The sequence below is a fragment of the Sorex fumeus genome, unplaced genomic scaffold, assembly GCF_029834395.1.
Source record: "Sorex fumeus unplaced genomic scaffold, SorFum_2.1 ptg000122l, whole genome shotgun sequence".
Lineage (NCBI taxonomy): Eukaryota > Metazoa > Chordata > Mammalia > Eulipotyphla > Soricidae > Sorex > Sorex fumeus.
The window spans coordinates 38,752,331-39,035,274 of NW_026606179.1; the positions used below are offsets into that span (position 1 = coordinate 38,752,331).

Here is a 282,944-nt window from a genome sequence, read left to right on the forward strand (position 1 = left end):
GAGAAGGGTGGGTTCTGCCCCACCCTTTGCCCACAGCCCAGCTGAGGGGATCTCGGAGCTGGATCATCTGGGTGGGTGCCAGGTGGGGCAGCCTGCCCGCCCCCTTCCCTATAAAGTCAGCCCCAGGCACCCCACGCAGCATCAGACCTTTCCTGCCACCAGCCTGCCAGCCTCTCTTCCCACCGCACTGCCAAATGGACCCCAAGTGTTCCTGCAGCAATGGTGAGTGACATTCTCTCTGGGACAAACAGTCCATCCACAGAGTGAGCCTGATTTGGCACAAGCGTTAGGAACGAGTGGGAGGGATTGTCTGTCCTGCAGTCCTGCAGCCCTTCTGGGGAGCATGCTGTTCCACTCTTTTTTTTTCTTTCTTATTTATTTATTTATTTATTTTTGCTCTTTGGGTCACACCGATGATGCACAGGGGTTACTCTTGGCTCTGCACTCAGGAATTACTCCTGGCAGTGCTCGGGGGACCATATGGGATGCTGGGAATTGGAACCCAGGGTAGCCGCATGCAAGGCAAATGCCCTACACGCTTTGCTATCTGCTCTGTCCCCTCCACTCACTTTTTTTCTTCTTTTTTGGCCACACCTTGCTGTGCCCTAGGGCTTAGTCCTGGGTCTGTACTCAGGGATCCTAGTAGAGATTGGGGACCATCTGCGAAGCTGGGGGTCAGATGGGGTTGGTTCATGCAAATGCCTCTGCCCCTGCACTATCACCCTGACCCACTCTTTCTTCACAATCACGACCATCCTGTTGTTTGTTGATTGCCTCGAGCAGGCCCCAGTAACGTCTCCTTTGTCCTAGCCCTGAGATAGGCTCTTTCAGGGCTAGGAGAATGAGACCCATCATTGTTACTGGTATTTGGCATATTGGGTACATCACGGGGAGTTTGCCAGACTCTGCCGTGTGGGCAGGTTACATTCGGTAGCCTGCCAGGTTGTCCAAAACTCTTTTTTATAAAATTTTAAAAAATTGTTTTGGGTTTTGAGAGCCGGAACTTTCTACTACTAGAGCTGTAGAATTCAGCAGCGGGCAGGAGAGTGTTTTCTAGTTGGTCTAACCCTCTGACTCACTCTCCCCCTCTCCCTCTCTGCCTCTCTCCCTGAAGGCGGCGCCTGCACCTGCTCTGGCCACTGCAAGTGCAAAGACTGCAAATGTATATCTGCCAAGAAAAGTGAGTATGGCTCAGGCTCCCCAAAGAGGGGGGCTAGGGGAGGTTTCTGGGGCACTCCTAGCTCTCGCTGGAGCCCAGGGCAAAGCCTCCGGCATCACTGCCTGGGCGTCTCGCCCAGCCACTTAGATGGTTGTGTACCAACCTCGGGGCATGGGAAAACTGAGACCCACCCACAGTGACAAGGACAGTGGGAGCTGGATGGTGCTCTCCTGCCTCCTGGCGGACTATTCTGGATGCTTTGTTTTGTTTGTTTATTTTGAGGGACCACACCCTTCAGTGCTCAGGACTTCCTTCTGGCTCTGAGCTCAGGGATTACCCCCGGAGGTACTCAGGGGTCCATGGGGGATGCTTGGGATCAAATTCGGGTCAGCCATGTGTTGTACTATCTTGTTACCCCCACTACTCCGCCCCCTGTGCTTTTGAGGTACTTTCATAGAGCCTGGCAAGCTACCAAGAGTATCTTGCCTGTGCGACACAGTAACAAGTCTTAAAATGGAGACGTTACTGGGCCTGCTCGAGAAAATCGATGAACAACGGGAGAACAGTGTGACAGTGTTCTGCCCAGCTGCCTGGCCTAAGGGGCACAGCTCTTCCTGTGGATGCCGGCTGGTGCTAACCCCTGTGGCTGATGCTCCTGTCCCCTCCCCCTCTTGGCCTTCTTCCCCTGCTGTGATCCTGTCACAGTCTCAGACCTCGTGTCTGTCCAGGGCTCAGAGCATCTGCCCACCTTTCTTCCGGGGGGGGGCGGGGGGGGGAATCTGATTCAGTTCAGAGCTGGGGCGGGGGCGGGGGCACGGCGTGTGAACTGGGGAGAAGATTTGCAGGGTCTGCGCTGACCTCTCTGCCCTCTCCTTCCAGGGTGCTGCTTCTGCTGCCCTCCAGACTGCACCAAGTGCACCCAGGGATGTATCTTCAAAGGGGCATCGAACAAGTGCAACTGCTGTGCCTGAATTTGGGAGGCGGAGTTGGACCTTCCTCCCAGGTGTAAATAGAGCAACGCGCAGACCACGGCCCATCCCTGGCAGCCTCAGCCCGTTCTGTGTAGTCTCCCCGTCTCTGTTCTGTGAAATGGAAATGAAAGTAAAAAGTTGTTGGCTCTATTCTGGCTCTGCTTTTTTTCTGTGCCTTGGGGAAAGTGGACTTTGTTGCCTGTAGGATGGTGGCCAAATCGCAGGTGAGGAGAATCCTTTGGTTCTGGACACTGTGGCCTCTGGCCTGCAAAACCATTTTTGATTCCATATATAAATCCCAGTAAACGCTGGAGGTGCAAAGCTATTGAGGAAAATGAAAAAGGAATGACCCATGACAAGTTTGCTGAAGATTGTTCACGGCACCCTGGAAGCCACTCAAGTCTGTCCCGGGTGTGGACCCTCCTGGAGGAGTGACTCTGCCCACGCTTCCCCAGGGACCCAACCCTCGGCTCAGCCGGTGCCTCCCACAGGACCCCCGCCCCAACTTCCACCCCAACACGATGTGTGATCTAGCTCCAAATGTGGGTGCTCCTCCTAGGTCAGGCTGAAGCCTGCCCTCCTCCAAGTGCCAGCCCTGCTGTGTCCCTGAAACCAGCAAAGTGACAGGGATTTGGGGTGAGGGCGTGTCACTGGGAACTGGCTCAGGGCGGAGCCGGGTGAGTCTGCTGAACAGGCGGTGTCGGCTTTAGTTTGAGGGTGTGGGAGTGTTTTATGAAGGAGGAGGCCCAGCACAATTTATAATTAATCCTGACGGTTAGTCCCATGGGCTATTTGCTGAGGAATTATTTGATGTTCGATCCTAGAGAGAATAGTGGCCCAGTGCTCAGGACCACGCTTGCCTGCAGTTGTCTGGTGGTGGGCGGGATCTCAGCCTTGTGCTGAGACACAGACACGGGCTTGGGTGTAGGACCAGCTGGGGGCTCAGCCCACCCTAGAGCTGAAGCTATCTGGGTCATTGGAAGGAGACTCTGACTCTCTGGGAACTAAGACAAGAAGACCTGGGGCTGGAGCGATAGCACGGCGGATAGGGCATTTATCTTGCACGCGGCCAACCTGGGTTTGATTCCCAGCATCCCATGCACCACCAGGAGTAATTCCTGAGTGCATGAGCCAGGAGTAACCCCTGTGCATCATGGATTGTGACCCAAAAAGAAAAAAAAAGACAAGGAGACCCTGCCTCTGGGAATTAAGACAGCTTTGTCCACAGGCTCATGACTACTTGGCCCACACTCACATTCGTGGAGAGAATTCTGTTTTTGTTTGGGAACACATCCAGGAGTGCCCAGGGCTTACTATGGCTCTGCATCAAGATCACGCCTTCCTTTTGCAGGAAGGGGCAAAGGGATTCCACACCTGGTGATGCACAGGGCTCACAGACCATGTGGGACTCCAGGGATCAAACCTGGGTCGCTGTGTGCAAGGCAAACACCCTTTCTGCTGTGCAGTGCTGTGGCCCCTGGCTTCCATTATCTCCCTGGCTGTCCTTTTCTGGGATCCCAGGTGGTGGGACTGTCTTGATCGCCTCAGTGTGAGTGATAGTGACTGGGTGTGAATTGGTGACTCGAACTGGCCTTAGCTGGGGGCTGGAGCATTCCCAGAGGCTGGAGCAGATAAGGCACTTACCAGTTCAATCCCAGGCTTCCCATATGGTCCCCTGTGTACCATAAGGTACCTGAGCATCACCAGGTGTGGCCTCCCCAAACAGAAACAAACCAAAAAGTTGTCCTAAGCTTAAGCTACCGAATCACCTATCGAGCCCCAAAAAAATCCTTTGAGAAAAGACTCCTTGGTAGCACTGCTCTGTTTGGGGTGCAGACTGATGATCATCTTGCTAACTGAAGGCCCGGGTGCGGGGGAGGGCATGTCCCATCTCCTAGGTCTCCAGGACTGCCGCAGCACTGGCATGGGCACGAAGCCTTCCCCATATGGTGCACTTTGTTCTGCTTAGAAGCCAGGATCTGCAGAGAGGTGAAGCAATTTGCCGAAGGCCACACAACTCACAGCCAGGCTTCCAGAACTGCTCCGCACTGGCCTCTCCCCGTGGGGATAGCTGTCCTGACTCCTCTGGACTCTAGACCCAGCCTCATTGCTTCCCCCGGAAGGGGCAGTGGGAGGGTCCAGCTGTGTCCTGCTTGATGGCTGGATACTGGGTCTTCAGAGGGAACTGGCAGCCCACTCACACCTCTCACTGCTGCACTGGATCAGACTCAGGGTTCTCGTCCCTCCTGGAAGCTGTGGGGACAGGGGTCAGCTTCACCCAGCCTTCAGGAGTCACCTCCACACACACACACACACACCCTGCCAAATACACACACAAATACACACACATATGCCACATATGCACACACATACCCTGCCCCCCGCACACACACACCACCATACACACACATACATACACACACATACATATACCCTGTCACACATACACACACCGCCACACACACATACATAAACACACATATACCCTGCCACCTGCCACATATGCACACACTGCCATACACACACATGCACACACACCCTGCCACACACACACTGCCATACACACATATATACCCTGCCACACACACACATACACACACATACCCTGTCACACACACACACTGCCATATACACATACATATACACACATATACCCTGCCTCCCCCACACATACTGCCATGTCACTCTGAGCTCTATCTCTTCCACAGTGAAAGAGGCAACATATGGCATTAACATTATCTTAATTATTTAATTTTTGATAACTGGTTACTAAAATATGACCAGCTCACTCATTATCGAGCATCGATATAGAGCTTGCCTCAACAACACAAATGGGGGCGTTGGTTTGTTTATTTGATTTTTGGCCACACCTTACAGTGCTCAGGGGTTACTCCTTGGCTCTGTGCTCAGGAATCACTCCTGGTAGTGCTCGGGAACCCTATGGGATGCCAGATATAGAGCCCAGGTCGATGTGCAAGCAAGTAGCCTAATACTGTACTATCGCACTGGTCCCGACAACACAGATGCTGACACTGGAACAACACAGAGAAGATCACTGTGTTCCCCTGCAAGGGTGACATGCAAATTCACGACATTACCCAAAAAGTTTAACGGTCATAGAGTCGAAGGAGTTAAAGGGTATGACTCACAGGTAGGGGCTTCAGGTTCCATCCCTGCCACCACATGCCCCCTGAGCACTGCCAGTTGTGCCCCCCAAACACAGAATCAGTAGTGGGCAGCCCAGTACCACTGGGTACGCAAAACAGAGAAACCCCAAGGAATGAAGACATGAGCACAACAAGTCACATGAGCACAACAAGTCACACAGTGAGTAAGTGGAAAATATCTACTCTAGCATGTTCCCATTCATGGCCCAGAGACACACCAGCCAGGGGACACACCCCACTGAGTCATTGGCACTGTCCCCATCAGCCAGGCGAACACGGGGCAGCCTGGAGAAACTTAAGAATTATTCCTTTTTCCACAAAATAGAGCTCATAGCCTAGTAATAAAGCCAGGCAATGGGCCGCCAAGCTACAGCAGGCGGTTAAGACACTTGCGTTGCTTGCAGCTGAACTTGGCTTGATCACAGGCTCACCATATAGTCCCTGAGCACTGTCAGGAGTGATCTCTGAGCACCCTTAGGTGTAGGCTCAAACTCCCGCCAAAGAAAACCATGCAATGCTGAAAGTAGACTATAGCCCAAACATGATTGCCACTCAATGCCTCTTTTGCAAACCACAATACCCAAAAGGAGAGAGAGAACAAAAGGGAATGCCCTGCCACAGAGGAAGGGTGGGATGGGGGTATGGGGGTGGGAGGGATACTGGGATCCTTGGTGGTGGGAAATGGGCACTGGTGGAGGGATGGGTGTTTGATCATTGTACAATTGAAACCCAAGCACAAAAATTTGTAAATCTACAACTGTACCTTATGGTGTTTCACTAACAAAAATTAAAAAATAAATTAAAAATAAAGAAAAAATGAAAAAAAATCAGTAAAAAAAAGAAAAAAAAAAGAAAGCCATGCAAGACAGACTGTGCCCTCATACAGAAATAAAAGTAGCCTGCCACTTCTGCTGACACTCGCCACAATCTTCAGTGTGTATTTTCTCTCTCTCTCTCTCTTATTTTTTAATTTTTAAAATTTTTTGACCTTTTGGGTTACACCTGGTGATGCTCAAGGACTACTCCTGGCTCTGCACTCAGGAATTATTTCTGACAGTGCTCAGGGGACTAAATGGGATGCCAAGGATCGAACCAGATTCATGCAAGGAACACACCCTCCCCGCTATACTATTGCTCTGGCCTCAGTGTGCATTTTCTCTAAACAATTCATATTTTTAAATATTTTATGGTACATACCATAAAGTCTTCATCCACCATGAAAATGAGAGTCGGTTTAGCCCCAGACACAGAAGGTTTCAAGCAATCATATTTTCATTCCTCCTGCAATGCTGTTGTTTGTTCCAGGTGTTGGAAGCAATGCTGGGCGCAGTTCCGGGCCCAGGGAACCTTTTATGGACGTCCTTTGTGCCTTACAAAGTGACTAGAAACACACCTGGGGCATCTCTTTCCAGGCCTGCGCCCCAGCTTTGTCTCTGACGCTTGCTCAAGAAAGGCTGCCCTTGTTCCCACAGGGCCTTGGGGAGTTGACTCAAAGGCTGACCAAGAGGGAGCCCTGGGCTTTGATCTACATTTTCCCCTGAATATCACCAAGAGCGACCCCCCAGCACAGAGCCAGGAATAGTCCCTGAGCATCATCAGGTGTATCACCTCCCAAAAGAAAACTCAAAAATAGTATCAAAGAAAAGTGCTCATAAACAGTATTCTCCTAGAGGGCGGTCCTTGTGGTTAGAAGAATTATAGGACTGACACAGCATGTGCTACGTCACTGTGAGGGGGCCCTGAAGAAATGAGCTGGACTCTTGCTCCATATCTACTGTGGTTTGGCTAATGCCGAAGAGAGGCCTTCTGGGGGCAGCCCGGCTCCTCTTTAATGGGATTTTTAAAAGAAGGTAGCATGGTTTTCAAGAACCCTACTATTGTTTTCAGTCAGGGCTGGAGTGATAGCACAGCGGTAGGGTGTTTGCCTTGCACGCAGCCAACATGGCCAACCCAAGTTCGATTCCTCTGCCCCTCTTGGAGAGCCTGGCAAGCTACCGAGAGTATCTCGCCCACACGGCAGAGCCTGGCAAGCTCCCCGTGATGTATTCGATATGCCAGACACAGTAACAACAAAGTCTCCAATGGAGACGTTACTGGGCCTGCTCGAGCAAATCGACGAACAATGGGAGGGCCTTTACCTTCTTTTACCTTTACTGTTGTTTTAAGCTTATGATGGGACTGCCCCATACCCACCCCTGACGTGTCTATATCCCTCCATTGCCGTCCCAAAATCCCTTTTTGACCCCCTGCCCTAGGCTGGGACTGGAGCGATAGCACAGTGGGTAGGGCATTTGCCTTGCATGCAGCCAACATGGCCAACCCAAGTTCAATTTCTCTGCCCCTCTCAGAGAGCCTGGCAAGCTATCGAGAGTATCTTGCCCGCACGGCAGAGCCTGGCAAGCTACCAGTGACGTATTCGATATGCCAAACACAGTAACAAGTGTCACAATGGAGACGTTATTGGACCCGCTCAAGCAAATCAATGAAAAAACGGGAGGACAGTGACAGTGCCTTAGGCTGCCTTAGTTCTGTTTTATTGGCAGCTCTGCTCTTAAGGGGATGAACTGGGAAAGTTCTGGACAGATCCCAAGAGGGATTTTCTGGGAAAATTCTGGAAAGTTTAGGCAAAGTAATACCACAATATATGTGTCCGTATACCTTTTAATGCAAGAAATACGAGAGGAAGGAAAGAAGGAAAGGAGAGGAAGAATGGAGAGAGGAAAGAAGGGAGGAAGAGGGGAAGACAGGAAGGAGGGAGGGGCGGAGGGCCAGAGTGGGAGCACACACGGGCAATGGGAGGGATGAAGAGAAGGTTAATCCAAGTCCTGTGATTTGTGGGGCTGGAGCGATAACACAGTGGGTAGGGTGTTTGCCTTGCATGTGGCCCACCCGGGTTCGATTCTCAGCATCCCATATGGTCCCCCGAGCATCGCCAGGAGGAATTCCTGAGTGCAGAGCCAGGAGTAACCCCTGAGTATCGCCAAAAAGCAAACAAAAACAAAAAAAAAAACAAAAACAAACAAACAAAAAAAACCCAAGTCCTGTCATTTGCACGCAACCCCCGGATGCTGGGAGTGCCAGGTGGGGGTGCAGGTTAAAATGAGGAGCCCAAGTCAGGGACAGTGCTGGGAAAGGTGGTGTGGTTCCTGGTGTACTGTGGCAAGGGGCAGAGGCAGGTAGGGACGTGCGCTCGGCTGGGTGCCCAGGGGCGGCAGGCCTGGTGCGCGGGAACCAGCCTCACCAGAGCCGTGTGTGTGTGTGTGTGTGTGTGTGTGTGTGTGTGTGTGTGTGCACGCTGACTCAGCCCGGCAGGGGCACTGGGGGGGGGGGGGGGGACGGCCCTTGCACCCCGTTGCCGCCTCCTCACCTATAAAGTGAGCTGTCGGGCTCGTGGGCTGTGCCACGTCTCCCGCTGACCCACTGTATTTCCTTTGCTGGCTGCCTGGAGCTCCAACTCAGCTCACTCATCATGGACCCCAACTGCCCCTGCTCCACTGGTAAGCGCCTCGGGCTCCGGGCAGAGAGATCTTTCTTTCCGAGGGCACACACTGCGGGGTCTCAAGCCACTGCTGGGGGAGCCGGAGCTTCTCTTCGGCTCCCGTGACCTTCCCCTGCCTTCCTCTCTCCTTTGGGCTTCTATTTCGGTCAGAAGGGGATGGAGGCTCCCAAGGGGCCTCCTGCTGTCTCCTGGCCCCCTCTGTCAGCCAGAGGCTGCTGGGCCGCGACTCTGCGCTCTGTCCAGGTCTCTGAGCTTGATAGTAGAGTGGGGGACATTGCCGCTTTGGGGCTCAGAGGTCAGACTCAGCTCCAGCACCAGTGGACCTGGACGTGATCTGGAGAACAGAAGCTTCGTGAGCAAGAAGGCCAGGAGGCTCACCAGACCCCTGTGGGAAAAGCGGGTGGACTGCAGGGCTGAGGGGGACCCATGCACGGGGATACAGTGTTGCCCCTGCAGCTCGGCTCCCAGCCCCACCTGCCTTCTCTCTCCCTGCAGGCGGCGCCTGTACCTGCGCTGGCCCCTGTAAGTGCAAAGACTGCAAATGCAGCAGCTCCAAGAAAAGTGAGTGTGGGTCCCAAAGTGGGGGGCGGGGAGGTGGATGCCGGGGCGGGGAGACCCTTAAGCTTAGCAGCTAAAGATCAGGACAGAGCCGCTGGTGTCACTGCCTCTGCATCTGGGTCTGACCAGAGCTGTCCAGATGGCTGAGTAACAACTCACAGCGTGGGGAAACTGAGGCCCACTGGAAGGAGAAAATGGACCGTGGATGACACCGGAAGCAGAACTGTGTTCCTTTCCTTGGGTGCCTTTTCTTCTGAGCCCCGTGGAGCCCGGGAGAACTTCATGCCCATGAACCTGGTGGCCGAGGGGGTCTCTGGGGCCTCTGGGACCCGCCAACGCTGTGCTTCCCGGAGAGGCAGCTCAGAACTTCTGTGGTTCTGGCAAGATGGCTCTGCCCTGATCTTGGGGATCCTTAGGCTGCATGGTTCTGGGTTGAGGGGGAGGGAGAGCTGCCTGCCTTTGCCCTGCCTCTGATCTCCGGGCATCCGCTCTGGGGCTGAGGCGGGGCAGGAAGCCTCTACTGAGTGGGCAGGTCCGAGCGTGCCACGCTGAGCTCAGGTCTCCTGCACTTCGGGCGGGACCCACGCGGGACCTGTGTGTGGGGTGTGGAGAGGGATAGTGCCAGTGGGTCCACGCTGACGTCCCTCTGTCCTCTCGTCCCCAGGCTGCTGCTCCTGCTGTCCCGCGGGCTGTGCCAAGTGCGCCAAGGGTTGTGTGTGCAAAGGCGCGTCTGACAAGTGCAGCTGCTGCGCCTGAGATGGGCCGGGTGGGCCCTGCTTGCGGATGTGTATGGAGGCAGGGCACACATGCCCGCCACTGGGGAGGATTTTGTACTACATTCTGTTTTCTACTGTAGATTTGAATTATAATAAACCCTTCTAGGGGATTCTGCTTCCAGTGTCTTGTGATGTATTGGGAACGTGGGCCCCGGTTCTAGCAGGGGAGAGTGGTGGGGGGCATTGGAGGTCATGGGGGTCACTTCCGGCCTGACCTTGCTGTGCTTTGCAACGGTCGCTGCGTTTTCCAGGACGACAGTTGGTGCACGTGGCCACCACCCCTGCAGAGAGCTTCTGGCCCCTGCACTTTTGGTGCCGGTGTCACTGCCCGGAACCTCTGCTGGGGTCCCTGCTTCCCTCTGGGTGCTGGCCAGGGGGTCCCAGTGGAGGGGGCCTGGGGCTCAGAGATGGGGGAGACCCAGCGGGGTCTCGAGTAGCTGAAACCAGACGTCCGCGGCGAGCACGCACGAGTCCCAGCAGGGACCTCAGCCCAGGCCTCTTGCAAAGCAAAGAGGCTTTGCCAACGGCAGTGACAGCTGAAGCAAAAAGGCCCGGAAGTGAGGAAGAGGCTTGTGTGTTGGGGACAGAGAAGACTAAGGGGGTCGGAGATGAAGGTATGGGGTAACTGCATGCGGCTGCACATGCCCAGAGTGACCGTGGTACTGCTGCAAGTAGGCTCAGCTGCAGGGGGTCCTCCCCTTCCCCTAAGCACTGCTGGGGCAACCCGGGATCTCTGGCTTTAGCCCCCCCTCCACTGAACCGGTTTGCTGGGAATCTCCAGGAGGGTCCCGGGGACTCCTGAGCACCTCCTGGGAGGGCCCCCAAACAAATGAAAAAGCAGGCCTGGGGTTGTACACACACAGTGTTTGCTGTCTGGGGATCACCTGCATGCAAGCAGACACTTTGTTGTCAAGACACATCCTCATTCCCCACCTCCTGCCTGATTGGGGTGCATGCACACTCAGTCGTGGTGCTCACTGGGGGGTCCCATCCCATGGTGGTGGTGGTGGGGACCATTGGCCAGGTCCCTGGCAGGAGCCTCGCCCACTGAGATGTGGCAGAGGTGGACGGACTTGCCAGAGCCTCTCCCCGTCTTCAGTTGTGGCTCCATTGGGACACGGCCACATGTGCAACCAAGTGGCGTTGGGGGTCCCAGATGGGAGAGCTGCGGGGGCCACAGTTGGTGCCAGTTCTGGGCACTGGAGAATTGGGGATCCAGGCCTCATGTTGCCAGGCAGAAGTTGAATCCCTTGGGTTCAGATAGTTTTTGGTTTGGGGGCCACACCTGGTGATGCTCAGAGCTGACGCCAGGCTCAGCGATCACCCCTGGCCAGCTGGGGTTACCACATGGGATGGCGGGGATTGAGCCAGGTCAGCGACATGCAAGGCCAGCACCCTGTCCACAGTACTATCACCCTCACTCTGTATGTTTTTTTTTTTTAATTGAATTTGAGGGTCGGGGAGTAGGAGTGGAATCCCAATAGGTGTCTGGAGCCAGCCTCACCAGTGACTCTGTGTGTGGACCTGGGGTGCTGCGTGAGCCCTGCGTTACCTGGGATGACTCAGACCATCCTGGCAGGGCCTGGGGATCTCTAGGCTGCACCCAGAAATATTTGGAGAGCCACACGGTACCGGAGATCAAACTAGGACCAGCTGCCCTAATTCCGGTAATCTTTCAACTCAGAAGCCTGGATTTTCAGCAAGGGCCTCTCAGAGACACTTGGGGAAACACAGTGGATGGTCCCCGGGGTCTCAAGGCCAGGGCTGATTTCCCAGCTCTTTACAGCCCCCACTGGGGGGAAGTGGAAGGCAGAGCGGGGCATGGGGAGCGGAAGCCAGCTCCCTCCGCGGGAGGCCAAGGGGCTGGGGGTACCCCATCTGTGCTTGTTCATGGAGAGGGAGGACAAAGAGCCTCGGCAAGGCAGCCTGGTGGAGAAGGCAGCCTGGCCTGGCCTCCTTGGGGCTCACCCCACGACACCCTCGGGAGGGCAGAGGGCGCGGCTGTCTCCTGGTGACAGGGTTTGGCCCGGACCTCCTGGGGCTGGGGCAGAGTGTGCCGTGCTACCGGCATGCTCACTCTGCCAGGCCCCATGCCAGGGGCACAAGTGCTCCTGGCAAGTGCTCTTTCCCAGCTTCACTTTCAGGGATCCCAGCACCACCCACACCCCTGCGAGACGGGCACGCTGTGTCTGCTTCGACCTCCTGCTTCCCGCTGCTGGCTTCTGAGTCCTGCGGGTGGCGATTGCCCGCTCTCCACTGGGCCTCACTCCCCTGGGGTGCAGGGCCCCGGCCCCCTTGAGGTCAGTGGCAATGAGATTCATTTATAGGCGGCTTTTGTTTTGCTTTAACTCAGTGCCAGGTTTCGTCCCAGAAGTTGATACCTTGTTGAATTGGCGAAGCCCGGAGGAGGTCTGGCTCAGGAGGCCACCCAGTTACACCCCCCAACCCCACCCTGAGCCCCACCCCAAACCCCACCCTTGATTTATCAACCACGAGGTCTGTCTGAACCTCCTGTTTCCTGTTTGTCGCCTGTCAAACAGGGACCATGGGCTTGCTCTTCAAAGCCCTACCACACGTTTCTCACTTCCTTGGCTCTAGGTAGCTCTACTGAACTTGTTTTTCCCTTTTCGGAAAAGCCCATGTCCCCTCTTTGTTTTTGCTTTTTTCTTTTTTTGCTTTTTGGGTCACACCCACCAATGGAGAGGGGTTACTCCTGGCTCATGCACTCAGGAATTACTCCTGGCGGTGCTTGAGGGACCATATGTGTTGCTGGAAATCGAACCCGGGTCAGCCGTGTGCAAGGCAAATGCCCTACCTGCTGTGCTACCGCTCCAGCCCCGCCCATGTTCCCTCTTGGACATGTATTTTTCCCTTCCCTTACATTTTTCTAAATGTTTCATTCCATAAAGATGATTTTGATATACTAAACAACACACACACACACACACACACACACACACACACACATACACACACACCAGTAATGTGGCTTCCCCCCACACACACACCAGTAATGTGGCTCCCCCCGTGGGGTTGAGGCTTGGGGTGTCTAGCTCTTGGCACTTGTGGGCCCTAGGCCTGGTAGCCCACGAATTCCCTGAGGGTCCATGGTGTTCCTACCTCATGGACATCGTGGAAACCATGTGCTGGTACCCAGGGAGAGACGGCAAGTCTCAGCTGTCCTGCCGGGCAAGGTCTGGCCCCAGTGCCTGCTGAATCCAGGGCCAGTTTTCTTGTCAATTTTAAGAGCTTCGGCAGAGCAGAAGCAGAGAGGGGACACGTCCTCCACCTGAGCTCAGGGACCCCAGGGAAGCCATTGGTGGTTTCTGTCCTCAGTCTCTTGTCTCCTACCAGTGCTCCCACAGCTGATGCAGACAGTCTGTGGGGGCCGGAGCGATAGTACAGCAGGGAGGGCTCTTGCCTTGCACGTGGCCAACCCGGGTTCAACCCCCAGCATCCCATAGGGTCCCCCAAGCACCGCCAGGAGTCATTCCTGAGTGCAGAGGCAGGAGTAACCCCTGAGCACCACAGGGTGTGGCCCCAAACAAAACAAAAAACAAACAAATAAAAACACCTAGACAGTCTCTGTGAATTCCAGTACAGCCCCTCAGCCCCATGCTCTGGTGGGCTGAGGGGGTTGTAGGCAGGCAATCGTGTCCCCACAGGTATGCCCCCCAGTCACAAAGGTCAGAGTGCCTCTTCCCTGCTCCCTGGGTACCCTGAACCCAGATCTAATTGAATCTGAGGGTGGAGTCAGCTCCCTGAGCTGTCGGGGACGTGGGGGTGGTGGCAGCTGGGACGGGAGGAGGGATGCAGGAACCCAGGTCAGTCCCCAGACCGAGCTGTGCCCCTCACAGATCCCTCCTTGCCCTTCTCTCTCTGTGGTGGTCTATCTCCTGTCCCCTGCACACACTGGGGCTTCCCGGGTAGGGGAGGACGGGTGGGGGGATGCTGACTGGTGTCTGCCTGGATGCCAGGAGCCGGGGCTTCTGGTCTTGGGGGTCACTCCCAGCTATACTCAGCCGATGGGGTGCAGGGCAATTCAGTACTCAGCCAAAGGATGCTGTTAGGGTCTTGTAGCATTGGGGAATTCCCAGTGTCACCCTGACAGTGCTCAGGGGACGCGAGTGCTGCACCCAGTGATGCTGGGGATCCTGCATATGTGCAAGGCCTGAGCCCTCAGCCCTGTGACATCTCCTGCCCTGCCCTGCAGTGCTAGTTGTGGCGCTACAGGACCACTCTGAGTGCAGTGCTCAAGGGCTCTCGAGTTGGCAAGGCTCAAATCTGGGGCTCCCACTGCAAAACACATGCCTTGGGTCATCTGTCCAAGCCTGGGCAGGACGATTCCAAACCCTCCTGGAAGAAGACTGAGACCAGGTGGAGAAACATGGCAGGGGGTTGGGATCCCGGGAGGAAAGCAGCAGACTGGTCCCCAGGGTTCCAGAGGTTGTCTGGCAAAGCTGGGGGTTGAGATTTGAGCTCCATTGCACCTCCGCCTCCCAGGACTAGGCCATGAGTAGGGGCAGGCTGGAGCCATATGTAGACCACCTGGGCGCTCCATCCTATTTCCCAGTGGCCTCCCTGGGGCCCCCAGAGGAAGGCTGAGCCAGAGGGTCTCCCAGCAGTTTGGACATGGTGGGTCACGGTCCTTTAGAGAGGGACTCAGAGAGAGAGAGAGAGAGAGAGAGAGAGAGAGACAGAGACAGAGACAGAGACAGAGACAGAGACAGAGACAAAGACCCATACTTTCCCCAGAACTCTCAGGGCTGGTCCCAGGCTCGAGTCAAGCCTGGATTACACTTGACTTCTCTCAGGGAACCCCTCCACGGAGAACCCCTCCACCACCAAGGTGCTCAGAGGAGTCCCCAAAAATCAGGAAGGGGGAGGTCCGACTCCCCACGCAGCGAGGGGGGGAGAGGTGCGGCCAGTGCTCAGACACAGGTCCCAGCTGGCGTCTTGGCAGAGCCAGGCCCGAAACCCCAGCTCCTCCCCCTCCCATTAGCAGGGCCTGAGCTGAGCTCCCTGCCCGCCCACCGGGCACCTGCTTCCCCAGAGATTGTTTCAGAGGGCCGAAACTCGAAACTTTGATGGCAGATCTGGCCGACTCTCAGCTCCTGGGCCTCCTCCTCCTTGCCTGGGCCTACGTGACGCACCCTGGGCGGCTTTTCTGGGTGACCCGCCACTCTCACGCCTAGGGAATGTCATTCCTGGCAGGGATCTGGAGCGTGGATCAGTGTGCTGACACTCCCCATAGGCCATGAGTCTGGCCGGGCACACGGGCGCCTGGCACAGACGAACAAAACCAAGGAGACCAGCCCCAAGGCCAGCTGCTCTGGAGGAAACACGCAGCGAGCCTGGCATCCCGACTCCCTTGGAGCACCCACCCAGGAGGTGGGCAATGTGGAGGGAGGCTTGGAGGGGATAGGAGGGTCTTGCCGGCCCATTTCTCCAATCAGGGGGACCCCAGGGGCTGAGGGGGCAAAGTGACGATCAGAATTTTTTTTGGGGGGGTCACACCTGGAGGTGCTCAGGGGTTACTCCTGGCTTATGCACTCAGGAATTACTCTTAGTGGTGCTCGGGGGACCCTATGGGATGCTGGGAATCGAACCCGGGTTGGCCGCATGCAAGGCAAACGCCCCACCCGCTGTGCTATGGCTCCAGCCCCAATGACGATCAGAATGTGCATCTGATTTTAGCTCGCTGCTTCTGCTCTGTGGGGCCTGGGACGAGCTCTGATTGGTCATGGTGAGTGGGACAGTCTTTGCCTCAGTCCTTGACACAAGCAAATTAGATCCATGGGGTCAGTGGCATCGGACCAACCCTCACGGCTTCCAACCACCTACAGTGCTGCAAGTTGATGACACCGTCTGCTGGCTTGCTCTGGCTCTTGCCTGCTGCCCTCACATCTGACTGTCCCTTCTTAGCCCCCCCGGGGGATGGTGGGAGGACCTTCTGCTGAAAACCCAGCTCTGGTCTCCGACTGACTTGGTGTGTGGAAACCGAAGTCTGCAGAGCGCCTAGCGACAGCCTCTCTCGCTTTGAGTGGTTGGTCTTCCAATTAATAATAATGCAGTATATCTGGAGCGATAACACAGCGGTAGGGCTTTTGCCTTGCACGCAGCCAACATGGCCAACCTGAGTTCGATTCCTCTGCCCCTCTCGGAGAGCCCGGCAAGCTACCGAGAGGATCTCACCCGCGCGGCAGAGCCTGGCAAGCTACCCGTGACGTACTCGAGATGCCAAACACAGTAACAACAAGTCTCATGATGGAGACGTTACTGGGCCCGCTCGAGCAAATTGACGAACAACGGGAGGACTGTGACCTTGCATATTATTTATTCACTTGGATATTTTTCCTTTTCTCTTCTTCTGGAGGTGTCAGGGATGAAATCCAGGGTGTCACATACGCCAGGCAAGTGCCCTGTGGCTGAGGCCAGCCTTCCCAGCCCTTAGCTCTTTCCTCTGAATGATGTTGCGGATTCACCCATCTTAACTGTACGGCGATGTATGTTCTCTTTCTGAAACATGTCCATTTTTCGTGCTCACGTTTAGGCCGTGAGCTGAAGTTGATACCCGATTCCCTCTTTTCTAGCCACGGTCGTTTTTCTCTTCCCGGTCCTTCAGCAGTGGCAGCAGAATGGGGCCGTTTGTTGGCTGAATATGGGTGTCGCAACTTGGGATCTGATGAGTTCTTGTGTGAGCAATGTCCCTGATGCCCACCTGCTAGATGCCAGTAGACTGACCTGAGCGTGACCCTCCCAAAGCCTCTCCAGACCATCGGTGTCAAATGACTTTTGTTGGGGGGCACTAGTCCCCGGCTGGGTTTACGTCATGGATTCCTCCCTCTGGAAAACACGTTGAGGGTCGCACCTACTGGTGCTTAGGGATTCTTCTGGGGGTGCTGGGGGGAGGGGCTTCTGCCAACAGTGCTGGCAGTGCTGGCAAGACAGGGGATGCCCAGTGCCCAGATGAACCCCAGGTTCCTACCGACAGCCATTGTTCCCACCCTGAATGCTTCCCTTTTTGCTTTTGGGTCATGCCTGACAGTGCTTAGGGGTCACTTCCAGCTCTCTGCTTCGGGGGGTTAGGGGGTTAGGGGGTTAGGGGGTGGGTGGGGGGGGTGGAAGGAAGCAGTTACACCCAGCAGCGCCCAACCCAGTTTTCCACCCTCCCCGCCCCCCGGCAACTCATATGGTCTCTTGAGCACTGCCAGTAGTAATACCTGAGTACAAAACCAGCAGTAACCCCTGAGCATTGCTGGCTGTTGCCCAAAAACTTGAAAAAAAAATCAATATCTCAGGACGAGGGATAATAGTACAGAGGTTAATGTGCCTGTCTAGTACCAGTCAGCCTCTGGAGCCATATATGGTTCCCTGAGCACTTCCAGGAGTGACCCCTGAGCACAGCTGGGTGTGGTCCCCAAACCCAAGTTGACTGCGTGCAAGGCAAACGCCCTACTGCTGTGCTATCGCTCCAGCCCAAGTAAATAAATAAAATCAAGATCTCAGATAAAGTCCAGGGGATTCATAAACAGATTGAAAACTGGAAACTTTTTTTTTCTTTCAAATACTGGCAACTAATTTTCTGCTCCAGTTATCAAAGTTCTAAGTACTTGCTTCAGGGTTGACGGAGCTGCCCACTGGTGGAGCTGAGAGTTGTGAAGCCTGGGGCGCCTCCGGTTTAGAGGTTTGGCTTCGATTCCTGGGTGTTTGCTGCCACCTAGTGGCTCCATATATTCAACCTATTAAAAGCCCAAAGGTTAAGATTGGGTGGGGGTGGCACCCGCTGATCTGCATTAGCCACCTCACCCTTTGATCCCAGATCTACCCCAAACCCACCCCCACCTGCCATTTTTTTTCAGAGTGGAAATCAAAGTCCCCCCCAGGGCTCCTTCCACCAGCCACCTTCGCTTGTTCTGGTCTCATACCCACTAAAAATGTTCTGCCCCAGGGCCTTTGCACCGCCTGCCCCCTGGGCCTAGGGCACTCTGCAGACTGGCTCTCCCAACTTCACCTAGCACTCTCCCCTTCAGGAACTTCCCATTCTCCACACAGACCTACCCACCCTCTATGGTCTTTATGGTAACGCCCACCCCACCCTACATTCTTTATTTTGTTAGGCTGTGCTCAGGGAAACTTATATGGAACTGAACTTGGGTCGGCTCATGCAGGGCAAGCACCCCACCCGCTCTACTATCTCTCTGCTCCATCCTGTATTCTTCTTGAATTTTTTTGTACTGCCCCTGACAGAATGTGGACTTCATGAAGTCACTAGGCCTTGGGGGGAGGGAGCCACACTCAGCGAAGTGCTCAGGGCTTACTCCTGGCTCTGTACTCAAGAATCACTCCTGAGGGGTTTGGGGGCCCATATGGAGCACCAGGGGGACCAGGGATCAAATCCAGGTCAACTATGTGCAAAGCAGATGTTCAACCTGTTGTTTTATCACCCTGGCCCCGGAGATTCTCTTGGGCGATGTCACCTTTTGATCCCAGATCTGCCCTCAAACTATCCCAAACTGTTATTTATTTTCTTTTTTCTTTCCTTTTTTTTTTTTTTAGTAATCAGGTAAAAAAAATTTTTTTTTTGGGTCCTACCCGGCGATGTACAGGGGTTACTCCTGGCTCTGCACTCAGACATCACTCCTGGTGGTGCTCAGGAGACCATATGAAATACTGGGAATCGAACCCAGGTCGGCCGCGTGCAAGGCAAATACCCTACCCAGTGTGCTATCGCTCCAGTCCCGTAAAAATTATTCCTGCTTACTAAAAACATTAGTTGGCAGGAAGTCTGCGGTCAGATTGATACTAGAGGGCAGGATATTGGCCATGCACGCGACTGACCCAGGGCTACACCTGGAAGTGTTCAGGACCTACTCCTGGCTCTGTGCTCAGGAATCACTCCTGGTGGTGTTCAGGGGACCTTGCACGTGGTTGACCTGGGTTCCATCTCTAGCACCCCACGTTATCCCCTGAGCCCTACCAAGAGTAACTCCTGAGCATAGAGCCAAGAGTAAGCCCTACTGGGTCACTGTCACTGTCACTGTCCTCCCGTTGTTCATCGATTTGCTCGAGCAGGCCCAGTAACATTGTGAGACTTGTTACTGTGTTTGGCATACTGGGTGTGGTCCAAACACACACACACACACACACACACACACACACACACACACCAGACAGACACACAGAGAAGTCTAAATAAGAAGCCAGACAAGGTGGCCAGTATATTCAAGCTGTCTTTGGAGAGATATTAACTGAAGGAATACATTCATAAGCCATATGGCGATATTATAAAACTGTCTTATAATTAGAATAAAAACATCCCCTCACCTTTACAGACTAGCTCATGAGTAAATATAATAAACTCACATTTGTGTTTTACTGGTTCCAAAGAGGTCTAACCTATATTTACTCTGCTCGTTTCCTTAAGGGTCCAGAAGAGCACTGTCAGAGCCAAGGGTGGGCGGGAAGAGTCATCCACAGTAGAGACAGAGGGGGCCACTATTCACTGCACCTGTGTCAGCAGCAAAACAGGATGGAACCGTAATGGGTTCTGGGGTCTGAGGCCTCGTGGTCAGACTGTGTCCAGTATACACACCTCAAGGCCGGGGGGGGGGGGGGCAAGGCTCGTCTTGCTGCTCACTTTGTTTTGTTTGTTTTGGTTTTGGGACCACACCTGGCAGTGCTCAGGGCTTACTCTTAGCTTTGTGCTCAAGGATCACTCCTGGCGGTGCTCGGGGGACCCTATGGGATGTCAGGGATCAAACCTGGGTTTGCTGTGTGCGAGGCAAACGCCCTCTCCGTTGTCCTATGTTTCGGGCCTCTCTGCTTCTCACTTTGAACATCACAGTGGTCCCATCCCCGGGCCCAGAACATGCTCAGTGAGGGAGGAGCTGGCACTGGGAGTATTCCAGGGAGAATTGCATCACTAAGCAGTTTGGGCTTTGTTAGATTTGGGGCCACATCCAACGGTGCTTAGGGCTTCCTCCTGGCTCTGTGCTCAGGATCACTCCTGGAGGTGCTCAGAGGACCATATGGGGTGCTGGAGATTGAACAGGGGTCCATGAATGCAAGGCCAACGCCCTCCCTGCTGGACGACTGCTCCAGCCTCAAGGTCCAAACACACATGTGTTAGTATTGTCTCTCACCTGCAGCCTAATGTTTTAACGAGTGAATATTGTGCTAAAATGTTGTGCAAAATTACCAAAAACCCCATTTCCAGCTCGTAGACAAGAAACAGTAGATCCAGCCTTCTTCCTCAGGGACTCCTCTCCCAAGAAGTGGAATAGCCGAGTCACTGCCTGTGTGTGTGTTTCAATTTCTTTTATTTATTTCTCTCTCTCTCTCTCTTTAGATTTTTGGCCACACCTGGCAGTGCTCAGGGGTTACTCCTGGCTCTGTGCTCAGGAGTCACTCTTCCCTGGCTTGAGGGGCCATATGGGATGCCGGGGATTGAACACAGTTGGCTGTAACTACCCCCTGTACTATTGCTCTGGCCCCATGTTCTAATTTCTTAATATAAAAAGATAATCTACTAACAGGCCCTTGAAACCAGTATATGGAGGCCCTGGGGTCTATCCCTGGCTCCACGTGGCCCCTGAGCACAGGTCGGTGTGGGACTCTATGTCTCCAGGAGTGCACACACAGATTTTGCTGTTGTTTTGGAGCCATGCTCAGCAGTGCTCAGGAGTTACTCCCAACCCAGTGCTCAGAGGGTCATTCCCGATGGTGCTTGCAAAACTATTTGGCGCCGGGGATCAATCTGGGCCTCCCACATACAACACATCTGCTCAGTGCTTTGAGCTCTCTCTCTCTCTCTCTCTCTCTCTCTCTCTCTCTGGTCCATTCAACTTGACTTCATATTAAACCATTGAGTGAGCGATTTTAACTTTTCTTTTCACTGAGAGACATAGTTAGTAATCCCCAAATGTCATTGATTATTCTGCAGCGTTTTCTTCATCTAACATTTTATAGAAATTTTTAGCACATACAAAAGTAAAGAAAATATAGTATATGCCGGGCCCGGAGTCCGTGCCCTGGCACCAGTAAATGCCGGAGACACTGGGTCCTGCTCTGCTCAGCTGCCCAGACGGATGGGAGAGCCGGAAGTATCCAGCCTGTTCTTCCTGTTGGCCAAAGGGCAGCTGTCTCTCTATCATCAAGGGATTCGGGCATCTCAGCTTTCATGGTGAAGGCCAGGGCTGTGCCTGACCGCCCCCTGTTCCTCTGAGAGCCGGAGGTGCAGGAGATTTACTGAAGGGGAGCTGAGGGCCCAGCTGGAACTTTCCAGTGGGAGGTTCCCTACTGAAATGCCATGCATCCCTGGCATGGCTTCTCTGCCTTGGGAAGGGGTGGGCACCTTAGGAAGGATCCAGGTCACTGGCTTGGTGTCCACACAGGGGCCCTTATGATGGGGTTTGCAGCAGAGGCCTCGGCACACAGTAGCCATCCTCCCCCGGTGGTGGATTCTGGAGGCCTGAGGGCTGGAGGCGGGAGGCAGGAACCGAATCTCACCTCTCTTCGTATCTACAGAGCCCGCAAACCACAGCTGAGGAGCAGTGAGAGATGGGAGAGATGAGAGGCCCCAGCAGGCCTCTAACGGGATCCAGCAGAGAAAGGAAAATTCGTCCATTGGGGCCGCAGGAGTCTGTGGGGATACAGAGGCGCCGAGGGGAGGCAGCTCACCCTAAACGGCAGCGGCTTTAGGGACCTCTGGACAAAGCTGGTGGGGCCAAAGGAGCCATGAGGAGCGCAGAGAAAGCGCGGGGGTAGCACGGACCCTCCTGGCTCCACCCACAAAGGGAGCCTGTACCAAGGCCCTATGCCAAGAGCGAGGGGCATCCTAGGAGGCTAAATGGCCTCAGCCTTTGCGGAGGGAGCCTGACCTCCTCGAGGTCAGTGTGGGTGCTGTCCCTTCTGTTGTAAGATCCTAAGAGGAAGAGGAGGAGGAGGAGGGTAAGGTGGAGGAGGAGAGGAGGAAGAGGAAGTTAAGGAAGAGAAGAGGAAGAGGAGGAAGAGAAAGAAGAGGAGAAGTGGAGGAGGAAGTAAAGGAGGAGAAGAGTAAGAAGAGGAGGAGGAGGAAGAGAAAGAAGAGGAGGAGGAAGAAGAAAAGGAGGAGGAAGTGGAGAAGGAGGAAGAATAGAAAAAGAGGAGGAGGAGGAGGAAGAAGAGGAGGAAGAGGAAGAATAAGAGGAAAAGGAGGAGGAGGAAGGGGAGGAAGAGGAGTAGAAAGAGGAGAAGGAGGAAGAAGAGGAGGAAGAAGAGGCCTAGGAGGAAGTGGAGGAGGAGGAGAAGGAGGAGGAGGAGGAGGAGGAGGAGGAGGAGGAGGAGGAGGGTGGAACTGCCTGACTCAGAGGCTACATAACACACACACACACACACACACACACACACACACACACACACACACACAGAGTTCACTTGACTGCAATGTCGTTCTTGTTTTTAGTCCCCAGACTCAAACCCAGGGCCTCTCTGGCAGGATAGTGTCATCTCTAAGGACCACATGGCTCCTGCACAGTCGTCTCGGTCATGGTGGTCCCTTCCAGAGTCCACTGCACTCCCCAGCCCCCTTCCTGCCTCGCCTGCCCATGTCACTCATTCGAAGGCCAGGCTGGCCCCACTGGGGGCTGTGGCTGGCCACAAGCCCACCTCAATCTTTCCCCCCTACTCATCTCTGGAGGTTCAACCTCTCGCTCAGGCTGCAGTGATTCACCCACGGTGTTGGGAGAGCCATCACAGGCGCGGGGGTGGGGGGGATGGTGTGGGTCCGGAACCCGCCCCCTGGGGCTCAGTCCTGCTTCCAGCACGGACGTGTGCATCAGGAAGAGGCTCCCTCCTTGGGTCTCATGAGGTCTTGGCATCTGGAAGCTGGGGTGAGTGGTGCACCCAATCTGGGACAGACAGAGGGTGCTCAGGAAGTTCAGCTGTTATCTATCAGTAGCCAGCCTGGACTCCAGGGTCCCCGGGGCTGCGCTGCCATCGCCAATTCCAGCTGCTTCGGGCCGAGCATGAAGATGCTCCCACAGCCGCCCTTCCTGCTCGCCACGCACCTCCTGATGGGGCTGGCAGGAGGGCCGGCATGCTGGGCATCCTTGCAGCTCACACCGAGGGTTTCTGGGGCTGTGAGCCCAAGTGCCTCTTCCTATCTCCAGCTCCCCCTGGCTCCCTTCCCGTGCCCGAGTCCAGGGCTCTTGCCTGCAAAGCCTGCGCTCCTGCCACCGCAGTGTGGTGTCCCCACCATGTCCTGCCTGTCAGCCGTCGGGTCTGTGGGGCTTCGCCCTGAGCATGCTCCGGCTTGTTCATCTCCCTGGGGACGGCAGGGAGTAGACTCACAGCCTCCCTCTGCAGAGCACACCTCGACCTCCGGGTTCAGACCTCTGGGTTATCGCTCCCGCCCTGAGCCAGCTTCTGTTCCCCTGAACCCCCTTTGCTGGACCATGCGGACACTTCTAATGGCGCAGGAAGCGGCTCCAGGCCCTCTGGTGCGGGTCCGGGACATGACACTTTGTTTCTTGGGGCTTGGCCCGGGGAGTGGAGCAACCAGCTCTCAGAATCTGCCAAATGGAGCTTCGGAGTGAGAGCCGGGCTTAGGTGCTGGCCTTGCGTACGTACCCTGGTTGAGCCCTGGCACTGCCAGGAGTGGCCCCTGAGCCCAGAGGCAGCAGTAAGCCCTGAGCACCACCAGGTGTGGCCCCCCGCAACCAACCCCAAACAAACAGAAAATAATCAGCCAAAGTGCTTGTTGCAGGTTCTCTCCCACCAGTGGGGCAGTGTGTTGTGTGTGAACAGAGAAAGTTGAGTGTGTGTATGTGTGTGAGTGTATGTGTGCGCAGAGGAAGTTGAGAGTGTGTCTGTGTGAGTGTGTGCAAGTGTGTGAGTGTGAGTGTGTGTGAGTGTGTGAGTGTGGGTGTGTGCATGTGCATGAGTGTGTGCGAGTGTGAGTGTGTGTGGGAGTGTGCGTGTGTATGAGTGAGTGAGAGTGTGCGTGCACATGTGTGCCTGAGTGTGTGCGTGTGTGCATGTGTGAGTGTGTGTGCATGTGTGTGAGTGTGAGTGTGTGCGTGCGTGTGTACACATGTATGCGTGTGTGCGTGTGTGACTGTGTGTGAGTTGAGTGTGTGTGAGTATGTGTGTGAGTGCATGTGAGTGAGTGTGTGTACGTATGTGTGCTTCGGCTTTCTCTTTCCGCCCACACTCGGAACTGTCAGGCTTCCAACACTGCGGCTGCTCTGGTGGGTGGGAGAGGCATCTCCCCTCAGTGCTTTCCCTTTAGGGTTCCCTGATGACTAATATTCTGATTAGCTTCCCCTGGGTTATTGGTATTGTTACATCTGTTTCCGTGAAACGCCTATCAAGACTTTTGACTGTTGAGGCAACTTGCTTGGCCTTTTAATGACCAATGTTCAGAATGCTTTCTTAATTCTGGCACTGTGTTCTCTGCAGAGGGAGTGGGAAACATCACCTAGCTTTTTTTTTTCTTTTTGTTTTTTGGGGCACACACAGTGGTGCTCAGGAATTGCTCCTGGCTCTGTGCTCAGGGATCACTCCTGGCAGGGCTCGAGGGACCGTGTGGAGTGTTGGGGATGGAGCCTGCCTTGGCTGTGCAAGGCTCGCGCCCTGTCAGCTGTACCATCTCTTCAGCCCTGGAACTTGACCTTTCAAGTCCAGAGCTTTTGTTTTCATTTTTTCTCACTGGGATCTTTTGATGAGCAGACAGTTCTTTCTGAACAATAACCAAATGTGGAATTTTTTTTTTGTCTTCTTGGATAGTGCTAATTTTCTAAGAATCTTTACCTGCTGGCTATTATGTTTTTAGTAAGTTTATTGGGTGATTCTGTTGTGCAATAAGGTGTGAAGTTCACCCACTTCTGATAATGGTGCATTAGTGGGGGATTTTCATTGTTGTTCCCATTCCTCCTAACACACACACACAACACATACAATCAACTTCCTTTGTGTGCGGCGCACACACACACACACACACACACACACACACATACACAACTTCCTCTGCCCAGCCTCATTTCCTCCTCTGAAAAATGGGGGACCTTTGCAAGGATGGTTGCCAGGCTTCCATTATAAGCAAAGTGTCTGGAATATGGTGTTTTTCTCCCCCAACTTTCCTTAATCATAATGAGATTCTCTGTGTTCATTGTCTTGGAGAAGCCAGCAGCACTACAGGAGAATTCAGTAGAGAAGAATCATGTATTCTCTGGTGAAAGGGCAGGGGGCTGAGAAACTGCAGGAGCAAAGACCCAGCAGGCTGTGTCCCGCTGCCCAGTAAGAAGCAGCTCTGGGGCTGGAGCGATAGCACAGCGGATAGGGCGTTTGCCTTGCACGCGGCCGACCCGGGTTTGATTCCCAGCATCCCATGTGGTCCCCCGCGCACTGCCAGGGATAATTCCTGAGTGCAGAGCCAGGAGTAACTCCTGTGCATTGCCAGGTGTAAGCCAAAAAGCAAATAAATAAATAAATAATAAGAAACAGCTCCATCTGCTCACACACAAGTTCCTGCCTGGCAGTGTGAAGGGCAGGGGGCAGATAGTCCTCTGCAAAAACCAGGCGGCAACAGAGCCCGTCCCATGGCACCTGCTGGCGAAAGGAATCCTTGGGCTTGTTCAAGTTCAGTCAAAGTCACCACGCAGAAATGATTCTTTTTCCTTGTAGGTTATTTAACTGAGTCCATTCATTTGCGGCATGTAACATGGATGAGGCCTTGTTTTGAAATAAACATATTTGGGGCTAGATCAATAGTACAGCAGGCAGGGTACTTGCCTTGCATGTGGTTGACTCGGGTTCGATTCCCAGCATCACATATGGTCCCACCGAGTCTGCCAGGGTGCTCCCTGAGCACAGGGGCAGGAGTAAGCCCTGAGCACCACCAGGTATGACTCAAAGACGAAAACAAAGCACATTTAAAATCTTTGTTTGTTTGTTTTTGGCCACACCCAGCTGTACACAGGGGTTACTCCTGGCTCTGCACTCAGGAATCACTCCCGGTGGTGCTCAAGGGACCTTATGAGATGCCATGAATCATCCCAGGTGGATCATGTGCAAGGCAAGCACTCTCCTCACCGTACTATCTCTCTAATCCAAAACACATTTAAATTTTATTAGCTACACACACACACACACACACACACACACACACACAGAGTGATTTTTTTTTTCTTTTTTGGGTCACATCCAGTGATGCTCAGGGTTTGGTTACTCCTGGTTCTACACTCAGGAATCACTCCTGGCAGTGCTCAGGGGACCATATGGGATGCTGGGAATTGAACCCGCGTGCAAAATAAATGTCTTATCGCCTGTGCTATCGCTCCAGCCCCCACAGAGTGATTCTTGACAGAAAAGATTCCACTAAAGTACCAGAGACATTGGTTACCTTGCTCAGTTGAGATCAAACTGGATTAAAAACTCTTCCTCCTTGGGGACTGGAGTGATAGCACAGCAGGTAGGGCATTTGCCTTGCATGCGGCCGACCCGGGTTCAATTCCCAGCATCCCATATGGTCCCCTGATCACCGCCAGGTGTAATTCCTGAGTGCAGAACCAGAACCAGGAGTAACCCCTGAGCATCACCGGGTGTGACCCAAAAAGAAAAAAAAAACCTCTTCCTCCTAGTTTGCACTGAAGCACAAAACTGAAGAGCAGACTTTCCCTACTACAAAAGTAAATGCATGACAAGAAGTAAATGCTTCATAGATAATAGTGAAGTCAAAAGGCAAACAAACGGATTCATCCGTTAGTAATCACATTACCAGGCAGGTGATAGAGCAGTGGTCTCACCCCAGGGGTCTCACACACAGGTCTCATCTCTTCCTGACTCTCTGAGGACTGCATTTTATGGTTATACTCCGAGAAGGAAGGAAAGAGATGTCTAACACGACACCAGCCAGGAGCTGTGGGCTGCCCATCGTGTGGGAAAGCATGTTTCGGGCAGACTGACATCCCTGCACCAAAGCCGAGCTCCAGGCAAGAGACTCATGGGCTCCATCATACTTTCAGGGCCCAGTAACGCCGTGGAATCATCCTACCCTGCTACTAGCCCCAGTTTGGGACAAATCCTGGGAGTGCCAGCTTTGCCCTTCAAGCAGAGTTAGTAACCTGGGAGGCTGGATCTGAGTTCCCAGGTGAGTGGGTCATGCAGGTACACCAACATTTATCGGCGCCCCCTGGTGGACACAAAGTGGAACATATCAGGCTGCTGCCCTCAAGAGAGCTCCCGGAATCCACCCTGCCTTGCGGGGTTGGGGACCAAGATGCTCAAATTGTTCCTCCTGAGTCAGAGGACCAATGATGACACCTATTGAACTTGCTGGATGTAAGATGGCTCTAAGTCCTTAACATGTATAAAGAACTAATTTAATCTTCACAACAACCCTTTGTGGAAGATTATTATTATCCCTGAAAAATTATCTGAGAAAGATAATTTACTTCCCCAGTAAGTGGATCTTTAAAAAGGTTTTGAGCCACACCCAGTGGTGCTCAGGACTTATTCCCTGCTCTGTACAAGCCTTTTCAGGGTTTGGGGGGACCGGATGGGGGGACCTGGGACTGAGCCTGGGAGGGGCCACATGCAAGGCAAGCACCTGCCACTGTACTATTGCTCTGGCCCCAAAGCTGGGCCTACTTGGATAGAGTTACCAAAAAAAGGAGATCGAACAGTACAGCAAATACGATTTGCTGGTCCTCATTCCCTCCTAGTAGATTTGCAGAGTTATTTGGCTTCTGAGACTAGAAACATTTAGAATTCTGTTTTCCACTCTCACTTTTCAAATTTTCATCTTGATTATAACTTGTGTAGCGTGGTTGCAACAGTGTTAACATTTCTGGTTCCTGGGTGCAGAGTGACTGCCCCTTTACCACCACCAGCGCGCCCACAACCACCCTCCACTGTCCCTGTGTCACCTCTGGCCCACCCCTTCCTTCCTGCTCTTCCCTACGCCCTTGCCTGTTAATCTGAGTTTTGTAGGCCAAGGTTTGGGATCGGTCCGTACTGTCTACTCACTTGTTTTGTCTCTTCACTCCACAGATGAGTGAGAACATCCAGTATTCGTCCTCCTCTCTCTCTACTTTCATTCTTGAGGACACTGTTCCTTTGCCATTAAGTTCCCCTCCACCCGACCAGCCTCCAGCTGTAAATACTTTTAATAATCAACCATAACAGAGCCCTTGACAGATGGGCCTGGGAAAAGATAGCTCCGCATTGAAAGGCAGCAAATGGAAATGGAGGGGAATTGAAGCAAGCAGGAAGATGGCAGGTGGGGGGGGGGGTCTCTTGGAGGTACAGTTTCTACAGAATCTGAAAGCATATCCCATATATTGGTATTTTTTTTCACCAACAGATGAGATTCTTGTGTGTGTGTGTGCGCGCACACACACATGTTCATTTTTTTTTAACATCTGGAATGTTGAAAAGGGAGAGAGAGAAGCCCCAGGGCCTTGTCAATCAAACCCACTTTTCTTCTGGCAAATTCAGCATCAGTGACAAATCGTGCAGTTTGACATAAACAAAGTTGATGGATGTCGGCAAAGCTGTTTTTAAACAGCAGTCATGGAAAGATGGGTAGGATGGTTCCCCCCCTCCCTCAACAGTCAGTATGTTTAATGACAAATAAAACAACCAGATGTTTAAAAATCCTACCACCTTCACAAGGCCAACAGGGAGTCAGCAGCTGCTGGTTCATGAGAATGTGGGATGTGTTCCAATTGCGATCTGGAAAGTGGGGAGGGATGACCACTGCAGGGCGTCAGGGGAGAGCCCCATGCGGTGGGGGAGGGGGCAGTGCTACTGGAGAGAGTGGGGGCAGGTCCTGATCTGCTGCCCTGGAACTGGGGGTGAGAGGTACTGGGGTCAGTGTTCCCCAAGCTCTCCCCACTATGGTCCCTTCTGCCTCGGTCTCCTTCCAGTGCTGTCCCCTTGTCCCACTGCCTGGCCCCCTAATCTTTTGCTAGTTCCCCACCATAGTTTGCCACTTATGTAAGCTTTTCCCCTGTGGTCCTGTTGGAATATCCTGACCGCTCTGCAGAGAGGCCCGATGACCCCTGGTGGAGAAATGCTGATTTACTCTCTCTGGGACCTTCACAGGTGCTCAGTGACTCTCCACCCTGCTCCAGGAGGTTTCAGGGTTCAAATGCAATCAAACAAAAGGACCAATTTTCCTTCATTGGAGTTGATGGAGTGTTCCACTGTGAAAGCATTTCATCCCGTGAAGGGTGTGACTCAGTTGATTTTCACGTAGGTGGATCCTCTCCTGGTACTGAGCTCATGGTCTTTGTGACACAGCCAAAAGTTCTGGTTGCTTTCCCAATTCAATACATCAAGGAAGGAAAAATAATGAGCGCCTCTGTCATCATGGACTTGGTTTTCCTTTTCTTGAATTTAGGAATTTAAACAGTATAGCATATATAGTTTGTTTGTTTGTTTGTTTTTTTGGGGGGCCCACATCCAGCAGTTCTCAGGGCTTGCTCCTAGCTCTGTGCTCAGGGATCACTCCTGGAGGACTCAGGGGACCTTATAGGTGTCAGAGATTGAATTTCTGCCAGCCACGTTTAAGAGAAGCACCTTGCTCTCTGTCCTATCTCTCCAGCCCCCGCAGTATGTGTTATTTTATGTCAGACTTCCCACTGACACAGAGGTTTATGGAGCTCTATTTGGCCAGGAGCAGGAATCAGTATTCTGTTTCCTCTGGTGTGGGAAGCACACCGAGGCTCAGCATCCCCCGTGAGTGGTGCCCAGTTCAGTGTTCTCTGCGTGGACTCCTGTGTTGTTTCCATTTCAGGGCTTCACATGAAGAAAGCTGCCATGTGCATCTTTACCCATGCATTTTTGTGTAAATGCTTTCATTTATCTGGGGTAAATAGCTAGCAGTTGCCTGAATGGGTCAGAGGGTAGATGTGTGTATTGGACAGTTTTAGAAATTGCTGGTTTTCCCAATGCATTCTTCTACTTCCTGTTCCTTCTAGTACTCAGAACTCCGGATGCTCTACTGTTTGGTCATGGCTGCCAGTGGTCAACCAGGCAGGGAGCTCTGGAGTCTTTTCTGAACTATCTTTCTATTTTGTTAAAAAATTGCATTTCTGGGGGACGGCATTTGCCTCTCAGAAGCCAACCCAGGTTCTGTCCCAGGTATCCTGTACGGTCCTCGAGCACTACCAGGAGTGATCCCTGAGTGCAGAGCCAGGAGTAAGCCCTGAGCATTGCCAGGTGTGGGGTTTCCCCCGCCTCCCCCTCCCACCCATGAATGCATTCCTTCATTGTTTAGATTCATTTTGTCTGGTTATTTAAAGCTCAAATCCTGACCACTGCTGTGATAGAACAGCAGGTAGGGCACTTGCCTTGCATGTGGCCCACCCCGATTTGATCCCTGGCATCATATGGTCCCTCATACCATTGTCAGTTGTAATTCCTGAGTGCAGAGCCATGAGTAAGTTCTGAGCAACGCAGAGTGGGGGCCCGAAAACAAAATGAGAAGAGGAGAGGAGAGAAGAGAGAAAGAGAAGGGGAGGGGAGGGGAGGGGAGGGGAGGAGCCACATTGACCAACTTTCACAGCTGAGCCTGGACTAACTCTCACTTGTTAAGACTGAGGCCAACCCCACCCATCTCCAGAAGCCAGCATTCTCGTGAAAGCCTGTTGCTTTCACCCCCGATCATGTCAGGTCACCTTTTGTGCAGCTGAAGTTCAACTCATCAAAGTACAGAGAAGCTTCCCTTTTAAACTTTTCATGACTTTTAAAGAATATTGCTGATCACTCAGCCGCAGATCAGAACGCTTTATGTAATTTATCACCACCCACTAAGATAGCAGCAGCTCAAGATAGAAGGTGGCGGGAAGTGGAATTCTGCCTGCCAGCTAAGAAACTTCTCTCCCCTCCTGGGTCTCATGCTGGGAGGCGTGGGGGAATACCAAAGAAGCAATTTAGGGATCTAGCCGGGCCAGCACTGAGGACCCAGGAAGGGCGAGGGAGATGACTTCTGGGTAGCAGAAAGATTCAAAATTCCCCAGTGCAAAGAAGATCTTACTTTATCTTTTCAGTTCTTCTTGTAGTATACTGAATAATATATGCGTGGTGAAGTGCTGAACCCTTAAATGCGCAGCTCAATGAATTTTTAAAAGTGAAAACATCCATGCACTCAGCCGTCAGATTAAGAAGCAGAACACCAACAGACCTCAGAAACATTCCCTCATTTCTCTTCACTTTCAACAGCCCTCTCCACTTTAAAATCACAGTTCTGGTGCGGGGGGGCCCCAGGTTGGTTTCGCCTGGTTTAAACTAGATGTAAATGGAGTTTACACTTTCCCTCGGTCTGGCTTCTTTGGGCTACCGTGGTGTCCTCACCATACGTTCGAGTTGGGGTTTGTAGTTCATTCTTTGGTTTCTTGCCGTGTTTGTTCTGCGGCTATCTCCATCATTTATTTATCTATTCTTCTGCTAATGGGCATTGATTGTGTATCCACTTTGGGGCTTATATGAATGATGGTACTATGAATGTTGTTTATGGTGTTTGGTGAAAATGTGCATACATTTATGCTTGGGACAGATAAATGGGTGCATGAGTAGATACTGCATGCATGTACACATAGAACTGAAGAGTCATGCATTATTAGCTTTAATACATTGTGCCAGTTTTCCAAAGTGACTGTACATATTTATAACACCCCAGTAGTATAGGATAGTCCCGGTTGCTCTGTTTCTTCAAAGCCCTGTTAAAGCTCCAGCCTTTAAATGGTTTGGTTTGTGTTTATGGACTACCCCTAGCAGTTCTCAGGAGCTTGTTGCTTGTGGTGGTGGTGGGGAGGGCGGGCGGGAATCCTCTTGGAGGTGCTCAGAGGACTGTACAGAGCTGAGGATTGGACCAGGCCCCCCCTGCAGGCAGAGTAGGTGCTCCAGGCCACTGACTGGCGGAGAAAGGGTCTGAGAAATGTGTTGTCCGGTGACTCTACCATCTGGGCATCGTAGAGTGAAACTCCACAAACCCAGCGCTGTTCAGTGGCAGCTGATAGAGCAGGTTTACAGAGACTCCTTGCTGGTCTGCTAAGAAGTCACTGTCGGGGGCTGGAGCCATAGCACAGCGGGTAGGGCGTTTGCCTTGCACGTGCCCAACCGAGGTTCGATTCCCAGCATCCCATATGGACTCCTGAGTACCGCCAGGAGTAATTCCTGAGTGCAAAGTAACCCCTGTGCATTGCCAGGTGTGGCCCAAAAAAGCAAAAAAAAAAAAAAATACACACACACACACACACAAAAGTCACTGTCCTTTACCATACGGTGCCTGGATCATTTCACAGAGTGGAGTGGGACAGCGCTGCTACCAAGGATGCATTGAAGCTGCGTGTAACGGCGTGTAATGCGCATGCCCGGTCCTCTAGCCTGGCCACCGCTCAGCTTGGTGCAGCGCTTCTCAGGCGCAGCCTGTGCGCTAAACTCTTCCCAAACGTTTATCAGTCCTCGGCGCCCTTGTGTGCAGTTTGCAACTGCCCAGTGTGGCGCTTCTGAAAAACAAGTGATTTCTCTGGGAGGCTGCTGTAAAATTAAAAACCCTATAAAATAGGGCCAACAAAAAAGGCCGATAGCAGTGACCTTTACAAGCAAGAATGATCATCAGGAGACAGGGGCGCTGACGATGCAAGCGAGCCAGATATGAGGGCTTCTCGTTTGGAAACGGAGGCTCAGCGGTAGAGCACATGCTTTGCATGTATGAGCCTTTGAGTTCAATCTCTTTTTGTTGTTGTTGTTGTTGTTGTTGTTATTATTTTGGGAGCGCCATATCTGGCCATGCTCAAGAGTTACTCCTGACTCTGAGCTTAGGAATTGGGGCCAGAGTGATAGTACAGCAGGTAGGGTGTTTGCCTTGCACGTAGCTGACCCAGATTTGATCCTAGCATTCCATATGGTCCTCGGAGCACTGCAGAGTATAATCCCTGAGTGCAGAGCCCTGAGTGCCTCTCCCCTCCCCCAGTGTGACTCCCCCCCCCCAACCAAAAGGAATTACTCCTGGCAGTGCTTTGGGGACCATATGGGATGCCAGGAATCAAACTCGGGTTGGCCATGTGCAAGGCATCATGCAAGGCCTCCCTAGTCCCTTCAGTTCAATCCCTGACATGGGAAAATGTCAATATTTCAGAATGTGTGGCAGGAATGTTAAGAACAGTCTCTTCAAGCCCTCGTTCTCCCTCAATTATGTATATTGCTTTCTTGTTTCTATGTCTCTGCTTGCTTGTTCTTTTATTTTTTTTAATTTTTATTAGTGAGACACCATGAGGTACAGTTGCAGACTTACACATTTTTGTGGTTGGGTTTCAATTATACAATGATCAAACACCCATCCCTCCACCAGTGCCCATTTCCCACCACCACGGATCCCAGTATCCCTCCCACCCCCCATCCCCCCATCCCACTCTGCCTCTGTGGCAGGGCATTCCCTTTTGTCCTCTCTCTCCTTTTGGGTGTTGTAGTTTGCAAAAGAGGCATTGAGTGGCAATCATGTTTGGTCTATAGTCTACTTTCAGCATGCTTCTCCCATCCTGGGAGGATCCTCCCAATACCCTTTACTTGGTGCTCCTTTCTCTATCTGAGCTCCCTTTTCCCCTAGCAAGTGTGGCTGGCCTCTAAGCCATGGAGGAAAATTCCTGGTACTAATCTCGGTCATTCTTGGGTGTTAGTCTCCTATTTTGTGACTTTATGTTCCCCAGATGAATGCAATCTTTCTATGTCTATCCCTCTCTTTCTGATTCATTTCGCTTAACATGATACTTTCCATGTAGTACCACTTGTATGTAAATTTCATGACTTCATCTTTTCTAACAGCTACATAGTACTCCATTGTGTAAATGTACCAAAGTTTCTTTAACCAGTCATCTGTTCTCGGGCACTCAGGTTTTTTTCAGATTCTTGCTATTTTAAAGAGTGCTTGCTTGTTCTTTTAAGCACGTGTTCCCACTTCAACATACACTCCCCCCACCCCCAACTTGCATCTTTCTAAGTAAGTTTTGTTCCATAAAAGCTATTATGCTTCATACATACACACACACACACACACACACACACACACACACAAAGGTTAAAAAACAATAGAAAACAGGGCCTAGATAATACACCTAGGGCATTTGTCTTGCATACAACTGAGCGAGATTCTACCCCTGGCATCCCATATGGTCCACTGACCCAGCCAGATGCGATCCCTGAGCTCAGAGCCAAGAGTAAGCCCTGAGCACCCACCCCCGGATATGGGCCCAAACCCAGAAAAAAAAAACAAAACAATAGGAAACATTGTTAATCATCATATAAAGGAGAGTTTAAATCTTGGTATCACAGGGGACCCTGGCAGTGCATGTCACCAGAGAACTCACCTGGCCCCTTGAGTGCATTATATTGTGAAATTCTATCCAGTGTCACTTGGAAACCTTTCAAACTTTTCATTTGCTTTCAAAGCACAGAGATATTACAGCTAAGCCACTGTTCTTTTGGAACGATCACATGTCCAGATAAAAACTTGGGATGTAACTCAGCAGTAGAGCACTTGTCTTGAATGTTTGAACCCCTGGGCTGATCCCTGGCACAAGAGAGAGAGAGAGAGAGAGAGAGAGAGAGAGACAGACAGACAGACAGAGACAGACAGAGACAGAGGCAGAGAGACAGACAGAGACAGAGACAGAGACTGAGATGAAGGGAGGGAGGGAGAGGTCTAATGAAGACTAGTGAAAAATCACTACCTCAAGAATGATATTAGTTGCTCTTGAGTCTCTAAAACAAAAACACTTAGTAAGGGTCAGAGAAATAATAGAGTGGGTAGGGCGCTTGCCTTTCACATGGCTGACCCAAGTTTTATCTCTAGGAATTCGTATGATCCCCCAAGTCCTCCAGGAGTGATCCCCAAGTGCAGGGCCAGAAGTAATCCCCAAACACCACTTGTTGTTCTTCACCCCCCAAAATAAAGTAATAATAATCCTGCAGTATTGCTGGGCAAGGAGTGAGACAGGTGTGGCGTCGCATGTTAGAACTTACTTGGGTAATTTTGGATCTTCAAATCATTCAAACACCAGCAACTCTGATGGTTTTAGGAAAAAAAATATAGGAGAAACATTTTTTGGGGGGAGTCAGGGGGCAGATTTGGGGCAACATCAAGCACTGGGGTTTTCTCCCATTGGTGCCTGAGGGACCAGGCAGTGCCAAGGGATTAAACCTTGGGTCTCCTTCAATGCAAAGCCTCCCTCCAGCCCAAGAAGGGAACTGTTGGTTTGAACAACCTTACAGAATAATAAATTGCAGAGGGAAGAAGGAAATTGAGATATTCTGAGATTCGACTTGATGAGTCAACAGATATGAGTCCCCGTGCTCGTCTGCTCTGCTCATGGGGAGGAGGGAGAATGAAGACTCTAGGGAGGCCCCTTTGCTGACTCGAAGCCTCTGGGCTTCCCCAGAAGCACCACTAGTTTAGAACTTGTGATGGTGCTTTCAAGCTGACCTGGTGGTTTCAGAGCTTCTCAACAGCTTCATATTGCCCTGTAGACAGGTTGCACCAATATTTCACTCAAGAAGTAAGATGGGTCTGTGAGGCTGGAGCAATAATGCAGTTGAGAGGGTGTTTGCCTTGCACACAGCCAGCTCGAGTTCGATCCCCGGGATCCCATATGGACACCGAGCCCCACCAGGAGTGATTGCTGAGTGCAGAGCCAGGAGTAACCCCTGAGCACTGCTCTGTGTGGCCCAAAAAGCCAAAAAAAAAAAAAGAAAGAAATAGAAGTAAGATAGATGTCTTCAAAATGAAGTTGGCTAGAGGTCAAAGAGATAGCTCAAAGAGCTGGGCACATAATCATGTGCAAGATACCCAGATTCCAGGGCCAGAGATATAGCACAGTGGGAAGGGCACTCGCCTTGCATGCAGATGACCTGGGTTCGATCCTTGGCATCACATAAGGTCCCTGGATCCCCAGAGGAGTGGCCTCTGAGTACAGAGACAGGAGTAGGCTCTCACCACTGCTAGGTGTGGTTCCCAAGCCAAAAAAGAAGCCCAGGTCCCATCTACTCCATATGGTCCCCTGCCCACTGCTGGGAGTAGGCCCCAATCACCATTGGGTGTGGTCCCCACAACCAAAAGAAAATGTTGATTCTTAGGGATAGTTTGAGATGGTACAGAAATGTTTCCATTTTCACAAGAATTCTTTTTTGAGAGGGTCTTACTCAGTGATACTCAGGGGTTACTCTTGGCTCTGCACTCAGGAATTAATTCTAATGGTGCTTGTGGGGACTGTACAGGATACCAGGGATTGAACCAGGGTTAGCTGTGTGCAAGGGAAATGCTCTCCTCACTGTACTATCTCTCTGATCCCGTCACAAGAATTTTTGATGGCTGTTGACCTCACCAGGAAATCAGACATTCAAGCAAAGAAGCAGCAGCAGATTCTGTACCAACAGGATATGAATTCAATATTGCTCTCTCCAAAGTTCAAGACATTCTATAATCAGCATTTTTGTTTACTGCTTGGTTCCTGGTGATTAAAATATTTTTGTTGTTGATTTTGTTTGGGTTTTTGTTTTTTGTTTTATTTTGGGGCCACAGCTGGCAGTGTTCAGTGTTCCTGGCTCTTTATTCAAGCATCTCTCCTGGCAGTTCTCGGGGGACCATATGGGATGACAGGGATCAAATCTGGGTCAGCTGCATCCAAGGCAAATGCCCTACCTGCTATACTATTGCTCTGACCCCATGGTAATTTCAAATTTAAATAAGTACAGACTTGTCATTTATTTTATATTTTCAAACGAATACACACATTTTTATAACTGATGGTTTTTATTTCTGCTTTAGTGGTCTGTGAAAAAGTTCGGTTTCCCTGGTGTGCAGGTGTGTACAGACTGAGGACCACTGGTCTAGAGGTCAGGACCGTGTTGTGTATATGCTCCCTTGTCGACTCAAACACCAGGCAGTGGGATGAACACACTTCCTGGCTGTCTGCTATTGTATTAGTCAGAGGTCTCTGGAGAAGGAAGGTGGGGGTGCAGGAGGGTTTGGACCTAGCCAAGGTTCCAGGAAATGCTGATGTTCAACTCCAATTTGGATACAAGAAAACAAGCAATGTCCCAATTTGCAAGACAGTTTGAGAACAGGGAATGATGCAATCTTTTGTTCTGTGCAGACCTCCAATTTATTGACTGTGGCCCATCCACATTATAAGAAGCAATCTGCTTTTCTCAGTCTACTGATTCAAACAAATGGGTTTCTCTTGGGTTTTGTTTGGCTTTCTCTGATTATGAGGCCACACCCAGGGGTGGTGAGGGTGCTACTCCTGCTTTGTGCTCAGGGATCACTCCTGGCCATTCTCAGGGAACCCTAGTGCAAGGATGGAACCTGGATCACCAGCATTCAAGGGAAGCTCCCTCTCTGTGGTGCTATCTCTCAGCCCCACAAACAGTTGTTCATCTTGGGCTAGAGAGTTAGTATGGCAGGAAAGGCACTTGCCTTGCATATGGCCCATTCTGGTTCTATCCCCTGCACACTGCCAGGAGTGATCCCTGCACTGAGAGCCAAGAGGAAGCCCTGAGCACTACTGGTTGTGGCCAAAAATCCCACCTGCCCCACCAGAATAGTTAATCTCACCAGAAACCGCCTTGCAGACCTCTTTATGATGATGTCTGGCCAAATATTTGGGGTGGGTAGAACAGAAAACCTTAACTTCGCTCATTTTGATTCTATTGTTTCCAAGTCCTCCTCCTCCTCCTCCTGTTCCTCCTCCTTCTCCTTCTTCTCCTCCTCCTCCTCCTCCTCCTCCTTCCTTCTCATCCTTCTCCTTCTCCTTCTTCTTCCTCCTTCTTCCCTTCATCTTCCTCTTCCTCTCCTCCTTCTCCTTCTCCTTCTCCTTCTCCTTCTTCTTCTTCCTCTTCTTCATCTTTTTCTTCCTCCTCTTGCTTTTGGGCCACACTTATGCTCAGGGATCACTCCTGGGGGACTCAGGGGACTATATGGGGTTCCAGGGATTAAACCCAGTTGGCTGTGTGCAGGGCAAGTGGCTATCTATCGTACAATCACTCCAGCCCCTCAGATATGGAAAGTTCTCAGATATTCTTAATCTGCAGATTGAAGCATTAAGTATATGGAATGTGCATTTATTTATTTATTTATTTTTGTCTTGGGGTCACACCCAGAGATGCTCATGTGAAATTCTTATTCAAATCTTTCCCTTTTTTCTTTTCTTTTTTGCATGGACACATCCAGCAGTGATACATGCAGTTAAAATTGAGAAGTGATCCCTGAGCACAGGTGTGGTCCAAAAGCAACAACAGTAACAACAAAAAAAAGAAGAAGAAAAAAAGAAAAAAAAAGAAAGGAAAGGAAGGAAGGAAGGAAGAAAGAAAGAAGAAAAAGAATGCTTGGAAACAATAGAATAAAATGAGGGAAGTTAAGGATTTCCTGTTCTACCCACTCCACCTCACACCAGAGATATTTGTGTGTAGAAAAGAGAACTTTGCCCCCAACTTCTGTAGACAGAGCAGCTCTCACAAGAACCTTAAAGTACATTTCAGAACAGTTCTCCCCTTTCATGAGGCATTTGTCAGGTGCTGAGCTCAGTTGAAAGTGATGTTCCAAATCTTCACATTGTTTCCTCTATGGATACTTTTTTGTAGCATTTTCAGCAGTTTTTCATAACAAACAAAACAAACAAACACTGTCCTCTCGATGTGATGTTGTGATTGTCGGGCTCTCTGAGAGGGGCGGAGGAATCGAACCCGGCATGGCCGAGCTGGCTGTGCATAAGGCAAGTGCCCTACCTCTGTGCTATCCCTCCAGCCCAACAAACAATACAAAGTATATATTTCAGTTGTGCTTTGGGACAGGACTTGGGCCTTAGGACGGAAACATCCTAAGTATGGTAATGGGAAGATGTAATGGTGGTGGGATTAGTGATTGAATATTAAGGTAAAGGTAAAGGTAAAGGCCCTCCCATTGATCGTCGATTTGCTCGAGCGGGCCCAGTAACATCTCCATTGGAGACTTTGTTGTTACTGTGTCTGGCATATCCAATACTCTCGGTAGCTTGCCGGGCTATTAAATGTAATCAAATACTGTGAACTACCTTATAAAACAAAAATTTTTAAAAAAAGGAAAGTGATGTTCCAGAAAATTCTTCTAAGTCTTACAGTCAATGAACAGAAATAGGTCCACAAATTACCTGTCATCGGAAGAAAGAAATGGCTATCTGTGTGGTGTTATGCAAGAAGATAAGAAGTTAGCTTGGAGGTAAATTTGGAGTCCTCAAGGTAAATTCTTTACATTATATTCTGGGCAGATATTTGGAAGGTGAGTCTTGTTATAACTCTTGTGCAAAATAAGAAAAAAATGTGTTTTAGAGACTTTTATACCTGATTTTATTTTTTTTAATTTATTTTGCTTTTTGGGTCACACCCGACGATGCACAGGGGTTACTCTGCAGTCAGAAATTACTCCTGGCGGTGCTGGGGGACCATATGGGATGCTGGGAATCAAACCCGGGTCGGCCACATGCAAGGCAAAAGCCCTACCCACTGTGCTATTGCTCCAGCCCCCTGATTCTATTTTTTGCAAGGAGGTTTGGGCTAAACCCACCAGGGGGTGGCGGGGGGCTATTCTTGCCTCTGTGCTAGGGATCAAACTCAGGTTGGCAGCATGCAGGCAAGAACCTCCCCTCTGTGTACTACGTCTTAGTTTTCTTTGTTCATCCCTTCCCTCTCCTCCCCTCTGCTCCTCCACTTCATTCTCCTTTCCCCTTCCTCTTTTTTTTCCCCAGGGGTGTGGGTCACACGTGGTGATGCTCAGGGTTACTCCTGGCTCTGCACTCTGTAATTACTCCTGGCGGTGCTCAGGGGATCATATGGGATGGTAGGGATTGAACCCGGGTCTGCCCTGAGCAAGGCAAATGCCCTACCCACTGTACTATCGCTCCGGCCTCTCTTTTTGTTGTTATTTTTGGGCTACACCTGTTAGTGCTCAGAGCTTACTCCTTGCTCTGCCCAGGGATCACTCCTAGCAGTATTTGGGAACTAAATGCGGTGCTGGGGATTGAACCCAGATCAGGTGTGTGCAAGGTAAACAACTTTCCCATTCTGCTTTCTCTCTCTCTCTCTGGCGGCCTAGCACCCACAACCTGATTTGTGGTAGTGTGGCCATTTCCTTGCAGGAACTTTGAAAACTTCACTAGAATTTTTAGGGCCTACCTGTGATTCTATCACCTAGAAGATCTTTCTCATGTGTTACTTATAATTTCATTTACAATCCATTACTTATCTATTTTTCTTTTGGCGGCCACTTGTGGTGTCGCTGAGGAACTACACCCATTCTTGGAACTTGGGAATCACTCCTGGAAATGCCTGGGATTGAACCCAGGCCTCCTGCATGGAGCGTGCACTCCAGGACCCTGAGCTAGCTCTCTGGCCTCATCACTTATCACTTAATCACTTAATCCCCCTTATTCATCGAATTACTCGAGCGGGTGCCAGTAACGTCTCCATTCATTCCGGTTGCGTGCTAGCGTAGCCCAATGGTATCTGTTCATTCTAGGAACGTACAGAGCCTCAAACCGATCATTCAGGGTCTTGACGAAGAAGTCTGACCATCTTGTAGGTGGGCGTCCACGTGATCTTTTGATGTCCTGTGGAATCCAATCAGTAATGGCTCTAGTCCAGCAGTTGTCTGTAAACCTCATTACGTGTCCAGCCCATCTGATTTTTGATGTCTTGGCAAATGAGACAGCGTCCCTGATTCTTGAGCGTTGACAAAGATCAGAACTCCGGTGTGTAGGACCCGGAGCTGAGATCTCCAAGCCTGCACGGTTTGGGACTGGACCTGTCAGTAGCTAGACAGTTACACCCTCCAACTGCCATGTAACCCCAACAATGGCCAGGATCCAGAGATTATCACAACAAGCTCCCGGGAGCGCGTGGCCGCATTCGTGGCCACGCAACTATTTATTTACTTTTCTCTAAGTTTTCAGGGTACCTTTAAATATCCCACCCGCACGGCAGAGCCTGGCAAGCTATCTGTGGTCTATGCCAAATAGACCAAATTGATATGCCAAATCCAGTAATAAATGGATCTCTGGCTTCATACTTTAGTTTTTTTATTTCCTCCCCCCTCTTCCCTCTCTTGATATTGTTTGGGTGACTGGTCACACACATGTTTAATTGTAGAGCCTGAACAGTTGTTTATGGTGCTCACCAAGGATCCCACACCAATCAGGTCCCAGGTCCCAGTGTTTGCACATCAGGCCTGTGCCTGCCAAGAGTTGCACTTCTTTAGTGACGGTACTCAAGGACACTCTGGTTGTAGTGCTCATGTGTGTGTGTGTGTGTGTGTGTGACTACGGTGCTCATACAGGGGGCTGCGCTCTCAGTCGCACTGACATCTTGTTTATAGCTGTGGTCTTCACCATGGATTGCACACATCTGGTTGAAGTGTGGCTGGAAATTGCTTAGGGTGCCAGGGTGCCGCAGAGCCACCAGGCACAAGCAGCTGAGCTGCCAGAATCCTGCTGGGCAGTGCCAGAGACTAAACTTGTGGCCTTATGCTCACAAGTGGCTCTAACCACTGATCCATTTCCTGACCTTACTAATACTGGTTGCATGAGTGGCCAGTGTGACAGTCCTAGTTCTCTCTCCCCCGTAGGTGCAGGAAAAATAACAGACTCCTCCGTTCTCTCTCCTGCCCACACTCCAATCTGCAAGTAAAGGACTGGAGCATTTTCCACAAAAATAATTCAGCTCATGCTCCACTCTTGCTGTGGCACTTCTCAACTTTCTTCTCATGGCTTGATGCCCGGGAGAAGTCTGGCCCTAGGCAATTATGAGCCTTAGCCCACCTGTCTTCCTGCATCCTCTGCCAGTCTTTTTGCCCCCTTCTATTTTCCAACAAAAAGCTCGTTTTCGCCTTTGGAGCCTTCACTCCTGTTCTCTGTTTAGAATGCTTAGCATGCAGCCCGACCTGGCCAAGGCTGACCTTTCCCGTGACCGGTTCAGCTCAGACGACGACCACACCTGCCGCGAGAAGCCCTGAACTTTTTTCATTTTCTTACCCTCTTTCCCATGATCTGTCTATTTTTCCTTTAACGTCCTTCTAACAAACATCAATTACTGGCCGTCGTTTCCTCCCACCCGTCTGAGAACTCTATTAGGCCGGGGATTTTGTTTTCCTAGGTCTCTATCGTGCGCTAGGCTGGAGACCCTGGAAATGAAGAGTAATAAAAACGCGCACGTGGTCGTGGGATCCTTCTCTCCGGCAAAGCCACGTGGTAGAGGAGACGCCCCGGGCGCGGGAGGGCGGGGCCGTGGGCGTGTCACGAATGACGTTTCACCCAGGCCCCGCCCAGACATCGCCCAGGCTCCGCGCAGGCCCCGCCCAGGCCCCGCCCCTGTTCCTGTCCGCTTCCGCCGCTCTCCAGAAAACTCATTGGGCGGCGCGCCGCGCGGGGGCTTCTGGGAGCGGCCGCGCTCAGCCAATCGGGAGGCGCGGGCGAGCGGCGCGAGAAGCGGCGGCCGCGTTCTCGGCCGGGACCGGGCGATCCAGACGTCGCTGGACCAGGTAAGGGCGTCTCCGGCCGCGTCCCTGCGGGCCAGGGCCCGGCCGCTGCGGCGTGGAACCCCGGCGGGGGCAGCCCGTCCCGCGCCCACGCGCTGTCCGCTCGCCGCGTGGTCGCCCTGGCGCGGCAGTGGCGGCCGGCTGTCAGGCCGCTCGGGGACGCCGAGTCCAGGCGGGCCTGTCCCCCCGCGCGCTGGCCGCCGCGCGCCACGCCCCCGCCCGGCCAGCCCACCCCCGCGGGGGGTTGCGGCTGACCCCCGGCCCGCGGCGGGGAGCTTTTCGGAAGGCGTTGCCTTCTGCAGGGCGGTGGATGGGGGGGTCTTAGGAGGGAGAGGGGGGCTTTCGGGGAACGGGTCCCGGCCTTGGATCTAGCTCCAGCCGGCACCCGGGGGTGGGGGGTGGGGGGTGACACCGGCTCCTCACGTCGGGAGATGCTGAGGATCGGATCCTGGCGTGGCCCGGGTTCTTTTCTAGGCCCAGCCCTCCGGCCCCTGTAAGGGCGGGCGTGGTGCTCATGGTTGCACCATTTAAAAAAGAAAAACGAAAAGAGGCGGCCCACTGGTTTTCCCCTCTTTTGTCAGGTCGGGGAAGGAGGGCTTGGTTGTGGTCGAGATTGTCTTTCGTTCAGCGGAGAGGAGAGAGTAGGGGGTCAGCTTTTGTTTGGGGGGATATGAGAGGTGTTCTTGGGCATAGGAGTTTTTTTTTTTTTTAAATTCGACTCTTGGTGTATTTGTGTTTGGGACATTTCCCCAGTTAGCCTTCCTGGTGCTCTCATCCAAATTTGCAGCTTTGAATTCTTATCTGTCAGGTTGTCATCTCATTATATCTGCCTTTTCTCCAGAGGCCTACTTGTGTCTTCACCAAGAATGCATGATGGGGGGGGGGACGGGGGCGGCTAGTAAGCTCTTTTATCTTCTGTCCCATACTATTGCAATCTCTCTTCCCGCCTCCCCCCATACCTCCTCCCTGCATTTCAGTAATATAGAAGTCTGGCTTGTAAGGTTCAAGTTGTCCATAACTGTTTTCATTTCCCAACTCCAGTGCTTGTCAACCTGGCCGAGTCCCCACCATCTCTTCCCTTAGATGATTGAACGACGCAATCTTTCAGTAATATTCCAGCTCCGGTCTGGTCTCCCTGCTTCTGGCCTAGCTCCTCTTTGCAGCCCAGCTGCTGGAAAGATTCTGTGCTCAAAATACCCTCCACTAACTTCCTGCCTTTTTTCTTGGGGGGGGGGGGTCTGGTGGGGTCTGGATTTCTCTTTAGTTTTTGTCCCACTGTGGTGCTTAATCACAGAGAAGGCACTTTGAATGGGAATGTCACCTGATTCTGGACACCTGTACCCTTCCTCCCAATCTGGGGGTAGGGGGCACATCCCCTTTGGCCTTGGTTTGTGGGTCCCTAAGATGTCTATCAATGCCTTTGTTTTTCTGTTGTTGTTTTGTTTTGAGGGGCCACAGCTGCCTCAGTGCTCATGGTGCTCATGAGTCCGTGCTGGGGATGATTCTTGGGGCTCCAGACCATGTGCTCTCACTTCCTGAGCCAGCCTCCCTTCCTTCTTTTGCTCCTCCCCTCCACTCCCTTCCCTTCTACTCCCTCACTTCCACATGTCAGTCTTCAGGACTGCTGTGACCACTCACCTCTCAGGCCTTTCCCTTGGGTCCTCTAGCCATGCGTTCCCCATTTCCTGTCTTCCCCTGTTGCTCTAGTTATTCGTAGCATTTTTATTTTATGTCCTTATACTGTGTCTTAGTGGTCTTCTTTTCTGCTAGAATGTGAAAGTGGTGGCTATTCTCTGGTGTGTCCCCAGAATCTAGTCTGGCACATACTAGGTCCTCTGTCACTGTCACTGTCCTCCCGTTGTTCATCGATTTTCTCGAGCGGGCCCAGTAACGCCTCCATTGTGAGACTTTGTTGTTACTGAGTTTGGCATATCGAATATGTCACGGGGAGCTTGCCAGGCTTTGCCATGTGGGCGAGATACTCTCGGTAGCTTGCCGGCCTCTCCAAGAGGGGTGGAGGAATCAAACTCGTATCGGCCATTTGGACGCTTGCAAGGCAAACACCCTACCCGCTGTGCTATCGCCCCAGCCCACTAGGTGCTCAATCAGTATAAAAGAAATGATTCTGTGACACTTGGGGATATGATGGCAAGTGAGATGGGCCTCCTCTGTGAACTGATGCTCCTGTGTGGAAATCAGCAGCACCACACTCACAGATACAGAATGTATTGTCAGGGCTTTTTTTTTTTTTCCCCTTTTTTCTTTTTTAAAAGGAGGACAAGATATTTAAGTGAGAACTGGTTGAAAAGAGAGCGAGTTGTGGGAATATCTGGGTCAAGAGCATCCTTGGAGGGGAGAGCAAATGCAGAGCTGCAGCATCGGAACCTGCTGCGTTTAGGGGTTGCAGTGCTCAGGAGGCTGGGGCCTTACTGATGGGTCTCTGCAAGCTGGCCTGAGGATGCCGTGCTGCTCAAGGCCATGCAGTGCCCAGTGCTAATCTGGGCCACCCTGGTCTTCTGGGGGCTCTGGGGATGCCCCTGGCCATACTCAGTGGATCCTGTGGTGCAGGAATCAACCTCAGATATGCAAGGCGGGTACTCTCTTACTAAGCCACATCCCTGACCTTTGGAAGGCCTGTTCCTCCTCCTCCTCCTCTTCCTTGACCTCCCCTCCCCTTTCCCCTCGTCTTCCCCCTCCTTCTCCTCCTCCTCTCCCCCTCACCCTCCCTTTTGGGTCACATCTGGTGATATTCAGGGGTTACTCCTGATTCTGTACTCAGACATCACTCCTGGTGGGACTCAGGGGAAAATATGGGTGCTGGGGATAGAACCCAGGATGGCTGTATGCAAGTGTCTTGCTTGCTGTATTATTGCTCTGGCCCCAAGCCTTGTTTCTTTATGTGTAGAGGAGAACTTGGGGTAGAGAAATATGTGTATTTTTTAATTTTAGGATTATTTCAGATTGCCAGCAAACGTGAAAGGAAGTTGTCTCTCTTCCTCACTTAGTTGATGAGGGGAAACTGTCTAGAAAGGAGAAACCTGAACTCTAAGAGGAGCCAATGTCCATTGCAGTGACAGCTGTCATTTCCTAACCTCTGGCTGTGTCCCTCTGCTCTGTCATATGACATCATCCTCAGCAACCTAGGACACTATACCTGCTCCCTCCTGGGCTTCCTTGTTTATGGCAGCTTCCTCCACCCCTCACTCAGGCTGAGGATCTGGAAACTGTGCTGAACTTTCTTCTCTGGCCTTCTACATTGGTGATTGGTTCCCACACTGAATCTTGTCACTGTCACTGTCACTGTCCTCTTGTTCATTGATTTGCTTGAGCGGGCACCAGTAACATTGTTGTTACTGTTTTTGGCATATTGAATATGTCACAGGTAGCTTGCCAGGCCTTGCCATGTGGGCGAGATACTCTCGGTAGCTTGCTGGGCTCTCCTTGGAGAACTACATATATGTGTATGCTTGTATATAAATGAGGGTTGGAGATAGTTTAAAGGTATGGCGCGTTTGCTTTGCATGTGGGAGCCCTAGATTTGAACCCGAGTACCACAGGGTCCCCGCGGCCCCACCAGATGTGACCCTTCTTCCTCCCATATGTGGTTTGATGGTGTATAGGCCTCTCCTACTCCCCCTTCTGCCACAGTCACTCTGGAGCAGGCCACTCTTCACCTAGCGCTTCTAGGTGATCAGGTGGCCTCTGTGAACTCCCTCTTGTTCCTAGTCGCCCTTCCTCCCCTGAGTCTGGCCTTTCTTCTTGTAGCAGTGAGAAGAGGCTCATCACAAATGACAGATACAGTCAAATGTAGAATGATACTGTCATTTAACCATAGTTGACATAGTTAAGAAGAGAAAGCAGAACAGTCTTAAACTTGTCCCTTGAAGGAGCATTTGCTTGTTTGGTATCGAAGATTGACTACTATTTTATTTTATTTTTCTTGGTATTTGGGCCACACCTGCCAGTGTCCAGGGCTTACCCATGGCTCTCTATTCAGGGATCACTCCTGGTTGACTTGAATCTGGGTTAGCCGCATGCTGTACTGTCAGGCTGGGTCCCTAACTACTGTTACGTGTAGCTCTGTAGTTCAGTGGATAGGGTATGAGAGCAAGATTTCCTATTGAAATTAAATGTTTGCTTTCTTTTGAATCACACCTTCATAGTGGAAATTTGAATTTATAATAAAAACTATACTTAGGAAACGTAATATACATTTGAAACAAGCATTTAAAAGTTTAAACTCCCTCCCTTCCCAAATGTTTATAGATGTGAAGTTGTGATCAAACACATTTTAATTCAGCAGCAAACATTAACTAGACAATTTTTAAAATAGAGATATTGATAATTAAATGATAACATGTTGCCAAATCGGCACTTTTGGAAAACAACTAAAGTAGTATTTTAGAATGATTACTCAATGGAGTTTATGGAATACTGTTTTTGTCAACTCCTTGAAATAGGTAGGAATTATCTTCTCTCGTTTGTTTCCTCTTCCGTCAGGGGGCAAGTCAGTGGTTCTCAGGGGCTGTGCCTGGCTCAGTGCTCGGGGACCCCTTCTGGTGGTGCTAGGGGTTGAGCCTCCTGTGCTCACCTGGTGAGAGTTCTTCTGTCTCTCCAGCCCTCTTGCCTTCCTTTTTGTAAGTGAAGAAATTAAACGGAAATCATTCAAATTTAATCGTCGATTGCCTCGAGCAGGCCCCTTCATCCTGGCCCTGAGATTATATTCAAGGCTCTTTAGGAGAATGAGATTCATCATTGTTACTGGTATTTGGCATATTGGGTACGCCACAGGGAGTTTGCCAGACTCTGCCGTGTGGGCAGGCTACATTCGGTAACTTGCCAGTTTGTCCAAAGTAGGAATGAGATAATAAGATGTCATAATAGGATGTCGCGCGGTCGCGAATGTGGCCGCGCGGTTCCGGGAGCTGATTTTTATAGTCTCTGAGTCTTGGCCGTTGATGGGATTCAAATTTATACTGGGAAGGGAAATTGATCTACCTTTAAGTTGTAAATGAACATTTCTAGATTTAAATCATGTGTTGGGTTCAATGCTCCGTCTTCTGCTTACCCAAACTATTAAAAATATTTATGTGTCATTAGGCCCGCATAGCAAAGCCTGGCAAGCTACCAGTGGCGTATTTGATATGCCAGATACAGTAACAATGTGTCTCACAATGGAGATATTGGAGATGCTGGAGATGCTGGAGCAAATTGATGAACAACGGGAGGACAGTGACAGCGACAGTGACAGGTTTAAAAAAAAAACTGAGAAAAGGAAGACCAGCCTATGTGTTTTTTTAGGGGGGTGGGGTGCGGGGTGGGGAGGGCACCCCCAGTGGTGCTCGGTGCTTACTACTGGCTCTGGGCTTAGGGATGACTCCTGGTGGGACTGCTGGGGCCCTAACAAAATACCCTAACTAGGATAGTTTACCAGTATCTCTCTGGCCCTAGGCTATGCATTTTGAAAACCTATCAGTGTAAATAGCAACATTAATTTCTTCATCTGATGGTTACATTCCCTTCTCTGATGATATACACACATATATATATACATATATATATTTTTGCTTTTTTGGGGTCACACCCGACAATGCTCAGGGGCTACTCCTGGCTCTGCACTCAGGAATTACTCCTGGCGGTGCTCCGGGGACCCTATGGGATGCTGGGGATCGAGCTGGGTTGGCCACTTGCAAGGCAAACACCCTACCCGCTGTGCTATTGCACTGGCCCTGCAGGATCTTTGAGGTTGGAAAGAGCTGATATTTTTGCAAGTGGTAAAATTAGATTTTCACAGTGAATGGTAGTAAGTGTTGTTTGGCATATTGAAATTCCCCAGGGAAAGTAGTTGGTGTCTTTTTTCTGTGTAAGTCGTGGAATTGAGCAAGATTCCGTTGACACTGAGGAAAAGACGGATAAACCTTCTTTATCCTTTCATCTCTTTCTCAACTTTTCACAGTTCTCAGATAACCAGGCCATTGGCATTGTGGGCGATAAGGCGAAGGAAAGATTCCGTAGATTTCATCTGCTTTGTCCATGAAAAGGACAGTGAGAGCCACTAGCATTCTGAGCCTTAGTGGAGAGAACATTTTCTAGACATTTTTCATCATCTACCCAAAAATTTCCTCAAAATATACCCCCCAAATAAAACAGTTTTACCACAGAAAGGCAAATACAAAAGGACTAATGTTGTTGATTTTTTTTTAATTGAGGTCTCATAATCTTTGTTTTTTTGTGGGGGCCACACTTGGCAGGGCTAGAGGAACAAAGTAGTGCTGGCAGCCAAACCCTGGTCTCCAGCATGTCAGCCTTGTGTACCAGCCTCTTTTTTGGGGGGGGGGGGGGGGGAGGGAGTGTGCCTGAGCAGTGCTCAGGAGGTCTTGGGTCGACTCCCGGAGATGTGAGTCAACCAGGCTGGGTGGTTCAGTGTGAGGGCCTGAGGATGTGCTGTTGCTTTTGCAGCCTGTGGTACCAGGGACCAGCCGGGCAGCCTTGAGGGATGCGGGCGTTAGGGCCCACTATGGCCACGCATGTTGGTGTTTGGGCACCTCCAGATCTCTATGAGGTGATGTTCCTGGATCAAGCCCTGGTTGGGTATGTATGCCTTAACCCTGTACGGTCTCCCAGGTCCTGACTCAGTCCTTAGAGCTGGCTCCCGAGATCTCAGGATTTACAATATTATTATTATTCTGGGCTGGAGCGATAGCACAGCGGGTGGGGCGTTTGCCTTGCATGTGGCCAACCTGGTCGACCGGGGTTTGGTTCCTCTGCCCCTCTCAGAGAGCCCCGCAAGCTACCGAGAGTATCTCGCCCACACGGCAAAGCCTGGCAAGCTACCCGTGGAGTATTTGATATGCCAAACACAGTCACAACAAGTCTCACAATGGAGACATTACTGGGCCCGCTCAAGCAAATTGATGAACGACGGGAGGACAGTGCTACAGTGCTACCGTATTATTATTCTATTATTTTTAATTAAACTCTTCAGTGAAGCAGCATAGTTTTTATTGAAACTTACTTAGGAAGATGTGAGGGGAGAGAAAGAGAGCAGTAGGTGGTCAGGAAGGAGCACAGTCTTCCTAAGAGTAGAAAAGCCAGCCAAGAGATATGGAGCGAGCAGGCGAGATGGGTGTTCAAGGGAGCGCCCCAGCGGGAAGGGCAATGATTGAGGTGCCCAGGCTCCTGCTCACCCTCATGCTTTCATCTTTACGCCCGTGTTGGGCTGCTGGGACCTAGTGAGGCAGCGTTGCCGGTGTTTACTGCCCAGACGTGGCTCCAAGGCCCTGCTCGAGTGCTGGTCTTCAGCCGCAGGGCTTCCGAGTGCTGCTAGTCCACAGCCTAGGGAGATTGAAAACCAGTGGGACAGACTTAAAACAGTTTTTGTGCCTTCAAGTCATTGCGGGAGGTGGAAGGGATGGGGGTCACATCCAAAGGATGATGGATTGTGGCCTGTGAAAATGACATGAAATCCAGATCTGACTACTGGCCAGTAATTACATTTTCTTTTTATCCTTTTTTTTTTTTTTTGTTCTGTGTTTGGTTGGAGCCCACACCTGGCAGTGCTTAGACGCTATTCTTAGTTCTCTGCTTGGGGGGTCATCCCTGGTGGTACATGGGACCAGGTGGTGCCCGGCTTTGACCCCTGATCTCCTTCATGCCAAGCATGTGCTCAGCTCGCTGAGCTGTCTCTCAGGCTTCCTGTGATGAAAATTTTATGGGAGGGGTGTGACCCTCTTATGTTTGCAGATTACCTATGCTGCTCTAAAGACGGCAGAGCTGAGTAGCTGTGCCAGAGGCGGCCCACGAGGCCCACGGGGCTCACGGTCAGGCCCTTTAACAGAAGTCGGCCCTCCTGCCCAGGCACCAGGGACCACCGGGACCAGGGATGGGCTGAGTTGCCTGGCCTAGGTCGCCTGGCCTAGGCTTGATGGCCGAGGTGGTCTCCCACTTTTCCTGTGTTTTCTCTCCTCCTTGAGCCACTGAAGGCATGCGTGTGTGTGTGTGCGTGTGTGTGTGTGTGTGTGTGTGTATGCCGGAAATTACACACAGTTTTTAGAGAACTTGTAAGTAGCAGCTATTTCTGGTACCACTGACTGTGTCTCTCAGTCCTCAGTGGTCCCATTTGAGAGGTCACAAAGCCTGGGGCGAATAGATGACCCTTGTTACTTGATACCCTTAGTAATGGATAGTTCATTTGGGATTAATACCAGAAACAAGATGCATAGACGTTTTGTTACAAAAGCCAGGAGATGGCTGCAGAGGAGACTCAGACTGTCTGCAGACCCCCAGGGCCACCCTGATCCTGATTTAAAATGACTTACCTGACTGCAGAGTTGATACTGACAGAAGTACCTTGTGTAAGGGAAGACTGCACTTGCTGTGTGCCTGATTTCGGATCTTCTGCAACATCGCTTCAGTCGACTCCCTGCCCAGTGAGCAGATCTGCCCTCTGTGGCCCCAGCCACACGGTTCTGACACTTGTCTACTAGAGACTGCGGTGGTCCCCCAGGCTAGAGGATTGCCCCCACACGCTCCTGCCATAACCCTCTCCTCCCACACCACTGGCATGGCCACTTACTTCTTGCCCGTCAGATCTTGCTCCATCTAGGAGACTGTGGCCCCTGCTGAGTTGGATTAATTAGCTAGGGCAGTTTCCAGAACTCTGAGGCACTTGGTGTTTGCCAGTAGTCAAGTTGGTGATAAAGTACAAATGCTCGGGGAGATCCAGGGAGCAGGGTATGGACGGGTGAGCATGGGAACTTCCGAGGAACTAGGCTTGCTCCCTCCCAGTATTGTCCTTGTGTTGGTGGACTGACCCAAAAATTCTTTAGTACACGTGAAACATCATTCAAATTTGCCAGAGGGGACTCCCTTGTCAACAGGAGACTGCCAAGGGTGCCAGAAGCTCTGTATTAAGAACTGGACAAACACGGCAATACTTTTTTTGCTTTTTGGGTCACACCTGGCGATGCACAGGGGTTACTCCTGGCTCTGCACTCAGGAGTTACTCCTGGTGGTGCTAGGGGGCTCAGGGGACCATATAAGATGCTGGGAATCAAACCCGGGTCAGCCGCGTGCAAGGCAAACGCCCTACCCGCTGTGCTATCTCTCCAGCCCCACGGCAATATTTTTTGTTTCTGGTTTTGCCCACAGCCATTGGTGCTGGAGGGACAGTTGTCTGTGCGTGGTGGTGCTTGGGGGACTGTGCGGTGCCTGGGAATGAACCTGGGGCTCCTTCATGCCTACCAGGCCTGCCAGCCCTTTAACTATTATCCCCATCCCCAAGTACACCTCTTTTTCTTTTTGGGGGTGTGCCCAAGATTAATCCCAGCATGTGAATACCACTGAATTCCATCCCCAATCCTGATACTTTTAAATTTCCGGTGCCACTTTTTCTGGCTTGATTTTATATATTACCATGATTGTACTGGGATGATAAGGGGGATCATATTTTCCATAATTAAGACACTAACAGCAAGGGCATTGGCATTATCTGACACCATTGTGCTCTGCATTTATATTAACTATTTCATCTTGTATATTATTTGGGTATCTTTCCCCCTCTCATTAACGAATGTTGATATAAGTGGCTTTTTTTGGTATACTGAATAACAGGTGGATAACCACTTTGAGGTGGCCAATGTGAGGACATGGGCATTCCCCCCAGCATTTGATCTTGGTTCTAGGTAGGAGTTGCTATCGTCTTTATTTATCTCTTGTAGCTAATTTTCTTAGCATCTTCTAGGTTTGGTGAAGAGATTTAAATTAAGGGAACTTCCCAATAAGAGCATTCTTCATTTTTGTTTGGTTTGGGGCCACTCCGGTGGTGCTGTGTTAGCTGCCCCCACCCAGGTCAGTGCTCAGGTTACTCCCAGCTGGCGCTCAGGGGCCTCGTGGTGCTGGGGCCTCCTGTGTATGCTCTCTTGCTTCTGAGGCCACGGGGCTGTCTCAGCTGCAGCCTCCAAAGAGCAGTGGTTGGCTTGGGGAGAGGGGAAATTTACTGACCATACATGGCATTGGAGGCACAACGTGAGTCTAGCTCAGTGAATTTTCTCCGAGTCACCATATCAACAGGTCAGAACACAGAAATGGGCTCCTCCCCATTCTGGAGGGTGGAGGGTGCCCTCCTCTCCACCTGCGATGTTTTCTCAGCTCTCCCCTCTGGAGAAGTTTCCCCCCTTTTCTCTCTCACTCTCTTGCTCTCTCCTTCATAATCTCTAAAGCTATTTTACTTAAAAAAGACAAATTTACCAGCCCCCTCAGAAATCTGTCCTTTCCCTGCTGCTAGGACAGGCAGTCCCTCCCTCTGGTCACAGCGATGTCTTCCCTGAGGCAGAGGTGTCTGGGTCCTTAGCAGTGCTGCGAGCCCCCAAACGTCTCCACATGTGAGTTATCGCTGGCCCGTAGGAGCCCTGGGCCTGGCCTCACTGGCTTCCTCCAGCCTTGCCATCCCCTTAGTGTGACAGTTTTCTGTCCCCCCACCCCCTTCCTAATGCCTCGGGGCAGCTGGCGTGGAGGCGCTGCAAGTGCCGTGACCAGATTGTCTTCACACAAAGCCTGGACCTTGTTTTTGGGTTCACTTGGGTCATTTCCATTCTTCTGACCAGACAGAGCTAGTGAGGTTTTTTTCTTGATCAAGGTCAGCATCTTGTTATCCAGTTGGTGTTGGTTGGTTTAGCCTCTATTTTATGTCTGAAGTTCATCATTTATTCTGTGGAAGGGACCAAAACTGCCCTTAAATGTATGGAATTAACCATAAATATAATTTAAAAAGAAATCTAAATATCTGCACTTCCCTCATCCCTCACCTTGGTTGTGCTGAGGATGCTGTGATGGCCAGGGCCTGTGCACGCCCTGCTCTGCGCTCCTGTGTCCTCACGGCGGTCACACTTGGGGTTGTCCCCAAAGCCCCGAGTATTCTGACTCATGACCACATGCTTGCATAGCCACACTGGAAACTGCCGTGCTCTTCTTCCAGAACGAAATTTAAAAATCTGTTTTGTTTTGTTTTTGTTTGGGGGCTTACTCCCAGCCCTCAGGGGTCACTCCTGGCGGGCTTGGGGGACCATATATGGTACTGGGGACCTAACCCAGGTTGGCTGCATGCGAGGCAAGCCCCCTCCTCACTGTGCTATCACTCCGTCCCTAAATTTAAAAATCTTACATGAAATCTAAGGAGTAGCGCCTGAGCATCTCCGGATATGGCCTCAAATGAAAAATAAATGTAATAAGAGTTACTGTTCCATGGGCTAGAGCGATAGCACAGTGGGTAGGGCATTTGCCTTGCATGTGGCCGACCCTGGTTCGATTCCTCCGCCTCTCTCAGAGAGCCCGGCAAGCTACCGAGAGTATCTCGCCTGCATGGCAAAGCCTGGCAAACCACCCGTGACATACTCGATGTGCCAAACACAGTAACAACAAGTCTCACAATGGAGATGTTACTGGTGCCCGCTCGAGCAAATCGGTGAACAATGGGAGGACAGTGCTACGGTGCAGTGCTACTGTTTCTTGGGTGCCCACTGCTGGTGGTGCTGAGGGTCGCTCCTAGCAGTGCTTGGTGCTTGGAGGACTGTATGTGGTGCTGGGGATCAAACAATCCTGGGTCGGCAGATGCAAGGCCAGGACCCTCTCCCCAGACTCTTTCTCTCTCTTCAGCTCCTATCAGGTTTGTTTTTTAGAAAAATATTTGATTTCATTGGTATTCTTTTTTTCTGCTTTCAATACCTATTTTAATCTTTCTAGGTAAAAGTTATATTTACTGATTTGAGATTTTTTTTTGAGCTTAGATTTTAATATTATGATTTTCTCCCTTTAAAAGTACTCACAGATATTTTCGTTCTACTGGGGGTTCTCTCCAGCATGACTGTTTCAGGGAGAGTCCGCAGCGCCACCACACCTCTCCCTCGCCTCTCACTGACTCAGCGGGCTGGTTTCTGGAGGCCAACGCAGAGTCTTACTTCCTTGCTTCCTTTCTTTATATTCCACATGTGAGTGAGACCGTTCCATATTTTTCCTCCTCCCGTGACTCACTTGACTCTGCCTGGCACCCTCTGCTCCCCAGCCAAGCTGCAGCCAGCCACAGCATCTCCTTTTCTCTTGTAATGGATCGGATCCCACGGGCAGACGACGACAGCCTCTTCAGCAACTATCTGTTCTTGGACCTTTTTTCTCTTTTGCTTTTGGGGTCATGCCTAGCGATGCTCAGGGATTATTTCTGGCTCTGCACAATAGGAATCACTCCTGGCGGTGCTCGGGGGACCCTTTGGGATGCTGGGGAATCAAACCTGGGTTGGCCGCATGCAAGGCAAATGTCCTCCCTGTGGTGCTATTCCCCCAGCCGCTGTTCTCGGATCAGCTATGGTGAGTAGTGCTTCCATGAACATATTGGGAGGCCCACGGATATATTTTCAAGTTTTTTAATGTTTCTGTTCTCTTGGGGTGGAATCACTGGATCATATGGAAGCCCAGTTCTTGATTTGGAGGAGTATCTCCACTGAGTCTGTTGATGACATCACCACCCCTGGATGAGGCTTGGCCCTCCCTACTTCCCCGCCAGTTCTGACTGTTGGCAGACATTTCATCTTTTACCTATGAAATGGAACATAGTAATTGCTATATTCTATCTTCGTAATTGCTAAGTCTTCTGAAAATTTTGCATTAGTTTTCTGCTATTGATTTCTAGCTTAATTCTGTTATGCTTGGAGAGTACACTTGGAATGAATTAAACCCTCAAAATTGTTGGCTGGCTGATTTTAGTGCAGAAAGGTCCCAGTTTCTCCCCAGCATTGTGTTATGTTTCTCTTCTCTTAGAACAAGCTTAGTTTCTATTTTTAAGTTATAAAGCAGCATTCTTTCTAGATATTCTCTTAGTCGGGGGTTCTGTTCACCTGAAAAGTGGGCTGTTTCTTTTTCAATACTGCTGTCTTTTTGTCTGGGTGTGTGGCAGGAAAGCGTTGGCCCGGATCACATGTGGTCTGCGTGCATGCCATTTGTACTGTTGCTGCCTCCTGCTGCGCTGCCTCGGAAATGTGAAGTATCAGTTGGTAGTCGGAAGGGAATGTTTCTGCTCTGGTCTTTGCTTGCCAGGGGCTGCCGATCTGGCAGGGGAGTGGAGGAAGCCTGGGAGAAGGACAGACTCTTCAGAAGCAGGAGAAAAAACTGCTCTCCATTCAGCAAGTGAGCTGCTGCAGAGAGCCAGGAGTGTGTGTATGTCGGTGAACACAGTAAACAGAAACCCCGGGAGGCCGGGCAGCGAGGGTGATGCGGGAGTTGGGGTGAGTATGGGATGTACTTTCAAATACTAGGCCCTGGTTTGGCATCAAAGGCCAGCTGACAGTTGAGGTGAAACAAGGAGGGAATTGGCCATGAGTATACATGGGGCAATCCCATCAATGGCCAAGACCCAGACACTATAAAACCCAGCTCCCGGAAGCGCACGGCTGCATTTGCTGCCGCGAGACATCTTATTATCTCATTCTTACTTGGACAAACTGGCAGGCTACTGAATGTAACCTGCCCACATGGCAGAGTCTGGCAAACTCCCCGTGGCGTACCCAATATGCCAAATACCAGTAACAATGATGGGTCTCATTCTCCTAACCCTGAAAGAGCCTTGAATATGGCACTCTTTAAAAACCTCAGGGCTAGGACGAAGGAGACGTTACTGGTGCCTGCTCAAGACAATCGATGAACAATAGGATGGTGTGATCGTGATCGTGATACATGGGGTGGGAGGGTTGAGGGGCTGGCAGGTATGTTCCAGGTGAAGTACAGAACCCCAGGGAAGAAATCTCCCTGGCCCCGTGGGGTGCTCCAGGGATGCCCCAGGGATACTCTGGCATGACTGGAGCCCCGGGAATGAAGGGGCATGTTGGAGATGTGTCGGGGAGGAGGGGTCTGCTTCTCTCGGGCTCAGTCAGTCCAGGCATTTAAGCAGCTGAGTGATGTGATCTGACTGACTTGAAAAGCATCAGGGCCGCAGTAGGGAGACAGGGAGAGCTTCCAGTCGAGGGGACTGCAGCTTGGATAGTGGGGGAGGAGGTTGGGAGAGGTGGATGCATTTTGAAAGGAGATTTTAAAATCTCCGTGGGCCACTTGGGCCGTGGAGGTCTTGGGGGGGGGGGGGGTTAGGCCCAAGTAACTGACAAGCAGGTTTTGTAGGTGACAGGTTAGAGCCTAGCTTAGGGTGTTGAAGTCTGGGATGTTTAGAGATTCCACCTTACTCACCCTGGTCACTGTGATTATGGGTAATAAAAAATCTTACTTAAGAACTGAGGAGGTAACTCAGAGGCCCTGAGTGTGGCTACCTGTTCCCCTCGTCCCCTTGCAGCGTTGGGTGCAGTCCAGAGGCCCCCAGCGCTGCTAAGCCTCAAGCAGCATATTGTTGCAGATCTCCAAGTTCTGTCCAGTTGAGTGAGTATTGCCAGACATGACCTATTGGGAGATGGGTCCTGTCACAGAGCATGCATCTTGCACATGTGAGGTTCTGAGTCCAACTCCGGGGCCGTGTGCCCCAGAGCAGTGCTGGGAGAGGCCCCTTCAAAAACTAAGAACTTATTTATTGAACCAGAATAAAGCGAAGCTTCTATTTTGCGTTCCCTGCTTATCTCAGATTCATTTTTTTAAACATGTTCAAAATTTCTAGTTTTTATTGAACTAGTACCTACTTAGATGTGAGCAGGGAGAAGGAAAAGAGAGCAAACTTGAGAGAGCAGGCCGGCCAAGAGACTTAGAAAGGCGCACGTTCAGGGAGAGACTGGGTTTGAGGAGAAAGTGAGCGGGTGTTGAGATACTCGGACAGCAAGCGAGAGGCGTGTTCCAGAGAACAGGGCCTTGGGAGAGCAAGGTACGGGCATGTTACTTGAGAAGTTGAACATTTCCTGAGTTTCCTGACATGGATGTGAAATCACCATCATGATCATGATCATGATCATCCTGTTGTTCGTCGATTGCCTTGAGCAGGCACCAGTAACGTCTCCTTCGTCCTAGCCCTGAGATTTTAAAAAGTGCCATGTTCAAGGCTCTTTCAGGGTTAGGAGAATGAGACCCATCATTGTTACTGATATTTGGCATATTGGGTACACCACGGGGAGTTTGCCAGACTCTGCTGTGTGGGCAGGTTACATTCGGTAGCCTGCCAGGTTGTCCAAAGTAAGAATGAGATAATAAGATGTTGCGTGGCTGTAAATGCGGCCGTGTGCTTCCAGGAGCTGGGTTTTGTGAAATATTAGATGCTTCCTCCCCACCCCCATTTATTTATTTGTTTGTTTGTTTTGGGGCCACACCCTGAAACGCTCAGGATTTCCTCCCAACTCTGTGCTTAGGGACCACTCCTGGCAGGCTCTGGGGCACCAGGGATCGAACCCGGGTCGGCTGGGTGCAAGGCAAGCACCCTACATGCTGTACTGTTGCTCTAGCCCTTCTTTTTCCTTTTTTTTTTTTTTTGACAGAAAAGTTTTGTTTCTTCAGTTATTTATTCAGGGAGTTTTCAAGTCGTCTTGATGAGAGAAAATAAAAAGTATTTTCTCTCCCCTGGTAGAGTGTCATTGGTTCTTGAAGTTTCTAAGGAAAACAGTTCACTGTGAGGTAGAAATGATCTGAGAACACCCTTCTACTCCCATCTTCTGCTGCCAGCCCTGTGATTCCCATTTCCTGCAGGCAGACTGTCAGGTGTAGCAGAATTGTCTTAAGGGGGAAACAGTGTTGCAAGTGAGCCAGGGACTTGAGGCACAGAGTTGTTGTGTGTGAAGGGAGGCACTGGGGCCTTGGGGACTGCAGGGTTCAGAGGCTGCGTGCCCAGACCCAGAGTGGCCGCATGCACCTGCATGGTGCTGTGCTATCTCACTCCACAAAGGCGAGCAGTTTCCAGCTGCGGCCCAGCCCAGGGGTGTGGGGGCCACACTTCACAGCATGCCATCCCCAAACCTGCAGGTGCCACCATTAAACGAAAGCACTACAGCCCCTGGTGGGCACCTTGTGAGCCGTCAACCTATATGTGCGTGAGCACCACTAAAGAGGGTAACCCTCCCTGAGCACTGTGGGAGCACCACAAGCACCACCCACCGTGGCCCCCACACCCAAGCATGTGCAATTCCCCTTCAGCAAGAGCATGGAAAGGAAGGAAGAGCATGGGGGAGTGGGCGGGGAGAGTCAGCCTGGCCCTCCTAAGGAGTGCCGAAGCATTTTTATGTTGACACCAGCAAATAGTTTGTTTTGTCCTGTGCCAGTGCCTTTAAAGTTAGTATCTTTTAGCACTCATTTTCACAAGTGCTTCCTCTGCTGTGGGTTTATGGTGGTAACAGTGCCCTTTTAACACTGACCTATGCTTCACAGCAGAGAAGCAATTTTATTTTACATTAACATTATTACCATGATTCTGGCCTCTGGGATTTCAGGAGTGTAACAGAAGCCATGGGTTTAAAACAAACAAACAAACAAAAAGTACAATCAACACGAGCTGAAGTAGGATAACACTCTTTTGTAAGCTTGGAGAGAGGAAAGAGTCAGAAGAGAGAGAACTCGGGCTCCAGAGATCCAGAGTCAGAGCCAGAAGGAGAGAGGTTCCAAGATTGGGGCCCAGGAGAGAAGGAGGCAGAGAAAGACAGGAGTGAAGAGGATTGGAATAAACTACTATTGATATAGACCGGCCTGGCCCTCGTTTCTTCTTCCGTCTGCCCTTGGCCAACAGCCGTTCCGATCCAGGCCACACACAGCGGCTCAAGAGCACCGAACGCAGGTGGTGAGACAGTGAGCCCGTGAACACACAACCTTCGGCGTGATAAGATTTTACAAGCTACTATTTGAAAACTTTTGATCTTTTTAAAAAATGAATAGTACAGCAGGTAGGGTGCTTATTACCTTGCATGTGACCAACTGGGTTCTTTCCCCAGTACCACATATGGTCCCTCAAGCACCAATAGAAGTGATTCCTGGGTGCTGAGAAAGGAGAAAGCCCTGAGCACTGCCAGGAGTGGTCCACAAATAAATAAAAAGCCAAATTCTTAACTTTAGCAATGTAATTTTTTTTTCTTTTTGGGTCACACCCGGTGATGCTCAGGGGTTACTCCTGGCTTTGCACTCAGGAATCACTCCTGACGGTGCTCAGGGGACCATATGGGATGCTGGGAATCGAACCCCGGTTGACTGCATGCAAGGCAAGCACCCTACCTGCTGTGCTATCGCTCCAGCCCCAGCAATGTAAATATTTTTAATGATGCCGGTAGTATTTATCTTCTGTTGATTTAAATAGTGGTAGGCATTAAAATGTGTTTTTTAATTGTATTTTTTTTTTGTATTGAATCAATGTGAGATACACAGTTACAGAGTTCATGTTTGGGTTTCAGTCATACAATGTTCCAACACCCATTCCTTTACTAGTGTACATTTCCCACCACCAATGTCCCCTGTTTCCCTCGTGCCACTCTCCTCAGCCGCCTCTTTTGGACATTACGATTTTAATACAGGTACCGAAAGGTTGTCACGTGTATCCCTTTACCACTGTTGCAGCACACAGTAAAAACATTTTCTTGCTGGAGAACCTTATACAAAAGTGACATGGTGCATATAGGTCATAATATATCCATTAAATCTCAGTACTGTTCATAGGACCTTTCTTTTTAATTGTCAGATAAACAGGTGATCTTTCTAGTAATATTCCTGATCTTGAAGCTGGCTGTTATTTACATCAGCATAATTATCCGTGGCAATGGTAATGATGCAGTCTTAATGCCCTGCATGCTGTCCCTAACGAGCAGCCGTGGATCTCTGGTCTCAGTAAGCCGGCAAGCTTAGGAGGGTGTGCATGGAGACCTGGGATGCACGGAGACTGAGTTGTACAGCAGTGTACAACTGCTAAGTCAGCAGACCTGATTCTGCCGGTCTTGGTTCAGCCACATTGTAGCACTGGACCTGGACTTGTTCTGAGTGTCCACTCTGCTCAGGCGCCTCGCGACTTAGACTTTTGGGGAATCTTGGGATGCAAATTGCCCAGCACTTTGGATGCTGTTTTTCACCTCATCCGGAAGAGAAATCAGAGCGAGGGGAGATGGTTTAACGTCTGGGGGTCTCGTGGCTTCCATTTCCTTGTCCACCTTGAGTCTGGTTGGAGCAAGGAGTCCTAGACAGTGTCTCTGCATTTGTTCTGGTGGCAGAAACCCATCCTGGGGCAGCAGCGCGCAGAGGAATCATTTCTTTCCTATCTGACTCAGTGTCTCTTTCGGGCCTGTTCCTGGGCTGTTCAGGAACAACTCCTGCTGGTTGATGAGCTCTCTCCATGTCTGCTTCACTCAGCCTGTCACGGTCACTTTGCCTTGACTGAGGGCCCGTCTTTCCTCTGCCCCACCCAGGAGCTGCGTCTCTGATGGATACCGAGGGCTTTGGCGAGCTCCTGCAGCAGGCTGAGCAGCTCGCTGCCGAGACCGAGGGCATTTCGGAGCTTCCCCATGTGGAACGGAACCTGCAGGAGATCCAGCAGGCGGGCGAGCGCCTGCGTTCCCGCACCCTCACGCGCACGTCCCAGGAGACAGCGGACGTCAAGGCGTGAGTACTGCTGGGGGGCAGCACTGGGACTGGGGGGCTCGGGTGAGGCTCCGTGTCTTCCTTCCCTCCTGCCTCGAGCTTGGGGGCGGTTTGGTGAATGACAGCCCTTCGCCAGATGCTTGGGAGCTCAGGCTCTCGTCAGCATCCTTGCGCTCCCTCTCCTGCTTGTGGAACTTCCCAGCCCAGCTGCCTCGTCCAGTCCTTGTTGCCCATAGCACTGGCAGACGTGGTCAGGCTGGGTAGAAGAATCTTGTCATGCGCTACACAGCAGCTGCCCGGGGTCACTGCTGCGTGGCTCATAAACTGCTCCCACAAGTACATTAGTACACGCGGGCCCTTCAGAGAAGCGTTAACCCTCAGAGCCAGCGCACGCTCAGCAGTGAGCGGCCTTTGAGAGCACTTGGGAGGAATTGATGAGCAGTGACGAGCAGCCCTGCAGAAGGTCCGTGGCTCTGCAGCTCGGAGTCAGGGGCTCCTGCGGCTGCTTCCGAAAAGCCTTGGAAGCGCAAGGAAGGTGGGCACGCTGGAGATGGGGCCGGCCGCTGCTGACACCAGCCTTGCTCACGCCGCTAGGGGTCCCCATTCAGCCTGGATCATCTCTGGGGCCGCCACCCTCACTTTGACACAGTCCTAACCTCAAGGACTTCATAATTTGAGAAAATCAGGAGGGGTAAAAGAACCTTGCTGCTTTTCATAGACATGATGTATTGAGAACTTCCTGTGCATTGGAGGCTTGTCTGATTTTGTATGGGGGCCACACCCAGCTCTGCACAAGCCTTACTCCTGGCTCTGCTCTCAGGGATCACTCTTGGGGGGCTGAGTGGTTCTGGGGACTGAACTGGGATTGGCTATGTGCAAAGCATGTGCTTTAAGCCCTGTAAGTATCTCCCGGCCTAGAAACTTGTCTGGATTTACAATTTTGTTTAATTCTCACAACTAGCATTTAGGCCTACTGGTTCCCTTTTTCCCGTTGAATAGCTCACACTCAGAGCAAGTGGCACCGCCAAGTCAATGGGTATTTATTATAATTAATAGTAGTACTTGTTGTTGTTGTTATTTTTGTGATAGTAGACACCGGGAAGCAACAATTCCTGGGTCACGTGGAAGTTCTAGTCTTAATTCTTAAAGGAGTCTGTACACTGTTGGAAGTTACTTCCTTGAGGCTGGAGTGATAGCCCAGCGGGTAGGGCATTTGCCTTGCACGCGGCCGGCCCGGGTTCAATTCCCAGCATCCGTATGGTCCCCTGAGCACCGTAAGGAGTGATTCCTAAGTGCAGAGCCAGGAGTAACCCCTGTGCATCACCAGGTGTGACCCCAAAATGAAAAACAAAAACAAAGAAAAAGAAAGTTACTTCCTTTCATCAGCTTTCTTTGGATCTAAACCCTCTGATTGTGCTGCTGAGCTAGTAAGGATGTTGGGGAAGCTCCTCTGTTGGTGACCCCAGAATCTCACTTTTTAAAGAATACTATAAGTCTGGGTTCTGTTGGTGTGGGAAAGGGCCAGCCAGGGAGCCTGGCTTAAGGGGTTGCTTTTGACCACCTGACCCTGTGGCTGAGGCCGTGTTTCTCACCCTGTCCCCTGTGCTCCTGCCGGCCTGGACACGCGTCTGCTTACTTGTGCTCCTCTGGGTGCCTGCAGACGCTGCGCCCGTGTTGTGCAGAGGCTGCTGGAGCCCAGGACCACGGTGCCAGCTGAGTCGCTATAGTTATCATTTAATTGCATCCGCTTCACAGCCTACTAAGAGCAAAGAGGGAAGATGCTTTCTTGGTAACAATTATCAGTCAGGCCTGCTTTCTTGTAAATTTCCATTCTTTTCTCATCTCTTTCTACCTTAAATTCATCATTTTAGGGAGGAGGAAGTTGGCATGTTGAAAGAATGGGTACCGGGTGGGGCACTTGTCTAAAATGAAACCAAAGAGTTGATGACTGTATTTTTCCATCTTCTCAATAGGCAGAGACATAACATGTGATGTGAATATTTTAGTACAGGATGAGGGCAGGGGAGAAAACTGAGTTGGAAAATTTTTCTTAAATGAAATGTTGAAGGCAAGCTGTGAGATTTTAGTTGTTAGATTATAGATCGAAGATTGAATTTTCTGTATACTCCATTGTTTAATGTATACTCCATTGCTTTGTTGCAGGTTGTATTTTAAGGAATAGATTTGGAAGCTTCTCTCTCTCTCTCTCTCTCTTTCTCTCCACACACACACTTTCAAAAAATTTTAAAATTTTTCGATATTGTTTGGGGGGCTACACCCTGCTGTGCTTAGGGCTTACTCCTGTGCTCTGCTCAGGGTTCTGGTGGTGCTCCAGGGTCAGATGCCATGCCGGGGATTGAACCCAGGTTGACTGTGTGCAAGACAAGCATCTTTCCCACTTTACAAACTCCCCGCTCACTGTAGTTGTTATTTTTAATAGTATACTTCATTCACACATAAAGAAGAATGTGCATAGAATATATAAAATATAAATCCAGCTTTCGCAGAACTTCAGCACTTGTCCCAAACCCAGCTTGCCACTGGTTCACGTTCCTTGGGCTGCAGTGACACGTTGGTGTTCTCTGTGCTGCCCTTGCTGTAGCCACAGAGATGTGGAGTTGTGGCAGAGACGGTAGCATCTGGATGCTGGAGTATTTTCTCTCTGTTTTGGAAGTTGGCTGACTCCATGAATACCTGTGGCACTTACGCCAGTTAAGACAGAATGGGACCAATAGCTGCAAGTCATTGGGCACCCACCCTTGCTCTCATCAGGAATGACTCTTAGGATCTCCGAGTCAGACTCCAAAGTCACACAGCTTGGAGGTGTGCCCAAAAAAATCATCCATGGTTTCCTTTCCCTAACTTAATGTTCTCAAAGACAGACCAGTATTGTCATTCTCTCTCATGTTTCCTTCATGATCATGCAAAGCTTAGCACTGCACTGCACTGTCCTCTTGTTGTTCATCAATTTGCTCGAGCGGGCACCAGTAACATCTCCATTGTGAGACTTCTTGTTACTGTGTTTGGCATATCGAATACGTCACGGGGAGCTTGCCAGACTTGGCCGTGCGGGTGAGATACTTACTCTCGGTAGCTTGCTGGGCTCTCCGAGAGGGGCAGAGGAATTGAACCTGGGTGGCCAGGCCAGCCGCGTGCAAGGCAAATGCCCTACTGCTGTGCTATTGCTCCAGCCCATGCAGGGCAGATCTGTTTATTTTCCCAAAGGTGTGCAACAAATCATAACTGTTTTTAGGCTAATGAACTATAGATTTGCTTTCTAAAATACTTTCTGTTAGTCAGGTGTTATGCTGGCACCTTTGCACGCCAGATCTGTGCTTCTCAGAGTGAGCCTGTGAAATAAGGAAGGGCCCCTGTCTCGGTGGTTGAGGCGCATCAGGTAACAGGTATCCAGATCAGAACTGGAAGTCCAGTGTGGTCAGTAAGAACCGCTGACATTGGTGGTTGGTGTCCTTCTGCCTGGTCTTCACAAACCGGAGAGGCGGGAGAGGAAGGGTTTTAGGGTTTTTGGGTTTTGTTTTGGGGCCACACGCACCAGTGCCTGGCTCTGCACTCAGGGATCACTCCTGGTGGGGCTCAGGGATGGAATGTGGTGCTGGGGACCCAACTGGAATGGACAAGTGCAGGATAAGTATCTCACCCGCTGAAATGTCGCTTCAGCCCCAGGCAGCGACGATCCGCCCTGACCTCCCGTGTCTCTGGGAGAAGGACACTCGGAAATGCAGGGTGCGAGGTTCTCAGAGAGTGACGGGTGCTGCTCGGCTGTCTCCCAACTTGCTCTCTGCTCCCCGCTTATCCCCTGCCCTCCTGCTCTCTTGGGCCAGCAGCCCTGGGCCTTTCCATCTAGGAGCTGCCACCTGGCTTATGGACTTAGGGCAGGAAGCTGGAGGTTTCTGATAGAGCCTTTATTTATTTATTTATTTATTTATTTATTTATTTATTTTAATGAATCACCAAGAGATACAGTTACCAATTTACAAACTTGCGTGATTGTATTTCAGTCATACAGTGATCGAGTACCCATCCCTCCATCAGTGCCCATTCTCCACCACCAGTGTTCCCAGTATCCCTCCCGCCACCCCCGACTATCCCCCTGCTTCTGTGGCAGGCACATTCCCTTTTACTCTCTCTTTCCTTTTGGGTGTTATGGTTCGCAATACGGATACTAAGTGGTCCTCATGTTTGGTGTTATAGCCTACTTTCAGCACACATCTCCCATCCCGAGCGAGCCCTCCAAGCATCCTTTACTTGGTGGTCCCTTCTCTATCTCAGCTGCCTTTTCCCCCAGCATGTGCTGCCGGCTTCCAAGCCGTGGAGCAAACCTCCTGGTCCTTATCTCTACTATCTGTGGGTGTTAGTCTCCCATTCTGTTACTTTATATTCCACAAATGAGTGCAGCCCTTCTATGTCTGTCCCTCTCTCTCTCTGACTCATTTCACTTAGGAGCCTTTATTTTTAAAACGATCTCTACCTTCGGTCTCCTGCCTCCTTCATCAGTCCTTCTCTGTCCCCACGTTGGACTCCCACGTAGGTATTGCTAGGAATTAGAATAGATGCTACCGGAGTGATTCCAGGACACGGTGAGTAAAATAGAAATACCAGTGCAAAAGAATGCTGCAGACTCTCATTTTAACTTAAGAAAGCAAGTGAAACAGGTTCTTTATTCATGGATTGGAGGTCTTAAGATTATTAATATCTTAATGCCCCCAAATTGAACTAGATCGATTCAGTGCACTCCCTCTCAAAATCTCAGTGGGCTCTGTGTTTTTTTTTTTTCTTCAAGAAATTGACAAGTTGATCCTAAAATACAAGAGACTAGTAAGGCCAAAATGAGTCTTGCAAAAGCAAAAGAAAGTTAGAAAACTCACAGTTCTACTGATTTTGTTTTTGGCCACACCTGGTAGGGTTCAGGGCTTATTTCTGGCTCTGTGCTCAAGGGTCACACCTGGTGAGCTCAGGGGACCATATGCGGTGCCGGGGATCGAATCCTGTTCGACTGTGTGCACAGCAAGTGTCCTGCCCTCAGTCATATCTCTCAGGCCCCACAACTCACATTTCTTTTTTTTTTTATAGCAATTTTTTTTTATTTAAGAAAAAAATACACAGTTTTTAAAATTTGGTCTGATTCAGACCTCACTTGCTGTTTTACATAAAGCCAATCCTGGCACAAGAATTTGGGAACTTGTAATTTATGTAAAGGCTAATTCTAGGAAGCACAATGGAGGGAACAGGTAAAAATGGAAAACTCACATTTCTAGTTTCAAAATGTCCTGTCAACCTGTAGTAATGGAGACTGTAGTACTGGCATAAGGGTAGACCTGCAGATTAATCAAATAGAACTATGAGTCCAGAAATAAACACCCCTTATCTGTGATCTGCTGAGTTTCAACAATGTCCTGACTAATGAGAAAAGAATACTGTTTTCAGCAGTATACGAGTACAGCTGGGTATCTCGTACCCAAAGAAATAGCATACACTAAATATCAGCTTCAGTTGTATCACAGACCTAGAACTAAAACTAAGAGCTAAAACTTGAATCATCATCTGGATTTTAAATCAGAAAAGCACAAGTGACAGACTCAAAACAAAACCAAAAAATCACTAAATTCACCTTCACCAAAATCAGAGGCTTTTGGGGCTGGAGTGATAGCATAGAGGGTAGGGCGTTTGCCTTGCACGCGGCCGACCCGGGTTCGATTCCCAGTATCCTGTATGGTCCCCTGTGCACTGCCAGGAGTAATTTCTGAGTGAAGAGCCAGGAGTAACCCCTGAGCACCGCTGGGTGTGACCCCAAAAAGCAAAAAAAAAAAAAACAAAAAAAAAAAACAAAGGCTTTTGTCCTTCACAGGACACTCGAAGAGAATGAGGAGACAGGCTCTCCCTCGAGCACGGGTCGCCTGCTCATTTTCTGATCTGGTGAAGCCTGTGTTCTCTCTGAACAGACGCTTCTCCCTTTCTCTCCACTGACAGCATTGTAAATTAAGTTTCAATAGAAAACGTTCTTGCTTCACCAAGAAGGCACGATGCAAGGAAAGAAGGATTCCACAAAACAGGGGGGAAAAATTTGTAAGTTATTTATCCGATAAAAGAGGCTAGTGTCCAGAGGATGAAGCTGCTCTCCAAAGACTGGATCTTTATTTGTTCGATTTATGCGCAGTATTCAGATAGTAGAGGTAGAGAGGTAGGAAGTGGGGTTGTGATGGGCTCTGAAACGGTGACCGTTGCCAGTGACTCTGAGTGTAACGGCAACTACCAGGTTGCTGTACATCAGCGAATTGTATGATGATGAGTTATGTCTTGGTGACGGCGTGAGTAAAAAGCAGAAAAGGAAAGGATGGAGGGCATTAGAACCACACCCAGACTCCAGGCTTCACCCAGTGCTCACCCAGAGGACTGGAAAGGCAGTCGGTGGCTGCACTGTGCATCAGGGGCTAAGAGATGTATCCATGTGTTTGCTGGTAAAGATTTGCGAAAGGGAGGGGAAGGCTGGTGTTTCTGCCCGAAAGCCTGGTGATGCCGCTTCCAGGATGGCATGGGAGTCGTATAGCTGCATGGCAGAGACAAATCTATACAGGAGACCATTCTGTATACAGCCTCTGTTTCTGTAGAACTACTTGGTAGAGTAAAAATGGAAACGTGAATTCCTTTCTTTTACCATTAAGTGTGTTCAGGATGGGGAATCTCGGGTGCCATGCCTTACAGGTTTTAGGGCTACTGATGCTGCCAAATTTCTGAGTTATTCAGAAGAAAACAGAACTTTCAGATTTTATTTTTTGAGGGGAAAAACCATTATAATTCAGAGCAGCAATCCAAAATTTTTTTATCTAGTTCCCTAAGCTTCTTTTGGAAATGTTTCAGACATTTGTGAGACTCTGTTTTTTTTTTTGGTTCTTTTTTTGGTTTGTTTGTTTTGTTTTGTTTTGTTTTTCTCTTCATTGTTCATTGTTACGGGCTGGAGCGATAGCACAGCGGCAGGGCGTTCGCCTTACAAGCGGCCAACATGGCCCACCCGGGTTCGATTCCTCCGCCCCTCTCGGAGAGCCCGGCAAGCTACCGAGAGTATTCGATATGCCAGACACAGTAACAACAAAGTCTCCAATGGAGACGTCGCTCGAGCAAATCGAGGATCAACGGGAGGGCCTTTTTCATTGTTACATTGTCCCAGATAAGCAGAAATAAAGCTAGCCTATTCCCATCACAATAAATTTAAAAGCATTTATTGGTCTGATAACAGCTTCCTGTATTGGACTGGGGGCAGAGGAGAGCTTGAAGATGCACTGCAGATGACATTTGACTTTTGAAGAGAAGCCTTGGCGAGTTGGCCTTAGATCTTTTGCAATCACTGATCACTCTGGACTTTTAGCTTCCTCACCTAATAATGTTTCAGTAGCCTTATTCCTGAAGCTTCTAAAATTTTGTGGTTCCGGACCCCAAACCAAAATGCATTCCTCTGTTCAGTGCATTGAATTTTAGCTATTCATAATATTTGGCCAAAGTTTTGGACAAACTTGCAGGCTATCGAATGTAGCCTGCCCACAGGGCAGAGTCTGGCAAACTCCCCGTGGCGTACCAAATATGCCAAATACCAGTAACAATGATGGGTCTCATTCTCCTAAAGAGCCTTGAATATAATCTCAGGGCTAGGATGAAAGAGACGTTACTGGGGCCTGCTCGAGGCAATCGACGAATAACAGGATGATGAAATGAAATGAAAAAAGTATTTGGCTGTTCATAATAGCCAAAATCTGTAAACAACCCCGGTGCCCAGGAACAGATGAGGGGATAAAGAAACTTGTACACCATGGAATACTACCCAGCCAAAAGGAAAGATGAAGTGACTCAGTTTGCTGATACAGGGATGGATCTGGAGTATCATGCTGAGTGAAATGAGTCAAAGGGAGAAGGAGAGATGCAGAATGATCTCACTTTGTGACAGTAAAGGAACATAGTTGGGGAATAACTAATGCCCAGAGGCAGTGGAAATGAAGAGCAGGAGCACTTAGTAGGACTCTTGCCTCAGTGCGGGGCGGGGAACAGGTCAGGGAAGGGACCGCGACAGCAGTGATGGAGGGGAGGGCTTACTCTGGACGGGGACTGGGTGGTGAAAGTGGGCCAAGTGAAAGGCGCTGTTTGATCAGAAACAGTGTCGAAAAGCCGCAGTGCCTGAAAGGGGATGTGGGGGGAGGTGCCTGCCCAAGAGGCAGGCTGGAAGCGGGAGGGAAGGTGGGGACCGTAGATGGAATGAAGTGGGCAGCTGCGAAGGGGTCAGTATTGGAACATTGTACATCTGAAACCCAGTGAATAGCTTCGTAATTCGTGGTTATTGAATAAAGTTTTGTGCTTCACCGTACCTGTCTTTACAAAGGTCTAAAAGAGCAGTGGTCGGCGCATATGCTGCCCGAGCCCATGTGCTGTTTGTGCCCACGTGGCCGAGCACATGTGGTGCTCGAGCACATGTGTCGCTCACATCTTCCCTCTTGAAATGTGTACTTTCATGCTTTCGTGTCTGATGCCGGCATGTGCGTAGAGGCTCTCTCCGCCCTTGGAGAAGCCCGTGTTCTCTCTTAGTACGTTACTCTCTCTCCCTCCACACCTTAAAAATCCTTCAAATAAAGTCTGTTTATTTAAAAAAAAAGAATCAGTGGTCTTCAGCCTCTGGTTGTAGGCAGGGTGAAGACAGGTCGGAGAACTGGTAGAGCAGGTGGAACCTTGCGTGTTGCCGACCCAGGCTTGCTCACTGGCACCACATCTGGTGCCCTGAGGTGATTCCTGACCACTGAACCTTCCTGGGTTTCTTTACCTTGAGGTTTGTTGTTCTCTTGCCCACCCCGTGGTTTTCAACCTCTTAGTTTGCTTTGTTTTTGTTTGGGGGCCACACCCGAGGATGCTCAGGGATTACACCTGACTCAGATCACTTGGGAGTGGGGCTTGAGGGCCTGTGATCAGTGTTGGGGACCCAATGCAGGACAGCTGCGTGCAAGGCGAGTGCTTTATCCGCTGTCCTCTCTCTGGTTCGTTGCCCCTCATCCCCTCCGGCCCTGTAGAGTGGTGTTCAACAGTAACTTTTTCAGAGATTAGCACCAGTGTGTGCAACTCTGTTGGGAACTATTGATCTGGTCTCTTTTTTTTTTTCTTTTTGGGTCACACCCGGCGATGCTCAGGGGTTACTCCTGGCTTTGCACTCAGAAATTACTCCTGGTGGTGCTCAGGGGACCAGATGGGTTGCTGGAAATTGAACCCGGATCGGCCGCGTGCAAGGCAAATGCCCTACCCGCTGTGCTATCACTCCAGCCCGATCTGGTCTCAGTTTATTCCAAGTCAGGCATGATCCGGATGTTCTTTCTTATCACCAGGTGTAGCTTTATTTCTGTCACTTCAGGTGAGGGATCTTTAAGGAGGGCTATCCAAAACAGCCCTCTGGAACTGGGGGGCTTTGAATAAAGAGTACTGTGGTGTTCCGTGAGACGTCTGAGATGCTCTAACCCTTTCTCTCGGTGCTTCTGCCCTCCTAGGTCGGTTCTTCTGGGGTCTCGGGGACTCGACATATCTCACATCTCGCAGCGACTGGAGAGTCTGAGCGCAGCCACCACCTTTGAGCCGCTCGAACCGGTGAAGGACACAGACATTCAGGTGAGGGGTGCGGGAGAACCTCGCGGCACAGGCGGGGACACCTGCCCGTGTGGCCGAGGGCCAAGGCCCAGGGCCTTCGCTGACCAGCTGACTTAGGAATTCAGCATGCTGCTGTGGCTTCTCTTTTTCCAAGAATAAGAGAGCAGGAGATTTGGCTCTCGAAGTGTGGTGGGGAGCACGGGCCTGTTCTCGCACTGCTCTGGGAGGTGCAATTGAAGACAGCCATCCTGACCTGCGCTGTCCAGGTCACTGCCACTCTGAGGACAGATTTCTTTTCTTTCCTCGGGCCCAATCCAAGGCCAAGAGACGTTAGTTGTAAGTCTCTCTTGTTTCCTTTGCTAGACGTCAAATAATCTTTACGATTTGTCTTTCTCGTTTCTTTTCTACATCTCGCTTGTGTTGGTGGGCAAAGAGCTGGGGAAAATTTAGAGTACTGTTTACTGAAACCTGCCATTGATTTCTAGGAAGTAGTTGGCTGCATTAGTGGCACCAGGAAATGGTCTAATAGAGCACTCCAGTCTCATTTAGCCTCGCGTGCCACGGGCACAATTTATTGCTATTTTAATCTGATCAGAGATGAGTGTGTGTTCGTGTGTGTGCGCGCACACACAGTTATTAAGGAAAAAAATTGTCCATTTAGTCTTGAGGAATTGGAACATTGCATTTGAGCTAGAGTGAAGGGACGGTGGCGTATCATTTTTATCAGTGATTTATCCTCGAAATGAGAGGATGCGGGTCAACTTAACACAAATGGAGACGAATTGTGTTGCTGGATATTTCAGGATTTGCTTGAATTGATGCACTCTATCACGCTCCTCTTCCCGGGAACTGCTTGAAGGGCTCTGACGGCCACGATTCTGTTGTATGTATTCCAGATAAGAGGCCTTGTACTTGGAGTTGAGAACGGCATCCGTTGTGAATAGTCATTCTTTTCCTTGGGTTTTGGGAGAGGGGAATTAGGCCACCCCCGGCAGTGCTCAGGAGTCACACCCAAGTATTGACCCCACCTGCCCAGGTGCCTGAGTACTATTGGGAGTGGCTTTCAGAAACCCTGAGACTTTCCTGGAGCACTCTCTCCCACCCCCCAGTTCTCCCAACCTCTCAGGGTGAAAAAAGCCTCATTTTCATGTAGTTGTGAGGAGACATGAAGTCTTCATTCGTACACTTATTATTATTTTACATTTTGCCTGTTCTCTTTTCATCTTCTCTTTGAACTCTGAATGCCCTATAAAATTTTTACAACAGGGATGAGGTGGATGAATGAGATGGAGTGCATTTGAATAATCACCATATATTTGGGGTCTTATCCTCAAGAGTGTAGGAAGACATGACACGTGCTGAAGAAAACTGTTGTTTCTCAGGTTTAAAATGCCGAAGGGGTTCGTTTTACATTTCTTTGTCACATTTGGTAGACCCAGCAGCATCACGGGTTTCTACTGGAATGGTTCTCTGGTTTCTGCTTTGAGGTACTGATGACAGGTTTAGAAATATGTTGACTCATAATGATTATCTCCTCTACCCCTCTGTTTAATGCATGAACACTCTTCTGCAACACCCCCATTAGGCGGTTTCCTAGCAATGTGTGCTCGGTCACATCAAAGAGAGCTGCTTAATTTGGAATGAGACTGAGTCTGAGTTTAGTGCTGCACCTCTGGGAAATCTTTGAACCTCCATGTCAGAGTTTGACCTCAAACTCTGACTTTTGTGGAATAGCTTTAGAAGGTGAAGTGTTAGCCAGGTAACTCTTGATTAATTAGGAACTGATGATCCTGACCTGAAATAAAAATTTAGGTGAATGTGTGACTTACTATTTCTGGGAGTTTGTTTGATGAGCTGCTGGTTTTAAAATCAGCCCTCTGTTGACTTTATATGCTTGCCAGCAAAGCCTTTTGAAGCAGAAAGTTGAAGTTTGATTTTGTTTTTTGGGCCACATCCGGTATTGCTCGGGGGTTTATTCCTGCCTTTGCACTCAGGAATCATTCTGGCAGCCTCAGGGGACCCCGTGGGGTGCGAGGGATTGAACCCAGGTTGGCCGCATGCAAGGCAAATGCCCTATCTGTTCTACCGTCTTTCCAGCCTCAAAAATTTGCTTTTTAAAAAGTCGGGGCTTGACTTGGTCTGTGATGGCTCTAGTCAGTGGTCAGGATTGGAGGCCATAAGTTGTATTGTGTGCCTCAGTCGCCTTTGCTGTAATTTGCTACCAGCAGAGTCAAGTCCTTGCCTGACTTCTTTAGGTAGAGTTGGGGGCAGGGGTGATGGGTTAGGAATCAAACCCCTACCTCATACATGCCAGACACATGCCCTGACTGTGAGCTAGTAGGGCACATCCTCCACCCCTAACTTACGCAGTAGTCAGAAGACATGCCAGCGCCCACCTTTAATCACAGAACGACCTTCTTCTTTACCCCTTGCATAGTAGGTGGTGGTTGTGTGAGAAGAGTAACCATCTTAATATCTCTTAGAAAAACCGGTCAATATCCCAATGTATTTTTTCCCCCTCATTTACCTTAATGCCTTTAATTGAAATAGAGTTCTATGAGAGAAATAGATCTAATGTACCATGGATGATGTGTTATGTCGTGAACAAAAGTTTAGTTATTTGCAGGCCGATTGTATTCTGGCCTTTCCCTCGAGTGTGAGCATTTCAGGGAAACTGTCGAAATAGCCCGAATTGCCCCTGAAAATGGACGCTGTAGTTTCTCAGCATCAGGCTGTGATAGTTTGTTGTGGCAGCCCACTAACCTAATAAAGTTCAGCGATGGTATTGTTTATAAATTCAGATTAAACTCCCAGGGCTAAGCCACGACAAATGCCACCAGTTTAGTGGTTTAAGACATTAGAAGTTTATTTCCTTTTAGTTCTGATGGCTAGAACTTTGAAAATCTGCGAGTCGAGGGCATCACTCCCTCCCGGTCCCGCTTCTCAAGGTGTCGCTGATTTGTGGCGCTCCTGCTCCGGTGTCCTGTGTTCTGGGTGTGTGTTCAGATCGACCTCCCCTTCTCTCAGAAGGTCCCCGCTCACACAGGCCCTCCCCAAACACGGGAGCGACTCATCTTGAGGTCCTTAAATTACATTTGCCAAGCTATTTCCAGTGAAGGCACTCACAGATGCTAGGAGTTAGCCTTGGACGTCTCTTTCTGCAGATACACTGAGCCCCCTATAGTGCCAGAACGTTGCGAACTAAATTCATTGTAGCTAACAGCATCTGCGCATCGAGTTCTCACAGCTGTGAGGAGTGCTGGGCAAGGCACCTGCTGTCCATGTGACTGAGTGCGGGCTTGGCCCAGTGTCGGGCTCATCCTCTGGTCCTCTCACGGGCTGCTGGGAAGTGAGGTGGGCTGCCCATGGGATGCCAGGACCGAAGCCGGCTTGATCCCGGGCACGGCGAACTCCCTGCCCTCTTGTCTCTCTAGCCCCTGGACAGACATTTTCAACCGGGAAGTGTTTATACTTCGGCCACCCAATTTCTTAACCTTTTCTTTCACCTGTTGGACTTGAGGTCTTTGCTCACCACTTTGGTGGCCTGCAATAGCACTTTTTAATTTTTATTAAAACACCGTGGTTTACAAAGTTGCTCCTAATACAATTGTTTCAGTCATTTAGTGTTCCAACCGGAGTGACCTTTCCTCCACTAGTGTCCCCAATTTCCCTCCTAATCCCAATCTGCACCCTTAGGTACATAACACATTTACTTTATGTTCCTTGATAGCATCTTTTTAATGTCTGTCACTGTCACTGTCCTCCCGTTGTTCATTGATTTGCTCGAGCGGGCCCAGTAACGTCTCCATTGGAGACTTTTGTTGTTACTGTGTTTGGCATATCGAATACATCACGGGTAGCTTGCCAGGCTCTGCCGTGTGGGTGAGATACTCTCGGTAGCTTGCCGGGCTCTCCGAGAGGGGCGGAGGAATCGAACTCGGGTCGGCCATGTTGGCTGTGTGCAAGGCAAACACCCTACCGCTGTGCTATCGCTCTAGCCCTTTTAATGTCTAATTTCTTAATTTCAGTCTAACACACTAAGACTTTCCTTGTGTATTAGTTTTTTCAGTCTTCTCAAATATCTCTTCTATTAGTCTGCAAATCTAGTATGTTGGCTTTGCAGCTTAGGGGAAAAAACCCAAAATATTCTTAATGTTTCCCTATAGAGTAAACAAATTTAGATTCTGTTGCTGAAATTGACTTAGCAGCCAATGCAAGTCTCAGCTAAGTGAAAATTCATCCTCTTCTGTCTTAATGTCTTCTTTGAGAACGTTAAAATTAAACTCTCAAAAGAAAGGATAAAGTAATTAATGAGAAAGAATCAAAGAGAGACTGATTCATTACATATAAGACTAACTTTGCTATTCTGATTATTTCTTAGAAATTTGTTTTGCTTACACGGTAACCATATAAAACATTCATTATTTCTTTCATTTTTTTCTGTCTCTGGCCTTAGAAAAATGAAGCATGTTAAGACCAATCTTCGCTTATCTTTTAAATAATAAGAAAAGCATAAATGGCTTTGGTAAGCATAAAAATGAATTATTCGGGGGCAGGAGAGATAGTGCGACTGGCAAGGTGCTTGCTTTGCACCCAGACGACCCAGGTTCAATCTGTGGCACCCCATATGATTCCCTGAGCACCACCAGGTGTGATTACTGAGTGCAGAGCCAAGAGTCAGCCCTCGTATTACTGGCTATGGCCCAGCATCCTCCTCAAATTAAGATATGACTGTTTAGATGCAGCTACATAATAGCTAAAAGGAAATGGAGTTGAGTTGTTGGTTACTTGTGTGTTTGTAATAAATAGTGGCAAGTTGTTGATAAGGAATTGATTTCAGAAATTTGTTGGCAGTTTTATGGAAACTGGTTGTCTAGCCTGGCTGGAGTGCAGGGATGTTACTGGCAAGATAGATTGAGGAAGAATGTATATGAAGCTTTCCCTACTCGGAATCAGTTGAGGGAAAGAGAGTGGGTGGACAATACTTAATTCCGGGATTATTTTAAAGGGATTTTAGAGTATTTTAATCGTTTTAAGAAAGTAACTGAAGCCCCAGTGTGTGAGGTCAGAGAAGAAAAGAAAGGGGGGATGGCGGGGGGCAGGAAGAGACAGATGAGAAGCAACAGGGGTCAGGTCAAGGGGGTCACGTACAAGGGTGGTGTTGAGGAACGATCGAGTCAAATATCCAAGCCGGAGAGTCAACAACACTGAAACCTAGAGACCCAACTGTAGCAACTGAACTTAGAAAGGTGCCTGTCAAGAGGGCAGGCTGGAGGGGGCACCAGGGAGCCTGGGAACATTGGTGGAGGGCGGTTGACACTGGTGGTGGGATTGGTGCTGCAATATTGCATGTCCAAAACCGAACAGTGACAGCTTTGTAAGTCATGGTGCTTAAAGAAAGAAAAATGTTCATTCAGTAGTCTTCATTATGTTCTAAAAATCCTTGTTATTGATTTCTCAGAGGGAATTAAATTTTTTCCAGTTTTAGTAAGCATCTTTCATTCTTAAAAAAAAAAAAAAGGAAAGCAAATGAAACCGATTATGTATGCCAAGGAGAGGTCTTACCAGAACTGCTTTAGTAATAAATTCAAGGAAGAAATAAGGTTTATTCATGATTAGTGTCTGTTGTGTACAGATTATTTGTATGGTGATTCTGAGAAATGGCTTTAAGTCGGCAGAACATACTTTACTTTCATAATTTTTCTGCTCTTAATCTGCTTGATAGGCTTTTGGGGGTTGTACTGGTGATTTAACCCAAATTGGGTGATTTGGGATTTTGAATTGATGAACTCTGAAGGAATAAAACCTAGCTCTATTGTGAACTGTTTTCACATAAGGACACTATAGGAGACTTGTATTGCATCTAATGTGAGGAATTTGGTTAAGCATTTTTGTTCATTAACCTCCTTTTCATAGTCCTCTTGCCCCTGAGAGTCAACATAGATATTCTTGATGACCTTTTTTTGGAGTTATGAGAGGACTAGTGAATGTTTGAATCTTGTCCCTCATAGCCTCTAACAGCCATCTATCCTGGACTTAACCCGTAGACAGTGCTTTTGGATTCAGTAGGGAGTGACTCTCATTCTTACCTGGTCCAAGGCCTGTTTGGGAGAAGCCCAGCCTGGGAGAGAGATGCCCTCTCCTGGGGCTCATGGCCTATGAGAGAGATGCCCTTCTCTGGGCTGAGGGCTGTGAGAGAGGTGCCCTTTCCTAGAACCCCAGGTACATTTTAGAGCTCCCTTCAGTTATACTTGTGGGACTGCACGTGGAAGGCATACAGGTCACTGTGTATTTATTCAGGGCTGTGTTTCTACCAGTGTTTGGTCTCCTTTCTGAACATAGGGTGTTCCCATCTACACCCTGCACCCCTTCCTCAATTAATGAACAGATTTTTCTGTTCCTTAGTATTTAATGCTGACCCAGTATTAACCTCTGAGCAGTTTTAAGAGTAAATAACACTATCCGCTATTGTGGTCTTAAAGCAAAGATTCTGTCTCTTAGGACTTTGTCTTCTTTTTTTAAAATTTTTTAAATTAAACTGTGAGATAAAGTTGTCCTGTACATTTCCTTCACCTGTACATTTCCCGCTACCTGTGTTCCCAGTTACCTTCCCGACACCCCCCAACTCCAGCCTCAGTCTATGGCAGATCTCTCTCTCTCTCTGTCTCTCTCTCTCACTCTCATTCTCACTCTCTCTCTTTGTCTGTCTCTCTTTCCTCCCTCCCTCCCTCCCTTCTTCCTCCTCTCTCCTCTCTCTTTTCTCCCTCTCACTCTCTCTTCCCCCTTCTGATCATTAAGTTTGCTGTACAGTACTATACAAGTCTCACAATTTGTTGTGAGATGTTACTGGTGCCCGCTGGAGCAAATCGATGAACAATGGGAGGACAGTGCTACTATAAAGTTATCATGTGTATCCCTTTTACCTATTTTCCACACTCAGTTCTCATTCAGAGTGATCATTTATAACTGTCATTGTCACAGAGGTCCCTTCTGTATCCTAACTGCCTCTCCCTCTTCCTCCAACTTGTGACAAGTTTCCAACCATGGACCAGTCCTCCCTGACATTTGTATTGTCCTTGGGTAATAGTCTCATACTGTGTTGTTTTTTCTATATATCACAAAAATAAGTGTAATCATTCAATGCCTGTCCCTCTCCTTCTGACTCATTTCACTGAGCATCATATTCTCCATGTCCATTCATTTATAAGCAAATTTCATGACTTTATTCTTCCTGGTGACTGCATAATATTCCATTGTGTGGATGTACCATAGTTTATATTGAAATGATAATCAAAAGTCTCCCCCCAAAGAAAAACCCTGGCCCAGAGCAATTCACTAGTAATTCTTCCAAACCCTTAATTTAATAAATTATTTATTGTCAGTCCTTTTTAAGCTTTCCAGGAAATTGAAGAAACAGAAACATTCCCAAACAGTTTCTATGAAATGTCATCCTGATACCAAAAGCAGAGACACCACAAAAAAAAGAAATATACAGGCCAGTATCCCTGATGAACACAGATGCAAAGATCCTCAACAAAATACTAGCAAATAGAATTCAACAAGTCATCAAAAAGGTCATAAACCACAACCAAGTAGAATTCATCCCGTGATGCAAAGATGGGTTAACATTCACTAGTCAGTCAACATAATATACTATATCACTTAATCACTTAACTTCCCATTAGTCATCGATTTACTCGAGCGGATGCCAGTAACGTCTCCATTCGTTGCTGTCTCATGCCAGTGTAGCCCAATGGCATCTGTTCGCTCTGGGAACATGAAGAGCCTCAAACCGATCGTTCATGATCTTGATGAAGAAGTCTGACCATCTGGTAGGTGGGCAGCCACGCGGTCTTTTGACATCCTGTGGGATCCAGTCGGTAACAGCTCTAGTCCAGTGGTCGTCTTTAAATCTCATTATGTGACCAGCCCATCTGATTTTTGACACCTTGGCAAATGAGACAGCGTCCCTGATTCTTGATCATCGACGGAGGTCGAAACTCCGGATTCTTTCTCTCATTTGAGTGAAACGTGATATTCCAAGCATAGCTCTTTCTATTCTTCTTTGGGAGACCTGAATAGCATTCTCATCCTGTTTACCTAGGGCCCAGGTCTCTGAGGCATATGTTAATGCAGGAAGAACAGTGGAATCAAAGAGATGTGCCTGGAGCCGGAGGAGGGTCTTCGTCCTCTTAGCTATTTCTTTGATGTTCTTGAAGGCGTTCCAAGCCTCTCTCTTCCTTCTGCGCAGCTCGGGTGCCAGGTCATTTGTCATGTTGACTTTTTGACCCAGGTACACATAGCTGTTGCATTCGGAGATGGTCGTTCCGTTGAGAGTGAATGGGGCGTCAGGAACGAGGCTGTTTCTCATAAACATTGTCTTCGTAAGATTCAGCTGTAGTCCTACCTTTCCACACTCACGGTCAAAGTCGGCCAGCATTTGTGCCGCTTGGCTGATGTTTGGTGTTATTAAAACAATGTCATCAGCAAAGCGGAGGTGGTGTAGCTGCCGACCATCTATCTTCACTCCCATTCCTTCCCATTCCAGTCGTCGCATGATGTTCTCGAGAGTGGCACTGAAGAGTTTCGGTGAAATGGTATCACCCTGCCGAACCCCTCTCTTGACATCAATGATTACTTCTTTGTAGAATGGTGAGATCCTGGTAGTGAATCCACAATACAGCTCACGGAGGATCTTGATGTATTGGGCTTGAATGCCCTGATTGGCTAGGGCTTCAATGACCGCTTCCGTCTCAACAGAATCAAAGGCCTTCTTTAAATCAATGAACGTTAAACAGAGCGGCATCTTGAACTCCCGAGAAACCTCAATGAGCTTGGTTATCGTGTGAGTTTGGTTATCCATCGAGGACCTGATGGTACAAGCGCGAATGATCAAGTACGACATCATTGGTCTGACCGAGACAAGAAGGCACGAATCTCACCATGCCGTTTTCGACACTGGAGAAGAATTGTTCCTCGGAACATGTGATAAAAGAGGTGTCGGAAGCGTCAGTGTCCTTGTCAACACAAACTTGGCCATGAGCATTGATTCATTCGAATGCCTAACAACCCGAATCGAACATTTACATTTGAATAGATGTGGCTCACTGCCGGCAGTTTCTATCTTCGTTGTCTACGCACCAACATCTCATTATGATGAAAGAGAAATCGAGAAGTTCTACATGGAGCTGGAGAAGTTCTTTAAAGAAGACCACACCTTCTACAAGATCATTGTGGGTGATTTTAATGCCAAGATAGGACCGAGAAGATCAGCTGAAGAACTTCACATCGGGACCCATGGCCTAGAATGGAATGAACAGGGTGAGAGACTGAGTTCATCATGTCGACCAAGACCATTCATGGTAACTCACAGTTCCAGAAGGCAGAATCTAAACGTTGGACATGGGAGTCTCCCGGTGGACGATTCCACAACGAAATAGACCACATCATATTCAGTCGACGGTTTTGCCTGACCGATGTCGCTGTTGTCCCAAAATTTCGAATGGGATCGGACCACCGTCTCCTTCGTGCAAAATTCTACTTCACAGAGCAGGGAGAAAGGGCTGCAAAGTTTAAAAAGAGAACTCCCAGAACGACCACCTACTGGGAGCTCTTTGGCACTATTGCGGCAACATGGGAAGATGCCATTGTTGACAACATTGACGAGGAATACGATCGACTGGTTCAGCACCTCCGTGATTGTGCGAGGAACGCCAAGAGAGAGATAGCCACAAAAAAAGCCTGTCTTCGAAAACTCTTGAGCTTATTCACCAATGTGGTTTGGCGCATGCCTCAGGCAACCGCAAGCTAACGTCCGAGCTCGCAAAGCAGTGCAGAGATGTGATCAAGGAAGACCTCAAAGAGAGAAGAGCAGAAGTGCTGGTAGATGGAGCAGAAGCCGGGAAAAGTATTCGTAACGCCCGCCTGTCCTTCGCCAACTACAAGACCAAGATGACTGCCCTCCGACGTCCTGATGGATCCATCACATCCTCCAGAACGGCAATGGAGAAGATTATTCATGACTTCTACTCAAATCTCTTCGATAGCCATGTCCACTTGCCGACATACCAAATTCCACAGGATGGATATGTTGTTCCCAATGTTCTCCCTTCCGAAATCCAACACGCCATTTCGTCAGTAAAGAAACGAACAGCACCCGGCCCAGACAAGGTCAGACCTGAACACCTGAAGAACCTGCCGTCAGTACTCATCAATTCACTGGCTCGGCTCTTCACTCGCTACCTGTCTGAATGCAAGGTTCCGTCCCAATGGAAAACCAGCAGGACCATACTACTGTTCAAGAAGGGAGACATCCATGACATTGGCAACTGTCGCCCGATCTGCCTATTGTCTGTCATCAACAAGTTGTTCACTCGAGTCATCCTAAATAGGATTGGCAGAACACTAGATGAAGGACAATCATGCGAGCAAGCCGGGTTCCACAAGGGATAATATACTATATAAATAAAAGAAAAAATAGAAAACATGATCATATCAATAGTTACAGAGAAATTATTTGACAAGATCTATAACCTATTCTTGATAAAAACTCTCAACAAAATTGAAGGAAGTTGAAGGAATATTCCTCAATGTAGTCAAAGCCATCTACCACAATCCGACAGCGAGCATTATTCTCAGTGAGGAAAAAAACCTGAAAATATTGCCTGTAAGATCAGGCACAAAATAGGGTTGCCCACCTAACTCTTTGGACTTGAAAATTGTTCCTATGCAGCTTATTTTATTTTTGTTTAATCAAATAAATAAGTGGATCAAATAAATAAGCGATAGCACAGCAATAGGGTATTTGTGCCTTGCGCACTGCTGGCCCCGCTGACCCGGGTTCGATTCCTTCCCCCCTCTCAGAGAGACCGGCAAGCTACTGAGAGTATCTTGCCTGCGCGGCAAAGCCTGGCAAGCTCCCCGTGATGTATTCGATATGCCCAACACAGTAACAACAAAGTCTCATGATGGAGACGTTACTGGGCCGCTCCAGCAAATTGAAGAGCAATGGGAGGACAGTGACAGTGACAGATAAAGAGGGTTTTCCCCATGGGGCAGGGGTGGGGGTGGGGGAAAGGACAAAAATACACCAGTAAACATAAAAAAGTGATCTCTGAGAGGCAGGGCTGTGTTTGTGATTCAGCAGTCTGATGCTGATTACTACGGTTAAGCACTGAAATGATTTAATTTCTCTGCCTGTTTGTGACAAGGTAGACATTATGTCCCTGGCAAAGTATGCAATCACATAAAATGTCCTGTGAATGGATTAAAAATAGTAACTTTGGAGTAAAAATGGTATTAGAGCCAATGTCTTTAATGGGTGTTAAAGGGATTGTCTGGAAGATGTGTGAACTGCTTTGATGTGAGCCAAGGATACAAGACTTCAGCCTTTTTACTTGTCCATTCACACTTCCTTGTGAATGCAGGGCTTTCAGAACCAGCAAGCAAATGGATGCTGACTGCATTCTGAGCAGGCAGGAAATGACAGGTTTTTTTGTTTTCTCCGACATTTCTCTTATCCTGTAGTGAGCAAGGGGGTATCAATTACCAACTTCAAGAAGAAAGAAGTTGGGAATGGTTCTGTAAAGAGTGTTTTGGAAGAAGCCTATGACTAAAGTGTTTATCTAATGGTTAATAGCACTTCAGATATGGCCTGCTTTCCCCACCCTCCACCCCTCTGCTGCCTTTGAACTGCAGGGGAGCCGGCTCCCCCTCCTCCACACACTCTCTCAGCCTGCCAATATCTGTCGATGCCCCAGCACTTTGGAGATGCGCACCGTCCACTGTCATCCGCTGTCTCTATTCTTAGGTACTTGCTTTCAGGAACCTGACCTGGGCTTGTTTGCTGAACTGTCGGGTAACTGGAGTCTTTAGATGCAGAGTGAACCGTCTCCTCGGAGACGAGCGGGTCACCGCAGACTCATCCACCCTGTTCAGAAGGCACCTCCGGGCCCGGTGTGCACTGTCATCAGCTGGCCACGGGGCCTTGTGACCTGTTGTCGCCAGGAGAATGTCGGACCCAGACCTTCCTAGGTGGCAGCCTGGTGTGGGCGCAGAGTGCAGTTCTTTTGCTTGAGTATTTGGGGCCCCAGTTTCTGCTCTGCCACTGGACCCCATGGAGGGGAGAATGTGGGAATATTCCGAGTAGTTCTGCGGAGTGATAGGTGGCTTGAGACAAGCAGGCAGCTCCGCTCTCCTTTTCGCTTGGCAGGAGCCCAGGAAAGGAGCTGGGGCAGGATGGCAGCAGCCTCTGTCTCCACGAGCCCTCAGAGCCAGTGTGGATTGCTATCTTTTGCCATGTTTTTCCTGTTCCACAGCTGCCCGGCTCCTGTCTTGCCTTTGGGATGTGGAGAGGTGGAGTGAGACCCCGGCGCTCAGGTGGCTGGAAGCCTGGCCGTGATCTGCATCCTAGTTAGTGCGCCCCTGTAAAGATCCTGGAGGACGGAAGGAAGGGCGAGCCCTGGTCTCTCACCGCGGGGCCGGGGTTCCACCAGCACCCTCCTGCCTGCGTTTCTTAGACTCCCGCAGCTCTTGCAGCTCTTACAGCACGCAGCCGAGCAGGGCTGGGCGTGACCCTGCTGCCCAGAAACTGGCCAGAAAGAGCAAGGGATGTGCGTTGTATTTCTGAGACAGAGGGGAGGATTGGGTCAGCAGAAGGTGAGCGGAGTGTGGGCGCACAGGCTGGTTTGCTGCGTTACTACCTGAAGGGGAGAGTTCCTTCTCTCCCCCCACCCCTTTTTTTCCCTCATGGTCTATTCTAAAATAGCTGTCACTTAGAGACAGGTGTAAACAACTGTGGGCGGCTGTAATATGTTTGATTGGCTCCAGACACCAAAAATACCCAGGTGTGATCTGACTGGGAGCACTCCCACCCCCTCCCCAGCAACCTTGTTTATCTTGTTTATTCATGGGCCAGACTAGTCTTATCTCAGCAGGAGCCATGGCTGAATGGTTAGGGCCTGGCATACCCTGGCCAGTGGTCGCTCACGGCAGCACCTGGTCCTGTCATGTTCCCGCATCGCCCTCCCCAGACATCTTGGGATTGAAAGAAGGCGATGGTGGGTATGGTTCCTCCAGAAGGGACTTCCAGGGTTGGCGTTTCTTGAGCAAGTTAGGTTTCTCCCTCCCTCCTGATTTGTCTCTGATGGAGGCAAATTTTTGTTAGCTACAGTTCACAAGTTGCTAGGGGAGAGAGGGGGAATGAGAGACCAGCAAAATACAACGCCTGGGATTCTTTTGGATTCAGTGGGCATGAGCGCGTCTTTCGGGTGGCTGGGGAAGGTCCTACAGGTGTCTTGGTGTCTGTCCTTGACTGCTGTGTAACAAGGACGCAGCCGTAGTGGCCCGTGTCCTTGCACCTACTTTGAGTGGTATAGTTGAGTGTTTTCCCCTTCTCCCTTCCTTCCCTTCCCTTCCCGCTGCTCTCTGTCCTCCCTTCCCTGCAAACTGTTCCTGTCTGTTCAGTCTCAGCGTTCTGTTGCACAGAGACGAGTCCTCGCTCCTGCCCTTGGTCTAGCCCTTCCTAAATAGGTGCATTGAACACTTGCTGCTTTGACCTCCTGCTGGGAGTTCCTTGCTCAGTAACCCTAGGCAACGGGGACTTTTTTTTTTCTTTTTGAGCCACACCCAGTGATGCACAGGGTTTATTCCTGGCTCTGCACTCAGGAATCACTCCTGGCGGTGCTCGGGGGACCATATGGGATGCTGGGAATCAAACCCGGGTTGTCCGCTTACAAGGCAAACGCCCTACCCGCTGTGCTATCGCTCCAGTCTAACGGGGACTATTTTTAACCCTATCCCCACTTCTCTGACGAAGAACCCAAGGAACCCGAGCTAGGGGTGCCACACCTGTCCTGGTGTGCCCTGACCTCCCCAGGCTTAACATTTCATCTTAGACAGGCTTTTTTTCAGTTAAAGGAGTAAGTTTTCAGGACATATTTGAAGGAGGAAGGTAGCAGAAGTAAGATAGAGAAGTATAATGGGGTGTCTCTTTCCAGAAAAATAATGCAAGTCATAATGCCAGGGAAGACGGCCGCAGCCTTGAGATGGGTCTGGTGGTCACTGTCCGTCGTCGTCCCCCCCTACCCACCCCCCCCCCGCCCTCGCATCGTTGTAACAGCAAAATAATGTGGGCTGAGAAGCTGGAAGTGACTTTTCCGAATTTTGACTCAAACTCCTGCCGTTGGAGAGTGGAGAGGTGAGTTTTGCGGGAATGCCGCATGCCTTCGCCCCCTGTATCTCCAGGACAGCTTTGCTGTCGCTTTCTGCTTGCTGGCTCTCAGTAGAATTGGCTGTCTGCAGCTCAGCCTCTTATTTCTCAGGTCTGCTGTCTTACAGGTAAACTCTATGGGATTTCTGTGGGATCCAGGAGCAGCTTTTAGTTTCAAAATGCCAGAGCTCTGTGCTTATTCAAATAGGTTGTGTTCGGCTTTTTCCTTGATCATTGTTTTGTTTTGTTTCTGAGGCTGAGCTTGAGTAAGAAGGATGATGCTAGAAGCAATTTAAAGGGCACATCAAATTTTTACTGTAATCCTGAACTATTGATTGTTGACTTATTTGTAGGTTTAATGCAGACCCATTTCCTTACTTAGCGTCTGACTGGCTATTAAGCCCTGGCAGTGTGCCGGAATGTTGAAATCTTCCATCTTATAATATGATTTGGCTGTCCCAGGGTATATGTGTGTTTGGTTTTTAAAGGCACAAAGTCTTCAACTTTCCCTGTGTATTGCAGAGTGCAGAAAATAATTTCTCTGTAGCAAAATTACTCACTTCCAGGAGACAGTGAGTTGGCATTCAGCAGAATATTAACACCTGAAGTCATGCAAATTGGTCTGCCCTTTGGACTAACCTCATGCAAAGGAACAGAACTGAAGCCTGAAGAGAAGGCCCAGCAGGGAGCTCAAGTGGGCAGTGTCCAGGGGAGGTCACAGCGAAGAGTCCCAGAGTGGCTCTCCAAGCCCACCTGGGGCTGTGCTCCTCAGGGTTGAGATGAGAACCTAGCCGAGGGTGCTGCCCTGTGGGAGCTGGACTCAGACAGGACAGTCAGGAAGTAAACGTTTCACCCTCTTTTGGATTCTGCAAGTCTTTCACTCAAAAGGTGAACCGTTGCCTCAGAGCAATGATCGAAGGAGTTAGATGAGTGAGAAACATTAAATCAGGGGCTTTGAGACTGAGTGAATGAAAATTGAATGACTTTGCAAGGGAAGATTACTCCTCTCCCAGCTACAAAAGTGAGACATACCTCATTCAGAGAACTTGAATAGGGTTCCATTTTTGCACTTCTTATTTCAGTGGGGTGTGTGTGCTTCCAAGGAGGGCCCAGGGACCAACTGGACTGCAGTTCAATGGTAGGGTCCTCGTACTCATGGCCCCCAATAATGCTTGGGAGACCCTGGGACAGGAGTCCAGGGACAGGATTAACCCCTGAGTGTCTCCCAGTCTCAACCATTTTTGAGTTTTTTGACTGCTTTTTCACCCCTTGAAGTTATCAGAACAGCTTGTTTGGGCAAGGTTCTTAAGACTACTGAACAGTTACTTGAAATGTCAAGGGACATGAATTTATTTCAACAGAAAGGTGAGAAATTACAAAGTGTCAGTAAAAATCATCCTCATAAGTCATTTTTGGGTACTTCCTATGCAGTGGCACACAAGAGTTTTCTGTTGTTTGTTTTTTCATGCTAGGGACAGAACTCGGGGCCTTCTGCTGCCGAGCCCCGTCCGCCCCTTTATTCTGTAAGGGAATGGGAAAACTCCTGAATGTCTCAAGTGGGTTGTAGTCCTCCAACCTAATGGTTATTGAGAAGTTCTGTGACTGTTCTCTGATGTGGGGGGCGGGGCTGGATTTTATTTGCGCTTTGAGGGGCACATCCTAATAGACTTTACAGTTGTGTAATACTTAGCAGGGGGTTGATTTTGTCCGTTACCCCCTGTTTCTCACAGCTTTATTTAAGTTGCCTTGAATGGATGCTGACATCATCTTCATTTAGAAGGGGAAGAAACTGAGATCAAGATAGGTCAGTTACTGTCACAAGTGAAACTCTTTTGGGGGATAGAGGCAGGGGAGGAGTTTTGGGCCACACCTGACAATGCTCAGGGCTACTACTGGTTGTGCTCAGGGACCATAGGCCATGTCAAACGTGGGTTGGTGTGCAAGGCAAGTGCCTACCCACTGTACGATCGCCCTGGTCCCAAAGGTGGAACTTAAAACTAGATTATAATATAGAGCTTGCCCTGTATTCTTAACTATTTTTTGCTGAGGAATGAATCAAGAGGGTGGGTAAATTTCTCTCTCTCTCTCTCTTTTTTTTTTTTGCAAAGCTAACATTCTCGAGCTCCTTTGCCACTCCCTGGTCATAATTCTTACTGTTTTGAAACTCTCTCTCCCCTGGGGTCTTTCCTTGCTTCCTTGAAGTGGCATTTCCGTTCATTCCTTTCCCTGTGGAAGAATTGTTGGTTAGATAAAGTGATGACAGGGATGGAAGTGGGCTACCGAGATGAGGGAAAGAATAACCTGGTGGCCAGTCTCACTTTTGCTGTTGGAGATACACACAGGAACAAAAGGTGATCCTGATGCCTGCCGTTCCTGTGGGTAGAGCTCACGGAGGGTCTTGCTACTTCATGTTTTGGTTTGGGGCTATACCCGGTGGTGCTCAAAGCTTTCCCTGCGACCAGGGCTCACTTCTGGGGGTGGGGGTGGGGCGGTAGAGGAGCCATGTGTGGAGCTGGGGAATTGAACCCCGGGTTGGCCATGTTTAAAGCAAGTGTCCTACCCGCTATTCTCTTTCTCTCTCCCCCATCAGAGGCTCCTTCTATGAAGAGGTCAATTTCTTGAAATTTGTGACTCTCAGGCCTCAGTTGGATTTTGGTGGGTGATGAATGGAACAAATGCCCTGTTTGGATGCTGAAGTGGAGTGGATTATCTGGGTTTAGACAGATTGGTTTTGTTAGATTCGCCCATTTTTGGCTTTCTGTTTTATCCTGCCTCCTGTCCTTTCGGTCCTTCCAGCTTTTAGATCTTCATTTGTTTGTCTATTCTTTTGGTTGCTGTTTTTCTATATCCATCTTTCTCTGTCCCTGTCCTCCGAGCAGCCATTGAATGGGCATGGATTGTGTGTGTGTGTGTGTGTGTGTGTGTGTGTGTGTGTGTGTTTCTGTGTCCGGAGCAGCCATTGAATGGGCATGGATTGTGTGTGTGTGTGTGTGTGTGTGTGTGTTTCTGTGTCCGGAGCAGCCATTGAATGGGCATAGAGTGTGTGTGTGTGTGTGTGTGTGTGTGTGTGTGTGTGTGTCTCCCCGGAGCCATTGAATGGGCATGGATTGTGTGTGTGTGTGTGTGTGTGTTTCTGTGTCCGGAGCAGCCATTGAATGGGCATAGAGTGTGTGTGTGTGTGTGTGTGTGTGTGTGTGTGTGTGTGTGTGTCTCCCCGGAGCAGCTGTTGTTAATGGGCATGGAGTGTGTGTGTGTGTGTGTGTGTGTCCCACCAAGTTTCAGTGGTGAACCCACTGCGGGTGGGATGGTTCCTGAGCCTGGCCTGTGTGCCCATGCAGGCTCTTGTGCCGCTGGAGGAGCATGGCTGGGAGGTGTGCAGCCGAGGAGGGCCCTGGGAGCCTGACCTGGCTGGCCGGCCTTCCTGCAGGCTCTACTTACTCTGCCCTTGTAGCCCCAGAGATGGGGGTTTAGTTCCTCCATCCAGCTAACCTGGTCGTGTTTTGTTTGCTCTTTCATTTGTCGCCCTAAAGTGTTCTTGGTATTTTCAGCCCTTCCCTAAAGCCTTTGCTGGTGAGGTATTTTGGATTTTTGGGGTGCCTGAATCAACTTGATAATGAAGATCTCTAAGAATTCTGTTTCTGTTATAGTACTTAGGAGAGAGTTGTTTAGGGTGAGACTATTAGAATTTGGTAAACTTTTGTTTGTTTTTTTGGTCTGTTGGCTTAAACTTGACTCTGAGCTCAGGACTCACTCCTGGTGGGCTTGGGGGATCATATGGGGTGTTGGGGATGGAACCCGGGTCAGTGTGCAAGGCAAGCTTCCTAACTGGTGTACCATTTCTCTGCCCTGCCTCCCTCCCCCCCCACCTTCTTTTTCTTTTAGGAGTTATGAGGGGAAAGAAACGACCAGGAAAAGGGAGAGAGTTGATTGTGGTTCTCATGTTTTAGGAATGAAGTTGAAAAATCTGGTGCTCACCTTCCTAAGTGCTCTGCGACATTTGTTGACTGTTCATCCTGCTCTCATTTGAGGAGTGCTGTGCAGTGGGGTTTATTTTGGAACAGCAAACATATTGCAGCGCCTTCAGGCAGCTAGGTTCTCCACCTCATCTTTGTCTTCTGAAATAACTTCTACCTCAGCCAGGCTTTCATTTCCTCCTTCCTGCCTCCCCTCGCAGGAAGCGCCCTTGGCAGCCAGAGAAGAGCTCTTGATCAGTGAGTGACTCCAAAGCGCAGGGCCCAGTGCTGCTGTGGCCGCAGCTACCTCACCTGGGACGCCCCCGACCCTCCGAGCCCACACCCAGCTCAGGAGAGTTGCGCCCAGCATGGGCTTTAACCTGCCCACCAGGTGGGCATCTGCCAGGCTAGAAGCAGCCTCTGCAGTGTCTGCAGACTTCCTTAGAAACTTGGGCGTTCGGATTGGCCATGCTTCTCTTCCCCACCCCTACTCCCCACCCCACCCCAAATCGGAAACTGAGGCGGCAGCTCCAAGTGTCGTTGCCGGGAAAGCCACCCACACCCCCGGGGACTGAGGAGTCGAGGGAGGCAGAGGAGAGGGAAGTGGGGGGATTAATAATTCCATCTTAGTTGCGCATCATTATCCTCTCTGATCGCCTTGAGCGGATACACTATTGCTTCTGCAAACGTTAATAATTCATGGGTGGACTATGCCAAAGGGAGGCCTTAAATCTGGTCTCTCAGCAGATTAAATACACTGTCTGCCATCAGGAGGAGCCGGGAGAGATGAAAGATGGGCTTGTTGTTTTTATGCCCTAACCTCGTTTCCCCGGACTCGCCCCTCCGCTCCTCTCGCTCATATTACATTTACCCCTGGCCCCCAGTTAAGTAAGTGCTGGGGGCCTGTGGGGGTCTACCATTAAAGACCTTGGGCTTTTTCATAGCTGCTCGGAACAACAGATGCCATGAGAGAAAGCAGAGAGGCAGAATAAGCATTTCCTTTGAAATGTCTGAATCCGTCTGCATATTTGAAAAATGTATTAAAATGCGTGGCCTGCGTTTTAGAAATTATTTGAAGTAGCTCGTCTTTGGTTGGAAGAGTGATTCCATTGAACAGGCAGTTGAAGGTGTGCATCATATTACTTGAAATGTAGGTCTGGTGGCATTTTCTCATTTTGCAGATGAGGAAACTGAGGTACAAGGTGAACAGCTTGTGTAAGGTACCTAGTACTCGGTTCTTTTGGCTCGAGCTTCAGTGTAATTTCTTCCTCCTTGCTTTTAGAAATCCTCTGTAGCTAGTCTTCAGGGCATTTAACCAGAGTGACTCCTACTCCTCTTCAGAGGGGAGGCTTCATGGCGCACCTCTGATTAAATTCTAAATGTCAGCTTGCCGAGAAATAACCCCAGCCCGAGACTGTTGACAGTTACAGTTTTAGACCTTCTGAATAGCAACCCTGGGAGTCCTATAGGTTAATCAGCATTTGTCGGGTCTTTAACCCTATGAGTGTTACTTTGTTGAGTGCCCATCTTTATTAGATTTTCAGTGTCCTAGATCTGCTTGAGGGCCTTTGACTCCTTGAAATGTCCAGTATTGACTAAGCACATGAGAAGAAGAGTAATAGAACCGCGGATGGTTTGGTTTCCTTAGTAGTTTGCTGGAGGGAAGAAGCGTGTGAGTAAAATCAAACTATTGTTTTCATTTTCTTTCTTTTTTTTTCTGTGGGGGGCAGTGCCCAGTGGTGGGGACACACACACCCATTGATGCTTAGGGGTTGCTTCTGGTTTTGTACTCAGCAATCACTCCTGGCGAAGCTCGGGGGACCATATAGGGTGCTGGGGATACACTAAACATGGGTCATCCATGTGCAAGGCAGACACCCCACCCTCTGTACTCTCCCTTCCTTCCTTCCTTCCTTCCTTTCTTTCTTTCTTTCTTTCTTTCTTTCTTTCTTTCTCTTTTTGATAGTACTGCACTTGCATTCTTTTTTTAATTTTTAAATTTTATTTTCATAAAGTTGTTCACAATAATTGACTGATTACATTCAATATTTCAGCACCAGTTGAAATTGTTATACCTTCCCACCACCATTATTTTGTATTGCTTGTTATGAATAGTATGAGATGCCTGTAAGGGTCTATCTCACATGTGATCCAATAAAAAAGTAAAAAAGAAAAAAATAGAAACAGTATGTGATGTTGTGCAGCTGCAAAAGTGGCCACGTGCTGGAATCTAAAATTTTAAATAACTGCAGTCTTGAGACATCTCTGCAGCGAGCTCCTCTGTTCCACGATTCATTTGTGAGTCTGCATCGGGCTGTTAAAGCGCTTAAATGGCACCCGGAGTCAGTTCGTGGGCGTGACAGCCAGGACCTCGGAAGGGCTGGGAGATGGGACGGGGCAGCCCGTTCCTAACTCCTTGAGGCCTAGAGTCTTAGTCACGGGTCCCTCAAACCTGGGTTTTTCAGTGGATTCATTCTCTTGCGTGGGGGGCTCAGAAGAAGCCTGTGAAGGTCGGCCGTGAGGGTGGCGGCAATTGGGTTCTGGAGGTTTGTGGCGGCCGGGGCTCATTTGGAGCAGGCGGAGGGACAGGGCCTGCCCCCCTCCGAGGCTCCCAGGGGAAATCAGCCTGGCGCAAGGTCTGGAGACATCTCTGCAGCGAGCGGCTCTATTCCGAGGTCCGTTTGTGAGTCTGGATGCTGGTTTCCTTTCTTCCCCCTTCTTCCCTCTCAGTGGATGCCGTTGGTTGATATATGACCGGGAGTGGCCTCCGTGTCTGGCTGTGGCTCTCGCACACACTCCATTGCGACTCTAGCCAGGGATCACACAGCAGGTGTCTGTGGCCCCCTGAGGGGACTGCACCCCTTTCTGTGCTGCTCACGGTCACCTGGCTGCCACAGCAGGAGATTGCGTCTGGGCCAGGGGTTGCAGACTGCAGAGCTTCCTGAACTTGCGCTCGTGTGGGAACAAGGTATTCGAACTTGTGCTGGCAAGCCCAGCACTGTGAACTCCTGCTCCCACCCAGCTCAGTGCCGGAGAGGAGCCTGTTGTCCCCTTTCCCGGACATTGAAGCTCTTCCCGTGCAGAGTGTGTGCTTGAGTGTCGAGCCACATCCCAGCCCCCAGAGAGGGCTCATGCCCAGCTCTGCGCTTGGGATTATTCCCGGTGGCCTCGGGGGACCCTGTTGGGTGCTGGGGAGCAAGCCTGGTCAGCCCCGTGCAAGGCAGACCCCTGACCCACTGTGCTGTCACTCTGGCCCCCAAACAGATGTTTGCTTAATTTATCTGAAGGGTGGTGAGAAGTTGGAGTTTATTGTACAGTTTAAGCAGAGGGGTCGGCGCCCTCCCCAGATGGCCAGGCCTCTCCTTTACCTGTGCATGACGTCACTCCTTCTGCCTCACAGTGCCCAGGTCAGCGTGTGACTTCTGAAATCTCGCTGGGCCTCTCTGGAACAGTGCTGTCCCTGCGTACTCCCGTGGGTCCCTGACTAAGCTTTCCTCAGTCTCTGACCATGACCATGTACTTGTGGGAGAGACGCCCCCCCCCCCCCCCCGCCCCCGAGCACTGTACCTGTCACGGGGCCTCTCGGCTGTACCGCAGCAGTTCCCGCTGCCCCGTGAGACGCCTGCGCTCAGCCCCTGGGTCCCACCTGGGCGTCCGAGCCTGCCTGAATCAGAGCTGTCCTGGGCATCCGAGCCCTGCCTGCTGTATTCTGCCACCGTCGGGCCCTCCCTGGTATTCCCTAAGAGAGAGAGGGGGGATGGCAGAGGCAGGGGGAGTCAGCGGGGGGAGAGAAGAGAAGTTCCAGAGATGAGAGGGCCCCATTCAGGGTGAAAACTGGGCCTGGTATTCGTAGGCAGCCTAAGTTCTGCAGCCCAGGCAGGATCCTTGTCTCCCTGGCTGTGGGGAGAAGAGGTTGGTGAGGACACATAGGCCGTCTTCCCTGTCACCTCTTCTTGTGGGACTAGCATACAGGGATGCATTTACATTGCAAATTCATTTTTTTTTTTTTGCATGAGTTAGTCTAGGTTTGTTTGGAATTTTGGGGGTCAGGTTTGCTTTCTTCAATATCATTTTGCTGCTTTTTTTTTTTGGTTGTTGTTACCAGAGATTGAACCCAGGCTGTAAGGCAAGCGGCCTACCCCCAAGCAAATTTTATTGCATCCTTATGCCAGATTTGATTTATTGCCTTGAGAAGTGTCATTGTCAACTTGTAATTGAGATTAATGATAAAATAGAATTCTGCCTATAATTTCCCCTGATAGACAAATTTCATGAGACTATTTGCTGTGTTAGTGGATTTGAAATTGTAACCAGTTTACAGAACAAGTTGTTTCCTTGTTTAAATTGTTGAGGATCCGATAATTTTTAAAGTTTTTTTCATTCTGTTGAGGAATCTTGTATTATATATATGTATATATTTATTTTTATCAGCTTTTGACCTTAGTATTTTCTGACAGCAGAAATAATAGACATGTGCAGCATGCAACTCCATGAAAATAAAGACTACACTGCCGTCTCCTTAATAACAAATAATGGCCCCAATCGAGGATAATCAGGTCCAAACTCTGAATACCTAACGGAGACCTTGGGACAGTGTCACTTTAGTGTTCCTTTCCAACAACAGCCTCCCTACTGAATTTAAATTAGGATTTGTTTAAAAGAATCCTATTTACAGTCAATCTGGTGCGAAGTCCGTCTGCAGCGTAGAGCACGTTAGTAACAGCAAGCACCCGAGAAACTGTTCTGTGTCCACCATGCGTGACCCCACACTCCAGGAGGGCTGGGTGCGGGCAGAGCCGAGCACGTTTCCTTGGCGCAGCGTCCCACAGGGTGTGTGACAGCTTCGTCAGCAAGAAACCCAGGCTGAAGGGAGGACCTGGCTGGTAGACTCCAGGACAGGAGGGCGCCCTCACCTCTTGAGTTGCTCGCTCCTCCTCCCACCAGTTTCCTTAGTCACTGCCTTTACAGGGAACTGCTTCTTCCTGCAGCTGTGCACTAAGCTTCCTGCCCGCTTCACACAGTGCTCCTGCCTTGGGTTTATAGTCAGCACCAGGACCCAGTCTTCTCAGGGCAGAGGTCACTCTCTTTCCCCACTTGTTGCCTCGTCCCCAAATAGAGAAGTTTGTATGCAGGCTGCAAAGAATGAACCTTAATTTGTTTTACTGCTGAGTGAAGCCAGATTTTCAAAGTCAGATGTAGTCTGACTTTGAAAGACCACCTACGTCTAGCGTTCCTCACTTAAAACAATACTGAGGCAAATTGTCATTGATAAAAGGAGCAGATTGGGTTTTCAAGCTCTCAGCTGATTTGCCAGGACAGATCAGCTGTGAATGCCACACTTCTAGACTGTGACCAAGGACCATCTCATTTCCCCTGAACCTCCTTGTCTCTCGGTGCCTCTGAGAAGGAAGCTGACTTCGGGAATTGAATACTGCTGGTAATGATGCTTAGTCACAGAAAAGAGCCTAGTGTCTCTGTGTACTGGCCAAGAACCATCTTAGCATCTGTCTCACTATACAGGGCTGCAGTTAACTCAGGAGCCAAGGAGATTTAAAACAAGCAAGAGAATATTTAATTCCCCTTTCAGAAGTTGCCTCCCTCAACCTGGGTATGCACCTGGTGCACCCTAATGCAGATCACGGGTGCGGTACAGCGGGGTAGGTGCTTGCCTTGCACTTGGCAGACCTGGGTTTGGTCACCCCTCCAGGAGTGATCCCTGAGTACTGGGCCAGGAGTATGCCACACACACCCTGCCCAAGCAAACTAGCAAACTAAAAACCCAACTCGATGAAGTGGTTTTGTGAAGCATTTGAAGACAGCACTGGTAAGCGCTGAGGGTGGTCAGCGTGGATACGCATGGGCAGCCACGACAAACACTCCCGTGGTAGGGTCAGACTGCCCGAGACACTGAGCAAGCAACACTGGAAGTCAGTGAGATGGGATCTTCCATGCCATGGGGGGTCAGAGGAAAGGAAGGGCAGACGGAGGGAGTGCTGGAGACCTGGAGGAAGGCCCCTGCTGCAGGGTCAAGAGTGAATGTTTGTTTGCCCTTTAGGAAGTGAAAGAGAAGGGAATAGGGACCAGGTCAAAGTCAGGGAGGGGGATCAGAGGCAGGAGCAAGAGCAAGTCCGTGAGGGTGAGCCCGGGCAGGTGAGTGTCAGAAGGAAAGTAGCCGGCGATGGGCATGTCTATAGACAAGGGTTTGGCTAGTGGAAGAGTCTCTCATGAGATTCCAGAGGTGTTGTAATAATCCCGTCCGGGGTTGAGGCCCTGGACCAGGTTGGAAGCAGGGAAGAATGGAGAATAAAAAAATGTGTGAGACCCCGTGGTGAGCCCCCAAGCACACGCAGGGGCTATTCCTGGCCCTGTGCTCAAGAGTGACCCCTGGTGCTGCTCAGGGCCCGTAAGTGGTATTGGAGATTGGACCCATGGTCTGTCGTGTACAACACAAGTGCCTTATCTCCTGGGCTCACTCTCCATCCCACATCTGGTTATTTTAACAGGGTGTTAAATGATTCTTGTTTTTTCAGGAAAAACATTGCCATGCCTCTTAGTCTGATTCCTGTACTATTCTGAGAATTTCCTTAAAAGACTCTGGGGGTGGGTGGGGACTGAGAGATAGTCCAGCAGGTATGGCTCTTGCTTTGCAAGTGGTCAACCCAGGTTCGACCCCAGGCCCTCCATCTGGTCCTCAAAGCCCTGCTAGGTGTGGTCACTGAGAACAGAGTCAGGAGTAGTCCCTGAGCACAGCTGGGTGTGACCCAGAGCCACACAAAAGGTATTAGTTGGGAGATTGTATCAGGTGTTGGAAGTGACAGTCACAAACTTTTCTGTAGAATTGTAAAGGATTGTGTAAAGGTGTGTGTGTGTGTGTGTGTGTGTGTGTGTGTGAAATTTTATATGGGACACTGAAAAATGTAGGCCCTGTCTGGAAATTTGGGGATCTTTCGGTTACAGCGACCTTTATGCACCTTGGTCACTGTGGCGGGGAGACTGTTTGCCTTTACACTTAGAGCACCTGGAGTTTCCATGTGGAGTGCATATCTGAATAAAGTGGCACTGAGAATGGGGCAGTGCACAGAGGAGTCTGAAGAGCTCAGTGTCAGTCTCTGTGGTAGAGAGATCAGATCATCGGCATTTGTATAAGTGAGCGCATTTATATCCGTATATTAATAAGTGTTAATTCTACTAGCTGTCTTCTCTTCTTGTGTTAGTTTTTGGGGCTATAAGAGAAAGCTAGAGGATTTAATTTTTATTATCCTTATTACTGTTATCATTATTTTTCTTTGGGGACCATCCTCAGCAGTACTCCTGGCTCTGCACTCCGGGATCTCTCCTGCGAGTGCTCAGGGGCCCATCCGTGGTTCTGGATTTGAACCTGGGTTCTGCAGTGTTGGAAGGCAAGTGCTGTAACCTCTATCTTGTCCCTCTGACGCACACGCAATTTTAAAAATGAAGTACCAAATAGACTTTGAATGGATCGCGCTATCTGTAACGAGTGACAGGCGGAGAAGCTTCTTGGTGAGCTGCTTCCCTGCTGCGCGCTCACCACCACTGTGCTCCAGTTCAGGCGTCCGGGCGAGGGGGTGCAGGGTGGGCCAGGCTTCCCCAGCCTCTGCTCTGCAGGGTGGGCCAGCCTTCCCCCGCCTCTGCTCGCGGCTCCTCGGGCCAGGAAAGGGGTCAGATTGGCTTGCAGTTCATTCTCTGCATGTATGTGTGGGCGTGCCGAGGAGGAGAGACATCTCAGTGGTGACCCAGCGCGAGGTTTTATTTATTTATTTATTTATTTATTTATTTAAAAGTGATTTAAGTATCTTCCCCCACCCCAACCCTTCCCCTGTAGTGAACTTCAGGTGTCTACCTCAGGAGTAAGTTTTAACCCTCAGTGAAGTGGCTTGACTCTCACCCCACTTGGGTTTGGGGGTGTTTTTCTTTCTTCCCCTGACATCCCCAGGCGGACTCCTCCTGGGGCGTAGCCACCATGCTCCAGTCTGTATCTGATCAGAGACAAAAGAGTTTGCTTCTCACCCTGGTACAGACACGGGTCCCTCAGGATAGCCTTTTGTTCAGTAATTGGAGCATAAGCTGAGCCTGGTTCCTGCAAAGATTCCCCCACCCCCTCCAAACACAGGTCCCTCCACCCCCACCCCTTGGTGCAGTTTCTCAACCGCTAGTGCTACCTTGTACTGGGGCCGGCACGGAGAAGCCTGGATCGCTGGGTGCTGACTGCAACTCCCGTAGCATCTGCCCTGGCACCAGGCGGCTCCGTTGGTGCAACTAGATGTGGGCTCGGACAGAACCCAGAGCCGAGAGCTCTGCAGCTTCTGCAGCTTCACAGCACTTGTGAGCACTTGCACCTCCATATTATGCCTCTGGTGCTCTCAGTGTGAATAAAAAACAAAGGAAATCAGGACTGGATTTTCATGTCACTAATGTAAGTTCTGTTCTTGCTGCTCACTGCTGCTCGTGCGGCAGTGCGTGCTCCTTTGTCCAGCTTTTTAAATTTTTTTTATTTTAGTTTAATTGTTTTTAATAAGTCTGAAACATTTCAACTGAGCATTGAAATGGCCAAAGCTCTACTATAAGAAATATTAGTGTTTTCTTTGCAAAGCGCCAAAGTCTGTAAAACTTGACTCAGCTTCTTTAAATGTCAAAATGATTGTAGGTGAACAGGAACCTTGAGCAAATTCTGCGTTCTAGGGAGCCGCATTAACACTTGCTTGCAAACATGCCGTGAAATTGGCAGGTGCGACTGCACTTGCCTCTCCGTCTGCTAGCCGTGGTGGGCAGGTTTCTGGGTCCTGCTCCTGAAGACGGAGAGGTCTTTCTCTCAGTTTTCTTCTGTGATCTGCACCACAATGGCACCCACCACCTGGCCTGGCTTTAATCATCTGGTGTGGTTTCCTCTGGGCTTTTTCCAGGAGCTGGTCTGTAATTGCACAGCTATTTGCTGCATTGAATTACTTTTAGTGACAATGGAAAACACATGTTAGTATTTTAATGTCTTTTTAAATTTTCAGGTTATATGTTAAAACATGGAGGCGGCGGGGGTGGGGGGGGATTCCCTTTCTGAGGATCACTTTTAAAAGCAGTTGCGGCAGTCTGAGGATATTCGTGACCTCCTCATCATATGCCTTTCCCTACGTTCTATGGGAAAGTGCCGGTTAAGCCGAGCATATGTTAATAAAAGGTCTGCATTTTCCCGTGTCACTGACAGTTTCTTTTGCTGTGTATTCCTGAAATGCAAATAACCTCGGTTTTGTTCAAAGCTATAATTAATCTGGATAGTTATTTAAGCGGGATCACAGTCTTCTAACTCCATTTTAGAGTGGCGAGTATGTGGTTCTGCATGAAGGACAGTGCGAGTGACCAGGGCGCAGAGAGCCTGGGTGCCGGTGTGTGCAGCATCTACACAGGCTGGAGCCTAAGATGGCAGAAGCTATCTGCGGCTGTATGAAATCTCTTAACTACCATTTATTTTAGCATCGTGGCATGTGCAAATTCCTGCTGCTCAGTTAAGGGACCAGCCTCACAACTGGTGTTACAATCTGTGGTCACAGCACTGCATCACAATGCAGCAAATGCATTTTCCACGTTAACCAAACATGACAGCTGAAGCGATTATTAACCGTGCAAGATGTCGGAAGTCATCAAAAATTCACATCAGAGTAATTGAAGTGGCTTCGACGGGGGAGGGGGGAGGGGGTATCATAGCATTTCTTGCCTACATGTTGTCTCACCCCTTCTTAAAGCTTAACTTGGTACAGTCCGTTAACAATAAAATACCCTTCTGTAACCTATAAACTGTTACTCCCATCAGTTTGTGCTTTCAAACTGAAGACTCAGGCGGACTTCTGCGAATTTGTGCGGCGCCGCAGGGATGCAGTGGGGATGCCGATGCAGGATGCAGTGCCCCAGGGCTTATCAGCACCTTTTTTAAGGAGGCCCTGCAATCTCATTGTCTAATTGACTCTTTAATGCTCTCCTGTCATATCAACGTTTGCAGGGTATTCTCTCCTCTCTCTCCTCTCCTCTCCTCTCTCTCTTTCTCTCTCTCTTTCTCTCTCTCTCTCTCTCTCTCTCTCTCTCTCTCTCTCTCTCCCTCCTTCCTTTCCTCTGGTCTCCTCCCTTTTTCTCACCACCCGCCCTGCTCCTCCCTCCCCTGCCCCCTCCCCCCCAATTCTATCTCTTTGGAGTGGGAAAAACTTGAGCACTGATTCCAGCAGAGGTAGAAGGTTTGGAAGAGCTGCAGTGACCAACAGCACCGGCCAGTGTGTGGCTCCTTAAATCTGACAGCAGCTGCAGGTAGGGATCCCCGTGTTTGCAAAGAAATTTAAGGGCAAATGCACCCTGCCATATAGAGCAGTAAGCATGTTGTTGCAGTATTGACAGATACGGTCTTGGTTTGATTTTAAAATTTAAGACAAAGTCAGAGGCTTCTAGCTTATTTCATAGTCATTTCTCCCGAAGAGTGGTCAGATTTGTGTTTTTGTCGATCTCATAGTTTTCTTTAAAATAAAAAAGTCTGTTGGGTGGGGCAGAGGATATCTGCTGAAAGACTTAAATACTTGGCTATTTCAGATTTTGCAGACTTCATCTTTAGTAAGTACTGTCGACTTGCCTTGGGGGGGTCAAAGGATGACTGTTAAGTGCAGCGTTCTTATCTATGAGGTGGAAAAGAATTTCTGTGCTAAAACCAGGCTCATCTTTGGGATTGTCAGGGTGCTGGGGAGAGAGACTGAGACCTTATCAAAGAATTCAGACCTCTTTTCCTTTTCCTTTTTTAATCTTTTTTTTATTTTATATTTTTTTATAGGACAAAAGTACTATTTGAGGTATTTGGAATTTTTCATAGGAAATATTCTTTCATAAGACTTTACATGCAAGAAAAAAAATCTAAGATGTGAATTCTTAAGTATTATTAAATTATATTAATGCTTAAGTATTATTAAAATGTTGGCAGTTTAAGTTGAGAATTCTTACAAATTCATCCTCAAAAAAAAAGTATGAGTCCTTTAAGTGTATTCAGATTTTTTTTAATGTAGAAAATAATTTGTATTTATGATAATTTGTATTTGTGAAATGAAGATTTCCCTAAGTTGTATCAGCATTATCTGGAGGGCAATCAGATTATAAATGTTGCCTGTAACACTTTTAATGCCTTGATTAGTGTCAGAAATAAAATGCTTTCCATTCAGTGTTTAAAAGCAGCATGCTGGCTTTTCCTTAAACAAGACAACGATGCATGTCCTTTTTCCATCCTGAGGAATGTATCTGTGTCGGGGGACCTGTAGGGTCCGGACCTCTTTTCAAAGCGTGGGCTTGGGTCTTGCTCACCTCCTTGAGGGATTGAGCTGACTTCTGAGGTGTGGGACTTTCTGTGTTTGCGACAAGAGGCGACTGAGGCTGTCCAGGTGGGGTGGGGGGGCGTGGGGGGAGCAGGTGAAGGAGAGCTGCTCCGGGGAGGGAGAGGGGAACTCTGAGAATTTTCTCCTCTCCAGCTACCCATGTCTCTGATTGCTTTGAAACTCCGACGAGTGCAGCTTTGCAAAGAATTGATTTCTGAGATGAGACAATGAGCTGTGGTTTGCATGTTGTAAAGATGGAGGAAACCTCACACATGAACCCTGTGTGGCGATGACTCAATTACCCATGCCTTGGTACAGTTGCAAATTATTTCCCTTTGTCTGGAGTGGGTGGATGCCAGCGCCTTCATCAGCGCTCCTTAATTTAATGTATGGAAAATGTCTCAGCCACCATTTTTAACAATTAGCTGTCTCATGGCTGAGGTGAGCTGGGACCTGAAGGCAGCTGCGGGGCCATTTCCTTCCCATTAGCTCCTGTGGCACTAGACCTTTGTGACTGTAAAAGTCAGGAATGAATTTGTACACTGCAGAGAAGAGTTCTCCAGGAGGGTGGAGAACATTCCCAGGAAGAAAATGGAATCCTTTTGTCTACAGTAAGTATTTCTCATATTCATCTAGCGGCAAGAGGCTGTCAATTTGTCTTTGGATGAATGGGCAAAATGGACATTAAAATGAAACTCCCAGATATTTATTAAAGGTGTAACAAATCTTTAGCTGTATTTGTGTGTGTGTGTGTGTGTGTGTGTATGCATTAGTCACCAAGCATGATAAATATTTGAAAGATAGGTGTCTATGGATGAATTTAGCATATGCTTTAAATTCATCATTCATTAGTAATGTACGTTAATGAGAGGTATGACTTTATTGCTATTCGAAGATGAAACTGAGAGAAAGAAACCTCAACCCTGTTTATCTAGACTTCTTGCTTCTTTTCACTGTTCTTCACAGTTGATTTTTCCATTTCTGAAGAGAATTGCTGTATTTTTTTTTTCTTAAGAAAATGCTTCTTAAATGTTAAGGGTATATAAATGGTTAAAATACATAAGAAAGATGTGTTTAAATAGCAAGATTTGGTCCTGGAAAAGCCAGTAGATTGAGGCTTTTAATCTCATGCATGAGGATAATTTCTAATGCCCTCTGTTTAATTAATAGAGTGACTTCAAAGCTACTTGTGGAGAACTCTTGATTGTGATTGTAAGCTTAGAAATCTTGATTCTTAAAATAATTGGATTTGACTTGTCTTATTTCTTTGTTCTTTTACACTGTAACTAAGAGAAAACAGCAGATTAAACTTTGATTCGTGTGCTTCTCTTTTTAAGGGCGCTAAACCTTGAAGAACTGGTAGTAAGTGTATTTTACAGTAAACTACCATGACATTTTTGCTCAAAATGCTCTTGTAACTGTTTCAGAGAACCTTCACAGTAGTGGGTATCTGAGAATCCTTTGCTCTTAATACCAAATGTAAAATAAGAGCCAGTCGCTCTTGGAGGTTTTGCATCAGCTGCTGTTCATCTTACTCCCTGACTGGTGTTTTCTTCAGTTAATGGGCATTTTTGAACTAGAGCAGAAGATTTTCACATCGGCCCTTTCATTGAATACGAAGGCTCATTGTCCTAATGCTGTTGAGAACCCTACGTGGATTCCATGAATCATGTGTAAATCTTATAGTTGCAGCTTAAGGTGTTCTGTATCAATATAATTGTATCAGAACTCCATTTTAACTGCAGATTTGCTTGCATGAAATGCTGGGTTGAATGGCATAAAAGGTCTCCTGAAGCGTTCCTTGGATATTTTAAGGTGAAACTTGGTTGGTGATTCTTGTCCTTCCCCGCTCAGTTTTCTTGACTTTATGTAATCTGGGTCCTTGGTACCCTGGGAGATAGCAGAATCTCCGTTCTCTCCCTCCCTCCCTCAACCTCCCTCCACTATGGCCTACTCAAGTTTGACTGCTCGGCAGTGTGGCTCTCCTTTCTGGTACTTGCAAGGAACACCTGAATCTCTTCAATCTGGAAGCTCTTCGGTTTTCTCACAGAATCTTAGCTTTATGGGTTCTTTTGGCTTTGCAAAGTGTACTTGTCTCAAACCTTTGAAGGCTAGCAGTGCCGGGAAGTAGAGAAGCAAGCCTGTTGGCCAGGCCGCGAGAAAACATTCTGTGGCACTGAGATGGCAGTGAGGAAGGAGGAAAATGGCGTCCATCCCCAGGAGCACTGTGACAGGAGGCGGCCTCGTGGGCTCTTTCCTGTCAGGCGGGTGGGAAGCCTCCCAGAGGCATTGTCTCACCGATATAGTCCCTTTTTTTTTAAAAAAAAAAATATTCTAATAGAAGACAGAAAATTTTGAATTTTCCTAAAGTCTTAATTCTGAATGTTGCCTTTTAGGCTGTCACTGAGCTTAAGACAAGATGCAGATCATTTCTGTCATTGCTTCTGAGGGCCCTTGTCTCCGCCTTTCCCTTCAGATTCTAGAAATGTGTTTCTCACAAGGTGTAGTATGGACTTTCAGGAAACAGGGCATGGTGTTTCTTCTTGGTGGCAAGATGAAACCAGCTCTATGAGAAACACACAGTTGACCTTTGCTCTGCTCCTGGCTTGCACGCCAGCTCTTCACCTTCCGTGGGGATTGCAGGTTGACCGCGTCCCATTCACCTCAAGGTGTGCGTGACTTTGGAAGCGGGCTACCGCCAACAGTCATGCTGATGTTGATTTCTTTCTGCCTGTTTTCCACCTCACGAGAGTTGGAATTTTCGAGAGGGGTTAGAGTTTATGTAACGAAACCAGCTCATCCTACAGTTACATACGACAAGGTATTCGGTAATCAGACAACTTTCTCAAGGTCATCTGTCTGGATAGCCATTGATTTTTGCTCCATCTCCCGGCCACCTGCCTCCTCGTCTGTCACGTGCAGTGCCTCTGTCCCCGTCTGTCTCCATCTCTTTCTCCTCGTGGGCTCACCGGAGACTGATGGATGCAGCGGATAGAGTTTTCAGCAGTCTGGCTTCGCTCTAGCAGCTTAGCTCACTGGGATATGTGTCTCTTCCATTTGCCAAAAACGACTTCCTGAGCTGTGCTTGCCATCCCTTGGTCTGTGTTGGAGATGATAACTCGTTTGTAAACAAACATTTCAAAGTCAGGCATAAGAATTGGGCTTTCCAGTGCCGTGTGTTGGCTCTGCATGAAGGATGGGGTGCTCTTCTGGAATGGCGCAGGGGCAGGCTGGACAAGTCTGAATGTTAGCGTGACTTCCCGCAGATGCGCCTTACAACTCCGCCATGCAGGCTGCCTGGCTCCGCAGTGCCTGTGGGCGGGGGAAAGGCTTGAGCTCCCTGTCACTATGAGGCAGTTGGCTGTCAATGAATGGTCCTGCCCTGTTGCTTCAGCTTGCTACGATGGCCATGTTTCATGTTGCCTGTACCTGTGGGGACCGTGGGGAGTGGTGGCCTTCTGCAGTATTTCCCGAGCTCTGACAGGGTGAAGTAAGAATGTTTCCCAAGTTAATTAAGGTTTTAGAGGGAGGGTGAAGGGTGAAATCTCAAGTACTGTTGGCCGAGAAGTGCCGTGATAACTGCCACTTAAGACAACTTGTGAGTTACAACAACGAAAAGGTCTCTAGTTTGCGTTCATAGTCCCCAGACAGATGAATCTTTGAAAATAAATAAATAAAGAGGCGAAGCAGCATTTCTGAATGAAGAGAATTACAGCACCGCCAGAGCTCCCTGTTCCATGCCGGCCTGGCCTTGCTGCCTGCCCAGTGCTGGGTCCACCGGCATAAACAGCGCTGTATCACTGGGGGTGGTGTGGGGGGGCGGGGGGTTGGGGGGGTTGCACTGCAGAGGGAGTGATTGACACCGCGTGCCAGCAGGGAATTAATGTGACACGTGGCTCCTAAACATTGTCTTGACTCCCAGCTTCCCTGTGCTCGCTAAGCCGGGCAGCTCCCTCCTGCCCGTGGCTGGCAAGCGCTCCCTCGCTCTCTACCCCCTCCCACGACCCCCCCACCCCCCAGCAGTCTTTTGTTTCCTCTGCCCAGAGGGGACAGACTCCGAGGAAGCCGGGAATGCATGCTTTTTCCTGTTTCTGGGTTGCTTCCACGACTTTTTTGGCCTGGGTTTTGGGGGTCGGAAGGGGGTGCCGCCCTAGCAGAGGCCATTGTTGGTGTGGTGCTGGTTCATGCTGCAGTGCGGTTTCAGTGCCCACACGAGTCCAGTCCAAGATGGAGAGCAGTTCCCCAAGCACAGGAAAGCATTTTGATGGTCCCGGCTGCGGGATTAATAACTTTTAGTCTGTTCTTCCATTTGAGTGTGGAGAGGGTTCTTGTGCTGCATGTTGAAACCTGGCATCATTGGGCACCCCGTTCTGTTTGCAGTGCTAGATGGACTAGCTTTTTCCCCGTGTTCGTGTTCGTGTGTGTGTGTGTGTGTGTGTGTGTGTGAGTGGAGAGCTGCCCTTGTGTGTATGTGTATGTGTGTAGAGCTGCCCTTGTGTGGGTGTGAGTGTGTGTGTATGTGTGGAGCTGCCCTGTGTGAGTATGAATGTGTGTGTTGTGTGTGTGTCTGTCTGTCTGTATGTTGAGCTGCCCTTGCATGTGTGTATGTGTGTCAACTGTCCTTGCCCTTGTGTATATGTGTGTGTCAAGCTGCCCTTGCTTGTGTATTGTGTGTGTTGAGCTGCCCTTGTGTGTGTGTGTAGCTACCCGTGTGTGTGTGTATGTGTGTGAGTGGAGAGCTGCCCTTGTGTGTATGTGTATGTGTGTAGAGCTGCCCTTGTGTGTGTGTGAGTGTGTGTGTATGTGTGGAGCTGCCCTGTGTGAGTATGAATGTGTGTTGTGTGTGTGTGTGTCTGTCTGTATGTCGAGCTGCCCTTGCGTGTATGTATGTGTGTCAACTGTCCTTGCCCTTGTGTATGTGTGTGTGTCAAGCTGCCCTTGCTTGTGTGTTGTGTGTGTTGAGCTGCCCTTGTGTGTGTGTGTGTGTAGCTACCCGTGTGTGTATGCACGTGCACACACACCCCTTGCTCTCCCCCAATTGGTGGCCTGAGCCCCCTGAGAGTAGTGGCAGGCTGCTCTGCGGGCATCTCTGCTGCCCCCGGCCCCAGAGCCAGCTACTGCAGTGCGTGCCCTACTGCATCGGCCACGCCCTAAACCAGCTCCTGCTCCCTTCCGAAGGGCGAAGGGCGCTCTCCGTCCTCAGCCTGCCACAGCCGCTCCAAGACCAGTGTGGCCGGAGGAGGAGGAGGAGGAGGGTCTCCTCAGGTGTGTCTCTACCAGCACCCAGACGACCACCATTTATTCACTCATTCCCAGTGGCCCTTCTGGAGTCTCCAGCGGCCGCACGGACCAGTTGCTTCCTGTTCCTGGGGGCAGCCAAGAGGGGAATGTGCTGGGGTGCTGCGAGGGGCAGAGCTGGTTTGGCAGCGGGACCCCAGAGAACTGTGTGGCCCCACCTTGGCCTGCTTCTGCGGGTGCAGCTGTGCTCCCAGCTAGGGCTTGAAGCCTTGGAGGAAAAGGAGGAGGAAAGTCATCTGGGAGTCATGTGTGGGACTGGGGGTTGCGGCCCCACAGGCACGGCCACCCCGTTCCTCGGATGGCCACTCCGTAGTGCTCCCTCTGGGTCCGAATGAGTCCTTCTTCATATGCTTTTTTCATCCCATGCTAAAAATCTTGGAAGTGGGGCATTTGTTCTAGGTACTCGGTGACTTATTTTTCTTTTGGTGCAGTATGCAGGACAGTCAGGGAGGGGCTCAAGAATGAGATGGAGCCCGTGGCTTTTCCAGGACTCTCTCACAGAGGTGGTGGCGTGGACGTGCCGATCATCTGGGCCAGCTGCTTCCCTGTAAGGCCCGACGCAAGTCTGGCTTATTAGGGTCTCCTAACACTCAGCGATTTCTTCTGCGCCGGGAGCATTTGCAGGCCATCCTGTGAACCAGGTTGACTTAAGGGAGCAAGTCATTTGTGCCTTCCCACCTACGCCCACGCCTGCCACTTGGTCTAGCAGCAGAAGCCGTGCTCTGCCCCACTTGGCCGCCTGAGCCCCCTGAGAGTAGTTGGCAGGCTGGCCTGCGGGCTTCTCTGCTGCCCCCGGCCCCAGAGCCCGGCGACTGCAGTGCTGTGCCCTGCTGCACAGAGTGGGACTGAGCGCCTGCCTGGCAGTGGCAGGGAGGCTGGTGCCCACAGAGTGCCCCCTGTGGCTCCAGGCCTGCCTGCTGGCCAAGCCGGCACCCCGGGAGGGAAGGGGCATGAAGGGAGCTGACGGTGCGTGAGGACGCAGTGAGGCGTCACTCGGAGCCTGCAAGTAGGCCGTGGTTGGGGCTCAGAAACCAGAGCACGGCGACACAGACGGAACTGGCCTGTGACATGAACGGAGCCAGGAGAAGGATCAGCATAGGGTGAAATGTGTGTATAGGACAACTGCGTGAGGGAATGCCCTGACCTCAAGGGGGATGCCTCGATCACCCTTGGCCTGAGGGTAGGGAGAAGGAAAGGAAGAGGGGCAGGGGAGGATCCGGTGAGAAGCAAGGGTGGGAAAGGGGCGAAGGGGACTCGGGTAAGGAACAACAGAGCTACACCTCCAGACCACTGAGGCAGCACCATTGAAGTCATGAGACCCAGACTTTAAGGACCAAACTTTGAAAACACCTGTCAAGATGACAGTAGGTGGGGGTGGGGTATGGGGGTGGGGTATGGGGGAGGGGAGGGGAGGGAAGTCCTCTTGTAGGGTCAGTGCTGGAACACTCTATGTCTAAAAATCGACTATGAATAACTTTGTAAACCACCATGCTCATAAATATTTTTTTAATACCTTATAGGGCCCAGAGAGATGGTATAGTGGGCGGGGCGCTTGCCTTGCACGCTAATGGCTCAGTTCCAGCCAGAACCCCATATGGTCCCCTGTGCACTGCCAGGTGTGGCCCAGGAATTAAAAAAAAAAAAAAACCAATTGACAGTTGGTTGTGTCAGCTCTGCGGTCTTGGTGCGGGTTTCTGCAGGTCTTTTGTTTTGTTTTTGTTTTTTAAACGTGATGGACCACATCTGGTGGTCCTGGGGTGGGAGAGGTGGGGTGCATGCATTGCCGGAGTTTAGATGAAGGGTCTCGCATATACAAAGGTGAGGCGGAATCTTGGTTTCACTATACACACACATACACTCTCTCTTAATGCAGCCTGTGAACTGATGATTTAGTACACTAAAATTTTTGTAGAAAGCAAAGAGGTCTTTTTTTCACCTAAATATCTGGGTTGGAGAATAAGGCCTGGATTGTTATTGGGGCTGGAGCAATAGCACAGCGGTAGGGCGTTTGCCTTGCACGCAGCCAACATGGCTGACCCGAGTTCGATTCCTCCGCCCCTCTCGGAGAGCCCGGTAAGCTACCGAGAGTATTCGATATGCCAGACACAGTAACAACAAAGTCTCCAATGGAGACGTTACTGGGCCCGCTCGAGCAAATCAATGATCAACGGGAGGGCCTTTATTTATTTATTATTTATTATTTATAAAAGGATATCCAATCTTTTGTAGACCTTTTAAACTGATATTTTATCTATTCTTACTGTATTAAATATTGATCAATTAAAATAACCAAATATGCTATAAAACTATATTAAAGCTCCCCAAATCTTGAAAAGACCCAAATAAAAAATTTCTGTTGTTCATCTTTGGGCTTTATCTGTAATGCACTTTGCGCTTAAAAAAATTATTTGACGTATTCTCCATGTAAGCACCACCAAAAGGGAGCTGATTAGAGTTTGTCCACACCTTGCAGCTCTGAGGACAGGCAGGATCACTGTAGTGCCTCTCTGACAAGCATGTTTTATTTTGTCCTTCCTCACGTCTCCAGTCCCACCATTGTAAAATTTACCTTGGCAAAAATTGCATCCAAGAAAAAAGGTCATTTCTGAAAAGGTGATTCATTCAGAAATTGGGGAGAGGGTTTGGGAGAGATTAAGGAGGTATTTTATTCAGAATGATCTGAAGCAAAAAAAAAAATGGGTCCGGGTTGTTACAGGAATTAAACGCTTCTCTATCTCATTAGCTAAGAGTCTGTTAAGAGGCGGGAGCAATAGTGTAGGGGGTTAATCTCTTGTCTCGCCCACGGCAGATCCAGGTTCGGTCCCCAACCCCCTCTGGTCCCTGGCAGGAGTGATCCCTGAGCACAGAGCCAGGAATAAGCCTTGAGTACTGTTGGGTATAGCCCCCAAACAAGCAAAAATTTAAAAAAATAGAAAAGTCTGGAGAACTTACAGGGATTCCTGAGATCGCCTCAGATCATCTTGGAGTAGACCCATGCCACTTGATTGTTTTTATTGAGCACATTTTAATAAGCGTGCCCTTAACTTTTCTTCTTCGTTGCTCATTGATGGCCGTTTTCCATAGACACTGCTCCCTTGCTTTAATAAGATGCTGGTTCGAAGTGTTGGGTGTAGATGTCCTTCTGTTTGTATGTTTTCAGTGAGAAAAGACACCAAGCTACATCCCCAGTACTGCCAAGGATTTTTTTGCTGTGACAGATCACCATCTCGCGGAGGTCCGGCCTGCCGTGGGGCTTTGCTTTCTGTTTTGACAGAGTGAATCTGGGGACGAGGGATGGAGGGAAAACCATCTTTTGTGTGTGGAGGGCCATGTAGCGTATGGCTGTTGTGTGGTATGACCAACTCAAACTCGCCTGTCCTGGCTTTGTTGGCTGGTTTGTTTTGATGGGTCAAGAAAGAGCTCTATTGGCGGCATGCCAGCAGGTTGGAAGATGGCGGACTCTGTCCTCAAAACTCTTCCTGTGCTCTGTTTTTTAGTGGTCAGGAAATGTATGTGTTCTTCTGTGCAGACCGTTTATGTAACTGTCCAACACATCACTTATTTGTTGTATGTGGGAAGCAAAGAACTGTGAAAGAATAAATGTAAGCTCATTTTTTTTTCCCCTCTGCCATCTTCATTCCCTGGCTAAAGTGGATACTGAACATTTTCTCACAGAAGCCCTGATTTCTTACAGTTTTCATTTTCGGAAAGCAAATAAGCTGAAAGAGTTTGGCCATTTGACAAAAGCAGTGTTTTGCCCACCCCCTCTTTCTGCTGTAGGAGTTTAGCTGTCACTGTTTTCTGAAACCTCAAGTCTGCCCAGTGAGGGAAAATAAGGCCGTTTCATGCTCGTTCTCAAGTTAAGCCATTTCAAACTCATTTTTGGCTACAAGGTGCCTGAGCTGTTCCTACAGTTGAGAAGAGAATCCACTTACCTTGAGGTTCACATTCTGCATGGTTCTTGGCCGGTGTAAATGGCAGCGCGTGACATGTGTCACAGGCAGGAATCCTGGCTAAATGCATTGCTGGGGCAGGGGTAGGATTTGATGGTTCTGCAGCCAAAAAAGGAAAAAAGATAATAACTTGAAACACAAAAATTGGCACACACGGCAGTGATTTCTGGCTTTGTTTTCTGCGAGCCATGGTAGGAAATGCATTTTCCATCCTGACCCATTCTCTGGTTATGTGAGCGCATGAGATTTGATACCATTTCACAGAGCAGTCCCTATGCCACGTGCCGGTTGTGCTTTATTTATTAGTGCATTTAAAAAGACACTCGTTGCTGTGATGACCCAATTCTGGATTCTGACCTGCATTTTGAAAACCACTGTGCTAATGGAATGCAAAGATTTTGATGTTTACTGTCTCATTTCTCCCCTTAGCTGCGTGAGGTAGGGGGAAGGAAGGAACAAAGATGCGACCGTAACATGCCTGTGTATCTCACTGTGACTTGTTGTAATGAGCGGTAGAGTGGTGAAGGGGCAACCGATAGGCAAGGGGTTGGAAGTTCGGATTCTGAGTCTGAGCTTTGCTGTTTCTGAACCAGATGGTCTTAATACAGAGCATGGCTTGAAGTCTGAGAGCTCTCGAAACCATCTCATCCGGCTCTTTCAGCTTTTAAGCCTTTATTAAGAACAATGTAAGGTATGGCCTAGTTAAGTTGTGTGGAGCATCAGTTTAATGTAGGTTTAAAGGGAAAACGAGAACCAGATGTGTGTCACACAGTCCTGGCACAGAACAGCGGGTAAGGCACTTCCCCTGCATGCAACCAACCCAGGTTTGATCCCAGCATCCTGTATGGTCCCTTGAGCACCGCCAGGAGTGCCAGTACCACGGGTAAGGCACTGCCCTTGCACGCAACCTACTTGGGTTTGATCCGAGCATCCCATAGGCACCCCCCCACCCCCCAAGCCAGGAGCCAATTTCTGAGCACAAAGCCAGGTGTAATCCCTGGGCATCGTTAGGTGTGTCCCAAAAACATACAAAAAGAGAAAGCCTGCACCCCCAACACAGAGTGATCTCCGTCTCCCTCTAAGCTCAGCTCTTTGTAGCGCTGGAGTGAGTGTCCTCAGAGCCTTCAGCCTCACCATCTGTCTCTAGGATGTAATTAATGACTGATGTAAGGAAAAGTTGCAAGTATATTTTATCCCCCTCCTGGGCTCTGTCTTCTCTGTCTGTGTGTCCTACCTGGTGGGCCCCTCTCAGGTCAGTGCATAGGGCCTGAGCCCAGCACAGGCTTCCCTCCCGCCCCCCTGTCTTTTGAGAGAGGAAAGAGTTCTTTCTTTGATTTGAGGCTTGCTCTTCCCTGTGCTTATGTCTCGGAAAGTTCGTCTCTTGAGAGAATCGTGTTTGAATCTCGGGGACTGATTCTGGTCCAGACCACTAAGTCAAGCTGATGAAATGTGTTTGTCACCTGGGAGCCGGCAGGGGTCTGGTGACTTCCCTGTCCTTCCGAAGTCAGCAGGATTGTCTTGGAATCCCTCACAGCAGTGCCTGACCCCTGATTATTACCTGAATAGGGACGGTTATATGTCCTCGGCGGCTTGAAACCAAACTTGTTTGAGGAGCCGCTTAGAAGAGGTGCTGCGGGCAAGTGGGCAGGTGGGCGTGTGGGTATTCCTGTAGCATTCCTTATCCAGCTGGGTGGCTCGGGGAGCGGGCATTTGGCAGGGTGAGAGGATGTTCGTTGAGAGGAACTTTGAGGGTTCTAATTAGAGGGCCACCGGTAACTTCAGGTGGGAGATGGGTTCTGCCCGGGGGTCTTCCACATGCCAGAGCCTACTGAGAGTGGACACCTCCAGGTGCGGAGAAGTGTGAGGGGCTGGAAGGGCTTGGAGGAAGACCCCCCTGGAGGACCCAGGCAGGCCTCCTCTTCCCGAGCGGCTGGCGCAGGAAACCAGCTCCCACTAGGTGGCGCACGCGGCCCGCCGCTCCTGCGCTTCACCATCAAGCTCTTATTTTTCAGAAGATAGTAACGTATTGTTTCGAAAGCTGTAATATAGTGTGAAACCTATTTTACTATGTTATTTTAGAAAGTGGTAAAGACCTGCCTGTGGAATCCAGAGTCTGTTTTCCGTGGGCCGCGGCTGCCTGTTTTGGTCCACGTGGGGTCAGGTCCAAGGCGTGGTCCTTGTCGGCGTGTTTTTATAAGTACAAGTTTCGTGACGTCGCTTTATAATGATATTTTAATGCCCCTTAAGCAGTGGGGATTTTTTTCCCCTTTGTTTGTATCAACCACTTGAAATTTCGTCTCTTAAGAAGTCTTAGGATTGTGTTTCTTACTATCATGTTGCTTTTAAACCGTTGTGGCTGGTTATTGCCTTCGTTTTCTGTTGTGCTTGTGTGGCTGGGGGTTCTGTGTGGGCACGGGTCCAGGTAACGGGGGGTTGGGCTGGTCATTGCCCTGAGTTGCAGAGAGGCTCAGAGGAAGACCGGGGCCCCAGCACAGGCTCTTCCAAACCCGGGGCAGGAAGGAGGAAACAGAAGCAGGTGAGGCCTGGCCGGCCCTTGCTCCACCTCCCATCCCACCTCCAAGCAGGCCTGGGAGGACCATCAGCGTGGCGGCAGCAGGCTCAGAGAGCGCTCGGTCTCTGCCTGCCCTCTGCTCAGAACTGCGCCCGTAGGTGCCCGCTGCGGCTCTTTCCACACTGCCTCTGGGGCCTCGGCTCTAGCTGGTGACTCCTCCGAAAGGCAGCTCACAGCGGCAGGTTGTTGATTTAATAGATTTATTTGCCATGAAATAAGTCAGCAAGGTCGATTAAGATCCAGGGTGTGTTTTCCCGTCCCGCTCCCCTGCGGTGGACGGGGACAGGCATGTGGTGACAGGCTGTCCCATGCTGAGTGGGTCTCCTGGTTTCACCAGCTCTGGTTCCGTGAGGGCATGGCATTATTAAGCAGGTGATCCCTGCATTGCCTAGCCCACTCGCCCCAATACAGATGAACAGGGTAGGGATTGGAAGGTGCCTTTCAATTGTCCCTCAGAACTGCCCCTGAGGGACTGCAGAGCTGGTGAGGCTATTTCCTGGCTGCTGACCAGTGTCCCTTCCAGTCCCGGGGGACAGAGCAGGTGAGGGGGTGACAGCTGGTGCCGGGTGATTGCAAACAAATGTAGCAAGGCCCTGAGGAATCTATGAAGGAAAGAGATGTATATCCCGTCTTATCTGGCTGCCACCCTTGATGTCATTGTTGTTGGTTTGTTGGTTTAAAAGTCACTTCTAGGACTGTTTGAGTGTAATATGCCAAAACATTAATTGTAGTTATTAAGGTATAGCTGATCAAAACAAATCATGACGATAGATCTCCAATATAAGAAAACTGTTGAAAGAATATTTTTAAATGTAGGAGTTCACTCCTTAAAAAAAAAAAGGCAGAAATATGGTTCTGGAGAAAGGGGTCGCTGTGGCGTGTGTCAGTCCCTCGGCATGGGCTCAGGACGAGTCAGCCTGGCATTCCCGGGCTTCATGCTGCAGTTCTCTCTCTGATTTCTACCCGTAGATGAAGCCTCTTCCTTGGTCCTGCTCAGCACTCACACCCTAAGCAGGAGGAAAGAAGTTTCCGCTTCTCTGAAGGGCAAGGTATTGGCACCGAGCCGGGCCAGGAAGCCCCTCTGTCTGCAGCGGGGCTGTGGAGCTGGGCGTGTCTCATTTCTGCCCAGGACTGCCCCTTGGGCACTAAGGACCAGCCGTCGGCAAGGATGTCTCCCTGGGCTCCTCCTCCCACGCCAGCCACCCATCTATCTCCTGGGGACCAACTTTCGTAATAAAGCTACAGTCTTGAACCCTGGGGGCCAAGAACGGGCTATATTCTCTCACTCAGCGTTTCTTTTTTGCATCTGAGTACGCCAAGATTTAGAGAGTTTGGGTGACTCAGCCAAAATCGTGCCATGGAGGGCGGCACCAGGCTTTGGCGCTAGATTGATCTATTATCTGTGTTTGTGCGGTTGCGGTTTGCAGGCATTTAACCAGTGCATGTTAAACCAGGCCTGTGACCTGGCTCCTTTCACCCTGCTTCTACTCAACAAGCATCAGGTGCTGTTAGACTTGAAGTAGCATGTGTGGTAAAACCTGGGGAGGGGGGGGTGGAAATGTGTAGATAAATGATTTTTTTAGTTAGCCGTTGACAAAGTGGGAAACACCCAGGCAAGCGTTTGAGGGGTTTCCTGCATGTATCAAGGGAGAAGGAAGGAGGGAGGGCAAAAAAGGACCCGTGAAGCCCATCTGTTTTAAGTCTTGCAAATGGGCCAAGTTTCGTGAGGTGGAGCTGGGTTGGAAGTGGCAGATATTCTTTCGGTTACTTTTTTTTTTAATATATTTTTATTTATTTATTTTTTCTTTTTGGGTCACACCTAGCGATGCACAGGGGTTACTCCTGGCTCTGCACTCAGGAACCACCCCTGGCGGTGCTCAAGGGACCATATGGGATGCTGGGAATCGAACCCAGGTCGGCCGCTTGCAAGGCAAACGTCCTACCCGCTGTGCTATCGCTCCAGCCCCTCTTCCGGTTACTTTTGATGATTTGAACATCCATTCTAACCTCGGCTGCATTGTTCTTCTTTCCACCCTCTTAGGGTTTCCTGAAAAATGAGAAGGACAATGCCCTGCTGTCGGCCATCGAAGAGTCCCGGAAGAGGGTAAGACGGGGACATGGAGTGTGATGGGGGCTCCAGGTGCAGGGTGCTGCAGGTGTATCCCCGCCCAGCTCCCTGGCGTGGCTTGTCAGGAGGGGTTCTCTGGGAGACTGTTTGGGGGGACGGGGGACTTGGAGCCACACCCAGTGGTGCTCAGCTCAGTGCTCAGGGGCCACTCCTGGGTGTCCAGATGTGGTGCTGGTAATTGAACCAGTCATATGCAAGGCTCGCGCCTTCACCCCCGTACTATCTATCCTCTGTGACACATTTTTAAAGAAAATACCGTGCTGGTCACTCTGTGTTTTTTGGCTGAAACGCTTCTAAGACTCAGCCAAGTCGTTTAAATTGACTTAAGAAATGGAAGTGACAGAATTCTTTGGGTTCAGTTTTTCCCCTCTTACCACATGACTTTTGACTTTCTGCACTACCTTTTATGTTAACGGTTTCTTGGGGCTTTTTGAAAAACAACAGCCATGAGGAGTGAGCGCCTTTGGGAAAAGAAAGGAAGGGGGAGCACGTTGGCCAGAGCAGCTGCAGTGCTCCGACGCTCCCTCACGCCACCCGAGGCAGTTCACTCCTGTGACTTAGCGCCATTGTTTCTGAAAAGCACTGAAGGATCAGACTGCTCCCCAGAATCATTTTCTGGCAAGCTATTTTCAGGCCTCTGGGGTCACTGGGGGAGAGAGGAGGGGCCTCAGTTACCACGCGGGGCGGCTCTGAGCACTCGCTCAGGTTGGCCCCGGAAAGGGGGCCAGGTCTTGTTCTGTTGTCTTTTTCCAAATGAAGTATACTTACATAGGGGTGTGTGTGTGTATATATATATAATAAAGGACAGTGAGAAGCATGATGCTTCACTGTCCTTTATTAAAATACTTTGTGCAGGTAGAAACGGGCAGGAGGACTGAAATGAGAGAGGCGGGGATGTGGGAGGGGGCTCTCATGCCGACTTAGAAGGAAATGTTTCAGAGGCATTATTAGAACGACTGGGAAGGCTTAATTATCAGAGTACAGATGCCAAAAGTGTCATTAATTACATTTTTGGCAACAACACTTATTCCTGGAAATAGAGAAATTTTCATTTGTTTCAGATTTGAAAGTATTAAAAACAAGACACCCCCACCCCCACTCCCTCACGCGTCCATTTTGGTCGTTGACCGCTGTTGCGTCTCCCGCTGTGAAGGGCCAGCGAAATGGAATCAGGGTTGCCGAATGCCATCAAGCCTTCGGAATCCACTTACCCTGTGGAATGTGTTTCTGGAATTGGCAGTCCCTGAACATTGTGCCATACTGAGACTAGATGTGCAGCCAGCCAAAACATTTCAGTGACATACCACAGTGCACATTGTGTGCATATGTGTTTGTGGGCGAGCGATTCCGGCGCCAGGAACTTGGGGGGGGTGGGGGTGAAAGGGGGGTCGGACGGGGCCTTCACATACCTGGAGACCGGAGCCCGCCGCTGCTGAGTGAGAAATCATATTTATGCAGAAGGTGAGTGGCCTCCTGGCATTTTGGTGTCAGTTTCATGTCTGGATAACTTGCCAATGGCCTTGCTGAAATGCCAAAAAAAAACAAGCTAGGAAAATACAAATGTGTCTTCTCTTTTACCCGTTTGGTGCATCCCAGCAAAAACAGAACAGCAGTATCAGAACATATGTAGAGTTTCTGGAAGCCAGCAAGTGCTCAATAATAAATGGAGAGAAAGCATATTGCCTCTTCCCTCTCTGAAAGTGGGGTTCGCGAGCCCCCCGCCTGGGCTGCTGCCGGGTGCCCGGCGGCCCCCGTCCTCCTTCCCACAGGGAACTGCAGAGCTTCGAGTCTGACTTACCAACAATGTCTCCCCTGCTCTGCCACGCCGTGTGCATTGTCGGGGTGCCCCGGTGGCACCCACAATCAGCGACCCTTGACATTTTCTCCTCCCCTCGGTCCTTTCCCACCTGCCTCCCAGTCGCCCCATGGATTCGGTCCTCTGCTGACGTCCTTCTCTGCCCCGAATCTGGCTCTGTCCTGGCTCTCGCGGGAATAGGCCAGGAGAGGACAGATGGGGGGCTCGTCATCCCTGATTAGCCCACGGATTGGATAGTCCATTATCGCTAATGAAATTCGGATAAGATGGGGGGTGGAAGTGGGGGGGCACGGTCAAGGGAAGAGCGTTTTAATGTTGGGCCATTTATTTTTATCCAAAGCTCCTTATCCCCTGATGATGAAGGGGCCACGGTGCGGTTTGTTGAGGCAATGGGGCTTTTTCTGAGTGAGGGGCCTGACACGCTCCTCAGACGGAGCCGCGGCTCAGAGGCCAGACGCCTGCCGACTTCCAGGGGCTCCCGTGTGAGAGCAGCCCGAGTTCTTGGCACAGAGATGGGCAGCCCGAGAACGTGAATGGCCCACCCCAGGCGCCCTGCTGGGCGTCCGTCCCTCTCTTCTTTGCTTGCCGCCCATCGTCCTGCTTGTTTTCATTACTCGAAGGACTGATGTTGCGATCTAAAGTTTGTTTTCGTTTGTTTGGGGGCCAAACCCAGGGCTTGCTCCTGGCTCTGTGCTCAGGGCTGACTCCCAGCCAGCCTCGAGGGACCGTAGGCGGTGCTGAGGTCACCGGTGCCCGAGGCAAGTGCCTTACCTGCCGTCCTGGCTCCCTGGCCCCAGAGAGCTGGTCTCTAAGAAAAGCTGTGACACTCCTCTGTCAGTGCCCGGCTTGGCGCCTCTCCTGGTGAGATGGGGACAGCTGCTGGTCACCGCCCGCCTCTCCCACCCCTCACTGCACCTGCCCCGGGCCCCTGCCACAAGGCCCTCTTGCTCAAGGGCACGGAGGTGATATTTGGATCATTAAGTAGGAAGAGTTTCAGGGAAAAAACCAAAACCACTGGTTCATTATGTGCTACTTCTGGATACCGTCTAGAGAAACCAACTCTTATGCCCTCCTGCCTCCCCTCACTTCTGTGCAAAATACATAAAATGTTTGAGTTCCCTGATAGCACCAGCAGAAAGGAGTTTTCTTAGGGTTTTTTTTTTTTTTGGCTCAGTGCTGACTGACAGGAATGAGCCATTCTGACTTTTCTGTGGGAAGAAAACCAGGGAGATTGCCCTTTTTCCCCTGTGTCATCCGAATACATATTAGAAAAGTGCTCAACTTGTGCATGAGCCACCGTCAAACTCAAGTTGTGGCACCTTTCTCCCTTGTATATGGGGGACGGGGAGAGATAGAGAGAGAGTCTGACTTTTTCCCCCCACATTTTTTAGAGCTTTTTTTTTTTTATTTAAAGTTTTTTTTTTTTTAATTGGTTTTGGGCCACACCTGGCAGTCTCAGAGATTACTCCTGAGTCTGTGCTCAGGAGTGATCACTCTTGGTGGTGCTCAGGGAACCATATGTGATGCTGGGCTTTGAACCAGGGTCAGCTATGTGCAAGGCAGCACCCTGCTCATTGTACTATGTCTCTGACCCTCTCATTCCTACATTTGAATAGCTAGTGCTCCAAACTTAAACATTCCATTTGCAGAATATGTGGTTTTTCTGTTTCCCAAAGCTCATGTATATGGATATTTTCAGTATAAATGATCCGCCTTGCCAAAAATAAAGCAGGCATTACTAATACTCATTCCCTTGGTGCTGCCTAATTACATGCCAATCTGATTGTCAACGAAAAGTGGGCCTGAGCTGATGGGAGACCTGGTCTGCCAATTAAAGATTAATAGACTAAGAATGTCATGGTTCGGAGTCTCTGCTTAAGTTGCTTTTAATTTTTTACTGTTTTTTGTTTTGTTTTCTCCCTTGCTTCTTTTCTCCTTCCTTTCCTTCTCTTTCTTTTCTCTTTTTCTTCATCTTGCCTTTGTTTTGGCAGCAAGGTTCAGGGTCCTGAGTAGATAGGCAGGAGGTTTCCCAGACTTGCCCTGGGTGACTGAGTAGGGAGGTAGGATAGCACATCAGAGTGGCCTCTCTGGGTCTCTCTCCCGCCCGCCCTCCCTCCCTCCCCCCTCCCTCCTTCCCTCCCTCCATCCTGCACACTCCCTCTCCCTCTCTCTCTCCCTTCCTTACCATGCTCATGAAGCCCAGGGACCACTCCCAGCAAGACTTGGCAGTCTGGTCAGTGGTTTGATGCTAGGTCTGCGGTGCTAGGGGCCTGGCGATGCTCTGGAAGTGTCATGCACCCTGACCCCTGTCCTATCCCCCAGCCCCTCAGGTTTATTGTACTGCTTCCTACTGGGAAAGATTATGTTTCTTTAAAAAATAGTCACTAGAGGAATCTTTCTTTCTTTCTTTCTTTCTTTCTTTCTTTCTTTCTTTCTTTCTTCCTATGTAGGAGTACTGCTATTTATTCAGCCACTGATTAGGCTGATTAAATTGGGCATGAGCTCCATGGGAATCTTATTTCTGTCTTTTCTTACCTTAGATACTTATTAAATGTTTATTGCTATTTCATAAGTTTTTAAGTATCCACTGTTTTATGGACAATAGGGGGAAAAAACTCAGTTTAAACTTGGATATCAATTATAAATACGTAGTCAGTTTCACAGATTTTGAAAAGATTTACCTTAATACGTATGTGGGAGGGAAAACCTTCAACATTTTAGAATTCACATTCAGCAATGTTTTGGAAAAAACTAATCATTAGGGAAATACAAATTAAAACCACAATAAGGTGCCACCTTACACTTCCTAGGATGGTGACTGTCAACCCCAGATCCCATCCCACCCCTAGAATCACCAGAAGTGTTGCTGAGGGTGCAGAGAAGTGCAAACCCTTGTATGCTGGTGGCGGGACTGTAAAATGGGCAGTGCAGTCTCTGCAAGCAATAATTTAAAAATTAAAATATTAAAAATTTAAGCTCAGAGATCCAGCAGTTTTGCTCCTGGGTGTTCCCGAAGAATTGGAAGCAAAGTTCCATTTTTATGGCAGCATTATTCAAAATAATCAGGAGGTAGAAGCAACACAAACGTGCTTGTATGCATGTGGGGCCGGAGAGAGAATACAGCCAGGAAGGCGTGTGTCTTGCAGACAGCTGACTCAGGTTTGATACCCGGCACCACCCCCCCAATATGGTCCCCTGAGCCCCACTGGGAGTGATCCCTGAGCACCGCCAGGATGGTGCACAAAGAGTCTGGATGAGTGGGTAAACAAAATAGGGCATCTAACTCCATGCAGTATTATTACTCATCCTTAAAAAGGAAGGGAATTTTGCACATAATACAACATGGATGAACATTGAGGACATAATGCCCAGTGAAACAGGCCTGCTGCCTCAGACAGACAGATGTACTGATGCCGTGTTAGCCCTGGGAGAGTGGTAGGAGGGGGAACTGGAGCTCAGGGCTTCTGGCTGTGTGAACAGGGGTCATTCCCGGCACTGCTTAGGGGAACGTGTGTGGTGCCGGGAACTGAGCCCGAATCGGCGGCTACACAGCCTGCACCCTCTCTCCAGCCCTGACTCTGCGACTGGGAGGCATGGAGAGGTACCGGAGCCATGGAGACAGAAGGTCGTTGCCAGGGGATGGTTGCCAAGGGGCTGGGGAAGGAGGAGGTGGAGTTCTTGTTTCAGAGATGGAGAATTTCAGTTTCTCAAGATGAAAATGGTTCTGTGGTTGCACAGTCGTGGCGCTCAAGTACTTAAGGAGCTGAACTGAACTTTCTGGGGGTGCTTTTAATTTTTGAGTCACACCTGGCGGAGCTCAGGGGCTACTCCTGGCTCTGCCCTCAGGGGTGACTCCTGGTGGTGCCCAGGGGACCGTGCTGGGGATCCAACCCGGGTCAGCTGCATGCAAGGCTGGTACCTTCCCCACCATACTCTCTCTCCGGCCCCTGAGCCGAACATTTCGAATGGCAAATTTTATCTTGTGTCTTTCCTTCCACAAAATTCCAAGTTGTTACTGCTTTAAAGTCCATGAACTGGGGCTGTTGCCAACAGTTGTCAGGAAGCTCCTCCCAGATAACCCATAAAGCGGATGGGTTTTGCTCTGCTCTCGGGGAGCGCCGGGGACCCCGAGTCCCAGCCGGCGGTGCGAGACGCTGTCCTTGCTGCTTCCTCCGGACAGACCTTCGCCATGGCTGAGGAGTACCATCGAGAGTCAATGCTGGTCGAGTGGGAGCAGGTGAAGCAGCGGATCCTCCACACACTGCTGGCCTCGGGGGAGGACGCCCTGGACTTCACTCAGGAAAGTGAGGTAGGTGGCGTCCCCAAAATAAGCAAGAGCGCCCGCTTCTCCGCCTCGCTCCCGGCCGTCTCGGCCCGGTCCCTCATGACCTCCCCCTCACCACTCTGCGTCCCAGGTCTCCTGGATGCCGGCATTTGCCTGGGTTTCTCCCAGGGCCTCTGGCTGCTCCTCACCTGCCCCTACCCCTGGGACCTCCCTTGTGTTTCTCCTTCCGCCTCTGTCCTCTCGATCTCATCCTGGCTCGGGGCTTTAAAAACACCAGCCCTCTTGGGACGCTCTGATTTACACCTCCTGCCCCGAGCCCCAGACCCCTTCTGTCGTGGCCTGTTCGGTTCTGCTTGGCTGTCCCTTACCTGACTCGGGCTCAGCTTGGCCAGGGTGGGATCCGGAAGCAGCTGCCCTCCCACCCCCACTCCCACCCCGCTGCTGCCCTCCCCACCTGACTTTTTTTCTTTGCTGTCCTTCTTGTTTGTTTTGGTGGGGGCCACACCCGATGTGCTTGGGACTTCCTCCTAGCCCTGTGCTCAGGGATCTCACTCTTGGCAAGGCCCCGGGGACCATCTGAGGTGCTGGGAATTGAACCCGGGCCAACCAGGTGCAAGACAAGTGCCCTCCTGGTCCTGGGCCAACCAGGTGCAAGACAAGTGCCCTCCTGGTTGTCCTGTCTCTGCCATACCCTCTCCCACCTTTCCTTCTTACAGATGGTCATCGTTACAGATGAAGTTTCCGTGTTGTGCTTTCTTAGGTCAGAAACCTCAGGTTCCTTCGTGTCTTTCACTTCTCTCCCATAGTCTGCCTCATATGTCGACAAATCCAGTCAATCTCATCCTCAAGGTGGAGCCAGAACCCAAAGTAATACCACATCTCTCTCTAGTCCAAACCACCAGTTCTCACTCAGAAGATCAAACCTCAGGGGGTGCCGTGGGCCACATCTGCAGTGTCAGGTGCTGGGGGCGACTTCCCTCTCCATGTTGGGGGCTAGGGTGGGCCACATCTGCGGTGTTGGGTGCTGTGGGCGACTTCCCGCTCTGTGTTGGGGGCTGGGATGGGCCACATCTGCAGTGTCAGTGCTGGGGGTGACTTCCCTCTTCGTGTGTGGGGCGGTGGGGGAGGCTGTGCTGTCGGCCTGAGCCTTGGTCTTGCCCTGAGAGCTTCTCCCCAGCCCTTGAACTGGACTTTCTCTTTCTACCCACCACCCCCCACATACCCGTCACCTCCTTCCTGGTTTTAGGGTCACACCCAGTGGTGTTCAGGGCTTACTTCTGTGCTCAGGGGCCACTCCTGTGGGTCTGGGGAGATGAACCCAGGTCAGCCGCATGCAAGGCAAGTGCCCTCCTGCCATCCTATGGCTCTGGCCCCAGAACTGGCCTCCTTACTGTTGGTTTTAGTTTTCTGTTTTATCTGTTGCTATGCAGTAGATGCAAGCCTTCGCCTGGTTGAAAGCAGGCTGTTCTTCTCCCAGTAAATCGGAGGGGCTCTGAGCCTGTCTCCCTCATTTCCTGCAAGTGTTTGCCCCGTGTCTTCTTGGCGCGACTTTCCAAGGCCTTGTGAACATAGCTGAAATGCAAACCAGTCTCTCCCGCTCACTTTACTTCTCCCTTTCTTGCTGTTTTTCTTTCGCGGCACTTTCTCTCATGTGCCAGTTTATATTTATTATCTTCATATTGCTAAGTTCATTTCTTGGAGTAGAGTGTAAGCTCCACAGAGGTAAGGATATTTATTGTATTTTTCTCTCCTGCTTGGGAGAAAGAATAGATGTGCAAAAAAAGGAAAAAGTCTGGACTGACTCATTTGGCAAACAGGTATTTAGGGCTCTGTTGAAACTGTGGTGTTAGAGTGGATGTGGTTAGTATAGTTTTCCGTGATTGCCAATATCAATCAGCTTTTGTGCCAAGTGGAGAGTGTCTTCCTCTCATTAGAACCAGTTCTAGTTTTTCCAAGGGTAGTTCAGTGGTAGAGACCAGCCTTGCCTTTGGGAGGCCGTGCTCTGTCTCCAGCTGCTGTGTGGGCTTCGGTGAGCGAATCACACAATAGCATCCTCGCGGTAATGGGAAGAGCAGGGAGACGAAAGAAAGAAGAATCCACACCAGTTCTTCAACTGGCTGTGCATTTATATGATTCACGAGTTCACGCCGGATCTGTCCCTTTCACGGCTGACTAGTATTCTTTCCTCCAGGGCACCTGGAGGCTCAGAGAAGCGGGTAATAGGCTGGTGACGGTGACCCTCGGGACTTTTGTTCCTTGGTTGATTCATTTTGGCCACACCCGGTTATTGCCTCTGTGCAGTGCTGGGGGCCACTTCCGGCCCAGCTGGGAGACCTTGCGGTCCCAGAGACCAGAGCCTGGGTCCCCACCCCCGGAGCCACCTCCCAGGCCAGCGCTGGCCTTCTCTGCAAGTAGGGGCCAGGGACAGTGGCGTGACAGTTTGTTTGATGCCTCCCACATCTACAAATTGGTTCTTGATTGAAAAAGACAGCTTTTCTGTTAGCCTCTAAATAGTAAAATAGTTTGTCTTTTTTTCTTTGTTTTGGGGCCGGTGATGCTCAGGGGTTACTCCTGGCTCTGCACTCAGGAATCACTCCTGGCCGTGCTTGGGGGACCATATGGGATGCTGGGATCAAGTCTGGGTTGGCCACATGCAAGGCAAGCACCCGACCCTCTGTGCTATTATTTTGGCCCCTAGAATAGTTTAAGAAATTCCTCAGTAAGGGCATTGTTTTGCATTTCTCAGGCCCACAGACAAAAGACTCAGATGGGCGTCTGTGAGAGGGAAGAACTACCACATCAATCCTCGGCCAACAAAGCCAACGCCATCTTTCCCAATTTCTTGAGGATCTGGGCAAATAAGTAGGACAGCTCGTGGTCTTATAAACTTCATTTTTAAAAAATGGTGTTAATAGGTTGTGGTCTGTATTGGGATTTGGAAGTAATTATAAGTTCCTAATGAGAGGTTCTTTCTTGATTGCTCATCTCTTAAAAATAGGCTAGTCTACTTAGTCGCTCGTCTTCCCTGACCTCACCCCCTTGGAAAGAAGTCAAGGCCTTTTCTATTCTCTTGACCCCTAGCCGTGGAAGGGCTGAGAAGCAGTGATACACAAGATCCTTCTTGTTTGTCGCTATTGTTTAGAATTTTTTCTCAAAAAACTATCAGATATAAACAGAAAAAATGCAGTCTCCAGAAGCCAACAGCGCTGAGCACTCCAGTGAAACGCAGCCTCGTGCGGAGACTCATTTGCTGCACACCCTTGGGAGCGCCTGACCACCCGCAAGGGAATCCCAGCTCTGGCCTCTAACATCGGGGGCTCATTTTGTTTGTTTGGGGGCCAGCGCGATAGGAATGTGCCTTGCACACAACTGACCCGGGTTTGATCCCCGGCACCCCAAAGGGCTCCCCAGGCACCGCCAGGAATGATTCCTGAGTACAGAGCCGGGAGTCACCCCTGAGCACCACAGAGTGTGAGCCTCAAACCAAAAAAAACACACCCATTTTGTTTGTTTGGCATTGTTTTTGGGGCCACGCCTAGTGGCGCTCAAAGGCTCTTCCTGGCTTTGTGCTGAATAGTCACACCTGGTGGGGACTGGGACCGGGGCGCCGTGCCCTGTGTTCGGGATTGAGCCAGGATTGGCCACATGCGGGATATGCTCTTCACGCTGTGCAGTGTCTCCCCGTCATGGCGTACTTGGTCTTCTTTCTGGCTTTTTTTTTTTTTTTTTGGCAGGGTGGACTAGGAGGGGCACACCTGGCCGAGCTTGGGGACCATGTGGTTCCCGGAGTCAGCCTCTGGGCTCCAACGTGCAAAGCATGCACTTCAGCCTTACCGCTCTGACCTTCTGGCTTGTCTCATTCTGGTTTCAGTTTCTGTTTTCATAGTGCTGGGGATCAGACCCAGGGCCTCTCTTATGCAGGGCAGTGAGCTGTGTCCCCAAGCTGCCTGCCTACCCCGGGCCTAGATCCCTAGTCCCCTTTCTGACTTCTCTGGTTTAGATTCTGGATACTGTTGCATGTTTCATAGGCCATCCATTCTTGTGACTGTGTAGTATAACCGCAATCTAGCCATCCCTTCGGGTGCTGATAAACATTTAGTTAGCTTCCAGTTACTGGATTTTATAAATCTCTCATGGAGAACTTCTTGTATGTCTTTTGGTGAGCGTAGAAACAATGCCAGTGGCCTCCGAGCAGAGTTGTGTGCCATGCCTCTTCTCTGCAGTAGGAGACAGTTTCATCTGCTCCCTTGCTGCGCTCTGTTTTCTGCCTTTTCAAATGAGTGGAACCCTGCATTTTCACAGGCTTTCCCCACACAGTCACTATAGAAGGGTGCAGCCTTCTCTTGGGCAGACACCCACAGGCTTTGGGATCTGGCTGGCCCCTGTGCCCAGGCCCAGGCTCCCTCATTGTAAAGGGGCCTGTGAAGAGTTGCTGGGAGGAGCGTGGGATGTGTGGGCCGGCCTGGCCCGAGTGTGTGGACCACAGGGCTACACACTCATCCTCTGGCGGTATTTTAGGTATTTGGTCAGCTGAATGTGACCCGGCTTCTTTCAGATGTGTTAGTATAGAATTGTCCTTTTCTACATGTTTCCCTGGATTTACAAAGCATCCCTAAGAATAGGAAAAAATGAGGTGGACATCATAAGGGGATGTGATTAAAGAGTTGAGACCTCCTGGCCGAGTCATGCTCTTCTGGGCACTTCATTGTTAGGAATTGTCTTGGACTCCAAAGAGTCATTAGTCAGGAGGCATCGGACTATTTTGGACTGACCCTACATTTGAAGGAAAATGTCCAGATTTGAAATGATTCGATACAGAGACTTGAGACTTTTTTTTTTATAAGCAAAAATGGACCAGGATGTGGTGGTCTCTGAGGGACCCCCACCGCACTGCCAGGGGCAGAGGAGCAGTGACCATGGGTAATTTCCATAGAGGAAGTGATGCATCAGTAGCGCAAACTCAGTAGTAACGCACCAGTAACGTCTCCATTGTGAGACTTGTTGTTACTGTTTTTGGCATATTGAATACACCACGGGGAGCTTGCCAGGCTCTGCCGTGCAGGTGGGATACTCTCGGTAGCTTGCCGGGCTCTCTGAGAGGGACGGAGGAATCGATCCTGGGTTGGCCGCATGCATGGTAAATGCCCTACCCGCTGTGCTATCACTCCAGCCCCTCAAAAGAAAGTAGGAATTGAAAATTGGTTGATAACTTTGCAAGTTATAGTCCGAATCAACATGATGCGCTTCGAAGCCAGAAGGTTCTCAGCACCAGAAACTGCACGCGCGTCCTTCCCTGGAGGTCAGCACCTGCCACATCATGCCCGGGGCTCAGGAGTCATCTGGGCTCTGAGCACTGCCCGGAGGGCTTGGTGCACTTTCGCCAGCTTCTGAATGGGTTTGTAGTGGTCGTGTCTTCCCGCTCAGTGTAGTCTGTTGGCTGTGCTGCAGTTAGATGCAGGCAGCAGATGCCCTTCAGTGAACCGCCGGAAACCAGAAGCCTAGCAGGCAACAGGCTCTGAGAAGCGAAGCCCTGTGTGACCAGGTGGGGGTGCCACTGCCTAAGGTCAGGTGTGGACTCTGGATTTTCATGCTGGCCCTGAGTCATGCTTCTGTGTTCTAGTCAGATCCTTCTTACATCGTCACGATCACGACCACCCTGTTGTTCGTCGATTGCCTCGAGCAGGTGCCAGTAACGTCTTCTTCGTCCTAGCCCTGAGATTTTTTTTTTTTAAGTGCCATATTCAAGGCTTTTTTTTCAGGGTTAGGAGAATGAGACCCATCATTATTACTGGTATTTGGCATATTGGGTATACCACGGGGAGTTTGCCAGACTCTGCCGTGTGGGCAGGTTACATTTGGTAGCCTGCCAGTTTGTCCAAAGTAGGAATGAGATGATAAGATGTCGCGGCCGCGCGCTTCTGGGTGCTGAGTGTGATAATCTCTGGATCCTGGCCGTTGTTGGAGTTACACGGCAGTTGGTGGGTGTAACTGTCTTACATCGTAACACCTTTAAAATCAGGAGTTGTCATTGACTTAGTGGCCCATCCTGGTTCGTTGATAACTTGTTTTGTTAGGGTTTTTTGGTTTTTTTTTTTTTTTTTGCCCCTCCTGGTATATGTTTTTTTCTTAACAATAGATTTGAAGGGCTGTGATAAAATACAGACCAGAGCAGTTTGAATGTGAAAACTGCAGCTGAGATGATTCCAAACGGTACTTTATAACTCGGAAAAGTTTCTTTGGGAGTAGATTGTTTGGGAGTAGATTGTTTCACACATTGTGGTTTAAGTAGAATTTTATTATACCCAGCAACACACACATGTGCGCACACACACACACACCCCACAGCACACACACCCACACACCAGCAAGTGCTGTGCTGTTCTTCCTAAAAGAACGTTACCAACATATAGACTCAGCAGGTTCTCTCTGCATCGAAGGGTTCTCCCACAGGCACCTTCTCATGCACAGCTTCCCGTGGAGGGGCATAGAGGCCTGCTCGGTACCTGGTGGGGTACATCCTCCCTCTTCGGTCCCTGCTTGGGAACTGGGGTGCACATTTACCTATCTGTCTGTTAATTTTTTTTGGATTTGGGGCCACGCCTTGGCAATGTTCAGGGCTTATTCCTGGGTCTGTCTGTCCTCTGAGATCCTCTTGGTGATGCTTGGCGGCCTAAGGAGATGCCAGGGATCTAATCCAGGTCAGCCTGCCTCGTGCACAGCAAGCACCTTACCTTGCTGCTCCGGCCCCTAATGTGCACGTTATATGTGGATAGCTGCTGTCTTATTAATTTGTTCGGCATTTAATATACTAGGCTCTTATTAGCATTGTGTGTGTGTGTGTGTGTGTGTGTGTGTGTGTGTGTGTGTGTTGTTCTGTTTTGAGGCTGCATCCACTTCTGCTTAGGGCTTAACTTCTGATGGGCCCAAGAGACCATATGGGATGCCAGGAATACAAGTCTGGCCACTTACCATAAGTTGCTGGAGATCAAACCCAGGTCAGCTGCTTGCACGGCAGACACCGTACTGTCTTTTGACTTTAAAAAAAATAAAGCTTAATTAGAGCATTTTCTAGGCTAGTCCATGTAGATTTGTCTGACATTTCTTAGTGACTGTTAATAGTTTTCATCATATAAATTATCCCAGTTTTCTCATTTTCTCCATGAAGAGCTGGGCTCCATGAAGAGTAGGCCAGTGTTCTTAGTTGGGGTGCATGTGGAACCCCGGTCTTCTGTTCCCGTCGTTCACATGTTTTGTCCCAGTCGCCCTGTGCTTCTGTGTGCAGATTTAATAGCTGACTACTGGAGTCACTTTGGATTCATTTTGCCGGACAATTCCACTTGGAAGCAGGATTCTTCCTTCCATCACGCCATCTCATTGCTGTTTGCATGTCTTGCAAGGGGTGCTAGCTGCATTCCTTTTTCCTCTCTCGGGAGTGTGCCTTTGTCGGGAAAGGATGCTGCTTGGAATCTGTGTTGGTCCAGAAGTAGTTGCTTAATAAAAATGTATAATTCCCTGCCATGTGCCAACTGTGACCTGTCCGTTCTGGGATAATCCCTTTGAGTGACTCTAGGCAGCATATGCCTCCTGAAGGGACCCTGCTCGGGACTGTATTTTGCACTGAGCGCCCCAACCCTGGGGCAAGGCCCTGCCCTCCCTTCTGGCTTCCCCCCTGGCCTCCCCCCTGGCTCCGCTGCTCAGTTCTTGCTCCTGTCATTCCCTCAGTGGTCCTGAGCCCCCCCACCCCCCGTGCAGAAGAACCCAGGAACCCAGGCCTTTGCCTGCTGGCCTCCGCCCAGCTTGCAGGCGTGTGCTCTCCCGGCCCGCATTCCAGCACACACGGTTGGTGCCTCTGCTCAGGAATCCGCACGTACAGAGCCTGGGGATGGGTAGTTGGCTTTCTGTGTGCTGGACTGGAGGTGTGACCAAGGGCACCTGAAGGTTAGGGGCTTGAAAACAAGAGCATTAGGCAGCATTAATTTAAATGGAAATTTGAAGGCTGAAGACTTTTAAAGTGGGGAATTGAGAAAAGCAGGGGGCAGGGGTGTTAGTACCGGAAAATGTTCCTCCAGGCGACTCATGGATGTTTGGGTGGAATCACTGTGTCCTTGTAGAAGGTGTTTTCCTGCTGTGCCCCTTTTTATCCCTCTGGTTTCTGGAATGAACCAGTGAGAGACCTGCTCTTTTGGCTCTCCCGCTTCCGGATACCTCTGTTCCCAAGAGAACTCTCTGGGAGAACAGTCCTCGAATCAGGTTACTGAGAACACTCGGGCTTAGTAGAGAGGATGTAGAGGATGAGCCGGTGAGGGTTCTGTTTGAAGAGAGAAAGCGTGTGTTCATTGTAGAAAAAGAAGATTTTCCCGGCCAGGTCAGAGTATTTTAGGTTCTGTGTCTGGAGCGTCCTTAACCTGTCTCTGTGCAGTGCAGGATGTAGCTAGTCCCATGGTCATTACGGGGTTTGGCTTATTTTTTATAATTTGCAAATTGTAACAAGGGTTTGTTGCCAAGTCTCAGGCACTGTGTAGAATTCTCCTCTTCTCTTCAGTGCCGTGAGGTAAGCACGATTTTCTCCCTCTTGTTCTTCGTCTCATCGGTACAGACCTATGAGGTGGGCCCCACCACTGCCCGATTTGTTCCAGTCACAGCTGGTGAGACTGAGGCTGACAGTTCCCTCAGATCACTCGGTGAGGGGTAGCTGGGATGCTCACTGCACTGTTGTGGGTGGCAGTCCTTGGAAAGGTGCCACAGCGGGCCCTGGTGGGCACTGTGGCACTAGAGGATGGGCTCAAACCACAGTTCCATGCTTCCAGTCGGAAGGACCGTGGGAAAGTTCCTCTCTCTGTGTTCTGGTCTTAACCCTATCTCTGAGGGTTAATACAGGTTAATACAGGAAATCAAGAATTAGTGTAGCTTTTACTGCTATGATGAACTGGTGGTTTTGAGTAATTCTGTATTTCAGATAGGACTGCTTTTGGCTGTAACAGAAAACGTCGGTTCCAGGGCCTCAGATGAGGGTTTTTTCTCCTCACCTGATAAATCTGTCGATGTGGGGAGGTCAGTGCTTCTGCTGTGTCATTGTCCACCTCAGCACTCCCACGTTCCTAAGGGTCACAGGATGGCTGCTGCAGCGCCACACGTCACATCACCATCCCGGAGGAAGCTGGAAGGCTGTGCTGGGCCGGCTTCTCTCTCTTTATCAGGAAAAGCAGGCGCCGTCCCCAGGTGCACTTCTCATCTCGTGCTTTCAGCTCCTTTGCCAGAACTAGGGCACACGCCCTCGTGGCTGCAGCGGGAACAGGGAGAATGCTCGGGACTGTGAGGTCAGCGCAGGGGCAGTCGGCAAAACTTCAGATTTGATACCGCCTGGAGTTGCTTGATGTCTGCGACAGTGGTCACAACGCCTTGGAAACCATCCAGCATGGATGGCAGGAAAGGGCCTTCCCCAAACCAGCACAGCATTGGGTGTCTCTGCCTGGGTGCCAGGCAGAAACGCGGCAGGCAGGGGGTGGGCCAGCCAGCAGCACCTGCCAGGGACAGGTCAGTGGCTCAGAGCAGCTGAAACAGGAGTGGGTCTCTCGGGGCCCTATGGGAGCCCTCCCTGCCTGGGGGACCCCGAGCTTTCCCCGGACTCCACAGCCAGGGTGGCAGAAGGCGCACCTGGAGCCCAGCTCTCCTGACTGTTGTGTGACTGCCGTGTCCGTCCCCCAAGTACCTGGCAGCAGGACCCACCTCTGCCCCCACCCTGTCCCACCCCTTTCCCCCACCCCATCCCCTCCTGCCCCTCCACGTCCCCTTTCTGCCCCCCTGCCCCAGCGCATCCCTGCACACGAGCCCCTTGGCAACAGTGGGCATGCCAGGACAGCATCCCGGAAGCTGATGCGAAGTAGCCTTGTGTATCGGAAGGGAGGCTCCCGCATCATGCAGTGCTGCTCACCTTGGGGGACCGTGTCCGGGCCCGACCCTCATGCTCTCTCCAGCCCTTAAACTTCTTGGTGTTCGATTGTTGAGAATATAGCACCGTGACTGGCGGTGGGGAGGGTGCTGGTGCCACGCTGAGCAGAGCTGTGGGGACCATGCGCAGAAGTCACTGCTGGTTCCTAAGGGACCATGTGTTGTCAGATGCGCCCAGGCCTCCAGTATGTAGAGCGTGTGCTGGGCCCTCGGGGTCCTGCCCTGCCTAGCACAGTTTTCACTTTTGTTTTAATGCTTAAAGAATTTGATCTCTTCTGTCTTATAATTCAGCACTGTGCATTCGAAATCTGAAGTCATAACTAATGTACCTAAATAACTCTGCCTTTTTGGTCTTATCTGCATGTGGGAAAGCCCGTTAGTCTGTCCAGTCTTGTTAAACTTTTCCATGTTTGCGTCTGACTCTCCCCATCAGATATTGAGCCCTCTGGGGCCTGACTCTGGGCAACTCTGCCTGTCATTCTTGAGCCGACAGTCGTATGTGGCCGGCATGCAGGGGTGGCTGTGGCGACGAGGAGATTCTTCAGCCCCTGGCTTGGGCGTGTCTGCAGGCAGCCCTGCGGCCAGTGGACGTGATGGACAGTGATTGGAAACCCACATGGAAAAATGATGTCCTCACTGGTGTGGGAACGTGGAGAGGGAAGGTGGGGAGGGGGCTTGAGACTGAGGCTGGTGCTAGAGAAGATGGAAGTTTCCAGAGGGTGGAGGATGGCCAGCCCCCCCGAGGTTTTCGAGTTACCTGGGTCCTGTGCCTGCTCCCTGCCCAGATGTTCATAGCAAAGATTGCCATGTTCTTGAATTCTGGAAAAACCCTTGTTGTGAGGCTGCCTGCCTGGAGAATAGATTCCCACAGCTTTGTGCAAAGGGCAGGGGGTCTGTGCTCTTGTGCCCTGCATGCCTGCATGCTGTTCTTCACCAGTTTCAACTGTGTGTTTCTGCAGCCCAGTTACATCAGCGATGCGGGGCCCCCTGGCCGCAGCTCTCTGGATAGCATCGAGATGGCCTACGCCCGTCAGGTAAGTGTGACAGCAGAGACCTGGCTCGAGGAACATCCCTGGGGAGCCCTCCGAGGAGCGACGAAGACTCGGGGTGAAAGTCAAACCTGGGAAACCAGTCAAGTTTTCTTTCAGAAGCCTAGTTAATAGTTCACTGGAAGATTCTAGCACCCTGCTCATAGAATGGTTTAGAGTTGATGTAGGGGAAATGAAGTCTGCCCTGTATGCTGACCCAGGCATTTTGTTTTGCATTTGGCAGCAGCCCATGTACAGTAAAGCCTTGAGTAACTGCATGGCTTAGTGAAGGGGTTCTCTATTAACTGAATTACCTGGGGCAGGTCATTTTTAGCAGAATTCCGACTTTGCCCTCTGTTGTTGAGAGAAATTTTCTAAATAGTTTCCTGCCCTTGGCCTATGCACTGAGCACGGTTCAACATTGTTGTCCAGGAGAAGCTCTGACCTTTGGGCGCCGTGCTTCGAGCTCTGTGCTACAAGCATGCGGAAGAGTGGGTGTGAGCCCACATGCATCTGAGGCAGGGGGAGGCCGTTGGACAGGACTGGCCCAGAGAATGGTGCTTGCCCAGAGTCGACTCTGAGTAAAGCAGTACAGGCTCCCTGTGTGTTTCATTCTTGTGTGCTGCTTCCAGAACCCCACAGGAACCCGAAAGTAGTAAGAAGGGAAAACAGTGTGGGTTCTTTGTTTTGCTTGGCTTTGGGGGCCACACCCAGCAGTGCTCAAGACATACTCCTGGCTCTGTGCTCAGGGAACCATACAGGTGCTGGGGATTGAGCCTGGGTTGGCTGCATGCAAGGCAAGCACTTTATCCACTAGTCTTCTCTCCGATCTCCTTCTCTTTGGCGGGGAGGGGGAGTTCTTGACTTGAGGATCAGCAGGGTTCTGCCCTCTGGACCGTCCTGCACCAGCACTGGCCAAGGACCTCTGCTCGATGTGACTGGCTGCCCGGATTCCCTTAGGGGAGCACAGTGTTCCCACAGGCTGCCTTCCCTGCAGCCCTGAGCGGGGCTCAGACATGTGCGTCTGTGGCCGTGAGCGGGGCCTCTGGGCACCATTAGACCCTCACCCTTCCACTTACTTAGCAAATGGAGCGTGGTGCTGAGCTTCCTGGGAAGCTGAAGGCATCGTCAGAAATCCCTCTTGGGACCTGGGGGAGCTTTCATGAGACCTTTGGGGGATGGAGGCTGAGGGGCACGTCCAGGGGTGCTCAGGGCTCTGTGCTCAGGACTCCTGCTGGGACCTGGGGGACCCTAGGCAGTGCTAGGGATTGAAGCGGGCTTGGCTAGAAAAGTGCCCTCCCCGCTGTGCTGTCCGTGCGGCCCCTGGTTTAAAGCATCACGGGCACTGCGGACCCCGCCTCCCCGCTCCCACAGGCTTATAGCCAGGCTCTCACCTGAACTTTCCTTCTTTTAGATAGCCCCCTCCCTCCCTCCCTCCCTCCCTCCCTCCCTCCCTCTACTGCGTTCACACCCTTTGTGTTTTATCTTCGTTTTGTTACTCCATTCCATCCACTGCTACAAGCGATAAGCTTCTAAGGATAAAAATTATCTGTGGTCTATGACAATTGTAGAGGCTCATGAAAAGAGTGTTTTCTATACTCAGGACACTACCAAGCCCTGTGTCTGTCTGTTTGTCTGACTGTCCCCTTCAGTGGACAGTGTGTCTCCTTAGCCCATGTTGATCACGGTGCCTCTCAAAGGGAGGCCCCTCAGAGAGCCCTAAGGTGTGTGCATGGGCACCGCCTCATATTCACAAACCTTCTGTTGTACCTCCCCAGCCCTTGACCTCGCTCCTTTTTACAAGGGTGGTATTAAGTAGCCTCCAGGGCTGCTAGAAGATGGAGTGATACAGATCTGTATCAACAGTGGCATTTGGTCACTGTGTTGGGCAGTGCCCCAGGGCTGCTCCCTGCTAGGGGTTCTCGTCCAGCAGTGCTCAGGGGCACCATGCATTGCTGGGGCCTAATGGGACTGTCCTGCGAAGCATACACCCCGTGGTATCTTGACCGACCCCTGAGCACGGCCCCGTGTGGCCCAGAGACCAGATGAGGAAGAGGCCAGGAGGGCTGGCAGGGCTCCTGCTACCCTGACTCCCTGCCTGCCTGGTCTTGGGTAGCGCAAGAGCTGTAGGTACAAGAGTGGAGTTTAGCTCCTTTCTGTCATTTCAGTTCCAAAAGACCATTCCAGTCGCCTTTTGGCATTTTGGCTAAGATCAAGTGTATATATGTTCCTGTCAGTTCCGTACCTGATAACAGCCTCAAAGGACAATCTATACGGTGGATTTCTGGATCAGGGATTAGAATGCCTTGCTCTGCTCTGGTCTGTCCCACAGGTCAGCCTGATAATGCAGTTACCCCTGGGGAATAAAGCAGGGGTTTGGGGCTGGGATCTGACTCAGTGGCAGAACCACAGCCTTGTGTGTGTGAGGCCCCGGGCCCCATCCCTGGCCCTGCAGGTAAATAAATCAGGTCCAGGGTAACCATGGGGTTGTTGTTGATTTAAAATACTTGAACTGTCTCATAGGTTCTTTTTCTTAGAACAGTGTTCTATTCCCCCCGAAGAACAGAAACATCACTGTTTCTGTTGGGGAGGAATGGGTTCTCCCATCATGCAGCCACGACTGTTCTAGCGCTTATGAGAACCTGGGTTCCTGGGAAGTGCAGGGGGGCCGTCCCGTGCACCCTCTCCCCGCCCGGTCCTCTGGACAGAGGCTGTATCACGTGGGCCAGTGCTGCTGCCCGAGCACAAGTGCAGGAGCGAGGCTGGCCAGGGTCTGAGCCATGGGGGCCGGTCAGTGAGCTCGCTGGCCTCAGAACCTGCCGCAGGGGCACAGGCAGAGATGGGACGTTGACGCTGCTTTTCCTCACTTCAGATCTACATCTATAACGAGAAGATCGTCAGCGGGCACCTGCAGCCCAGCCTCGTGGACCTTTGTGCTTCGGTGGCTGAGCTGGATGATAAGGTAGGGTCTGCACCCCGGGCAGAGACCCAGGGCCGGTGCCGGGGGGGTGGGGCTGCCCACTGACTGTGGGCCGTGCTGAAGATGTCCCGGTCTGTCTGTGGGATAGAGTGCCGCAGTCTGGGCCCGCATGGGTTTGGTTGATGAGGGTGTGCGTGTGTGTACACATGAACAGCTCCATGCGTCTTCAGAACACCGGGCCAGCACTGCCCAAGGGTTCTCCTCCATGTCCGCCAGGCCCCAGGTTCCCCCAGTTTGCCTCCTTCGGCAAGCTCTGTAATTGGAGCTAATTGGAAATGCTCTGCTTCCATCCTACCAGCAATTCTTATTTCTCTCCAAAACCGGAGGCCAGGAGTGAGATCTCCGTGCCTGTCTATAGTTGAGTCTGTTGGAGGAACCCCAGGTGTATCACCTACGCTGCAGGCCGCCATGTAGCCTCTGAAGCACCCACCCTTGGAGCCACGGCCCCCTCCTCACCTCTGCCTGCCTGCCCTGGTGGAGTGAGGGGTGATGGGTTGCCAAGCTTCTGTGGATGTCTGAAGAATATTTTTGCAGTCTTACGCTCAGGCTGGACCTGAGTCTGTATTGTTTGCAGACGTTGGCAAATAGTGGTTGATTTGGCTTACTTTTAAATTATCTTGTTTGGGCTTGATCATTATATGATAAAACTTTAATAATAGAGTATGACATGCTAAATCGCTACAAAATTTGCTGTAAGGAGGGTGTAAGCATTTTGTTAATATGCTATGTTTACAAATACAAAAAAAAAAAAACTGTGAAGAAGATGTGATTTTCACCCCCGAGGCCTTTGAACTTGAGTTATTCTGTGGAGGAGGCGGGGGTCTCCCAAGCAGTGTTCAGGAGACCTCGGGGCACTTGGCGCTTCCAGAATGGCAGATGTGTGCCAGGGCCCAGGGATGTGGTGCTGCATGGTCCCTGCAGTGCCAGATCCCACCACCCCAAAAATCACATCTCAGGGGCCCTAGGCCACAACCAGCTGTACTCCGAGGACCAAGGGCAGCTCCCAGCCACGAGGACCAAGGGCAGCTCCCAGCCACAGGCCCAAGTCCTGTGCAGTCCTTCTGGCCCCTCCAAAGTGGGGCCTTCACGGACCACCTTTGTATATACAATAGTTCCATCCCTCTCTGGCCCCCTCCGCTCTTTTTCCCTGGCCAGTTTCTTCCCAAGGGGAGGGAGGAGATAATAGGCTGAAGTGTGTGTGGGGGGGGGGGAGGGGGTGCCAGGAGAGGTGGCCCAGCACCAGCTTTCAGGCACACTTCCTGTGGGTCTCCCCTACATGTAGCCAACTTGAATATTTCAGAATACTCAAACACGAGGCCAGGCATAGGCTCCAAGTGGAAAAATTGCTTTGGTCGGGACTGTTCTAAGAATCCTGAGCTTTCAGGGCACAGGGTTTTGAGGAGAGGCTGCAGCCAGGTGGGTTCTGGAGAAAGGGAACCCCGGCCATGTTGAGGTGCCCAGGGAGGATGCCTGCTCCTGCCTGAGGGTCGGTGGGCAGGTGCCCTTTGAAGGGCGCAAGTGGGGAGGAGAATGGGCGGCTCAGAAGCCCGCAGACTGGGCAAGACCAGTGGCCTCTGCAGAGCCCCTGGGAGCACAGGACCCACGGTGCTTAGGTTAGACTCTTCTTTAAGCCTCAAGAACTCCAGTGAGCTTGCAGGGTCCGAAAAGGAGCTCCCTGACTGTGAACTCCTGAGACTTTGGGGATCACAAACCTGTTTGTGCCCTAAGGGCCAGCCCACCGACTTCAGCATTCTTTTTCCTTCTGTGTGGGCGTAGCTCTGCCAGTGGTCACATCAGGCCTCAAACAGTACTCCTTCCGAAAACCAACTCCGAACGGGATGCCCCTTGCCATGGAGAACCCCGGCAGCTGGCGGCCCTGGGGTGTCGGTCCACCTCCCCAGAGGACCCTGCACTCTGCCCCTCCCCCTGCCTCCTACGTCTTCCAGACTCCCGTCCCAGCCTTGCCCTGTGGTCATGTGCGTCTCCCTTGCCCGCAGAACATCTCTGACATGTGGACCATGGTCAAGCAGATGACAGACATCCTGCTCACCCCGGCAACGGACGCCGTTAAGAGCCGCAGCAGCGTGGAGGTGCGCATGGACTTCGTCCGGCAGGCCCTGGGCTACCTGGAGCAGAGGTGAGGCGCTGCTGCTGCCGAGTGATGCTGGGTCCCTGGGACCATGTGATGCGGGGCAAGGCCGAGAGGTGACCGTTTCCAGAGACTTGTCACTTTCAGGGCGGTGCCTGCACTGAGCATCATAGTCCATGGGGGCAGCAGTCAACTAGCTCTCTTTATTTCCAGCCGTCTCTTCCTGTGAGGCCATGTCACCTTAGGGTCCCCACCCTTAGTTGCTTGGATTGGATCCCATCCCCTCACGGGGCTTGGATTCTCTCTGTGTCTTGAGTTTTTTACTCGGCGGTATCAGCACCATGGAGCTTTGGGCAGGTCCCTTCAACCTGGGTGTTTTTTCTCTCCTCTGCTCACCTGATCCTGTGAGTTCAGATCCTGCCCAGCCACCGGTGCCTGAGAGTTGGTCCTGTGTTTCTTGGCCGCCACCTCACTGTGGGGAGTGGGTCCCTCGTGGGCTCACACCTGAGTCCCTCCCCACTGGTCCGTCATCAGGAGGGCCCGTTCCAGGCTGCTCCTTTTAGCTCTCATGGAGCTTCTATTTCAGAATATTCAGAATATTTCAGAAGCTCTCACTAGAGCTTCTATTTCAGAGCCAGGGTGCCGGGTCTCTCCCTGCGGGCTGGGTCGAGAGTTCCGAGTGGACGCACTGGGCAGATTGGAGCCCTTTGCCCCCGCGCCTCTGCAGCTGCCAGCGGGCTTCCCGCCTGGTTGCCTTTACCAGCAAAGTCATACTTCGTCCAAGGCCTCGGGCCCCGCCTGTCGCTGCCTGGGTTGAGCAGAGAGCAGACCTCCCTGCCACGGGATGTGTTCATTATGCACAGTAGCTGCTTGAGCACCATCAGCCCAGATTAAACTTGCTCATCTCCATTTCCTTGTTAAGAATAATTTGGAGTCCGGGTGGCTCTTTCATTTCAGGCATAAGCACAAGAGAGGTTCATCGGGCTTCGGCTGAGGTTTTGTAATGTAAGTTTGGGGTCTATTGATCATTAGCCATGAAGAGCCAAATGCGTGTATAAATGGGCTTATTCCTTAGCATTGTTGCTTTACCAGTTTACCAGGCTGTACTCATTGGTTTTGTATCTGCTAAGGCACCTCTTACTGTTATTTTTATTCCATTTTTCAGAAAATTTTCCATTTCTGCAGCAGCACTCAACTATTGGGGAGTTTCCTGTTCACAATACTATAACCTTATTTATAAGATGCTATTATATTATTTTTATATACATAAAATATTTTAGCTGTAAAAAATAGTCAAGTAGACTCAGTCCCAAATGATTTTTTTTTTTTGTATAAGGCTGAAAATGAACGCTTGACCTAAGGGCCCCCGTCACTCCAGATTAGAGGCAGGATGCGTATTCCTGAGCCGGGAGTGAGTTAGGTAACTGCTTCTGTGTGGGACCTTGCCAGCACCCTGATGTTAGTTACAAGACCACTCGAGGCACAGCATCCGCTGTCCTGGCTGCTGCAACATGCAGATCTCTTTCCAGCCTCTGTTTCCAGGCACTGCCAGGGAAGGAGATCTTAGTAATTTGTCTGTATCAGCTTTGTTTGTTTGGGGTACTGAGGTGGGAGTTCACTGGGGCTCAGACGCAGGCCCTCATCCATGCTAAGCAGGGCTTGTACCCCTGAGCTCCTTCCCGAATCTTTGTCAGTATTTTTCTGTGTTTGTGGCACATTCCAGTGATTGGTATTTGGGGGTTTTCTTCTCTGTGCTTCCTCGAGTATGGGACATCTCTGTGCGTGTGATGTGCCTGGCTTTTATAAGCGCTTTCGCCCTTTTCTGACCAAGATGCACAATTAGAAATTTCTTTTATTAACCCCACATTTGGATATGAGTGAATTCATTTAACTTTAGTGTAGAAATATTTTTTAAACCACCATAGAGGCCTTTAAGAAGCATGCTAGAAGCATAGAGGAAATGAAAAATTAATTTGCAATCCCCGTGTGCTTGTGATTCAGCGAGTAATCACTAGAAACTGAAACCGTGGTGTAATGGAGAGCTAGGGAACAGAACTGTCACCTGACCGCCAGGTTTTATCCTGATTACAAAGTAATCTCTGTTATGGTGGTGAGACTCCAGGGCAGCAAGTGACCAAACGTGGTGGGGGGAAATGGGCTTGTCATGAAGAGTGCCCAGGAATGGAGCTTTGCATCATATCCCAAAAGGCATAGCCCCAACCACCAGGACCCTGGATGTTAAAAAAAAAAAACCTCTGCAATCAAAAGCCCTGAAGTCTGAAAGCCTGAAAATCAAAATCCCAAAAGTATATCTCGGGGGGTGGGGGGGTAGAAACAGTAAAATAAGAAATGTTTAAGACAATTGTCTACATGACAGAACATCTCATAGGGCACTCTAGGTCAGGACACCTATGCGCAGAAGTGCTCTCGTGGTGCAGATACACAGCCGGACACTTCCGTCTCCGAAGGCGGGGTGAGCACTCCTGCCCACATGGACGCACTTGCTCCCAAAGGCAGCCACGTCCTCTTTGCAACCAGTTTTACAGCACCAGCAGCAGAAATCTGTGAAATGAATTTGAACTCCCTGAAAAGTCTTTACATAATTTGCAGCTCCAGACTTGGAAATGCTGTGACGATGGAATAGACAACACAAATAGTGAACCATTAAAAAAAAAAAGTGCTGACAAATTTAAGATCCTGACAACACAAAAGAAAACCACAGGAAAAAACGCAACTGTTCCTCCATGGCAAAGTGTTCCTTATTCTAGCGACAAGTCTGGGCTGCTACACAGATGTGGCCCCAAAGCTGGCCAGCGTCCATGGCCCTGAACTCGATGTTCAAGTCCTCCGTCGTGGAGAGCAGCTGCTCTCTTTTCTCAAAAAGACCCCTGGGCCTGGCTCTCCTGGAGACGCTGACACTCGTCTCCCACTTGGCACTGCATCCCTGCGTGGTGCGCTGTGCCCTGGCACGAGCAGTCCCTGTTGCAGGCTGCCATCTCCCATGCCGTGCGTCTCCATGGTGTAGGCACGTGAGCACCCTCTTCTGCACGCTCTCACAGGCAGACGACACACCTGGCAAAGCCATGGTGGTGATGGAGCCGCAGCACTGCTGTGAGCCTGCCATCTTGTCCTCCTGTGCATGTCGTTCTCTGCAGACCAGTTGGTGACTTCGCTGGCTCCTGTTGGCAAACGTGGCGTTAGTTCATTAAGAACTCCTGGAATCTCCTCAGCTGAAGGAGTGTGCACGCAGGCAGATGCTCCGAGTTCTTGGCTGGCACTTTCCTCCTTGCTGTGCCGCATGGCTGGCCCGTTGGTTTGAATTCCCCACCCTGTGCCTTGGACTACCCGGCAAAAGCCAGACTCTCTTGAGAATCCCAAGAAGTTCCCTCGTAGGGGCCTTGATCGCACCTAATGCCAAATCTGCCATTATTGGGGCTTCCAGTTGAACTCGTCTTCTTAGCGAAGTTCACCAACTCTTCAGAGAAGCATTTACCTTTGTAAAAGTGCTCCCTTTTCCCAGCTATCAACCCATTGATAAGAGCAGCTGCAGTGTAGAATTTTTCGATCCAACGGGAATATGAGTTGTGTGTAGATGATTTAAAACAAAGCAGTAGGCACAGTTTTGAACATGCTACAATCCATGACTTAAAGTGAAGCCGGTCCCAGGTTTTCTCTCTCAATTAGTGGCGAATGTGTAAGTCTCTTCAGGAAAGCCAAACCCTGGCCCAGAGAAAGTCACCACTTATTGTGTTTCTGCAACACGAGGGGACCCTCTGCCTCAGCACGTGTCTGTGGTTCTTAAGTCCCCGTTTCAAAAGGTAAACCAGCAGATTCTAAAGAATTATTTTTTTTCTTTGTCAGAATTATTTTTAGGATTTTGATCTTTCAGGATTGAGTCTTTGAGATGGTGATTGGCACTGGGGGTGGGGGAACAGAGAGTATCAGCCCGTTCTTTGACTGGAGGAGCACCTAGCAGCGTCAGATGATCCTTGGGGATCTTGAGTTGAACCCGACGGCTGTGTATATGGCTCATGTTTGAGCTCATGCTTTACACACCCGGGGTCCAAGCTGCAATCTCCAGCCCCCACCAAATTTGAACCTCATCCAGATCATGAGGAAAAACCATCCATTTGCAGAACATTCTGCGGCTGATCTGGAGTCTATTCAAAAGGTCACTGTCTGGAATTACTCTGGATTAGAACAGCTAAACAGCATTTCCTTGACTGCATCTGGGTTTTATTTTATTTTGTTGGTTCTGGGGCCACACCCAGCTGGGCTTGGGGATTCCTCCTAACTCTGTGTTCAGTTGTCACTCCTGGCAGTACTCAAGGGACCGTTTGAGTGCTGGGGATTGAACTGAGGTCAGCTGCAATGCAGGGCAAGCACCCTACCCTCTGTACTTGCCCAGGGAGCCTGGATTTTAAAACACACAGAGTATAAAGGATAATTACTTCAGAAATTGAGTCTTGGTTTATTTTTAGATAACAGTATATTAGTGTTAAATTTCTTGGTGTCATAATTGAAAGTTAGGTAGAAGAATTTTTAAGTTCTAAGGAGATACGTGGTCAAGTATTTACAGAGAGGGTAGTCCCTGATTTCTTTATTTCTGTAGCACATTTTAAAATAGTGAGAAAAGGACTGGAGAGATAGTACAACAGGTAAGGTGCTTGCTTTGCACGCTGCCAGCCTTGGTCCAATCACCAGCACCAGATATGGTTCCCCGAACACTGCCAGGACTGATCCCTGAGCACCGCTGGGTGTGGCCCCTAAACAAAAGAAACCAAAATGGTTTGAGGGGTGGGGGTGAAGGATGTGAGCACGTGTACCGAAGTATGTGTTGAGTGCACATATATATATACATGCATATGTATATATTCACACATCTGTGTGTTTCCTTACATATATGGAGCAGAGAAATTTCACATAATGTTAACTGGTGAATCTAACTGCAGGGTTTGTGAGTATTCATTGAACTGTTCTTTTAATTTTTGTAAGTTCATATTTTTTTTCCAAAAATAAAAAATTTCAAAGGAACCCACTGCAGCATTGGACTGAGATCCAGAGCAATTGTTCTTTCTCACACTAAGCCCTGAGTGCTTGTGAAGTCTGCAGTTATGGTGCTCCGGGGATTCTTTTGAGTTTCTGCAAGGATGGGAAGGAGAAATCCTCGCTGTGGTTCGGGGCCCCCTGAATGAATGATGCAGTTTGCTCCCTTCAGCCTGCTGGTTTCCTCTTCTCAGGCAGATTTCAGTCCGGGTCCTGCTGCGGAGTTCAGCGTCTCCTAGACACTGCGGACCTGTATGTTCACCCTTCCTCACTTGTCCTGTTTGATCTTTCTAGTTACAAGAACTACACCCTCGTGACCGTCTTCGGTAATTTGCATCAGGCGCAGCTGGGTGGCGTACCTGGCACCTACCAGTTGGTTCGAAGTTTTCTGAACATCAAGCTTCCCGCTCCCTTGCCCGGACTTCAGGTACTGTCTGCATGCTCTGTGTCATGCCTCGTCAGACCAGTCTCTTTGGTAGATGTTTTTTCATTAAAATGAAGTTATGTGTAAAAAAATTGCCATACTGGGGCCAGCCAGCACGATAGTACAGGAGGGAGGGCATTTCCCTTGCATGCAGCGAGCCCGGGTTCCATCTCTGGCATCCCATGTGTTCCCCCGAGCACCACCAGGAGTAAATCCTGAGCACAGAGCCAGGAATAACCCCTGAGCATCACCTGTGGGTGTGGCCCCAAAACAAAATAACAACAAAAAAAAAACCTGCTATGTGGAGAGGAGACTGGGAAGGGGGTCAAGGAGAGAAAGTGGGGGGAGCCCAGGTGAAAGATGGGTTTGTTTGGTGCAGGATGGGGGTGGAGGCAGGACGGATGACACCCCCAGGGCCTGGGCATGTTTTGAGAACAGTGTGGATAGGGTTGTGAGCAGTGTCTCCAACATCCGGAAGAGCGGAGTTGGGGGTGGTCCCAGGATAGGGCCTGGCCCTTCCTCAGCTCACTGCCGCTTGGGATTCTTGTTCACATGCCATGCACAAAGCGCCCCCCTGGAACTTTGCAGAGGGCGCTGCTGTGGGCCCCCACAGTGGAGGCCCAGAGAACGATTGGCGCCCACTGTGTGGGAGGAGGGAGTGGCATGCAGGCGAAAGGGCTGCCTGGCATGTCAGTTGTGGCCAACCGAGCACCGTGGCTGCAAGTAGCAGGAAAGTGGCATGATCACATCTGGGCTTCAGGAAAGGTACCCAGGGAAAGGTGGAAGGTAAACAGGATGTCGTTAGAGGTGGCTTCTCTCAAGAAGATGGGTGGGGAATGATCAAGGCCCTTTGTACAGACCGAGGTCAGGGCCCAGTTGGGGATGCGTGAGCTCTGGAGAGTCAGAACGGCTGCCTCCCCCATTCCCAGTGCCCAGCAGCGCCTGAAACAGACTCTGAGTAAGGGGTTGAGTGGTGGGAACGCTGTGTCCGTTTGCTAAGCAGCACACGCACGGGTTGACCATGGTGGCCCCTTGCTGGCCAGGCACCTCTCGCCCTTTCTTCAGGGCGGGCGGCAGGAGTGCCCCTCTGAGCATCACTGGGATTCTCTGAAGAAACGAAACACAGGCTGGCGGCACTTATGTGGAGAGACTCGAGAGCCAGGCCACCAGCTCATAGGAACACATTGCGTGTCCCCTGGACCCCCTCTTGCTTTTGAACAGAGAGGAGGGGGCCTGCTCCTCCCACCTGATGGCCACTGCAGTGACCAACTTAGCCCAGGAGCCAGCTGAGCTGCGGGGCGGCACCGCTGAGAGCCGTGTCTTGGCGCTGTTGCTCACTCCTGACCCGCGCTGTTCTCCTCCCGCAGGACGGGGAGGTGGAAGGCCACCCCGTGTGGGCGCTGATCTACTACTGCATGCGCTGCGGAGACCTGCTGGCCGCCTCTCAGGTGGTCAACCGAGCCCAGCACCAGCTGGGCGAGTTCAAAACCTGGTTCCAGGAGTACATGAACAGCAAGGACCGCAGGTACCGTGACCAGAAGCCACGAGGCCCTCGGGGGCGGTGTTTGCGCCCCTCCCCTGCGTGGCTCAAAATCAGGAAAGCAGGACGCGTGGGAAGCTGGTCGGAGCAGGGCGACAGCCAGCCGCCGAGCAGGTCCTGAGAGAGCCGCCTCTGTCTGGCACGTCTGAGTCTGGGGTCTTTTGTGTCCAGTCCAGGAGGAGCTGTGGCCAGAAGCATGGAGTCACGTACCCTGTGTACCTGAGCTCATTCAGGCACTGCAGAAAACTAGGCTGTGCTGTGTTCTCACAGAAGCCTCCTGAGCAGTCAGGCGCAGGCTCCCGAGAGACCCGGGGGAGAGCCAACCTCTGGGCACTCACGCGTACTCACCTGGCCAGCGGGAGCCCCAAGTGCAGCTAGGTTAGACACCAAGATATACCGCCTGTGGGAATAGCTTTCTCCTCTCACACACACGGACACACAGCGGGTGCTGACGTGCGGAATGGTTGGCACCCAAAGATGAATACTGCTGCTCTGGGTTCTGCCTAGACATTTGCTGATTGTGCCTGGGGTTCTGGTCCAGTCGTTGGCCTGGCTCCTCTGCTCTGTTCTGACCATAACTGTCCGATTCATTGCCTGTTGGTTCATCCCTGCCCAGTTCCCAGAATGGGCCCCCCGGGTCCTGCGTCTAGTTTCCCACTTCTGCCCCCGAGTGCCCCCACTGCCCCCTTCCTTGCTGACGCCTGGGCTTTGCTTTTTATCCCAGTATGGGACTGTTGAAGTGCGCTTTGTAGCTTAAAGGCTAGAATCAGAAGTTAATGGTCTTGAAACGTGATTATTGAAACCAGTCACTGAGTTGTTGTTTTGGGGTTTTTTTTTTTATAGTTTTCTTGCACGAAGACATGACAAAACATTAGTTTTCCTCTGCATCTTATTAATAAAATTAAACTTAAATTCCTATTTAAACCAGTTCCCATGTGTATGCCTGTAGGAGGAAGGAGTGATGGTGTCCCCACAGCTATCCCTGTGGGCAGCTGGGATACTTTCTGGCAGCCTGGGTGAGCCAGGCCCAGAAGTTGTCTTAGACGAAGCCTCCCTGTTGTTTGTGCCGATAGCAGGAGTGGCTCAGGGCTAGGGTCCCTGTCTCCAGGCTCTGCCTGGAGGCGACCCTGGGGCAAGGGTCTGAGTGCAGGTCATTTATTTGGGACAGGGACAGTGGAGGGAGGCTGATGGGGTGGCGGGAGAGACTCCCTCTCATCTCTGTGTCGGGAGGCTCCTGCGCTGGCTCCTGCCTTAAGAACGAGTGGGGTCGCACCCCACGAGCGCCGTGTCTCTGTGCCTTTCTGTCTTCAGATTGTCCCCAGCTACGGAGAACAAGTTGCGGCTGCATTACCGCCGGGCCCTGCGGAACAACACCGACCCCTACAAACGCGCCGTCTACTGCGTCATCGGCAGATGCGACATCACCGACAACCAGAGCGAGGTGGCCGACAAGACCGAGGACTACCTGTGGCTGAAGGCAGGCGCTGTCCCCTCGTCCCTGCTGGGTGGAACCCCTTCCCTCAGCTCCCGCTGCCCTCTCAGGCTTTACCCAGAGTTGGGGGACGGGGAGCCTGCAGGCACCCCTGTTCCTGCTCTGTTGCTCCCCACGCGTGACCAGAGCTGCTCCCGGGCACTCTGGGTGACCAGCTGGCCCTGACACTGGCGTCTCTCGGGGGATCTAGTTGAACCAGGTGTGCTTCGATGACGACGGTACCAGCTCGCCCCAAGACCGGCTCACGCTCTCGCAGTTCCAGAAGCAACTACTGGAAGACTACGGTGAGCTCCCTGGAACAGCACCATCATGCTCTCTCTTGATCCCCAAGGTCGCTGCTGTCCTTCCCTCTGGGGAGGCCATGCTGGCCCTCTCTCCTTCAGCCTATGGTGGCTCCTCAGAACACAGCCAGGCCAGGGCCCATCTCGAGTCTGGGTAGCGTAGGAAGGATGAGTGTGACCCGGTGGCCGTGACAGTGTACCTCTGCTCAGTTCTGTGGACTCTAGACAGTGCTCAGGGAGGGCCTTGAAGAGGGTTGAGCGTCTCCCAGCAGTGGTTTCCCCAGCAAGCAGGGTGAGGTGCTTTTTCCTATCCTCACCTCCCATCCGATATTGAAAAGTCTGGGGCTGGAGAGATAGGACAACAAATGAGATGCTTGCCTTGCACACGGCTCGATCCCCGACATCCCATGTGAACCCCCTGCATCTTGCCAGGAGTAAGCCCTGAGCACTACCGGTGTGGCCCCCAAAATGAAAGATTACTGGGGAGAAGATTCCAGCTCATGGTTAAAGGCGTCTGAATTCAGGTCTGTGAGTCTGAGAGGACCGGAGCATCTGTTAGGACTGTCCTCCTCAGTGACCGGCCTCAGGATGGAGGACATGAGGCAGCTCTCTCGCTGCATCCTGTTTGAGCATCCTGAACTCTTCCTCTCCTGCCCGATGCCAGCACCCCGGGATTTGTTTTGTTTTGTTTGTTTTTTAAAAAACTTGGGTTTGCCATGTAATCGTTTAATTGCTTGCTTTCCTTCGGAGTTCTAACATAGGGGAAATAAATAGGATCAGTCTTCTGTCAGATCTTCTCCAACACAGAATAGAGATCGTTTCTCCACTTATCTTCCAAGACTGCTCTTACCCTGAAACCAAGCATCTTAGAAAAGATAGTATCGGAAGCAAATATTCCAGAGGGAAGATTCAGGCATACAGTACATACCCGCAGCAGCAAATGAGCAGATCACGCATGGCCAGTGGGGGTTTCTCTCAGGGGTGCCTGTGTGTGTGTCTTAAGGAGGGAGATCGGCCTTAGCTCGGGTCTCACAACTCCACTCACTTGCGTGTTGTGTTGTGAGGCCTGAAGCAGGCCCCGGGAGTGGTGGGGGGCACACGAGGGCCAGAGCACGTCCTGGGGTCCCATCCCCTGGAGCACTGGCCTAGGAGGAGCTCCTGAGCACCCATCACGTGACCCCCAAACCGAAGAACAGATCAGTGCCTGGGCCCGGGTGCATCCCCCGCCCCCGCTGGCTCCTGAGCCGCCCGGCCTCCTGTCTCTGCAGGCGAGTCCCACTTCACGGTGAACCAGCAGCCCTTCCTGTACTTCCAAGTGCTGTTCCTGACAGCGCAGTTCGAGGCGGCCATCGCCTTCCTGTTCCGCACAGAGCGGCTGCGCTGCCACGCCGTGCACGTGGCCCTGGTGCTCTTCGAGCTGAGGCTGCTGCTCAAGTCCTCGGGCCAGAGTGCCCAGCTGCGTGAGTGGGGGCGGGGGGGCCCTGCGCCAGCCAAAACCCGGAGTCCGACTCCAGGCTGCCCTGGGCTCGCTCAGCTTCCCCAGAGAGAGCGGGAATGTGCGTCGGGTTCCAGCGAGGGCGCCAACCGCAGGCCGCCACTGGCACAGCGTCTGTGTGTGTCTGCGTGGGACCAGGGGGATGTGGAGCCAATACCAGGGGCCCCTTCATGCGGCTGGTTCCCCCGGAGCACGTGCTGGGCTGGCTGTCATTTCTGTCCTTCCCGTCAAAGGCCAGCCTGCGAGCGGCCCCTATAGAGCACTGTCATCTGTCCCCGACCGGAGAGGCACTAAGGGTGGGGCGCCCGGGGCTGCCAGGGGGTGCAGGAGCAGAGGCGGGTGGGCTTGGGGGAGCCCACTCCCGGAGCCCCTGCCCTGTGGGTCCGAGGGGCTGCGCGGTTGTGACCGGTCCCGTTGCTGCCATTCAGTCAGCCACGAGCCCGGAGACCCTCCCTGCGTGCGGCGGCTGAACTTCGTGCGGCTCCTGATGCTCTACACCCGCAAGTTCGAGTCCACGGACCCCCGGGAGGCCCTGCAGTACTTCTACTTCCTCAGGTAAGGCCGGCCGGGAGCCCCTCCTGCAGCTCGGCTGGGTTCCTGCCTGCAGAGACAGGGCTCGCTCGAGACCTCGGGACCTGCCCGCGACCAGGCCGCTTCTCTCTCCCTCCAGAGACGAGAAAGACAGTCAGGGAGAAAACATGTTTCTGCGCTGCGTGAGTGAGCTCGTGATAGAAAGCCGAGAGGTAGGTTGTCTTCCTTGTCTCTCTTCCCCCGTGACTTTCAGGGTGTGTGTTCACAGGCCCGTGTGGTGCCCCACGGGTCCCCCCACCAACACACACACACACACACCCCAACACTGTGACAGCTGAGAATCCCCATGGTGTAAGGCCAGGCATTTTCCAACCTGCCTTTGGTGTCCCTTGCCTTTGGCGAGTTTGTGGGATCCTTCTCGGCTCTCCCTGTGGCCTTCTCCTCTGGCCTCCGGAGAATTGCGGCTTCTGTATATATGTCTTGTAAATCTCATGAACTTCTTTGTCTCCACAGTTTGATATGATCCTTGGGAAACTAGAAAACGATGGAAGTAGGAAGGTGAGTGGAACGTGGCCCTTGCTGTGGGGCTTTGCAGTGGGCCGCTGACAGCTGTCAGAAGAATGCGGCTCCAGTTCAGAGTTCATGGTCCTGAAGATACAGATCTGAGTTGCTTAGTTTAAGACACTCAGCTCGAGGGTCCAGGGAGATAGTACAGTGGGGAGGGCATTAGCCTTGCACTGGGCCAGTCAGGTTCGATCCCCAGCACTGTGTGAGGCCCTGAGCCCCGCCAAGAGTGCAGAGCCAGGAGTAACCCCTGAGCACTGTGGAGTGCAGCTCTAAAACTAAGAACAGTCCCCAGCATGTCGGGTTACTACAGTGATACCCCAAGACAGCACAGCGCCCAGCAGGACCACTGCCCAGAGCACATGGCCATGCCCCTCGCCCGTCACTGGTCTCTCTTCTGAGGGCAGTGCCTGGACCTTTCTGGGTCAGGGCCACGCCTTTTTACGGATGCAGGCAGTGAGTCTGAGGGAGGTGGGTGACCTCTCCCAGTCGTGGGGAGAGAGCCTGCGCCAGGTCAGCACTGGTTCCGGCCTGCCCCGTCTGTGCTGTCGGTGGGCAGGAGGCTGAGCTGCAGGCTGGGTCTGGGGGAGCACGGGGCCTTCACAGCTCCCGAGAGGCAGAAGCCGGCCCCTGGCTGCTGCAGCCGGGCCAGTCAGTGCAATCACTTCTCTTGCATATTTCTGAGCCAGTGGTCCTAGCAAAGTCAGACTGGCGTGCAGAGAATGCCGTCTCATCTGGCAGCCCTTCTCAGCTCTGCCGTGCAGGCACTGAGAGATGAGCGTTCTGGGCATCACAGAAACTCTCGCTGCACGATTTGCATATTTTAAGGGCAAACAATGTCTGTTAAAAACAAGATCCTTTGGTCACCTGTAAGGTTTTCTTTCTTTTACTCAGTGCTGGGGTCGAATTCAGAACTTCAGACATATGAAGCGTAGTCTCCACTGAGCTAGAGCCCTGGTCTCATACTGAGATTCTTTTCTTTGTTTAAAAGTTTTGGGGCCCCACTGGCTGTGCTCAGGGATTGTTCTTCATGGTGCTCGGAAGACCACTTACAGTGCCAGGACACAGTGCTGCGGCTGTATGGGATGCCGGGGCCTGAACCTGGGTTGGCTGCTTGCAAGGCAAATGCCCTCCCCGCTGCCCTGTCGCTCCCACCCTGCTGGGGACCATTTTTGTCTAGTTTCTAGGTGGGGAAACAAGAGCAGAGAGGTCGGTAGTTTCCTTCCAGACCCTGCAGCAAGTCCAAGAGTTTGAATCTGAATTTGGTCTTTTCTGACCCTGAGTCCATGCTCCTCACTAATCCTCTGCCTCCGGGGTGGCACGCATGGTCATTCGTCCTGGCAGGGCACTGGCTGGGAACCGTGATGGCCAGTCAGTCCACCTCGCTCTTCTGCGGTTCCTCAGGCCCCCTCGACCCTCCTCCTTGGCCTGCTGCGCAGCAAGGAGGGCGATTTCATTCTTAGTATTGACCTCATTTGGTGCGTGACTGTCAGCAGACACGGATGCTGGAGAGCCGCAGGCAGGCGCTGGATTTCTCCCGCCGTCTCTCTTAAGCAGATAGGACTCTTTGTGATGCCTCTCCTCTGCCTCCTGATTTTCACCCTCATGCCTGCTTCTCAGAAAATTTCAGATCCTAGGCAATCTGACCTGTCACTCTCTAGAACATTTGGGGAAGTTAGAGAGCGCAGCTGTCCCCCTGCTGACGCAAGTGTGGCCCACCGCCTGCCTCTCTGCCCGGGCACTGTGGAGGGCCCCTCTCATGGGGTTAGTCGGCCCTTACGTCTAATTTTTCTTTTTTCTTTTTGGGTCACACCCGGCGATGCACAGGGGTTACTCCTGGCTCAGCACTCAGGAATCACTCCTGGCAGTGCTCGGGGGACCGTATGGGATGCTGGGAATCGAACCCGGGTCACCCGCATGCAAGGCAAACGCCCTACCCGCTGTGCTGTTGCTCCGGCCCATGGCCCTTACATCTAAGAGAGCCGGGGCCCCACCGATGAGAGTAGCTGCACTGGCCTGAGTCTGCATCTTCGGCTGGAGCAGTTTTCCGATCCCAACTACTTCCTGTGTCTAATCGCTCTGTGCGCCTTCGCTCTTCTCCCCCTCCCTGATTTGTCTTGCCAGCCTGGAGTCATAGATAAGTTTACCAATGACACGAAGCCTATCATCAACAAAGTTGCTTCCGTGGCCGAAAATAAAGGACTGTTCGAAGAAGCGACCAAGCTATATGACCTTGCCAAGGTGAGGCAGCAGGTCCCTGTCCTCCCGCCCACCCCTGGCATCTCGGTGACGTCGCTGTGGCACTGCTCTGTCTGTTTCAGCAGTCAGTGGTCGGGTTAGGCGGAAATCCTGATCTTACAGAAGTATCTCTCCCCATAAGAAAGCGCTTCTGGCAAAGTCAGACTGGCGTGCAGAGAACACCGTCTCATCTGGCAGCACAGTGCACAGCTGTCTCGTTTCTGTGGCACAGCCACCAGGGCACATGCCGCGGTGTTTGGCGTGGGCAGCCGCAGGCACTGGTGGGCTGGCATAGGGAGCAGTACGACAGCGAGGATGGTGGGGAGACCCGGGACAGGGCTTCTATGTCAGGACATGAGTTCAGGGCCTGCCTGTCCTTTGATAACTAAAGAAGAGAGAGTTCCCAGGTGTTCTTTTTAATTCAACGATGTTTTGCCTGAGTTCTGAATGAGAGAGGAAAGGTGCAGATTCCTTACAGGCAACTTGGCAACGGTTCCATTGAAGTCTGTGTGACACCCCCCTCCCAGTTTCAGACCAGGGAACATTCCCGCCTGTCATTTTCCCAGAAGATGCCTCCCTTGACTTTGGTTATTTAGTGTTTCTTTTGATTGATCCATTTATTCCATTTCGTTCATTCTTTCTTTAACTTAAAAACATCAACTAGAATGCTGACAAGGTGCTAGAGCTGATGAACAAACTGCTCAGCCCCGTGGTCCCCCAGATCAGCGCGCCCCAGTCCAACAAGGAGAGGCTGAAGAACATGGCCCTCGCCATCGCAGAGAGGTGAGCCCCGGGCTCCAAGCACGCCCCTTGCCCGTCCCTCGGAGCCCCAGGTAGTGCCACAGGGCCCTGCCGACTCACTGCCCGCCAGCCCTGTTTGCAGATTCCCGTGCCCCACACCATGACCAGCACCTGGCACTGTCAGACTGAAACTGTTGTCCCAGGATGGTATGAAAGGGTACAAAAAGGGGCCTTTGCATGTAGCCCTGCACATCGGATTCAGTGGCGGGAACACAGCTGGTTCTGGCCGGATGCAGGGATTCTCAGACATAGGCCTCCGGTTTCAGTCTGCCCTCCTCCCCCCACTTCCCACCCCGTGGTCACTGATCACCCGACGAGAACCCCTGTAACTGGGGCAACACCTCTTACTGTTGGTGCCCATGGCAGAGACTCCTGGTAAAACAGCTGCGCCAGGCACTTTCCTGGAGCCACACAGAACATTCTTTAGCAAATAAGGTCTCTCCCTTGAGCCTGTGGTTCCTGGCAATGGCTGCTGAATGTTTTACACATACCCTGCTACACACACACACACACACACACACACACACACACTCTCTCCCTCCTTCCCCCTCTCTCTCTCTCTCTCATACACATACACACACGTGCACACTCTGTCTCTGATTCTATGTCTCTCTCTTACTCTCACACACACAGATACACACACCCTCTCCCTCCCTCCCTCTCTCTTTTTCTCTCTCCTACACACATACACACACATACACTCTGTCTCTGTCTCTCTCTCTCTCACACACACACACAACACGCACGCACGCATGCACCCTCTCCCTCCCTCTCTCTCTCTCCTATACACACACACACTCTCTCTCTCTCTATGTCTCTCTCTCTCTCTCTCTCTCTCTCTCACACACACACACACACACACACACACATGCACCCTCTTCTGATGTGGATCTGAGCTGGTGCTGGGACTAGAGGACCATGCTTAGAGGGGATTTGGGTCAGATCCATCCACTGTTTGGTCATTTTTCCAAAGAAACATTACTCCGCCTTTGTTCCCCTCCCCCTCACCCAGCGTCCCAGAGGATTTTAGGTATTTATTGTCATTCCAGAATTTCCCAGAATGTGTGCTGTTGCCCATTAGGTCGGGTGGTCAGCCACTGGAACAATGGTGGGGTGGGGCAGTGGTAGCCTCAGAACACCACCAGCTGGGGGGTGTTCACTTAAAAAAAATGTAGATTTCCTGGGCCAGAAAGATAGTAGAGATGATAAGATGCTTGCCTTGCACGTGGCCGACCCAGGTTCGATCCCCAGCATCCCATATGGTCCCCCAAGCACCACAAGAGGTCACCCCTGAGCACAGCCGGGTGTGGCCCCAGACAGCAGCAGATCTCCAGGTTCCTGTTTCTGCCTTCTGTGAGAAGGGGCCTCCTGGAGTCCCGCATGGGGACATGTGCTACTTCCCGTCCTGCTTCTCTCTGCCTTCCAGGTACAGGGCTCAGGGAATCAGTGCAAATAAGTTCGTGGACTCCACATTCTACCTTCTGCTGGACTTGATCACCTTCTTCGATGAGTATCACAGTGGTCACATCGACAGAGCCTTTGATGTAAGTGTCGGGGCCTATTCAGGAGTGCCCGCAAGATCGTGCAGGGCTTAATTAGTTAAGGCACTTGCCCTGCGCGTGGCTGACTCTGGTTAGATCCCTGGAACCACATAGGGTTCCTGAGGCACCACAAGGTGTGACCCTGGCGGGTATGAGGCAGGGGCAGGATGCCAAACACTTGATGAGGATTCATTTAATAAGACAAAGGAACTGTCATCAGTAAGAAAAGAAGGCCAGAAAGGCGGACGTGACCTGGGGCCTATTTCATTTCTGCTCTCAGCTGTCCTTGGTGCTGGGGGGTTGGAGATGTGCGGGGGGGGGGGTGCTGGCCTGCATCACGGGGGTCAGAGTGGGACCTCGCTGGAGTTACATCCCTGGCTCCTATGCTGTCTCTCGGGTGTCCCCCAGGATGGGAACCTCCTCAGTCAGTCGCGTGTTAGACAAGAACAGCGTCTGCTGATGAGCCCACTGGGAGCGTCGGGCGCCGAGTGTGAGAGGAGGAAGTGACTATGATGGTTGCGTCATCGGGGCTGGGGGGTTTGCTCCGAACAGATCATTGATCGCCTGAAGCTGGTGCCCCTGAACCAGGAGAGTGTGGAGGAGAGAGTGGCGGCCTTCCGGAACTTCAGCGATGAGGTGGGTGCTTCCCGCCTGTCTTCCACTGGGGGCTCTGGGTTCCCGCTGGCGAGTAACCATGGGACTCCGGCGGCACTCGGTGCATCCTCGGACCATCCGCTCCATCCCGGTCCGCGCCTCCCGGTCCAGCTCTGACCCACTGCAGTTGTTCCATGGTCCCACCGTGTTCTAGGGAGAGGCGGGTTTCCGGCTGAGCCCGGGGTCTTTCTCTCCTCTGTCATCCCTGTGTTCTGAGGGAGTATCAGTGCTGGGCTCACATCTGCGGGGGGTCCCACCACGGGGCAGGTGCATCAACTGTGGACTCGGAGGCCAACTGTCCCTGAACTGGGCTGCTGGAAAAGGCAAGTCTCCCGACCACAGACACTCCAGGGGGGCCGCTGGTGCCGCTCCGAAGGACAGTCGCTAGGGCCAGCCTGTCCCTCTGTTACAGGCAGGTTTGTCTGTAGAGGGAGCCATGTGGTCCTTCTCGCTGCAGCCCTCCCTGCCCCTCCCTGCGCCTCCTCACCCGCCGGGTGCCTGGTTGGTTGCAGTGGGGGCCGGAGAGCCGAGTGTGCCGCCCTGCCGGACTTCCCGGCCTGGGAGGGATGTCCAAGTGGGGCTCGGGGTGAGCACCTGACTTCCAGGCGCCGTCTCCTGGGCTCTGCTCTCGCATCTGCTCTCACCTCTATCCACTGGCTCTCCCGGTGACTCCTCCCCACCGCCCTCCAGCTGGCCTTGCTGGTGCTCGGTGCTGACCTTACTCCGTGTGTCCATCTCTGTGCAGATCAGACACAACCTCTCAGAGGTCCTGCTGGCCACCATGAACATCCTGTTCACGCAGTTCAAGAGGCTCAAGGGCACGAGCCCGTCATCGACGTCCAGGCCCCAGCGCGTCATGGAGGACCGCGACTCTGTAAGATCCCAGCGTGGGCGGACCAGATCGCCTGTCCATTTTGCCTCCCGCCACTGCCCCCGAGACCACGAATCGTGGGCCCCCCACTGCACCTTCCCTCGTGCTGGGCCGAGAGCTCTCGGGAGACACCAAACATCAATAGGTGGAATTAGGACTCTAAAAAAAAAAAAAAAAATGGAAGTCATGCCCAGTCCCCAGATGCCACCTTTCTGAGCCCGACTGCTTCCTCAGAGAGGCTCGGTGGATTTCCCTGCTCATCCTTCCGCAGGAGGGTCTCTGTGTGTGTCCGCTCAGCCTACTGCCGCAAAAATCCTCTTTTCCGGTCAGCATATGACCTGACACTGACCCTCTTCATGTCCTCACCTGAGCCTGGGACCCCAGGGAGGGAGTTCGGCCTGTCAGCCAAGCCCCGTCTCAGCTGAGGGACTGAGGCCACTTGTTTCTCCTGTGACGCCCCTCGGGCTGGAAGCAGCTGTCTGAGGCCAGGCTGCTGCGTGTCACACTACCCTTTTTCATTGGCACACAGGAGCCCTGAGTGTGGCATGTGGCACAGGGGGCCCCTTCCCCTGGTTGGCAGCAGCAGAGACTGCACCCAGCTGAACCCCTTAGGCCAGCGGTGGTGTTGAAACGGCCGTTTCCGCCTCAGCTTTGATGGGGCTCACTGGGGTGTATCAAACAGCCAGCCCTGGCTTTGGCCGTCAGAAACCAGCCCTCGAACATTCTGCCTGCACCTCCCGGCTGACTTCGGGATCTGGCTGCTGTCATTCACAGAAACATTGCCCAGGAGTGGGGTTCTGTCCATCTGCTGCCTGCCAGGGCCAGAGCCGCTAAGGGAAGTGAACCCCACATGGCCGTGGGGTCATGAGGCGACCGTGGGCCAGGTGGTCAGAAGGGGGCCTGTCCACAGAGGAGAGAGCTGGGCCCGCTCCTTTCCAGAGCTGGACAGATCTCGGAAGATCAGCTCACTTTCTCCCCCCTCTTTGACAGTTTTGGGCACTTGGGGTTTTGTTTTAGTTTGGGTGGGTGATAGTTTGGTTGGGTTTGGGTTTCGGGGCCACACCTGGCTGTGCTCAGGTTCCTGGCTCTGTGCGCACAAGTGACCATGGGTGGTGCTTGGGGCCATACGTGGTGCTGGGGTCACGGGTGGCAGAGCAAATTCTCTAAGACCTGGACTGTCCCTTGGGGTTCGTGGCTCTTGTTCCTTGCAGAGCATGAGTGGCCCTCCTGTCCACTCGTGCCCACCGCTCTCCTTTGCCTTGGTCTTCAGGAAAGGTAGAGATGAGAGGGACTGAGGGGAGACGGGTGTCCCGCTGCTTGCGGCCCAGGGAGGGTCTCAATTGTAACTTGGGTCAAACACCACCGCCCCCCCCCCCCCCCCAGCTCATTTACAGCAGCTTGAAAGAGGCACAGCAGGGGCTGGGGAGAAGGCGCAGAGGGCACGTGCTCCGGGTGTGGGAGGCCAGTGTCAGGTCCCGGCACCACGTCATCTTCCATGCACCAAGTCGGGGGTAGTCCCTGAGCACCGCTAGTGTGACCATTCCCCACCTGCCCCAAAACAAGGAAACTGGCAAGGCAGGAAGATGGCCAGGTGCTCTCGTCACAGACCTGGGCCAGTCTTCGGTTTGGACACTCGTGAAGGCGCATAACCTGCCAAGGGTAATGTCTTACTGCTATGCCGAAAGGTGTCTGTAGCCGCTCCCCTTCCTCCTGCCCGGCACATCTCCCCTATCTCAGTCCTTCCTCAGTAACTTTCCACTTGAAAACCAAGAGTGAGGGTGTCTCTGTGTCTGAGGAGGCCTTCCCCCTCCGCAGCAGAGCAGGAAGTCACGGGCTGGGCCGGGCGAGAGCAGGGGTCCGCTCAGGTACCCACAGACGCCGGCCAGGAGCCCAAGAGCAGAAACCAGCCGTCACCCTCCCTCCAGATCACGTGCCCTGATGCCAGGGGCGGGGAGGGGAAGGACCTGGGGTGCCCCCACGTCCTGACCCGTGAGGCGACTGACCGCTGTTCTTCTCTCCTGCCCTCCCACCCAGCAACTGCGCAGCCAAGCCCGAGCCCTGATCACCTTCGCCGGGATGATCCCCTATCGCACGTCGGGGGACACCAACGCCAGGCTCGTGCAGATGGAGGTCCTCATGAACTAGCGCCGTGCCGGGGGGCTGGGGGCCAGGCGCGAGGGCCCGCCGGGGCGGGTTCTGCTTTTGTTTCTGTTGTGTTCCGTTGCCTTTTGGTTTGGTTCTGTTTCTATTTTTAATTTTTTTTTTGTATTATGTATTTTTTTTTGTCAACACAAATAAATTTGTTTGATTTATTTGTATTTCTTTTCACGTTCTTTTTCTTTTCATTATGTTGTTGTTGTGTTCCCCCCCCCCCCTTGGAATTCTGTTTGAATTCGCCTTTGTGTGGGAGGCGGCCGCTGCGCCCCTTGCTCCCGGGCTTAGAGAGGCGTCTGAGGTTCCCAGCGTTCAGCCTGACTTTGGACAATTAAAGACTCACCCAGAATGAGCATGGCCCTGCTGCCGGTGGGAGTTGCTCTTGTTTAGGTTTGCTGTTCTCTTCGTGGCGGGGGCGAGGGCGAGGGTCCAGTGATTTTCTCCCCCCATTTTGATTCGGCCATGAAGGCCCATCCAGGCTGAAGGCAGGTTCAAGTTTGTGGGGGAAATCCTGCATCTTCCTTCTTCCCGACCGTGCCGGTGGGGTTGGGATTCATCCTCCAAATCATTTCTTCTGACTCCAGGACTAATTCGTTCTCTGTTCCTTTGAATTCCCACTGATGATGAATACACGGACTGAGGGAAAAAATAACCTTTTTGGGGAGATGAGGGGCCCACACCTGCAGTGCTCAAAGATGACTCCTGGTGGGGCCAGGGATCAAACTTGGGTTGGCGTGCCTGGCAAGTGCCCTCCCCGCTGTACTGTCATAGCTGAGGAAAAATAATATTATGAGCAAATAAGTGTCCCAGCTGGAGCTCTGCGAGGGACGGCCCTCCTGTTAGTCACCCTCCACGGCGTGGACAGCCCCTGCCCACGCGGGCAGCCGACAGCCCTGGCCAGCTGTGGACCACATTCTGGCATCCAACTTCAGTGTCCACACCCCACTGGGCAGCGTGCGTTGGGTATGTGACTTGGGGCCCTACACAGTGACTGACCCCCGTGGTCCACTCGGTTTCTGCTGCAGGAGAGGAGAGCGGGCCAGGGTGGCTGCAGGGGAGAGATCCCGAGTGGGCCTGAGGCTGACCACAGACTCCAGAGGTGCTTTTCGGCCCTCAGGAGAAGCCTCTCGTCAGAGGACAGGGGTTTGCATCCCGCAGGCCCGCAGGGTCTGTGTCCACCGCCCCGGCCCACCTAGTCTGCAGGAGCACTCCAGAGTCCTTGCGCCTGGGTTGGGCATGCTGGCAACTGGGTTTATGTTCAGTAACTCAAGGGATTTGCTCCTAACAATGTGAGTTAGGAACTCGGCATGACTCACCAAGAGTGACTGGCTGGTTCTGTGATTTGCTGCTTGCTGTTCGGGCCTCACGGTGCTGAGAGAGCGCTGGTCGTTGAGAGCTCGCGAGAGCTTGAGCGACACATGCTGGGCCGTCCCAGTCTCCCAGTCGCTGGAGATGTCGCTCTGGCCCAGAGTTAAAAGCTCTGTGTTTAGGGAACCTGTTTCTCCCCTTTCTTCCCATCTGACCCTTCCCAGTGAGGGGGGGGGGGGGAGGGAGTAGGGAGGGCATTTAGAGAGCTGAGGCCAAAGGAAGGCTTCCCTAACCTGGCCCCAGGCTCTCTCCTGCCCAGGGGTCTGATGAGCAGATCCTTTGTTTTGCCGGGCCAGATCCCTCCCTACTTTCTCTATCCAGCAACACCTGCCAGGATTCAGACTTCCCAGCTCCCGCGGGCACCCTGCTGGACAGGGGACGAGGGGCTGCTGGGGGCTGACCCAGGAACAGGGCGGCATAGTCTTCTCAGAAGAAACTGCTGGACCTTCACAGCTGCAGGAATGGTGGGGGGCAAGTGAGTAGAATTAAGCTTACCAAGTTCAGATCTTTTTTTTTTTTTTTGTATTAAGCTCAAGGAGGCTGGAGCAATAGCACAGTGAGTAGGGCGTTTGCCTTGCACATGGCCAACCTGGTCGACCCAAGTTCGATTCCTCTGCCCCTCTCGGAAAGCCCGGCAAGCTACCAAGAGTATTTCACCCACACTGCCGAAGCCTGGCAAGCTACCCGTGACGTATTTGATATTCCGAACACAGTAGCAACAAGTCTCACAGTGTTACTGGGCCTGCTCAAGCAAATCGATGAACAATGGAAGGACAGTGACAGTGACAAGAAGCTCAAGGCGGGAGGGTGCCCATGATGAGAACTGTAGGCCTCCTCAGAGCATCTATGGGAGACTGGGGGTGAATGAGTTTGCTTCGTTCTGTAGCTCCTGTTTGAGCTCAAAGTGGGGGGCAGTGGTCCCCAGGGAGGCAGTAGAGCAGGCAGGGTGCTGGCCTTGCACATGGCCAACTTGAGTTCAACCCCTGGCACCACACCTGGTTCCCCCAAGCACTGCCAACTGTGTCCAAAAAACAAAACAGACTTGGGGGCAGCCTGGACTGGACTAAACCTAGACCAAAGGCCCCTTCCTCAGGCCAGATTTTGCCAAGGAGAACTCTGAGAGCAGCTGAGTTTAATCTGATTGCCCTCATCAGCTGGCAGGGGCTGGCATGTGCGGCCGATAGACCTCAAGCTGCCAGCAGCTCTCCAGCAAAATTAGATGATTGCCCTGCTTGGCAGCGCTGCTTGTGCCCCTGTGGCAGGGGAGATGGCAGCGAGACAGCCGGTCACTAAGGAGAGGGCAGGGGCTGGCCTGCATCAGAACGGCAGGGTCGGCTGGCACTGCATTGGAAGGGCCAGGCGGGCCGGCCGGGTGGGACGTTGGCAGGTCCCCTGCTGCCCTTGTGTTCCGGGTATTTTTCCGTCAGGAATCCCCGACTCCGCGGGCCGTGTCCAGACGAGGGAGGCAGTTTGCAGCCTGGTCTCATCTGTCATTGTCACTGGAACCGCAGTGGGGCGTGTTCTTGGCTTCCCTGCGCTGGTCTGTGGTTTTCATTTCATCTTTGCCTCTCTGTGTGGTATCTGTGGTGAGAGAGCTGGCCTGGGCATTGGGCATGTTCTCTCTGGACAGTCACTAATGCTTTACTCTATGTAGGACAGTTCCTCCACAAACATCCCTGTCTTGTAGCCCGTCAGCTTCTCGACTGTCCCGGCAGAGTGCCCTGAGCCCCCTCTGTCCTCAGGGGAACAGGCGAGCTCTCTCCGAACTTCTGCCCAGGGCCCAGCCTTCCCCGTGGGGCCGCGGAAATGCCTCTCCCCCATCCAGGGGGGATGCCCTGGGTGTCCCCTCCTTGCTCCCTGCAGAGGGGGCTCAGGCCTGCCCAGCCCCCACAGGCTGCATGTCCAAGGACACCCTTCCCAGCACCCAGCCCCAGAATTCATATCCAACGTGCTCGAGGCAGGCTCCGGGGGGCTCAAAACCCGTTGAGGATCTGCTGGTTTATTTTTAAAACCCTCATGGAGGGCATTTTTAATGGAGTTGTCTTGGGGAAGGGGAGGCGGGATTGGGAGACTGCCCTGTTCGGTGGAGGTGGTCTCAGGGGGTCTTGAACAGGGTCTGCCCAGGAGGGGTGCTTTCAGGAGCTGAGCCGTGCAAGTCTGCTGGGGGAATAGGAGGAGTTCTCTTCCCACCCGGGGCTCCATGGCCTGCTGGCCTGTTTGTTTTCTCTCTAAAGGGGCCACACTGGGGACAGCAGCCCTGCCCTGGGGACACTGCTGGGTATATAGGGGAACCGGGACGTCCACCTCATGCCCCATGGCTGGGTCAGATGATCTCTTCTGCGGTACTGCCTGGAGCAAGGGCTGGTCAGCCTGGCCTAGGAGGGCTGTGTTTGTGGGAGGAGGCAGGCAGGTAGGGACCAGGCCCTGCAGACAGTGACCCTTTCTCTCAGCGATGGAATAAGGATTCTTTGAGTCTTCGGTTAAAACCAAACTTTCAAAGTCAAGAGAAGGAACCAGAGCGATAGCACAGTGGGTAGGGTGTTTGCCTTGCACACAGCCCACCCAGGTTCGATCCCCAGCATCCCATATGGTTCCCCAAGCACTGCCAGGAGTAATTCCTGAGCATAGGAGCCAGGAGGAACCCCTGAGCATTGCCAGGTGTGGATTGTAGCTAAATCCCCTGACAAGGTGGCCGGGGAGCCTCTGGCAGCAAATGGTTACAGAAACTTGGAAGTGACAGTGGTCATGAGGCCCTGGGCCTGGGAGAGCTTCCTGCTGGCACCAGAGGTCAGCTGGGAGTTCCTCCCGCCGCCACGATGCCCACCTGAGGCTCCCCCACTCCCTGGCTGAGCCCCACACCCTTTCTTGGCTCAGCCCTCCTGACTAGCCTAACAGAGTGACCTGTGTTCAGAGCTGGACCCTTGGAAAAGAGGCTTTTTTTTTTTTTTTTTTTTTTTTTTGCTTTTTGGGTCACACCTGGCGATGCACAGGGGTTACTCCTGGCTCTGCACTCAGGAATTACTCCTGGTTCAGGGAACCAACCATATGGGATGCTGGGAATTGAACCCCGGTTGGCCGCATGCAAGGCAAACGCCCTACCCACTGTGCTATCGCTCCAGCCCCATGGAAAAGAGTATTTTGATTCTTCGAATCAAGGTGTACAGCGGTGCCCTGCCAGGGGTTAGTAGGGGCAAAGACCCCCAAACGCTTGAAGTCCCAAAGGAGAGACCTTCATAAGGATGGGGTGGGGAGGAGTGTCTGGGAGCAGCCCCTGTTCTGGACACCTGCGAGATTACTGAACACAGGAAGCTGACGGCCGCCCCCAAGGCTGGGCCGCTTGGGAGATCGTTGCTGGAGCTGCCTGAGAGCCGGCCCGATGCCTCCTCGACTTCCGGTGAGTGAGGGGAGGCAGCCTGGGGCTGCCGGAACCCGATGGCTCAGGTCTGAGCTGGAATGGCACCTGAGTGGTCATGCCGGTGGCCCTGCACAGTGCTGGTCAGCGCTCCTGTTGGCAGCTGCGGGGAGGCCAGTGCCATGTCCTCAGCCACAGGGCACTGCCCTCACGGGCGTCACCATGCCCCGGGCCTGGGTTTGGGTTTCTCTTGGTGTCTTTGTTGTTTGCCACGGACCAGACGTGGTCCAACTGGGTGCGCCAAAGCCTTGCTCTTAGGGAAAGACATTGACTGGCTGAGCTCGACTCTGGAGGGCCATGGAGAGTGGCCACTAGACAGGGTAGCCCGGCCAGCTGCGGGGTGGGGATGAGTGGGGTTACTGCAGCCTGGGCTGAGAGTGGTGGGTGGTTTGGGGACAGGCAGTGCGGTCCCTGCTCTCTCAGACTCCCGTGTGAAAGGACAAGAACCAGGTCTACACACAAACACATTCAAACATATACATACACTCATACACTTTCACATAGGCACGTTCACACTCTTACATATTCACATACACAGAAACATATACATGCATTCATACATATACACACATAAACTCATATACACAGACATATACTCAGACACGTACACATATACACGTATACACTCATACATACACATATAGATATATATGTATATACTCATACATTTACACACACAGACTCGTATACACATACCCAGGCACATACACATATATACACACATACATGCACGCAGTATACACAGACACACATAAACATTCACTCACGTACACTCATACACACACTCATACATACATATGCTTGCTCATATACATTCATACATGTACATGCACATAGATATACATGCACACATATAAATACACTTACATGTACTCCCACGTATACTCACACTCACACACTAGACACGCATACACACACACCGCAGCTGTCAGAGGGGCAGGGCCCATGTGTTCCTGCGAAGGGCCAGGTACAGACCAGCCGGAAGGGGCCGCCCTGCTTAGCTGGTGCCATGATCCCCTCTCCCCCTCCCGGCCTGGCCCGTAGGGAGCCACCTCATCCAGAGGTGAGTGTGTGGGAGCTGAGGGAGCTCCTGGGGTGACCCGCCGTGTGATTGGGGGGCACACTGCGTACGGGGGTGAGGGAAGCGGCTCACCACTCCTGCTGGCTAATGCCCCGCCGGCTTGCGTTCTCGTCTGTGTATCCAGGAGAGGAAGTTCTTTAACAGACCTTGCCTAACATGGCAGAACGTCTTTGTTTCATTGGTTTGGGGGCCACACCTGGCCATGCTCAGGGCTTACTCCCAGCTCTGCACTCAGGAATGACTCCTGGTGGGGCTCAGGGGACCATATGGGGTGCTGGCAATCAAACCCATGTCGGCTTTGTATAAGGCAAGCACTACCCACTGTGCTATCTCTCCAGCCCCATTTCTTCTTTTTTTTTTTTTGGCAAACCCACCAATGATTGGGAGAGGAGGGGGGGGGCGGACAATCCCCCCGCCACACACACAGCTAGCACAGCAGCTGGGTGGGGCCCATGTGCTCCCACGTGCCAGGTAGGTAATCTTCCTTGAGCTGCATCTGACCCTGAAAGTGCATTTCTTTTTTTTTTTTCTCTTTGGGTCACACCTGGCGATGCACAGGGGCTCCTCCTGGCTTTGCACTCAGGAATTACTCCTGGCGGTGCTTGGGGACCATATGGGCTACTGGGAATTGAACCTGGGTCGGCTGCATGCCAGACAAATGCCCTCCCGCTGTACTATATATAGCTCCAGCCCCAAAAGTGCATTTTATTCTTTTTCAACTACTTAGAATCTTTATTGTGTTCAAATGCATTGTGTCTTCAAGTCTGGACATAGTATTCAGCATCTGCACATTTAGACATGGTTTTGGTATGGAAATGCTGTCCTTAATTAGTGATTCTCAAACAATTTTGTTATTGTTTTGGCTGGAGGTGGGGAGAGTACTTAGGAGATATTCTTTTTTATATATATTAGTGAAACACCATGAGGTACAGTTATAGACTTATAAATTTTTGTGCTTGGGTTTCAGTTATACAATGATCAAGTACCCATCCCTCCACCAGTGCCCATCCTCCACCACCATGGGTCCCAGCATCCCTCCCAACCCCCAACCCCCCCATCCCACCCTGCCTCTGTGGCAGGGCATTCCCCCTTGTTCTCTCTCTCTTCCAAAAGTGCATTTTAAAGACTCAAACTCAGTGTTGCTTTGACCAGGCAGACCCAGGGGTTTGCACACAGCTTTAGTCAGCCCCATCTTCACTCTATTCTCAGCCCTGTCTGTGCTAGTCATGGTCGGGGGGAGTCACCTGCTGGATTCCAGGCCCCTGAGCTGCTGAGGGATCTTGCCTGGACAAGAGTGGGCACCGATAGGTGTTTTTATCTTATTTTCTAAATTTGGAGTGGGGGGCTTTGAGGGTCACAGTCAATGGTGCTCAGGGGCTACTCCTGGCTCTGTGCTCAGGAGCGACCCCTGGGAGTGCTCAGGGGACTCCGTGTGGGGCTGGGGATTCACCCAGGGTGGCTGGACCCCTGCCATAAGTGCCTGACTTCCAGAACTGTCCCTCTGGCCCCGAGGGATGCTTGTGACGCACCCAAGTGATTTCCAGGCCTGGGATCACTAGCAGGATCGGGAGTCCTGGCTCTGCCCAGAAGTGGGCAGTAAAGAAGTAGGTCTCCACGCACCTTTACGTGTGGGACCCCCACTCTCCTCAGTGCATGTGTCAGCATGTTCTAGACCGGGCTGCACCCAGAAAGAAGATGAAGAGTCTCAGCAGTCAGGAGCACTCTGGGTGCCCAGGTGTCCTGGGCCAGCTTGTCCAATCTGTGCCCATCCTGGTCAAGGCCAGCAGGAACCTGGTGCTGGCTACCTAGACAGGTCAATTGAAGAGCACCGTTGGTGTGTGTGTGGTGGGGGGCTGGGGCAAGGGTGCCAGTTTCCAGGGACGTCACCGTGAACGACCATCCGAGCCACTTGCTGGAACCCCTGGCCTCTCCCCAGGGACAGCCCGGCTGCCCTCCTTCCCTGCCGGCCACCAGCCCTTAGAGCACAGGCCTTGGCTGGGGATGGGTTCGGAGCAGCCTGGGCAGGAGGACCCGAACCCCCTCCCTGCGAGGCCCGGCTGGCAGCCAGTCTGGGTGGCAATGCACCACTCCAGCACACGTGCAGCCATGTGTCATCTTGCACCTGACCTTAGGGGCGCCAAAAGCCCCCTCAGAGGTTTTGCCTGGCGCTGTTCCAAGTGTCTTCTTCCAAGTAGCTGCTGAAGGACCGAGTGGGCAATGCCGAGAAAACACCCCGTGCCTCCGGGAGACGTCCTGTAAACGACGGGTGCTCGCGCTCTGATTTTCAGCTTCTCCGCACCCCCGGGCCCAGCTCATCTGTGTGCACGTAAAGGCTGGAAGAAGCTGCCGGAAGGCGCTGCCTGAGACAGTGACGACCGGCTGGTTTTCTCCCACCTTTTCTGGTAGCTAGAGAGCTGGGCGGAAAACCGAAGCCTGCGGTTTCTGTCTGCTGAGTGCGAGTCGTGTCCTCCAAGACGTTTCCTTCGTGAGCTGCTCCTCTTGCTCGTCCAGCTCCCACTGAGTGGATTTGTCCCTTGGCCACATGGTGGGTCTAAGGCACACGGGTCTGTGGTCACAAGGTAGGTGGTGCCATGCTGGGACCAGGACCTTTGGGACTCATCCTTACCGCTCCTCTGCCTCTGGGGCTGGGCCCCGCTTGGGACTGGGGTTGGGGGGGGGTCGAGGTGTCGAGGGGCGAAGAGGGGGTTGCACTGAAAAACATCTTGAGGATTCTAGCCTCGGGGACCCCTTGCCCCAGGAGCAGATCCGGGCTTGCAGGGAGTTGAGAGCCAATGTCTGCTTGCCGAAAAGAAAATGAAGTTTGAAAAGTCCAAGACGAAAAGTCAAAGTGAAAGCTGGGTTCAGAGTTAGGATGCTGGTAGAAAGAAAGAAAGAAAGAAAGAAAGAAAGAAAGAAAGAAAGAAAGAAAGAAAGAAAGAGGAAGAAAGGGAGGGAGAGAAGGAGGGAGGGAGGGAGGGAGGGAGGGAGGGGAAAGGGAAAGGGAAAGGGAAAGAAAGAAAGAAAGAAAGAAAGAAAGAAAGAAAGAAAGAAAGAAAGAAAGAAAGAAAGAAAGAGAGAATGAATGAATCACTGGGTAGGGGATGGAGAGATAGTACAGAAGGGAAGGTACTTGCCTTGCACGCAGCCAACCCAGGTTCGATCCCTGGCACCCCCCCCCCCCCCGCCAGAAGTGATTCCCGAGTGCAGAGCCAGGAGTAATCCCTTAATCCCTGAGCATCGCCGAGTGTGGCCCCCAAACCAAAACAAATCACCAAGTGAGAGGCCAAGGGGAGGAAAGATGCTGCATTTTGTCGCTAGGGGGTCAGGCAGGGTGACTGGCAGAGGCCTGGGGTACGCAGCGTGGGGGCACCTCTGCCCTGGGGAGAGAATTCTCCCTCGAGTGCCCGTTCCTCTGTGTGTTGATGCAGCAGGACGCGGCTACCCCAGGAGCGGGCGTGGTGCAGAGCGGGGCGCATGTAGGTGCTCTAGCTCACAGCCCAGGCTCCATCCTGGCCCCAGCCGGCTCCTCCCCTCCCCTCCCCTCAGCCCCCAGAGAGTCTCACCTGGATGAGACTGGACGCGGGCTGGTGCCTGCACTCAACCTCACCTCCCGAGTGGCCCTTTGCCTCCCGTGGGCGACAGACTGTGCCGTGCCCGTCCTGTGTGTTCACCAACCAAGCTGGGCTGGGTCTGCAGCACCGGTCAAAGGAAGAACTGTGAAATCGTGGGTGGAGGAGGGGGGAGCATGCAGCACTCCGGCAGTGCTCAGAGCTTGCTCCTGGCAGGAATTCAGGGCCGGGGTGGGGGGTTGGAGGGGGCAGGTGGGATGTCAGGAACGGAGCCCAGTTCACCATGCGCAAGGCACACACCCCACCTGTTGTCCATCTGTCTCTCCTCTCCCCAGACGATGATTCGGAGGGGGTTACTGATGTTGTTCTGGGCCCTCCCGGCTGTGCTCAGTGGTCATGGATCACTCCTGGCAGGGCTCAGGGGACCATATGTGATGCCAGGGCACGAACCTGGGCCAGCTGCATGCCAGGCAACCATCTTCCCTGCTGCCCTATCTCTCCAGTCCCTGAAATAGGATTCTTTTGAAGTAAGCGAGCCTCTCCAGGAAGAAGGGGCGAGATCCCTCCCTGCCCCTGAAATGGAAACACAGTAACTCATCAGGCTGTCTCTTTCTGCTTTCACTGCTAACAGTTTCAGAGAACTTCCAATCCAGTGCTACCTACACTGGTGTCTAGAGAGAAGGAGCAGGGATTGTGGGAGACACACACCTGGGGGGAAGGGGGCTGGCCCAAGGCTCAGGTGCACCCCACTTCCATGGGCCTGGGGTTTACAGTCAGTGTTTGGCCCTGCCCACCTCCCCGGTGGGGCCTGGTACCGCCCCACACACACACACCCGCGCCACCCCTCCTCCGTGTGCTGGTAGGTTTCAGATGCTTGTTGTCTGCTCCCCTCCCCCAATCAAGTCTGTGAGCCCCTAGGGGGCAGGAACCAGCCTCCAGCCTCTGCTGTCCTCATTGCTGAGGCCGTGCTCATCACTGGCTCCCATCCCGCTCACCGCATCTCACCGGGACCCGCACCGAAGGAGAAGCCGCCCGATTTCTGGTATGGTTGCTGCAGCTGGTGTTGTGAATCAGGCCGACGAGCAGCGCATCCTCTTACCCGGCTATTTCACGACACCAGGGTTGCATCCTACCCATCCTCTGCAGACGAGCCTCGTGGGACCAGGCTGCACGGGTGTGGGTGGGCGTGGGCGGGCGTGGGGGCTGGCGGGGAGGATGGCCAACGGGGAGGTGCTTTCCTCAAACCTGACACCTGCCCCTCACTGGCCCCAAATCTGATGATGCCAGCAGGACCTGCCCTGGGCCCCAGCCCGGCTACTATCTGCCCTCACGCCCCCCCCCCCCCCCAGTCTCTTCGCTCACCCCATCTGGGCCAGCTCTCCTGGAACACAGGCTGGGCCTCTCCTGGCTTCCCGCTGAGGCCCTGGCTCAGACACAGTGACCCCTTGGCCCACCAGCCAGGCCAGCAGTACCCGCCCCTCACTGGCCTGGGAGGACCCGCAGTACCCACCCCTAATGGGCTCTGCATCCTGGCCTGGGGGTCTCTGACCACACCTCTTGGCCCTTGCTTCTCCATCTTTCGCCACACCAGGTCCACTCTGGGAAACTGAGACCTGACCTTCATGGGTAAATTGGTCAAATATCACCTAATGGCCTCTGGTCTCAGGAGGGACATTGGTCCCTGGAGACCCCCAGTCTAGCCTGGGTGTGCGGTAGACTGGACCGTAGGGTTGGGAGTGGGGCTCAGGCCAGGGTGGGGCACCATGGGTAGAGCCCGGGGACATAGTTCTAGAGCTATGTCCGTCATCACATGCCCGCTGGGCCCCCACCAGGGCTCGGACCACCCGCCGCCAGACCCCAGTCCTCTGCCCCAGCCACTCAGGCCAGCTTTTCAGAGAGCCCTTAGGCTGCACCCAGACCCCTGCTGTGACTGCCTTGTGTGTCTTGCCCTAGAATGTGAGCCCGTGCGGGCAGGGTCTCTGGTCTTGTCCCCATACCCCTTGCCTGGCCCAGATCAGGCATGCAGTCGGCGTGCAATAAATGTGTGACTGAGGAAATGACCCATGGCGGCCAGTCTCCAGTTCTGTCACCTCTTCCCCGCCCGTCCTGCCGAGCCCACCATGCCCCCCACCCCCCGCCAGGCGCCTGGCCCCCACCCAGCGAAGCCAGATGCCCAGCAGGAGGACGGTCGAGGCTGAGGCTGTGAGCTCAGCCAGAGATAGCAGGGACCTGCCCCCCACACAGGGTCAGCCGTGTCTGGGTCTCACCGGCCTGTTCTCTCCGACAGTGGGGACAAGCCCCTGATCTCTCTCCAGGGCACTGACACGACCCCCAGGAATGTTCCCCTTGGCAGCTGTGGGAACTGGGGCTCAGCTGCGCGGGGGCCCAGAGGTGGCCCAGGTCCCCGACCCCCAAAGCGCTGCCATCCCAAACCTGGCTAGGGAGGAGGGGGCCTTGGGGAGGAAGTCCTGGAAGGCAGGACTAGAGGGAAGAACCTGGCAGGGGACCCCCCCCCACCCCAAGGTCTGTGAGCTGCAAGCCTCTATAGAGAGCAGTAACTCCCCCCCCCAACCCGGCCCTCCCCCAACACAACAGCAGACACCGCCTCTTTGTGGTGCTGGGCCCTGAGACAAGGCAACCATGGCTTGTTCTCACCCGCTTGGAACCCACGGCCCACAGAGAGGCAGGGGACAGGGCCAAGGTTACTGGCACCTTGCGGGCCATCAACCCGACAGCTTCCCCGTCCCCACCCCTCCACCATTCCTCCCCGAGATCACAATCGGGAATTTTCCAGGGCCCTGGAGGCACCATCTCGGGGGTCAGGCAGAGGTGACTGCCCCGTCCTGGCAGGTTGAGGGGACATGGTGATAAGATCTGCCCCCCAGCCCTAGGAGGGAATGAATGACTCACATGGGGGTGAAGCGGATAGCGATTTGGGCACCAGGCACCTGCCCCGGCATGGGGTCCTCTCCTGAGAGTCAGCAGGGGCCTGCGAGGGTGGGGCCCAGCCCTGCAGAGCAGAGCCCCCCCTCCCGAGAGGAGCATGAGGGTTCCTGAGAAGCGGCCATCCAGGGTGAACACCGGGGGCGGGGGTGCGTGTCCGTTGCCCTTCAGCCCCCTCCAGCAAACTTAACTCCTTCCCAGCTGTCCCGGGTGTGGGGGTGCCCGGGCCCGTGGAGCGGGCTCAGCTTACCCCCTTTCCAGAAGGACGCACTTAGCTAGGAACCCCCATGCCCGATTCTTTGCAGTTCTGGGATCCTCCTGGCGGCAGCCCCCCTCGCGTGGTCTGGGTGTTCGGCCTGCCTTCTCTGCCTGCTCCCACACACGGGGAATCAGGATGGTCAGTGTGAGCTGACCGGGACGCATGAGTCGCAGCCCCCTCTCGGCCTCTGAGCAGCATCGCGAGCACTGAGACCCCCACCTGAGCGAGAGGGGGCAGGAGGCTGGTACTGCCATAAGACTGACCGGGCCGGGGCTGGAGCAATAGCACAGCAGGTAGGGCATTTGCCTTGCACGCAGCCAACCTGGGTTCGATCCTCGGCATCCCACAGGGTCCCGTGAGCACCGCCAGGGGTAATTCCTGAGTGCAGAGCCAGGAGTAGCCCCTGTGCATCGCCGGGTGTGACCCAAAAAGCAAAGCAAAAAAAAAAAAAAAAAAGACTGACCGGGCCTCTGTCCCAGCTCTGCCCACCCCCAGGCCCTGCTCCACCCCTGCTGCCACCCACACACAGCTGGGCAGGGGTCCCAGGGGCCATCTCACCCACCACCCTGGAGGCAGGTCCAGAGCCCCCTGCCACTCCTGGTCCCAGGGGCTGGGTGGGTGGCAAAGGCTGTTAGGTGGGACCAGAAGCAGGGAACAGGGTGGTCCCCAGCACCACCGGCAGGAGTGAGCCCTGAGCACAAGTGGGTGTGGCCCAAACACCCGCCCCCTACAAAGAAGGGGAGCGTGGAGAGGGGTCCCTTCCACTCTCGCTCCTAGCAGTCGCCAGAGCCCCCCAGAGACAGGAGGCCACAGACAGGCTACCGCCACAGGAGCTGACACTGCTGCCCTGGTGGCAGTGGGCAGTGTCCTCCCAGGCAGTGTCCAGGGTGCCCACCGCACCCCTCAACTCTCCCATGCCTCCGAGGGGTGCTCGATGCCCGGCCAGAGCGGGGTGTCTAGTACTGCAGGGCTGGGGTGAGCAGGGCAGGGCCCGGGCTATCTCTGGCCTCTCCCTGCTGCAGATGCCCTGCCCAGCTCTGCCAGGGCAGCGGGCAGGGCCGGGAAGGGCCTTGTCCATCACGGTTTAGATATGCTGACCCCGAGTCGGGGCGCAGGGCGCACTGAGACTTGGCTCTCGGACACATGTGCAACCGTTTGTTTGAGCCCACCTCCCGGCGGTGCACAGGGGCCAGGGGGAGCTGGAACCCAAACCTCCTGCAGGCCACAGAGCCTGTGCTTAGGCTCCCGAACTCCTCCCGGTCACATGTAGATCTTTGTCAAGTGTCAAACTGGCTCAAAAACACAAGTCAGGGGGCTGGAGCGATAGCACAGCAGTTAGGGCGTTTGCCTTGCATGGGGCCAACCCAGGTTCAATTCCAAGCATCCCATATGGTCCCCTGAGCACTGCCAGGAGTGATCTCTGAGTGCAGAGCCAGGAGGAACCCCTGAGCATCACCAGGTGTGACCCAAAAAAGCAAAACAAAACAAAAACAAAAAATAAACATAAAAAAACAGAAGTCAAACCAACTAAAGACATGTGGCCGAGAACCAACGGCTTCCTAGTGGGCACAGACGCGGACACCGAGCACCGGGGGCCTGAGCGCCCAGCTGGGCTTCAGCCGGAGCTCTCGGAGCTCTGCTTCTCCAGGAGTCCGGCTGCAGCCGGCTTGGACCCCCGCACTATTCAGGCACCTCCCCCGAGGGGCAGGGGCAGGTGGGGCTCCCCCCTTCCGGGCCCCTTGGCTGGCTCCGGGCCTTATCTCTGCCATCAGCTGGGCGGGGGCAGCACCCGCCCCTCCCCCTGCCCTGCCCCCTGCTTGCCCTCTGTCATCGGAGCTGGGGTCCAGCGTCCGGCCTCCTGCTGGCCTATAAAAGCCACCCGGCGTGTCCCCGCCGACCCTGGCCCCCTCCCCCGGCAACCCAGCCCCGCCATGGCCGAGCTGCAGGAGGTGGAGGTGCCCGGGAACCCCGCGCTGTGCAGCAGTGGGCGCTTCACCATCAGCACGTTGCTGGGGGGCGACGAGCCCCCACCCCCCGCCGCCTATGACAGCAGCCACGCCAGCCACCTGACCCAGGGCAGCAGCACCCTCTACATGCGCACCTTTGGCTACAACACCATCGATGTGGTCCCCACCTATGAGCACTATGCCAACAGCGCCCTGCCCGGGGAGCCCCGGAAGGTGCGGCCCACGCTGGCCGACCTGCACTCCTTCCTCAAGGTGAGTGCTCTGCTGGGTGGCCCAAGCACAGTTGCCCAACCTCTCTGAGCTGCTGCCCGCCTGCCCTCTGTGCCTCGGGGACCGCTCTCTTCCTCGGGGGCTGGAATGTGGGTGTAGAGGCGGTAAAGAAAGCACTGGGCACCTGTACTCTTCTTTGTTGTCTGGGCGCAAGGCAGCCCCCGCCAGGCAAGAGTGGGCTGCCTGGAGCGGTAATGAGCTCCCCGTCTGTGGGAGCATGCAAGCAGGAGGGGTGGGGTGCAGGGGTAAAGCGGGGTCAGGAAGGTCTGGGAGGCAGGAAGGCCGGGAGGTTCTGACCATCAGTGGCTTCTGGGCCCCTGCCTAGCAGGAAGGCGGCCACCTGCAGGCTTTCGACAGCCGGCCCAGCCATGACATGACTGACGGGCTGGTGGAAGACGAGGCAGGCGTGGCCGGTGAGAAGAAGCCGGGGGAGCCCGTGCGCTTCGGCTGGGTGAAGGGTGTGATGGTGAGTCTGGAGTCGGGGGGCTTGAGTTCCGAGTGTGGGAGCTGTGGGCACAGAGAGTCACCCGGCTCAATGACGATTCCCAGGTTTTAGTGACCCGGTCCATCCAGCCTTGGGCCTTGGCACCCCAGCTTCTGTAAGGATCCCATTTTCCCTCTGCTCTTGAGCTTCCTGACCCTCATGTTTCCCTGGGGGAATATTTGTGTTTATGGGACTTGCTCGTCCTGTGAACTTGGGCCGGTTATTTAACCTGTCTGTGCCTCAGTTTCCTCATCTATGTAGCAACAAGCGTTGGATGGACTAAAGCGCTTGGCTGGGTGGCCGGGGTGATAGTGCAGCAGGGAGGGCATTTGCCTGGCATGCAGCAGACCTCCGATACCCCACAGCACCGCCAGGAGTAATTCCTTAGTACAGAGCCAGGAGTTACCCCAAGCATCGCTGGGTGTGACCCAAAAAGCAAAAAAAGAAGCATGTGGCTAGATTCCAGCCTTGGCGGTCAGAGGAAACTGTTTCCCCAAACGGCCACCAGGGGGCACCAGTAAACCCTGAGATCCTCCACGCCGTTTTCTGGTTCTCCACACCCATTGGTGTCCCTCAGGCCTCCCCTGCTGGGTTCAGAGCTCCTAGCCATGCCCCTGTCTCTTCTCCCAAACAGTGAGCCCCGGTCCTACCCCTGAAGGCTCATATCCAAAGTCTGGATCTTTCTCTCAGACTGAGGGGGCTAGAGCCAGGCGAGATCCCCTTCTGCATCTCAGACAGATAGAGGACTGTCGAAATCTCCCCAGCTTTGGGCCAGGGCGGTGGTACAGCTGGGAGGGCACCTGCCTTGCTCGTGTCTGACCCGGGCTCAATCCCTGGCATCCCATATGTTCCCCCCAGCACCGCCAGGAGTGACTCCTGAGTGCAGAGCCAGGAAGAACCCCTGAGCATCTCCAGGTGTAACCCAAATATCCACCCACCCCCCCAAAAAAATAAACCAATCTCTCAACACTAGACCATTAGGGGGCTGGGGAGGGTCAGGGGGACAATGACCACCCAGCTCCACTCAGCCCCTCCCCCTGATATCTTTGCTGGTGCCTGCGTGCGTGGGGCACCCTGGGCTCGGCGACATTGGCAGGATGTCTCCCCAGATGCAGCCTCTCCGGCCACGGGTGCCGGGGCCAGGGCTGGGGATGAAGAGGCTCCCAGCCTACCCGCGGGCCCAGGAGAGATGGGGAGAGGCAGGTGGGTCTCGGGGTGGCCCCTAGGTCAGGGGGACTCTGGAGCCCAACCCCATCCAAGAAACGAGTGGCAGGCCCAGCTCCAGCCCCCGGGGTGCTGCCTCGGGGCTCTGACTGTCTCCGCAGATCCGCTGTATGCTCAATATCTGGGGTGTCATCCTCTACCTGCGGCTCCCCTGGATCACAGCCCAGGCCGGCATCGGTGAGTGCCAGTCCGGGGGCACAGACAAGAGGGGGTGCTGAGAGGGGCCCCTGCAGTGTTCTTTGGACGGGGGGCACGCAGACTGAGGATCCCATCTGTCTGACCTCCGTAAGCAGCTCCATCGCGGGGCCCTTTTCTTTCTTTCCTTCCTTCTTTCCTTCCTTTCTTCCTTCCTTCCTTCTTCCTTCCTTCCTTCCTTTCTTTCTTTTTCTCTTTTTTCCTTTTCCCTTTGTCTCTTTCTTTCTTCCTTACTTTTGTCTCTCCCTTTCTTCCTTTCTTTTTTCTTTTCTTTTCTTTTTCTTTTCTTTTTTTTTTTTTTTTTGCTTTTTTTGGGTCACACCCGGCGATGCCCAGGGGTTACTCCTGGCTCTGCACTCAGGAGTTACTCCTCGTGGTGTTCAGGGGACCATATGGGATGCTGGGAATCAAACCCGGGTTGGCCGTGTGCAAGGCAAACGCCCTACCCGCTGTGCTATCTCTCCAGCCCCCTTTCTTTCTTCCTTCCTTCCTTCCTTCCTTCTTTCCTTCCTTCCTTCCTTCCTTCCTTCCTTCCTTCCTTCCTTCCTTCCTTTCAAATTTCTTGAATCACAGTGAGATACACCATCATAAAGCTGTTCATGATTGAATTTCAGTCATACGTTGTTCCAACACTCATCCCTCTACCAGTGTACATTTCCCACCACCACAGTCCCCCATTTCCCTCCCAGCCTCCCACCCCCACCCCACCCCCACCCCACCCCCACCTCTGTCTTCCTCGGTAACAGATACCTTTACTCTTGCGCTCTCTCTCTCTCTCTCTCTCTCTCTCTCTCTCTCTCTCTCTCTCTCTCTCTCTCTGTCTCTTTCTCTGTCTGTCTGCCTATCTCTGTCTGTGTCTGTGTCTGTCTGTCTGTCTGTCTCTCCCCTTTTGTGCATCATGGCTTGCAACTGGCTGGCAGCTTTGGGGTGTGGACCTGTCTGCCGGAGCTTCTGGAAGTACAGGGAAGTGGGGAGAGGTAGCCCATCCCAACCCCAAGAGAGCCTGGAGATTTTAGTCACAGAACCCACATGCCCAAATTTTCAACTCTAAAATTTTCAATTTTAATATCTGTGTAAGGTCCATCCCCAGAGGGTGGAGTCCAGCCAGGGGCATGGCAGTGATTTTAGACACCTGGAGCAAGGGGCCACCGGGACACAGAGCCCTTTTCTACTGCGTTCATCAGACTGGGAACTAACTCTCTGGATAGACCCAGGCTCCTATGGGTGCCAGGCTGTGCCACCCTCTGAGCCTGTGCCCAGCCCTCCTGCGTGCATCCTACAAACCCCACAGGATTTCATCCCCCAAAGCGCCCACCCAGCGGCCACACCTGCTTTATAGATAGATTATCCGAGCGGGGGGCTTCTCTCCCGCCCGCACCAGCCTTTCTGTCTGGTGCCCGAGCTCCCTGCTATTCCTCCAGGGCCAGGAGGGAGGCAAAAACCCATTTTTCAGAAGGGAGAAGTCAAGGCTCAGAGAGGAGAAGGAACTTGGGTGCCCAGGCAGGTCAGCAGTTGCCTCAGGGCTCCTCCCCTGGGCCATGCCCTGACTGTGTCCTGGGGGCAACCCCCGCCCCAGTACTCACCTGGGTCATCATCCTGCTCTCCGTCATGGTCACCTCCATCACCGGCCTGTCCATCTCGGCCATCTCCACCAACGGCAAGGTCAAGTCAGGTGGGCATCCACTAACTCCCCTGTCCTCAGCGGGCCCCTGTCCCCAGGGCTGGAGACTCTGATCTGTGCCCCAGCCTCCAACCCCCCAGCTGCTCCTCCGAATCCTGGGGGAAGGTTTGGGGCAGGTTCTCCCCACCCCTGACTTGAGTCATGGGTCCGGTGGGCGCCCCCTCCCCAGCCTTCAGTCCCCCCTCAAACCGCTGCAGCCGTCTGCTCGCCCCTCCCTCCCCCCACCTCGGTCTCCCCTCTCCGGCCCCAATAGGTGGCACCTACTTCCTCATCTCCCGGAGTCTCGGCCCCGAGCTCGGGGGCTCCATCGGCCTCATCTTTGCCTTTGCCAACGCCGTGGGGGTGGCCATGCACACAGTGGGCTTCGCCGAGACCGTGCGGGATCTGATCCAGGTGAGCGGAACTGGCGCTCCAGCCCCAGCCAGGCCCCCAGCCCCGCCCCAGCCTTGAGGCCACGGTCCCAAGGTCACATCTAGTCCTGCGGGTGGGGACGTGTGCATGGGCTGCGGCCAAGGCCCTCCCGGCCCCCGTGCACGGCTTTGGCCGAGAGGGGCTCCAGAGATGGGCAAGGGGGGCATGGGGAGATGGAGGGTGGAATGCAGTCCCCTCCCCCAGGAGTACGGCAGTCCCATCGTGGACCCCACCAACGACATCCGCATCATCGGCGTGGTCACCGTCACCGTGCTGCTGGCCATTTCGCTGGCCGGCATGGAGTGGGAGTCCAAGGTGAGCAAGGAGGCGCCGTGGGGGGCTGGGGTCAGGGGCCCGGTCCCTGCCCCTCAGGCTGGAGATGGGGTTCTGCGGGTGCGGCTGTCTGGCTTGTGATCTTGGGGTCCCCCATGCCTTCCCCATAGGGCCTTGCGCCCCTGCCATCAGTTGACAGCAGGTGGGGCCAAGGTGGGGGCTTCTACCCTCCCTGTCACCACCCGGCCTGCAATCACCTGTCCCTCCACCAAGCCAGTGGGCAGGCAGGTTACCGGCCACTCCCCATCATGGATGCTTCCACGGAGCCCGGCCTCAGCCCCAAGCGCATGCAGCCAGAGCGGGAGCTCAGGGGCCAGGCTGGGGGAGGGAGACAGGTCAGCAGGGCACGCACCACCCGCGGCTCTGGTCTGCAGCTACTCGACCCAGGTCCACTAACTCTGTCTCTCTGGTAAATCTGCTCCCAGCTCTCCCGAGACCCACCGCAGGCCCCCTGAGAGCAGCTCCTCTTAATCCCCTGGCCCCCCAGCCTCCCTCAGGCTTCGTATTCCTGCTCCGTGAGCAAGTCAAGAGCCCACTCAGGGGCTGGAGCGATAGCACAGCGGGGAGGGCATTTGCCTTGTACGCAGCCGACCCGGGTCCGATTCCCAGCATCCCATATGGTTCCCCAAGCACTGCCAGGAGTAATTCCTGAGTGCATGAGCCAGGAGTAACCCCTGTGCATCGCCGAGTGCGACCAAAAAAAGCAAAAAAAAAAAAAAAAAAAAAAAAGTCTGCTTTGCTCTGACAGGAACAGAGCATGAAAGCACAGTGGGCGCTGAATGAATGAGTGAGGGAGCGGGTGAATAAATGGATGAACTAATGAGTGGGTGAAAGAACGAATGAGTGAGTAAGGGAATGAATCAATGAATGAGTGAGTGAATCAGAGTGAGTAAATGAATCAATGACTCAATGAGTGAGTGAACAAGTGAGTGAATAAATGAATCAATGAGTGAATTAATCGATCCATGAGTGGAATGGATGAGTGAGTAAATGAATGAGTAAATCAATGAGTGGGGGAATGTATGAATGAGTGTGAGTGAATGAATGAATCAGTGAGCGGGTGGATAAATGAATGAATGAGTGAGTGGGTAAGGGGCTAGGGACCCAGGACTCTTCCCTGCTGGGAGTGCTCTCTGACCTCCGACCCCCCACCCCAGGCCCAGGTTCTCTTCTTCTTGGTTATCATGGTGTCCTTCGCTAACTACCTGGTGGGTACGCTGATCCCCCCTTCCGAGGACAAGGCCTCCAAGGGCTTCTTCAGCTACCACGGTACGTATGTGGGGGCCTGCTCGGGCGCTGCGTGTGGCCGTCCGTGACCCCTGGACCTGGGATCCAGCTTTGGCAGGAGAGCGGCCGGCAGGGCCACCAGTGGCCCCACATCTCTGACTCAGCCTGGTCTTCCCAGCGGACATTTTTGTCCAGAACCTGGTGCCCGACTGGCGGGGTGCGGACGGCAGCTTCTTCGGGATGTTCTCCATCTTCTTCCCCTCGGCCACGGGCATCCTGGCGGGGGCCAACATCTCCGGGGACCTCAGAGTGAGTGAGCTCATCCCGGCCCCCCTGCAGACCAGCCTGGGCCACTCGATCCGATCTCTGCCGAGGTTGTGCAGGCAGCACTTGAGACCTGGGAGATCACCCCAGTGTGGGAAAGTCTCCCCACTCAGTCTGACGCCGCAGACTGGGCAGGACGCTGCACCCACCAGCCGAGGGACCCCTCCAAAGCCCCCCACACTATCCCAACCAGGTCCTCAGCTCGGGCTTTGAGCTCTGGAGCTCTGACTCAGAGACTTCATGCAAGTCGGAAAATTGAAAGCGGCTCTGGGCCTCAGTTTTCCCCTGTCTGGGGTAGGTGCTGCTGTGACCAGCCCTGCCATCGGGGCTGGGGAGTCTGGGTCCTTGGCTGCAGGCTGAGACAAGGGCCAGGCCCAGCAAGGCCACCCGCTTCCAGACGGGGAGACGGAACTTGGAGATGAGGTCCTCTGTGACCCTGGCAGGTCTGTGCACCCGGGGCCAGCCCACCCCACCGAGCACAGCTCCCAGCTTCAGGCGTTGGCTATGTGCAGAGTGGCCCTGACTTCACGACAGGGTGGACACTCAGGGAGATGAGAGGCCGGGCCAGGACCCAGGCTTAGGGCCCTGAAACGTGAGGCCCAGGGTGGGTGCAGGAGGAGTTCAGGGGCTGGTGTCCTCACTTCCTCCACTGCCCTGAGGACAAGGCAGCAGCTTTAAAGCCAGGGGTACAGAAATGGGTTGGATGCAGACAGCATGTACACACACGCACATATACATGTATGTATACATGCATGCACACACATATATACACATGTATAAACACATGTATACAAACACACACATATGCAGAGCTGTGGGCGCTTCTCTGCAGACCCTGCAGGAGCCGGTCCCCACTGCCCACCCGTCCGCGTCCCCTGCGGCCCTGAGCTGGGGGGGGGCAGTTCCCCCGCCCACTCTCTGTCCTGCTTTGGGGGGCTTCTCTCCTTTGTCTGGGATCCTTTCCGCTTCCTCTAAGGATGCTGGTCCCTGGGTTTAGGTCCACTTTGGTGCTCGAGACTCCATCTTCACTGGCCAATGGCATTGGCCAAGACCCTGTTTCCGGGCAACTTTATCCCTGGGTTCTGGGGGCTGTCCGTTTCTAGAGTCACTGGAGGTGGGACGGGGTGTAGGGGGCTCAGCTGATTTGCCCACCCCCTTCTCGGTGCTGTGCCCCCACTTTGCTGGGCCTCCAGGCTCCTTCTTCCACACAGCAGACCCCACCCCACCCCCCAGCAGGCCGTAGGGCCCCTCAGCTGCCCCGAGCTCAGCCTCGCAGAGTCCTGAGTGGAGGCTCCCCATTCGCCTCTTGTGTTCTGGGCTCCCACCTGGCCTCTTCCCTCCGGGTCGGGGGTCCTCCAGGGCAGGGCCTGGGCCTGCCATTGCTGACCCCTGCCTGCTTGACCGTCTCTGAGGTGAGGCGCTCTCTTCCTTGGCCCGAGCCACAGGGGTCCCAAGAAAGTGGGGAGTTTTGTCTACCTCTTCCTGGGGGAGCTGCCTGGTCCCCTGGGCTGGGGTCTGTGCTTGGGCAGGGCGCAGGCTGCTGTGTGAATTCTGTGACTGTGGCTCAGTGCTGCTTGCATCACGCTAGCCTCAGTTTCTCCACCTGTCACAGGGAGTTTGACCACTCATCAGGAAGCTTGTTTGAGAAGGTAATTAGAAGGATGGGCTGTGTGGGGTGTGCACGCATGTCTGTGCGTGGGTGTGACATGTGGGTGTGAACACGTGAGGTATGCGTGCATATGTACGATGTATGTGGCACATATGTGTGCAGATGTGCTGTGCTCATGCAGGCATGTGGCATGCGTGTTGAGTGTGCCATGCGTGCTCACATGCATGGTGGTATGAGCGCATGTGTGTGGCATTGTGCTTACACATGTGTGTGTTTTTGTACATATGTATATATTTATGGTGAGGATGTGGTGTCACCTGTGTGTGGTGTATGTGTATGTGTGCACGTGTGTTGTATGTGGTCTGTTATAAAGTGTATCATATGATATATGTGTGGTGTATGTACATGTGTAGTGTGTGTATGTGTGTGCAGGTGTGTATGGTATTGTGCTCTGCACGTGTATGCCTGTGGTGCATATGCTTGCATGGCATGACAAGTGTGATGTGTATATGATGTATGTGTGTGTGTGGTGTTTGAGGTACATCTTTATGTGTTGTATGTGTGAGTGTGGGTATGTGCATGAGTGTATACAGTGTACATATAACGTATATGTATGTGTGAATGTGTGGGAGTGTATGTGTTGGTAGTGATTTGTGTGGTATGTGTGTATATTTGTGTGTGGTATGTGTGTTATGTGTATGTGTGTGTTTGTGTGTGTGGTATGTGTGTGTTTGTGTGTGTGGTATGTGTGTGTTTGTGTGTGCAGTATGTGTGTGTGTAAAATCTTTGTGAAGTGTATGTGTGTGTGTGTGAATGCATGTGGTATAGTGAGTGTTTTTGTATGTGTTTGTATGTGTGGTGTGTATGAGCGTACATGTTTGTGTGTGGGTACAGTATGTATATGTGTGTGTAGTATATGTGAGTATATGTGTGAGTCTTGTAGTGTATGTGTATGTGTGTATGTAAGTCTGTGTGTGGTATATGTGTGTGTGTGACAGTCTATGTGTGATATATGTGTATATGGTACATGTGTGAGTCTGTGTGTGGTATATGTGGATGTGAGTGTAAGCGTGTATGTGTGTGAGTCTGTGTGAGATGTATGTATGTGTATGTGTGTGTGGTGTGTGTGTGTGCGTGCGTGTCTGTGTGAGGAGGCCCAGCACACCCCCAGCTTCCCTTCTCCAAGGGAGCTCCGCGAACTGATGCTTTTGCGGGGCCACCAACAGACCCTCGGAGCAGCGGGCACTGGGCAGAGCTGAGTGCGGGACTCCCTCCCTCTGCAGCATCAGGGGCTATCGGGCAGGCACTGAGCAGGCGCTGACCAGGCACTGACCGGGCACTGACCAGGGTGCCCAGGAGCTAAGCCCCAACCATGACCCTGGCTCCAGGCAGGCTGTGCCTCCTGGTGGGGACCTTGACTGTGTCCTGCCCGTGGAGCCTGTTCCTGGGCATCCTCTCTGTGCTGATGGGACTGGAAGGGTCCCCCCGCACAGCCCCAGAGCAGGGCAGGGGAGAGGCTGCTCGATGCACATACACACACATACACAAACGTGCGTGGGCGCGTGCACGCACACACATGCACACGACACATCTATGCCCACCCACGTGCCCTTTCCCCCAGGACCCTGCTGTCGCCATCCCCAAGGGCACCCTCATGGCCATCTTCTGGACCACCGTCTCCTACCTGGCCATCTCGGCCACCATCGGTGAGTGGCTGCCTGGGCTGGGGTCTGCTCTCCAAGCAGAAGCTCTGACTGGGGGTGCACGGAGCCCATGGGATGGGGCCTCACAGATGATACGGGGGCCCCGGTGTCTGCATCTGAGCCGCGGCCAGTGGGATGGCGAAGACGGAGGGTCAAACCCGATTCTTCCGGGTTCAGGGAAACATCGTGGGACCGTTCTAGGCGGTCTCTAGGCTGATGGAAATGGTGGTGGAGGGCGGGCGATGCCAGCTGCTGACCGCGCGCAGCCCTTCACAGGCCTGACCACGTTTCAGGGACTGTTACTTCCCCCACTTTACAGGAGAGGAAGAGAGGGCTCAGAGAGGCTAAGGGACCTGCCAAAGTCACACAGCCCTTGCACAGTGGAGCCTGGCTTAGAGCCCAGGCGGGCTGTGGGACCTGCCTCTCTCTCACCACCAGGTGCACATGCCCTGGGGTCACGTTGGAGCTGAACAGAGGGCTCCCACTGCGTGGGGCTTGGGACTCAGTGTCTGAATTAAGGGGGCCGGTGAACCCTGGTTGTACAGGGGTGTAGATCACTGAAGGTCCCTGCAACTCGGTAGAGTCGTGGCAGCAAAGATCACAAGACTTCTGCTCCTGAAGGCGGGTGCGTGCATACATGTGTATGTGCATGTGTGTATACATGTGCATGTAAGTAAGTACATGTGCAAGCATGTATACACGTGTATGCATGTGTGTACATGTGTGTACGTGCATGTATACGTGTGTAAGGGTGTGTACACGTGCTCTGTGCATACATGCACACATGTGTATGCACGTGTGCATTAGTGTATATGTGCATATATGTATACACATGTCTGTGTATAAGTGTGTGTATGTGTTCATACATTGCATGCATGTGTCCATACATGCGTGTATGCATGCATATGTCCATACATGTGTGTGCGTGTGTACATGCTCTGAACTCAGTCACCCCATCATCATCATCGTCATTACACCAGTAGCCCTCGTCCTTTGCAGAAGTGACCAGCATTTGGAGGGTGGGAGAGAAGAGGCACTGGAAGGGTGGGCAGTAGGAGGGGACCCGTGCCCTCCTTCCTCCGCAGGCTCCTGCGTGGTCCGCGATGCCTCCGGGGTCGTGAATGACACAATGAGCCCAGGCGCGGGGGCCTGCGAGGGGCTGGCGTGCGGCTACGGCTGGAACTTCACCGAGTGCTCCCGGGAGCACAGCTGCCGCTACGGCCTCAGCAACTACTACCAGGTGCGGGGCACACATGGGGAGGGGCACGTGGGGACACGTGGTCCGGGGAGCAGGACCCCCACCTGTGGGAACGGGGCTGGGACTCTGTGGGGACCTCAAGGCCCCGTGTCTCCTCCCACCATGGGGGCCCTGACCCCCACGTCCCCCATGTCCCCGCAGACCATGAGCATGGTTTCTGGCTTTGCACCCCTGATCACGGCCGGCATCTTTGGGGCCACCCTCTCCTCTGCCCTGGCCTGCCTTGTCTCTGCTGCCAAAGTTTTCCAGGTGAGCCTGCAGGGATGCGGAAGGGTGTTTGGGGGAGGGGAGGGACGGGAAGGCTGGCAGCACCAGCGCCCTGGGTGAGCCCCCCGGACCCCTCCACCTGTGTACCGCCCTCTGGCTCCCCCCTCCCCTGGTCCCTCCACAGTCTCCAGATCATCGGGGTGGGGTGCTGGGGGCCAGCAGGGTGAGCACGTGCCCCTGTGTCCACAGTGTCTGTGCGAGGACCAGCTGTACCCCCTGATCGGCTTCTTCGGCAAAGGCTATGGCAAGAACAAGGAGCCGGTGCGTGGCTACCTGCTAGCCTATGCCATCGCCGTGGCCTTCATCATCATTGGTGAGTGCCGGGCCGTCTGCTCCCCTCTGTCTGCTCCCCGGTGCCCAGGGAATCTGGGCCTGCCGTGATGGGCACAAATGATCCTTTCTGGGGGAGGCCTTCAGGGCTGGACTAGGCGATGTTTTGGGAGGCTGGGTGGTGCCGGGGATGGCTCCCAGCGCCCTGAGCACTTCAGACCTGCACTCCATCCCTCTGAGCCCTCCACCTGGCCATGAGTGACTCTCCATGGGGCCACGTCCAGGCAGCTGGAACACTTTCACCCTGCAACCTGTGGTGCCCAGACAGAGAACTGCCCCTTCTTTAGAAGTGGGACAGGGGCCAGAGTGATAGTATAACAGGTAGGGTACTTGCCTTGCATGCGGCTGACCCAGGTTCAATCCTCGGCATCCTATATGGTCCCCTGAGTGATTCAAACCGCCAGGAGTGATTCCTGAGTTCAGAGCCAGGAGTAACCCCCGAGCATCACCAGGTGTGACCCAAAAAAGAAAAAAAGAAGTGGGGCAGCCTCATCCCTCAGATCCCTAAGCTTTCAAGCTGAGACTGTGGTAGAAAGGGGGGTGTTTAGGGAAAAAAGCTCAGTTAGTCACTGAGGTGGGTCGCCAGTGAGGCAGGTGGCCAGTGAAGTGGGTAGCCAGTAAGATGGGTGGCCAGTGAGGTGAATGGCCAGTGAGATGGATGGTCAGTGAGGCGGGTGGTCAATGAGGTGTGTAGCAAATGAAATGGATGGCCAGTAAGCTGGGTGGCCAGTGAGGTGGGTGGCCAGTGAGGGCGGTGGCTAGTGAGGCCAGTGGCCAGTGAGATGCGTGGCCAGTGAGGCAGGTGGCCAGTGAGATGGTGGCCTTTCTCTCCTGGTCTCGCCACATGCCAGACCTAGATAAACCTGCACTCACCTGAGACCGTTTTTCGTCTGCGCGGTGGAATGCTAAGGCAGTGCAGAGAGCACAGCCCCCAGGAGCTCCCGGTCCACTAGCCCAGGAGGGGCCCCACTGGGGGAGAGGCAGCCCCACCCCACAAACCTGTGATGGTCCCCTGGACCCTGCTCCCCAGGGCAGAGGGTGGGGGGGTCCCGGGGCCCAGCCCCTTCCTGCCCCAGGGAGCCCCACTGCTCATCACCGAGTCACGGGACACCCCCACGGTCTAGTCACCTGCACCCCTGGGAGCCTCCCCTGCCCCGCCTGGCCCTCGGCCCCCACCTCTAGGCCACATAGATGCTCCCAGGCCCATCTCTGTCTCCTGCCCCAGCCCATCCCTCCGGAGCCTGGTGCTCCAGCCAGGACATCGGTCTGAGAACCTCAAAAACTCTGGGGTCAGGGTGAGTCACCAACAGGGAAGAAACGCTTGTCTCATTTGAGGAGGCCCAAGACAAGGACACGTGTGCCAGCGACCGGAGGTGCTGGGGAACACTCCATGGGTTACTGGGGTAGAGCCCGGGGCCGGAGTCTTAGGCTTCAGGGTAGGGCTGTGTCCGGTGTCACGCCGTGTCATGCATCTCTTAACATCATCTATGCTCACAACAAAGACCTGCTGCCATCACCACCGCCTCCTAGCACACTTCTTCAAAGCCAGCAGTTTGCCATTTGCAAATCTCAAGCCCTTCGCGCATCACAAAGTGATGGACCCATTTTACAGATGAGAAGGCTGAGTCTCCCTCAGCCACAGTGACTAGCCTGGGGCACCTCGCCCTGCGGGGGCTGAGTGAGAAAGGACCCACCAGCCTGTTCTGTCTCTCTCCCTGGGTCCCCGCAGCCGAGCTCAACACCATCGCCCCCATCATTTCCAACTTTTTCCTGTGCTCCTACGCCCTCATCAACTTCAGCTGCTTCCACGCCTCCATCACCAACTCACCGGGTAAGCACCCCTCCCCATTCCCCACCATCCCGGCTCCAAACCTGGGCATCGTGGAGGAGGGAGGGAGGGGTGGAAGGAACGAATGACCCTGGGCACCTGCCAGATCACATCAGAGCGCAAGGGAGCCGTGGACAGGGTATCAGGAAGAGCCAAGGTAAAGCCCTCCCCACCCCTGCCTCCACTGCACAGGAGTCAGGGGTCTCTGCCCCGACTCCCCACCCCACCCAGAGGGAAGAGATTCACCGCCAACCCAGCCCTGATAAGGTTGCTGTAGCTTGGACCTTGTTCAACGCTAGGGGGCGCCACTTACAGAGCGTGTAGATCTGTGCGTTACTAGGAAAATGTACAGAGGATAACAGCCAAGAAAACTTTTGTGGGAGTTGGAGAGGGAGCACGCCTGATGGTTTTGGGGGTCGCTCCTGGTAGTGCTAGGGGTCACGTGGTGCTGGGATCAAGCCCAGGGCTCCTGGACACAAAGCGTGAGCTCCAGCCCTGACCCATCTACCAGGCCCTTCAAGAAGATTTCAGGCTAGCCCTCGGGCTGGAGAGACAGGACAAGAGATCTTGCACGCGGTCAACCCGGATTTGGTCCCTATGGTCTCCCTTGCATTGCCAGGGGTGGTGAACTTTGAGTGCAGAGTCAGGAGTGACCCATGAGCACCACACAGTGTGACCCCCTCAAAATACACACACACACACACACACACACACACACACACACACACACACACATATAATAGGGCTGGAGCGATAGCACAGCGGTAGGGCGTTTGCCTTACAAGCAGCCAACATGGCCAACCCGAGTTCGATTCCTCCGCCCCTCTCGGAGAGCCCGGCAAGCTACCGAGAGTATCTCGCCCGCACGGCAGAGCCTGGCAAGCTCCCCGTGACATATTCGATATGCCAAACACAGTAACAACAAAGTCTCCAGTGGAGACGTTACTGGGCCCGCTCGAGCAAATCTATGAACAACGGGAGGACCGCGACCGTGACATCATATATTTAATTGAATCCCCGTGAATTACAAAGTCCCTTATGATTAAGCTTCAAGGGTACAATATCCCAACACCAATCCCTCCAACAGTGTTCTAGCTTCCCTGCCACCCCCCTCTCCCTCCCTCCACCATTGCCCTAGGGGATCTCTTTTGTTGATCTTAGTTCTCCCACCCCACCCAGGTGGCCAGCCTCCTACTGAAGGCCCAGTTCTCCTGCACTTTGGTTTCTGTTGCCTTTGGGCATTAGTTTCTCCACTTCTAAGTTTCTCTACCAGTGCCTGTGGATGAGATGAGTCGTCCCTCTGACTAACTTCATTCTCATGGAGACTCTCCTAATTTTTTTTTTTTACATAAATAAAACCAGCCCCAAGTCGCTGGAGAGTTGGTGGCTGGCCATGGTGCTTCGGAAACACCCTTAGCTGTTGTCCGATGTCCCTGGCCCAGCCTCTGGAAGAACGGCATCCTGCCCGCCCATCCGCCCAGCCCCCACCCCCAGCTCTGTGGGGCGTTGGAAGCTACCCCCGGCCAGGTTCCGGCTGTCACTGGGTGGATGGGCACCAGCCGAGATGGGGGCTGTAGCCTCGGCATGGGAGCTGAGTGCCCGCTGTCCCATGCCCACACCCAGGTTGGAGACCCTCATTCCGCTACTACAGCAAGTGGGCGGCACTATTCGGGGCAGTGGTCTCGGTGCTCATCATGTTCCTCCTCACCTGGTGGGCGGCCCTCATCGCCATCGGCATGGTCCTCTTCCTGCTGCTCTACGTCATCTACAAGAAGCCAGGTGTGTCCCCCACCCCCACGCCTCAGGACCCCCACCCAGGCTTGTCCTCTGACCCTCCCGGGGGGCCCTGGCCGGGGGGTGCACGCTCAGAGCTGCTCCTGAACTCTGACCCAGGCTGCCCTGCGGGTTGTGCAGGCTAGGACCCCTCTGTCGGCTGTGCCCTCCCACCCCCACTGGGCTCTGTGCTCACAGTAGGCCGCCCCTTCCCTCCTCTGTGCCCCACCCCTGCCCGGTTTCTAACCTCCCACTCACTGTCCCCATCAGAGGTGAACTGGGGCTCGTCCGTGCAGGCCGGGTCCTACAACATGGCCCTCAGCTACTCCGTGGGCCTCAACGAGGTGGAGGATCACATCAAGAACTACCGGTGAGCAGGGCGGGAAGGGCGCTGACCTTGTTCGCGGCCCATCTAGGTTAGATCCCCGGCATCCCCGACAGTCCCCCCCACACCACCAGGAGAGATTCCTGAGCACAGAGTCAGGAGTCAGGAGTCAACCCTGAACATGACCTCCCAAAAAATACACCAAAAAAAAAAAAACCCAGAAAATACTGCGGGTGAGTGACATTAGCCTCAGGCAGCCACAGATGCGAGGGTGGACCCCCTCCACATGGCTGGACACTGGCCAGGACCCACCCAGCCTCAGTGCTGGGAGCTGTGTGTGCCTCAGTTTCCATAGCAGGGCCTCGTGCAGATGAACTGCGGAGGGGGGGACCCACCTCAGCCATCCCTGATCAAGGCACTGACCCCCTTCTGGGGGAGGGGTCACGGGCCTCCCCCTACTCCTCGCAGAACCAGTGCTCATGGATGCCTGGGCCCCTCTCAGTGTGGGGAGACCTAAGCCTGCCTCACCAGCCCCTCCAAGGTAGAAGCAATGGCCAACCCTCTTCCCAGAGGTCCACTGAGGCTCAGGGAGGTTCAGTGACTGGCCCTGGGCCACACAGCTGGAGAGGGACTGATTTCGTCCAGCTTTGCCTGGTGCCAGGTGATGGCCCACAACCCTGGTCACCCCCCAGGTGACACACCAAGCTTATAGAATTCCGGTGACCTGAGCAGGAGGGACACAAAGGAGATCCCACGTGAGGGTGTCCAGGAGAGGGGAAGACCCGGAAAGTTGGCCTGAATCCCACCTGGAAAGATGAGGGTGCAGGGAGCAGTGTGAGGCTCATCTAGGAGGCAGCAGCCGGACCCTGCCTGCACCCCGGGGTGCGGTCTGCTGCCTGAGCCTTCTCCTCTCCCTGCCAGCCCCCAGTGCCTGGTGCTCACGGGGCCCCCCAACTTCCGGCCAGCCCTGGTGGACTTCGTGGGCACCTTCACCCGGAACCTCAGCCTGATGATCTGTGGCCACGTGCTGATCGTGGGTGCCCCTGGGTGAGGGTGGGGTTGGGGGGCTCCCAGAGGCATGGGGGGCAGCGGGAGGAAGGCGAGGTTGGAGGGCAAAGGTGACAGGTGGGACCTGGCCGGGCCCCGCTAAGTTGCGTCCCTGCGACCCCCTCTCTCCACCCCTTGCTTCTCAACTCCTTTCCTAACCCCCTCTCTCTTCCCCCCTCCCCCACCTCCTCTGGGGGCTGGGGAGTCTCAGGGTTGGGGGGGGAGCAGCGCTGATGTCCCCCCACCCCACCAGGGACCCCGCAAACAGCGGATGCCCGAGCTCCGGCTCATCGCCAACGGCCACACCAAGTGGCTGAACAAGAGGAAGATCAAGGCCTTCTACTCGGACGTGGTGGCCGAGGACCTGCGTGGCGGGGTGCAGGTCCTCATGCAGGTGCTGAGGGCTGGGCGGTGAGGGCGCCTCTGAGGACGTGGCTCGGCAGGGCCTGGGACCCGGGGCGGGCGCCCTACGCAGTTCTTGGTTGGTTTTTCGGGTTGAGAGAGAATTGATGGGGCGGAGGGAGAGGAGGTGAGTCCGGGCTTGCCTTGAGCTCAACTGACCCTGGGTTGATCCCCGGCATCACATCTGCTCCCTGATTCTCCGCCAGGAGGGATCCCTGGGTGTGGAGCCAGGAGCAGGCCCTGAGTCCCCAAACAAACAACAAGACAACAAAACACACACACACATTTAGACCCTGAGTTCCCAAACAAACAACAACGATATCAAAACACACATACACACATTTAATTTAAACCCTGAATCTAAGAACAAATGAGACAACAAAACACACATGCACATACACACATACACATACACATTTAGGCCCTGAGTCCCAAAACAAACAACAACAACAAAACACAGTGCGCACCACACACACACACACACACACACACACACACACACACACACACTTATAGGGTGAGAGAAAGCTCAATTGAGAGAAAAGTAAATATATACACGTATATACATTTTCAGGGGCCATACCAGAGGTCCTCGGGGCTGCTCCCAGCTTTGTGGGGTCACCCCATCTGTCTGGAGGGCTGTGTTGTGCTGTGCAAGGACTCACCCCAGTCCCCCACATGCATGGGTATGGGCCTGGGCCACCTGGGGGCAGGTGTTGGGCAGACAAAGCCCCACACTGCTGGGGCTGTACCTCCTGGGCTGATCACAGCCCTGCTCTCCTACTGACCCTCCCCCCACCCCTGCAGGCCTCGGGCCTGGGCAGAATGAAGCCCAACATCCTGGTGGTGGGCTTCAAGAGGAACTGGCAATCGGCCCACCCAGCCACAGTGGAGGACTACATCGGCATCCTGCAGTGAGTGAGGCCCAGGGCAGGCCTGGGGTGGCACAGCGGGTACCAAATGGGGACATGACCTGAGGGCATAGCAGGTGTGTGTGTGTGTGTGTGTGTGTGTGTGTGTGTGTGTGTGTGTATGGATAGGCTCACAGGCTGAGCTCGTGGGCTGGGGTCATAGGCTAGGGTCATGGACTGGGGGTCATGGGCGAGGGTCACAGGCTGGGCCCATGGGCTGGGGTCACAGGTTAGGGTCATGAGCTGGGGGTCACAGGCTGGGCCTATGGGCTGGGGTCATGGGCTGGGGTCACAGGTGAGGGTCATGGGCTGGGGTTACAGGTGAAGGTCATGGGCTGAGTCCATTGGCTGGGGTCACAGGTTAGGGTCATGAGCTGGGGGTCATAGGCTGGGCCTATGGGCTGGGATCATGGGCTGGGGTCACAGGTGAGGGTCATGGGCTGGGGTTACAGGTGAAGGTCATGGGCTGAGTCCATGGGCTGGGGTCACAGACTAGGGTCATGGACTGGGGTCGCGGGCTGGACCCATGGGCTGGGGCCACAGGTGAGGGTCATGGGCTGTGCTCAGGGGCGGGGCTCACAGGCTCGGTTCTCCTGATCTGAGCCGTCTGGGTTCCGGGCACTGTAGGAAGCAGAGGCAGCACAGAGGGCGCAGTGAGAACCTGAGTCTTTGGTTCGTGGGAAATGAGGCCAACTGAGGCGTCCCCACTCAGACCCGTGGGCCTGGAGCTTCTAGGTGGGCAGGGGCAGGCAGGTGACAGTGAAGTGAGCCAGGCTGGGGCAGGAGGGAGCAGTGGGGACACTCTCACGCCCGCTGCGCCCAGGTCAGTGTGGGCACGGTGTTGCCGCGTCTCCTAGCTCCCCCAAGAGGTTAAAAATGGGGCATTTCCGGGCCCAGAGCAATAGTACAGCAGGTCAGATATTCTGCCTTGCACGCCGCTGACCTGGATTTGATCGCCGGCATCCCATATGGTCCCTGGAGCACCTCCAGGAGTGACTCCTGAACGCAGAAGCAGGATCAAGTCAGTGCTGGGTGTGACCCCAAAAGCAAAAAAATAAAGAAGTAAATGTGGGTTTCTGAGGGAGACTGGGTGCTGTCATGGCTGCAGGAGGCTGAGCTCACTCTGAGGGTGTCCCTGAGCAGAGACTCAGCCAGACCCCCTGGGGGTGACAGGTCTGGGGCCGCGGGGGCTGAACTCCCTGGGAATTTTGAGGTGACCCCCCAAGCCTGCTCGGCCAGGTCCGGAAGAGAAGAGAGGAGGAGGCAGCGCGCAGGGGCATTTAGGGGGCGGCGGGCTGGCAGGGAGTCCAGGCCCCACTTCCCGTGGGCCAGCCGCAGCTGGGAGTCTCAGCCACGCCTCTGGGCTGCTCTGGTAACTCCCAGAAGGCGTGAGAACCCCAACTCCCGGCCCCACACCCTGGGTCTGCTAAGGAGAGGTCTGCCCAGGTGGGAATCCAGAGAGGTCCGCAGAGGGAGGCCCCAGGCCGAGAACCTTCCGAGCTCCCAAACCATGCCTTGCTGCACCCCCAAGGTCATTCTTCGGGCTCTGCCTCAGTCATTCCTGTCATTCCTGAGCATGACGGCAGCCCTCTCCCCAGCCCCCAATCCATGGACAGAGGGGTGAGGGTTTTCCCAGCCTGGCTCGGTTTCCCCCTAGTGCACAGGCCCAGACTAGAGCTCGTGTCGTGCCCAGAGAAGGCTCTGTGGGGCAGGCCCGGCCACCGGTTTCTGGGCTGCAGGAAGGAGCCAAGGTCTGGCCCCAGGCGTCCCTGGGGCACCACCAAGCAGGGCTGGCCCGAGGAGCCTGACCCGTCTCCCCTCTCGCCAGCGATGCCTTTGACTTCAACTACGGCGTGTGTGTCCTGAGGATGCGGGAGGGACTCAACGTCTCAGAGGTGATGCAGGCACACAGTGAGTACCTGAGGACCAGTGCACCCCACGAGGCCCTGGAACCCCATCTTCACTCAATGGCGGGGGAAGAGAGGGGGGCATGGGTAGGCGTGTTCCCCGGGGCTGCAAGACTGCCAGGAAGACCCCTGACTAGGGAACGAGCTTGTGCTGACCCCTCAGAGGCCTCAGGCCAGAGAGAGGAGGGGGCTGTGGCCCATAGTGGGGCAGGAAGGGGCCTGGATGCAGAGCTCTTGAGTCTGCGCGAGCTCTTGCAAGCAGATGCCACTGGCCTCCAAGAGCATCGCTGGGGCACCAGGCAGGGCTGGGCCTGACGTTCGCTCCCATGGACCATGGCCTGCACAGGCAGATGTGGAGAGAATGACAGAGACGGGAACTAGCGGGAACTAGGAAGCTGCCCCTCCCTCCCTCTCTCCCTCCTTCCCTCTCCCTTCCTCCTTCCTTCCTCCCATCCTCCCATCCTGCCTTCCTTCCTTCTCCTCTCCTCTCCTCTCCTCTCCTCTCCTCTCCTCTCCTCTCCTCTCCTCTCCTCTCCTCTCCTCTCCTCTCCTCTCCTCTCCTCTCCTCTCCTCTCTCTCCTCTCCTCTCCTCTCCCTTCCTTTCATTCATTCATTCTTTCTTTCTTTTTCTTTCTCCTCCCTCCTTTCCTTTCCTCCCTTCCTCTTCCTCTCTATTTTTCTTTCTTTCTCTTTTCTTTCTTTCCCTCCCTCCCCTTCTTCCCTCCTTCCCTCCCCCTCCTTCTCTTGCTCGCTCCTTCCTTCCTTCCTTCCTTCCTTCCTTCCTTCCTTCTTTCCTGATTTGGGTCTACACCTATCTGTACTGTGGGCTACTCCTGGCTCGGTGCTCGGGACTCACTCCTGGAGGTGCTTGCAGTGCCCAGGCTTGAACCCATGATCCAGCCCTCTGAGCTGTGTCTTTGGAGTCCACACTGGCCCACCTGGCAGAGCTGAGGGGATGGGGGTGCTCCTGCGGAGATGAGGGAGTAGGGGGAGTGCAGAGCTGAGGGTTTGGGGGAGTCCTCCCTGCAGAGTTGAGCAAGTGCCAAGGGCAAGCCGGGTGCAGGGCAGTCTCTGCCCCCACCACAGGATGGGGGCAGCAGCGTGTGCCCTGGAGGCAGGAGGCAGGACACGCTGACACTCCCTGAGTGGACCCAGGAGTCCGGGTGTGCAGTCAGGGAGGGCCCCTCGGAGGAGGGGGCCTGAGGACAGGCCGCAGGACTCCTGGCCGGGGTCCTGTCCAGAAGGGGCTGGTCCTGAGGGGTGGGGCCGGCCCCCTTCTCTTGCAGTCAGTCCCGTGTTTGAGCCAGCAGAGGACGGGAAGGACGGCGGCAGCGGCCGGGCCAGAGCCTCCATGTCAGGCACACGTCAGTCCCGCCCCTCCCGCGCCTCAGGGCGCCTCACGTCCCAGGGTGCTGGGGGGCCCCCCGGGAGCTCTCCTCTGGCTAGTGAGCCGGGTGCAGCTAAGAACCTGCACGCGGTGACCCCAGGGGGGAGAGGGAACCCTCAGTGCTCTGTCTGCCCCTCGAGGCGCCCCCTAATGTTAGCAGCAGGGACTGCAGAGCAAGCTTCTTCCTCGGGCCCTCCACCAGGGGACCCCCAGGGCAGAAGCTAGAGCACCTGGTGGGCCTGTGGAAGACCCCCCATCTCCCCATCACCCTTCCCCCGATCCTGGGGTTCATCCCGGGGCCCTGTTCAGCCCACCTTCCAGCGCCCAGCACAGCAGCCAGTGTCAGTGTCCCCTGAGAGTCACCAGCAGGGAGGACGAGGACTTCTGGCACTGTGTGGTCAGCGTGGCCAGGCCAGCGGGCTTGGTGGACGCTGTCCTGAGGGTACCCCCCGCCCCTCAGTGGACCCCGAAGCGCTGGTCCGGGAGGAGCAGGCCAGCACCATCTTCCAGGCTGAGCAGGGCAAGAAGACCATCGACATCTACTGGCTGTTCGATGACGGAGGTCAGCGCCCCCCCAACCCCTCCCCTCCCGCCATTCAGTCAGCCCCGTGCTCTGCCCCCCAGCCTATCTGTCCACGCGGCTCAGAAAGCCCTGCCCAGGGTCCCATCCCGGCTGCCTTGGCCCCTTTGCACGGGCTCTGGTCTTTCTGAGGATCAGTGGGGGCTCTCTGGGGGTCAGGGAAGCTGAGGTCAGCAGGGATGAAAGCTCCAGCCTGGGTGACCTCAGCTGGGGGTGTATGTGAGGGGACGGGGCAGTGCAGGGACCCTCTTTCCTTCCTTCCTTCCTGGCGGTGCTGGGGGTCCAACCCGGAACCTCCCGCGTGGTGGGCAAGTGCTCCAGCCATGAGCTCCACCCACTCCAGAATATTCTTTATTTCCCGAAGAAGTGTGCCGTTTTCCACGTTTCTTAGGTGACATGACTCAGCTGTGTTTTCCGGCCCTGGCCGCGGCCGAGAGCCGGGCACCCACACGTCCTTGTCTGACCTTTGCTTGAACCACGAAGGAACGCGCTGGCTCGCGTGGGGCGTGTCCTAGGGACGTCCCAGCTGCGGATGGGGTGCAGACAAAGTCCCAATGCTTCACACGGCTTCCTAAGCCCGGTGTACACCCAGGGCAGGAACTGCTGTTAGCCCTCCCGACAAATCAGGAGACTGAGGCACAGAGGGTGAAGTTACATGTGCGGAATTACTCAGTATAAACACAGGTGATCGATTTGGGGGGAGAGATTAGAGCTATGCGCGGCTCAAGTGTTCTATCTTGAAGCAATACCAACCTTTTAGGCCTTTACACAACGCCCTGGTTATAAATTCAGTGCCAGCCCACTCACTGGGGTGTAAGACCCTGCGCTGAGTGTCCCTGTCTGCCTGCTGGGGTCCTGCCTGCAGATGGGTAGACTGAGACCGGGAGGGAAGCACAGAGCATCGTGACCCATAGGTGCCTCCTTACCAGGCCTCACCCTCCTCATCCCCTACCTCCTGAGTCGCAAGAAGAGATGGAGCAAATGCAAGATCCGCGTGTTCGTGGGGGGCCAAATCAACAGGATGGACCAGGAGCGAAAGGCGTAAGTGGGGACCCCACGCCAGGACGTGCGATGCCTCAGTCTCCCAGAGTGGACCCCTCCTGCCCCCTCCCCTTAGTGCTCTCCGAAGGCACTGCCAGGGATCTGGGCAGGAGCAGCTTGGGGGGGAGGGGTCCTGTCCCTCTTTAATGAGAGATGGACACCCTAGGCCTTGTCGTGCTCGGAAAAGACTCTGGCAGTTTTGGTTTGGGGGTCACACCCGGTGGTACTCAGGGGCTACTCCTGGCTCTGCACTCAGGAGTTACTCCTGACAGTGCTCGGGGACCATATGGGATGCTGGGAATCGAACCTGGGTCGGCCATGTGAAGAGCAAGTGCCCTCCCCGCTGTGCTACTGCTCCAGCCCTTTGTTTTTTTTTTTAGGGGGAGGGGGGCATATCCAGCGGCACTCAGGGAGCCAGAGAGAATGCCGGGGTTCGAGCCTGGGTCAGCCGGCTGCAAGGCGAGTGCCCTGCCTGTCCCAGTATGGTTTCAGCCCCAGAACATTGCACTTGAGGACCACAGATCTGCCCCCAGGGGCATCCGTGTGGAATGAAGCCCCCTCCTCCTGAGAAACGAGGGGGTGCTAGACTCCTGCTGGGCAAGGTCCTCCAGGGTTGGTAGCTGTCTCCGGTGAGACAGAGGGGACAGTGGCCAGGAGACCACCCCCCTCCCTTTCATCCCGCTGCAGTGCTGTGGCCGGTAGGGGGCGCTCACTGCCCCATAAGCAGCTGGCGGAGGCTGCACACTGCCCACTATTTGCTGGGTTTCTGTGCTGAATAGACGGGCAGTTTCTGTTTCAAGTGGGGCTGTTTCATTTCCTTTCGTGACATGACTGAGAATAAGGGAGCACTTCCGCAGAAAAGGGTCACACTGGGGTGGGGACAGGCGGCAGGAGGCGGGCTAGTGGCAGAGATGTGGGGGAGGACGTCGGGCAGCTGCTCCCTGCCAAGGTCCCGCGGGCTAAAGGTCGGAGGTGACAGTCAGAGGGTGTGGGTGGGCTTTGCCCAAGGGCTTTGCCTCTGCCACTCTGGGCTGGGAGGAGCCCTTGCCGCCTCCCCCCGCCAGCACCCCCAACCCTAGCCTGAGTTAGGGTGACTCAGCACCCCCCCACTAGTCCCCAGCCCTGCTGGCCCCTGCCAGGCCAAGGGGAGCGGTACTGGGCGAGGTCAAAGCCACCTTCTCAGGGCTCCCAAAGGTCACTTTGACTGAAGGTCACAGCTGGTTCCGACTCAGTTTCCTGTCCCGCTCCGAGCTGCAGCTAGGCATGGGCCGGGCCAGTCGGAGCTTGACAGCTGGACCCCAGCCTGGTCCTTTGGGTTCTTCTCTTCCTCTTTCCTCTCCCCTTCACCCCACGATTCTCACCCTGGTCCCCAAGTTCCCGTGTCGTCTCTCAGACTCACCTCCTCGCGGGTCACCCAAGCCAAGTCCTGCCTTGGGGTCTGCGGCGACGGGTGGGCTAGGGCCAGGGCAGCTGGACCGCCTCGATAGCTCCCTGGGGGATGCCAACGCAGACACCCCTACCCCATTTTCTTTGGCTTGTGGCACTCTTACTGTCCAGCCAGCTGGCTACCTCCTCTGTGAAGCCTTCCTGGCTCTCCAAATCCACAGCTAGGTACAAACCAGTTCCGTCTGGATTGCGACTCCAGACTCTGCTTAGGCCACCAGTGTCGTCTTTGTTTTCTATCTCATCCCCCCCAGGAATTGCTTAAGCTTCACCTTTCCATCCCTTAGACGAGGGTCCCAGACTTCCTTGGCCCACCACCCCCTGGCTTCGCTCTGCAAGCACCCCACCCCCTGCCAACAGCAGCCCGGCGCCCCCAGCCACGCAGGAAATCCCGTCAGTGCCCCCTCTGTGTCTCTGACACCCCCCCCCCCAGAGGGGGGACCCAGCAGCATCTCTGCATGTGACACACAGCACTGACTGGGCGGCCTCTAGCTTCCCCGCCCACCCACGGGGCAGGGCAGCCTGGGAGACTCTCCACTTCCTTCCAGGATCATTTCCCTGCTCAGCAAGTTCCGGCTGCCTTTCCATGAAGTTCACGTCCTCCCTGACATCAACCAGAAACCTCGGGCTGAGCAGTGAGTTCTGGGAGCCCACGGCGGCGTGACGGGTGGGGGGCACCCACCCCTCTGCCCATCACCCTCTCTCTGCTGAGCTGGTGGGAAAGGCACGAGAAAAAAGGGTCATGGGGAGATGGGGTCATGGGAAGGTGGGGGTCACAGGAAAACGGGGTCACAAGAAGGTGGGGTCACAGGAAGGTGGGGGTTACAGCAAAATGGCATCATGGAAAAATGGGGTCATGGGAAGATGGGGTCACAGGGAGATGGGGTCATGGGACAACGGGGTCACAAGGAGATGGGGTCATTGGAGGGTCATAGGAAGACAGGGAAGATGGGGCCACAGGAAGACAGGGTCATGGGAAGACAGGGTCACGGGAAGGTGGGGGTCACAGGAAGGTGGGGTCACGGGAAAATGGCATCACGGGAAAACAGGGTCACAGGAAGATGGGTCTCAGGAAGATGGGGTCATGGAAGACAGGGTCACAGGGAGACCGGGTCACGGGACAACGGGGTCACGAGGAGATTGGGGTCATGGGAGGGTCACTGGAAGACAGGGTCTCGGGAAGATGGGGTCACAGGAAGACAGGGTCATGGGAAGACAGGGTCACGGGAAGATGGGTCTCAGGAAGATGGGGTCACGGGAAGGTGGGGTCACGGGAAGAAGGTAGCAGGACTGGGGACTTTGTCACAGACTTGGTTGGCGGCAGAGGGAGCCGGTGGCCCCATCTGGCCTGGCCATGGCTTCCCCGCCACCCGGCAGCGGCAGCATCTCCAGATCAGCAGGAGACCCCCAGGGGAAGTTTTCTCCTTCTAAACGGTCCCCCTTCCATCTCCATTCCTGGTTTCCTCCAGTACTGGGGCTTGCAGGCACACCTGGGGGGCTGGCAAGGAGACTGCTGGGGACCCCAGCCCGGATCCTGAGTGGGCCTGGGAATCTGCATTTCTGCCCAGTTTCCCATGACCTCAGGGGACAATGTCCACTTTGCATAGTTGCCCCTGCCGGGGTCCATGCGCCTGCAGTGGGGGTGCCCTCTCCTCTCCTCCCCCCTCCCAGCCGTCCTCACTGCACTGCCCACCTCCTCGTCTACTCAGGGTCTTGTTCCACATTTCAGCACCTGGAAAGGGTGCGGGGTGGGGGGGGGAACACTGGCCCGTCCCCTCTGTGCAGGCCCAGGTGACTCCACCAGGTCTTGGCTACCTGTGAGTCACTTGCTTGAGTCCATGGTGGACTTTGGGTGCTCTCAAACAGAGCTAGATCAGCCCCGCGCTTGGACTGACGGCCTGCCCCCACTCCCCACCCAGCTGCCCAGGGGAGACCCCTGCATCCTGCTGAGGGTCTGCACGGTGTTCTCTTGCACTACCCCAGACCATGAGTTGGGGTGGCGCTGCCCTGGGGCCAGTACTGAGTCACGCTCAGTAAGCACCCTGGGGTGGGGCAGGGGGCTCGAGGGCAGCAGGCACCAAGGGCAGAGAGTCCCACCTAGCAACCTCACCCACTCTCCGCCCCCAGCACCAAGCGGTTCGAGGACATGATCGCGCCCTTCCGCCTGAACGACGGCTTCAAGGACGAGGCCACAGTGGCCGAGCTGAGGCGGGACTGTCCCTGGAAGATCTCGGATGAGGAGATCAGCAAGAACCGTGCCAAGGTGCGGCTCAGATGCGCCCTGGGGCTGGCTGTCTCGAACCCTGACTCGGGACCGCCAAGGGGGGGCTGAAGGTGAACACCCGAGACCTCCGCCCTGGACCCCTGGGGGGCTCCCTTTCCCCCCCACCTTTACTGCAGACCTGGAGGCCACACCTGCGGCCGGGTTGGCGCCCAAGGCAGAATTTGTCCCCGGCCTGGCTCCCCTTTCCCTGTAAAGGTATAAACCCTGCCCCACATCTAGCCGAAAGCCCGACCCCCACTTCTCAGAACCCCCCGTTATGGCCCTGGGTCATTTTAAGGTGGGCAATCACAGTTCCACTGCCCCTACCCCACCCACCCCAGAGGAGTGACTTTGCCTATCGGGGACACTCAGTAACCTTTGGGGACCCTTGAACTGTCACCCCTGGAGATGTGCTGTCACTAAGTCACAGACATCGGGGTGCTGCTGGACACCCCCAGCCCCCAGGGCAGTTCCTGCCAGAAGCACCCTCCTATTTTCTATGGTGAGAGTGAGGGTGCCCACCGTGGCCAACCCCAAGTGTCGGTCATCACTAAACAACGTGGCTGGAGAGATGGTACTGAGGCCAAGGCCTTGCACACGGCCAACTCAGATTCACCCCCTGGCATCCCGTATGGTGCCAGGAGTAAGCCCTGAGCAACACTGGGTGCAGCTCCCCCAAAAACAAACCAAAAATACAATGAAAAAAATAGTGGGGTGGCAGGGAATCTCTCCTCCCAGCCCACCCAGGTTTCAGGGCACTCCCCATCGTCCCAGTGACCCCTCTGCAGAACTCACACGCTGACAGCCACATGGGGATCGTGGCAGAGCCCAGGACATGTAGGGGGTGCTACCGGGGCACTCCTCCCTCACCCGTGAGGCCTCTGCTCTGTGCACCAGCCCCCTGCCAGGCCCCCGTCACAGGAAGCTGGTGGTGAAGCCCATTCTCTCTGCTGTCGATTCTCATGGCTAAGCTTCGGGTTGGTTTGTTTTTTAACGCTTTTTTTCTTTTTCTTTCTTTCTTTTTTTTTTTTTTTTTGCCTTTTGGGTCACACCCGGAAATGCACAGGGGTTCCTCCTGGTTCTGCACTCAGGAATTACTCCTGGCAGTGCATGGAGGACCATACGGGATGCTGGGGATCAAATCCGGGTCGGCCGCATACAAGGCAAACACCCTCCCCACTGTACTATTGCCCCAGCCCCCTTTTAATGCTTGTTGTTGCTGTTGTTGTTGTTGTTTCTCTTTGGGTCACACCCAGCAATGTTCAGGGGTGACTCCTGGCTCTTCACTCAGGAATTACTCCTGGCAGTCCTCAGGAGACTATATGGAATGGCGGGATGATGCCGCCTCCACCACCCGCAAGGCCAAGGCCTTGCCTGCTGGACTATCGCTCCCGCCCCGAGGGTTGGGGTGTTGTTTGTTCATTTTGCCTTCGGAAGCCACACCTGGCAGTGCTGGGGGAACCATGGGGTCCCGGGGTGGAGCACGGCCTCCTGCACTCAGCCCCCTGGACTGTCTCCAGCCCCCAGAGTGGCCGCTTGTACCCTGCGCTGTGCCCTTCTGTGCCCCTCTGGCCTTAAGGCCGGGCAGGGACCTCAGGCAGTATTGAGTATCCTTCCTGCCCAGAGTCAGGCGCATGAGGGACCCTATTTCAGGGTTGTGGAGGGGGGGAATGACCGTGTGCTTGTCCTTGCACAGTCCCTGCGTCAGGTGAGGCTGAATGAGATCCTGCTGGATTACTCCCGAGACGCTGCCCTCGTCGTCATGTAAGTAGCTCTGCTGAAGAGAACTGGGGTGGCGAGGGGGTGCCGGGTATCAGCTCCGATGTGCTCAGAGCCGGGCACGCTGTGAGGCCCCAAACCTTCTCACGTGTGTCCGCCTGTGCCTAAGCTGTGTGATCTGCCCCAGTGCCTGCTGGCTGGGGCTGAGGGCCTCACTCATGCCAGACCCCATCATGAATCCCCTGTGTCACTGTCTCCTGTGGGTCACATTTTCCTGCCACACTTGGTCTTGGCAGAGGGACACCGGCTCATGGTGGATGAAAAAACGGTTCTCAGTGGTTTGGGAAATCACCCCCTTTGGCCATGGGCCAGCCCCAAGTGATGCTGGGCCAAGTCTGGCCAGCAAAACTAGGGCCTGCCCTGTGTCCAGGCTCCTGTCCTGCCCGTGTCCAGGCTCCTGTCTTGCCTGTGTCCAGCTAGAGGCTGAGCAGATGAGAGCTGTGATGAAGTGGCCACAGCTGGGGTGACGAGTGGGGTGTTCCAGCGGGACTCTGGCGTCTTGGGGGACAGAAGGAAGAGATCGGTCAGCCCCGCTGGCCAGGTGCTCCCTGAGAGAGACACGGTTAGGATGGAAGGAGGGTGTTGACCAAGACAGGAATGGCTTCTCCTGGGCCACAGAACCAGGGTGCTCACGACCTGGGCCCAGTGTGGAACATCCTGGAGGCCCAGAAATGACAGGAGCTGCCAGAGAGGGCCAGCAGGGCACGAGCCCACATGGGACCTTCCACATCTGGGACTGACTCAGCTTGGGGTGCCCCTACATTGCAGCCCCTGAGGCCAGTTTTGCTGGGCTGGTGCTTTCTGGGACCTCAGGACACTCAGCTGTGGTGCAAAGAACCTCTGAGATTCCTTGAGGGGACCTTGACGAGGAAGGGACCCGGGGTTACGGGGTCACTCCCGGCCACTGGCCGAAGTGCTCAGAGAATGTTCTAGGCCCAGGCCGACCTGGGGGTGGCCTGGCACTAAGTGTAAGCCGGGAAGGGCTCTGTCTGGGTGCAGCTGCCCTCGCCTCTCCTTGAGACCTGGCGAGTGCCCCCTGGGTGCCTGAGCTGCTGGTGGGGGGGGGGTCTTTCCTCTGCAGGAACCCACAGTGAGGCCCGGGCCACAGCCCTGGGTACCCCTTTCCCACGTTCCCCGAGGTCAGCTAACCATGTGATTCTAAGTGTGTTCATCAAAGGAGTCGTTTCCTGGGAGTGAAAGGAGGAATTTCCTTCTGGGACACTGCCAGGTCACCCCACCCCACCTGCAGGACGTCAGCCCCCTCTCCCCTCCGTCCTTCACTGGGGGATGTGGCTCAAGGACTCGGGACACAGAGCACTTTCGGCTACTGCTCTGCATCAGTCTCTGATGGAGTGCCTGCCCACAGCCCTGAGAAGGGTTCCAGATGGTGGTTTCCTCCGTCAGCGCCCCCAAGGGCTGCTGGGAAAGGGGGGTTGCCTCAGAGACCCCAGCTCCCTCCCACCCTGCCACTAAATCCAGTCTGGGTGGAGGCAGAGGTTCTGAGCAGGGTGGGGAGCAGGGCAGGGGCGGGGGACAGGGGTAGGGTCTGGGGTTGGGGGCACAGAGTGCTCACGGCAGACTGGGTGCAGCTCCCCCCATCCCGCCTACTAGGGGAGGGTTTGCTCCTTAACAGAGCATCTGATTGACTCTGAAGCTGAATCCAGCTGGCTGATAAACCAGCCCAACCCTCACAGACCCATCATCTATTGCTAATCTCACTTTGGGAACCAGGCACCCCCTTTTTCCTCTACCAAGAATCCTTCCTCAGAGCCAAACCATCTCCATCAAAGTGGTAAATATCAACAACATTGCCTTTCATCCGTGGAAACTCTCTGGGACCCACGTCATCGTGGCGCCTTATTTTCAAAACTCTATGATGCGGTCACTCATCCGTCCTCCAGCACACACTGTGGAGAAGGAGAGGGGTGTCGGGGAGGAGTTCCACAGAGCAGGGGAGCCCGGGCTAGTCTTCTGCACCCAGCTCAGGTGCAAGGCTCCCTTCCTCTGCAGCTCAGAGAAGCAATGCCGAAAGAGAAGTCCCCTTGTTCTGGGCAGCATCTCCCTGGACCTGAGAAGCTCAGCCCTGGCCCTGCAGTGGGCTGACTCGAACCACGGGAATCGGTAGCGGAAACTGGTAGCAGAGCGAGCTGCTGGCTCCTCGAGGCATGGACGCCCCTGGGTGGGCCCTTCTTGCTTAAAAGTGCCGCAGGGTGATGGGTGGTCTCTGCCCCTAAAACACAGTCCTCTGAAATTTCTGTTCCCTACCCCTAAAACACAGTCCCCTCTGAGGTCTCTGATCCCTGCCCCTAAAACACAGTCCCCTTTGAAGTTTCTAAATCCTGCCCCTGAGAAGGATGTGCTCTATGAACTCCTCAGAGGCTGCCCTTGGCCTGTGACAAAACAATTCAACCTGCAAAACTGGCTTTAAACATCCCTACTCAACTTTCTCAGGAAAGTCACTGAACACCGACGTCTTCTATCTCTAGGAACACTAGTTTAATGGAACACTGTCCCACCTTGAGCAAGCCCATTAGTTTTTTTTTTTTTTTTTTTTTTGTAAATGTAGGACTATTGCTATTTATTCAGCCATTGATTGGGCTGATTGAATTCCAAGCCCATTCGTTTTTAAATTGTATTTTCAGTGCTGGGAATTGAACCCCACCTCCCACACCTGTAAGGCCACATGCTTTCCTGCTGAACTGCATCTCCAGTTCAAGCTTTTTTTTGGGGGGCGGGGGGGATCATCATCACCACCCCTAGTGGGTTCCTCCTGGCTCTGAACATAGGAATCACTCCTGGCAGTGCTTGGGGGACCATATGGGATACTGGGAATCAAACCCAGGTCAGCCATATGCAAGGCAAACACCCTACCTGCTGTACTATCACTCCAACCCCCAGCCCAGGGATGTTACTTTTTATCATTTTAATTATAAAATTATAATTAATTTATTTGGGGGTGTCCACTTCAGGGGATCGTGAGATCCTAGAGATCAAATCCCATTTCCCTATACGCAGAGTATGTACTTTAGCCCTCAGGACCAGCCCAGAGACCCAGATTTTGCTTTTTATTTATTTTGTTTTTTTGTTTGGGGTGACCACACTTGCCAGGACTTAGGAGCTACTTCCGGCTTCATGCTCAGGGCGCACTCCTGGCAATGCTCAGGGGATCGTGTGGTGGTGGGGGATCAAACCTGGTCATGCTACATGCCTACATACAGCCTTTATGCCAGGCGCCCTCCCCCTTACCTCCCCCCCATCATCGCCATTGCTTCCTAAAGGAAGATGGTGGTGATCCCATATGAAGTTCGAAGGATTTTAAATAAGGGCTCCATGTTCAGGGACCCCCAGCTTGAGTTGTTGGCTTGGGAAGATCCCGTGCACTTCTACCCCAGAACATGACACTCGGCTGTCTCCTGTTGGATAATAATCACAAGCACCCACTAAGACCCCTGGCGTGGGGTCTTCCAGCTCAGCGAGGGCCAACTGGGCATGCTCACGTTCGGGAAGGGAAACCGACGATGTTCCAGGACTGTGGGTCCACGGCTGAAGCACGAGGCGGGGAAAGCACCTCCTCAGCTGGCGAGGAAGCCAGCATCGCCCCGGGGCCCAGACTGGCTTAGAGTCTGCACTGAAAGAGACAGGACCAGGGGCTGGAGGGATAGCACAGTGGGTAGGGCGTTTGCCTTGCATGTGACTGACCCAGGTTCAATCCCCAGTATCCCATATGGACCCCTGAGCACCGCCAGGGGTAATTCCTGAGTGCAGAGCCAGGAGTAACCCTGTGCATTGCCGGGTATGACCCAGGGCCCTTTGGGGAACTAGATCACAAAGTGCGGTCTTCTGAGAGGACCGGGTGTCCTGACTCCAGGGCCCCTGAGGGGAGAGCAGGCCCCCAGGCACTATTGGAATGTCTGGGTGCTGGAAAGGTCACTTCCTGAAGCGCCCTTGGACACTTGCTGAGCAGCACCCGGGTATCACGGTGCTCATCCAGGGCAGTGATTTGGACCAGGAGTCTTTGGAGCCCCCAGGGCCCCCCCACTCCCAGGCCTGACCCTCAGCTGGAACCAGGCATGTAGTGACTGGAGGGGCGGAGATGCTGTAATCCTTGTGGCCCGGGGTGGGGTCATCTTGCCATACTTAGTGCCCACCCCCTGCATCAGATCTGGGTCCTGGGCATGGGGGCAGCGCATTCAGTGAGTATGGGCCCTAGGGTGGTGGCAGACGGGCAGGAGACTGCGTGAGTGGGGGATTTTTCGAGGGGAAGGCTGTGAAGACAGGTGGGTGTGTTCTGATAAAGAACCCTGGGAAGGGGCCGGAATGGTAGTACAGCAGGGAGGGCATTTGCCTTGCACGCGGCTGACCCAGATTCAACCCCCAGTATCTCATCTGGTCTCCTGAGCATGGCCAGAAATGATTCCTGAGTGCAGAGGCAGGAGTATAACCCCTGAGCATCACTAGGTGTGACCCCCAAACAAAAACCAACAACAAAAGAAACCAGGGAGGCCTGCTTTGAAGCAGCCTCTTCTCGGGCCTGTGTGACCCCAGAGGGAACCAAGTTTCTCAACAAAAGTCCCATGGCTGGAGCAAGTGGTCTTTTTTTCTTTGCTGGAATAGAAAGCAAATCCCTGTGAGTAAGGCTGAGGGGGATGGGAGAGGAGATTGGGGACCAGATTCCAGGAGACGTAAGGGACTATGGCTTTCTTAGAAATGCTGGGGGGAGGGGCAGAGAGATAGCACAGCATGGAAGGCGCTTGCCTTGCATGTGGCCAACCCAGGTTCCACCCCCAATAGCCCCTTATGGTCCTCTGAGCCCACTAGGAGTGAGCCCTGAGCACAGAGTGAGGAGTAAACGCTGCTGAGCACTGTGGGGTGTGGCCCCCAAACCAAACCAAACGAGAGCTTTGGGATGAGAGATAGTACAGCAGGTGGGCACTTGCCTTGCATGCAGCTGACCTGGGTTCAATCCCCAGCATCCATTATGCCCCCCCCCCCCCAGTATCACTAGGGTAGGGGTGATCCCTGAATGCAGAGCCAGGAGGAAGGCTTGAGCATCACTGGTTGTATCGGGCCGCCCCTCCACACACCTCCCCAAGCTCTGAGGCTGCAGAACTTGGGGAGAACAGCAGAAGGTCAATCCTGGAGGTGGGGAGGAAGAGGCGGCATGCAGGAACCCAACCAGGAGCCGCTGGGTGAGGAGGGGCCCTGGGCGTGGTGGGAACCAGCCTTTCCTGCCTTGCAGCACGCTGCCCATCGGGAGGAAAGGGAAGTGTCCAAGCTCCCTCTACATGGCCTGGCTGGAGACCCTGTCCCAGGACCTCAGACCCCCGGTCGTCCTGATCCGTGGAAACCAGGAAAACGTGCTCACCTTTTACTGCCAATAATCCGGACGTGACCACGCCTGCCCGGAGCCCAGAGCCCAGCGGGCATGGGGGACAAGACCAGGCGTGTTGGTGCGTGAGGGAAAGGAGGCCCTTCCACTCTCCGGGCTGGACCCCACACCCTTGGACATGTCCCCTGGGTCTTGCTTTTCCTGGGCTGGAGAAATAGCAGGTGGAATTGCATGGAAAATTCACTTCATAGCCAGTGTTCCTGTCGAGTTTTCTCTTGATGTCGATTAACAGTGAATGAAGGTTTCAGTCTGGTTTCTGCACGTATTTGGGTCAAGAATCCTGTGTGTGGGGGCAGGCAGTTTCTACAGACCCAGGAAATTGAGTGTCTTCCTGGGGCCCTGGGGGAATGTGGGCTCCCTGAGTTTCCCATAATAATGCAAATTTATTTTTCAATTTTATTTTATTTTACTTTATCGGTTTGGGGGCCACACCCATGATACTCAGTACTTACTCCTGGTTCTGTGCTCAGGGTTCATGCCGGGAGATGCTCATGGGATTGAACCAAGGTTGGCTGCAGACAAGGCAAACACCTTATCCATGTACCCTCTGCCCAGTCCAGCCATGCAAGTTTCTTTCCCCACCTCTCCAATCCCTTCATTCTCAATCGTGTGTCTTCAGTGTTTCGGTGGCTTCTTGGTCGATAAGTGACCTGCCAGCATTCTTTGGCTGTGATCCTTCAGTAGGAATATTTCACGCTGAGACTTGCCAGAAAGACATCCACAGAAAGATCCCCAAGACACTAAAAGACACTTATCTTCCCTATGGATAATGTGCTCCAATCATTCGATGTTGGTTCCTCTTCTCTTTAAAATGCCTAGAAGGTGAGTGGGCTGGAGCGATAGCACAGAGGTAGGGCATTTGCCTTGCACACAGCCAACTTGGCCTCCCTGGGTTGGATTCCTCCGCCCCTCTCAGAGAGCCTGGCAAGCTACCGAGAGTATCTCGCCTGCACAGCAAAGCCTGGCAAGCTACCTGTGACGTATTTGATATGCCAAACACAGCAACAAGTCTCACAAGTAACATCAGAGATGTTACTGGGCCCGCTTGAGCAAATCGATGAACAATGGGAGGACAGTGCTATAGATAGTTAGGTGAGTTAGGGATCTGTTAGGGGATTTGGGGGGAAGTGGTGGGGAGGACAGGACCTTTGAGAAAATCATGCTTCCACCTTTTGGCACAACGCACCTTGGCTACAAGGGGAAATACTTGTTGTGGGTCATGACTGGTAAAGTTGGCTACCAGTACCCATGCAGCATGGACACTGATGTCCCTCTGGCCTCACAAGGCAGCCAGACCTGGTTTGGGGTCACACCTGGTGGTGCTCAAGGATTACTCCTGGCTCTGCACTCAAGAATTACACTTGGTGGTGCTCAGGGGCCCATATAGGATTCCAGGATCGCACCTGGGTCGGCTGCATGCAAGGCAAATACCCCACCTGCTGTATTATCTCTCCAGCCTATCGTTAACGATATTTACTTAGAGAAATGTGAGATGAGAGAAAGAGACAAACATATTTAAGGAAGAACTTCTCCAGAGGGTTGAAAAGCAGAGAATGGCTTTGGGAAGAAGGTGATATCCATTTTCTCTAAATGCCTTGGCCTGGAGTTCTCTGCACACATGAGCTCATCTGGCAGTTGAGCTGGGGGAAGTCCTGGACTCCTGCCTGTCCTCTCAGATTCGCATCAGCCAGCCCAGGGCAGACAGCAGGCTCCAGCTGGTGTCCACTGTCCCTGCCACATGAGGGCCTGAGGGAAGGAGAGGGGCTGGGCAGCTGTGGGGCTCCCTGGGAACACCCGAGCCATCACCCCACCGACCCCCTCCGCATCCCCTGAGCACCACCTACTATAAACAAGGCAGAGCCCGGTTGGGAAAGGTTTTTCTAGAACTGCGTGGATGCCAGTACCCGGTTGATAAATGTTCCCTCTCCAGTCCTCAAGAACACCCCAATCCAGGAACAGGGCATGCTCTGACATCTGACATTTAAAGAATGCTAAAATCAAAAAAACAAAATTTTCACTCTGTTGAAAGCTAACATGGGGAGCAAGGGGGAGAGCCTGGAGAAAATAGTATTTCTGCCTTTCTGCTCAACCACCCCGGCTGCCCGGGAAGTGCCTGGCATGGGTCTGGCTGGGCAAGTCGAGCCTCCCTCTGAGCAGGGAGCTAATGTCCCTTCGGTCTCACAAGATAACCATCAAGCGGCATCTAAACCCACTAGATCAGAGATCTTAGCAATGATCTACACAGATTTTAGCTAGAATAGCTTAGGGAAAACAACCACCAAAAGAGCTTTGCGTGAACCAGGAAGCCAAGCACAATGAAAACATACAAAAACGCCAACTCAGCTGCTGACATGGCTGAGTCGTAGATGAGTGTCCCCAGCGCTGCTGCGTGCTGAGGGGCTGGACCTTGCCGGCCTCAGCCTGACGGACGCGTCCTTGGCTCCCGCTGCCTGTGCAGTCAGCGTGTCCCTTTCTACCTGGTCACCTTCTCAGAAACACTTGCTTTCTCCTGGCTGTGTTCACAGGCTCCGGGAAATGATTTCTGAAGTCTTTTATAAAAGGGCTGTGATGATTTTGGGGGGTGGGGTGGGGGAGGGGTTGGAGTGGGGGCTAACCCTGAGGTGCTCAGGAATTACTCCTGACCATGCTCAGGGGACCCTATGGGGTGACAGGGATCAAATCCTACCCACTGCGCTTCCTCTCTGGCCCCCAAAGGCTCCAGGTCTTTTCACTCTGACTGCCGGCTGAGAGCTGGTGCTGTCAAGTGCGGTAATCACGGGGCAGTTCTGAGCTTCTTTCTTTCCCACAGTCTGGCTGTGTGACCGCAGACACTTCCCTTAACCTCTCTGGGCCTCACAGTCTGTGAAACAAGAGCACTGGAGTAGAAGAGGCGTCAGCAGCCAGCTGCCCCCGGATGCCCATGGTTTGGCCCCCACGCCCACGGCTGAACAAGACCGGGGCTGTGGCAGAGAGGGGGCTGGGGAGACGCATTCTACAGCCCCCCTTCCCTCAGCCCCCATTGCTCTGAGCTGTGGGCTGGGGCAGGAGGAAGCGGGTCACTCTGTCAAGCCTTCCGGTCGCCCTGCACCCCTGCTGGTGGAAAGGCAGAGGCTTCCGCCTACCCCACTTCTCCCTAAGGCGCCCAGAGATACGTGGACTTATTGTGCCTCTAACCAGCCCCTTTTCAGAGAAAAATTACTCTGGCCCCCAAATGCACCCAAGTCTATAATCCCTCCAGGATGGTTCCGGCACCCCCATGTTGAGGAGTTCATGGACAGTGGGGGTGTAACCTCGCCGGCACCCTACCCTACGCAGAGGAGAGGTGTGACATGGGCAGCCCAGCCAGCGGGGTCCTCACTCCAGGGCAGCTGACTGCCCACGGGGCTTCCAGCTCTGCCTCCCTCCCTTCACCCGTGTCCAGCTGCCTGGTGCTAATCCCACAGCAGCTTAGCGGGGCCCATTCCTGCCCCCGTGGCGTCCCCAGCCCATCCCAGGCAACAACGCAGGGTCTGGTTATGAAATGGAGAAGCCCCCAACCCCACCACCCCCAATCCCCCCCACTTGGGGCTGATTTTCTTTCTTCCATCTCTGTGGCTATCCAGGAGGGTCAGGTGAGGGAGGTGGGTTTCACTGGGATAAGATTGGCTGGAATGTTCCAGAAGACCCACCTACTGCCCCTGAAGCACACGCTTCGCAGGCAGGTTTTGTTCCCAGTAGTGTGTGGCTCAGACGGTCAGGAAACAAAACAAAACAAAACAAAACAAAACACCTGTTCTGATCTGCCCAGCCCCCCAGTTCCGCAGTCGAGCAACCACATCCCCCCATGGCTTGCTCAGGGAAGGCAGGAAGCACCCACCAAGCCACCAAGCCACAGAAAGCCCTGCCGGCCACGCCTCCCCACAGCCCAGGGCAGGGAGGGGGCTCCCCAGGGGAGGAGCCCAGAGCTGACAGCTGCCCTTTGCCAGGCTGGGTGGGAGGAGGGGCGGGCCCCCCTGGCCCTTCCTCACTGTGTACTGTTGTTTTCTTCCCATGTATAGCTCCTTAGACCCTCACTTAGAAAAAAAAAAAACACATTTTGTGTAGAGAATCAGGAACATTGGTTCTTTTAGTTTGCAACCCTGGGCCAGTTAGACACCCGGAGATGATCGAACTTTCAACTTTTGTCAGTGGTTCCATTTTGCTTATCGCTGTACTAGAAGTATGTCAATTAGATTAAATTTCCTGCAGCCAGTGAGGGACACGTGTCCCTTCCTGAAAGGGTCCAAACACTCGGGGTCTGAAAATACCTGAGGGTGGGCGCCGGAGTGATAGGCAGGTAAAGCGCTTGCTGTGAACGCCGCCAACCCGGGTTCGATCCCCGACATTCCATATGGTTTCTGAGTGCAGAGCGAGGAGTAACCCCTGAGCAATACTGGGTGTGTGCTCCCCACCCCGACCCTACCCCACCCCCATAAAAAAAAAAAAAGAAAAACACCCGCCAGGGAGAGTCCTATGAAGGGCCACGGGCTGAAAGGCCGGAAGGCTCCTTGTCTCAAGCGTGGGAAATAAGACAAGAAAGGGCCGGCGGGTTTCATTCCAGCTCAGTAGATGGGGTCAGATCAAACTGCCCTGGATGCAGAGAGGAAGAAAACACAGATGGCCGCATGCCCTCAATATTGTCTATGAAAATTGGATGGAACCAGAAGTAGCAGGTCCTGTGAGGAGAAGCCTTCCAGGCATGGCACAAGCGAGGCTCAGGATTAGGGAACAGGAAATCAGCCCGATTTCCTGGGGCAGGAGGGCAGCATGTAGAGAAACATGATAAGGACAAATAGGATTGGGGATGGGGACGGTAGAGGCTGGGAAGATTGTACAGCGGGTAAGACCTTGCACATGGCCTACCTGGGTTCCCTCCCGGCATCCCACAGGGTCCCCAAGCCCTATCAGGAGTGATCCCTGAGTGCCGAACCTGAGCATAGCCAGGTGTGGCCCCCCCAAAGAGAGAGGAAGGTGGAAGAGCCCAAGCTCCACTGCAAGGTTGGTCACTCCTTGCAGACTCAGAGGCCAGAGGGCAGAGTCAGGCCTTTGGGGGCAGGTCTGGATGGGGGTCCAGACTGTGGTGGGGAGATAGTGGAGGGCAGTGACCCCCAAGGCGAGGCCATAAGACCCAAGGCAGAGGGTACGGCAGGTGGAAGGACGAGGGGGCTGAAGGTACAGAATCTTCCAGAGCCAGGATTCCTGGATCCTCCCAGAGAGAAAGGTTTACTGAGAGTAAGCGTCAGTGTTCCTGAGCGCCTGGCTTCTTGAGCATGGTGTCAAATATCTGCAGACACAACTCGGATGCTGACAAGTTGGGGTTTAGGATGTAGTTTAATAGAAGGGTCCAGGCCTCTCCTTTCACCCAGGGCCAATGTCTCCTGCCTGGTCCTTCGATGGGCGACCCAGAGAACCACATCCAGGTCCTGTCCCTCTGCTGTGGATACCGTGGCCTGGCCCTGGCCCTGTGCTGTCCTCCTGGAACCCTGTCTCTTGCGTTCCCTTGCAAGGGACGGCTGTTCTTAATGTGTCGCTGGGCCTCTCTAGGGCTGTGCCCCCTGTGCCCTAGGGGCCCCGTGGCTTTCTTTAGTGTCTGGACACAGCCACGTGTGTGCGGGGAAGAGCCCTCTGTGGTGCTACTGTCCATCGAGCCGGGTCTGGAGAGAGCGCAGGGGCTGTGGCCTCTCCTTGTGTGCAGCCACCAGGTGCCATCCCCACTGAGGGTTCCCTGAGCACTGCCAGGAGTGATCCCTGAGCCAGGGCCAGGATCAGCTCCGAGCACTCCTGGGTGTGGCCCCCAAACAAGCAAACAGCAACCACCCCTGGCCCCTCCTGGGTGGCCACCAGTTCAGCCAGCCGCTCCCAGCTCTCTGGGGGAGGAAGCGGCAGCAGGAAGAGAGAGACTGCCTCCTAATGCTCCAGCTCAGGAGCCCGTTGGCCCAGACCCCTGGCTGACGGGCCAGGGGGGAGCTGTGATTGCACACCGAGCAGCGAATGTCCACAAACGCCTGCGTTAGCAGGGGGAGGTGGGTCAGACATCTGCGGCTATTTCTAGGTCAGAGGGGAGAGACTGGAAATGCACAGAAAAAAAAAATAGGTGCAGTGAGTAGAGATGACTCATTTTGGTTTGTTTGGGGGCCAGGGCTCAGGGCTTACTCCTGGCTCTGCGCTCAGGCATCACTCTGCTCAGGGGACCCGATGGGACGCCGGAGGTCAGACCCGGGTGGGTTTGGTCCTTACCTGCTGGACTCTCTCTCCAGCCCTAGAAATGACAAATTAACACCCATGTTGGGGGGATTCTGCTGACCCTCAGAGCCCATGTCTGGTAGCCCCAGGATGCGACATTCTCAGGTCACCTGGGCCTGGTGGCTTTCCCTGGTGGGTCTCCGGAGCACCTGCTCAGAAAGCAAACATGGAGGAAGCAGGTGATGTGGTTCCCAGGGCTGCCACACCAGAGGGGGACAGGCCAAGGCTGGAGGATGAAGGAGAGCTGCTGAAGGACGTGAACTCCGTGGGACACACGCTCTGCGGGGCTGGACAACAGAATGAGCACAGGAGGAGGGAGCCGTCTAGAGGGGCCGGTTAGGGGAGAATAAGGAGGCTCAGGGGTCGGGAGAGAGAGTCAGTGGGAAGGGTGGTCAGCCTGGCTGTGCCGTCACATTTGAGATTCTGCAGGACTTGGGAGCGAAGCCAAGGAGATTTGCTACGTGACTAGGAGCTCTGCAGAAGTGGCCATTGAGGTCAAGTTCTCAGTTCCGGGGTGGCGGGGAAGCCTCGGGCTATTGCCTGCTGGCATGGGGTTGCTTCAGTACCATCCTGGAAAGCCTGACTGTGTGAGCACATTTCTGCCCATAGTGAGTCCCTCTTTCTTGCTGGCTTTTTTTTTTTGGCTTTATTTTTTGGGGGGGCGGGGAATCACACCCGACAGTTCTCAGGACTTACTCCTGACTCCTGACTCAGTGTTCCGGGGTCCCTCCTGTCAGAGCTCAGATGACCCTGTGGGGTACCGGAGATTGAACCAGGGCCGGCTGCTTGCAAAGCAAGAGTCTTAACCCCCTGTAGTATCTCTCTCTGTTTTTTTATTTTTGGGTCACACCCAGCGATGCACAGGAGTTGCTCCTGGCTCTGCACTCAGGAATTACTCCTGGCGGTGCCCAGGGGACCATATGGGATGTTGGGAATTGAACCCAGAAGGCAAGTGCCCTACCCACTGTGCTATTGCTCCAGCCCCCTCCCCTGTAGTATCCCTGTGGCCCCCTGATTCCTCTTTGAACCCCAACGTCCAGCCCTGGGTTTAGTACAGAGTACTCAGCACTGAATAAATGTTTGTGGGATGAATGAATGAGTGAATGAATGAATGAATGAATGACCAAGGGCTAGATCCTCCTGATGGGGAGCGGGCGCAGAACAGAGATGACATCAACGAAAGAGGCATTGAGCACTGTAAACATGAACGTGAGTCATGTTTACATGGGCAAGGGTTGAAGTCCAGAGAACTCGGGGGCGCCCTAGATGCCAGCTGAGTCTTCCAGTTGGAGGCTGAGGTGGCCCCACCGGGACGCAGACACAGTCCCAGGAGGAGGGGAAGAGTGGGTTGCCCTGGTTCCTGTTGGCTGTGGGGTTTGTTGGGGAGAAAGACAGAGTCTGAGAAACGTTTTGGGGAATTAGGGCAAGGTGCAAGGGAGGAAGGGCTGTTTACTGAGACTGGCTCTGGGTGAATTCCTGCATGCCTGAGCCGGGGCCGGGGCAGGAAAGTCGACCTGGTCAGAGGGAAGAGATTTAGAGGGATGAAAGGCATTCGAGTCCGTAAAAGCAGGAGGAAAACCCGGAGTTCAGTGACTGAGAAACGAGCAAAGGTATTAAACAAAATTCACGGAGGATCTAGGGGTGAAGAGACAGAGATGGGGCTGGAGCACCTGCAGACGCTCAAGTTCGATCCACCCCCGGATCCCATGGTCCCCCCAAGCACCACCGGGCGCCACCCCTCCCAAGTACTGAGCCAGGAGGGATCCCCCAAGCACCGCTGGCAAGGACCAAAGCAAAGCAGTTCAGGCGGCTGGAGAAGCTCCACCACTTTAACAAGGATGTTGTTCTGAGCTATTTCTGTCCTCTTCTGCCTGTGTCTAAATGCTAAATCTAATCTGAAACCGGTTTGGGGAAGCTGGGGGTTTTGTAAGGGGGGAGAAAAGAAAGAAGTTAATACACAAAGAAACATTCCACTGAAGGCGGAGAACAGCATCTGGTTGATAAAAAAGTCCAAGAAAGCTTAAAGAAGTGTTTTGTTTTTCTCTTTTTGTTTTATTTTGTTTAGTTTTAGGGTCACGACTGGCAATGCTCAGGGGCTACTCCCCCCCACCCCACCCCCAACCCAGAGCTCCGGGTGATCTTGAAGTGCTAGGAATCTTTTTTTTTTTTTTGGTATCATGATAATTCTTTTTATTTATTTATTTATTTATTTATTTATTTGCTTTTTGGGTCATACCCGGTGATGCACAGGGGTCACTCCTGGCTCTGCACTCAGGAATTACCCCTGGTGATGCTCCTGGTGGGGACCATATGGGATGCTGGGAATCGAATCTGGGTTGGCCGCGTGCAAGGCAAACACTCTACCCACTGTGCTCCAGCCCCCCCCCTTTTATTCATCATGATAATTCCTGAATTTTTTATTTATCTATTTTTTTAATTGAATCACCGTGAAATAGTTACAGAGTTTTCATGTTTGAGTTTCAGTCACACAGTGATCCAACACCCATCTCTCCACCAATGCATATTTTCCACCACCAATGTCCCCAGTATCACCCCTCCGTATCCCACTCCTCCCCCTGCCTCTACGGCAGACAGTTTCCCTCTTACTCTCTTTCTACTTTTAGGCATTCTGGTTTGCAATATAGCTACTGAGAGGCCGTCGTGTTGGGTCCTTTGCCTACTATCAGCACACATCTCCCATCCCGAGCGATCCCATCATTGCCTTAGTGGTCCCTTCTCTGTTCTCTTCTCTTTAAAGTAAGATCTGAAGGGCCTCCATCCGGTCCACGGCGGAGGGGAGTGGTGAGGTTGTATGTTCACCCCGCAGAGTCAACAACGCTGGCAGCAGAAGTCCAGACCACAACAACCAAACTTCAAAATGTGCCTGTCAAAGAGGCAGACTGGGCATTGGGGTGGGATGGACTCTGGGGACAAGAGGAGGGGTGGGGCAGGGGAAGGGGAGGAATGTTGACACTGGTGGTGGGACCGATGGCAGAGCACCCTATGCCCAAAACTCAACTGTGAATACCTTTATAAATAAATCATAGTGTCCAACCTGGGCAGCCAGGGAGAGCAGTAAAGATGGAGGTGGCACCCCTGCCACCTGGAACAGCTCTGGCACTGAGTCCCCGGCACTCAGAACCTGACATTTAGTACCCAACACTTACTACCCAGCACTTAGTACCCAGTACTTAGTACCTGGCACTTAGTACCCGGAGAAAGATGAAGTGTGTAGGTACCACCTATCTCGGGAAGACTGGGGAATTGTATTCAACAGAGCACAGGAAACCGAGCAGGTCTAACTATTTGATTTGCTTGTATTGTGGTAAATATGTGTCATAGGAAGTCCACTATTAAAGGTGGGTTTTACATTTTGTGACTCCAGGCCAGTGACTTTCCTCCTCCTGTGTGCATCACCCCAGTGCAAATCCCACATCCATCAGTGATGCCTCCCATGAAACCTGGTAGCCACGTGCCTCATTTTGGCCCGGCTTTGCTAGCTCTGGATACGCCATCGTTTCTACCCCACTGCATGGGGCCTTTGGCATCTGCCTTCTTCCACTGAGCCTTGTGTTTTCCATGATCCATACTGTGGCAGGTGACAGTACTTCTGTCCTTTGATTTTTTTTCCCGTGGTGCCAGGGATCCAATCTGGGGTCTCACACAAGCAAGGCAAGTGCTCTACCACTGAGCTGTCCCCAGCCCAGTTCACTCCCTCTTACCACCCAACAATATTGTGTGGCCGGGAGAGAGTACGATTGTTTTTCCCATTCACCCATTGATGGAGAGCTGAGTTCTTTCCAAGCTAACGCTTGTTGTTTGTATGACTATTCATAGTGGCTACTATAATTTTTCATAGAAGGCTTTTATACCTCTGTTTTAAACCTTTCAGTTATAAAGAATTGGGGAATGTTAAGTCATAAGGTCATTTTGTATTTAAGTATCTCACGGATCCTATACCCGAAAAATCTTGCAAAGGCAGAGGTTAAAAGCCCACCACACAGTTCACCATCTGTTGGTTTGTGCGCTCTTTGTTGTGGTCCTTTTGGGCGTTCCAGGCCAGCTCTGCTTCCATTTCTCAAACCCCAAAAGAGGAAGCATCTGGCCCTTTTCAGAGACAGCAGCTCAATTTGCTCGCAGCAGTGTCTGGAAATGACAGGGAATAGGTATTAAAGCTCCTCAAAGATCATAACCACCCACCTACCTTACCTCCTTCCTTCCTCAAACAGAAGCATTTCCCCATCCGTAGCTACTTGGTTTGAAATTTGCTTAGGAAGGAAAAAGAAATAAAACTGCTTCCGGTTCACCAGCATAGCCTCAAGCCAAGAGGAGGGCCATTTTCTGGACTCGCGTGGGACCCTCTGAGGATTTCAGAAATGGCCATGAAAGACATGGTATCTGGTAGAAACTTGAATTGTTGGAGGTCTGATTGAATTGGTGGGGGTGGGGTTTATTGGTAGAGCACTTCCTTAGAATGTGTGGGTCCCTGGGTATGATCCCCAGCACCGAAGGGGGGAAAGGTGATATTCCATCGAATGGATGCACGATTAGTTATCAAGCCTCCGGGTGATGGGTACCTGCCATGTCCTCAGCATTGGGTGCCATTACAAATAATGTTGCCACGGGTGTCCTTGCTCTTGTGCAGACCTGGGTAATTTTCTGGACATGTTAACAGCAGGATGGTACAGTAGATGTGTGCAGAACTTTAGAAGAAACTGCCAGGTCAAGCTCTACAGGGAATCTCCTGCTGTTCATGCTCTCATAGAGAGTTAAGGGGAGGGGGGTCTACATCATTGCAATACCTGAAGGAGCCATATATTGACTTATCTATAAAAGAGGCCCTTGGACGATTCTACTGCCCAGCCAGGTTTGGGGCACGTGGACAGACTCATCATCACAGCTCCCCAAATAGTATTAGTCGATATTGTCACTTAAGCCTCACAACTCCCTTAGGAAACAGAAGCCTGTTATGATATCAATATTCCAAGTGTGAAATGGTGGGGATACATCACCTGCCTGAGAACCTAGCTCAAAAGTACTGTCAGCTATGGTGGGAAACAGGTGGTCTATCTTTCGGCCACGTGTTTTATCACTGAGCTATTGGCTGCTATTCAAACTCACTTGACAGCCCTTTTAGCCAGGAATTGCTGAGCTCACTATTTCTATACAAATCCCACTTATTTTGTGGGTTTTTTTGTTGTTGTTGTTGTTTCTTTGGGGGCCACTCAGTGGTGCTCAGGGTCACTCTTGGCAGGGTTTGGGGACCATATGGGGTGCCTGCGATGGAATCTAGGTTGGCTGCCAGGTGCTGACCTTGCTTGCTATATTATTTCTCCAGCATCTCCCACGGATTTTAAAGTTCGGCTCCAATTCCCCCTCCTCCATCCAGTTTAATCTGGCTTTTCTTCTGTCCACCTGGCTCCATTTATCAAATCCATCAAAAATGTAGGAAATGTAGGAAACTTGTCGGGCTGGAGCGATAGCACAGCGGGTCGAGCTGTTTGTCTTTCACAGGGCCGACTCCGGGTTCGATTCTCAGCATCCCATATGGTCCCTTGAGCACCGCCAGGAGTGATTCCTGAGTGCAGAGCCAGGAGTGACCCCTGAGCATCGCCAGGTGTGATCTGAAAAAGCAAAAAAAAAAAAAAAGTAGGAAACTCAGTTGTTTGTCCTTCTGCATTTTTGTTTATGTTTTGCGGGGTGTCATACCAGTTGTGCTCGAGGGGTCTATTTCTGGCTCTATGCTTAGTAGTCACTCTTGGCAGTGCTTGAGGGACCATATATAGTGCCGGGGATGGAACCCCAGGTTAATCGCATGCAGGGCCCGTCAGGAGTAACCCCTGATGATCGCCGGGCGTGCCCTCCCCCCTCCCCGCTTCCCTGCTCCGGCCCACCCTCTGAGTTTGTGAGCAGTCTTATCACAGCCAAGCCACCGGGCACAGAGACGTTTTCTATCGATTCTATTACTGGCATGTCAGTTGACTTGAATTTCATATTTTAGTACAAGGGCCACACATGGAATCAAGGCATTCGCTTGCTGGGAAACAACAAGAGGAGTCAGGCAGGGGAAATAGAGAGCTTCCTCCTGGGTAAGAATCCTGCCCTCACTTCCTTCTTGCTGTTCTGAGGCTGGACTGGAGGCCCGGAGGCCCTGGTGCTGTAGTTTTGTCTGGAACACTGAATTCCCAATGAGGCCTTATCTCCTGCTGGGTACCCACCCCCTGCTGCCTCCCCCCAAGATCTCAGCCATTCTTATCTTAGGCCCAGAGAGCACTGCCCACCCCCCACGGATTAGCTTTTAGGTAGTTGCAAGGCTCGCCAAATCATAATCAGTGTTTGCCTCCATCCTGATAGACGAGAAGCAGGACCGGCTGCATAATGAGTGGGTCATTTCAACTGCAAAATAAAAATTCCAGGCTTCTTGTTCTAACTTTTCTTTGGGGTGGGGGGAAGGGTGGGCCACACCCTGGAGTGCATACCCAGGGCTTACTCCTGATATTGTGCTCAGAGGACCATATGCGGTGCCGAGGATTCAAACTGGGGTTGGTGGCATGCAAGGCAAATACTTTAACCCTTGTACTTTCTCTCTGGCCCCTTTGCTCAAACTTTTTATTGAGAGTTTTCAGAGGGGAACAGTCAAGTATTAAACTACTAGTGAGGCCCCGGCCTTATGGCACAGATCCGTGCCCAGGAAGCCAGACAAAAATGAACTGCAGACAGTGGAGAGAGAGCTTGCCTTGCACCAGCTGATCCAGGTTCGATCCCTGGCATCCCATATGGTCCCTCGAGCATTGCCCGGAGTGATTACTGAGCACAGAGCCAGGAGTAACCCCTGAGTACCATGGGCTGTGCTCCATCTCCATCAAAAAAAAATAAACAAATACATCAACTGCAGGAAGGTGAGAGGAGAAATAAGTTACCTCCATTGCCACCTCCCTTCTTACTACTAAAACAAAAAGAAAAAAAACTAAGTTTTGTTTCATTAAAGCTGTTATGGATGAATTTAAAGTCTGAAAAAAAGATTTTAGCCCCCAAAAATCTACTAACATGACCTTATTTGGAAGTGGTTTTTTTTTTTTTTTTTTTTTTTTGCAAATAATCCAGTTAAAACAAGATCATTTGGTAGTCTCACAAGACTTTTATAGAAAGGAGCTAACTGTGAGCCAGAGATAGCCCAGGCATGAAGGCACTTGCTTTGCATGCACCTGGACCCAATCTGATCCCTGGTACTGCATCCGGTGCCCCAAGCAAGCACTGCCGGGCGTAGCCTTTGAGCATGGCTGGCGCTCCAAAACCGAAATAAACAAAATGGAAAGGAGGAAAACTGGGATGCAGAGACAGACTTGGGGAGAGAGGAAGTGGGGCGGGGGCTACCCGGTGTAGGGAACGGGATGTGGTGGGGGGGGTAAAAGAACACCCCGTGAGGAGGTAGCCAGCCAGTGGGGGGACAACAGGCGTACACTGAGGAATGCTGAAGGCAGCCAGCAGGGCCCCAGCAGGACCTAGAAGGAAAAGGTGCTCTAGGAGAGGTCTGGAACACTTTTCCGCCCAGACAGCGCCCAAACTCCTGCTGTAATTTCTAAGCTCTGGAACAGGTGTGTGATTGACTCATTTTAAGTCACAGGTGCTGGGGACACTTTCTTTGAGGGTCACACTGGGCCACGCTCACCGGTTACTTCTGCCGGGTGCTGGGGTTGGGAGGGCATCACTTACTGAGGTGCTGGGGGGATGGAACCCCAGGATCCCCCATACAAAGCCTGTGCTCAAGTCCTATAAGTCATCTCATCCCAGACACTTTTTCTGCTTTGTTTTGTTTGGGGGGTCACACCTAATGGTGCTCAGGGGACCCTATGAGGTGCCAGGAAACCAAGTCGGGTCAGCCTTGTGTGCAAATCCCGCGCCCCTCCCGCTGTGCCATCTTTCCGGGCATGGCATCTGGGGCACTTTTCCAAGGCCGCCAAGGAACACATTCACCCCTCCGCCTCTGCCTGCTGCCGCCCTGGGCGCTCCGGCTCCTGACCTACTGGCGAAACCAGGCGCCCTAACAGGACAGGCACCGGGCGTGCCCCACCATGTCGCGGGATTTCCACGCCCTTTCACCTTGACGAGTGGTTGGAAGGGTCTCATCAGCAAGACCCGGGCAGGCAAAGGGTCCAAAAAACAAAAACAAACCAGCCCGTGCTGTGTGAAGGCAGCCTAGGCAGGGATCCTCCCAGCGCAGAGTGGACCAGGGGTTGGGATCCTGCCAGCGGGGAGTGGGCTGGGACCCCCCGAGTGTCTCCGAAAGTCTTGCTCCCCGTTTGCTGAGGATGTCCCGTGCAAGTCTGAGATCTCAGGACTGTGAGCAACACTAACTCCGGGGCCCACTGCATGGGGTCAAGGAGGACTCCCCTCTGCCTCCCGGTGGGCACATAAAGGGGCATCCATCGGGTGGGCTGCGAAGGGGCATCCTTCCGGGTGGGCAAGCAAAGGGGCATCCATCCAGGTGGGCTTGCAAAAGGGCATCTGCCCGGGTGGGCTCGCAAACGGGCATCCATCCGGGTGGGCTTGCAAAGGGGCATCCTTCCGAATGGACTAGCAAACGGGCATCCGCCCAACTTTTCTTGGGAAAGATGGGGTCCAGGGTGGGGAGTTAGGGGCCCAATAGGCCGGGGCCGCCTGCGGTCTGCGCGGTGGGGGGGAGGAGGACCTTGGGGTGGGGTGGGAGCAAAAGGGGTATTGTCTAGGCGGGGGGGGGGGGGGCGGGGGGGGGAAGGGTGGCCCAGGGGGCGGGGGTGCCGCTTTGTGAGGGCACAATTTGCAGCGGCAGCTGCCCGGGGGGTGGGGAAGCGGCTGGTGCAAGCCGCGCCCGGGATTGCCAGCGCTGCGAGGGCGGAGGCCCAGCCCGGCATGGCCGCCGAAGCCCCGCTCGGGGCCCGCAGCAGCCGCCGCCGCTCCGGGTGACGCAGCGGCGCCGGGTTGCATCAGCTCCGAGCCCGCCAGCGCCGGCCCGGAACCTCGGGCTCCGGCTCCCGCCGCTGATTGGTCCACGTTAGGGCCGGGGCCTCCGCCTCAGCCAATGGGCGGCGGCCACAGAGGTGCCTGCGCGCAGAGCCCGGGCTCCGGGGCCCTATAAGAGGCGCGCCGAGGCGGGGGCGCGCGCCCCAGAGACGCGCAGCGCCCGTTGCGGAGGCTTCGCTGCGCCGCCGCCCCCCGCAGCTGGGACGCTGCCATGGACCCCGAGGCCGAGCCCGTCACGCTGCTGGTCAAGAGCCCCAACCAGCGCCACCGCGACCTGGAGCTGAGCAGCGACCGCAGCTGGAGCGTGGGCCGCCTCAAGGCCCACCTGAGCCGCGTCTACCCGGAGCGCCCGGTGAGAGGGACAGGGGGGACCCCCGACTCCCCCGCGCCCTCCGGCCCGGGGACCGGCCCCCCGGCGGGACCCGCCTTCCGCCGCCACTGGCCCCCCCACCTTGCCCGCGACTCCCCGCGATTGGCACCTCCCGCCGCACCCTCCAGTCTGCCACCGAGCCGCCGCCGCTGCAGCCGGGTGACCTTGAGTGGGCCCCGGCCGCTCTCCCAGCCTCAGTTTCCCCGCCCGAAGGACAGGCCCGGCGGGCGTTGGCTCGCTCCTCGGGGCTTGCACCCGCAGGATCGGAGGACGCAAAGGTCCAAGGGGCAGGTGACACCCCATCATCAGGCCAGTCGCTGGAGCGAGCGGGGTTCTCCCAACTTCACCGCCCAGCCGGGAGCCAGCTCCGTGTCCTCCCTGCACCCCCGTCCGCCGGGGCGCCCCGCCCTGTCCAGTTGGCCGCGGCCTCTGCTCGGGCCCGGGGCGGGGCGGCTGAGAAGCTGGGGGACGCCCGGGCGTTGGGGCTCCGGGACTTTGGCCCGTGGCTTTGTTTTGGTTGACACATCTGTCAGCAGTAGCCCCGGCGCCGCCCTCCCGGGCCACGTGACGGCGGCGGCGCCGGACCTTCCGGTCAGCACTGGCCCCGCGCGCCTTATGTAAGTGCCGGGCCCCGCGCGCACAGGCGCGCGCGCTCGCGCGTCTGTGGCAAGGACGGGCCGGGGACCCCCGCGCGCTGGAGCGTGTAGTACTGGGCTCCCGGGAAGCCTCGCGCACCCAGCGGGGTTCGGGCCTTTGAAGCATGTCGCTGGGCACTGCTGGATATTGCTGGACACTGCTGGACACTCCTGGCCGCTGTTTCCCACCGGCCTCGGTCGAGAAACCAGTTGGTGCGAGGGGACAGCGGGCAGGGCGCTCACCTTGCTCGCGGCCGCCCCGGGTTTCATCCCCGGCATCCCATATGGTCCCCCTGAGCTTGCCAGGAGTCTGAGGGTAGAGCCAGGCAGGAGTAAGCCCTGAGCATCGCCAGGTGGGGCTCAGAAACCTACCAAAACCCAAAACAGAACAAAAACCAGGTGTGGCCACGGCTGGGGGAAGCAGGTGGAGGAGAATCGGGGAGTTGCGTCATTTGTTGAAAGGCAGGGTTTGGGCTGAGCGCCCTGCTCCAGGCTCTGAGCCGAAACTCTGAGGCTCTCGGTTTTATGCAAATTTCTGTTGAAAAAAAATGACTTCCCGGGCAGCGTTCACCATTTGTTCTCCAGTTTGAGGATCCTTGCTGTATCGTATCGGAGTTCTTCCCTGGCTTGGCGTACTGATCTCAAATCTTCTTTCTGGGGAAAATACCAGGGTGTGAAAAGTCCAATCCCATTTGGCAGGGGTTTGCAAACCTCTGCCACTGCAGGGTGTTTTCAGGCGTGGGACCCCCTTCTGGCCCAGGGCTTGTGTGTATGTGTTTCTGTAGTTTATGTTGCACTGTCAAAAAAAAAAAGAAGAAAAAAACAACCCCAAACTGATATATATATATCATATATATATATGATATGATCAGATATATATAATATATATATGGAAGCAGATGTGGTGGTTCTGTTTGAAAAAATCTTGCTTTATAAGCTCAGCCCCTTGGCAAGGACGGCCTTATTGCCAACTTTGGGCTTGGTTATTCCCGCAGAGTAGGCTGAAGAGTTGATGGTGCCTTCCAGGCTTCTGATTTCTGTCTGGATTAGGTCAGTTTTTTGGGGTAGGAGTAAGGAGCGCATGCCCCAGGACTGTCTAAGGGGACTGCAGGTGAAAATGGGGTAAATGGAGGGCCACCTCACTAGATGAGGGGCCACCCAGGAAGGCAGGGGGTACCGAGAAGAAGCCAGGTTCGAAGGGCGCACACAGAGAAAGGCTGGGGACGCCTGGTCCCCATCATTTGAGGTAGTCATTCTTCCTCATTCCCTTTGTCGTGGTGACCAGGGTCATCCACTCTGCTTAGGTTGTTTGCCCACACGCTTGGTTGCCCTGGGCCACAGATCACGTGCTTGTGTTATGGTGCCAGGGATCACAAACAGTACTGCTACCTGAATTGCTCCTGGCACGTGGGGCCATGCCACGGATCGAACCCTCGGCCTCAGGCCTGCCAGGCAGGACCTCTGCCACTGCGCCGCATCTCTTGGCCTTGGCGGTTATTATTTTTGGGTTTTTAAAAGAAATAAAAGTGATTTTTTTTAAAATGCAGGAGTACTGCTATTTATTCAGCCATTGATGAAGCTGATTGAATTGGGTGTGAACTCCACATTATAAAAATGATTTTTATGGGTTTTTTTTTGTTTTTTGTTTTTTTTTTTGCTTTTTGGGTCACACCTGACGATGCTTAGGGGTCACTCCTGGCTCTGCACTCAGGAATCGTTCCTGGCAGTGCTCAGGGGACCATATGGGATGCTGGGAATCGAACCCGGGTCAGCCGCGTGCAAGGTAAATGCCCTATCCTCTGTGCTATTGCACCGTCCCCTAAAAGTGATTTTTAAAGTGGCATTTGTCGCTTACCTTGTTTGTGTGACGCCCTGGGTTCGACCCTCCCTGCACACACCCTTAAAGAATAAAATTTAAAGTGGCATTCATAGAAAAGCATGTTTGAGTGACTGGAACAGATTAAGGGAGTCTGGAACCTCAACACGTTGGCAGGTGACCTTGGGCAAGTCGTCTTCAGGCTGTCCCTCATCGTGCCAGGAAAGATCCCTTGGGGGGCTGACACTTGGTGTCGCTTCCTGATCTCTCAGGATGATGCTCGCTGGTTTCGGTGAAAACCCACCGTGAACACTGAGTTTTCACTGAGAGCTAATTGGACTTTGAAGTTAGTTGCTGCAGAAACTTGAAATTGCGTTCAGTTTTTAATCACAGAAAGCAGTGTCCCTAGGAGTTCGGTCAAGTAAAGATTGAGGAGACAACTCAGTGGCCTCCAGCCCCAGGCTCCAAGCACTGAACATCTGCATACTGCAGGGAGTGGTCCTGGACCCTCTAAGCACCACTGGGAACACTCCCAACTCCCCCACAGAAGAAACCAGGTTTCGATAGTTTCTGTGGGACTAGGCTGATTTCTTTGTTGTATGTTGGAGATCCATTTAAAATTATTTTCGTTTTTGTTTGTTTTTGCTTTTTGGGTCATACCTGGTGATGCTCAGGGGTTACTCCTGGCTCTCCACTCAGGAATTACTACTTGCGGTCCTCAGGGGACCCTATGGGATGCTGGGGATCAAATCCGATTCGGCTGTGTGCAAGGCAAACGCCCTCCTCGCTGTACTATTGCTCCGCCCCCTAAAATTATTTCCTAAGTAGTGGAGGTTTTGTTTGTGGAGCCTTTGAAGCTGTTTTTTTTTTCCTGTGCTATCAAGGATGAACACACCCGCACTTGCAGCTCACTCCTTGAAAGCCCTTTCTTCTATTTGGGGGCCTGCGGGGCTCAGCGCTGACTGTGCTGTTCTCTCTCCACACTAGCGCCCAGAGGACCAGAGGCTCATCTACTCCGGAAAACTGCTGTTGGATCATCAGTGTCTTGGGGACTTGCTGCCCAAGGTACGTCTCTCCTGCTGCTGCTTTGGGATGAGTCTGAGCACTCCCACGCTGAGCCCGTGGGAGTCTCAGGCACCTCCTGGGTTGCTTTCAGAATGAGAAGCGGCACGTGATGCATCTGGTGTGCAGCGTGAAGAATCCCCCGAGAGTGCCGGAGACCAGCACCAAGGTGTGTGTGCCCCCCTCCTCCTCCCCCGTGGCCTTGCTGTTTTCCCATGCCAGAGAGACTCGGTCCGGCCCCAGAGAGCTTTTGTCATCTTTTAACAGAGGAAGGAAGGGGTTCTTCCCCAGTGAGAAGTGGGAAGTGGAAGCATGGCAGGACAAGTGAGAGCTGGTTCGCCCGCCATGGTGGCAGGTAATTTTTATTACTGCCAGGCTGGGAGAGCAGAGGTAGACGCATCGCCTTCTCCCGGGCCCAGTTTGACCTCTAGTAGCTGTGTGTCCAGATCACCGAGCTCAAAAGATGCTGGAAAACAGCTATTGGTGGAATTCATTAAGCTTAGAAGTAACAGAATGTTTCCTTCTTTTTTTTTTTTTTTTTTTTTTTTTTTTTTGCTTTTTGCTTTTTGCTTTTTGCATCACACGCGGTGATGCACAGGGGTTACTCCTGGCTCTGCACTCAGGAGTTACTCCTGGCAGTGCTCAGGGGACCATATGGGATGCTGGGAATCGAACCCTGATTGGCCGCGTGCAAGGCAAACGCCCTACCTGCTGTGCTGTCACCCCAGCCCCCAGAATGTTTCTTTTAAGAAAGCTGAGAGTCTTCCTCTTTCTGTAAAGAATAGGAAAGTTTATACATTAGCTTTTTAATTGTTTTGTTTTGTTTTGTTTTTGGCTCTGCACTCAGGAATTACTCCTGAGGGTGCTCAGGAGACCATATGGTGTGCCAGGGTTCGAGTCCCAGTTGGGGCACGTGCAGGGCTAGCATCTTACCCGTTTTATACTATCTCTCCAGCCCTGCGTTCCTATATCCTCTTTGGGGATTTTTTACTGTGATTATTTTGTTGATAGACCACTCAGTAAATGCCATGTTTGTTTTTGACACCAAAAACCATTTATTTTTCTTTCATTTTTGGGGGGGGTGTGTGAAGGGATGGGGAAGGTGAAGCAAGAAAGTTTTTAATTGAGCCTTGTGTAGAAAGATGTGAGGGGAGAGAAGGAGAAGTACATAGTCAAAAGAACACCGGCTTCCCCAGAGGCAGTGGGCAAGCAAAGACACAGAGACCAGCAGGCGAAATACGTGTTCCAGGGAGAACATGCCCCTAAAAGTCATTTATTTTTCATCTCTTGGTTTTGATTCAGATATACAGTATTAATATTCTGATGTGATGATATGCTCAAAAAAAAACAGCTTAAACGATTTCCCAAAGCAGCTCTCCAGAGCCTGGGAAACTTTGTGGGGTTGCTCTTTGGATTGTCTTGCTATAAATCTTGTTGGTCACCTGTAATTCTTTGAGTTTTAAATTTTTCACACTAAATGAATACAACATTATCAGGGAGCTTTCCCAGCAGGGATAACTTCACGGAAGATCTCAGTGTGTAGAGATACATTTCTGAACGAATTTCAGAATATTTTTTGCTGCATCACGTTGCAACTGTCCCGATCAGAGGTCGGGCTTAGGGACAGAAGCCATTCACAGAAACGTAGCCCCTCCAGCTTGACTGCAGACAGTCCTGCCTCACACCCGTGGTTCTGATTTTCATCCTAACACTGTTTTCAGGTTGCTGAGGCCACAGAGCAACCTGCTGGTGACCGTGGTCAGGGACAGCAGCCTCTGGAATCCTCAAGTGACAGTTTACGGCAAAGAGAAGCCCCTCGAAACCCTCCTCCCCCTGCACGGGAGAATGTCTCAAGGTGAGCACTGTCACGAGGAAGCGGGTGTAGAGGTGACACTCGTGCTGTTTGCGTCAGAGGGAGAGCAGGACTTGCTTCCGTGGTAGCGAGTGCAGAAATGGGACATGTAGACACTTCTGCCCCGGCAGGGTGGAGCGCACAGACTTGGGGGAACACGGAAAGTCATGTTGTGTGTGTGTGTCACCCGTGGTGTACACGTCAGCCCTCCGGCTAGGGCATGCCTTGTGTGGAGCCTGCCGTTCCATGCCATGCGAGCACTGCCACGGGAGAAACCACTGCTGTGAGCATTGCACGGCTGCCTTGCTGAGTGGCTTTTGCTTGGTCTGTTGTTCGTTCCCTCAGTGACGGGAGAGGGCGGCCGTTACTGCTGGAGTGTGCTTGCCAAGGGCTGGGGGGTGACTGAAGCCAGATTTGGGAGGAACCGGAGCCGACATGCCCAAACTTGCCTGGCTTACTGCCCCTTTTAGAAAACTTATTCAGCGCAGCCCTGGAGGTCCACCTCAAGTGAACAAGTAGGAAGTGAGCCCCCCTCCCCCACCCCTGTTGCACCCAAGGCTACTACTGCCCCCACCCCACATCTTTCCAGGGGGCACCCCATGGGCAGGTGTCACCCACTCTGGAAAACACCGAACTAAAGAACATGCCTTTAGAGCAGAAATCGGAAAATGATGAAAGGCTCTGGCTGTCTGGATTTTATGGTTCATGAAATCATCTCTTCTGGACATTCCCTCCTGGTGGCAAAAATAATTCATTAACTGAGTGGAAAAAAATGTGAAACTCCCCAATTCCTCTTTGCCCCCCCCCCCCCTTCTGTTTTATTTGAGTAGTTTCTAACACTTGATTCTTGAAAAAGCTGAGGAATGAGGTGTTTTGTTTTTGATCAGTGGGGATTTCAGACAGACGCGGAAGTCGGTGAGATTGTAGACTGAGGCCAAGAATGTGGCTTGGGGATAGGGAAGTGGGTTCCTGCACGCGTGAGGTCCCGGGCTTGATTCCCAGCTCTGGCAGGAGTGGCCCCTGCACACTGCTCAGTGTGGGCCCCCCAAAAAGGCAAAAAGGCCTCCACACAGCTCTCATTTGGGCTCCGCGATGATAGTGACCAAGGTTCTGTTGTGCCTGTGTGTCCCTCTTTCCCCTTACGAATTCGAAGGTAATTCCTAATCCTCAGCTGTCACCATGACACACGTTAGTGGGCAGCTTGTAGAAACCTCTGGAATGCCGGCATCAGAGCTAAGAACGCTTTATTGCCTTGCTTTCAGGCACAGTAAATGTGTGTCAAAACCCGTGTCTATTCTAAAAATCCACAGGATGGTTATATGAGCTGCATGTAAATGGGATGACTCGCTCCATTACTGGATAAAATCTCATTTTCTGGCAAAAGAACTTGAGAATGAAACTCCCAACATCTGATTTTTGGGTTTTGCCATAAGACTCGATTTGTTTGGATCGTATCTCCTGGTCAGTCCATTGAACTTTTTGAGTCGCTGACCGGCAGAGCTGACCCCGTTGCCAACTCCTGATCTTTTCCGTCTGAATCGGGTGGACATGCTGGCAGACCCTCAGCATCCAGGCCGGAGCGGGCATCGCGCCCCTTGTCCTGGGCAGTGTCCGCTGAGTTTGGCGTCTAACAAACAGGCCTTGATTCCAGCCCTGTGACTAGCTCAGTGCCGTGGTATTGGGCTGCCTCTGTGATGGCGGGGAGAGAGAACCCCGTGCCCAGGAACCCCGTGCTGTTGGGGGCGCATGAGAGCAGCCCGCGCCCCTCTGCAGATCTCAGCCGGTCAGCGAGCTGCGTGGATGATGCCACACACCCCCAGCTGCCCCTCGCTGTGGAGCTCTGTGGGAGAGTGGTGACTATGAGCAAGGCATTGGCCTTGGGGAATAACTGTGGGGAGGAATGGGACTTTTTTTTTTTTCCTTTCAAGAGCCGATCTTCAAAGGATAAAACAATTGCCGGCAGGTTTGCACCTGCAGTGAGTCTCAGAAATGGGGGCAGTGGTCCGGGGCCCCCAAGCCATTGGTGTTTACATCCTCCTATTAGTCTTCTGGGAAGGAATTTGGGTCAGGTGGCCTGCACTGTGGTGGAAAGGCCTGGGCAGAAGCATCAGGGCACAGAGAAAGGCCTACCATGCCATCGTCGTCCTGTCCATTTCTCTCTCTCTCTCTTTCATTGGATTTCCTGCCTGTAATTTAAATTTTTTTTTTCATTCCACTAAACCCATTCAAAATGAGCACTTAAAAAAATTTTTTTTATTTTTTCCCCCTCCACAGGCCGTCAGCTCTCCAGCCCGCGTACCAAGGCCTGGCGCCCGGTTACTCAAGCTACACGACCTATGGGTGGCTGCAGCTGTCCTGGTTCCAGCAGATGTACGCGCGGCAGTACTACATGCAATAGTGAGTCATGCCCTCCCGGGAGCGGGGGTGGGGAGCGAGGATAGGTACTGGTCTCCCGATGGTTTGCTTCCTGGCTTGTATATAATAGGTGCTGGTAGCTGGTACGTAGTATAGCGTGATCAGCCCAAACATGTTACTTTCTTGTCCAACTTGTATCCCCAAGTGTTTGGAAACTGTTTATTTTGGTTTTATGTGTTTAGTTTTGGTTTGCGGGGAGCCAGTACCCGGTGTTTCTCAGGTCTGACTCCTGACTCTGGGTTCAGGGATCACTCCTGGCGGGGCTTGGGGTGCCAGAGATGGAACCCGAGTCAGGTGCATGCAGGGCAAGTGCCCTCCCGGCCATTCTCTTTCAGCTCTCCGTATTTAGAATTTTTTTTTTAAATTTTTATTAGTGAGACACCATGAGGTACAGTTGTAGACTTACAAATTTTTGTGCTTGAGTTTCAGTTATACAATGATCAAATACTCATCCCTCCACCAGTGCCCATTCTCCACCACCACTGATCCCAGCATCCCTCCCACCCCCCATTCCCCCCATCCCACCCTGCCTCTGTGGCAGGGCATTCCCTTTTGTTCTCTCTCTCCTTTTGGGTGTTGTGGTTTGCAAAAGAAACATTGAGTGGCAATCATGTTTGGTCTATAGTCTACTTTCAGCATGCTTCTCCCATCCTGGGAGGATCCTCCCAAAACCCTTTATTTGATGTTCCCTTCTCTATCTGAACTCCCTTTTCCCCTAGCATGTGTGGTTGGCCTCCAAGCCATGGAGTAAAATTCCTGGTACTACTCTTGGCCATTCTTGGGTGTTAGTCTCCTATTTTGTTACTTTCTGTTCTCCAGATGAATGCAATCTTTCTATGTCTATCCCTTTCTTTCTGAGTCATTTCGCTTAACATGATACTTTCCATGTAGTACCATTTGTATGTAAATTTCATGACTTCATCTTTTCTAACAGCTACATAGAATTTTTTAACAGTGAAAGGTCCCTGCAATAAAGGTGTCGGGCAACCCAATCTTTTCTATGTGCTTTGCCCCCCAGCAATATCTGCCTTTTGTTTTTATTTCAGTTTGGCGGCCACTGCAGCATCGGGGGCTTTGGTCCCCTCTTCAAGTGGGCAAGAGATGCCTGTGGTCTCTGCACCCACACCAGCCCCCATTCACAATCAGTTTCCTGCCGAAAACCAGCCCGCCAACCAGAACGCTGCACCTCAAGTTGTCGTTAATCCCGGGGCCAATCAGAATTTGCGGATGAATGCCCAAGGCGGGCCTCTTGTGGAGGAAGATGATGAGCTCAACCGGGACTGGTTGGATTGGACCTACTCCGCAGCCACCTTCTCCGTCTTCCTCAGTATCCTCTATTTCTATTCCTCCCTGAGCCGGTTCCTCATGGTGATGGGCGCCACCGTTGTTATGTACCTGTAAGCACATGACCACAGAGTCCTCCTTCCCCTTCCCTGCAAACCAAGCTGCAGGCACTTTGCTCTTCGAGGGGAGGTCTCCGTATTTATGGCATGGTGGGGGAGAGGGGGTGCGGGAATGAAAGTCCAGTGGGTGCGGGTAGGACACTTGCCGCACATGCGGCCCACCCAGGTTCCATCCCTGGTGTCCCTTATGGTCCCCTGAGCTCTGCCGGGGTGATTCCTGAGTGCGGAGCCAGCAGTAACCCCTGAGCATTGCTGGGTGTGGACCAAAACCCAAAATAATAATAGTAATAATAATGTGTCCACTGGCCCTTGCAGTCAGGGGTCTCCAGGTGTCAGCCCAAGAACGCTCTTTTCCTCTGCGGGGCCAGTGAGCCTGCTTATTGCCTTGCGTGGGCTCTAGTCAGAGCAGGAGTTAAGCTCAAGTCAAGCTCTAGTCTTCTGGCAGGAGAAAGGCCAATCCGTCATCACCTTCACGGCCCCAGTGCCTTGATTGGCTCATCCTGTGGCTTTGGCCACTCCTGGCTTAGAGTAAAGGTTCTCAGGGGACACGTTTTCCAGCACACCCTCCGCCCACCCCCACCCCCCAGCCTGGACTATCAGGGAACAGTTGGATTTTCCCCGCGAGGTCAGCTACTCTCTCTAGCATGTAGCAGAGAGACCAAGGATGCGGCTCTAGCCCCCATGTCTGTACCCGCCGGGTGCGTCTGGCTTATCCACACTCACAATGCTGGCCTAGAGCCACCCACTGCTGTCTGATTCAAAGCAAAAGAACATTATTTTCCTAGTCAAGCAGTGGGATTTGGGTTGCTGCAGATCTTTTTTTTTTTTTTTTTTAAGAGATGGACGGTATAGCTCAAGGTAGTGCTGTAGCAAAGCATGCTTTGCTTGTGTGAGGCCTGGGCTCGCTGCCCGAGACCAGCACAGCTTTTGCTATTGTTGTTTTCAGTGAAGAAATAATTAGAATAATCTAATACACCTGTTTTAAAAACCAGCCGTTGTTAAGATTTTGTCATATTCAAGACTGGGATTTAGTTATTTTCCCCAATAAAAATTCCTACAACTTCCTTATATAACCTAGTTTCTAAAATCATCTGTTTAAATCTTAAATTTAAGTCATTATTTACATATGACATAATCACAAGTTGTTCTTATATAGCCACCCCCCCCCCTTAGTTCAGGTCTTCCAGCATAAATTGTAGTTAAAGAATTCATTAAGCACATTTTTGTTTGTTAGGGGTCCACATCCAGCTGTGCTCAGGGGTCAGTCCTGGCTGGGTTGGCTAGCAGTCTCTAGCCCCGAGCACATTTTTGTGTCAGCTGCTCTTCCTGTGGCTGGGCAGGCAGTGATGGGTGCCACAGCCATCATCTGGCCCATGGGACAGTTGGCGTGTCAGAGCATGTCTGCGGCCTGACCTGGCTGTGGGCTTCTCATTGGGGAGGGACTGCGCAGTGTCGGGGTACCCGAGGGGCCCTGAACTGCCCTGAACAATCGTTCACCGGACACATCTGTTTCCTCCTAAGGCATCACGTAGGCTGGTTCCCGTTTAGACAGAGGCCGCTTCAGAACTTCCCAAATGATGGTCCTTTTCATGACGCTGTGAACCAGGACCCCAACAATAACTTACAGGTACGGCGCTTTCCGTAGTCCCCAGCGAGTTGGCGTGGGTGGGGACCACCCATACCCACTGGCGTCTCCAGTCGCGTTTCTGGGTCTCCTGGACCCGTGCATGGCTTACTGTGTGGGTGAGGTGGGAGTGGTGACGGCGGGTCTTGTGTCCACTCCCAGTTTCCCCACTCTTCCTCATGTTCAAGAATGGACACACGGAGGGGGAAAGGTGCTCAGATTCAGCGTTAGAAGTAAGAGAAACTCCCCAGCCAGGGAGAAACGAGGTGCAGGTCGGAGTTAAGGATGGCTTGTTTGGTGGGTTTCTTACAGGAAAACGGGGTCCTTGGGTTACTTATCACACAGTGCCAGAATATTCCGGAGATGATTTATTAATATAAGCTCTGTCTGTGTTGCTCAGATAAGATTAACGTCTTTCGTACCCAAAACGATGTGGGGGTGGGGGGAGGAGGACTGTTTCTTTTAAGACTTTTAGGTTCTATATTTCGCCATCTGCCCAGGTATTGCTGGGTTATCTCTTAATTTTCAGTGAGCCCAAGGGATGGAATTTATAGTCTCGGGAAGCCATAAACTTCCCCCGTCTCAGAAGGAGCCCGGAATTTTGTAGGAATGTTGAAAATGTAGTGTGGGACAGGCTGACGAAGCGGCTGTGGCAGCTGGAGGGAAAATGGGGCTTCCTTTTTCCTCTGACCATTTGGTTAGGCTATTTTTAAGATTTTTTTTTTTCAACTTCAAGAACGTCTATTTTAAAAACAATAAATGTGCCATAAAATCTTAATGGTTTTTGTCTGTGTGTGGCAGTTTGCATCTGGACATAAAATAATTTTTAACATATTTTGGGGCTGGAGCGATAGCACGGTGGGTGGGGCATTTGCCTTGCACGCGGCCAACGTGGCCAACCCAAGTTCAATTCCTCTGCCCCTCTTGAAGAGCCCAGCAAGCTACCGAGAGTATCTCGCCCACAGGGCAAAGCCTGGCAAGCTACCCATGACGTATTCGATATGCCAAACACAGTAACAACAAGTCTCACAATGGAGATGTTTTTGGGCCCACTTGAGCAAATTGATGAACGATGGGAGGACAGTGCTACAGTGCTACACATTTTGAGTATAATCCGTAACACTGATCTGTGCTGTGGAAACGCCCCCGGATTGCTGTTCTAACTAAAGATTAGGAACGTTTAGCATGTCTCCCAGAATAAATTTCCTAGAAAATAGAAGAGATAAATAGGATTTTTTTTAATGCAAGAGTTTAATGCATGTCTAAAAGATAACTCTCTTACATTATACATAATTGCCACACTAGTATCGTTTTAGAACCGTGGGTTTCCATTTTTAGTTTAACTCAGAACATTGCCCAAATTAGCAGAATGTCATATTTAAGGACATGATTAGCTTTAATTGCCAGTTTAATACTAGTTGAAGATCTTTAATTTGTTCCAATACTGGCTGCCAAGATTATTCAGAGCTCTTAAGGTCACCGGCACAGCTGTGCTCTGGAAGCTTGAGAAAATTCCACTCGGTCCAGGCCCGTTCCTGGGACCCCACCTTCTGACTGCTGGGATTTGGGGTGCCATGCCCGCAAGGGAACCCACAAGGAAGCCAGGGTGCCCTTTGCCTTCCCCGGGAGTTAGTGGTGTATGCTGCAGTCACTCACGGTTCTTCTGGTTCTTTTGGCTGCAGGAAGGTCCTGATCCCGAGTTGGAAGACCCCAACCTCCTCCCTGCAGACAGAGACGTCCTGGAGGACGAGCAGACCAGCCCTTCGTTTATAAGCACAGCCTGGCTTGTTTTTAAGACGTTCTTTGCTTCACTGCTGCCGGAAGGGCCCCCGGCCATCGCAAACTGACGGCCTTGGCTCTCTGGCCGCTGGACTCTGACATGCGTGGACCGGCTCGCCTGATCCCTGCCAGATTTCCTCACCGGACACGGCAATGGCACAGAAGTAGTCGGAACCAATGGGGAGGATGGTATGCGATGCTTTCGTGATTATGCAAAAGCGTAACGTCAGACTCCCGGGAAGCCACGCTGCAGACTGATAAACAACAGCCAAGAACGCCCACGGCTTCTCCCACCTTCACTCTGAAAAGCTTTAATATATATATACTGTATGTAGTTACATAGACATTACGTGTAGACAGCAGTAGTGTCGCATGTTTATGCCCGAAGAACTTTTCCCGATGTGTGTGTCTGCATGCGTGTTTGTACATAGATACCTTAGAGGCAGAAACGGTTCTGCTGGTCCGATTTGATTCCTGTTGGAATGTTGAGATTACACTAAGTGTACTACTTTATATAATCAATGGCATTGCTAGGCGTGCATTAGCAGGACTTTTTCTAGGAAAGACGTCAAGGTAGAATCGCTCTTCGAAACGCAGGGCTTTCCTTTAAGGGGGACTCTGCAGAGGTGAAGGCGTTTGCGGGTTTTCTGTTCAATAAAGTTTGACCGAGTGACCCTGGCAGTGGATCCTGTCGTTTCAGCGGTGCAGCCCTGTCCCCGGGCACTGGTTGGCCCACAGGTGAGCTGCTGATCTTTAAGTAACCTGAGTGTTTCGCCTCTTCTTGTCGAAGGACTGGATCAGTAGGAGGGGGTAAGGCCACGCGCCTTTCCATTTGCCGCGTCCCTCCTATGTGTGTCCCCGTGTCCCGGTCTGAGACAGCACTGCCTTATATATATGACCCATCAAAGCCAAGTCCCCAAATCGAAAACTAGTAGCGCCATAAGCAACTCTCCAGTTTCACCCGCTCCAATGTCATACTTTTGTAAGTTGAGCTTTTGTGATTTTGATTCTTTATTAAGATGAATAAAGATTTTTTTTTTCTTTTGGAGACCAATCTTAAGCAAAGTTCTGTGTTTATTTCGGACAGATTGCCGGTAGAGCGCTCAAAGTCATGGCATATTCTTGGTGTCTTAAGTTTTCTTAATGTGAGTCACCGGTGGGGCTTATCTGGGCAGCACAGACTGGGACCATTCATGATGACACTTAGCCTGGCAGTTGTGACCCTAATGGTTTGGTGCTTGGGGATGGCAGGAATCCGACTAGACCTCGCACACACAGGGCCTTTTCTCTCTGCATGAACTCCCTCCCCGATTTGGCCGTGTTTAGGTTTGGATGAGTAAATCAGCAACCTATATCAAGGTGTCCTGATCACGTAAATGTGAGTAATTGCTGTAAATACCGTTTGCATCCAGTAAATGTTCATGGAGCAACTCATAGACGCTGGGTGGATGCCAAGCTGTTCTGTGCATAATTGTGCTTTAGAAAGGCAGCCAAAGTGAGGCGCCAAAATGCTTCAAGCCTCAAACCATGTTTTCTAAGAGGACCAGGGGAAGTGATTCCCGGCAAGTGGCGGAGGTCACATTTGCTTGAAATGGTAGGAGATGATTTATGTGGGGTGGGCACACCTGGTGGTGGTCAGGGCTTATTTCTAGCTCTGCTTAGGAGTCACTCCTTGGCAGGCTCGGGGACATCATATGGTACACTGGGATCAAACCTAGGCCGGCCATGTACAAGGCAAGCGCCCCAGAGATAGAGGCTTTAAACTTTTCATGAGGGAGAAGCGAGTCTGAAACCGCAAGAGGTGAGGTGCAGAGCCCTGCTGGGCTCTGGGCAGTCGGGGAATGCATGGGAATTCACGAATTGGTCACAGTTCACAGTGTTGGTTCCATTCACGAATCGGTCACAGTTCACAGTGTGGGTTCCTCAGAGGAGGAAGAACCCTGCTTTCAGGAGGCTTCACTGCGTGGTCAGTGGTGGCTGTTAGGGTCCGCCTGTTGCGGAAAGCGGGGGGACTTTCCTCTGAGGTCAGCTGGGACAGTCATGCTCTGGACAGTCACAGGCCGTAGACCCAAAATAGGTCCAGGAAAGCGCTCAGCACAGCTGAGAGGGAGCAGGTGGGCCCAGCCCCTGTGGCAGAGAAGGGACCCTCAGACAACAGATGAGGCCAACAGGTGGGAAACGCAGGGAAAAGTCATGACTGTCACTCAGGAAATTACTGCTTGGCCCTCCATTACTGAGTAACAACAAGTTGGGGAAAAAAACTGCCACCCTAGGATTATTGTTATTATTTATTACTTTATTTTTGTTTCTTTTTGGGTCACACCCAGCGATGCTCAGGGGTTGCTCTTGGCTCTGCACTCAGGAATTACTCCTGGCGGTGCTGGGGGGACCATATGGGATGCCGGGGATTGAACCTGGGTCGACCCCATGCAAGGCAAACGCCCTACCACTATACTACTGCTCCGGACCCTATATCTTATTTTAAAGGGAAGCAGGGTAGACCTGGTTACTTTAGTTTTGTTTTATTTTTTGGAACCACACCCATGATGCTCAGGAGTTACTCCTGGCTCTGCACTCAGGAATCACTCCTCATGAGGTTTTGGGGTGGTCATCTGGGAAGCTGGGGGTCAAACCCAAGTTCCCTACATGCAAGGCAAGTGCTCAACCCATATCACTACCTCTCCAGGGCCCAAAGCAAAGCCACATTTTAGCTCGGGCTGTGGCAACTTTGTAACTTGTTTCTTCCCAAGGTTTCCTAAATCCTACTTGTGTGGAAGATACCCTTGGAAGGACACTGGCTTGATAAACATTCTTGGAGGGAGGGAAGTTATAGTAGTACAGCAGGGAGGGAGTTTGCCTTGCACACAGTTGACCTGGGTTTGATCCTAATATCCTATATGGTCCCCTCCAGCCTGCCAGGTGTGATTCCTGAATGCAGAGCCAGGAGTAACCGCTGAGCACCACTGGGTGTGCCGCCTCCCCTTCTTCCTTCCGGCCCTAAGAATTTAGTGGGAAATGGTGCTATAGATTGGCACCCAAACACTGTGGAGATGGAGATAGGGCAGGAATGGCACAGAGGGGAAGGGCTCACCAGGAGTAATTTCTGAACATGGAGCTCGGGGTAAGCCCTGAGCACTTCCGGATATGACCCAGAACCAAAACGAAACAAACATAAAAATCCCCTAAGGGGCTGGAGTGATTGCATAACAAATAGAGCGTTTGCCTTGCATGTGGCTCACCCAGGCTTGATTCCCAGCATTCCATATGGTCCCCACTGAGACCACCAGGAGTCATTCCTGAGTGGAAAGAGCCAGGAGTAAGCCCTGTGCATTGCTGGGTGTGACCCAAAAAGAAAAGAAAACAAAACAAAACAAAAACAAAAAACTATGGAGATTACTGGTGGTCAGAATGTTGGGTGCCCCCAAGGACACACCAAAGAAAAAGTTGCCATGGGCAGCAGAGTCAGAATAGAAATCAGAAATCAGAATTTAGGTTTTTTTTGGTTTTTGAACCACACCAGAAATGCTCAGGGGTTACTCCTGGCTCTGCACTGAGAGACCACTCCTGGTGGTGCTCAGGGGACCATCCGGGGAACCGGCAATTGAACTCAGGTCCGTCATACAAAACAAATGCCCTACCCCTGTCCTATCACTCTGGGCCCCAGGTATCAGAATGTTTGACTTGCTAACTGTTGCAACTAGTCTTTGCTGGAGAGTGAGCTTGTAGGTGAAAGAAGGAAGCAGTCTGCTAAATTCTTGCTTTATCTGCATCATCAGACCTGGTCTCGTCCACATGACCAGAAATCTGTCTTGAATCTCCAGAACAGAATTGTGGATCCTTGATCAGTTCCCAGAGCCCTACAGCCCCTTGAAGGAAGTGGGAGAATGTGTCTGGGAAACTGCCATTCTGAGAAAAATTTTTCTTCCTCTTCTGTCACCCAGCCTTCCCCAGGAACCTACACGGTGGTCGTGCCCTGGGGGAACGGGATTCATCAGAATTTTGGGAGGTTCTAGGCCACTGGCTCTGGCCCTTATTGAACTCTGGGCACACCATGGGTCACCTGTCAGAGCAGGAACGGAAGCCATCAGGCGTTCATGGAGTTTTAGCTCATCCCATCAGGGTGGCCACTGGGTCCCCGTGGCTCTGTCCCCCACTGTGGAGGGAAAAATTGAAATAGCCATCTCAGCAACTGGTACCAACTCCACCCCCACCCTCCACATTCCGCCCCTCCCACCCCACCCCCACCCCTGCCATTGGTTCCCCACCAGGTGCAGGGAAGAGTCACAGAGAAGCCATGAGAGGAGCTGCCTTGGGCCAGGAAAATGGGAAATAAAAGCCCTACCGTCTTCTGGGAAGGCTGGTCGTGCTGGGTGCCACGGTGCAGGGCCCGCGAGGCCGGGGGGGAAGGGGGCCATCCTGCCATCTCTGTCCATCCACCCCCCCTCACCTCCTCACATACAGCACCGTGAACAGTCTCAGGCTGGTGCACCGGCCATTTCACTGCTTGAGCCACTTAACGTGCAGCTGGGGCCCAACCGTGCAGCTACGGGTTCAGCAGGTGCACTGGCCACTGCCCTACCTCCGAGAGGTATGCAGGCTCCCAGCCCCAGATCTCATGCTTCTATCTGCAGGGTCCTCGCTTCCTTCCTTCTAAAGGGTCTTACACATTCCGTGGACATGCTGGGGCTCAGTTGGAATAGCAACTAGATTGAGTGTCGGACGGTCCTGTCCCACGCAGGGAGACATCCCATGACAAGTCGGACGTCTTTCACCTTGGTGCAACTTCTCAGGATAACTCTGAGTTGGAACATATCAGTACATCCCTCTTGTCTGGGGCAAGATACCTGTAACACCTAGCATTTGTTCAGGAGTTATTCCTGGCTCAGTACTTGGGGTCACTCCCCATGGTGCCAAGGGGACCCACCTGGCTCTGGAGATTGGACCTGGACCTTCTGCAGGCAAAGCACGTGTGCACATTCAGGCCTGGCAGTGCTGGGGGTCACCAGGGCTGCATCCGATGATGCTCAGGAGTACAGAGGGACTGATGGTCTTGACTCTACTTCCCCCGCCCTGGCCCTGTGCCTGCTTTGGTCAGGCAGTGGCCAGTGTAATGGTAAAGGTAAGGCCAGTCCTTCACCTTAAAAGAAGTAGCTACGGCAGCTGGAGAGTGCCACAGCCTGGCGCGTCCCTGGCCTGCTCTCGACCCTGAAGGGAACCCAATCCCGAGGGGTAAGGGTGATGGAGCTTCAAGCCTGACCCTAGGTGGCCCACTTTTCTCTGAAGGAGAAATGACCGGAGGAACAGCATGCACGAACTCATTGGCAGTGGCCAGGGACCTGGCTGGCTGGCCAGTGACATGGAAGGAAACCATGGAGAATGGATGGCATGCAACTCTGAGCTTCCCGTATGGGCAGAGAATGCGGGAGCACTCATGTCTGATTAGGGGCTCCTGGGAGGGTGACGGTGGTGGGAGGAGTGTCGTCACCAGGTGGAGAGGGCAGCTCTCGTGGCTACCCACGTGTCACTGAAGGTGGTTTTGGCTGGCAGTGGCCCCCTATGGCTGGGGTGGAGCTGAGGTCTGAGCATGGCCACGCTGACCTCTCACCCAGGCTGCGGGCACCATGTGAGACCAGCTACAGAAGCAGCATCTACTCGCTGAGACCTGGCACTGCTGCCCCCGGGAACCACCAGCTCCTCGGTGACACATTGGCTCCCCTTGGCCTCTCCGCCAGGTATGGAGGGGGCTCCCCTCTGCTGGCTGGAGGGGCCTGTGCTCACTCGCCTTCCTGGCCAGCCCCGCTGCCCCCAGACCTTTCCTGGGGTTATGGAAGCCTTGTTCATGGTCAGGCCGCTTTGCCCAGCACAGCTGCCCACCAGGAAACTCGCTTCAGAGCCACTGATGTGCAGCAGCTGGTCCAGGCTGATGGCGTCCCTGATTTGGGCTGGCACCTGGCTGTGCTTAGGGATTGATTACTCCTCTTGAGGGACAAGGGACCACAGGAGATCAAACCCAGGTCAGCTGCAAGCCAGGCCAGTGCCTCACCCACTGTACCACTGTACTCTCTCTCCAGCCCAACTCCCTGTTCCTACCACCTCTCCCCGCTCTGGGTGTATCGAACACACACACACATACACACACACACACACCACACACACACACACACACACACACACACACACACCACAGAGTCATGTCCACCTGCATCTCGTGTGGCCCCTGAGTTCGAAACAGAGTGTTTGCGGGTGTAAAAAATCAGGCTGATGTCCTACCAAAGAGGAGACCTCACAATAAAGAGAGGAATTGGGCCCAGACACACGCAGAGGTCTGGGGTGGGCTGGTGAGGGCAGAGATGGAGGTCACCAGCAGTCACCAGAAGCCAGACAAGGAAGGGCTCTTCCCCGGAGCCTGCAGGGAACCTCAAGGCTAAACATGTAGCCTTTAGAGCTGGGAGAAAGTCTGTTTCTGTGTCTTAGGCCACCGGTTGATGCTAACAAGTTCCATGGCTAATCGACAGACGAATCGACTCACTTTCCTGAAGCTCCACAGTCGAACCCAGCTCAGGGACCAAGTCCAAATAGAGGATGTTGGGTTGCAAATGTCCAACAGGTGGCGCTGCCTCCCCAGTCGGCCGGGATTCAGAGCTCAGGACTCCTGGGTGGAAACGGAGGGGCCCTGTCTCATCCATCCGCCAGGACCCAGGAGCCAAAGTTTTGCTTCTCTTTTTTCACAGTGTTATTCCCTGCTGGTGGAGAGCAGGCGTGGGAAGGCTGGGAGCCCTGGCCAGCGCCTCGGCTGTCTCTGCCGGCCGTGGCCAGGTGTGAGGACAGACGCTGGTGCGTGGCAGAAAGGGTGGAGAAGGATGGGCTGGGGACTCAGGGCCCAGGGCGGTGCATCCGTGTCCTAGGGCTGCAGTGACTTGAAACCACAGAAATTTATTCTCTTTCTGGAGGCCGGAAGCCTGAAACCGAGGTGTCGGCAGGCTTGCCTCCTGCCAGCGTCCAGGGAAAGCTGTCCATGTCTTTCTCCTCATTTCTGGGGGCTGCCAGCATTTCCGGACGCGCTAAAGGCCAGAACAGTTTTGCTCCCTAGGGGCGCAGGAGCTGCCCGCGGCGTGGTTGACCATGACCCAGGCCTGCTCCAGGCACTGCTATATCTGAGTCTCACAACAGCTCAGCAGGGTGAGGCTGGTGCAGTTCCATTTCAGGGCAGGAGAAGCCCAGGCTCAGAGAGGTTCAGTGACTGGCCCAATTCGCACAGCAGTGAGTGGCCCACCAGAGGGGGTCACTAGCTCGCTTGCGTTTGTGCTTCTCTTCCGGGCCCGAGTTCGAGTACAGGAGCTCAGGCTCTGGCCTTGGGTGTGATGGTGGTGGCGTGGATCCCCAGGACCACAGGAGGGAGCACTCCTGGAGTTAGTCCTGAGCTCAGAGCCAGGAAAAGCCCTAGAGTAGCCCCTCGGTGACCAATGATCCCGGGGACCCCTGCTCCCGGGGACCCCTAGACACAGACACCCCTTGGTGACTAATGACCCCTAGTCCTCCTGGGAGACCCCCAAACACAAGCACGACCTTCGTCTGTGACCAGCTCGCACTGACCCTCTGCCTGGGTCAGAGCATGGTCAGGAGCAGGGCGGTACCAGGTCATCAGAGTGACACCCCTCCCCCAACACACACCCTGTCCCATCCTTGCCCTGCCCCCTGCCCCGGTGCCCAGGTTAATAACTTAGTATGCGCTTCCAAAAGGACCAACATGGGCATCCACATGCCAGATCAGGGGCTGAGATGGGTGCATCGCCTGCCACAAAAGTAGAATCCTCAGGGCCGGAGCGATAGTACAGTGGGTAGGGCGTTTGCCTTGCACGCAGCTGACCCGGGTTCTATTCCCAGCATCCCATATGGTCCCCTGAGCACCGCCAGGAGTAATTCCTGAGTGCATGAGCCAGGAGTAAGCCCTGAGCAACGCCGGGTGTGACCCAAAAAGGAAAAAAAAAAAAGTAGGATCTTCCTGCGAGCATTTCTGCCTGAGTGACTGGTATGGGGCCGAGGAATGCCTCCCTTCGAGGGCCCAGTGAGATTCTGCTGATGAGCGGGGGTGGGGGTCCCTGAGTCTCATCACAGGGTCTTCCGAGAAAGAACAGGGCTGTGGGCCAGAGGGAGCAGGGGGAGGCAGGGTGGCTGGGGACAGAGACAGCCGCAGTGTTCTCTAGATGGGCCCCTCCTGCTGGCTCCAGGATCTGGGGGCAGCAAGGGGTGGGCTCTCCCCAGAGCACAGCGTCACAGACACCGGATTTCAGCCTCAGGCTGTTGGTCCCAGATTCACAGTTGCTAGAACAGGCTTGAAGCCAGCTGTCATCCGACGGTTATTTACACCGTGGCAATTGGCAAAGGTGTGAGACTAGGGCTCCTCCCCGGCCTGCTTGGTAAACTTCGCCAGCACATGAACTATCTAGGAGCCTGAACCATGTGCCCCACAAGCTCTGCTCCAATAGTCAAACTGGTTCTCAGAGCCCTACTTCCCGCACCTAATGGTGGTTTCCTACATTCCCTTTCCAGAGCCCACGTCACCTCTTCCAGGAAGCTCCCCCTGATTTCTTTGCCTGACTGAAAAGCCAAGGTAGTGAGAGTTGCACAGGAACATATTATTATGGAGTTCTTTCTCTCCACAGGGACCATATTTGTCAGTAACCCCCCGAGTATGGATCGTAGTAAAATATTTCCCAAGTGAGGAGTCTTGAATATTTCGGCTCCTTTGCATAATTTCGCTCCTGTAAATAGCTGTGTTGAATCACCAGCTTGCAGAATTCCTGGAAATCTAACAGGAGACTCCCACGAGTCGGAAGGGTTCCCTGGAGCTCTGGGAAGCTGCTGCTGGGGGAAAGGGGAAGTCCCAGCCTGAGACCCCCATCGCAGTGGAGCAGAGACGTTGGCCTCTGACCTCCGGCATGCGTTTCTGGGAGCCTGAAGGAAGCGCCAGCCCCTCTCTGCGTCCTCCTGATGGACCCCACCTCCGCCTCCTCCCCTCTGTGATCAGTACTGAGACTCAGGAGGGCTCCAGATTAGCTCCTTCTTTCTGCTGTGTCCTGGACTCACACGGCAAAGTCACAGAACAGTGGAACCCCTGTTGGCAGGAGGGGATTTTTATTTTTATTTTCTATTCTGGGGGGCGTTTGCATTGCACGCAGCCAACATGGCCAACCCGAGTTCGATTCCTTCGCCCCTCTCAGAGAGCCCGGCAAGCTACCGAGAGTATCTCGCTCGCACGGCAGAGCCTGGCAAGCTCCCAGTGACGTACTCGATATGCCAAACACAGTAACAACAAGTCTCATGATGGAGACGTTACTGGGCCCGCTCGAGCAAATCGATGAACAACAGGAGGACCGTGACTGTGACTGTGATTTTGGGCTAATCACGGGCATCTGCTGCTTCTCAGCACTTCTGAGTTTCCTCCGACGTCAAGGTGCTCATTTGGAGCAGATGTGGACAAACCCGTGTCCTGGGCAGTGAGAGTACTCGTCACAGGCCTGGCAGTCAAGCCCTGTCCTCTCCAAGGCTCAGTTTCCTTGTCTTCCCTGGAGGGGGGTGGGGGGGAGTGTACTGAGTCCACAGCACGGATTTCGGAGGCGGCCTAAGGTGAATGGGGACCACCTCAGGAAGGCCCAGCCGGAGGGGTTGTCCGTTAGCTGAATGCTACATCTCTATCTTTCCCCCTACACAGTTACCTTGTGACTTCCGTGAGTGAGCGCATCTGGGGGGCCACGTCCACTGTGATTTGTTTCTGATCCACAGAGGCCACTTGCCTGGGGTTAAGGTGGCTTAACTCAGAGGCTGATGCCAGGGTGGCTGGAGTCACACACCGCGTGCTTGCAGCCGATCCGGGCTCGAATCCCGGTACCCCGTGGGATCCCTGAGCACCCCCTGGAGTAATTCCTGAGCACAGAACCAGGAGTAAGGCCTGAGCAGCCTCCCCCAAAACAAAGCCAAAAAGCAGCGTCAACCTTCAGAGCCGGACCCAGTGCATCCACCAGAGGCTGTTAATTTCCTGCATTTTCTGTGTTCTGGGGTTGGAGCACAGTGGGTAGGGCATTTGCTTTGCATGCGGCCGACCCAGCCGACCCGAGTTCGATTCCTTCACCCCTCCTGGCAAGCTACCGAGAATATCTCGCCCGCACAGCAAAGCCTGGCAAGCTACCTGTAACATATTCCATATGCCAAACACAGTAACAAGTCTCATCATGTCACTGGGCCCGCTTGAGGAAATCAATGAACAATGGGAAGACTGCTACAGTGCTATTCTGGGCAGGAATAGACAGGAAGGAACTTCCATGCTCAGAAAAGGACATGACAGAGAGGATGGTGATGGTGATACTGGTGATGATGATGATGGTGATGGTGGTGATAAGGAAGATGATGATGGTGATGAAAAGTGCTTAAAGGCTAAGGTGCAGCCTCCTTTATTCAAAGTAATAATTTCGGGAGTTTTCCTTTGGACCTGTTGGTAAGGTAAAGGTAAAGGCCCTCCCGTTGATCGTCGATTTGCTCGAGCGGGCCCAGTAACGTCTCCATTGGAGACTTTGTTGTTACTGTGTCTGGCATATCGAATACTCTCGGTAGCTTGCCGGGCTCTCCGAGAGGGGCGGAGGAATCGAACTCGGGTCGGCCATGTTGGCCGCTTGTAAGGCGAATGCCCTACCCGCTGTGCTATCGCTCCAGCCCCTGTTGGTAAGGGGAGATGCTAAATCATCACCCCCGGTCCTCTCTGCCCCCAGGTCCCCCAGGACCCAGTCACATCCACAAATGGGGCAGCCTCCCTCTCCTCTCTGGGCCCAGCCCAGGGTCCCAGGGCCCCAGCGAGGGGCCTTCTGAATCTATCAGTAAGAGGATGCTGGGGGCACCAGACCCAGGCCTGGGCCCCAGGAAATAGTTGGCGGGAAGGGCCTGGGACACCGAGGGGCTCAGCCCGGCTCTGAGCGGGGAGCTCGGCTGGAAGGGGACCCCGTTGGGTAGCTGTACTCTCCCTCCCTGCGGGACAGAGTCCCCAGCCCTGCCGCCTGCCTCTATGCTCTGGCTGTTGGTTTTGGTTATGGAGGGGAAATACCGGCCTCAGAGGTGGTAGTGGATCGTCTGTGGTCATCCTGGGGAGACAGACACAGTCCCCATGACGCCCAGTCCAATGACTCAGAATTCCCCACCTGTTTTTTCGGTTCCCCTGAGAGTCTGCAGCCCGGAGTCCACCTGGAGCTCCCGGGGCAGAGCGAGCCCAGGCCCCTGAGAGCACACCTGCAGGGCTCAGTCCTTTGTCCCCAGTGCAAAGTGGCTGCAACCCCTGTGTCCCTCCCCCCCCCCCCGCCACCTCCCAACTGAGGGGTGTAAGGCCAGGAAGAGCCAGCAACCGCCTCTGCCTCTGAAGCCTACATCCCGCTTTGGAGTGGGGATGGGGGGTCAGTGCAATGCTTCAGAGGGATAAGGGGACCGTGAGAACAGGCTTTCCCTGCACTAGGGTCATCACCGAGCGTGGGCCTCACAGGACAGCCAGCCCAGGGAACCACTGGCAGGGAGTCTGACCCTGCATGCTCCCGAGTTCCCGGCGTGGCCCAGAGCCTGTATAGTCTTTGGGCTGGGGTGTCAAGACAGGGTAGGGACCTGTAAGATAAACACCACCAATGGACCTGCTGGGTTCTAGCTACTCAGCTTTCCAGTTTGGGGAGGTAATTTGGGGATTGACTAACATTTCCATACTTGATTTCAAAGCTGTGTGATAGCATCCACCTGGCCTATCATGTTGGCATGGGTGTTGGCTGAATCAGGCACTCTCACTCTGAGACCATCCACAGGAGGAGAACAAAGTCCTTATCCCGCTGGCTGATCAGACCCGTGGGCCCAGACCAGGCACGCACCTGAACCCGTAGCCAAAGCCCAGGACGCCCAGAGCCTGTTTTCACAGGGCATTGCTCTAAACTCATTATTTACTTTCTGCTCAAGCAACACGGGGCACACACGCATGATGGTGTCTTATCAGTCTGGCTACAGGGACTTTCCTACAGTTGGCGTTTTCTTGGCTGGCGTTGGGGAAGTTCATCCCCAGTGAATTCAAACATTCCACCCACCAGCTAAGCCATCTCTCTAGAGAATCTGTGATTGAGCAATTATAAAATAAGAGATACGCATAATAAAGTTCCTTCATAACAGTTATTTAATGACTTATTTTGGGGGGATGCTTAGGAGGCTGGGGGTGGCCCACAAGTTGTTCTCCGTCAACTGGGCTAGAGATCCAATGCTAGGCCCGAGACTGTGAGGGTTCTGGGCACTGCAGTACTGGAGTACTTGGCCACCCTGGAAGTGGTCAGGATCTTCTGACCCAGCAGTGGTCAGGCTGCTGGGAATCAAACCTGGGTCAGGCACACGCAAGGCAAATGTGATTTTTTTTTTTTTTTTTTGCTTTTTGGGTCACACCTGGCAATGCACAGGGGTTACTCCTGGCTCTGCTCTCAGGAATTACTCTTGGTGCTCGGGTACCATATGGGATGCTGGGAATCAAACCCAGATTGGCTGCATGCAAGGCAAATTCCCTACCTGCTGGACTATACTCTGGCCCAGGGTTGTAATTTTTTATTATTATTATTTTTTCAATTGAATCACAGGGAGACACACAGTTACAAAGTTGTTCATGATTGGGTTTCAGTCATATAACGTTCTAATACCATCCCTTCACCAGTGTACATTTCCCACCACCAATGTCCCCAGTTTCCCTCCTGTCCCCATCTCCCCAGCCTGCCTCTGTCTGTCTGTCTGTCTGTCTGTCTGTCTCTCTCCTCTCCTTCTTTTGGGCATTATGATTTGCAATACCAGGCACCTGGTGTGGATGGCCCAGCTCCAGGGAGAACTCCAGCAGCTGAAGACCTCCAGAACCAGCCACCACCATGCTGAAACCACTCTCCACACGCATGAAGGTACTGGCAAAGGAACAAAGGCTTGTGGGTCCTGGGGCTGAGATCTCCAAGCCTGCTCGGATCGAGGCTGAGCATCATCCACCCAGACCCTCCATCTTCCAGTAGGCAGGGGCCACCACACCCACCAACTGGCCCCCTGGCACTGTGTAATCTCATCAACGGCCAAGACCCAGAGACTATAAAACCCAGCTCCCGGAAGTGTGCAGCCGCAAATTGCGCGACATCTGTTTTTTTTTTTAATCTCATTCTTACTTTGGACAACCTGGAAGGCTACCAAATGTAACCTGCCCACACGGCAGAGTCTGGCAAACTCCCCGTGGCATACCCAATATGCCAAATACCAGTAACAATGATGGGTCTCATTCTCCTAACCCTGAAAGAGCCTTGAACATGGCACTTTTTAAAATCTCAGGGCTAGGACAAAGGAGACGTTACTGGTGCCTGCTGGAGGCAATTGACGAACAACAGGATGGTCGTGATTGTGATCATGATTTGCAATACAGGTACTGAAAGCTTTTCATGTGTATACCTTTACCTACTTTCAACACTCACTTCTTCTTCGTGATCATTTCCAACTATTATTGTCATACTGGTCCTTTCTCTATCCTTTATTCGTCGATTTCCTCGAGCAGGCCCCAGTATCATCTCCTTCGTCCTAGCCCTGAGATTTTTAAAAAACTACCATATTCAAGGCTCTTTCAGAGTTAGGAGAATGAGACCCATCATTGTTACTGGTATTTGGCATATTGGTTATGCCACAGGGAGTTTGCCAGACTCTGCCATGTGGGCAGGTTACATTCGGTAGCCTGCCAGTTTCTCCAAAGTAGGAATGAGATAATAAGATGTCACACGGCCGCAAATGTGGCCGCGCACTTCCGGGAGCTGGGTTTTATAGTCTCTGAGTCTTGGCCATTGATGGGATTACACAGCGTCAGGGGGCCAGTTGGTGGGTGTGACCCCTGCCTACTGGAATTTGGAAGATCTGGGTGGAGGATGCTCAGCCCCGATCCAAGCAGGCTTGGAGGTCTCGGCCCCGGAACCCGCGTGGCTTTGTCCCTCTGCCAGTACCTTCATGTGTGCGGAGAGTGGTCTCAGCATGATGGTGGCTGGTTCTGGAGGTCTTTGGCTGCCGGAGCCCTGGTCAGGGTGGGAAGGGAAACTCAACCCGCTCCCCTCCAAGGGCCTCTATCCTTACTACCCTTTAACCCACACATACTTGTGGCAAGCTTCCAACCATGGACCCGTTCTCCTGGCTCCTGTTTTTCCTGGCCTCGGATATTAGTCTCACACTTTTTCTTTTCTTCAGTATTCTACAAATGAGTGCAGTCACTCTATATCTGTTCTTCTCCATCTCACACATTTCACTCAGCATGATACTCTCCATGTCTATCCACATATAAGCAAATTTCATGACTTCATTTTTCCTAGCAGCTGCATAGTATTCCATTATGTAGATGGACCATCACTTCTATATCCAGTCCTCTGTTCTCGGATACTTGAGTTGTTTCCAGATTCTGGCTATTGTGAACAGTCCTGCAATGAACTTTTTTTTTTAAAAAAGTAACAGCACATCTAGTGTAACAGTAGATAAAATCCTGGCATAACTGACTTAGAATCACCAACAGAAAGTAGAAAAGGGAACAGAGAGGAGACTGTGAGTAAGAGATTGAATTTCATTATACTTGAGACACTTGAAAAAAAAGTGGTACAGCAAAACCTTCCAGTGGTTACACATTAAATGACCCAAATCTCAAGGGCCAGGTATATAGCATAGTGGGTAGGGCACTGGCCTTGTATGCATCTGACCTGAATTAGATCCCCAGCATCACCTATGGTCTCCCAAGCCCCACCAGGAGTGATCCCTGAGCACAGAGGCAGGAGCAAGCCCTGAGCACAGCTGAGTGTGAACTACCCCCCACCACCCCTGCCGAATAAGCAAACATAAAATGACCCACATTTCAATACAAGAATCAAAGCATTGCTAATAATTTTGAGGTTTCATTGCACAGCCAGGAGTGATCCCTGAGCATGGCCAGGTGTGACCCAAAGCCAAACCCAAAATAAAATAGAAGAGCAAGAATCTGAAGGTGACTGAGGAAAAAGTCCATTAATATTGGTTTTCCAATGCTCCTCAAAGTCATTGGGATTCTACGTTCCTCCAGATCATTCAATTAATTTGCAGAGAGAGTTGCACACAGCTGTGACAGTGAATAAATGATGCCCATCAGTGCCAGTTTCCCACCATTCATCCTGTTTTTCCTGACTGTTGAATAAATCTGTAAATATCCCTCATGAATGTTTTCCTCACTGTCCGGAGATTTTAGTCCTGGAGTCCATACACGGAGGGGGAGTAAAAGAAAATTATATGACGGGGCTGGAGTCATAGTACAGTGGGGAGGGCAATAGCCTTGCTTGTGACTGACCCGGGTTTGGTCCCTGGAATCCCATACTGTCCCCTGAGCACTGGCAGGAGTGATTCCTGAGTGCCGAGCTTGGAGTAACCCCTGATCACTGCAGGGTGTGGCTCAAAAGCAAAAAAGTAAAATAAAAAAATAAAAAAAGGTAAGACAGCATTGTTGTGATAAACCATACAGAGTTTGGGCTTATGTATGTGTTTTAGAGACCAGTGAAGTCTGAATAAAACAGAAGAGCACGAATCCCTAAGTTTAGGAGTGATTCCAGGGCATACATGAGGGGACAATGGTAACTCGGTGCTTGTGTCCCACTTTCCCAGGCTACAAGGAAACTGCCAGAAATGGCCTAAACCACAGAGATCTCTTTGGCCCGGCTCGGGGGCCAGGCGGGTACTGGGTAGTTTTCAGGGATGCGGCTCTTCCTGGCTGCCACCGGCCTCCTCCCTGCTGCATCCTCAGCTTGACACTTCTTCCCTGGTCCTTGCCCCTCTGATAAGGACATCGGGGCCATGGGCTCCGGACCCCCGTCCTCTGATTTTGTTTCACCCGAAGGTCGCTGGCCGGGAGTCCACACACAAGTCGACCAGCCTCAGCATTGGCGGCAGGGAGGAGGGGAGATGCGATTCTCTATTTCAGATGCCCGGGGATGTGGCCCAGGTGGTGGGACCGAGGCAGGTGGGAGGCTTGGGCTCCAGCACCAGGACAAAGCATGTGGTCTCCAGCGAGCCCCACTGTGTGTGATACCCCAGTGCCAACGAAGGGAAGGAGGGGGAAGAGCTTTGTGTGTGGGGAAGATGGGCCAGAGAGAGTGTACAGTGGGGTGGGTGTTCGCCGTGCATGCAGCCAATTGGGGTTCAGTTCCAGGCACCCATATGGTCCCCCAAGCTCCTGCCAGGAGTGACCTCTGAGTCCATCTTGAGCACAGCCAGGTGTAGCCCCCTGTTCCCCTTTCAAAACTAAAAAATTACAGGTTGGAGAGCACAGGCTTTGCACGCCAGAGACAGGGTTCGATCCCCTGAATGTCAGCAACCTCAGTTTCAACCACTTCTTGAGTATAGGGGCTCCCCACACTGCTCCCAGCCCTTCCCCAGCCCCGCTTCTGGAATCCCAAATGTGACTCTTCTTCCTTCTTGGCAACATTTGAAACTTCAATCAAAGCAACCTGTGGGTTTCATTTCCCCAAAGCTGGAGCCAGCCCTAAACCGGGGGAATACCAATGGGCCCCAGGGGGAGGCCCCGGCCACTACCTTCCAGGTCTGCCCCCTGCAGGTCCTCTGCCCACATGGCTCTGCTGGTCAGTACACAGGTGACCGCTGCTTCACGACATCCAGAGGTCAAAGGAGGTAGGCCTGCCCGGCAAGGCCTAGTCTGGTTGGTCAGTGAGTCAGGCCTGAGGCAGGAGCAAGCCAGGCGGGTGGTAGGGGGTTGCCTGAGATTTGTCCCGAACCCCAAAAAGCAGGGTGTGTGTGGGGAAAACCCAAGTCTCTCATCAACCCCTGACACTCTCCTCCCACATGCTGCCTCCCCCACCCCCTCCCGGGGCCCTGGGGACCTGATTGAAGATGATGTTTCAAAACTCTACAGCAGGAAGGGAGCAATGTGACACCTGTCATAGCCATGCCACTGAACCCCGTGCGCGCCAGGCTGCTTCACTCAGGGCATCCCAGAGGGGAGCGGGTGAGACCCCTCCCTGCCCCAAGGGACCCAGCCCCGCCAGCCAAAAGCCTCCACAATCCAACCACCGCCACACTCAAGGCCGCACCTCACAAGCTCGGGCCGAGGCTCACACTCGAATGAATGTACTCCTGGACCACGAGGTCGTGAAACATAATAAGACACTCCCTACCCATTCTCCAAGAGTACTGCACCACATTTGATGGGGTTCAGAGTACTGTACCATATTTGATGGGGTTCAAATAGTAGGCAACCAATCATAGAGGGAAATATATATATATATATGCATATAGGAGGTGGATCTCTTCGATAGCCATGTTCACCTGTCCACATACCAAATTCTGCGGGATGGATATGTAGTTCCCAACGTTCTACCTTCCAAAATCCGACACGCCATTTTGTCGGTAAAGAAGGGAATAGCACCCGGCCCAGACAAGGTCAGACCCAAATACCTGAAGAATCTGCCATCAGTACTCATCAGTACACTGGCTCAGCTCTTCACATGCTACCTGTCTGAATGCAAGTTTCCATCCCAGTGGAAAACCAGCGGGACCGTTCTACTGTACAACAAGGGAGACATCCACGACATTGGCAGCTATCACCCTACCTGCCTGTTGTCCATCGTCTACAAGCTGTTTACTCGAGTCATCCTGAATAGGACTGGCAGAACATTAGAACCATGTGAGCAAGCCGGGTTCTGAGAAGGATTCAGCACAATCGACCATATCTACACAGTAACCAAGCTCATTGAGGTTTCTCAGGAATTCAAGATGCCGTTCTATCTAACGTTCATTGATTTAAAGAAAGCCTTTGATTCTGTTGAGACTGAAGTGGTCATCAGAGCCCTAGCTGAACAGGGCATTCAAACTCAATACATCAGGATCCTTCGTGAGCTGCATTACGGATTCACCACCAGTATCTCACCATTCTACAAGGAAGTGATCATCGATGTAAAGAGAGGGGTTGGGCAGGGTGATACCATTTTACCAAAACTCTTCAGTGCCACCCTCGAGAATGTCATGCGACAACTGGAATGGGAAGGAATGGGAGTGAAGATAGACGGCAACTACACCACCTCCACTTCACTGATGATATCGTTCTAATAACTCCAAACATTAGCCAAGCAGCACAAATGCTGGCCAACTTCGACCATGAGTGTGGAAAGGTCAGACTGCAGCTGAATCTCACGAAGACAATGTTTATGGAAACAAACTTGTTCCTGATGTTCCATTCACTCTCAATGGAATGAACATCTCCGAATGCAACAGTTATGTGTACCTAGGTTGAGAACTCAAAACGACGAACAACCTGGCACCTGAGTTGCACAGGAGGAAGAAAGTGCCATGGAACACCTTCAATAGCATTGAAGAAATAGCTAAGAGGATGAAGAACCTCCGGCTCCGGGCACATCTCTTCGATTCCACCATTCTTCCTGCATTAACATACGCCTCAGAGACCTGGGCCCTACGAAAACAGGATGAGAACGCTATTCGGGTCTCTCAAAGAGGAATCAAAAGAGCTATGCTTGGAGTATCACACTTCACTCAAGTGAGAGAAAGAATCCAGAGTTCTGACCTCTGTCGACGATTGAGAATCAGGGATGCTGTTTCGTGTACCAAGGCATCAAAAATCATATGGGCTGGACACGTAATGCTATTTGGAGACGACCGCTGGACTAGAGTTGTTACCTACTGGATTCCACGGGACATCAAAAGATGGCATGGCTCCCCACCTACAAGGTGGTCAGACTTCTTCGTCAAGACCCTGAATGAACAGTTTGAGGCTCTTCATGTTCCTGGAGCAAGCAGATGCCACTGGGCTACACTAGCACATGACAGAGACGAATGGAGACATTACTGGTGCCCACTCGAGCAAATCGACAAGTAACAGGATGTCAAGTGATCAAGAGATCAAATAATATGCATATATACACATTATATATATATATATGAAAGCTCACATCACTCAACCTTTAACAACATGTTAATGATATCCTAAAGAATGTCTTAATGGCCCCTGCCAAAATAGAACCATTTTCACACTGTTTCTTCTATGGATACTTTTTTGTAGCATTTTCAGTGGTTTTTCATAACAAACAATACAAAATATATTATTTTGGTTGTGCTTTGGGACAGGGATTGGGGATTGGGACAGAAACATCCCAAATATGATGGTGGGAAGGTGTAATGGTGGTGGGATTGGTGTGTGAATATTGGATATGATTGAATATTGGGAACTACCTTGTCAAGTGCCAAGTTGGTGTGCACTGTAGCACTGTGTCCCATTGTTCATCGATTTGCTCTAGTGGGCACCAGTAACGTCTCCATTGTGAGACTTGTTGTTACTGTTTTTGGCATATCGAAAATGCCATGGGGAGCTTGCCAGCTCTGCCATGTGGGCGGGATACCTACCTTATAAAATAAAAAAATTTAAAAAACCTCTACAGCACTGATAGCCCAGATTGGATGGAACGTCACATAGAAGGTGGCCAGTTTTAATTCACCGAACAGTAACATTGAAGGCTTAACCCATGACAATAGGTCAGTGACCCCTCAGATAAGGACTTACTGTCTCCGCGGTGAGATACTACCATTGAAACTCCTTTTCCTCTAAGGAAATATTTTTTTATTGTTCTATTAGTAACTTATTGGTCACTGTCACTGTCACTGTCCTCCCGTTGTTCATCGATTTTCTCGAGCGGGCCCAGTAACGTCTCCATTGTGAGACTTTTGTTGTTACTGTGTTTGGCATATCGAATATGTCACGGGTAGCTTGCCAGGCTTTATCCTGTGGGCGAGATACTCTCGGTAGCTTGCTGGGCTCTCCGAGAGGGGCAGAGGAATCAAACCCAGGTCGGCCAGGCTGGCCATGCACAAGGCAAATGCCCTACTGTGCTATCGCTCCAGCCCTAAATAAAGAGTAGGAGGAAAAAAATTTTTTTTCTTAAAGTATATTGAGTGGAGGAGGCCAGGGCGCTGACAGGAAGTAGGAGGGACATGGATGGTACCCTACCAGGAACAGTAGTGTAAACCAAAATGCCTAAAGATATAATAGTGCCTTCCTCTGGTTGAACTGCACAAGAAGAAAACATCCAATCCCATCAGAAAATGGGGCAATGAAATGAACAGGAACTTTCTCAAAGAAGAAATCCGAACGGCCAAAAGGCACATGAAAAAATGCTCTTCATCACTAATCATCAGGGAGACACAGATCAAAGCAACAATGAGATATCATCTCACACCACAGAGATTGGCACACATCCAAAAGAACAAAAACAACTGGAATTGGTGTGGATGTGGGGAAAAGGGGACTCTCCTTCACTGCTGATGAGAATGCTGGCTAGTTCAGCCTTTTTGAAAAACAGTATGGGTGTTTCTCAAAGAACTAGAAATTGAGCTCCCATTTGACCCAGCAACACCACTTTTGGGAATATATACCAGAGATGCTAAAAAAGAAAAATACATTAGAAATGACATATGCACTTGTATATTTATTGCAGCACTATTTACAATAGCCATAATCTGGAAAACACCTGAGTACCCAAAAACAGATGACTGGTTAAAGAAACTTTGGTACATGCAGAACCCAGCAGCTTGGAGCAGAAAAGTGAACGGACTATGCATTGACCCAGGCCATCAAGTCTGCCGGAGGGGAAAGGGTGTTGCCCCATTCGCCCTCTCCTCTCTGGAAAGAAAGATGGCGGCCACATGGGAGCCTTGTGGACAGCAGGTATGAGCCGGGGGAGTGGGGGCGACTAAAACCTCATGGGTCGGGGGGCGTTCCGGTCCGTCCTTCACGCCCTACCGAGGTCACCAGTCGCCCCCCGCGAGCGGCTCTCCAGCACGGCCATGGCCCCAGAAGCACAAGGACTTAATGCAGAACCCAGCAGCTTGGAGCAGAAAAGTGAATGGACTATGCGTTGATCCAGCCCATCAAGTCTGCCGGAGGGGAAAGGGTGTTGCCCCATTCGCCCTCTCCTCTCTGGAAAGAAAGATGGCGGCCACATGGGAGCCTTGTGGACAGCAGGTATGAGCCGGGAGTGTGGGGGCGACTAAAACCTCATGGGAAGGGGGGCGTTTCGCTCCGCCCTTCACGCCCTACCGAGGCCACCAGTTGCCCCCCACGAGCGGCTCTCCAGCACGGCCACGACTCCAGAACACAGAAACCAATTTCTTAACTATCTGACTTTCAGTAGAAATACTTCCAGGGTCAATAGGTAAAATAGCAGAAATCCAAAACCAACATTTAATTCTTGAACCCAGCTGTAGAAAGCAAATCACTACACAATGCTTTTTCAGCATGTCTGATTTGGGAGGGGGGGTAAACTCTAAATAATAGTGGCGAATCTTTTATTGAAACAATCTAATCAAAGCGGATAGAGTGTTAACTAGAATTCATCTGCCTCACAGGGACGGGGAGGGGTGGGGGGTGGGGTTTTATTGGGGTTCTTCATGGGAAAAAATAAGTATTGGTAAAGGGAAATGTGTTTGATATTTGCATGACTGAGACATAAACCTGAAAGCTTTGTAACCTTTCCCACAGTGATTCAATAAATAAATAAAAAAAAAAAAAAAAAAAAAAGAAAATGTAGTTGCCTTAAAGCAGACTATGGGGCGATCGGAGGAGAGAAACCTAGGGTATAAAAAAAAAAAAAAAAGAAAAAAAAAGAAACTTTGGTACATCTACACAATGGAAAACTATGCAGCTATTAGAAAAGATGAAATCATGAAATTTACATATAAGTGGATCACCGTGGAGAGTATCCTGCTAAGTGAAATGAGTTAGAAAGAGAGGGACAGACATAGAATGCCTGCACTCATTTGTGAAATAGAAAGTAATATAATAAGAGACTAATACCTAAGGATAGTAGAGATAAGAGCCATGAGGATCACTTCACGACTTGGAAGCAGGTTTCACATGCTTGGGGAAAAGGCAGCTGGAGAAGGGACCACTAAGTAAATGATGCTTGGAGTGCTCGCTCAGGATGGGAGATGCGTACTGAAAGTAGACTATGGTCCAAATAGGATGGCCACTTAGTACCTGTACTGCAAATCATAATACCCAAAAGGAGAGAGAGAAAAAGGGAATGTGCCTGCCACAGAGGCGGGGGTGGGGTGGGGGTGGCAAAAGGGATATTGGGAACATTGGTGGTAGAGAATGGGCACCGATGGAGGGATTGGTACTCGATTATTGTATGACTGAAACGTAATCTTGAAAGTATGTAAGTCTGTAACTGCATCTCATGGTGATTCATAGGATCTTCCCAGGAGGGGAAATGCATGTTGAAAGTAGACTATGGACTGAACATGTTTGCCACTCAATGCCTCTTTTGCAGACCACAACACCCAAAAGGAGAGAGAGAACAAAAGGGAATGCCCTGCCACAGAGGCAGGGTGGGAGGGGGTGTGGGGGGGATATTATCTATGGTAGTGCAAAATGGGCACTGGTGGAGGGATGGGTATTTGATCATTGTATGACCGAAACCCAAGCACAAAGATTTGTAAATCTACAACTGTACCTCATGGTGCTTCACTAATAAAAAAATAAAAAATAAATTAAAAAAATAGATAAAATAGTGCCTTCCAGAGAAAGGGGTGGGAGTTGAGGAGAGGAGGACATTGGTGGAGGGAAGTGGGTCCTGGTGAATGAATGGGATTTGGAACATCGTATGCTTGGAACTCAATCACAGATGACTTTGTAACTTTGTAATTCAATAAAAAATATTTCTATAGTGCACTGCCCAGCAGCCTCAGTGTGGCTCTGCAAGGACCCTTCCCTGCCATCCTTGGAAGGAAGGATTCAAACGGGGTAGTGGGGGACAACAGAGGGGGTGTCCGGGGAGGCAGGACACGGGGCTCACTCAGCAAGCAGGCCTCCTGCAATCCCTTAGGTTGAGGGGGGACTCGAGGCAGGAGCACTGCATCCACCCTGGGGAGGGACCGGGGCTCAGAGAGGCCTCACCGGCACACTCAGCTCCTGCCTGCCCCCCACCATGAGCCTCCTTTGGGGACCCTTTGGATCTGCTCCCTCCGGCTGCCCCCACAAATGTAGATCCCGTGGGTGGCGGCTCAGCCCTCCCCCGGCTCTCCGTGCAGATGCTGCATGTGCTCCCGCAACCCCTGCAGGACACAGCCGCCCTGTGGGTTGGTGAGGATGCCCTTCCCTCTCCTGAGAGATGGGCAGTTCCCTGTGACACAGACCAGGCAGCCCAGAGCCGGCGAGCCGCACCCACGAGCAACACATCCCATGTCTAGAGTCCTGTGTGGGCATCAGGCACAGAGCACCTGCGCAACTCTGCAGGGACATTGGGACCCTCGTCCTGGTGACCGGGGAATGCAGGGAGAACAGAGGAGCAAAGGGGAGCGCATGTGACTCATTGTCCTGCCAGCCCGCCATGGCATCGGTGAGGGGCGCCCAGGATCCACAGAAGTCCTGGGAGCTCACGCACCATGGCGTGGCATGGTCACATTGTGGACACTCATGTCCTGCCCAGGTCTGCCAGCTCCTCATCTATTCTCCCCATGGCACAGTGAATTTAGAAGACAAATGGCGAAGTAAAGTAATTATATTTAGGAAAGGAGAGGGAGGGAGAGAGCACTATAAGGACGCTGCACACCCCATCCTGGGATGCAGGTGACTACCAGGGATGGGGCACGCCCCATAAAGAAACACAGTGGAGCACCCAAAGGACACAGGTGTGAGCAGCTCTCAGGTATGACAGGGAGCATACTGGACACTTCTTCCAAGCTGGCCTTGGGGATTTCTGCAAGCCACCCTCTTGCCTTCTGTCCACTGGCAGGGAGCTGGCACAGAGGGGCCGCTGAATTGTCCAGTGATGGGTATTGGTTGGATCCTTGTTGAGCTCCAGCTGCTTCTGACTTTAGAGAAATTCACCTGAAATTCATTGCCAAGATGCACGGTTGCCTGAGTCTAAGTATCAAGTCATCCTGCCATCACATTTCTCAAGGGTGCCCCCGTTGTGAAACACCTTCACTTACACCCCAGCTGAGTGACAGGAGGGTGGCAGGGCCCAGTTTTTGTTTCCTCTTCTCTCGGGTCTCCTGGTATTGTGTAATGACTGGTTCACTATGGTACTGATGTAACCGTTGTTAATATTTTTTTTATCCTTCTCTTCTGTCCCTGCCTACAGCTCTTTAGCTTGTGATGTCGCCTTGCCTTCCTTTAGTTCGAGGACAGGGGGAAAATCCCAGGGTTTCAGAATTTCACTACCCACCACGCCTTCTGGGAAGGAATGCAGCAGGGAGTTTCCAAACCCTTGGCCATTGGTTCTTCCTAGTTCCCTTCACTCAGCCCATGAGCCCAGTCAGCCATCATGACCACTTCATGGCTGTGTCCTCCTGCCCTGTGTCACCACCAACGCTGGCCCACCTGAGCTGGGAGGCAAAAGAAGGTCGGCGAGGGAGTGGGACCCATCTGGGATGCTTTGTTCAAATGATTCCTGTTGACCTTTCCCCACTCGGCCTGGAGCAATAAAACCAGCTTCCAAGGTCCTGCTCGGTCACATACTTGGCACATCCCGAGCAGGAAGCCCTGAGTTGGAGATGGTCCCACTCACTCTGGGGCCATCAGCGTCTTCCTGACCCTCTCTAGGGATGGCAGCACAGCTGTGCTGAGGGACCCTGTCCTGGCTTGAGATCCTCTCCCCTTTTTCCACACAGCCTCAGCCCAGATTCTTTCAAACTTCTCAGCACCTTTGGATGCCCCAAACAACCCAGAGACACCAGAGCAGTGGGGGTGGCCTGCTCTGACCCCAAGGGGGAGGGGACAAGAGCCCTGAAGTTCCTCTTTCCACCTCACTGCAGACACCTCTCTGTGGTCAAAGATGGGGGAAGAGAAGGAGTGGTGGTGTGGTGGTGTGTGTGTGTGTGTGTGTGTGTGTGTGTGTGTGTGTGTGCGGGGCGGGGGGGGGAGTATGGCCTATGGATGGGTTTCAACACCCCCAAACTCATGTCACCCTTCCACTGTGATTAGTTGTCTTTCTGAAAGTCAGAATTTGTGTGGGGAACACACCTGGGATGGGCCACTGTGATCACATTTTTTTTTCTTTTTGGGTCACACCCAGCAATGCACAGGGGTTACTCCTGGCTCTGTACTCAGGAATTACTTCTGGCAGTGCTTGAGGGACCATATGGGATGCTGGGAATCTAACCCGGGTTGGCCACGTGCAAGGCAAGCACCCTACCCGCTGTGCTATCACTTCAGCCCCTGTGATCACATTTTGTCTCTGAAATTGGGCACGAGGGTATCTGGTACAAGTCCATCCCCCCATCTGCCTCCCTGAGAGTCTCATGGATCCCCCAGTTCAGAACGTTGCGGGTTTTAGGAAGACCCACCTGTGTCTGACTGTATACGGCAGGACACCCCGGCATCAGGAACACTGATATTTCTCTACAGATTAATGGTCACTAGAAATAGCTCTGTATTCGGATGGTCCAGCTTCCGGCCTGGAGGCATGGGCCGGTGTGAGAGCTTGTGTCCTGTGTGTCTATGACCCTCTGTCTGACCCCTGGCAGCACACAGCATTGCCTGGCCCCACAGCTAACTGCAACAACGAAACAGAACAAAGGGAAAAACAAACCCAGGGCCAGCACAAAAGGACGCAGGCAGGATACTTGCCTTGCACGTGGCCAACCCAGGCTGGACTCTTGGCACCCCAGACAGTCTGCTGAGCCCACCAGGATTCTTGAGTATAGAGCCAAGAGTAAGATTTGATTATCAAAAGGTGTGGCCCCAAAACAAGACAAAAAAAAAAAGGAGAAAATAAATGGTCAGTGTGAAAAAACCTGCACATTTCAGAGCTAGTTTGACTTTAGTTTGATCTGTAACTGAGGTCAGTATTATCCCCAGTGCTCTTTTTTTTGTATGTCTTCATTAGTTCTTAATACGTAAATGCAAAAGACAGAAGCCAAGCAGGAACATTCTAGAAATTTGAGAAATATTTAAAGGAAAAGCCACATTTGCTCAGAACCCCAGCAGCCAGGTAATACCTGAGAACCAACCTTGGTACTTTCGAGGACCCTGTCAACCAAGGCCGAGTCTGCTGTGCGCAGAGCCAATGGCTGAGCCGGTGCTCCCTGGGTCCCAAGAGGTGGGAGACAGGCCTGGTGAGGGGTCGAGGCTGGAGAAAGGCATTGGCAGGACCCTCGTGGGGAACCCCAGGTGCTTAGAAGGAGATTTGGAGGCTGGAGAGAGGGAGGCAGGGTAGGGCGCTTGCCTTGAACATGGCCAACCTGAGTTTGAATCTCAGCATCCCATATAGTCCTCTGACCACTGCTAGAGTGATTCCTGAGTGCAGAGCCAGGAATAATCCCTGAGCATTGTTGGGTGTAGCCCTCCTCCACCCCCCCCCCCCAAAAAAAAAACCCAAAAGCAAAAGTTTGGGGCAAGAGAGATAGCACTGCGGGTAAGGCACTTGCCTGGCACATGGCTGGCCCCAGTTCAATCCCCAGCATCCCACACAGTCCTCTGAGCCCCATCAGGAGTGATCCCTGACTGCAGAGCCAGAAGAGCGCCATCCACAACCACGAGTGTGGCCCTGAAACCAAAATTTTAGCACTGTAGCACTGTCCTCCCGCTGTTCATCAACTCGCTCGAGCGGGCACCAGTAACATCTCCATTGTAAGACTTGTTGTTACTGTGTTTGGCATATCGAATACATCACGGGGAGCTTGCCAGGCTCTGCCGTGCGGATGGAATACTCTTGGTAGCTTGCTGGGCTCTCCGAGAGGGGCGAAGGAATCAAACCTAGGTCGGCCGTCTTGGCTGCATACAAGGTAAACCCCATGCCCACTGTGCTATCGCTCCAGCCCAAAACCATACATAAACAAAAATAAAATGATAAACCTTCAAAATTCTCCCTGTTCTCCCACCCTCAACATCTTCTGGCTTATTCAGACTCAAGAGTGAATGACTGGCGGCCCTTTCATTGTGACCCCAGCAGGGCTCATGCACCTTTGGCCGGAGGTCCGAGTACTGCTGCTTCACTCTCAGGTCTCGGGCACCTGGGATAGCGGGCACAGGGACAGCTGAAGGCCTGAGACCTTTCTGCACAACCTCCTTGGCGAGCCTGGGACCTCCAGAGAAGAGAATTGGGTTCAAGACTCAGCTGCACCTCTCATCCTTGTGTGTCTTTCAGAAACTCACTCAGCCTGCCTGGCGCTCAGCCTTTCGTTCTGCCCAGTGGGAGAGTGACCTCTCGGAGGTATGTCCTGTCCTCCTTAGGACCTGATGCAGAGTGTGCTCAATGGACTGAGCCAAGGCTGGGCATGCAGGAGCCCTGGGATCCATCCCCAGCAGCCCCTAAGTGCTGCCCCTCACATTAAAAAACTAAAGCAATGAATGAAAAAGATCAAATGCAACTGCAAGTGGCCTGCTTGTCAGTCTCCAGACTGTGGTTATGCATTCGTGTCTGCCCTCCCAGTCACTTTTCTTTCTTTTTTATATTATTATTCATTATCACTTATTATTCACATACAGGGAGCAGGCCAGGGACCTCGTGTGGCCTTCGGCACATGGGAATAGAGAAGATGAGCTGGCAGGAAGGAAGGTCATATCCTGGTCTGGGGACAACCATGCCCAGCCCTCTCTCACAAAGTGCCCGGCCTTGTCCTCACACAGAGCCCAGCCCTTCCTCACCCACGCCCAGCTCTCCCCCACGGGCCGTGCCCTGCCCTGACCGCATTCCCCGGGGCTCCTGCAGCGCTGGGGCAAAGGGGAGTCCGAGGTGTGGGGGTCAGGGCCTAGACCTGAGGCCGCACAGACTGCAGTGCCCGAGCTGGGGCTCACACCAGGCCAGAGTCCGGCGCTTCCCACGGGGATTTCGAGATTTCTGACTCCCTGCTACAAGCGGAGCTCAGGGTAGTGCAGCAGGGTCAGAAACACCAAGACGCCCTGTGGGCAGGCTGGGTCAGCTCAGCCCAGCTCTCGCCGCTCTGCAGACTACTCCCGGGAGGCCCTCAGCTCTTGGAGGCTGAGGGCGCAGCGGGAGCTACGTGCAGAGGCAGGAGAGCAGCCCGGAGGGTGCGGTCTGGACCAAGGGCCCGCTGCTGGGGTGCGATGTCAGAGGGGTGCGTGCGCGCGCTTGTTGCCTTGTCCACTGGATGGCGCTGCGCTCTGCGCGGGCAGTGTTTCTCCCAGGGGTACTGTCCCAGGAGGGTGCCCCAAGCCCCGAGCTGCAAGAAATCTTCGAAAGGTGCTGTTGGACGAGCAGCACCTCCCAGCACTCGGGTTCCGCTCGAGCGCAAACTTGAACGTAGAACACAGGGGGCTAGCGCTCTTGCCTGGCGCGCTGCTAAGCGAGGTTTTCTCCCTCGCAGCATCCCATAAGGTTCCCCGGAGCATTGCCAGAAGGGATCCCTGCGCACCGCTGGATGTGGCTCAAACGCCAAAAAAAACCGTTTCTTTGAAACGGGGGCGGGGTTGAGGGCGAGAAGTCCGTGGGCGGGACATAGCTCAGGCCATCAGACCAGAGACAGTCCCTTTCCCTTTTGCTCTCACCCCACAGATCACAGCTGCACAGAAGAGAGGACCCGCGTTTACCTTCTCTTCCCCTCTCCACCCTGTCTGGTTCCTGACCTCCTGGGACAGCCCCAGTGCGCCCCAGGTGAGCCGACGGCCCCTGGAAGCTCACCTGGCTGTGCGGAGAAGAGGCAGGGCACGCCCCCCGCCGCCCGTGGCTGTCGCCTGGCAAAGCGTCCAGGACCGCGGGGCCCCGGGCGCTGTGGGCACGGGTTTCCGCCCACCCCTGGCCGCCAGGCTGGGGCACAGAGAATCCACGTGATTTCCCGGCAGCTGCCGGCCCGCTGCGTCTGGGTGCCCGGCTCGCCGCCTGCTTTCAGTTTCGAGCGCAGCGCGGCGGGGCTGCAGCGCGGTGAGTCCGGGTGAAGGTCCACCCGCGCGCGCAGGGGCGCAGGGCGCGGGACGCGGGTGCAGGGGCGAGAGATGCGGGTTGCCGCGGGGCGGGCGCGCTGGGGCGAGAGGTGCGGGTGGGCGCGGGGCGAGCGCGCAGGGACGCGGGGAGCGGGGCCGCCGGGCGAGAGCGCAGGGCCGAGGGGCGCGGGGCGTGGGACCCCAGTGGCCGCGCGCACCTGCTGGGGAGCGTGGAGACGGTAGGTCCGCGGCGCGGGGACGATGCGGACGCCGCGCGCGCCCGCACACAGCCCCTGCGCTCCTGCATCTCCTGCCGGGACTCGACTTGAGCTCCTCGCGCCCATTCAGCGCTTCACTCCACTGGGCATGGTCCTGCCCTCCTCCTGGCGGAGCTGTTTCAGGCACCTTGCGCCTCCGCGTCCGGCCGCTGCTAGTCCGGGTGGCTGTTTGAGAGTTTGGGGATGAGGTTTTCTATTTTGGCAACTTTTACTTGCTTTAAAAAAAAAAAGTATGTTACTCAATCTTTTGTTAGGCACAATCCAGACCTTTTTTTTGGGGGGGGGGCGGGACTGAAAAGACCTATTTTTTTTTTTTTAAATGATGGATGATTCCAAACATATACCAAAAGTCAGTCGAGTTCTGCGAACTTGCTACTGCTGAAATGAGGAACAGCCATGTAAGGCCAGGACAAGCCCAGTCTGGTCCTCTTAGCTTCTACAGAAGCGGAGCCCAGTTCTCCTCATGGCAGCGAACTTATTTCTGAAGGAACTAGGAGATGCGTCTCTTGGAAAACTCGAGCACCCGCGTCTTCCATGACGCCGGTTCCTCAGTCGCCCTATGGAGATGTCCAGCGAATGTTTGAACCTCATAGGTAACAAGGGTGTGAATGCTCGGTGGATGTTGGCTTATCTACCATTTGCCCCACTGCCTCGCTTTCAGCCTCTTTATTTGCTCCGGGTCTTGACCTGGACTTTGCTGAGGTGACCATTTGCAGGGAGGCACCATCCGCCCCTGCACCTTTTCAGCCCTGCTTGAAAGCATTTCATAAGTCTTGGTGGTCTTCTTATGAAAAAGTTGCGAGTTTATAGACTGGAAAAGCAGTTTGAGGGATCGGAGAGAGTTCTGGGTCAGGGTCCCATGCCTCGCAGGTACAAGCCCATTCGTCTGTTCCCTGCACTGTGTAGACCTTAGAGCACTGTCAGGTGTGGTCCTGGTGGCCCGAGAACCTGACCAGCTGGCCAAGTGTAGCTGGAGGTAGCCTGAGCATTGCTTGGGAGGCTAGAACAAAGGAATCTGAAACCCGGAACTTCCCTATCAGAGCCCGTGGCACAGGGAGTATGGCACTGTGATTCTCTGGAACCTTGTTCCCGCCAAGGACTTTTCTTACTGAGGAGAAGCCAAGAAAAAAGCCTGAGGTTCGCTGTCCCCCTGCAAACAGAGCTGGTGGTCTCATACATCCGGGTTGCCTGTCCTGGGCTTTTCCTCAGAACTTTCTGGTGGCAGTGCCTGGGTGGGGCAGCCGCTGTGGCCTCCAACACAGGAGACTGTTTGGCGTGGGCACAGGCAGACCGGGTCCCACAGCCCCTCTTGTGGGTGGCCAGGGACTAAGCATTTCATCTCTCAGTCTGGGGACATGCTTTACCTTTGCACACACCTGAGATGTGAGCCATGCAGGGAAGTGCGTGAGGGAAGGGGAAGGCTTTGGGTAAGGTTAGCCTTGTTCCTGGACCCGGGTCAGGCTGACGAGGCCCAAAACATGTTTGTTGCCCCTCCCCCACTCCCCCGGGGGGGGGGGGGGAGCCTTAGCCTTCCTTTGCTAGTGTGTTCCTGGAAAAGGTACATTGCTGCTGGATCTCCAATGCCTTCTACTGTGACCTTATTTGGCAATGGGGTTGTAGCCAATGCCATGAGCTAAGGTGAAGTCATCAGAGTGGATGGGTCGATGGGTCGTCGATTCAATGACACTGGCGTCCTCATCTCCAGAGGAGAGAGAGTCTGAATGAAGTCAGACGCACAGGAAGGGGCAGTCATGTGACCACGGAGGCAGAGCTGGGTGGGGCTGCTTTTTCATTCTGCAAGCTGTGCTCCTTTGTTAGGATTGCTCATCCCTGAATCCTGCACCTACCAGTGTTGGACCAAGGATTAAGTAGATTCACACATGCAAGGGCAGAGACTGTGTCCAGATTCTCTCGGGCAGGGATTCTGAAGATGGAACCTCCTGGTTTTCTTTAACAGATCTGTTTGTCGTGTATTGTTGGGACACCCTAGTCTGTCAGAAAGAAAAAATAATTCCATGAATTTCAGGAACAAAACAAGGGAAGATTGATAAGTGGTGATGCCTGTGAGCACTTAGCTTTGGGAAAGCTTGTCACTGTCACTGTCACTGTTCTCCTGTTGTTCATCGATTGGCTCGCGTGGGTCCAGTAACATCTCCATTGTGACACTTGTTACTGTGTTTGGTGTATCGAATACATCACGGGGAGCTTGCCAGGTTTCGCTGTGCGGGCAAGATACTGTTTGGTATCTTGCCGGGAGAGGGGCGGAGGAATCGAACCCGGTTCGCCCAGGTCGGCCATGTGCAAGGCAAACGGCCTACCTGCTGTGCTATCGCTCCAGCCCTGGGAAAGCTTGTTAGTCACAAATAGCAGGGTCCTGTACCCCGCTAGTTGCTTCCTGGGCTCTGGAGTTCAAAGGTCTATTTTGGCCCTTGGGAGCCCCTGTTGGTTCTGAGGTTCTGCGAAGCTGGAGCCTGGGGAGAAGCGCTCCTGTGGCCCCAGGCTCTCTGCCACAGGGCATCCTATCTCTGGGCTGACCACAATGTGGTGACCAGTTTCCTGAGGGTGGAGAGAGGGAAGCATGGCAGGGTGCGCAGGTGCATTCACTTGTGGCCCTGTGTGTCTGCAGCGGGGAACTCCTGTCCCCACCCTGATCAAAATCTTCTGATAATGGCCCCAACACAGGGCTCTTCCCTGACAGTTTGGGTAGCCCCGTGGCTGCGGTGTCGCTGACCTGGGTGGCTCAGGAGAACTCTAAGGAAACACTGATGCCACATGCCGATGTCTGTTCCTGCGTTGCTTTACTTTCTGCCTGCCTATATTTCTACTTAACTCTTTCTGATTTTGGTTTGGGGGCCACATCTTGTTGTGCTCAGGGCTTACTGCATGCTTGCTTACTCAGCGGTCACTCCTGGAGTGCTTGGGGGATCGATCGCAGGGAATGCTGGGGATCCAGCCCAGGTTGACCTCACGCCAGGCAAGTGTCTGACCCACTGTACACTCTCTCTCTCTCTCTCTCTCTCTCTCTCCCCGTCTGTCTCTCTCTCGCCCTTCTGTGATCCTACTTTCTTTTTAAAATTTTTTAAAATTTTATAAGGTAGTTCATAATGATTGATTACATTCAATATTCAAACACCAATCCCACCACCATTACGCCTTCCCACCACCATATTTGGGATGTTTCCATCTCAAACCCCAATTCCTGTCCCAAAACATAACTGAAATAATGTATTTTGTATTGTTTATTCTGAAAAACCACTGAAAATGCTACAGAAAAGTATCCTCAGAGGCAAGAGTGTGAAGATTGCTCTATTTTGACTGGGGCCATTAAGGCCTTCTATAAGAGGTCAGTAACATGTTGTTAAAGGTTGAGCCTTGTGAACCTTTATATATATATATATATATATATATCTGTAAATAATATGTATATATATTTGATATGCCAAAAACAGTAACAAGAAGTCTCGCTTCATGTTCCTGGAGCAAGCAGATGCCATTGGGCTACACTAGCATGCAACAGGGATGAATGGAGATGTTACTGGTGCCTGCTCGAGGAAATCGAAGAACAACAGGACAACACTGCTACAGTGCTATATAATATATATATATATATATACATATACATATATATTTCCCCCTATGGTTCATTGCCTACTATTTGAACCCCATCAAATGTGGTGTGGTACTCTTGGAGTAAGGGTAGGGTATGTCTTATGATGTGTCTGAGCAGTCCAGGAATAGGTTCACTCGTGCATGAGACTGGGCCTGAGTGTGTGGGGAGTGGCTCTGAGCATGGTTGGGTTCTGGAGGTTTTTGGCTGCCGGGGCTGAGTCCCTTGGGGTGAGGAGGGCTCTCACCCACCCTGCTCTGGGGTGCTCTGAGTGATACAGCCTGGCGCAGGGTCTGGTGGGTGACCCTATTTTTGTTTCTGTTTGGGCCACACCTGGTGATGCTCAGGGCATACTCCTGCCTCTGCACTCAGGGATCACTCCTGGTGGGCTCGGAGGACCAAAGAGGGATGCTGGAGATTGAACCCAGGCTGGCTGTGTGCAAGGCAAGCACTCTACCCGCTGTACTGTCACTTCATCCCCCTTTCCTTTCTCCACAAATGGACTTATAGAGAACCAGCAGGAGAGCTCAGGTGTCAGGGCACATACTTTGATCAAGCCCCCGAGTTTAATCCCCAGCACTGGGTGGGTCCCCAAGCAAAGTTGGATGCTTGGTAACCCTGGAGTTCCCCGCACTGCTGTGGCCTAGTAGCACTTCATCTGGGCATTGAATCATCTGCAGGGCATTCCTGGCTGAGTGTCGTTGGAAGTTCCCCACACAGGTCTCCTGAGCACTGCTTGGGGGCCTCCCACCAGAAATAAAGTGGATGGTCCTCCCGTTGTTCATCGATTTGCTCGAGCGGGCCCAGTAATGTCTCCATCGTGAGACTAGTTGTTACTGTGTTTGGCATATTGAATATGTCACGGATAGCTTGCCAGGCTGCCAGAAATAAAATTAAGATTAAATATGAATCTTATTTAATCTTAATTAAATTAAGACTCAGCCAAGACTCAGAGACTATAAAATCCAGCTCCCGGACGAGAACAGTGCAGTCTTCTGCCCCCGCACCTGGGTGTCCCTCGCCGGGACCCCTTGGAGGGGAGCGGGTCAAGCTTTCCTCCCCGCCCCGACCGGGGCTCCGGCAGCCGAAGACCTCCAGGACCAGCCACCACCATGCTGAGACCACTCTCTGCACACATGAAGGTACTGGCAGAGGGACAAATCCACGTGGGTTCCGGGGCCGAGATCTCCCAGCCTACTCGGATTGGAGTCGAGCATCCTCCACCCAGATCCTCCAAAGTCCAGTAGGCGGGGGTCACACCCACCACCTGGCCCCCTGGCGCTGTGTAATCCCATCAATGGCCATGACTCAGAGACTATAAAATCCAGCTCCCGGAACCGCGTGGCCACATTTGCGGCGGTGCGACATCTTATCAGGACATCTTTTTATGATATCTTATTATTTCATTCCTACTTTGGACAAACTTGCAGGCTATCGAATGTAGCCTGCCCACAGGGCAGAGTCTGGCAAACTCCCCGTGGCGTACCAAATATGCCAAATACCAGTAACAATGATGGGTCTCATTCTCCTAAAGAGCCTTGAATATAATCTCCGGGTTAGGATGAAAGAGACGTTACTGGGGCCTGCTCGAGGCAATCGACGAATAACAGGATGATGAAATGAAATGAAATGAAAATATGAAATTTTAATTTTACACATAAAATTAGAAATGAAAGCACAGCAATAGTCGATTTTTATTTTTTTAATTTTATAAGGTAGTTCACAATATTTGATTACATGTAATATTCAAACACCAATTTCACCACCATTACACCTTCCCACCACCATATTCTGGATGTTTCCATCCCGAATGCCAATCTCTGTCCCAAAGCAGAACCAAAATACTATATTTTGTATTGTTTGTTATGAAAAACTGCTGAACATGCTACAAAATAGTATCCTTAGAGAAAGGAAAGGGTGTGAAGATTGTTCTATTTGAACAGGGGCCATTAAGACCTTCTATAAGAGATCACTAACATCTTGTTAAAGGTTGAGACTTGTGTGCTTTTATATATATATATCATTGTCACTGTATCACTGTCATCCATTATTAATTGATTGGATCAAGTGGGTACCAGTAACGTCTGCATTCTTCCTAGCCCTGAGATTTTAGCAGGCTCTCCTTACTCGTCCTTTCCAATGGTGCCACATTGGAGGCTCTTTCAGGGTCAGGGGAATGAGACACATCATTGTTACTGTTTTTGGTATATAGAATATGCCACGGGAGCTTGCCAGGCTCTGCCGTGCTTTATATATGTATATAAAAAAGCTCCCGGGAGAGAACAAGGCAGAGTCTCCTACCCTGTGCCTGACTCTCCTCACCAGGGCCCAACAGCTGAAGACCTCCGGGCCCCAACCAAGACCATGCTGGGACCACTCTCCACACACTTGGATGAGCCTCACGCATAAAAGAACTGGCAGAGGAACCCAGGTGTGTGGGACCCGGGGCTGAGATCTCCAAACCTGCACAGTTTGGGACTGGACCTGCCAGTAGCTAGACAGTTATACCCACCAACTGCTGTGTAACCCCAACGACGGCCAGGATCCAGAGATTATCACACCAAGCTCTTGGAAGCACGCGGCCGCATTTGCGGCCACGCGACATCTTATCATCTCATTCCTACTTTGGACAAACTGGCAGGCTACCGAATGTAACTTGCCCACATGACAGAGTCTGGCAAACTCCCTGTGGCGTACCCAATATGCCAAATACCAGTAACAGTGAAGGGTCTCATTCTCCTAACTCTGAAAGAGCCTTGAATATGGCACTTTTTAAAAAAAATCTCAGGACTAGGATGAAGAGACGTTACTGGGGCCTGCTCGAGGCAGTCGACAAATAACAGGATGGTTGTTGTGATATACAAAAAAAAATTCCCTCTAAGATTGGTTGCCTACTACTTTGAACGCCAACAAATGTGGTGCTGTACTCTTGGAGTATGGGTAGGGTGTGTGCCATTAAGTGTTTTACAGCTGCATTCCAGGAACAGATTCACCGTGGAGAATAGATTCACTTCCTAGAGTGTGGAGAGGGGCCGTGAGCGTGGTGGCAGTTGAGTTCTGGAGATTTTTGGTTGCCGGGGCTGGGTTCCTTGGGGTGGGGAGGGTTCTCACCTGCCCTCCTCTGGGATGCCCCTAGTGAAACAGCCTGGCGCGGGGTCTGGCGGCATGATTCTGGCGAGTGTCATGTTATGCTCCCTTCCAGGAGAGAAGGCTATTCGATCTCGCGTTAGTTGGTTTTTAATTTATTATCATTCCCATGTCTTCTCTTTGTTACTGTGCTCTCTCTTTTCGGCCTCCCTGGGTTCGATTCCTCTGTCCCTCTTGGAGAGCCCGGCAAGCTACAGAGAGTATCCCGCCCACACGACAGAGCCTCGAAAGCTACCCGTGACATATTCAATATGCCAAACACAATAACAAGTCTCACAATGGAGACATTACTGGTGCCCGCTTGAGCAAGTCGATGAACAGCGGGAGGACAGTACTACAGTGCTATCATTCCCATTTCTTTTTAGTTGCTGTGAGGAGTAGGAGTTGTACACACTCAGCTGTGGAGCAGGCATACGTGGTGTCCATGCGCTGGTGTGGGGCAGGGAATCCCAGGCAGCATTGCACTGGCATGAGAGCTGGTGCCAGGATCGACCTTGAGGTCTCGTGCTTGTGAGGCAGGATTTTAGCATTGAGCTATCCTTAGATCTGGACTCACAATTGCTATTAATGCTTACTTGGGGGCCACCCCTGGCAGTGTCCTGCGCTTAACTCCTGGTTCCGGCTGTGTGCATGGCAAACACCCTACCTGCAGTATTATCTCTCCAACCCTGTCTCTTACTTTTCCAGCCCGTGCTGCAGTGAAAATCCCTATTCATGCATCATGGCCCATCTGTGGAAGCAAGGTTGTCAGGGAAACATGAAGGAGGAGATCTGCAAGGTCCAGGTCCAGGGAAATATGCAGCCTGAATTTGATAAACATGGCCAATGGCCCTCCATGATGATCACACTAATTTTCACACCTCGCGAGGGTGCCTGGGCGCCCCCCTTCCCCACTTCTTACCGTGGGATATTTTCTTACTCACCTGTGTACTGGCCTCCGCTGCCACATATGCTGGGCTAGGAGCTGAGCACTGGAGGTTCCCATTTCTCTTGTTGGTAAATGCTTGGGTTCGGCATTTCAGATGTCTCAGAATCACTTGGAATGCCCATCCCCCACATTCTCACCTCCTTTGTCCACCTGCCATGTGTCATCAGTCTATTTTCCAGGAAACCATGAGTCAGGCTGGTGAGGAAGGATTCACTCCGTCTGGTCCTGCACTCGGGGGTCTAAGTGTGTACATTGCCACTTCTGTTTGTGAGACTCTGGGAGAAGCTGGGAAAGGCATCTTGGAGCCTCCCAGCGGTGCTCAGGGATCCATGAACCGCTGGGGCTGCCCCTTGGGACGCCCTCATGTAAGGCCGATCTCCCCCTTGCTTCCTTTGAGCCCTGTCCCAGCCCCGTCTGAAGGTCCGCCTTTGTGGGACTCTTATGCGGGCTGTATTTTCTCCGCCCTCGCTTGAACTGTTTCCCAGGCTTTGGTTTGGTTTGGGGCCACACCAGCAGTGCTCAGTCCTTACTCCTGGCTCTGGGCTCAGAGGTTACTCCTGGTGGGGCTCGGGGATCAAACCCGGGTCAACCAACGCAAGGGCCCTACCCACTGGACTATCTCTCTGGGCACCCCACTGTTTCCCAGTTTAATATATAAAAATAATACAGGAACATTTCCATTCTTAACATAGTTCTTACCAAATTTCCCCTCCCCACCTCCCCCCACGGAAGGAAGTGTTGGTGCAGAAAAGACTTGGGGCAGACAGGGAACTAATAGGCCCAGCACATCGCAGAGGTGGGCAGATGCGGGTTTTTTTGTTGTTTGTTTTTGTTTTTGCTTTTTGGGTCACACCCGGCTATGCACAGGGGTTACTCCTGGCTCATGCACTCAGGAATTGCTCCTGGCAGCGCTAGGGGGACCATATAGGATGCTGGGAATCGAACCCCCATCGGCTGCATGCAAGGCAAACACCGTACCTGCTGTGCTATCGCTCCAGCCCTGGGCAGATGCCGTTTTGAGTCTGGCGAAAGGAGAGAAAGTACAGAGAAACTTGGCCACTCTCAGTCGAGACTGTGGCCCAGTGAGACTCCTTGCTCCACGGGAGGTGGATGCCACGGACGCCGTGTCCGTGACCAAGCCCCTTGTCAGGGCCTGAGCTGGGCTCCAGGCAGTGACAGGATCCCATTAAAGTCCCAGCCCTGTGCTGGGATGCCAGTAGGAACCGTCAGTGGTGGTCGTGAGACTCTTACATCCGCCTCACTTTCTCTGAATCAGCCCCATGCCCTTGGGGAGGCTGCCATGAAGATCACTCCTGGGTTATCTCTGAGCCCTGCTGGGTGTGGCCCCCAAACAAAACAAACTAACCACAAAGACAGGCCAGCAGAGGAACTCAGGGGCTAAGGCATCTGCTTTGCATAGAACCTCCCTGGCTTTGATCCCTGAAACCACATGTGGTTCCCCAGCACCAGGAGTGATTCCTGAGCACCACTGCAGGCTGTTGCCCCCAACCCTACCCCTACCCCCCCCCCCCCCTAAAAAAAAAAAGGACAGGGCAGGGGAGGAGCTGACATGCTGGCAGAAATAGGAAGTGGTGAGGGAAGGAGGGGAGGGAGGTAGGGGAGGAGAGAATAGAGGGAGGAGCAGGTGCGAAAGGGGAGGCCATTGTCCCTCCTGGTTTCCTTCCTCTGATGTCCTCATGCTTAAGATCTCACCTCCTGCCCAACCCCGGGGTCCCCAGGGCCCTCCTGGAAGCGAGATCGGCTATCTCCTGCCCAGTTACTGTCTTTCAAAAAGTTTTTTTAAAGTTTTTTTTTCTTCTTTAAAAATTTTTTTTTAATTGAATCACTGTGAGATACACAGTTATATATAAAGTTGTTCATGATTGGGTTTCAGTCATATAATGTCCCTTCACCAGTGTACGTTTCCCAACACCGATGTCCCAGTTTCCAGCCCTGCCCCCCATGACAGGCACTTATCTTCTCTCTCTCTCTCTTGCTCTCTCTCCCCCACTCCCTCTTTCACTTTCTTTCTCTCTCTCCCCCACTCCCTCTCTCTCTCCCTTTCTCTCTCTCCCCCACTCCCTCTTCCCTCTCTTTCTTTCTCTTTCTTCCTCTCTCTCCCTCCCTCTTTCTCTCCCTCTCTCTCCCCCTCTCTTTCTCTCTCTCCCCCACTCCCTCTCTCTTTCTCTCTCTCCCCCACTCCCTCTCTCTTTCTCTCTCCCTTTCTCTCTCTCCCCCACTCTCTCCCCTCTCTCTCTTTCTCTTTCTTCCTCTCTCTCCCTCCCTCTTTCTCTCCCTCTCTCTCCCCCTCTCTTTCTCTCTCTCCCCCACTCCCTCTCTCTTTCTCTCTCCCTTTCTCTCTCTCCCCCACTCCCTCTTCCCTCTCTTTCTTTCTCTTTCTTCCTCTCTCTCCCTCCCTCTTTCTCTCCCTCTCTCTCCCCCTCTCTTTCTCTCTCTCCCCCACTCCCTCTCTCTTTCTCTCTCCCTTTCTCTCTCTCCCCCACTCTCTCCCCTCTCTCTCTTTCTCTTTCTTCCTCTCTCTCCCTCCCTCTTTCTCTCCCTCTCTCTCCCCCTCTCTTTCTCTCTCTCCCCCACTCCCTCTCTCTTTCTCTCTCTCCCCCACTCCCTCTCTCTTTCTCTCTCTCTTTCTCTCTCTCCCCCCCTCCCTCTCTCTTTCTCTCTCTCTTTCTCTCTCTCCCCCACTCCCTCTCCCCTTCTTTCTCTTTCTCTCTTTCTTCCTCTCTCCCCCTCCTTCTTTCTCCCCTTCCCTCTCTCTCCCTCTTTCTCTCTTTCTCTCTCTCTCTCTCTCCCTCTCTCTCTATCTCTTTCTCTCTCTCTCTCTCCCTCTCTCTCTATCTCTTTCTCTCTCTCTTCCCCTATCTCTCTCTCTCCTTTTCCCCCTCCCTCTCTCCCTTCCTCCCCATCTCTCTCCTTTCAGGCCTTATAGTTTGTAATGCAGATACAGAAATATTATCAGGTATAGCCCTACTTCCCAGTTACCACCTTTGGTGATGAGTTATTCTGTTTGTCCCCGTCACTCAGTCCCAGGATGGGCAGGAACTTTGCCCATCACCCAGGGACATAGTCACCGCTCAGAGTCCCAAGCAGGACCTGGTGTGTGGGTCTCAGCAGGAAGGGGGCAGAGAGGGGAGGTGGCGGGAGGAAGGGGCTTGAGGTGACTGTGCCTGGGATCCTTCCTGAGAGGGAACTTTGGGGGTGTCCAGAGCAGGAGCCTCAGCCAGGGGAGAACTAGGACCCCTCTGACCACAATGGCGGTGAAGGACAATGAGAGTTCTTCATCCATACCTTGCTGGCACCCCCAATGTTGGGGCGAGCAAAAAAAAATGTTGCTTCAATTCTGGATTGTTTCCATTGTCTAGTTTCTTGCAGTAGATTTCCAAAGGTTTACATGGATCTTATTTAGATGAAAAATCATCTGACACCAGAGTCACAAGAGAGCTGGAGCTGGGGGAGGGGTGGGGCCAGTTCAAATGCTCAGAAAACTGCGTGGGGCTGAGGGTGAGCCCTGGGCTAAAGTGAATGCTCAGCCACTGAGCTTTCTCTGTCCCCCTTTTGCTTCTGACTGATTGCTCTGGCTGAAACTTTCAGTACTGGGTTGACTAGAAATGGTGGGAAAGGCGCCCTGATCTTGTTACTGATCTCAAAGGAACGGTTTTCAGTTATTCATCATTGAGTATGTAATGTTTGCTCTGTGTGTGTGTGTGTGTGTGTGTGTGTGTGTGTGTGTGTGTGTGTTAACTATATGGTCTTTATTGTGCGGAGGTAGTTTCCTTCTATTCCTAGTGGTTGAATTTTTTTTTTTCTGAGCCAACCCGATGATGCTCAGGGCTTACTCCTGGCACTGCTCTGGGATCATATGAGATGCCAGGGATCCAACCCGGGTCAGCTGCATGCAAGGCGAAACCCTACCCTGTACCATTGCTCCCAAGGGCATTTTGTTATTATTATTAATTTTTTTATCATGGCAGAGTGTTAAATTTTGTCAGATGGCTTTCCTATGTAAATTGAAATAATCAGGTGTGTGTTTTTTCTTTCATTTTGCTATTCAAGTATGTCACTGTCACCATCACTGTCCTCCTGTTCATCGATTTGCTCAAGTAGGCCCAGTAACATCTCCATTGTAACAATTGTTACTGTGTTTGGCATATCGAATACGTCACGGGTAGCTTGCCAGGCTCTGCCGTAGGGGCAAGATACTCTCGGTAGCATGCTGAGCTCTCTGAGAGGGGCGGAGGAATCGAACTTGGGTCGGCCATGTTGGCCGCTTGCAAGGCAAACGCCCTACCCGCTGTGCTATCGCTTCAGCCCATTCAAGTATGTAATATTGATCAATTTTTATGTATTCTCACCCTTACATTCCAGTAATATAATCTATTTGATCAAATCATAGTTTTAGCTTTTTAATAGGCTAATAAATTCAGTTAGTATTTTATGGACCACTTTTGCTTTAAAATCTATAATTGATCTCAGGAGGGGTTTTGTTTGTTTGTTTGTTTGTTAGTTTACTTACAATTTTTTTTTTGGTCTAGCTTTGGTATCAAGATATACTGATTTTATAGAATGAGTTGAGAACTGTCCCTACTTCTACAATTTTCTTTTGGTGAAAGGTTTGAGAATTGGTTTCAGTTCTTTAAATTTTGGATAGAGAGGTCAGAGTGATAGTACAGCAGGAAGGGCATTTGCCTTGCACAAGACTTGGGTTCGATCCCTGGCATACCATATGGTTTCCAGAGCATCACCAGGAGTGATTCCTGACTGCGGAACCAGGAGTAACCCCTGAGCATCACCAGTTGGCACCCAAAAAAGCCAAAAATATTTTTTGGGGGAGGGATAGAATTTCCCAGTGAAAAAATCAGATTTGGGGGCAAGGTCTTTTTTTCATCACTGACTCAGTCTCCTTATTAGTTTTAAATTTATTCAGATCTCCTGTTTTTTTATTCTTTGGTCCTTGTTGTTTTTATATTTTTAGAAATTTGACCGTGTTAACTAGATGATCTGATTGACTAACATGGAAATATTCTCAACAGTCTGTTGTACGCCTTTAAAATTTTGTAGGTTTGATAGTAATGTCCCTATTTCAAATTTGTAATTAGGTGATGCCAGGAATGATGATAGGGCCTCATATATGTCAAGCATTTGTCTACCACTGAGCTGTGTCTAAGACTTTATGATTTTTGTCATTTAAACCTTTTCTCTAATTCTTTTTAGTCCATGTGGCTAAAAGCTTATCATTTTTAATTTTTTTTGTGTGTCTCTCAAGCAGTACTCAGAAGGCTTGGGCATTCCTGATGATTTTTTTGCCTATTTTATCAATGTTAGGCCTCCTGACCCAGTAGGACTATCCTGATACTGCTAGGCTAGCTGGCCTGATATTGCCAGGATTGCTGGGAGTGGGGGGCCAGGACAGTCTTTACAGTCCTTGGGGGCCATCAGGGCCATACCAGGTGGTCTGGGGACAGCATAGAGTGTCGGGGGCAAACCCGGGCCCATAAGCATATAAGACTTGTGCCCCTGACCACTGACTATCTCCAGGGTGCCCCCTTTTCTTTTGATGTTTTTGAAGAACCAACAATTGGTTTCATTGCCTTTTTTGTTTTTATTAATATCTATGCATTTTCTAATTTTTCTTTATACTGGTTGCTTGAAGTATGCTGTACCATTTTCACAGTTTTATGAATTTTCCAATTATCTTTAAGTCACTGATTTCTAACTTCACAGTTGTGGCCAAAGATCCTACAATGTATGATATGCGTCTTTTGGAATTTATTGAGGTGAAATTTGAGGCCTGACTTATGTTCTGTATTGAAAAACGTAGCATGTGTCCTTGAGAAGAACGTGTAAGTTCATGTGCCTGAGCAGAGTTTTCTGTGCATGTTTGCTGGATCTAGGCTGGTTTGTAGTGTTTGCATCTCTGTTTTCTTCCTTATCTTTTGTCTGCTCCTACCCACTCTCAAGCGGTTTCTGAAGTCTCCGACTATTATTATAGAACCGCCTAATTTCCCTTTTTGTTCTACCAATCTGTTCTTCATATATTTGGGTGGTTTGTCATTCCGTTTGTAAACAGTTATCATTGGTATCATTTTGCCTTGGGCTGGAGCGATAGCACAGCGGGTAGGGTGTTTCCCTTGCACGCAGCCAACATGGCCGACCCGAGTTCGATTCCTCGGAGAGCCCGAAAAGCTACGGAGAGTATCTCGCCTGCACGGCAAAGCCTGGAAAGCTCCCCGTGTCGTATTCGATATGCCAAACACAGTAACAAGTCTCACAATGTTACTGGGCCCACTTGAGCAAATTGATGAACAACAGGAGGACCGTGATGTGACCGTGATGATGATCATCTTCCCTTCTGGAGACATTTTGCACTTTGTAGCCTTTTTAATTTAAAATCTGTTTTAGAGTCATTTCTCTAACCCTCAGTAATGTAAAGGACAAAACAAAACACAATACAAGTTTCAAAAAACAATAAAAATAAGGACAAATGAGAGGCCTGAGTAATAGCAGAGCCGGTAAGCCGTTTGCCTTGAACATGGTCAATAGGGGTTTGATCCCCGGCATCCCATAGGGTCCCCTAAGCACTGCCAGGAGTAGTTTCTGAGTGCAGAGACAGGAGCAACCCCTGAGAATTGCTAGGTGTGACCCAAAAAGCAAAAATAAATAAAAGGGGCCAAAAAGACAACTCAAAAGGGCTGGAACATGCCTACAGGAGCTCCAGGTTAGAACCTGCACACCAGATGGTCCCCTGAGCACTGCCAGGAGAGGCTACTGAGCACTGAGCTAGGACTCATCTCTGAACACCAGTAGGCATAGCCCACCCCAAATCAAAAGCAGATAAGGAAATTTAATTAATTAATGTTATCTGATATTAGTATAATTACCCTTGCTCTCTTTTCTCTACGTGCATGGGATATTTTTCCCCATTTACTTTCAACCTCTTTTTTGTCTCCAAATCTCAACTGAGTCTCTTGTAAACAGCATATAGTGTGGGCACCTTTTTTTTTTTAAGTTTGTTCTGCCAACGGCTATCTTATGATTAGTGAGTTTGATCCATTTCCCTGTAAGGTAAATGTGAAAAGGGAACTGGTCTGTCATTCTGTTATTTTTATCTGCTCTGTAGCTGTTTTTGTCCCTCAGTTTTTGGTGTTCCTATATTTCTGTTTTCAGTTAACTTTTTGTGGTGAATGTTTACATTTCTAGCTTTCTTCTCTATAAATTCTATCTTTAGTTTTCCCTGTGGTTTCCATAGGATTCGCACCTAACGTCCTCACTTTCTAATGTCATTACCTACTTACCCCACTCTTTCACAAATTCATCTCCTAAATTATGTGGAAGACAACACTTGGAGTTAGAGGCCAAAGTTATAATACCGGCCTCTACACTATAGTTGCTTTTTTGTACATGTGTCTCTAATCCTGTAGGAAACAAAAACCACAATGACAAATCGCTGTTCCAGTAGCGTCAGCTTTTCTATTTGCCCATTACAAATCTTCACATATCACCATCAGCCTTGGGTTTCTGTCTAGTATCCTTTCATTTCACCCTGTGAAACTCTGTTCTTAATTTGCTTTATTTTGGTTTGATTTGGGGGGCCACCTCTGGCAGTGCCCAGGCCTTTCTCCTGGCTCTGTGCTGAGGGATCACTTCTGGAGGGGCTTGTGGGACCATATGGGTGCTAGGGAAGAAATTGGGGACAGCCTCATGTAAGGCAAATGCCCAACCCACTATCCTATCTCTTCAGCCCCAGTACTCCTGTTTTAATTTTGTTTTTTTAAAACAGGGAAAATCTAGTGGCTACAAATAGCCTGTTGCTCAGAAAGTCTCCACTTCCCCCTTGCTTTTGAAGAATGGTTTTGCTAGATATAAAAGTCTTGGTTTACAATGCTTCTTTCACCACTTTTACTACAAAGGCCCACTGTCTTAGAACCCTTAGGATTTCTGATAAGAAATCTGGAAATTTGAGAAATGGTTTCTGGGGAGAAATCTGGAAATAGGCTGACAGAGGCTGGCTCCTGATCACTTGCTTCTCTCTTGTTGCTCTCAGAATCTGCTGTTGGTTTTGACATTTGAAAATTTGCTTGTAATGTGTCACAGTGCAAGATTCTAAGTTTGAAGGACTAGAGCTTTTTATTTATTTATTTATTTATTAGTGAAACACCATGAGGTACAGTTGTAGACTTACAAATTTTTTGTGCTTGGATTTCAATTATACAATGATCAAATACCCATCACTCCATCAGTGCCCATTTTCCACCACCACTGATCCCAGTGTCCCTCCTATCCCCCTTTCCTCCCATCCCACCCTGCCTCTGTGGCAGGGCATTCCCTTTTGTTCTCTCTATCCTTTTGGGTGTTGTGGTTTGCAAAAGAGGCATTGAGTGGCAATCATGTTTGGTCTGTAGTCTACTTTCAGCATGCGTCCCCCATCCTGGGAGGATCCTCCCAACACCCTTTATTTGGTGCTCCCTTCAGGACTAGAGCTTTTCAGATGTTTATATTCCTGTCTTCATCTTCTTTTCTTTCCTTCCTTCCTTCCTTCCTTCCTTCCTTCCTTCCTTCCTTCCTTCCTTCCTTCCCCCTCCCTCCCTCCCTCCCTCCCTTCCTCTCTCCCTCTCTCTTTCTCTTTCTTTCTTTCTTTCTTTCTTTCTTTCTTTCTTTCTTTCTTTCTTTCTTTCTTTCTTTCTTTCTGCTTTGTTTTTTTTGGGCCACACCAGCAATACTCAGGGGTTCCTCCTGGGGGTAACTCCTGGCCCTGAATTATTCTTGGCAGTGCTCAGAGGACCACATGGGATTCCGGAATGGAATTCGAGTTGGCTGCATTACCACCCCACTAGACTATCCCTCCAGCCCTGGAAACACCATTTCTTACCCAAGCCTGACACTCCCAGCATGGCTCTCAGACCTGTTTTTCATTTGGAACCATACCCAGTTTCTTGCTCCTGTGCCCAGGGCACTACTGGGGAATGGGGCGCCTGTGTGGCATCCCGCATAGAACACATGGGTGCCAGCCCTTTCGGCGGTCTCTGGCAGCTTGGATCTTTGGGGCCCTTTCCCACCTGTAATGTGGCATTAGTGCCAGGCGGAGCAGCTAGGCCCCTTGGGGGAGGTGCCGGCTTCCCAAGCAGGGCTGGGCTTGGTTCTCCAGCATGAGCTCAGTTCCACCCATTTATCCTTATTTCTTCAAACATTTTATTCGCCCCTTCTCTCTCTTCTCCTTTGTGGCACCCAGGACAACATCTTGATCCACACAGCACTGTCCTTAGGCATGACCACTTTCTTTCTTCTTTAATTTTGCTTTTGGGCCACACAGACAGTGATCAGGGGTTACCGCTGACTTTGCACTCAGGGATTACTCCTGGCGGGCTCAGAGACCATATGGGATGCCAGAGATTGAACCCTGGTAGGTTGCATGCAAGGCAAGTGCCCTACGCCCGCTGTCATATCCCTCTGGCCCTTGTTCCCTTTTCTCTGTTCCTTTTTCTTTCTGTTTTTTTTTTTTTCTTTTTGCATCTCTCCCCGTGTTGCACAGGGGTTACTCCTGGCTCATGCACTAAGGAATTTCTCCTGGAGGTGCTCGGGGGACCATATGGGATGCTGGGCATCAAACCCGGGTCGACCGTGTGCAAGGCAAACACCCTCCCTGCTGTGCTATCGCTCCAGTCCCTCCTTTTTTCTTTCTCAGTCTTTAGACTCAGTGATTTCCATGGTCCTGTTCTGAAGTTTACAGGTTCTTTTGACAGCCTGGTAAAATTTGCTTCTGAATCCCATTAGTGATTTCGAAGTGTTTATCATTGTAATTTTCAGTTGCAAATTTAACTTTTAACTTCTTTTTAGGCTCTCTATTTCCACTTGCTCATCTGGCTTCTTACCTTTTTCCACATTTTCCTTCAGTTCTTTGTTTTTTTCATAGCTGGCTCTTTTGTGCCACAGCAGGCAGTGTTCAGGGCTTATTCCTTGTTCCAGGCTCAGAGATCACGCCTGGTGGGCTTGGAAGACCACATGGGGAGCTGGGGATTGAACCCAGGTGAACCATGTACAAGGCAATTGTCCTACCTGCTGTACTATTGCTCCAGCCCCATCTTTTTTTGGGGGGGGGGGTCACACCCGGTGATGCTCAGGGATTACTCCTGGCTCTTCACTCAGGAGTTACTCCTGGCGGTGCTCAGGGGACCATATGGGATGCTGGAAATCAAACCTGGGTTGGCCGCGTGCAAGGCAAACACCCTACCCACTGTGCTATCGCTCCAGCCCCCAGCCCCATCTTTCCAGTGGTTTTAAAGTCTTTATCTAATAGAAGACTATTAAGGTGCTTTTTTTTTTTTTTAATTTTGGATCCACACTTGTAAATGCTCAGGGTTTACTCCTAGCTCTGCATTCAGGAGTCATTCCTGACAGTGTTCACAGGACCATATGGGATGCAAGGGGATCAAATTTGGGTTGGCTGCTTGCAAAACAAGCGCCTACCCACTGTACTATCTCTCTGGCCTCCCATTAAGTCTTTTTTTGGGGGACAGAGTCTATTAAAATTTCCCCCTTTTTAAGAGGCCAAGCTTCCTTGTTTCTTCGTATGCCTTGTGGTATTTTTTTAAACTCTCAGATATTTGAATCTTATGATTTTTGTTAACTCTGGAAATCAGATTCTTTGTCTTGCCTAGGGCTTGCAGTTTTCTACTAAAATCTTGTGTTAGCTGGTGCTAAAGGGATAACTCAAAGGGCTGGAGTGTAGGCTTTGCATGCTAGAGGCAAAGGTTCAACCCCCCATCAATGCATGATCCCACAAATACCACCAGGAGTGACTCCAAAGCCCAGAGTATCCCCCTGAGCATCACCAAGTTGTTCCCAAACACAGATAATAATAATAATAATAATGGGGAGGAGCCATAGTACAGTGGATAGGGCGTTTGCTTGCACGCAGATGACCCAGGTTCAATCCTGGCGTCCCAGATGGTCCTCCAAGTCCACGAGAAGTGATTCCTGAGTGTGGAGCAAGACAAAGCCCTGAGCACCATCAGGTGTGGCCTCCAAGCCAACATAAAAATAATAATAATAATAATAATAATAATAACAAAAATAATGTCACAGTTCCTCAGTGTCATTCAGTCAATGAGAGAACACAAGTACCACCATGGTTCCCACATGTAAAAAACTATGCACACTGAAGGTTGTGTGTTCACGGGCTCTCCAGAGGGCTCTATCTCACCGCCCTCGTTCGGTGCCCTAGAGCCGCTGTGTGTGGCCTGGATCTGAACGGCTGTTGGCCAAGGGTAGACGAAGGAAGAGACGAGGGCCAGGCCGGTTGATCTTAGTGGCAGTTTATTACCAGGAAGTTTATCCCATAGAAGAAATTTATGTTATGGAGGGCCTAGGTTCTCTCAAGCACATGTTCCCCTTGCTCATCTCTTGGTAGTCCATCTTTCAGCCCTGCTCTCTCCTTCTCCCGCTCCCTTCTAGTCTGGGCTGACACTCCACCCAGTCAGGTAGCCAAATCAACATAAGAAAGCCCTTCCTGACTGCTCAAAGGCAAGATACCTCTTAAGGTGTTTTTCTCTTTTCCTCAGTCCAATAAACTATCAATTATTCCTGAAGTTATGCAGGATGGACAGAACCGTGTTATCCTACACCCACAGGCCTCACCACAGCCTCTTATGTAGGAGAGACTTTGCCTCCCAGGTCCTTGTAAATCAACTCCACCCACGATGTTTTCATAATAAGAAAGTTGCCTGGCAATGAATTTCTCGAATGTGTCCCTGTTATTAAGAGACTGGTGACTGGATTGTTTCCTTTATGATTCTAAAGTCATAAACTCTCTTACTACCAAGGATCAGCCTGAGATGGTGTTGTGCTGGCGTGAGCTGCAAGTGAACAGAGAGAGAGAGAGAGAGAGAGAGAGAGAGAGAGCTCAGAATAGGACAGTGAGTTTATTAAAGGCTCAGCGCTCAGGACCCCAAATCAGAAGAGAAAAAGGCCTAGAGCCTCGTCTGCTGAGAGGGTCTTCCTTTTATCCTCTAAAGGTGAGCTACAAACTACGTACATTCTTATCAGTAAAACAGGAGATACAGAGGTAATTGGCAAAAAATAATTAATGCATCTTTTCCACATAGTATGGCCTTCAGGCCGCCCAAAAGAAAAATAGCTGGTGTCAGTCTATCTCACCCACTGGGTGCCGCCTTCGGGGGCCGTCTCCCTTGTGCTCCCATACATCTGGTAGTCTGGTGGGCCCTTAACTTGGTTAATTGGGGTCACTCAGTTGATTAGGTCATAAGAAGAATGTTTCTACCTCCCTTCTCTTGTTTAATCAGTTTCGGTTTCGAAGGCCCCATAACATGCTCTTAATTTTTGTTACCAGTTTCATAATACTCATTACATACGTTTTCTTATTTGTCACTACAGTGGAAACTTAACATCCTGTAATTCGTTTGGGTACATGTGGTCAGTCTTTCGTTTTCCATTTACAGACAGTTGCTATTTTCTTTCATTTTTTTTCTTTTTGGGTCACACCCAGCTATGCTCAGGGGTTATTCCTGGCTCTGCACTCAGGAATTATTCCTGGCGGTGCTTGGGGGACCATATGGGATGCCGGGGATTGAACCCAGGTCGGCCGCATGCAAGGCAAACGCCCTACCCGCTGTGCTATCACCCTGGCCCCGACAGTTGCTATTTTCTAATGCCCTAGTCATCTATTTCTGACTCTAGAAAGTAAAAAAAAAAAAAAAAAAGTGAAAATGTGGGGCCAGAAAGATAGTGCAGGAGTAGAGGCACTTGCCTTGTATAAGGTGGAGCCGATTTTGATACCTGGCACCACATATGTCCCCTGAGCACTGCCAGGAGTAACCCCTGAGCTCAGAACTATGAATAACCTTGAACACTGAAGGGTGTGACCCCTCCCCCAACAAAAACGCCAAATAAAAATAAAATTGAAACCATTATTTTGGTCTGCTTTTCTTTGTTTGTTTGATTTTGGACCACACTTGGCAGTATTTAGGGGTTACTCCTGGCTCTACATTCAGGAATATACTCCTGGCAGCGCTCAGGGGACACTATGGGACCATATAAAATGCCAGGGATCGTCTATCCACTCTACTCTCTTTGGCCCCTTAAAGCAATAATTTTTTTTTTTTTTTGCTTTTTGGGTCACACCCTGCGATGCACAGGGATTACTCCTGCTCATGCACTCAGGATTTACTCCTGGCAGTACTGGGAAGACCATGTGGGGTGCTGGGAATCGAACCCAGGTTGGCCACGAGCAAGGCAAACGCCCTACCTGCTGTGCTATCACTCCAGCCCCAAAGCAATTTTTTTTTAAAGTGAAAATATTAAGCAGACTCTGCGCCAGGCGAGAGCCCTCCCCACCCCAAGAGATCTAGCCCCAGCAGCCGACCTCCACTACCCAACCACCGCCACGCTCCGCTTTCCAGATGCTCAGGCTGAGCCTCAGGCATGAATGAAGTCCCACGGAACCCAGATAATGGGGAACTTCGTGACCTTGGACTCTGGACTCAACGGGACCCCAGAACAGAGATCCTCTGCCTGCTTCCCCCAGTCTCCAGTGACTCAGGGATCACACCCATAAGCCACACCCTGCCAGCACCAGATAATCTCCGCATCGGCCACCCTCCAGAAATCACGAATGCTCCTCCCAGACAGGAGTATAAAAGGAGGCTCTCAGAACCATGCCACTGGACTCCGAGCCAGGCTGTGGGGTGGGTGAGAGTCCTCCCCACTCCAAGAACCCAGCCCCAGCAGCCGACCTCCACTACCCAACCACCGCCACACTCCAGGCTGTTTTC

General features: G+C 52.4%; 4 protein-coding genes across 6 annotated transcripts; all 4 read left to right on the forward strand.

Moving 5' to 3' along the window:
* Positions 1-8,766: 8,766 nt before the first annotated feature.
* Positions 8,767-10,110, forward strand: LOC130044136 (metallothionein-2A). The gene is made up of 3 exons (XM_056136735.1): positions 8,767-8,794; positions 9,292-9,357; positions 10,019-10,110. Exons 1-3 carry the CDS (start codon positions 8,767-8,769, stop codon positions 10,108-10,110), a joined length of 186 nt encoding a protein of 61 aa, XP_055992710.1.
* Positions 10,111-42,573: 32,463 nt separating this feature from the next.
* Positions 42,574-156,075, forward strand: NUP93 (nucleoporin 93). Its single transcript, XM_056136199.1, has 22 exons — positions 42,574-42,678; positions 61,017-61,209; positions 70,719-70,836; positions 114,190-114,252; positions 120,273-120,401; positions 131,285-131,359; positions 134,226-134,315; positions 136,331-136,470; positions 141,763-141,895; positions 143,260-143,417; positions 144,744-144,909; positions 145,115-145,208; positions 146,474-146,665; positions 147,129-147,255; positions 147,371-147,443; positions 147,745-147,789; positions 149,920-150,036; positions 150,698-150,816; positions 152,261-152,378; positions 152,928-153,011; positions 153,775-153,903; positions 155,935-156,075. Exons 2-22 carry the CDS (start codon positions 61,031-61,033, stop codon positions 156,043-156,045), a joined length of 2,460 nt encoding a protein of 819 aa, XP_055992174.1. The 5' UTR covers positions 42,574-42,678; positions 61,017-61,030; the 3' UTR covers positions 156,046-156,075.
* Positions 156,076-170,617: 14,542 nt separating this feature from the next.
* On the forward strand, positions 170,618-204,119 carry SLC12A3 (solute carrier family 12 member 3). 3 transcript variants are annotated; one of them, XM_056136443.1, is made up of 27 exons: positions 170,618-170,905; positions 171,249-171,389; positions 172,733-172,808; positions 174,403-174,498; positions 174,761-174,900; positions 175,123-175,233; positions 176,409-176,520; positions 176,657-176,787; positions 180,033-180,117; positions 181,200-181,354; positions 181,514-181,621; positions 181,829-181,952; positions 183,699-183,800; positions 185,421-185,576; positions 185,841-185,940; positions 186,817-186,928; positions 187,196-187,336; positions 188,152-188,258; positions 190,084-190,166; positions 191,449-191,487; positions 191,628-191,639; positions 192,010-192,111; positions 193,059-193,170; positions 195,162-195,248; positions 196,741-196,876; positions 198,573-198,640; positions 203,895-204,119. In XM_056136443.1, the coding sequence occupies exons 1-27, from the start codon at positions 170,618-170,620 to the stop codon at positions 204,034-204,036; spliced, it is 3,066 nt and encodes a 1,021-aa protein (XP_055992418.1). In that variant the 3' UTR covers positions 204,037-204,119. The 3 variants fall into 3 exon arrangements, with proteins under 3 accessions (XP_055992418.1, XP_055992419.1, XP_055992417.1); XM_056136444.1 differs by having other exon boundaries at positions 171,252-171,389; XM_056136442.1 differs by lacking the exon at positions 191,628-191,639 and having other exon boundaries at positions 171,252-171,389; positions 191,449-191,526.
* A 15,320-nt stretch (positions 204,120-219,439) lies between these two features.
* Positions 219,440-233,309, forward strand: HERPUD1 (homocysteine inducible ER protein with ubiquitin like domain 1). Its single transcript, XM_056136179.1, has 8 exons — positions 219,440-219,657; positions 223,114-223,191; positions 223,283-223,357; positions 224,910-225,043; positions 227,315-227,437; positions 228,502-228,852; positions 230,380-230,485; positions 232,165-233,309. Exons 1-8 carry the CDS (start codon positions 219,517-219,519, stop codon positions 232,327-232,329), a joined length of 1,173 nt encoding a protein of 390 aa, XP_055992154.1. The 5' UTR covers positions 219,440-219,516; the 3' UTR covers positions 232,330-233,309.
* Positions 233,310-282,944: the final 49,635 nt, after the last annotated feature.

Coding starts and splice junctions, on each gene's coding strand:
- LOC130044136 (XM_056136735.1), top strand. CDS start 8,767: ATGGACCCCAACTGCCCCTGCTCCACTG. Junction 8,795..9,291: donor CAACTGCCCCTGCTCCACTG/GTAAGCGCCTCG, acceptor CTCTCCCTGCAG/GCGGCGCCTGTACCTGCGCT. Junction 9,358..10,018: donor ATGCAGCAGCTCCAAGAAAA/GTGAGTGTGGGT, acceptor TCTCGTCCCCAG/GCTGCTGCTCCTGCTGTCCC.
- NUP93 (XM_056136199.1), top strand. CDS start 61,031: ATGGATACCGAGGGCTTTGGCGAGCTCCTGCAGCAGGCTGAGCAGCTC. Junction 70,837..114,189: donor TGAAGGACACAGACATTCAG/GTGAGGGGTGCG, acceptor CCACCCTCTTAG/GGTTTCCTGAAAAATGAGAA. Junction 136,471..141,762: donor CTGGGCTACCTGGAGCAGAG/GTGAGGCGCTGC, acceptor TGATCTTTCTAG/TTACAAGAACTACACCCTCG.
- SLC12A3 (XM_056136442.1), top strand. CDS start 170,618: ATGGCCGAGCTGCAGGAGGTGGAGGTGCCCGGGAACCCCGCGCTGTGC. Junction 171,390..172,732: donor GCTGGGTGAAGGGTGTGATG/GTGAGTCTGGAG, acceptor CTGTCTCCGCAG/ATCCGCTGTATGCTCAATAT. Junction 196,877..198,572: donor TCAGCAAGAACCGTGCCAAG/GTGCGGCTCAGA, acceptor GTCCTTGCACAG/TCCCTGCGTCAGGTGAGGCT.
- HERPUD1 (XM_056136179.1), top strand. CDS start 219,517: ATGGACCCCGAGGCCGAGCCCGTCACGCTGCTGGTCAAGAGCCCCAAC. Junction 219,658..223,113: donor GCGTCTACCCGGAGCGCCCG/GTGAGAGGGACA, acceptor TCTCCACACTAG/CGCCCAGAGGACCAGAGGCT. Junction 230,486..232,164: donor ACCCCAACAATAACTTACAG/GTACGGCGCTTT, acceptor TTTTGGCTGCAG/GAAGGTCCTGATCCCGAGTT.